Source organism: Macaca thibetana, chromosome Y (assembly GCF_024542745.1).
Source record: "Macaca thibetana thibetana isolate TM-01 chromosome Y, ASM2454274v1, whole genome shotgun sequence".
Lineage (NCBI taxonomy): Eukaryota > Metazoa > Chordata > Mammalia > Primates > Cercopithecidae > Macaca > Macaca thibetana.
In genome coordinates this window covers 3,206,323-3,494,680 of record NC_065599.1, presented here as the reverse complement: position 1 = coordinate 3,494,680, position 288,358 = coordinate 3,206,323, and the positions used below count along the sequence as shown (strand labels likewise).

The 288,358-nt window shown below is 37.9% G+C and overlaps 3 protein-coding genes and 3 pseudogenes across 4 annotated transcripts; 1 reads left to right on the top strand and 5 right to left on the bottom strand.

Moving 5' to 3' along the window:
- Positions 1 to 29,570: 29,570 nt before the first annotated feature.
- On the bottom strand, positions 29,571 to 73,952 carry XKR3 (XK related 3). Of its 2 annotated transcripts, none has more exons than XM_050777896.1 (4): positions 73,860 to 73,952; positions 59,888 to 60,232; positions 51,491 to 51,744; positions 29,571 to 30,498 (listed from the first exon to the last, which is right to left on the bottom strand). In XM_050777896.1, the coding sequence occupies exons 2-4, from the start codon at positions 60,220 to 60,222 to the stop codon at positions 29,825 to 29,827; spliced, it is 1,263 nt and encodes a 420-aa protein (XP_050633853.1). In that variant the 5' UTR covers positions 60,223 to 60,232; positions 73,860 to 73,952; the 3' UTR covers positions 29,571 to 29,824. The 2 variants fall into 2 exon arrangements, with proteins under 2 accessions (XP_050633853.1, XP_050633852.1); XM_050777895.1 differs by lacking the exon at positions 73,860 to 73,952 and adding an exon at positions 73,700 to 73,835.
- A 6,251-nt stretch (positions 73,953 to 80,203) lies between these two features.
- LOC126947215 (heat shock transcription factor, Y-linked-like) lies at positions 80,204 to 82,750 on the top strand (annotated as a pseudogene).
- A 15,476-nt stretch (positions 82,751 to 98,226) lies between these two features.
- LOC126947214 (centriole and centriolar satellite protein OFD1-like) lies at positions 98,227 to 217,786 on the bottom strand (annotated as a pseudogene).
- LOC126947189 (ankyrin repeat domain-containing protein 37-like) lies at positions 100,001 to 100,475 on the bottom strand (annotated as a pseudogene).
- Positions 217,787 to 255,778: 37,992 nt separating the features above from the next.
- Positions 255,779 to 257,706, bottom strand: LOC126947169 (heat shock transcription factor, Y-linked-like). Its single transcript, XM_050777899.1, has 2 exons — positions 257,077 to 257,706; positions 255,779 to 256,597 (listed from the first exon to the last, which is right to left on the bottom strand). Exons 1-2 carry the CDS (start codon positions 257,587 to 257,589, stop codon positions 255,905 to 255,907), a joined length of 1,206 nt encoding a protein of 401 aa, XP_050633856.1. The 5' UTR covers positions 257,590 to 257,706; the 3' UTR covers positions 255,779 to 255,904.
- Positions 257,707 to 273,353: 15,647 nt separating this feature from the next.
- LOC126947213 (PTPN13-like protein, Y-linked) lies at positions 273,354 to 288,063 on the bottom strand. The gene is made up of 3 exons (XM_050777926.1): positions 287,999 to 288,063; positions 286,141 to 286,254; positions 273,354 to 273,593 (listed from the first exon to the last, which is right to left on the bottom strand). The coding sequence occupies exons 1-3, from the start codon at positions 288,061 to 288,063 to the stop codon at positions 273,365 to 273,367; spliced, it is 408 nt and encodes a 135-aa protein (XP_050633883.1). The 3' UTR covers positions 273,354 to 273,364.
- Positions 288,064 to 288,358: the final 295 nt, after the last annotated feature.

The following is a 288,358-nucleotide window of genomic DNA, read 5'->3' as shown; positions in this document are numbered from 1 at the left end:
ATTGCTATACATGCTCAAAAGCAAATGCAATAGGAGAGTAACTTGTGTTGTTTGTAGAAAATTGCCTTTGTTGGTTTGCACATAAATAGGCACAACCTTAGGCATATGTGAGGTCTCCCTTGGAAACTGCACAAGTTCCCTAATTAGTCTGTATTTCTTTTTAAAAACTTACCAGATTTGGCTCGGCAAAGTGGCTCATGTCTGTAATTCCTGCACTTTGGGGCACCTAGGTAGATGGATCATGAAGTCAAGTTTCAGAAGTCTTCAGAAAGACTACAAAACTGTCTGCCTAACCCTAAAACACTTTTACTTTAGAGGAATAGTAAAAGTCAAAGGAAATAATTAGATATGGTTCATACTAGAGTTTAATATTCTTCTTGGAGCCTTCTGTGACTGAATTCTCTTCTTGAAGCATTCTGTGACTGAAGTGAGACAATGGTAAAGAAAACATAATTTCCACCAAAATCAAAACTGAACCAGCTAGGTTTCTTAAGTAGATAGCTTAATGAAATTAAATGTTCCTAGTTTAAATAGTGGAAAATGGGTGTTTACTTTTGGGAAGTACATTAATATTGTCTTGAAATATTTGACAATGGTGGTTGTAACCAACAGACTAGCAATATATTCTTATCAATAGGAATAACCGAGAAGGATTGAAAATTTATCAGATTTTTTTTTTGAGACAGAGTCTAGCCTTATCACCTAAGCTGCGGTGCAGTGACCTGATCCTGACTCACTGGAACCTCCACCTTCTGGGTTCAAGGTATTCCACTTTCTTAGCATTCCAAGTAACTGGCAATACAGGTGTGTGCCACCACAGCTGGCTAAAATTTTGTATTTTTAGTACAGAGAGCATTTCACCATGTTGGCCAGGCTTGTCTTAAAATTTTGATCCCCTCTCTCAGACTCCCACAGTGTGAAGATTACAAGCATGAGCCACCATGCTCAGCCTATCAGATATTGAAGATACGAATAGGAATACTTTAAACATTATGCTTTTTGGAAAATTAAGTATATAAAACAACAGAATAAAAGTTCAGATGTGGGATGACTTAATGGTTCATGAAATTATCTAGTGATAAAAGTATAAAGAATAGGACCCAAAAAAAGTAAACCAATTTAGCTTCCTGAACATACAACTTACAGAAATGGAATATATGCAGTTCCAGAAGTATTATAGTCACTAATTCTTACAATTAACAGAATAATCTGCAAGAAGGAAGCATTTTCGTGAGAAAGTGTTGACAAAGTCATCAATTCTTATAGGGAAAGGATACACATAATGTTAAAGGAAATGTTACCAACTTTGATTTTGAAGGGAGTTATTTATGTTATGAAGTTTTGTTTTCCTTCACCTATAATGTAGCATTGTGAGGATTAATTGAAAAGATTAATCTCCCTAGTCTTGTCTATCTTCACAGTGGCAAGAAAAGAAATGGTGTCTGTCAAGTTGTGATGGTTCAGATCTTTAATCCCAGCATTTTGGGAGGTTGTGGCAGGCATATCACTTTAACTCAGGAGTTTGAGACAAGCCTGGGTAACACGGAGAAACATTGTCGATATAAAACAGACAAAAATTTTCTGAATGTGGTAGTGTATCTATGCAGTCCTGCTCCTTGGACTGAGGCAGAAGAATCGCTTGTGGCCATGAGGACCAGGCTGTAGTGAGCGTGATTGCTCTACTGCATTTTTGCCTGGGAGACAAAGTAAGACCCAGTAAAACAAATGAACAAACAAATAACAGCAACAACAACAACAACAAAGAAGCACAAAGTATCTATGACACTCTGACCCTGGGAGTTTTGAACCCAAATTATCTCCATGACACATTTTGTCGTAATGATTTAAAGGAATGGGAAACAGAAGCATAAGCTGTAAGATACAATTCATCAACCTTCAAATAGGGTCTGTGTTTCAGCAAGTTAGAGTAAATGGTGAAAAGTCTTTATATAATAAGAGGCAAACCCTTATTCCTTAATTTTCATAGGAAAATTATGCTTTTTAATGAATAATAGAATACATTTTATAGTCTTCGGCCCCTAGGATTGCTATGAGAAAATACATGGACTTGGTGGTTTATAACCAACATTTCCTGTAATCTTAGAGCCTGAGATGCCCAAGATGATGGCATCAGCAAATATAGTATTCTGGCAAGGGCCCACTTCGTGGATTTTAAGCAGCCGTCTTGCTGAGTCTACACATGGTAGAAGGGGCTTGGAACTCTTGGGTTGCTTACAGGAGGGTACTAATAATATTTATGAGGGTGCTGTCTTCCTAACCTGATCAGTTCTAATTGAAGGCCCTGTTCCCCATCCACAGGGCAGACAATTGACATTCCTCTGTGTTGAGCTTAATGTGTATATTTTAGATGGCGGAGTGAGGATGGCAGTGATGATTGAATGACTTCGCTGGTTTGCAGTTTTTAGTGTCTCTAGTGTTGCCATCAGGTATTAATGGCATGAAGGTTGTTTTTTTTAAATGTTGATGCTCAGTCATCCAGCTTCAGATTATAAGATTTGGGGACAATTTGGCAGTTTTAGTTTTCAGTGATGCCAGATCACAAAAGGGGAACACAATGTTGAAATTTTACTTTAGAGAGTTGTAGCTATATATTGAATAAAATAAGAATTGAAAATATAGACTAATAAAATTTGTAAGACATCTCATGTGGGTGTTCTATAGTTTTCCACTGAAATGCAATTCTCTCTGCAGTTACTTCTCTTGACTCTTGTTCACAAAATAAGTGTGGTCATACTAGTTTTGTCATTATTTACCTAAATGCAGTAAGAATCGTCATTGACCACAAAGGTCTTTATTTATTTCTTCATTTATTCATTATTTACTTTTTAAATTAGAGACAGTGTCTGGCTCACTGCAGCCTCAACTTCCTGGGCTCAAGTGGTCCTCCCACCTCAGCCTCTGGAGTAACTGAGACCATAGGTACACACCATCATGCCTGGCTAATTTGGTATTTGTTTTATCAGAACTTGTAGACTGGGTTGAATTTCTCCTCTCTCAAAGTCCCTAAATATTGTGGATTCTAGAACTTGCCCACAAGTGACCTGTCTTTCTCATCTTTTAGGCTAGGAACTCTATTACCAATTATGAGGCCACTTTCCCCAGGAGGGCTTTATAAGTATTGTCCCCAGAGTCAAATTTAGTTTTAATTCTGCCTGGTTATATCTGATTCTATGGAAATCATTCCTAAATATATTTGATATTCAGACAAGGCTTGGCAATAAAACCACTTTCCAATAATGTTCTGTTAAAAAAAAAAAAAAAGAACGCTTTTTACTCAACAGCAGAAATGCCTCTATTGCCATAAAAATGTTTATAAAATGTTGAATATCCAGTGAATGTAATGCAGCTCAATTAGTGAAATAGTAAATTCAAGAAAAATAAAAATGTATTATTTTTCTTTCTGTTTTTTTGTTTGTTTGGTTTGTTGGTTTTTGTTTTCATTTTTGCTTTTTTCACTGACAGAATCACCCCCTTTTGCCTGGGGTGGAGTGCAATGGTGAGATCGTGGCTCACTGAAAACCCTGCCTTCTGGGAAAAAGCAATTGCCCTGCCTCAGCCTCTTGCATAGCTAGGATTACAGGTGTGCAACACCATTCCTGGCTGACTTTTTATTTCTAGTAGAGATTGGGTTTTGCCATACTGGCCAGGCTGGTCTGATCTCAAAGTCCTGAATTCAGATAATTCACCTGCCTTGGCCTCCCAAAGTGCAGGGATTACAGGCATAAGCCACCATGCCTGGCCCACAAATGTATTCATGCACTTAATAATAACAACAACTCTTAATATGTGTCTGTATGCAATAAACCATTTTAAACTAATCTCATTTACTAAATATTTGCATGAGTCGTGAACTTGGTCATCTATTTCTGGGATTTTTAGGAGTGTATAATTCACAATGGTGCTCATTTATCTCTAAACCAATTAGAATAGCACCCTTTTAAGTGATACTCAAAATTAATTGGGTAATAACATCTGGTGGTAGAAATATAACACACACACATAATGTAAATGCAAAAATTGTAATTAGCAGCAACAGATTTTATAGCTCTCCTAAAATTTAGTCATGAATAAAGCACTAGAATAATATAAATCTCACTGGTTTAAATTCACTTTATATTTAATCTAAATTGTGCTTCCGAAAAGTGAGACAAGGTTGCCTATTCAATAAGAGATCTAATACCTTTTTTCTGTGTTGTTAAAGAATAATTTTTCTGAGATTATTTTCCATAATATTTAATCTAGGGAGAAAGAGGAGTGCATTTTACTTACAGGATACATCCAGTGACAGTCTGAATGTCTTCAAAAGCTGGGTAGTTAAAATCCTCAGTCTCTTCTAATTAGTCATTTTTATTTTCCACCTCAGTCAGATAATTTTTTGGAGGTGGGGATGATCCTTGAGTCCCTCAAGAGTCACTGATTACGGAGTGTAAATTTCTCATCCCTATAGTGGGTTGAGAGGCTTAACTAGAAAGAAGAAGGCTTGTTTAGTGGTAGAGAGAAGAAGGATGGATGATAAGAGGTTTGAAGTAGGATATGTCAAACTATTCAAGGGAGATAAGTGGAAGATAAAAGTTAGTAAAAGGATGGGTAAGGAGCACAAGTAATAGCAAGGAAGATATGAAAGATTCACAAATGCAGGAAGATACTAAATTTCTCAAAGATCACTGAGGTTTCAAATTATCCTTGTAAAAGCTTCCAAAATCCAGGATGTCTATTTAGCAAAGTCTAAATCCACCAGGGTTCAAAAAGATGGGTTTTAGTTTACTAAGAGATTCATATGGCATAAGCAAAAATCCAGATAAAGAGCAAAGAGGTGTCAAACAGCTTCAATTGAGATAAGGATAGAGTTAGAGAGATACAGAGACAGAGACAGAAATAGAGATACAGAGACACAGACAGACAAGAGAGATAGAAATAGACATATAGAAATAGACCTTGACACAGATGTAGACATAATGATAGAGAGAAACTTCCAGAAATACCAGGCAAATGGTAAAAATACCATTAAGGAAAATGAATCTCAAACATAGGGAGTCAAGAAATAATGTTCACTCAGGAAATATGCTAGAAAGAAGGGCACAAAACAAATGATTCTGCCCTACTATTCATATTGCTGGAGCATATGGTGGGTGGTTGTGCTTGCAGATTTCTGAGGACTCTTCACACTTAATTTGACATAAAACTCTGTGTAAGTCCTGCACTAATTTACATTCTCACCAAAAGGGTGCATGTATATCCTGTTCTCTGCATCCTCACCAGAAATGTGTTTCTTTTGTGTTTTGGATAATAGCCATTCTGACTGAAGTGAGATGACATTTCATCATGGATTTGATTTGGATTTGCCTTATGGATTAGGGATGATGAGGACTTTGTAGTGTGCCTGCTGGGCAACTGTATGCTTTACTTAAACAAATGAGTATTCACGTCATTAGCCCATTTTCATGCTATTTAGTTGTTTGAGTTCCTTATGATTTGTAAATATTCACCCATTATAAGATGTATGGTGATCCAATAATTTCTCCCATCCTCTGTTTAGTTTCTTGTGTTCTCGTGAAGCACCTTAGTTTGATATAACCCCATTCTCTATTTTTCATATTTTTTCCTGTGCTTTTGCAGTCACTTTGAGAACATCGTTACCCACACCATTGTCATGGAGCGTCTTCCTCCTCCTTTTTTGTATTTCTCATAGAGACAAAGTTTTGCCATGTTGGGCAGCCTGGTCTTGAACTCCTGACTTCAGGTGATCCACCTGCCTTGGCCTCCCAAAGTGCTGGACTTACACGAGTGAGACACCGCGCCTGGCCAAAATAATCTAATTTTAAAATCCTTTACGTACATATCAAAGTTCTTCTTCACCTAGTTTATAGAACAGACTTGATTTTGCATCAACCATTCTTGCTTCTTTGGGAATAGGTCATGAGAAGCAAAAGAAGTGACTTAGTTCTGTGCCCCTATTGTTTTTATTTAGCTCATTTCTCTTCTTTTCCTACAGTGCTATGCTATTTTGGTAAGTAAAACTTTGCAGTATATTTTGAAGTTAAGTAGTTTGATGACTCCAGCTTTGTGCGTTTTACTGGTTTGCTCTGGATCTTCAGGATATTCTTCGATTTCACAGGAATTTTAGGATTTTCATATTGTATTTGTATGATGAATGGGTCATTGATATTTTCACAGAGTTTGCATAGAATCTGTAGATCACTTAGGTAGTATTGTTGTGAATATCATTTAATCCTTGTGACTGCATGCACAGGTTCAGGGACAAGTGACACCGTTGTTCACATCAATACTTAAGTGGGACTTAATGCCCAACAAGAGTCCCTCCCTGGACACACACAGAAGGTCTCCTGACACTTGGCCATCTCTTCAATTTCCTCCCCACTGTAAGCCCAGTATGGTCATCCAGATTCCCTGTGTAGTGGCTTGTATTGCTGGGCATGCCATGTATGAGTGATGATGGCAGATGGAAGACAGCATGTTAAGAAAGCCTGGGGTCATCACAAAGTATATGATGGGCCTGGGAGAGCCATTGTGGGAGCACATAAATGTAGACAAGCCTGGGATAGACATCTGCATAGAGGATGAGAGGGCCCTAGTTGAAACCAAACTCCACCTTAGGTTGTAGCAGACCTCAGGGCAGAGAAGGGAGCCAGCAAGGGATGATGAAGCAGCTACCTATTGAGACTTGCTTCTCTCCCACTGAACTTAGCCACTTATGCTCTTAGGCAGCTTAAGGTTCCATAATCCTGAATTGTTGATGTTACTGTTCCCTGATGAATCTTTCTCCCTCAGCCCATGGATGGCCTGGGTTTGCTTATGGCAGTCTCTTCCCTGAGCTTTGTGTTCTCCATGTGTGTCCCACTTCAGCACCCACAGGGCTCTCAACCCTCAACACTGGCCTCCTCTCTGTTCCCACTCTAACTCCCTCAGGTAGTACTACAGGGAATTAAGCTACAGGCCCAGGCATACCCTTCCACATACTGCCTCCTCTACCATGCCTGGAGGCACTCCTTTCCAAGAATGCCAAGACGATATTCCTTAATATTCACTTCAATGCAGAAGTAAATGTGACAAGAGGAAAACTTCATCCTGCTACCGGTACCTGGAATGGCTGAGTTCCTCCACCTGACTGACTAAGAAGGAGAACGCGGAGAGAATCAAAGTGACCATTTCATCTAGATGGGCTGAGGTGGCCTGCTAGCTAGGGTGAAGCATGTTTTCTTCTTCTCAGCTCTCCTGCTCAGACACCCCTTGATGTATATCAACCTAAGTCAGAAACCTGACCTATCCCTCAGGCCCAGTCTCCACAGCCTGACATGTAATTCTTCATGCTTTATGATCCAAGGCAACTTATGGATGTGAACCTTTGGTTTTTGGGGTTAACCTGCTGGAAACAGGCATGGGGAGTGGGGATGGTTTAATGGCTGGCATGGGCATGCAGACTCTTCTTCCTCCAGTGACTTTCCAAAAGAAAAGTGCCCTTCAGAATTCTGCTATCCATGAAGAGTCCTTGGCCCCCTTATCCTCCCTTGTTAGTGATGATGTTTTCTCCCCATCCCTACTACATGTTCTCACAGCACCCACAAGCAAGCTGCCCTCACATCTACAGGAGCATGGCCTTGTATTCCCTCCTGTCCTCCATCCCCTGTGTTCTGGCTAACCCCCTGTGCCTCTGGCCTGGCCGTGCACCACCCCTCCTTGGGATGCCTATCACCCACCCCCAGCTACCAGCCATCCCTAAAGGGCAGCTGCAAGGCTAAGGCTCATTCCCCAAAGCAGGGTATGCCCTGGAGGTTGGGGTGTTCATGGAGCCCAGCTCCAAGAGAAGGATGTTTAGAGAGTCCATTGCTGGTTGGAGCCAAGGCCAGACGGTGCCCTCTGATCCTTTTCTGCCACTTGGTGTTGGCCTCTTCCCTGGCCACCACCTGGATTAGGTTGTCTACCACTAGCACCGCCTCCTGCCACAAGATCGCCTCCTCCCCGAAGGTCTCCTCCTCCCTCTGCACTCCTAAGGCCCTCTTCTGCCTCATGGCTGACCATAGGAGGAGGCTCCAGAGCTTCTACACACCAGGGCCTACTCTTCCATCCCACACAACCTTGACAGCTGGCCACTGGGGGCTGCTCCCCTGAAGACCCATGGGCCTTCCCCTGCTGACAATCCTGTGCTACACCTACGTGGACCCAGTGTTGTTGGGAAGCCCTGCAGGTCCTGCAGCCCACTGCACTCCCCTTGGGGCCCTGGGTCACTACAAGGTTACCTGTGTAGAGGAGCCTAGGAGCAAAAGGCCAAAGTCCTGGTCTTGCAGGAAACTGCAGCAGGCATCGTGGCTGCAGCTGCACTTGTGGGAGCCTCTGAGTCTCCAAGGCAGTGCACAACAGCCTCCATACAGGCCATCAATGGGCATTCCTGGCTGCTGGCCTCCAGTGTGCCCAGGGCACTGGACCAGAAGACATTAGGAATGCTCCTGGGAATATAGCATCCTCAGGGAGGAAGCATGGTAGTGGGAGCCTGTATTTGCCTAGACCTGCGAGACAGTCAGTGGAAGTGGACTGTTCTGGCACTTCCGGCGTCCTTGATATAAAGTCTGCATGTGGGATCTTTCCGCAGTAGGGCAACCGTCATCCCAAAGCGACCCTCACTGTTTGTCCTACTCAAAAGCATCTTTATTTTCTGTTTCTCTGCTCAGGTTGGTCTTTAGTCAAAAACCCAAAGACAGCGAGGTTTCTGGATGTTGTCTGTAAACGGGGATGGGTTTTCTATATGTTGGTAGTGAATTATGGGAAGAGACAGTAGGGAAAGAAATCGCTAGTGTTATTAAGAAACGCATTTTTGTAAACTCATTGTTTCTTGAGGATTCTTCCCTTTACCGTCGGCCATGTCTAACAGGTGGGTAAGTTGTGGGACAGCGAACTAGGTCGCCGTTGTTTTCATGTTCACTTTTTATTATAGTGGTTTTTCTTTGAGAATGTGGCCATAATTTAAATATTCAGGCAATATACTTAACCACTGTGATTAAAAACTTGTCCTTTTAGTCAGCACATGTCAAATTTCTGATTTGCTTGGCAGGAATTATCAAATTTGGATGTAAATTGCGTTACTTTAGTGTAGGTAGAACTCTGGGGCCATAAATAATCAAACTTTAAATTTGTCTCTGTAAAGCCTTGAATTATCTCCCTCCTTTTATGACAGTATTTGAAACATGTTTCCTGTATCTCTGGTATCGTGAATAATTTAAACGGAATAAGTGAGTGTAATCGAGATAAATGGCAATAGTCTAAAACAGAAACAAAATAATTTCATGCTTAAGTTATTTTTTAAATCTGGCTTGCTGATTTACTCTTGTAAACCTGGCATTCTGGGAGGTGATGGTGTGAGGATGGCTTGAGATCAGGAGTTGGAGAACAGCCTGTGTAACGTAATGAGTTCCTTTTATCTGTTGCCATTTTGGCACCAACGACTTGTTTAATGGAAGATGATTTTTCCCCAGAGGGGTGGGTTTGGGGAAAGGCTATAAGTTGGACACAGTGGGGAAGATGGTGGGTGTCAGGACCCCAATGGGCAGGGAGTGTGGCAGGGCTTCGGGTCAGAGCAATGTGATGGGGGCAGGGACTGGGCAGTGGATCTGTGAGGAGGACAGGGCATGTCAGGGAAAGGATAGGTAGGATGGTTTCTGGATGAAACGATTTCACCTTAGCTCATCCTCATACATTACATTTTCATAAGAAGATGCCACCTACATATTTTGCATGTGCAGTTCACAGTAGATTGTCTGTGAGAATCCAATACCTCTGCTCATCCCACGGGAGGCAGGGCTGAGGCAGTACAAGTGGTTCACAATCTGTTCTGCATCCGAGTTGCTAACAGGCCAGAGCCAGGTACCCGTTGGAGGTCAGTGTTCGGAGATCCCTTATCTCTTGTATATTTCAAATCACTAAAAGTTTGTAAAATATTTAAAATATTCTCCCACAAGAAAGCATGTAATTTAATTGAGCGAATTCAATCATTTATCAAAATATCAGACATGGCATGGTGTTTCACCCTTGAAATCCCATCAATTTCATAGCCTCATGCCCACAGATCATTTGAGCCCAGGAGCTTAAAACCAGCTTTGGCAACATGGGGAAACCTGTGTCTATTAAAACACACACACACACACACACACACACACACACACACACCCACACACCCCCAGCTAAGGTAGCAAGTGCCTGTACTCCCAGCTACTTGGGAAGCTGAGATGAGGCATGACCACTTGAGACTGGGTAGAGGACACTTCAGTGAGCAATGCGCTTTGTCGAAGGGAAAAAGTGCACTTTTTTCCTAGAGAGTTTGTTGAAGTCTCTAGGGGAAAAAAAAAAAGAAAACAAACAAAGAAAATCACATTGTACCTCCTAAATGTATAGTTTTCAAAGTAAAGTATTTAAATGGGGGCTTCCTGAGTATTGCAACTTTAAAAAATCACAATAGCTTTTGTTATCTAAGTTTTAAAAACGAGTTTTTGTGAGGTATGCAGTAAAATTCAGCATTTGTCCACGAAGACAGTGCTGCTTTTGCTCTGTATGTTATGCGTTTTTCATATTTCAAGTAAGAAATACTGAAAAGGTGCCAGCCTCTGTAAGCATATTTCACTTGAGTTTTCAACACAGTATGTAATAAAATTTTATCTTTTTGGCTTCCTTATTGTTATTTAAATGAAGATAATTTTTTACAATTACAGCAAAATGTTGGAAGGGAATCAGCCTGGCGAGCTGTTCATTTGTGGTCTAAGTAGAGAAACCGATGAAAAGATGCTTAAGGCAGTATTTGGGAAACATGATCCCTTGTTGGAAGGTAACTCTTAACACCAACATATATTTTCATATATTCTGTATATATTTTTTACCCAAGAAAACATATACTCAATATATTTACTTGAGTACATAAATTCAAAGTGATTTTTTGTTTTATTTTGTTTTTAAACTGCTGTTTTGAAGTTTCCATTTGATATTTGAAAAATTCTCATGGCCTGCAGGTGACGTTTCTGTGGTAAGGATCACCTACTATTGTGAAACGAAAATGAGCAAAAGTAAATTATTTGTGCAGCCAGCGAACAAAATGAAATAAAATAGGCAGATTATGTGGGTGACCTAGTACTAAGAATCATAGTAACTGTGTGAAACGCAATTTTTTTATTTCATGTAACTCTTAGGTATTTAATACTATGGTGAGTCTGTTACAGAAATGTAAAGTGTTTTCATATATTTTAGTTGCTTGGAAGAAAGGTCGAATAAACAAGTGCAGAGGCTTCACATTTATTACTTTAGAGAACCCTGCAGATGCTAAGAATGCTACCACAGAAATGAATGGAAAGGTAAGGGTCCCTAGTGAATAATATCCTATTCTGTTTTTCAATTAGCAGTATTACTAGGTCTTTTTAGTATTACTAAACATTTGAAGATAGCAGAATGCCATTTGGACAAACATGCTTCAGCCATCTTCTTCTTTTTGCCATATAAATGCAAAAATGTGAGAACTATTATTTTAAATATCTGCTTCAGTCTCCATTTTCCGATTGGATTTCCCCAACACATTTTCTAGAAGCCCTGTTATTTGAGGTGTTGGCTATTCTGCCACCATGCTCACGACCACTGGAATAGAAATCACCACAGCTCGCTGAGTAAGTCTCCCGACTTGTGTCATATATATCTTGTGTATTGTTATAATCATGGTGACTGCTTCCACCAAAAGTCATTCGAGGACATGGTGCAGGTGCTGCACCATGAGAGGTCCCTGAAGGGTTGATAAAATAACAGAACTTATGTTGAATTACATTTAAACATTTTTACTGGTATCACTAAACCATGAGTCAGTTAAGGCACTATTCAGCAATGTCTGCTTTCCTCTGCCTCTGTTGACAGAATATGAATTGGGACTGGCATGAACCAGTAGTAGAGATGGGGTTTCACTGGTCTCGATCTCCTGACCTCGTGATCCACCCACATCGGCCTCCTAAAGTCCTGGGATTACAGGTGTGAGCTTCCACACCCAGCCAGTAGAATCCTCTTGCAAGACAGAAAAGTTCTCTGAGTCCCCACCCGACTCAGAAGTCCAGCTGGCTTCACCTCAAAATCAATCCTAAAATACTGAGTTACAAGCATTACATCTAAACAGATAGTTTTCAAATGGCATGAACCCGGGAGGCAGAACTTGCAGTGAGCCGAGATTGCACCACTGCACTCCAGCTTGTGTGACAGAGTGAGACTCTGTCTCTGAAACAAACAAACAAACAAACACACAAACAAAAAAAACCGATACTGGGATGGGAGGCCAAAGTAAATGCTGAAATGACTGAAAATGAGCTATTTACCTGAATGCTTAACTTTAAGATTGAGAAACATATTAGAATTGACACATTCATGGACATATTTATTGATTGATAGCTTTTATTATAGTTTCCGTCTTACTAGGTGAATTTCAAATTATTGTGAAGAAATACTTGACCTTCTAATTGTAGATAGAAGAAGTAATTACAGTGAGGCAAACATTCCATTTAATGCTTTGTTTGCTAGATAATTCCTCTTAATTTTTCTTAAAGGTCCTGACAGTATTCTTTGATGGGAAGCTTCTTAATCTAATGAATCCTTCCATATCCTAGGTCCTTTTGTATTTGACCCCTGGTGTTCCATGGTAAAAATTGCATATTCGGGTTCTTTGTTAGGTTGGAATCTTGCTCTCACCAGGCCAGACTGCATTGGTGAGACGATGGCTCATTACAGCCTCAAATTTCTGAGCTCATGCAGTTCTACTCTTTCAGCTTCCTGAGTTGCTATGACAAGTGGCATGCACCACAACACCTATCCAGTTTTTCTTTCCGTATTTTTGTAGAAACAGGACCTCACTACATGTAACTAATGTTGTAGTTGACATTAACGCCCTGGGCTCAAGTGGTCCGCGTGCCTCAGCCTTCCACACTGGATAGCAACGTGAGCCACTGTGCCTGGCCACCCAGTTTCTGTGACCTTGGTAATGCTTATGGGCAAGGCATTCTTACTGGTTATGTGATGATACTACAAGAAGATTTAGGAGAAAAGCAGTCACTGGACTTAAATACTATTTATAAGAAAAGTAAGACTTGAAATGTAGACAGGAAGGAGTCCAATATTTTTCAGTTAAGTGGATATCACAGAAATGCAGTGTTGTGAAATAAAGGGGGCTGTATATTTACCATTAAGATTGTGTGGGGATGTTTAAACCTTAACACAAGTTCCTTAGTGCAGGATTTGAAATTATTTGAGGAGAGAATTTAGAACTAAGCCACATGAGGTGAGCAGTGAGATTGAATAGAACTAATAATCTTGAGAAGGAGAAGGGTAAGAATTCAGACTGAACAGAAGAAAGCAAGACAAAAAGTTACAGTTTTCAGCAAAGAAGTTGAGGCACAACAAACTAAAATTCTTACTAAGGCCTACATCATAATATGGAGGAAATTGAAACCTTCCATTTTCAATTTTCCATTTCGTATTAGAGGATTGGTGAAGTTAGATAGTAATTGAGTTCACAATACATAAGCTAGCAGATTTCCACTAAAAGATTAGCCAGTGAACACATCACAGGTGAGAGACTGACCTGTAAGAAATAGCATTTGAAGAGTATATTAAAGGAAAAAACTATTCTATTTTGAATGAGGCACAATAATGTAATGACTTTTTACCAGTATTTTTTATTCCATGTAAAATAAATCTTAACTGTCATTAGAAAAGCTTGAGTAGCAAATTTGTCCTCATTTAAGATAGAACCAAATACTTAGAGATAAAGGAGAACTTTTATGTATAAATTTCACATTCGGTAGTTCACAGGTTACAGTACTTGTGTGTGTGAGATGGACGGAACAAGGTGGATAAATTTACTTTATTTAGGTGAGATAGGATGATACATGTAAACTTTAAAATCAGTGTACATTTTGATGGTTTTACATGTTTTCCCTGTGTCATTAAGAGTCATCAATAATTCATATGAAAAGGAAAATAATAACTAGCTAGTTGTTAACAGTTAAGAATGAACTGTTACCCTGAGAATTAATGTTTAGCTTAAGCTGTGTTTAAGAAGAACTGGGCTTGCAGGAGCCAAGAGATTATACAAAGCTTTAAGCTATAATGAGGGTGTCATGAATGTCTGGTAACTCGGAAAGAGAGAGTCAGGGGAGAAATAATTTTTAAAGTCGTTTTAGAGAAGAAACGATAGTATTTGAAATTCTCTGTACTTTACATAATACGTAATCATGTTAAATTAAAGGTCCCATGTCACGTGGAAGAGAGAGCTACGCAGGTCCTTTACGCAGAGAGCCATTCTCCTCCTGGAGAAACGACAGTATGTCACCAAGAGATGATGCTTATGCAACTAAGGATAGGTAAAGGAAAATTGAAAAAATAGTTGATTTTTGTTGTGGTGATGAAATTCACATAACAAAATTAAACATTTGGGGTTTAACAAATAAGTGACATTTAATACATTCTGTGTTGTGCAACAACCACCTCTATTTAGTGAAAAGCATTTTCATCACTCCAGACTACAACTACACTACCGGTTAAGCAGTCCCTTTCACTTTCTTCCTTTGCGCAGCCTCCAGGAAACACCAATCTGTGTTCTGTTTGTGAACTTACCTGTTCTGGGCATTTCCTTGTATTGGGCTCAAACACTACACGGCTTTTTCTGTCTGTCTCTTTTCTTTCTGCTGGATGCCCTGAAGGTTTATTAACATCGTAGCACTTCACTCCTTACACAAGCCGTTAACCCATTATTTTGTTTGGGTTGTTTCCACTGCAGTATCTCTAGGCACAAATATTAGTTTGAGTACACTTACTCAATTCTGGATATATATGTGTGGAGTTACTTGATCATATGATAATTATGTTTGTTTTCTTGAGGACCCACCACATGTGTCCATAGTAGCTGCATAATTTTCCATTCCAACAAGCACTGTTTCATGGTTCCAGTTTACCTACGTCTTCTCAAAGACTCTATATTTCTAGCTTGTTACAGTTTATAGACATTCCAGTATGTGGGAAGCATGGTATCACATTTTGGCTTAGAAATGCATTTTCTGAATCCCTAATTATGAGTATCAGTTCCACGTGCTTTTTGGGTATTTGCATATATTACATTTGGAGAAATGTCTGTTTAGATGTCTGGCCCTTTATTTATTTATTTATTTTAGTTGTAAACAGGTTATGTTTTGGATACTAGAAGTTGATCATTTGAAATTTGTTTCTTTGACTTATGCAAGCAGAAATCATCCAAGTTTTCGAGACACCAGGTGTTATGCTCCACCACGTAAAGACTATGCATGGTGTGATTATCGTCGTTCTCGCCGTGATGAACATTCCTCTAGAGGATACAGGTACTATATAACATTTTCTGGTTTTGTTCAATATATATCTTAAACTGTTCATTCTGACGCTAACAAGTATTGTGTGTGTGTGTGTGTGTGTGTGTTTTGTAGTGAACATGATGGCCGTGGTAGAGATGATTCAGAACCAAGTGGATGTTCTTACAGAGAGGCATATCAGAGTTATTGTAACAGTCCAGGTATGTTTTGTAAATTATAGGATTATATTTAGTAGACCAGATCATTGTTGTAACAAAATTTTATGGAAAATTACAAAGGAAAAACATAACATGTTTAAATATTGGGAAATGTTAACACTATAAAGCCTATGGATCTATATGAAGGTTAGAACTTCAATTCATTTACAGAAAATGTGACTCAACCTTTATTTTAGAATAAAGTTTCTTAAGCTTCCAAATACTACTCTGACACTTCTTTCAAATGAAACATTTTGGCTATTGCAGTCACAATTAATATCCTGTCAACAGAGGCAGAGGAATGCAGATGTTTCCAAATAGAACTTTAACTGGTTTCTGGTTTAGTGATACCAGTAAAAATGTTTAAATGTAGTTTAACATAAATGCTATTATTTTATCAACCCTGCAGGGACCTCTCGTGGTGCACCACCTGCACCATGTCCTCGAATGACTTTTGGTGGAAGCAGTCACCATTATAACAATACACAAGATATATATGACAGAAGTCGGGAGAGTTACGCAGCGAGCTGTGGTGATTTCTATTCCAGTGGTGGTGAGCACGGTGGCAGAAGGGAACGAACGTGTCCACCTTCAGTGAATAGGTGCACCATGATCCTCGTGAAACATATGGTAGCTCAAATAACAGGGCTTCTAGAAAATGTGTTGGTGAAATCCAGTTGGAAAAAGGAGACTGAAGCAGATATTTAAAATAATAGTTCTTGCATATTAAACCTTGCTTGCATATTGACAATAAAAATGTTGTTTCTGCATTATTACCTGAGTACCACCACAAGAAATAAGTAAGTTTTGTGTGGAGAGGTAGATACTAACTTCCTCCATGAATTTTTTGAGGTATTCAGATGAAAAGGAATTTTTTCAAAGTAATTTCATAATCTTTAATGCTATTTGAAAACTATCTGTTTAGGTGTAATGTCTGTAGTACAATTATCAGAATACATTTATACATGGAATGCAAAATGCCTGATTTTGTTGCTACACATGCTCAAAAGCAAATTCAATAGGAGAGTAAATTGTGTTGCTTGTAGAAAATTGCCTTTGTTGCTTTGCACATAAGTAGATACAAAAGTAGGCATATGTGAAGTCTCCCTTGGAAGCTGATCAAGTTTCCTAATGAGGCTGTATTAAAAAAAAATACAGTCTCAGCTGGGCAATGTGGTTTACTTGTCATCTTGCAAGGTGGCTCCCTTGCAAGGTTGTGACATTCACTTCTAGGGACCAAGCTGGTCGAATCAAGAAGTGAGGTTTCAGAAGTCTTCAGAAAGACTACAAAAATGTCTGCCTCACCCTAAAACGTGTAACCTTTAGAGGAATAGTAAAGGTCAAAGGAAACAATTAGATATGGTTGATACTAGAGTTTGAGACATCCACAACATTCTTCTTGAAGCATTCTGTGATTGAAGTGGGACAATGGTAATGAAAACACATTTTGCACCAAAATCAAAAGTGAACTACCTAAGTTTCTTAAGAACATAGCTTAATGAAATAAAATGGTCCTAGTTTACACAGTGAAAAATGAGTGTTTAGTTTTGGGAGGTACATTAATATTGTCTTCAAATATTTGGCAATGGATGCTCTAAGCAATGTTTTAGCAATATATTTTTACAAATAAGAATAATCTAGGAAGGTTGGGAATTTATCAATTTTTTTAAGATAGTCTAGCTTTATCACCTAAGCTGTGGTGCAGTGACTGGATCTTGACTCACTGCAACCTGTACCTTCTGGGTTCAAGCTATTCTGCTTTCTCAGCAACTCGAGTAACTGGCATTAAAGGTGTGTGCCACCACAGCTGGCTGAAATTTTGTATTTTTAGTACAGACAATATTTCACTATGTTGGCCAGGCTTCTCTAAAAATCCTGATCCACCCTCTTCTGCCTCTCAAAGTGCTCAGATTACAAGCGTGAGCCATCACGCCGAGCCTATCAGATATCATTGAAGATATGAATAGGAATACTTTAAACATTATGCTTTTTGGAAAATTAAGTGTATAAAACAATAGCATAAAATTTCAGATAGGGGATGGCTTAAATATTTAATAAATTATCTGATGATAAAAATATAAAGAATAGGAACCAAATAAGTAAACCAATTAACTTTCCTTGAACATAAGACTTAAAGAAATGGAATATACAAAGTTCCATTTTTTGTAGTCCATAGTTCTTACAATTACTGGAGTAATCTGCAAGCAGGAAGCATTTTCATGAGAATATGTTGACAAGATCATCAGTGTTTAAAGGGAAAAGCTGCAAATAATTTTAAGGGAGAAGTTAACAACTTTGATTTTCAAGTAAGTTATTTACATTATGAAGTTATGTTTTCCTTCAACTATAATGTAGGACTGTGAGGATTAAATGAAAGGATAAAACTCCCTAGTCTTTTCTATCTTCATAGCAGCATCATAAGAAATGGTGTCTGTTAAGGTATGATGGTTCAGGCCATTAGGATTGCCACGAGAAAATATCTGGACTTGGTGCTTTATAGCAAACATTTCCTGTAAAGTCAGAGCCTGAGAAGCCCGAGATGAAGTCATCAGCAAGTACATTGTTTGGGTGAAGGTCCACTTCCCAGATTTTAAACAGCCGTCTTGCTGAGACTACACATTGTAGAGGGAGATTGGGAACCCTTGGATTTCTTTAGGAGGGCACTAACAACATTTATGAGGGTGCTATCTTTCTGACCTGATCACTTATAATCAAAGGCCCTGTTCCCCATCCAGAGGTCAGCCAACTGACATTTCTCTATGTTGAGATTAATGTATATATTTTAGATGATGGAGTGAGGATGGCAGTGATGATTGAATGAATTCCCTGGTTTGCCGTTCTTAGTGTCTCCGCTGTTACCATCAGGTATTAACAGCATGATGAAGATGATTTTCTTAAATGTTGGTACTGAGTCATCCAGCTTCAGATTACAAGGTTTGCAGACAATTGGGCAGTTTTAGATTTCAGTGTTGCTAAATCTTGACGGGACACAATGTTGAAGTTTGAGTTTGGAGCGTTGTAGCAATATATTGAATAAAACAAGAATTGAAATGTAGACTAATAAAACTTGTAAGATATCGCATGTGGATGTTCTATAGTTTTCCATTGAAGCATAATTCTCTTGACTCTTATTCACAGTTACTTCTCTTGACTCTTATTCACAAAGGAAGCCTGGTCTTAACTAGTTTTGTCATTATTTATCTAAATGCAGTAAGAGTGGTCATTGGCCACAAAGGCCTTTATTTATTTATTTATTTATGTATTAATTATTCCTTTTTAAATTGGAAAGAGTGTCTGACTCATTGCAGCCTCCACCTCCTGGGCTCAAGCAGTCCTCCCATCTCAGCCACTGGAGTAACTGAGACTAGTCTCAGATTGTATTTTGTGAAGCCTCAGGATTAGAAGCCAAGCCAGGAACTTGCCACCAGACTTCACTGTCAGAACCTGTAGATTTGGTTGAATTCCACTCCTCTCAAAGTCTTCAAATATCGTGAGGTTCCAGAGCTTGCCCAGAAGTGACCTTTCTCATCTTGTAGGCTAGGAACTCTGTAACCAATTACCAGGCTGGTTTTTCCAAGAGGCTTTATAAGTAGTGTCCTCATGGTCAACTTCAGTTCTTAATGCCACCTGGTTATATCTGATTCTATGGAAATAATTCTTAAACATATTTGCTGTTTCAAACAAGGCTTGGTAATAAAATCACTTTCCAGTTATGTTCTATTCAAAGTAGAATACATTTTTACTAAGCAGCAGAAATGCCTCTGTTGCCATAAAATGTATATAAAATCTTAAACATCCAGTGAGTGTATCGCTGCTCAATTAGTACATTAGGAAATTCAAGAAGTATACACATGTATTATCTTTCTTCTTTTTTTTTTTTTTCCTGACAGAGTCGCCCTCTGTCACCCAGTCTGCACTGAAGTGTTGTGATCTCAGCTCACTGCAACCTCTGCCAACTGGGATCAAGAAATTGTACTGCCTTAGCCTCCTGTGTAGCTGGGATTGCAGGTGTGCACCACCATTCCTGGCTGACTTTTGTATTTCTGGTAGAGATGGGATTTCATCATATTTGCCATGCTGGGCTGGTCTCCTGACCTCAGATGATACACCCCCCTTGGCTTCCCAAAGTGCAGGGATTACAGACGTGAGCCACCATGTCTGGCCTGCAAATGTATTCTTGTACTTAATAACAAAAACTCGTAATATGTGACTGTGTGCAATAAAGCATTTTAAACTAATCTCATTTACTAAACATTTGCATGAGTCTTGTGAACTTACATATCTATTTCTAGGATTTTTAGGAGTATGTAATTCACAATACTGCTCATTTATCTCTAAGCCAATTTGGATAGCACCCTTTTAGGTTATATTGAAAATTAACTTGGTAATAACATCCAGAGGTAGAAATATATCACACACACTTAATCTATATGCTAAAAGTATAGATAAAGGCAAGCAGATTTTATAGCCTTCAGAAAATTTACTCATGAATAAGGCAATAGAGTAATATAAAACTCACTAGTTTATATCCATTTTATACTTTATCTAAATTGTGCTTCTGGCAGATGAGACAAGGTTACCAATTCTATAGGAGGTCTAATACCTAGCTGGAATTACAGGTGTGCACCACTATGCCCAGCTAATTTTTTGTATTCTTAGTAAAGATGTGGTTTCACCATGTTGTCCAGGCTGGTCTTGAACTCCCGACTGCAAGTGATCCACCCACCTCAACCTCCCAAAATACAGGGATTACAGGCGTGAGCCACCACACCTAGCCCTAAAAACCTGTTTTAGACCTCACTGGTTTTTTATTCTGTTTGATCTGTTTTGCTGGTGAGAGTCTCTTAAATTTTTCACTTCAGCCAATGTTTTCCTAGTTCCAGGATTTTATAATTTTTAAATTATTTCTTTTTTAAAATTTTCTCTCAGAAGTTTGTTAGTTCTTTTTCTGTGTCATTTTAGAGATCTGAGTTTCCTGAAAACTGCTATTTTGAATTCTTGATTAGAGAACTCGCTGATAGCCATCTCATTAGTTAGCACTGGTCAGTGGTTTAGTGCTTTGTGCATTTGGGAAGATTATGATTCCTTGTTTGGTGTTATTTCTAGTGGTTATATATCTATATCTTTTTATTGAAGGACTAGTTATTTAGTTCATTCTCTTCTCTGTATTATTTTGTGTTTTATTGAGTATGTTTGCCTTGAGATTTTTTTTTACAATACACCTATTGTGGGGGTTTTGCTTGCTTGCTTTTGCCTAGGTCAGTTCCTCTTTTTTGACAGTAGTTGCTTTCTTAAGCCCAGGTTTGCCTTAGCTCTAGCAAGTTTAGAATCACTGCCAGTCCCCTATCAGAGATCCTAAAGGGAGGGGCGGCTGGCTATGACTTTGTGCTTAGGGAAATTATGAAATATACCTCCTACCTCATGGTACTGCTGCACAGGCACTCTGGTTTGGCATATCCTGTGACTGAGATGTCAAAGCTGGATGTAGCAGTCCTGCCTTTCTGCTTTGTCCCTGGTTGTCCTCAGAAATTTTTCTTCTTTCAGGCATTCACAAGGCTTCCTGTGGGTTAAGACAGACAGGAACAGGTTTCCTGCCAGGAAATCAAAAGTGGCTTGTGTTGTCCACCTCAACTTTATTTAATCCAGTATAGTAACCATGAAACAAAGGATTTTTTTTTTTTTAACACTTGGTTGCCAGCAGACTAGAGGGAGAGTGTCATGAATATAAAAGCCAAACTTTCTTACCATCTGCCTGGTTTCTTTACTTCTCTGTCACCGGGGGAACTGTCTCATCCTCATATTTGAGTTCTGAGGTATTGCTGGTGATAACCTCTGCACTGTATATTGGTTTTTGGTTTCTTATATGTGTTCTCAGGGGGAGGGGGAGTTAGGGTTTGGGGAGAAAGATGCTGACTTCCTTTACTATGTCAGTTTTTTTTTTGTGAAAGTACTCTTCTCTAGTTTGCACTTTTTCTACTTGTGTGTAAATTTGTGTTATAATTTTACATTTCTTCTTCATCTATGTGTTTGCAACTATATATTTCTCAGTATTGGTTTTGCTGCATTCCAGAAGTTTCAGTATGTTTTAATTTTTCATTTATGTTCAAGGATTCCTTAATTCCTTGCAGATTCTTCAGTTAGCCATAGATTGTTGAAGAGTGTATTGTTTAGTTTCCAAATATACATTTTTCAGTTTTTAGAAAATGGGACCCAGGTGGGCACAGTGGCTCACATGTGTAATCTCAGCATTTTGGGAGTCTGAAGGGGATGGATCACCTGAGATCAGGAATTCAAGACCAGATTGATCAATATGGTAAAACCCCATCTCTTCTAAAATTACAAAAGTTAGACACATGTGGTGATGTGCACCTGTAGTCTCAGCTACTTGGGAGACTGAGGCAGTAGAATCACTTGAACATGGGAGGCGGAGTTTGCAGTGAACTGAGATTGTGCCACAGCAGTCCAGCCTGGGTGACAGAGCAAAAACCCATCTCAAAAAAGGAGGGGGGCAATCTCTAGTTTTATTCCATTGTGGTTGGAAAAAGCATTATGTGTGATTTCAATAACCTTAACTATGAGACTTGCTTTGTGGTCTACCATAAAGACTATTCTGGACCCATAAACCCTTTAGAAGAATGTTTAATATGTTTGAGGAAGTGTAGTGTTTTTGTATATGTCCAATAGCCTTCTTTGGTTTATAATGCTGTTCAAGACATTTGTTTTCTTACTGAACTTCTGTTTGGTTGTTTCATCCATTGTCGAAAGTGGGATGTTGATCTCCCCAACTATTATTGCAGAATTGTCTACCTCTTCAAATCTGTTTGTTTATGTTTCATATATCCTGAGGATATTTTATTAGGTAAATATGTAAGTATAATGTCTTTCTGATGAATTAAACATTCTTGATATTTACATAGTTCCTCTAGCTCTATTTTGGTTACTGTTTGAATTAATTTTTCCCTCTCTTTTAATATATTTAAAAAGTTGTTCTATCAATCTTTGACTTTCAACTGGAGTTTAATTTATCTCCATTTAAGGTAATTACTGATAAGAAAGAATTTCTTTTGCTATTTTTGTCCTTTTTTCCTACAAGTTTGTTGTTGTCATTGTTATTCTTCAATTCCTCCAAAACCTGCTCATTTTTGCATTTGATTGTTTTTCTAGGGTACCATTTTAACTGTTTCATTTCTCTTTAGTATATTTTAACAGTTATTTTCTTAGTGGTCATTAAAGGTATTATAACTAATACCTTAAATTTATAATAATATAGTGTGAATTATCACAACTGAGTGTTTACATTGTATAAAAGTTATTTTCCCATACTGCTGTCCCTCCATTCCTATGCTTTTTTTGGGTCAAAAATTGCTTCTTACACAATATGTACTAATAGCACAGATATATAATTCTTATTTTATTATATATGTCATTGCTTTATTTTATTATTTTATTTTATGTTACTTTACTGAGACATGGCTTCAGTCATGCAGGCTAAACATGGTTCACTACAGCCTCGAGCCCTGGGCTCAAGGGATCTTCCTACCTCCACCTCTCTTGTAGCTGGGGCTAGAGGTACATGCCACCATACCTGGCTAATTTTCTTTATCTTCTGTAGAGACAGGGTTATACTTTGTTGCCCTGGCTGGTCACAAACTCCTGGGCTCAACCAATCCTCCCACCTTGGTTGGGATTACAGATGTGAAATACTATGCCATACCACTTGTCATTTAAATCTAGTAGAAAAATAAAGTCACAGAAACCCCAAATACAATAATATTGGCTTTTCTATTTCCTGGTGTAATTACTTTATTGATGTTATTTATTTATTTATTTGCACGTGGGTTACTGTGTATTGTTCTTTCATTCCTTACTTCCTTTATCATGTTTTGTAAGGCTGATCTAGTAGTAATGTACTCCCTTTAATTCTATTTGCTTGGAAATATATTATTTACTCATAAATTTGAAGTTTGATTTTGCCAGACATTGAGTGTATGATTGATTTATGTTTTCTTTCAGCACTCTAAATATGTCACCCCAGTGACTTCTTTCCTCCATAAATTTTAATGAGAAATTGGCTGTTAATGTCATTGAGGATAACTTGCACGTGATCAGTTACTTCTGTCTTGCTTCTTTTAAAGTTCTCTATTTGTCTTTTGTCAGTTTCAGTGTATGTGTTTCAGTGTAGATATCTTTGAGGTTATTCTCTGAGTATTTTTTTTTTGAGATTCTTGAATAAGTAAATTTGTATCTATCAGTACATTTGGGAATTTTCAGCCATTGTTTCTTCAAATATTCTTTTTATCTCTATCTCTCCTTTTCCTGTGGGGTTCCCATTATGAATATGTTGATATAGTTGATGTTGTTCCATGGCTACCTTAGTTTTATTCATTTTTCTTGTTTTTCTCTTCTTGTACCTTCCTTAGCCTGAGTATCAAACAATCCATCTTCAAGTTCCTTGATTATCCTTCCTGCATGCTCATGCATACTCTTCATGCATATTACAGGGTATTAATTTCATTTTAAAAAATGCATGCAATTAATACAGATTATTAATTTCATTTTTAAAAGTAATTTGTAGGCCTTTACTGGTATTTTCCGTTTGTGAAACACTGTTCTCCTGGCTTCTCTTAGGATTTGAGAATAATTAAAGTCAAGTAAATTGAAATATTTGCCTAGTATATACGCCTGGGATTCCTGAAGTACAGTTTCCGTTCATTATTTTCCCATTGAGTTTGCCATTTTTTTTCTTCCCTTTGAATGCCTTGTATTTTATTGTTCAACACTGGATATCATTCAGCATATCCAGAAAACGGATTCCTGCCCCCCATAATTGCTTAGTTTTGGGGGTCATTTACTTGTTCTGCAACCCTCTAAAGCTATTTTTGTATTCTGTATTCTTTGTCATGTATGGACACTTAACCTGTGTTCTGTCCTCTATTTGCCATCTACTGTTTTTGACACATTTTTAGAAAACACTCCAAGCAAAGAAAAGGAAAAAGGGAAAAGAAAGAAAAGAAAAACTGCCCAGACTTTGCAGATTGACTCTTTGAGAAACTCCAGTGTTTAGACCAAGGTCAAGGAAAAGTGAAAGCTTCAGGAGCTTCTCTGTGCATACATCCAATACTGGACATATTTATAGCCTTCTAAATATACCAGTAGGAGGCTGGGCATGGTGGTTCATACCTGTAATCCCAGCAGTTTGGGAGGCTGAAGTGAACAAGTCGCTTCAGCCCAGAAGTTCGAGACGAGTTTTGGCAATATGGCAAGATCTCGTCTCTATAAAAAATTCAAAAATAAGCTGTGTGTGGTGACCCATGCCTGCACTGTGGGAGGCTGAGGTGGGAGGATCATGGAATCCAGAGAGGTTGAGCTCTTGAGGAAACTGAGGTGGGATCACTTGAGCCTAGGGAGGTTGAGGCTGCAGTGAGCCATGATCATGCCACATGACTCCAACCTGGGCCACAAGGCAAGACTGTCTATTTAAAAACAAAAGCAAAGCAAACAACAACAAACTGTGAGAGTTTTTCAAAGCTGAATTTCCACAGCTTCCCCAGCCTCTACCTTCTAAATGTTCTTTGTGTACTGCTTGACTTGACTGCCAGGTGGCTCACTAGTATACTTCCCTTCCACAAATGCCTCTTGGGAGTTGACTTCTGACACCAAGAAAGCTATGAGGTGGGCTAAAGACTCAGCTAATAATCTTCAAGAGAACTTCAGAGAGTTCAAATCATAAAACCACTATTATTATTACTATTATTATTATTATTTGAGACAGAGTCTCGCTCTGTTGCACAGGCTAGAGTGCAGTGAGAGAATCTCAGTTCAACGGAACCTCCACCTCCCAGATTCAAGTGATTCTCCTGCCTCAGTCTCCTGAGTAGTGGGACTACATGCTTCTTCTGCCAGGCCCAGCTAATTATTGTATTTTCAGTAGAGACAGTGTTTCACCATGACAACCACAATTATTTGAGATAAGCTCCATATTTTTCCCACATGCATCAAAAGCTGCACCTAGAACTTAATTTTCTTCACTGTTGCCATGAAGCCATGGAGTGGGTAATGATGGACAGTTAAAATACCACATACTGGCTGGGCGTGGTGGCTTACGCCTGTAATCCCCACACTTTGGGAGGCCGAGGCGGGTGGATCATGAGTTAAGGAGACCGAGACCATCCTGGCTAATGCAGTGAAACCCCATCTCGACTAAAAATACAAAAAATTAGCCAGACGTGGTGGCACACACCTGTAGTCCAGTTATTTGGGAGGCTGAGGCAGGAGAATCACTTGAAACCAGGAGGCAGAGGTTGCAGTAAGCAGAGATCGTACCAGTGCACTCCAGCCTGGGTGACAGAGGGAGAGTCTGTCTCAGAAAAAAAGAAAGAAGGAAAAGAAGAAAAAAAGACATACTGTCTTCCCAAACTCAGGGATAAGGTCTTCCTTAACCACTCCCCTGAGTTATGTTATTAGACTCCAGAGCTCCAAGAGTCAAGTCTGAGGTTTCTTTCTCTGCCTTATACCCCTTAACTTTTAACCCAATTAAATGTAATGAGAGCATAAAATATAAACTTGCTTAAATTTACCTTGCTTTTTAATGTTAAGGCGGCATTCAGCCTGTTTAGTAAGATTTCATCCAAGGCTGCTTCCATCATTACTATGAGAGCCATTCTCTCTTTCATGTAATAACAAATAGTTGTCTGGTCACAGTGGTCCCAGCCCTTTGGGAGGCCGAAGTGGGTGGATCACAAGGACAAGGGCCATCCTGGCTAACAGGGTGAAACCCTGTCTCCACTAAAAATACAAAAACTTAGCCGGGCATGGTGTCACATGCCTGCAATCCCAGCTACTTGGGAGGCTGAGGCAGGAGAATCACTTAAACCCAGGAAGCTGGGAGGCAGAGGCTGCATTGAGCCTAGATCACGCCCTTGCATTCCAGCCAGGACATTGAGAGTGAAACTCCTTCTCAAAAAAAAAAAAAAAAAAGAAAGAAAGAAAGAAAAAAAATAATGATACAAGGAGACAATAAATAATAAATAAATAGGTATTTCAAGAAGCTGTGAAATCTAAAGCAAAGGTAAAGATGGTTATAGGTAGGAGCAGAAAAGATTACACAAATCCACATAAGCTTAATTTTCGGTGGTGATTTCTCATCAGGAAAAAAAAAACATAAAAGGAAATATGAATAAGAAAATTGTCTACATTGCTTTGGTAGAAAAAAGTAGGAGGAAAAACAAAAACAACAAAATAATCAGAATTATATAATATTAAGCTTTAGTATTCTTCATCATTTCTCATGGGGATCGTTTCCCCAAGAAATAATGGAAGCAAAATAGTAGAAATGGAAGGACACATAGGCCTATATTACTGTCTATGTGTATCAAGCCAAGTTTAACTTTAATTCATTCTTTTAGAAATTTTATTTTAAATTAACAATTGTAAACATTTATGGGACACAAAGTGATTTTATAATACATGTATACACTGCAAAATAATTAAATTGGGCTAGTTAACATATACATCACGTCACACACTTATCATTTCTTTGTGGTGAGAATATTTAAATTCTACTTTTCCAACATTTTTTTTAGAAGGAGTTGCACTCTTGTTGCCCAGGCTGGAGTGCAGTGGTACAGTCTCGGCTCATTGCAACCTCCACTGTCCAGGTTCAAGTGATTCTTCTGCCTCAGCTTCCTGAGTAGCTGTGACTATAGGTATGTGCCTCCAAACCTAGCTAGTTCTTTGTATTTTCTGTAGAGACAGTGCTTCATCATGTTGGTCAGGCTGGTCTTGAACTGCTGACCTCTAGTGATCTGCCTGTCGTGGCTTCCCAAAGTCTTGGGATTATAGGCCTGAGGCACCATGTCTGCCTTTTTCAGCAATTTTGATGTGTACATTTTTTAATTGTGATCACCATTCTGTGCCAGATCACCAGAACTTCTTCCTTCCTCACAGAAATTTTTTACCCTTTGACAAATATCATCCCTTTCCCTATGTATTCCTATCATGACCCCACACTCCAATCTCTCACTACTTTCTGTGAATTTGTATAAAGAGTCAGGATCTTGATGTGTTGGCCAGGCTGGAGGGCAGTGGCACAACTATGGCTCACTGTGGCCTCAAACACCTGAACTCAAGTGATCCAACCACCTCATCCTCCCAAAGTACTGGAGATACAGGCATGAGTCACCACACCCAGCATATTCACTATTTTTATGAGTTCAACTTTTTTAGATTTTACATATAATTGTGACCATGCTATATTTGTTTTTCTGTGCCTATCTTATTTCACTGAGCATAATATTTTCCAATTCCATTGATTTTATCATAAATAAATAACAGAATATTCTCCCTTTTTTTAAAGGCTGTATAGTATATTCCATTGTGTATATGTGACACACTTTATCTGTTGCTCTGTTGAGCACTTCAGTTGTTTCCTTATCTTGGCTATTGTGAATAATGCTGACATGAATATAGGTCTGCAAACATCTCTCTGAAATACTAATTTGTATCATTTGAGTAAATATTCAGAAATAGAGTAGCTGGACCATGTGGTAATTCTATTTTTAATGTCATTTTATTTTTGAAACCTCATTTCTGTCACCCAGAAGTGCAGGCTACAAAAGCACAAGAAAAACAGCAATTGGATTGCATCACATCAAACTAAAAAGTTTCTGCACAGCAAAGGAAACAATTGGCAGAGAGGGTGAAGAGAAAACCCCCACACTGGGAGAAAGTGTCTGCAAATCATATGTATGATAAAGGGTGAATAACAAATACATACAAGAAACTCACACCACTTAACAACAACGACAATCAAACCTATTAAAAATGGGCAAAAGACCTGAATTTATGTTTCTCAAAAAAAGACATAAAAATGGCCAACAAGGCTATGTTTAACCATGTTTAATTTTATTTATTTATTTATTTATTTATTTATTTATTTATTTATTTAGAGATGGAGTCTCATTCTATCGCCCAGGCTGGAGTGCAGTGGTGCGATCTTACCTCACCTTAAACTCTGCCTCCCAGGTTCCAGCAATTCTCTTGTCTCAGCCTGCTAGGAAGCTGGGACTACAGGCGCGTGCCAACATGCCTGGCTAATTTTTATTGTGTTTTTAGTAGAGATGAGGTTTCATCATGTCAGTGAGGATGGTCTCCATATCCTGACCTCATGATCCGCCCATCTCGGCCTCCCAAAGTGCTGAGATTACAGGCCTGAGCCACTGCACCCGGCCTTACTCATTTTTTTTTTTTTTCTAGAGACAGAGTTTCATTTTGTCTCCCAGGCTGGAGTACAGTGGTGCGATCTCGGCTCACTGAAACCTCCACCCACTAGGTGCAAGCAATTCTCTTGCCTCAGCCTCCCTAGTAGCTGGAATTACAGTTGTGCACTATGCCTGGGCAATTTTTGAATGACCGTATATTTAATGATGCTTCACCACGAATATCAGGGAAATGCAAATTAAAACCAACAAGGCACACTTTTCTCAAAACTGTTAGAACAGTTATTACCATAAAGATGAAAGATGACTAGTGCTATTGAGAATTTAGAGCAAAGAGAATCCTTGTGCACTGTTGGTAGAAATGTAAATTAGTATTTCAAATTATTAACATGATTATTTTTAATTGAAAAAATTTTTGTGCTTTAAGATTCATTAATATGAGTTGCTTTCTGTTAGTCAAAGTTCAATGAGAAATACCTTAGTTATCCTAAATTAATATAAATAAGAGCAGACTCATAAGACTGATCTTTCAGGTTCTCCTTAAGTACAGAATAAAACCTGTGGTAAACACTTTTTCTGAAGGAAAAATGTTCACTGATAATGTATATGCTACAAATACTTGTTAAAGGCATAATTTCCAAAAATGTAGTAGGTGAAAAATGCATTATGGTTATTTTTCTTGCTCAGTTTTTGGATCCAGATGGATTTTTTATTTTGTTTTATTTAATGAATTGTATAATTATAGCTAAGGAAACAAAAATTACTGCCGCACATTCACAGGAGAAAAATGAATTTTATTAGAAACCACTTCCAAGATTTTTCTGTGTATAACTTATTTTAAGAGCCTCTAAATAAAGTCACATTCAGCATCTTTACTCATTGTTCTGTGAAAGTATGTATGTATATTTTATGAATATGACATACTTTTGATTGAAAAATATTCAGCCCTACTCCAGGAGTGATAGTAATTCCTCAGCTGCTTATTTTTATTCTTTTAATTGAGTTTTCTCTAGATGTTTACATAATATTACAGTGCTTCTGGTTGATTTTCAGTACGTCCTGGCAACACTTTAGCTGACCACCTGGGGTACAAATACTGATAGAAGAGGAGCATAAAGCCAATGGCCAATAGGTAGGTTATGATGAGCTGCATGGCAATTAATGAGTCACAACAATTCAGCAAAGTTTTCCCTCCAATGAACCTAAATACCAATATCATTATCACATTTTCTAAAAATTGAAAGCTGTAGTGTAGGAATCTATGGCCCCACCTCTGTCTCCTGTCAATTATTTTCTCATCTGACAACTGCAGTTTCACTGCTGACCAGCAGGAGAAGTTGATTGCAGCATAGAGTAGTGTGATCAAGATAAGCATCAGTACTGTACCCACCATATTGGAATTATTTTCTGTGTTGTTAGGAAGATGAGCTCCACTTTTCCAAAACTCCAGCCATGGTGCCAACAATGGTACACAATATATGATTAAGAAAAAGGGTAGGCACTTCAGTTTCAGAGATGCAGCAAAAAATGCCAGAGTCACTACACGTGAGATAACCTCCAGAAAACGCCATATCATGACACAGATGAATTCTATTGGCTGTAGCTTAATAGTAGTATCATCGTTGCTGATCTGGATGGCCAGTATATTGCAGTGAATGGCCCCATAAGTAACTGATAACAGGGAACATGTCATCAGGAATGCTATTAAAGACAAACATGAAAATGTTAGAGAATATTTTTCATTACTAATGACCACTTTCTCTTTTAAAGTTGCCGTTTTAAGATATATTCTTCCTCACCCACCTCCTTTAGAAAATCATTTACTTATAAAAAGAAAGATTTGTTAATCTTCCATTTTCAGGGATACAGTAAGTGTATGCATGCAAAATATATATTACAACTGGGAAAAACAAATAATAAGCAGATACATACATATCTACATTTATACATGTATATACACATTCCCTCAAAGAGAAGACTGGCACAGATGAAATGGGAGAGAGACATTCAGATCTGATGCTATAAGGTGTGATAGCACATAGAATGTGATTCAGATCTGATGCTATAAGGTGTGATAGCACATAGAAAGCAGTGTCAATTTAAAAAAATTACCTGAATTAGACATTGAAAAAACAGTTAGGAGTGTCAAGTAGGAAGTTAGCCTGTGAAATAGAGACTAATGTAATATAAATTGTGTTTTATATTATGGTCATAACAGAAAAGAAAAAATAAGCTGTGGAGTTAAAGTAAATCCTGGAAGTGGAGCTGACAGATTCTGCTGAGTGACTGAATACAAGGTAATAGAGAAGCAGAAAAAATAAAAATTTACAGAAATTAAGAAGTGTGTGTGTGCATGTGTGTGTTTGTGTGTATCCATGCAATTTTACGAGAAACTTTTTCATAAGCAAAATTAATTTCAACATTGTTCTCTTAATAATTAGACAAATAAGCACATGGAAGAAAAGCAAAATTATGAAGTAGATGAATAATAGGTTTAAACAATTTTGTACTACATTAAGTTGAAAGAGTAAAAACTCATTTTACATATTCATGCAGGTTTAAAAAATACACTCTTTGGCTGGGCGTGGTGGCGCACACCTGTGAGCACTTTGGGAGGCTGAGGTAGGTGTATAACGAGGTCAGGAGATCAAGACCATTCTGGCTAAGATGGTGAAACCCCACCTCTCCTGAAAATACAAAAAATTAGCCAGGTGTACACCCAGCTACTTGAGAGGCTGAGGCAGGGCAATTACTTGAACCTGGGAGGTGGAGGTTGCAGTGAACCAAGATAGCACCACTGGACTCCAGCCTGGGTGACAGAGTGAGACTCCATCTCAAAAAACAAACACAAACAAAAAAACACTCTTCATACATGATGAACTTAAGCCAGAAAACAAGAAGAGGCCAGATAGCAAAATAGTCATTCCTCATCTAAATTTATTATTCACTTTCTGACACCATTTAGAAAATGAATATTAACACTCCATTTATTCCTTACAGAATACTCAAAGTGAAACTCTAAAACATTAGCATTCTTAACTGCATTTTTGAGAAATGAGACTGAATATAATAAATGACTTAAAAATTAAATTTTAGAAAGTAAAATTTGGCCAGGTATGGTGACTCATACCTGTAATCTTAGACCTTTAGGAGGCTGAGATGAATGGATCACTAGAGCCCAGGAGTTCAAGACCAACCTGGGCAACATGGTGAAAACCTGTCTCCACAAAACACACACACATAAACACACACACACACAGACAAATTTAACCAGGCATGGTGGCACATGCCTGTAGTCCCAGCTGTTTAGGAGGCTGTGGTGGGAGGATTATTTGAACCCAGGAAACATGACTTTCACTTGGGACTTTTGTTTATCTGTCCCCTTACCCCAGCACTTTGGGAGGATGATATCAAGAGGCAAACTTCTAGACCCATCCCGGCAACAGATGGGAGACTGTGCAGACAGCACGATGGAGTCAAGTTACAGTCAATATTCCTACTGGTTGACTACAGTGGCCTCAGGTCCTCAATAAACCTCAGAGGGAAGACTATGGTAGCTGCAGGCCTTGAGTGCCTCCAGTGCTCTACTATGGGCTACAGGTGCAACCTGGCACTGAGTCAGCTTTGGTGGTCAAATTACTTCAGCCATCAAAGTATAGGCATTCAGATTCCCCCTATTTCTACCAGGGCTGAAGCTATCATAGACTTAAAGACCTTAATTTACTTCTTTTTCTTGCCCTGAATCTCTGGGCAGGCTTACTGTAGAAGGAAGCTTCCAAACCAAGCCCAACCGTGAACACCAAATCAGGCACCATATCATTGTGCAGACAACAATGCATAGTCACAAGGATCAGAATCAATGATGAGAACATCATGGCACCAAGTAGACAAAATAAGGTGCCAGTTGTGAGTGACCCGAAAGAGATGGGCATGGACACATAGCTTGGCAAAAAATTCAAAATACTTGTTTTAAGACAATGTAGTGGACTTAAGGAAAACACAAACAATTCAGAAATTTATCAGAGGAACTTAACAAAGAGATTCAAATCATGGGAGGAAAAAACTAACAGGAATGTTGAAGACAAAAACACAATAAAATTTAAAAAATAAGCAATTGAGATCATTGACAAAGTGGCCAAGCAGAAAAACTTAGACAAGTCAATTAAAAATATACAATCAGAAGAAAAAAAAGAAGTCTAGAAAGTTCATAGGATTTATGGGATAACATCCAAAGAACAAATGTATTAGTCACTGGTGTCAAGGTAAAGCTGGGTACAGTGGCTTATGCCTGTCATCGCAGCTATTTGGGAGGTGGAGGTGGATGGATCACATGTAGTCAGGAGTTTGAGGGCAGACTGCCCAACATGTGAAACTGTGTCTATTAAAAATATAAAAATTAGTTGGGCGTGCTGGTGGATGTCTGTAATCCCAGCTACTCAGGAGGCTGAGGCAGGACAATCACTGGAACCCAGGACGCGGAGGTTGCATTGAGCCAAGATCACGCCATTGCACTCCAGCCTGGGCAATAAGAGCAAAACTCCAACTCAAAAAATTACGCCATCGCACTCCAGCCTGGGCAATAAGAGCAAAACTCCAACTCAAAAAAAAAAAAAAAAAAAAAAAAAAAAAGCATATTGTAGAAAAAAAGTAAAAGATCTATTTAGAGAAATAATAACAAAAATTTTCCAAACCTAAATAAAAATATGAATATTCAGGTAAAGGCTTCCAATAAGATTAAATCCAAATAATACCCCATGGCTTAACATAATCAAACCAACAAATATCAAAGACAAAGAGAGCATACAGAATTAAGCAGGATAAAAAAGAAAATATCATATCAGGAATACACCTATATATTTAATATATGCATATATATAATGTAAATATTAATAGATGCAAAGGGAGAAAAATCTATAAGGTACTAATAGAAAACTTCAGCACGTTACTTTCAGCAATGAATAGATCATGCAGACAGAAAATCAGTAAGTAAACATTGGATTAAAATGCACTGCAGGGCAAATGAACAAAACAGTTACAGAACTATGCATCCAAGAGTTATAGATATACATTCTTCTCTACTGCATACATGGAACATTTTCCAGGATATGTCATACATTAGACCAAAAAACACATCTTAATGAATTTGAAGAGATCAAAGTCATATAAGGTATCTCTTCTGTTATCACTAATTCATAAGTATTTGAAAAATAACATACTGCTGAAAAACCAGTGAGTCAATGAAGACATTACAAAGAAAATACCATATTTCTTGAGACAAAAATAGAAACACAACACATCAAAACCTACTGGATACAACCAAACCAGTTTTGTTTTGTTTTTTGTTTGTTTGTTTGTTTTTTAGATGGAGTCTCGCTCTCTCACCCAGGCTGGAGTGCAGTGACGCACAATCTCAGCTCACTGCAAGTTCTACCTCCAGGGTTCATGCCATTCTCCTGCCTCAGTCTCCCGAGTAGCTGGGACTACAGGCGCCTACCACTATGCCCAGCTAATTTTTTGTATTTTTAATAGAGGCAGGGTTTCACCGTGTGAGCCAGGATGGTCTTGATCTCCTGACCTTGTGATCCACCCGCCTCAGCCTCTCAAAGTGCTGGGATTACAGGCGTGAGCCACCACGCCTGGCCACACGACCAAAGCAGTTTTAAAGGGAAAGTTATGGCAATAAATGCCTTCATCAAAAAGAAGATATCAAATATACCAAGTCAACGAATTAGAGAAATAAAAAGCCAAAATAAAAAGTAACCCATTAAAGAAAAGCCCAGGACCTGATGGATTAACTACTGCATTCTACCTACCCCTAAAAATAACTACTACCAATTCTTTTTAACCTAGCAGAAAAAAAAAAGAAAGTATACGAACTATTCTGGTTCATTCTGTGGGGCCAGCATTATGCTCAATACAAAACCAGACAGGGACTCAACAAAGAGAAAACTACAGGCTAATATACCTGATTAACATAGTGTAAAAATCCTCAACACAATATTGGAAATGGAATTATTATGCATATTTAGAAAATCATTCATGATTTTCCATGATCAAGTGAGATTATAGGGATGCAGGAATGGTTTAATATGTAAGAATCATTAAATGTCATATATTACATCAGCAAAATAAATAACAAAATCTAAGTGGTCATTTCAATAAATAAAAAAGCCATTTGACAAAATTCAACATCTTTTTATAATAAAATCTCTTAACAAATTATTCATAGAACAATTGTAACTCAACACAACAAATGACATAAACAAGAATAACTAAATAATGCTTTACATGACAAACCCATAGCTAACATCAGAGTCAATGGGAATTCAAAGCTGAAAGCTTTTCTCTGAAGATCTGAAAGGAGATTAAGAAGTTCACTTAAACTGCTTATATTAACATAATCCTGAAAGTCTTCAGCCAGAGCAACTGAAACAAAGAAAAGTTACCCAAATTGGCAGGAAAGAAGTAAATTGTCCATATTTGCTAATGATATAATCTGGAAATCCCTAAACACGCCATTAAAAAGCAGTTAGAACCAATTCAGAAAATCAGTAAAGTTTCAGTTTACAAAATCAACATATAAAATTAAGTGGCATTTTCATATACAAATACCAAAATGTCTAAAAAAAAAAACTCAAGAAAACAATTCCATTTACAACAGCTATGAGAAAAATGAATGAACAAAAAAAACTTTTGAGTAAATATTACCAAGGAGGCAGAAAAAAATCTGCATTCTGAAAATTATAAAGTATTAATAAAAAATTAAAATAACGTAAATCAATGGAAAGATATCTATGTTAATTGACTGGAAAAAGTAATGTGGTTAAAATGTTTACAGGACTTAAATAGGACCACAGATTCAATGCAATCTCTATCAAAATATCAATGGCATTTTTCACAGAAATAGAAAAAGGTTCAAAATTAATATGAAACCACACAACAGAAAAAAATCCTGAATAGCTAAAGCATCTGAAGATGGCTGTGGGGTTGGGGAGTGAAACCCCAGAGCTGGAGGCATCATAATGCTATAAGCCAATGCAACAGAACATAGTGAGCAGAAATAATTCCACACATGGATAGCCGACTGATACTTTACAGAGGTGCCAAGAGCACAAAATGAAGAAATGTCAATCTCTTCAATAAGTGGTGCTGGGAAAACAAGAGAACTACATTCAGAAAAACAAAATCAGAACCCTATCTCTTACCACATACAAAAATTAACTCAAATGCATTAAAAAGCATAGTGTAGTGGCATGTACCTGTAGTTCCAGCTACTCGGGGGTCTGAGTCAGAAGGATCACTTGAACCTAGGAGTTCAAGGCTGTAGCAGGCCACACTCACACCACTGCACTAACCCTAGGCAATATGTGTGACTCATCTGTAAAATTACAATTTTAAAAATGTTTAAAAGTAAATATGTAATAAAAACCCTAAACTGTGAAACTGCTAGAATAAAACACAGGGCAAACTTAATGTCCTTGGTCTGGGCAAGGACTTATTTTTGGAAAAGAGCTCAAACCAGAAACAACAAAACCACAAACAGACAAATGAGGTTTCTTCCTACTAGAAAGCTTGCATACAGAAGGAAAAAAAAAATCAAAATGATAGAATGAGAGCAAATATTTGCAAATTATACATCAGACAAGGGGTTAATTAAAATATACAAGGAACTTAAAAAATATTCAAAAGCAAAACTGTAGCAGGACGAGCCACAGACAAAACCTCTTAGACACAGAGTTGTAGAAGGAAGGGCTTTATTTAGCTGGGAGCATCCGCAGACTGCTGTGTTAAAATCGGAACTCCCCAAGTGCACAATTTCTGTCCCTATTAAAGGCTCACAACACTAAAGATTTCACATGAAAGCGTCATGGTTGATTTGAGTACGCAGGGGTTACGTGACAGGGGCTGCATGCACCAGTGGTCAGAGAGAAACAGAACAGGGCAGGGAGTTTCACAGTGTTCTTCTATACAATGTCTGGAATCTATGAATAACATAAGTTTCTCAGTTATGAATTGATTTTTACCTACTGGGTTTAGGCCAGGCAGTCCCAAGCCTGGTTTTGGGCCTGGTGCTGGGCTGCCTGTCTTTGGTTTTACTTCCTTGTTTTTTTCTTAAAACAGGCACTGAATATAAAACAACATAAAACAATATAAGAGGGTCTCCCTCTTTCCTCATTCCCCCCTTTTGAGACTGTCACTTTTTATTAGCGGGAGTTCTCACTTTTATTTTTGCTGCTTATGTCTTTTTGTGCAATAAATTGATAGTGATTCATATAGTACACTTGTGCTGAAGCATTTTGGGGAACTAAAGTAGCAACAAAGCTTTTTATCATTTGGAGAAGTACAGGTATCAGACAAGGGAGCAGTCAGTAGGTTCTTATTATTATTATAACTTTTATTATAAGAGTTTTAAATCCTCCTAGTGCTGGGAATTAATTTTTAAATGTGGCTTCAGGGTCCAATTTGTGCTACATTTGTAAGGGCACATGTGACTATGTCTTTAACTACCTGCCTTTGATTGTCTATGTGTAGACAGTAATTAGTAAGGTTAAAGTTCTTATAGACCTCTCTTTCAGCTGCTAGCAAGTAGTTGAGAGCCAATCTATTTTGATACATAGCATTTCTTATCTGAGTTTATTGCTAGGCCAGAATAGTCAAACCTTGACCAGTTTCATTAGTAATAATTTCTAAAACAGCTTGTAACTGTATGATTCAATTGAGCATGTAAATGGGGCTCCAGTATTCCCATGAGCCATCTTGTGTCTAAGTGGCAGGCCTATAGTATTGTATAATTTTTTAGGAGGTTATTTATCATATTTTTAATTACCTATAGCTAGGCTTCATTTTTCGTAGGAAGCATAGACAGGGAAGCCCAGAAGTTCACCTGTTTTTATAGGCAGTAAGAAGAAAGATGGTTTAATAATGCCAATAACACAACCACCTGTCTACTGGTCAGGCAGCTTAGCATAAGCTCTGTGTCCCCGTATCCAGTATAACCGCCGTCCAGTCTTGGTGGAATTCTGGGTGGGCCCAAACAGTCTGCAACTTTGGAAGTTTACTGAATGGATTTCTTTCTGTGTAGTTGGAACTCCACCGTGTAACTGTCTTTGTGGTACCATTATATAGCTTTTGCCCAAGACAAGTCAGCCGCCCTACAGGATGAGTGAATCCCTTTCCTTCTCTAGCTATGCAATACTGTCTAATAATTGAGGTTTTTAGAACCCAAAAATTGTTAGGGTGGTTCTTTTTGGCTGGGAACTCATCAGGAACTGGGTCTGTAGGAACTAATTCTCGGGCTTCCCATGGCCAGTGATCTCCTGTTACGGTTCCTCCACAAACATAACATGAAGTGACTTTTAGAGACTGGGCTACATGTTCGGCTAATTGCAAAAGAAAATTTTTAGTTTTTCCTGGAATCTCAGGTACTGGCACATTTAATTCATCATAGAAAGTCTGAAATACTGGTTCTGGAGAGCGTCTTTGAACCTCTCCTTTCATTAGGATGCTTACACTAGGATCTGGTCCTTTTTCATCAATGCCTAAGGTTACGTATTTTCCTTTATTCCATTTTGGGTCTGAGGGGTTTGTGATTACCAATTCTAAAGGGTTGCAGCTCCCACTCATGCAGGAGGGGCTGACTTTTCCTTTTTGGAGCAAAACAGGACCTTTTTTTTTATTATTATTATTTTAAGTAGCCCAAATGATACAAGACCAGTATTGACACATTTCACATAAATATGATTATTGACAGATACACTTATTTTCTGCTGTGTAACTTTTTTCTCAATCTAGAGAACCACATCCCATCCCATGCTGCTTACTATTAATAGCGGCACAGGCGTCAAATTTTAAGATTACATTTTTGGGGACCCCTCTTTCTTCTGTTCTAGCTATTACTTTACTTGTGTCAGTTAGAAAAGGACCAGTCCTTAATTTTATTTTAAAAACTGTGATCATGGTAGGCTTAAAATGAGTCAAAACACACATTAAGTTGGTTATTTCCTGGGCTACATACCTTGGATAGAATAGCATTATACAAACAAGTTTCTTTTAGAGTCCTGATTCACTTATAATAACCATAAAATAATAGGACTGTAGCAATCTTTTGTCCTACCTTAGGTACTTGATGTATACACTGGGAACAGTCATCAGTCTGAGGAAGGTCAGTTGAAGTCCTTACTGTACACATCCAAATTTTAAGGAAAATGAGCCCCACAATGAGTTTGCTCATGTTTGGCCATGTGTGGACCAGTCAGCTTCTGGGTATGACTGGAGAAGGGCTCGTCATCTTTTTCAGAGTCACTTTGGAGGGGTTAGCGAAGCTGCTTCCATCCCTGTACAACTCCCAGTCTACAGATGTTTAAGGATGGTCTTGGAGGTTAGGTCCACTAGAATAAACTGTGTCCAATACTTTTACACAGTTATGTTTAACTGGGCTCTTTAATACCAGGAGCAAGTTGACAGGTTTAGGGTGTTGCAAACTTCAATGGTTATGCAGGGATTTTTTACAGAGCAAGCTTTGGTATCTAGTTAGTCCAGCATTTATTAACTAATGGTGTCCTTTAGTATTTATTAAAATTACCACAGCATGGGGAGACTTTACATTTAGGTTTTGTCTAAAAGTTAGCTTATCTGCTTCTTGTGCTAACAAGGCCGTTGCTGCCAGTGCCCGTGGACATGGGGGCCAGCCTTTGGAAATCCCATGTATTTGTTTTGAGAGATGGGCCACTGGCCTTGGCCAGGGCCCTACAGTCTTGGTTAAAACTCCAACTGCCATCTTTTTTTTTTTTGACACACAGAGTGTAAAAAGTTTTGTCAGTGCAGGTAGCCTCAGGGCTGGGGCCAACATGAGTTTTCTTTTTAACTCATGAGGAGCTCATTGCTATTGGTTGTAACAGATGTAGTTTATTTAATCTACATTTTTATTGACTGTCATCTACTAAAATATTGATTTAAATACTGTAACTATTTCATTTCAAGCTTTGAATTGATCTGGTATTTCTTGTGGGGCTCCAATTGCATCTAAATAGATGTGAGAGTTGAAAGACTTATAAAGAGCTTCTCTCGCTTTATGATGTCTTATTATTATTATTATTATTATTATTTTCTCTGGTAGATGAAATGCCAGGGTGAAAGGGATAGCCAAATTGACTAAAGCACAAGTGCCACTCTATAGTTATTTGGTAGAGTGCCCAGTAAAGTCCACCACAATACCACTAAACATCCACTCAGGGATAAACAAGGGCTCACTAATTGATAAACTCTTGAAAATTCTTAATCTTGTTGCATTCCTTCAGGTCTCCAAGGAATGCTAATTCTCTTTCCTGCCATGAGAGACACGAAGTGAACTTAGTGTTGGGAGATGGAAGGTCCTCGAGGGCTGACCCTCAGGGACTTGGGGATACGGCAGAGAGAGCCTGGCATGACTTATTACCCCAGAGTGTAGAATCCTGGAAAAGAGCTACCATGCAGCCCACACCTGGTCGACTGGAGGACCACCTTAGTGGAAGGAAGACAATCAGGGCCTCTGGCCTGCTATGTGCACAAGCATAACAATTGCTTTTGTTTAACGTGCAGATGGAATATTTGATCCATTTTAACCAGGCATTTGCATCTTGGTATGCTGTCTTAATTGCCAAAGTTTATTTTAAGTCTTTAACTTCTATGATCCTCTAGTAAAATGAATGTTTCTTTTAGCATTTATTTTTATTAGTTTTTAGACCAAAGAAAAGCTAAACACTATTTTATATTTAATAATGCTTTTTATATGATATTTATACCAGATAAACTAAATTTTACCTTTATATTAGTGTGTTAACATTAATCTTAATTTTAATAAAACCTTGTAGACATATTTAATTTTTTATGTTTGACCATCAGGTAAGATTTTATAGAGTCTTTTTAATATTTTATAATTTTTGTTAAAGAGCAGGTGGATCAGGGAACCAAGAAATGTAGCAGGAGGGGCCACAGGCAAAACCTCTCAGACACTGAGTTGTAGAAGGAAGGGCTTTATTCAGTTGGGAGCATCAGCAAGGCTACTGCCTTAAAATCCAAGCTCCCCGAGTGCACAATTTCTGTCCCTTTGAAGGGTTCACAACACTAAAGATTTCACATGAAAGCATCATGATTAATTTGAGCAAGCAGTGGTTACGAGACAGGGGCTGCCTGCACTGGTGGTCAGAGAGAAACAGAACAGGGCAGGGAGTTTCACAGTGTTCTTCTATACAATGTCTGAAATCTATGAATAATATTGGTTTCTAAGTTATGAGTTGATTTTTACCTACTGGGTTTAGGCCAGGCAGGCCCCGGCCTGGTTTTGGGCCTGATGCCAGGCTGCCTGTCTTTGGTTTTACTTCTGTGTTTTTTTCTTAAAACAGGTACTGAGTATAAAACAATATAAAACAACATGATAGGGTCTCCCTCTTTCTTCAAAACAAACAAACAAATACCACATGTTCTCACTTATAATTGGGAGCTAAATGATGGTTACACAGGGACATATAGAGGGGAACAACACCCACTGTTGCCCATTGGAGGCTACAGAGTGGGAGCAGGGAGAACATCAGTGAAAACAACTAATGGACACTAGGCTTAATACCTGCGTGATGAAATAATTTGTACAACAAACCCTCTTCACACGAGTCTACCTATATAACAAACCTGCGTAGGTGGCCCTAAACCTAAAATAGAAATTAATTTTAAAAATTAGAAAGAAAAAAAAATTTCTGTATAAAAAATAGGTCTCTTAATAGGCCTTTCTCAAGAGATATTTTTTCAAAAGAAGACATGTAAATCAAACCAGTATGAGACTTCACCTCATCCTGAGTGGAATCATCATTATTTAAAGAATAAAAAGAAAAAAGAAAAGATGAAACAAAAAACCAAAAGACTATGGAGGAAGGAAAACCCTTGCACACTATGGGTGATGATGTAAATTATTACACTCATTATACATCACTAAACCCATTTTATTCCATGAACAGTTTGGAGCTTCCTCAAAAATTAGAAATTAGTACTAATGCATTATCCAGAAATTCCACTTTTGAGAATGTATCAAAAGAAATTGAATCCAGTATGTTGAAGAGATATATACACTCCCATATTTATTCCAGCATTATTCACAGTAGCCAAGATAACGAATCACCTCAAGTGTCCATCAGTGAATGAATACATAAGGCAAATATGGTACCTATACACAACAGAATAGTATTCAGCTATAAAAAAGAATGAAATTCTCATCTACAGCAACAGGGATGAACTTGGAGGACATTATGTTGAGTGAAAAAAAAAAAGTCTCACTTTTATGAGAAAGCTTAAAAGGAAAAAAAAAAAAAAGAGTCTACGGATATACAGAGTGAAACAATGGCTACCAGAGACTGGAGTGGTTATGGGAAAAGAAAGAATGAGGAGAATTTTATCAAAAGATTTATAATTACAGTCAGATAGGAGTAATAAATTTAAAGATATCTATTGTATAGTAGGCTGACTACAGTTAGTGACCATGTATTGTTGAAATATGTACACAGAATGGATGTTATTTGCTCTTACCAAAAAAAAAAAAAAAAAAAAAAAATAAGAAAAGAGAGAGAGAGAACTACGTGAGAAAATGCATTTGTTAATTCTCTGGATTTAACTATTCCATGTTATATACACTTCAAACATCATCTTGTACACAATGAAAACATGCAATGTAAACTGTCAATGTAAAAAAAAAGAGAGAGAAAGAAAGGAGGCAGAGGGAGAGAGAGACAGAGAGAGAAAGAAAGAAAGAGAGAGAGACAAGGAAGGAAGGAAGGAAGGAAGGAAGGAAGGAAGGAAGGAAGGAAGGAGGGAAGGAAGGAAGGAAGGAAAGAAGGAAAGAAAAGAAAGAAAGAAAGAAAGAAAGAAAGAAAGAAAGAAAGAAAGAAAGAAAGAAAGAAAGAAAGAAAGAGGAAAAGAAAGAGGAAAAGAAAGAAAGAGAAAGAGAGAAAGAAAGACTGAAACTAACGGGAAAAAACAGCCACACCATAAAATTGCATTACACTGATCACTGGCACAATTTTCTTGTTTTTTTTTTTTTTTTTTTCTCTTTGTTTTTTTTTTTTTGTTGTTTGTTTTTTTCTTGTTTTCTCCTGTTGTTGTTGTTGTTGTAGGTGATGGAGGTTTGCTCTTGTTCCCAAGGTTGGAGTGCAATAGCACTCTCTTGGCTCATTGCATCCTCTGCCTGCTGGGTTCAAGACATTCTCTTGCCTCAGCCTCCTGAATAGTGAGATGACAGGCACCTGCCACCATGTCCAGCTCATTATTGTATTTTTAGTAGAGGCAGACAGGGCTTCACCATGTTGGTCAAGCTAGTCTTGAAATCCTAAACTCATGGGATCCACCCACCTTGGCCTCCCAAAGTGCGAGAATTACAGGTGTGAGCCACCGTGCCCAGCCTACACTGACACAATTTTCATATGTTTATAAATAGGTGTCCATCTAAATTTTGTCAGTTAATAGAAAGCAAATAATTACGAATCTTGTTTACAAACTGGTGGTAATAGGACAAGTGAACACACAAATACACAGTCTACAGATCTGTGAGTACAATGAAAACTGCATCTAATGCCATGAAGCTAGTAGAACTTTTTGTAAAAAATTTTCCAACTATAGATCCTATCCAATGGGATATGGTCTTGTAGCTATAGGTTTACTTAGCCATCATTTGTTTTACTGCTGAATATCATATATAATTCAATAATTTTAGACACATGCAAACGTGTACCTAGCTGGTTCTCATTTGATTTGAATGCCCACTTGTCAAATGTCTGTTTCTTTGACAAGCAACTTCTTAGTCTTAGTTTGTTGTTCACATACATGCTAAAAACTTTCCTTGCTACGAAAGAATTTCAAATGACATCTGATGTCAAATGGCATCTTTGTAATGAAATATTGTACATTCCATGTCTTTTAGCGATGTTTTGTTCAAGTCTATATTTGTCAACTCTGAAAATAAAAAATGATTACCTTTGTTTTACATGTTGCAATCAGCACTTCCCTCTTAAACGTCAAATAAAAATGTTTTGATTTTATTTTACCTTTGCAGCTAATCAAGATGCATCTGTTCAACTAGTTATCTTCCTCTTCATGTATATTCGAAGAGCATATATCTAAATGTGTACATTCCTGGTGACTATTTTTTAGTTTTTATTTTATTTTATTTTTTTGAGGCGTAGCTTCGTCTTGTTGCCCAGGCTGGAGTGCAATGGTGCCATCTCAGCTCATGGCAACCACGGCCTCCCAGGTTCAAGCGATTCTCCTGCCTCAGCCTCCCCAGTAGCTGGGATTACAGGCATGCTCCACCATGCCCAGCTAATTCTGTATTTTTAGTAGAGGCGGGGTTTCTCCATGTTGGCCATACTGGTCTCAAACTCCCGACCTCAGGTGATCTGCCGGCCTTGGCCTCCCAACCTGCTGGGATTATAGGCATGAACCCCTGCACCCAGCCCTGGTAATGACTATTTTTTAAATTTGACGTGACAGGTTAATGAAAAGGTACAAAAATGGTGCAGACATATTCAGTGTACATTTACACATATTCCCCCAAAGGCTACATTTTGAATAACTTCTCATAATTCTAGTACACATGTTAAGAGGAAACTGGCATTGGTTCAATATATGTGTGTGTGTGTGTGTGTGTGTGTGTTGGGGGTTCTATTTCATGCTATTTAGGTGTAGATTCAGGTAACTGCCTCTACAATCATGTTATTGAGGAGAGCAGAAATCACCTGGCGATCATAAAACAGACAATCCAGAGACAAAACTTCTTATCTGATGAATTTAAATGGGAGCAATGACCACGTGGTAACCATCAAATAGGCTGCCAAAGAGGCAAAACTGCTTACCTGGGAATTTAAAAATCAAATTTTCTGAAAATCTAAAGTCTGCATGTAGTTTTGGGTCTGTTTTATAGTACTTTAGTTACTGTAAGTAACTAAAATTTCAAACCAACCAAAGGAAGCCAAGCAATGAAGTAAAGAAATTCAAGAGCTGAAAGATGAAACAGCCACTTAAAGAAAGACCAAAAATTGACTTCTTCAGCTGAAAACTTCACAATAAGAACATTATCATACAAATGGAAGTGTTAATGGGAATAGACCAAGCTGAGGAAAGAATTTCAGAACTCCAAGACTGGTTCTTCAAATCAGCTTGGTCAGACAACAATAAAGCAAAAATAATTCAAAATGAATAAAACATCCAAGAAATAGGGGTTATGTAAAGAGACCAAATCTATGACTTGACTCATCAGCATTCCAGAGAGAAAAGGAGAGAGAATAAACAACTTGAAAAATACATTTGAGGAGGCAGTCATGAAGGTCTTCCTCATCACACTAGAGAGGTCAACATCCAAATCCAAATAATATGGAGAACCCTAGCCAAATGCTATGTAAGATGACCATTCCCAAGGTACATAGTCATCAGATTCACCAAGGTCAGTGTAAAAAGAAACAAACAAACAAAAGAAAGGAAACAAAAAATGAAAATATAAATGCAGCTAGAGAGAAGTGGCAGGTCACTTACAAAGAGAACACCATCAGGATGGCAGCAGACATCTCAGCAGAAACCAGAGACTGAGGGCCTATTTTCAACATTTAAAAAAAAAAAAAAAATCCAAGAATTTTATATCCCACCAAACTAAGATTCACAAGCTAAAAAGAAAGAAAATTCTTCTCAAACAAATGCTAAAGATATACACTTCAAGTAGAGTAGGCTTTCAGGACATCCTCAAGGGAATGCCAAACATGAATTTCAAAGAATGATACCTGTTCTCACAAAAGCACACTTAAGTGCAAGCCCACAGGCACTTTAAACCAGCTACACAACAAAGTCTACCTAACAACCAGCTAACAACGTGATGACAGGATCAAAATCACACATATCAATACTCACCTTGAATGACACACAGTGGTAGGCTGAATAAAAAGACAAAACCCACCCATCTGTTGTCTTCAAAGCACTCATCTCACATCCAATGACATCCATACCCTCAAAGTAAAAGAGCAAGTAAGATCTATCATGCTAATGGAAAACAAAGAGAACAGGAAAACAGATGTGAAACCAATGAAAATTGAGAAGGACAATGAAGGTCATTACATAATAATAATGGGTACAATCAAACACTATCATAAATGTTAGGCCTCTGAGCCAAAGCTAAGCCATCATATCCCCTGTGACTTGCACATACACATCCAGACTGCCGGTTCCTGCCTTAGCTGGTGACATTCCACCACAAAAGAAGTGAAAATGGCCTGTTACTGCCTTAACTGATGACATTACCTTGTGAAATGGCCTGTTACTGTCTTAACTGATGACATTACATTGTGAAATTCCTTTTCCTGACTCATCCTATCTCAAAAGCTCTGCTACTGAGCACCTTGCGACCCCCCACCCCTGCCCACCAGAGAACAACCCCCTTTGACTGTAATTTTCCTTTACCTACCCAAATCCTATAAAACAGCCCCACTCCTATCTCCCTTCGTTGACTCTTTTCAAACTCAGCCCGCCTGCACGTTACGTAAATGTGATTAAAAAGCTTTATTGCTCACACAAAGCCTGTTTGGTGGTCTCTTCACATGGATGTGCATGACACTAAATACACATACATATAAAAATGGAACACCCTGATTTGTAGAACTTCTTTTTTATTTATTTTTTATTTTTTTATTTTTTATTTTATTTTATTTTATTTTTTTTGAGACGGAGTCTCGCTCTGTCGCCCAGGCTGGAGTGCAGTGGCCTGATCTCAGCTCACTGCAAGCTCCGCCTCCTGGGTTCACGCCATTCTCCTGCCTCAGCCTCCCGAGTAGCTGGGACTACAGGCGCCCGCCACCTCGCCTGGCTAGTTTTTTTTTGTATTTTTTTTTAGTAGAGGCGGGGTTTCACCGTGTTAGCCAGGATGGTCTCGATCTACTGACCTCGTGATCTGCCCATCTTGGCCTCCCAAAGTGCTGGGATTACAGGCTTGAGCCACCGTTCCCGGCCCCCAGAACTAGTTCTTCTTGACCTATGAAAAGACTAACAAAGAAACTCTGGACTTAAACTCAACACTTGACCAACAGGACCTAACACACATCTACAGAATGAACATGCCACCCAATAAACAGAGAATAGTCATTCTTCCCATCTGCATACAGAACATAGCCTAGGATTGACTCTGAGCAATTTACTACGGCAAGCCTCATTAAATTCAAAAGAAACATAAATCACACAAAGCACACTCTTGGTCCACGGTGCAATAAAAATAGAAATCAATACCAAGAAGATCTCTCAAAATACACAAATACAGGGAAATCTAACAACTTACACCTGAATAACTCCTAGGTGAACACCAAAATTAAGGCAGAAATTACAATAATTCTTTGAAATAAATGAAAATAGGAAAAACTTTTCCAAATCTCTGGGATGCAGCCAAAGCAGGGTTAAGTGGAAAGTTTATAGCCCTAAAATGTCTTCATCAAAAAGTTAGAAAAATCTCAAATTAACAATCTAACTTTGCACCTAAAAGAGCTGGGAGGGAGAGGGAACAAACATTAAATCCAGCAGAAGAAAATAACTAAACCTAGAGAACTTAATGAAACTGAGGTGCAAAATACATATAAAAGATCACTTAACCAAACCAAGAGTTGACCTTTGAAAATAAAATAAATAAATAAATGGATAGTCTACCATCTCAACATGATCACTCACCTCTAATCTCAGTACTTTGAGAGGTTGAAGTAGGTGGATCATTAGAGGTTAAGAGTTTGAAACCAGCTTGGCCAACATGGTAAAACCCTGTCTGTACTAAAAATACAAAAATTAGCCAGGCATGGTGGTGCATACCTGTAATCCCAGCTACTCAGCAAGCTGAGGCATGAGAATTGCTTGAACCTGGGAGGTGGAAGTGTCAGTGATCCAAGATCATGCCACTCAACTGCAGCCCTGGTGGCAGAAAAAACTCAGTCTCAAAAAAAAAAAAAAAAAAAAAAAAAGAAGGGACAACAAAATCCAAAAAATAAAGACAACATAGGCAGTATATGACCTATCCCACAGAAATACAAAAGATCCTCAGAGACAACTATGAACAACTCTATGCACACAAATCAGAAAATCTAGAGGAAACAGATAAATTCCTGGAAGCACACAATCTCCGAAGACTAAATCAAGAAGAGATTGAAACTCTGAATAGGCCAATATCTATGCCTTAAACTGTTTAGGTAATTAAGAACCTACCAATAATTTTTTTAAAAATCCCTGGAGCAGATGAATTCATAGCCAATTTTTTCCTGATGTACAAAGAACTCATAACAATGCTATTAAAATTATTCAAACAAATGGTGGAGGGGCCTTTTTTCCATCTCATTCTATGAGGCCAGCATCAGCCTGATATCAAAACCTGGCAGAGACACAAGAAAACTTCTGACCAATATCCCTCATGAAAACAGATGCAAAAATCCTCATCAAAATATCAGCAAACTGGATCTCACAGTGCATCAAAAAGCTGGTACACCACAATCACAGTAAGCTTTATTCCTGGAATGCAAAGCTGGTTCAACATATCCAAATCAATAAATGTGATCACCACATAATCAAAGGTAAAAGCCAAAACAGAAAAAGGGATTGATAAAATCAAACATCTCTTGATGACAAACTCAACAGATTAAGCATCAAAATAATGTACTCAAAATAATAAGTCTCCTATAACAAACCCATAGCCAACATCATACTGAATGGGCAGAAGCTCAAATTATTTAATGTTATCCCTGTCAAACTGTCAGTACCATTCTTCACAAAATTAGAAAAAAAGACTATTATAAAGTTCATGTGGAACAGCAACAACAAAATGCTGAATTAGTCAAAGCATTCATAAGCAAAAATAACAAAGACAGTGATGTTATACTACCTGACTTCAAACTACACTTAAAAGCTGCAGTAGCAAAAACAGCTTGGCACTGGTGCAAAAACAGACACAGAGACCAAGAAAACAGGTCAGGGAACCCAGGTATAAAGCTATATACCTACAACCATCTGATCTTTGGTAAGACCAATGAAACAGGCAATGGGAAAAGGATTCCCTTTTAAATAAATGATTCTAGGATAACTGGCTAGCCACGGGTAGAAGAACTAAACTGAACTCCTACCTTTCACCATATACAAAAATTAACTCAAAATGGATGAAATGTTTAAATCTAAGACCTCAACTACAAAAATCGTGGAAAACAACCTAGGAAGTATTCTTTTAAACATCAATAGTGGCAAAAAAATTTTAGGTAAGTCCCCAAATGCAATTTTGCATCAAAAATAAAAATAGAAAATTGGGACCTAATTTAACAAAAGGTTTTCTGCACAGCAAAAGAAACTAAACAGAGCAAACAGATAACCTACACAATGGGAGAAGATATTTTCAAACTATGCATCCAACAAAGGTCTAAGATCCAGAATCTATAAAGAACTTAAACAAACCAACAAGCACAAAACAAATAACTCTGTTAAAAAATAGGTAAAAGAAAATGAACAGATGCTTCTCAAAAGAAGACGTACAAGTGGCCAACAAGCATATGAAAAACTGCTCAGCATCAGCCCATGTGTGGTGGCTCACCCCTGTAATCCCAGCACTTTGGGAGGCCAAGGTGGGTGGATAACCTGAGGTCAGGATTTCAAGACCACCTGGCCAATATAGCAAAACCTTGTCTCTACAAAAAATGTAAAAATTACCTGGACATGTTGGTACATGCCTGTAATCACAGCTACTTGGGAGGCTGAAGCAGGAGAATCACTTGAATCCGGGAGGTGGAGGTTGCAGTGGTCCAAAATCATGCCAGGGCACTCCAGCCTTGGCAACAAGAGTGAAACTCCATCTCAAAAAACAGCAACAACAAAAACCTCCACAAATTCAGCATCAGTATTCATCAGAGAAATGCAAATCAAAACCACAGTGAGATAGTATCTCACATCCGCAAAAATGGCTACCATTAAAATGTCAAAAACCAACACATGCTGGATGAGGGTGCTGAGATAAGGGAATGCTTACACACTGCTGATAGAAGTGTAAGTTACATCAGCCACTGTGGAAAGCAGTCTGGAAGTTTCTCAAAGAATTTAATATAGAGCTACCATTTCAACCCAGCAATCTCATTACTGTGTATGTACCCAAAGGAATATAAATCATTATATGTCCAAGACACATGCAGTCATATGTTCACTGCTGCACTATTCATGGTAACAAATACATGGGATCAACTCAGGTGCCCATCAATGGTACACTGGATAAGGAAAATGATTGATTGAATTTTTTCGTATGGTTTCATTGTATTCCATGTATGTGTATGTGGAATACCGTGCAGCCATACAAAATAAATAAATTATGTCGTTTGCATCAACATAAATGTAGGTTGAGGCCATTATCCTAAGCAAATCAGTGCAGAAATAGAAAAGCAAATAGATTTGCTTACTCATAAGCAGAAGCTGAACATTCAGCACTCCTGAACATAAATATGGAAATAACAGACATTGTGGACCACTAGTGGGTGCAGGGAAGGACGGAGTGGGCTAAAAAAAAGCTCCCTATTGTGTACCATGCTTACTTCCTGGGTGATGTGATCCACACTCCAAACTTCAGCATCTCACACAATATTCTCATGTAACAAACTTGTACATATACTATACATATACTCCCTGTATCTAAGGTAAAAAATTTAAAATAACAGATACATAACTATTTGCCTGGTGACTTTTAAAAAATTTTATAGTCTTAGGCACATTCTAATTTTCATGCAGTTGCTATTTCTATTAAAAGCAACGCTGTTTGGCCGGGCGCCGTGGCTCATGCCTGTAATCCCAGTACTTTGGGATTTTTTACACGAGGTCAGGAAATCGAGATCATCCTGGCTAACACAGTGAAACCCCGTCTCTACTAAAAATACAAAAAAATTAGCTGGGCGTGGTCGCGGGAGCCCATAGTCCCAGCTACTCCGGAGGCTAGGGCAGGAGAATGGTGTAAACCCGGAAGTCGAGCTTGCAGTGAGCGGGGGAAAAAAAAGCAATGCTATTTATAAAAGGCAGATTATAACAAAAATATGTTTTAGATAGAAACTTATTCCTCCGCTTCTTATCTAAATATTATATCATGCTTAATTTAACTCTTCAGGATCAATAAAATAAATTGATGCTAACTTTTATTTATATAAAATTTCTATGGATTCCAACAGCATCTTTTTATAAGCTGCTAACAAAATAAATTCATGGAAATTCAATCTTATAAAAAATTTAGGCTGGGCGCGGTGGCTCAAGCCTGTAATCCCAGCACTTTGGGAGGCCGAGGCGGGCAGATCACGAGGTCAGGAGATCGAGACCATCCTGGCTAACACAATGAAACCCCGTCTCCACTAAAAACAAAAAAAAAATTAGCCGGGCCAGGTGGCGGCGCCTGCGGTCCCAGCTACTCGGGAGGCTGAGGCAGGAGAATGGCGGGAACCCGGGAGGCGGAGCTTGCAGTGAGCCGAGATCGCGCCACTGCACTCCAGCCTGGGTGACAGAGCGAGACTCCGCCTCAAAAAAAAAAAAAAAAAAAAAAAAAAAAATTTAGTGCAACTGTAATTTGGGATTACATATTTCAACTTCTCAAATTCTGTTGTATTATTTCACCTTACTGTCCTTTGTCTGTCTTTCAGCACCAAATAACTCAACTTACCTCTACCAAAAGGCCATTCTCTTATAGTGAGAGTGATGTATATCTGAAAAATTAATTGTGGAGCAGAACCAAGAAAAGCCTGAATCACTGACATGCACTTGAAAGCCTTCTGCTGCATGAAATTATCCCGGACTGAGAATGCAATCTCCCTTTCCAGCATCGTGTTTCTCTTTGTGATGTTATCTTGACTCCCTTCCTTCTCCTGTTTAAGATTTTTCAACAATTTGTGGTAATTTATAATGGCCTGTGAACACCTGTTAACATGAAGCAACATCTGAAATTAACATTTATTAGTGTCAGACATCTAGAAATATTTGAAAGTTTTTCAGTATAGGAACTCTTAATTTTGAAATTACACCATCAAATGGCAAACATTAACTTAATCACACTGGATAAAAAATAAGTTTCTAACAGTTTCTAATCTTATTATTTATGGAAGTTCTTCCCCTCATTTTCAACTTGAAATATTGTATAACTGCAGCCTGAAAAAAAAATTTAAACAACAGATGAAAAAGTAAAAATTCCTTCATTCATACACAATTCAATTCACTTTCTCAAGGTCAGTTTGATTAAATTATATCCAAAATTTTTTCTAACGCATTAATATTCTGACACATACAAAAGTTATTTCTCCAGAAACATCCTCTTCTGACAACTTTTTAAAGACATCAGTGTTTTTAGGTGTTCTTCCCATGATACAAATGTCAACTGCCTCAAAGGACCCCAAATATCCAATGGAACATATTTTGGTTTACGATTTTTCTCTAGTGATGAAATTTAGCTCATTTAGCATTATTTTAAGACAGCAGTCTAAAAACACTCAATGAATGCTTAAAGCAGTCCCAGGTAAGTGACAAAAACATACACAGATATGATCTATAGTGGAGTTTAACTTCAAAGTAGTCCTCAAAGAACTTTCACAAATAAAAATCTATAGGAAATAAGCAGATCTTTATAAGAAATTACAAAACATGAAGAAAAACAAGATACCATGAATAAGAAGTGAAAAATGACCCCAACATATTTCCTATGTAAAATTTACTGAATCAAAAATATTTACTTTTTAAAGAAATAATAGAGTACTTCAGAAGTATGAAAAAAGAATGCTTCTCGATGAACAAGTTTTAAAAAGAACCAACAGAAAGTCTAGAAAACAAAATATAAAAATCACTGGGTAAATTAAATAGTTGAAAGCTAATTACATAACTGAAAAATAAGTTAACAAAACTACAAAAAATGTAGCAAAGAGAGAAAGAAGCATCTAATATATGATGGAGATTATAGGGCATTTAAGAAAAGGGTGACAAAGCCTACACTTCTGATCAGAATTTTAAAAGAATACAGGAAGTGGCAGTATTTTTAAAATAATGATTAGAAAAAGAATTTCAAATTGTTACAATTGTGAATTCTCAGATAAAAGAAGTCTTATATATCCTAAGCAGAAAAGACTTATAAAGAATAAAATTAAGTAAATGTGGCCCGGTTCGGTGACTCATGCCTGGAATCCCAGCACTTTGGGAAGTCGAGGAGGGGTGGATCCCTTGAGCTCAGGAGTTGGAGACCAGCCTGGGCTACATGGTGAAACATTGTCTCACCTAAAAATACAAAAATTAGCTTGGAGTGGCAGTGCGTGCTTGTAGTCCCAGATATTGCTGAGGCAGGAGTATCACTTGAGCCTGGGTGTCAGAAATTGCAGTTAGCTGAGATTACACCACTGCCCCCCAATCTGCACAACACAGCAAGACGCCATCTCAAAAAAATAAATATATAAGTAAGTGCAAGTTTTAAAACAACACAATGCGGGCAAATAGACTAAACTTACATGCTCAGAACTACGAGTTGTCACGTGTTAAAGAGTTACAATTAAAGCATAAGAACAAGAAATAAGTTGTCACGTGTTAAAGAGTTACAATTAAAGCATAAGAACAAGAAATAAAAGCAATCAGCAAAAAATGAAAAAAGAAACAAAACATAATACAAACAGCAGAAAAGGCTCTTTGTGCTTTTATCAAATCAGAAGAAATATGTCAATGCAAAAATAGCATCAGCATAATAAACGTCAGTGCAAAATAATATTTTGTCAGAAAAATGTATTAATTTTAAGCTATAGTATACCCAATAACTTGCAAAAATGAACAAATCTAGCAAAAATCTAAAAGAAAAATATGCTACTATAGAATTTTATGGTCTGGAGCCCATTTTCTCTTATAATACAAATGGCAGTTTTCAGAAAGCATACATTGTTAAAATTTTAAAAAATCATTATTGTAAGTAACACCCTTCTTTAGACAAACAGGATATTTTCAATATCTCCAAAGTCTCCTCTGTCGTTGTCTACTATTATTGTACCTCTCTCTTACCACATAATCCAATGGCCATATCATTCCATTAGACCCTATTAAATAGCTCTTCCTTAGCAGTTACGAAATGTATAATAAATTAAGTAGAAAATCATATCACTATACATTTTAGATACTTTTGGCCTTTAAGTATCACTATCATTTATTCTCTACATTATTTTTGCTTCTGACCAAATAGAAAACAGTTTTTCTCCCATCTCTTATCTTTCATTGTCTTATCTGAGGAATTTTATCAGAGTTTGGGGAAGCAAAAATTTATAGATACTTGATTGAATTGTCGTAGCTTCAAAAAGGAAAAATAAAAGATAAGGAGTAAAAGAAAGAAGATAACTGAGAACATTTATAGGTAGAATGTCTATTATTTAATCCTAACAGATACAGATAATTCATGTAAACCAACCCAATCTTTCTTTCTTTTCTTTTTTTCTTTTTTTTGAGAAAGAGTTTGCTCTGTTGCCAGGATGGAGTACAATGGCATGATATTGGCTCACTGCAACCTCTCCCTCCTCGGTTCAAGTGAGTCTCCTGCCTCAGCCTTCCAAGTATCTGGGACTACAGGTGGGCACCACTAAACCCAGCTAATTTTTGTATTTCTAGTAGAGACAGGTTCTCACCATGTTGGCCAGGATGGTCTTGATCTCTTAACCTTGTGATCTGCCTGCCTGGTACTCCCAAAGTGCTGGGATTATAGTCATGAGCCACTGCACCCAGCAATCATCCCAGTCTTTCTACAAACTCATTAACTGACACCAAAGGTGATGCTTGTGAAAAACAAAAAAAGATTTTTCCTTCATCCTTTTTTTTACTTTTTTGACATTAAAATAAGACATTAAGACACCTTTGCTGAAATAAAATAGTCACACAAGTTAAAAAGATGACCATGAAAATAAGACTTTCTAAAAACTTGTGGAGATCTTCGAGAGGATGTTAAGCTGTAAAGTTATGTTAATCAGGGACTTCCAAGTCAATCCATCTTAAGGTTGGTAGGTGTCCTCAATTGACATATACATCACAATTTTCCTCTTATAGTAGACCAGAATTTAACAATCATTATATTTTCATAAATTACCTTTCCACTTTTGCATATAGTTGTTTTGTCTTAAGGCATAAATATAATACAATCTATTAAAAATGCTATAGCATGTCAAAAATGAGAGAAAAGCTAGAAGAAACTGCAGACCAATATCCTTTATGAATCACGGACAAAAAAGTTCTCAACACCACACTGGAAAGCCACACTCACCAACATATAAAAAACAATAATACACAACAACCAAATAGGATTTATTCCTGTGACAAGAAGAGATTTGTCAGAGGCATGTGAACTAGAGCAACTCCATCTTAAACAGGAGCTAGGAAAAATGACTGTGAAACATACTGAGCTGCATTCCCAGATATTTAAGGCATTCTAAGTTACAGGATAAAAAGGAGGTCTTGTAATGGCTGCCCTTAGAGGATACATGACAAATGTGTTCTAAAATGTGTGTAATGAAAACTACAGGTCATAATGAACTTGCCAATAAAACAGTTTCTGGCAAAGAAACCAGCCGAAATGCGTGAAAACCAAAATGGCCACAAGAGTGACCTCTGATCATCCTCACTGCTGCGTTCCCACCAGTGCCATGACAGTTTACAAATGCCATGGCAACATCAGGAAGTTACTCTATATGTGCTAAAAAAGGGAGGCATGAATAATCCACTCCTTGTTTAGCATACCATCAAGAAATAAACATAAAACGGGCAACCAGCACCCTTCGGGCGGCTCTGTCTATGGAGTAGCCATTCTTCCATTCCTTTACTTTCTTAATAAACTTGCTTTCCTTCGCACTGTGGACTTGCCCTGAATTCTTTCTTGCACAAGATCCAAGAACCCTCGCTTGGGGTCTGGATCAGGTTCACTTTCCTAAAACGATTCAACATATAAAAATCAGTGAAATATATTACATTAACAGAATAATGAACAAAAATCACAGGATCATCTCAATAGGCAGAAAAAATCATTTTGCAAAATCCAAGACATCTCACAATAAAAACAATCGACAAACAGTACTTTCTCAGATTAGCAAAGAACATCAATTAAGAAAAAAGAAGTTAGTACAATATTTCATGACAAAAATGAGGACTAAGCTCTCATTTTGTAATCTTGCCCAAATTCCCATATAAGGGGTCTGGGTACTAATGCCCTACAAACCATAAATTCTCATCAGATGGGTTTTAATTAACCCTATATATCGTGACTTACTTTCCAGTCTGACTCAGGCATAACAAAACAAAGAAGAGAGCAATAATATTTTACCCCAAAACATTTTTCCCGCATATTTTGAAATGGCCCTACAAAGCTGTCGTGTGGGGGAGAATTTGGATCTGTAACGAATCTCTGTTAACTTCCCTAGATCTCTTACTTCTGGGTCCTCCAAATCCTGAAGAGATTAACTAAAAGTCTAGCACTTTTGAAAGGTGTGAATAGAATGCATTTGTCATATATACTCTAAGGGCAGCAATTATAAGACTTCACAAGAACGTTGGTCTCCACACTATTTTATCTTAACCTATTTCATTTCTATCATCCCAGATGTTTAGACTAATTCACCCAGTTGTCAACCAGAAAATGTTTACATTTATGTATAACCTAGAATCCACCCAACCACCCCACTAATTTGAGCTGTCAAGCCTTTCTGGAACATACCAATGTATTTCTTTATCTGATTGATGTCTCATGCTTCCTTAAAATGTATAAAACCAAGCTGTACCCTGACCACACTGGGCACATGTACTCAGGACTTCCTGGGAACTGTATCATAGCCCATGGTCACTCATATCTAGCTCAGAAGAAATCCATTCAAAACATTTTACAGAGTTTAACTCTTTTCATCAACCAAAGACTGAAAACTTTCTCCCTTATATCAGAAAGTGAAACATGTAAACTCATTTGCAGTATGGTACTGGAGGTTCTAACCAAAACAATTAGTTGTTGGGTTACCGGGGAAGAAGTAAAAGGCAAACAGATTTTAAAAAGGAGATGTGAAACTACCTCTATTCAAGATAACATAATTTGTATCTAGAAAATCTGAAGGAATCCACACAAAAAACATTAAAGCTTGCAAATGGTTTCAGCATAATTTCAGTATACAACATCTGTATGCAAAAACAAATTGTGTTTCTACATTCTAGCAATGAACAATTGAGAATGATGCTTAAAGAAACCTTATTTATAATAATCTAAAAAAGAAAATAGTTAGAAATAACTTTAACAAATAAATGTAAGACCGTACATTTAAAACTACCAAACATCAGCAAAAGAAGTTAAAGACCTAAGTAAATGGAAATGTATCACAGGACCACGGGTTGGAAAACTTAATATTGTTAAGATGACAACACTCCCCAAACTTATCTACAGATTCAATTCATTCCATATCAAAATTCATTGCCATTTAATTGTTGTTATTATCATTAATAATATTTGGCAGAAACAACTGATCTCTCTAGAAATGCAAAGGACTCCACATAGCCAAACAATTTTGCAAAAATAATAATATCAACTTAAATAATTTGTTAATTCATACTTTCTACTTAAAAACTTACTACAAAACATTATTCATCAAACTGTCTGGTAATAAGGATTAATACATAGATCAATGGGATAGATATGACGCTCCAAAATACGCACTCATATTTACTGTCAGTTGATTTTCAACAAGTCTTCCAGGACCATTCAAAAATGAAATGGAAACCAAAATCACAATGACATTTTATTCATTCACATTAGGAGCTATGATTTAAAAAGATAGCAGGAGTGGAGAAGGATGTGGAAAAATAAGAACTCCTAATTATTGCTGGTGGGAGGTAAGGGTAAGAAAGTACAGCTACTTCCATAAACAGCCCGAGAGTTTCTCAAATGTCAGTCTGACAGTCTGGCAATTCCTCACTTGAGGTCAGGAGTTGGAGACCAGTCTGGCCAACCTGGAAAACCCTATCTCTAATAAAAATATAAAAATTAGTTGGGCATGGAAGCAGGCACCTATAATTCCAGCTACTTGGAAGGCTGAGACAGGAGAATCTCTTGAGCTTTGTAGGCAGATGTTGCAGTGAGTCAAGATTGTGTCAATGCACTCTAGCCTGGGTGAAAATGAATGATACTTCACCTCAGGAAAAAAAAAAAAAGGAAAGAAAGTCAATTAGGCAATACTTTCTAATTTAGCTCATGTGAAAAACCTTTATAACAGCTGACATCAGATCTGGTAATAATTTAAGTTTCCCTTTATATATTTTTATTTTTTAATTTATGTGTTTATATAATTCATATGTAAGCATACATTTCCATTTTATAATGCAGATCACATTTTTTGATGGAATATAGTTAAGGTATTTTTGTTGTTGTTGTTGTTTTTAGACAGAGTTTTGCTCTGTTGCCCAGGCTGGAGTGCAACCTCTGCCTCCTGGTTTTGAAAGATTCTCTGGTTTTCAGCCTCTCAAGTAGCTGGGATTATAGGCATGCACCACCATGCCCAGCTATCTTTATTTTTTTATATTTAGCAGAGGCAGTGTTTTACCATGTTGATCAGGCTGAACTCTACTCCTGATTTGAAATGATCCACCGTCCTTGGCTTCTGAAAGAGCTGGGATTACAGGTGAAGTCACCACGCCCAGCCTACAGTTAACTTTTAAATCAATAACAAAACAGTTCACAATAATAAAAAGTAAAATGAAAATATACTTTGCATAGCATTAACCTAAAATGTAAATCTATGATGCAAGAATCCTAAAAGATATGAAAACTTCAATAAAGAAAACACACCAAAAAAAAAAAAAAAAACACTTAAGAGACATCAATCTTAAATAAATATTAATTCCTATATGGTCCATAAATATGAAGAATTGTTCTTTCAAAGTACATTAGTATTTCCTAAAGTTAATCTATAAGTTTAATTTGATAACATAAAATTTATCAACACCTAGCTCTGAAATTCACATAGAAAAATAAACTTGAGTTTACCTAAAACACTCAGAGAAAAGAAAGTTTTAAAAGAATTTACCTGTCAGATTTTATGTTTCTTCATATATAGTAACTAACAGTTTAGAACTATAAGTAAGACAGATTAACATAACAAAATTTACAGTACTCATGCAAATCAGTGTAGTAACAGAATGAAGTGATATGGAAATGAATTGGTAAGCTACATTTTGATATTCCAAGTCACAGCGACAAATTTCAGGATGTCTGGAGAATCTATCACTAAAAAGTTAAATTCTCTTGAGTTGATAAATAAAATTTATGAGATTATTTTCAAGCCTTTCTCTCTTCTCACTTACTCTACTCTCATTCCTTAATATAAGGTTATATTTCTAGTCCTCGTAACTATTTAAAATGCCCATTAGGCTGAATAAGAAAAATACTAATGAGTGGAATACAACACATGCATAAAAAGAATAGAAGAAATGACTTATTCACACTTGCATTTTTTTAATTTATTTTTTATTATTATTATACTTTAAGTTCTAGGGTACATGTGCATAACGTGCAGGTTTGTTACATATGTATACTTGTGCCATGTTGCTGTGCTGCACCCATCAACTCATCAGCACCCAACAACTCATCATTTACATCAGGTATAACTCCCAATGCAATCCCTCCCTCCTCCCCCCTCCCCATGATAGGCCCCGGTGTGTGATGTTCCCCTTCCCGAGTCCAAGTGATCTCATTGTTCAGTTCCCACCTATGAGTGAGAACATGCGGTGTTTGGTTTTCTGTTCTTGTGATAGTTTGCTAAGAATGATGGTTTCCAGCTGCATCCATGTCCCTACAAAGGACACAAACTCATCCTTTGTTATGGCTGCATAGTAAAAAACCATCATTACATTATAATTGATGACAATTAAATAGGAACAGTTTCAAAAGTGTGAAGACTAAATAAAACTAAACAGGGAACTATTTCAATTTGAGAAATGATAATTATGGCATCCTTAATTTTGTTAGCCATCTATTTATATTCAATTTACTTGTTGGAAGCAGTGAATGAGAAACATATGTGTCACTTACCTCACAATAGGTCCTAAAAGAAGAATGTGCCAAAAAAGTAATGCAGCCTTATTTCTCCTCAAGTCTTTGTTGAAAAACATCAGGGTAATCTGATCCAAAGTTACCCCCGCAATAATAAAGACGATGGTAAATGACATCCAGAATCTGTCATTAGCTTTTCGATAAATTTCAAACATATATAAAGCAGAGGCAACCTCACCACAGTAGAGAACAGTTGAGAAGAGAATGCTAAAAGGAAAGCTTATATGGGGTCTCTGGCCAAGGACTATTTCTTCTTCCAAAGAAGAAACTCCTCCTGTGCTTTCTTCATCTGTGTCTTCAAACACTGGGTCCATTCTCAGGGTGCTGTTAATTCAAAGTTGTCTTGTCAGTGAATCCGGTATAGTTCGGTATCAAATTTAAACAGAAGAAAACAAGATTCTCTATAATTCACTATTCACAGAAAACGTTAACAGGTAAATACGGATCACTAATCACAATAGAAAAATTGATAACTGGTTTAGGAAATATTGAACTACAATGTCTAACTTGACATGCTATTTCTTCAGAAAACATTGTTTTAAAGAAGTAGGCAATCAAACTTCCATGAGAAATCAACTGCCTCTTAACACTGAGATGACAGTCCTATCTCCAAGATATGCCAGAAAAATTACTGATATATTGTGAATGTCAATTAGTCACTATGTGTGGGAAGCAATATAAAAGAAAATGAATAAGATGGAAAATAAAAGGCAACACTACTTTTAAATCTAGTAAATATTAGAAAGAAATATTTTTAGAAACTTTTTTCTGACTAAAAATGCTGTTAATATAATGAAAGCACATAAAATGAGTAAGTAATGCAAATTTCCAAAAAGAAAGATAGTATTTCCCCAGAAGATGTTGGTCGTTTTTTAAAACATATTAATGGGAAAAGTAAAAGTAGCAGTTAAAAAAGGTGGGAGAGAAGAAGCAAGAAGTTATCTATTTTATTTGATAAGATGTTCAATTCTTGAACTTTCTTTGCATTCCTTTAATTCTCATAATTTATCATAAATATAATTCCTCCAATTCTTTAACTTTTATGCTGCAGAATATTAAATTCCTCAACTTCTTTTTTTTGTTACTCTGATCTAAATCATACCTTTGTCTGTATGCACTTATTTATTCAAAGAGAAAACCTTCATTACATTTTAAAATATGTCCTCCTGGGCCCAATCCATAAATATGATTGATCTTTTTCTCTTTAGCATAATTTGTTTATTCTCCTTGTCATTGCCATGATTTCCTTATCACACATGTAAAAAAACACCATATTTTACAATTCAAAACAAAAACTATTATGGTGCTGAGCTTTCTCTCTGCTTTTAATTTCCACAGATAATTTCTATTAGCTTTTCCTTTCCATCAGTTCTTATTTTTTCTCAGGTTTTATCCGACAACAGTGAAGTCACAGTCGTTTCTCAAAGGTCATATTACCTTAAACTTCAGTTGAACATTTTTGACATTAATATGTTCTCATCTGAAAATTCCACTTACATTAACCAGTCAGGCTTTCATCCCCAACAGTCCACCAAAAGAACTATATTTAACTTCCTGTTTGCCAAATAAAATAGTTTTTTTTTTTTTTAATTTCTTATTGTTGTTTATTGAGACAGGGTCTGGTTCTGTTGTCCAGGCTGGGGTATAGCGGTGCAATCAAGGACTCACTGCAGCTTCAACCTCCCAAGATAGTTCAAGCTATCTTTTCACTTCCACCTCTCCGGTGACTGTGACTGCAGGCCACCAGGCCTAGCTAATGTTGGTATTTTTGTAGAGACAAGGTCTCTTCATATTGCCCAGTCTGGTCTCGAGCTCCTGGGCTCAAGCCTTCTGCCCACCTCAGGCTCCCAAAGTGCTGGCATTGGAGGTGCAAGCCACCACACCTGGCCAATTAAAACAGTTATTTCTTCATCTCCCTCTTACTTGAATTATTCCTGATGCATTTACTCTCAATCTCCTAGTTATCTCTTCCTATACAATGGATTTCTGAATGGTATTAAAAGTCCCAAATTTATATCTCCAGTCAATCTCTTAACAATGCCCCTATCTTACAGGAACCTGTTGCACATATTCAAGTTTAACAGGCAATTTGAACTCAAAGCTACAAACTGAATTCTGATCCACTTTCCAAACAACTTTCCCCAAATGTTTCCCATTTCACCTGAGAAAAATTACATCCTGTTGCTAAGGCCTCTAAAGTCATCCTTGATGCTTTTCTTTTCATTGCATAATTTCTATTAATCCTCAAATTCTGTGTGTTTTACTTTTAAGACACATCCAGAATCTAACCACTTTTCCCTACCCCTCCTGCTATCACCCAGATGTAGGCCATCCACATTTTTCAGGAGATTAACTCAGCCTCTTTAGTGATCCCCTACTTTCCTCTGTTACCTCTTATACTATGTGAGCTATATCTCAGATACTGTAAAATTAACCATTTTGAAGTACATATTTAGTGATTTTCAGGGTATTCCCAAAGTTATGGGAACCATCAACACTATTTATATATAGAATGTTGCCATCACCTTAAAAAGAAACTCTACCCATTAACATTCAATCCCAGCCTCTCCCTTTCCTAAGCTAAAACCATGATCCTTATAATGTAACAAAAATACATTGATAACTTTATTCTTACTATCCTTTACATATCTTCTTCTACCATTCTTTTTCTTGTTCAGGACCCCAGTGTATACTACAACCTCAGAGGTTTTGCTCTCTTTGCCATTTCAAAAAATTTGCTCAAATCTCCTTTAAGTTTGTATTATGCACCTTCATATACATGAACCCACAATCCTTATGCTTCTTACTTTAAAAAAAAGTCAATAGTTGTTGCCACTACTTCCTACTAAAACCAAAATGTAAGTTCCATCAGTACATGGATTTTTGTCTTTTGTCAGGTGAACTCTAGAAAACAATACCTGATATATTTTCAGTTCACTTTGATTTTTTTTTTCACTTTCTTCTTCTTCTTCTCCTTCTCCTTCTCCTTCTCTTTCTTTCTTCTGTTTTTTTTTTTAATAGGGAGTGACAAAACCTTGCTTTGTTGCTCAGGCTGCAGTGGCAGGATCTTGGCTCACCGCACAACCTCTGCCTCTTGGGTTCAGGCGATTTCCTGCCTCAGCCTCCTGAGTAGCTGGGACCACAGGCGCCCACCACCCGACCTGGCTATTTTTTAGGTAATTTTAGTAGAAATGGGGTTTTGCCAATGTTGGCCAGGCTGATCTCAAACTCCTGACCTCAGGTGGTCCAGGGGCCTTGGTCACACCAAAGTGTTTGGATTCACCGTGAGTCCACCATGGCTGGCCTGATCTTTATTCTAAAAGGTCCAGAGACTTAATTTCTATAACAGGATTACTATTCGGACTTCTCATTAAACTAAGAAGACTAAAGCAAGAAAAGATTACGTAATTTGACTCGATTCTTTATCCTGGTGGTTTTGTTATCAAAATAGAAAATTCTGTTTGCTTATATTTATGTACAACGTGAACTAAAAAGTAAGTTATATTCTTCACGTGTACACTAAATAATTTATAATTTAATGTTGGTACTGCCAAATCCTTTCTAGATTGTGAACTTTCTTGTAAAAAAAATGATTTAATATGGCTGGGTGCGGTGGCTCACGGAGGTAATCTCAACACTTTGGGAGGCTGAGGGGGGCACATCACGAGGTCAGGAGATGGAGACCATTCTGGCAAACATGGTGAAATCCCGTCTCTACTAAAAATACTAAAAAATTATCCCGGCATGGTGGCGGGGGCCTGTAGTCCCAGCTACTTCGGAGGCTGAGGCTGGAGAATGGCGTGAACCTGGAAGCCGAGCTTGCAGTGAGCAGAGATCGCGCCACTGTACTCCAGCCTGGACGACAGAGATGACAGAGCAAGACTCTGTCTCAAAAAACAACAACAATAAACAAAAACAAAACAAAAAAGGTTTAATATTTAGGGACATATTTACACGTATTTGTTATAAGTGAAAAATTATCCAACCACATGGCCACCTCCACCAGTTTTTCCTACATACACTGGAGAAAGCATTCTTTCATATTCAATGCCCATTTTGAGTTGAGCTCACATTGTTTTCCAGTTGTTCACTTCCCTGCCAGTTTATGTCACTGGGACACATTCAGTACTTTTGTTTGTGCGTTTAACCTGCGTATACATTCCTTCTAAGTCTTGTAGTGCGCACAACTTTAACCAAGATTTAAACACTTTTTTAATTGAGAGAGAACTTGCATACTACAACATTAGCAATTTTAACGTACACACTTGCCGGGTGCAGTGGCTCATGTCTGTAATCCTAGCACTTTGGGAGGCTGAGGCAGGCAGGCAGATCAACATCATGAGGTCTGGAGTTCGAGACCAGCCTGACCAATATGGTGAAACCAGATCTCTACTAAAAATAAAAAACTACCTGGGCATGGTGATGTGCACCTGTAATCCCTGCTACTCAGGAGACTGAGACAGGAGAATCACTTGAACCCTAAAGGCAGAGGTTGCAGTTAGCTGATATGGTGCCACTGCACTGCAGGCAGGGAGACAGATTGTGACTCCGTCTAATAATAATAATAATAAAATAAAATACATGCTCGGTGATTTTAAGGGTATTCACAAAGTTGTACAAACATCACCACTATTTAAGTACAGAAGATTTTCATCACCTTAATAAGAAACTCTGTACTATTAGCATTCTATATCAGCTTCCCCCTTTCTAGAGTCCTTGGTATCCAATGAGCCATCTTCTGTCTCTGTGGATTTGCCTATTACAGACACTTCATATAAACGGACTTATACAATATGATGCTGCTTGTGACTTACACCGTTTTGTTTCAGATTATCTTCAAGGAACTGTGTATACCAAACACCATGGAAGATAAAGATAATGCGTCTTTCTAAGGCAAAGGTTAAGCAGGTTTGCTGTTACCTCCCTTTAAAAGGCTAGGTTTTCCCAAACTCGGGATTTCTATAACAGGTTTGCTATTCTGTTCCATTTTTAAGCCAAGCATACTGAGGCAAGAAAGTTTAAGTAATTTGTCCAAATTCTTTATCTTGGTGGTTTTATTATGGAATATATGGATTTGCATCAATTATATCAGATATATGGTGAGTGAATGTATGATGCAAACCCACTGCAAGGGTAACATCAACCTAGGCCCAACTCCGTATCAGGAGTTGATGGAAACATTTATATTGTGAATAATGCTACTACTAACATTCATATACAAACTGGCATAATTATACCTTAATTTTAGAAACATATTGTGAATGTATGTCCAATCTGTTGAGAAACTACCAGACTATTTTCTAAAGAAGCAATCTCACTTTATGTTCCCACTAGCAATTGGATAAGGTTCCCAATTTTTCCATATGTTCACCAACATCTGTTATTTCTTTCTGATTACACTCTATTTTATTCAATAAATCTCATTGTGGTTAGAGATTCATTGTATCTCTTTGTGGTTTGATTTTCATTTTTCTGATAGATAATTATCATTTCACATGCATAGCTCTAGATATGATGTGACAATATTTTTCTCTCATAGTGTCATTTTACTTCCTTTATTATTTCTTTGAAGCACAGAAATTTAATTTCAATGAAATTCAATTTAACTGACGTTTATTATTTGTGTTTTTGGTTACATATTGAAGAAAGTTTTGCCTAATCTAGGGTCACAAAGATTAACATTTACTTTTTTTAAGAGTTTTATTTTATGGTGTTCAGCTTCTGAATTTAGGTTTTTGATACATTTTGAGATAATTGTGGTATAAGACAGGGTTCCAAATTCATGTGAATATCCAGTTGTCTCAGCTCCATTTCTTGAAATTTTGACTACATTTCCCTCATTCATTTATCTTGGTACCTGTGTTGGAAATCAATTGAGCACAGGTGGAAAGGCTTCTTTCTGAAATCTCAATTCTATTTCATTGGTGTATTGTGTCAGTACCACACTGTTGTTACTGCAGCTTTGTGGTATATTTTGAATGGAAAGTGTGACTATTGTTTTGGCTATTTTGGGTCCTATGAAAGTCCATAAGAATAGTAAAATTGTCATGGCAATTTTTGTAAAGAAACCACCTGGAATTTGCTACAGACTTAACTGAAACTGTAGGTCAGTTTTGCAGTGTTGTCACTTAATGTTATCTTCCAATCCATGAATATTGGATATCTTTCCATTTATTTCAATTTTCTTAAATTTCTTTCAACAATATTTTAGAGTTCTTAGATTATAATTTTTGCACATTTGTTAAATTCATTCCTAAGTATTTTATTCTCTTGCTGTCTTTGTGAAATGTTTTTCTTAATCTCATTTATTTTTGGATTGCTCTTTGTTAGTGTGTAGAAAGACTTTTGTTTACTGATCTTGTTATCTGCAACTGTGCTGGACTTAATTATTACTTCTGATTTATCAGAATTTTCTGTATACAGGATCATGTCATCTGCAAACAGAGAGAGATTCACTTTTTCCTTTCCAATTTAGATGGGTTTTGTTTTTATTTTCTTGCCCAATTGCCCTTCATCAAAATCAAACTCTCAGTAAAATGTCAAAGAGAAGTGGCAGCAGTGGACTTCCTAGCCTTATTCTGAATCATGAGGAAAGTGCATTCAGGTTTTAGCATTAAGTTTCATGTTAGATTTGGGGTTTGTGTAAATGCCCTTTTTCAGGCTTTGTGTAGATGCCCTTTTTCAGACTGAGGTATTTTCTTTCTATTCCCACCTAGTGCTTTTATCATAGAAAGGTGTTAGATTTCATAGAATATTTTACCACATCTGTTGAGATTGTCATATGGTTTGGATTCCTTAATTGTATCAGTATTGCCCAGCTGATTTCTGAATGTTAAGCTAATCTTGCATTCCTAAGATAAATTCTACTTGGTTATGGAATGTACTTCTTGTCATAAATTGCTGGATTTGATTTGCTAGTATTTCCTTGGGAATTTTTATCTGTATTCATGAAAGATATTTGTTTGTAACATTCTTTTCTTCTACAGTCTTTCTCTAGTTTTGTTATCAGAGTACTACTTGCCTCATAGAATGAGTGGCAAAGTCTGTTAATTTCATATCGGTTACATTTGGCCATAAAATCAGATTTACCTGAAATTATGTATCTAAAACTTGTTGACATCACATTTTTAAACTAACTAAATCATTATTAAGAAAGAATGCTTTCTGGGGTCATATACATACTATTTAAGAGTGAAGGTGGTAACATTTATATACATGTAAAAGGTTTGCTAATTGTTAATTACAAAGCATTTCTGTTAACAACTAAATGTCTGTATACTCGTCTGTCTAGATGAGTGATATATTAAGCACCTCTCACTACAATTGTGATTTGTCAACATAAATAAATATCCATCAAATTTGCTTCTGGCGTATATTGTGACAATGCTACGGAGGGATTTAAATTTGTGACTGTTATGTATCTTTAAAATTTTTTCATATTTTGATATTTCATATTTTGTCTGTCACCTCTTATGTTATCTATTATTGTCCCTCCTTATTGCTCGCATTTTTTCTAAAATTCTCTTCTGTCTGATATGATAGCAATGGCCTACCTTTTTAAATAAATATTTGTTAATTTTCTCTAAACCTTTGTTTTAATATTCTGGTGTAATTATTCCCAGGTAAAAGCATATTTTTCTCAACCCAATGTTAAAGTATTTCATATTTTAACACATAAGTTTGAAGCATTTACATCTAATCTGATGACTCTTTTATCTATATAACTAATATCTGATTAGACAGCTTTTTATTTATGCAAGATTTTCTGTCTCTGCCTTTGCAGTCTCTCAGTCTTTGTTGTTCAATCCCTCTCCCTACCCTAAACCTTTTTCCTAATTGTATTAATTTATTTTTCTTGCTCACATTTATTTTTTCCTGCACTGACATTAATTACCATATTTTTACACTTTCTGCACTCATTTTTTTGAAAAAATATCCATTTTTCCTGCTTTCGACATTAACTACCATATTTCTATACTTTGTGTAGTTAATTAAAAGGACCCAGTTAATTAACATTTTTTTCCTAAAAAAGTAAAATGTATTTCCAGGCTCCACAAAATAAAAAAAAAAAACCCACACAAATTCCTACATACCACTTTAATTTTGAAATTTGTTTTTGTCCATGCTAAAAAATAAGAAAAAAAAACAGGTTTTATGCTTATTTTCCTTTGTCTTTCACAGAGTCTTTAGTATTTACTTAATCTTTGTGAGTTGAAAAATATATTTTTATTAAATGATATTTTTACTAAATGATAACTTATGTATCCTGTGTAGAATTTATTTTCGTATTTTGCCTTTTAGCCCTTCTATACATTTTTTTTTTATTCTGGTGTATCTTGTAATTTAATATGAAAGTTATCTACTCTGAGCTCAATTTTTATTAACTGCTCTTTCATGTATGGTCATCAGATATAACATGGAATTCCCAGTTGCATTTTCATTTTAAATAAATAATAGCATTTTAGTATAATTATATCCTCAATATTCAAGGAAGAGACTCATACCAAAAATAAATTATATGTTGTTTGTCAGCAAATTATCAAATTTCTTTTTCTTTTTCTTTTTTTTTTTTGAGACGGAGTCTCGCTCTGTCGCCCAGGCTGGAGTGCAGTGGCCAGATCTCAGCTCACTGCAAGCTCCGCCTCCCGGGTTTCCGCCATTCTCCTGCCTCAGCCTCCCGAGTAGCTGGGACCACAGGCGCCGCCACCTCGCCCGGCTAATTTTTTGTGTTTTTAGTAGAGACGGGGTTTCGCCGTGTTAGCCGGGATGGTCTCGATCTCCTGACCTTGTGATCCGCCCGTCTCGGCCTCCCAAAGTGCTGGGATTACAGGCTTGAGCCACCGCGCCCGGCCCAAATTATCAAATTTCAAAATGAAATGTGACATTTAAATTTCTGTATTTTCCACCTACACCTGGCAAATTTACTTTCAGATCTACTTAGAAAATTACTTATTATTGCTATATTTGTGCTGAATCTACTACAGAAGAAATAAACAAACATTTATTTAGTTTTTACTATATGCTTCATTTTTCAATGATGTATAATTCTCTATTAAAAACTTATTTTTGTCCTCCTACCCACCTGTTTTGCCTTTAGATTCCATTTATTCATCTCATACAATAACAACACATACTTATTATGAAGAATCTTTTAATTCAACTTTTTATCCTTGAGTGTTCCCCTTAGTGTGTCTTTTTTGGCTATTTCTTAGGGCATGGAACGTCCATCAATTAGCGATGTTTTCCGTGAAGTGGGAAAGCAATCTTAAGGTCTTGAATGTGAAGTTATTCTTAGGGGGACAGTTTTATGTTAACCTTTCCAGGTTTTTAAGAACTTAATTGTTCAGTCTAGTATTTTATACCAGTTTCTGCTTTTGAGGTAGTTATATCTTATAGGTAATATGAAAAATATGACCTCAGTCTTGAATATCACATAGGATGGAGGTTGAGACATGAATCTTTCCCCTTTGAATAAAAGGCTTTGAATAAAAACCTCATTCTGCGTTAGATCCTAGTATCTGTGATCAATGCCTTTCTGAATTGGCTCAAATATTCCAGCTAAATGTCTGAACAACATTTTCTTTTACAAATTATTTAGGCAGGAAGCCGAACACTGGACTCAGAAATGATTTCTTTCCTGGGACTATATCCAAATTTGCTCCTCACTTGACTATTTCAATGAACTACCACGTTTAATCCCAAATTAATAATATTGGCGTTCAAATCTCACAGATGTTTTCTTTCTTGATAGCCATTTTTATTTTTTAAAAAAGAATATTATATTATACTTTTAATCTTTGGCTTTCATAAGAGTTGGTTTTGCAACTGCTCACTTTGCCTCAGAGAACTAGAAATATGTGCTTGATTTCAATTAAATCATTTGTTACTTAATAAATAAAACCTATGAAAAGACGTTATTACTATATCCCTTCTGCAGTTGGAAAATAACATATTTTTGGTAATATTTTCTGGAAGCATTACCAACTTTATTTTTTTTCCAAAGTGTATGGCAGGTATTTCATCTGTTCTTCCTTGACCTGTATTATTTATATGCTATATATCATCGGCTTTTTCACGTATATTATAAAGCTTCTTTGAGATTATTTAATTTTGGTGAAGATTTTATTTCATGAAATAACTTTATTACAGATATCATTTCATTCTCTGCAATCATACCTTCCCATATTTGTCTTTATGAGATTTAGTTTGCATGGAATGTTAAAAGTCTTCCTCAAACTTTGACTTTCCAGAACTTCCAGTTACAATGCAACACCCCAGTGTTTCCTCTGAACAACTAAAACACCGCGGACATAATGTCAAGAAACAAAGGCAGTCTCTGAAAGGAAGAAAGAGGAAGACAGCTTGTCCAGGGACTTCAGGACTTGAAAATTGATACTATGGTAAATTTCCTGGGCTTTCTTATTGCCTTCCATGTATCCGAGATAATGGACTATAGAAGCTTCCAATTCTGAATCTCCAATAGGGGTAGACAAAAACAGCTTCAAGAAAATCCTGTTCTCTCCCAGCCAAAGGAGAGTATAACCTAACTACAAACAACCACACAAAACTGTTCTATGGAGAATAACCACACAAAACCATTCTATGGAGAATAACTAAACTACTCCAGAGGAACACCACAGAAAATATTGCTACTTCAGTTTCTCTGCAGCCATGTAGAGACAAGTGTCTCCCAGGTCAGTGATGCTCTGATTCCCTCTAAAGGCCCAGTAGGCAGCTAATCTTCTATTTCCCACCTAGAGAAAACAGATGACAGCATTCCAATTCCAATTCCACAACCAGTGTCTGCAGAGTCCATAGCAAGCTGAGCATCTAAGTTCTCTCAACAACAATAGTGGTTAAAGAGCCAGATCTAAGTAGAGATGATTGCACTGTGCTTCTTGACTGCTCTCCCCACTATCCTACCCTATTATGTCAGCAGGCTCCCTTGGGGAGTTAGGCATCTACCACCACCCAACCTCCCAGGCTCTGAACAGTTGAAGTGAATGTAAACTAGTCAGCAATCTGCTATTTCCCTATGCCACAGGTCAAGAGGACCCCAAAGTAGCAACAGTATCATCCACAACTGCTCCAAAGAATATAATATGCTTTGATATACATTAAAACAAAACAAGTATAGGCTCTGTATGCTGAAACATATAAAACACTGGTGAAAGAAATCAAAGTAGTTGCGGATCACGAGGTCAGGAGATCGAGACCATCCTGGCTAACATGGTGAAACCCCGTCTCTACTAAAAAAAAATACAAAAAACTAGCCGGGTGAGGTGGCGGGCGCCTATAGTCCCAGCTACTCGGGAGGCTGAGGCAGCAGAATGGCGGGAACCCGAGAGGCAGAGCTTGCAGTGAGCTGAGATCCGGCCACTGCACTCCAGCCTGGGCGACAGAGGGAGACTCTGTCTCAAAAAAAAAACAAAAAACAAAAAAAACAAAAAAAAAGAAATCAAAGTAGTAATAAAGAAGGATTCATTGTGTTAATGGATCAGAAGACTCAATATCTTGTGTTACTCTTCCCAAGCTTGATCAATGTATTTGGTGAAATTCCTATCAAAATCTCAGCAAGATTTTTTGCAGACAAAGCAAACTCTCATCCTTGGACAGCTAAGACAATTTTGAAAAAGAAGTGTATATTATGGGAGGAATCTACCAACAATATTTTAAAGATGTATTACACAGCTAACGTAATCATGACAGTGTGGTATTTGCTTAGGGATAGATTCATGTAAAAATGGAGCCGAAGAGAAAGCCCAGAAATAGAGTCACACTGATTTGGACATAACGCAATATGTCACAAAGCTGGCAAATACAAATCAGTGGAGGAAAAATAGCATTTTAACAAATGGTCCTGGGGTATGTGGACATCCACAGGTTAAGGAAAAATAGCCTTAACATAAACTTCACCCTACAGAAATTAACTCAAAATGGCTCATGAACTTGAATGCAGTAGGAAATCATAACACTTTTCATGAAACTTTAAAAAATAATAAATAAAATTCAACCCTTTTAGGGGTGGCAAAGAGTTACTGGATTTGATACCAAAAATACAAGCCATGAAAAAAATCTGATAAATTAGATCAAATCAAAATTTAAAACTTCTGCTCTGTGAAATAACTCATGAAGAGACTAAAAAGCCAATGTGCAGATGCAAGAAAGCATTTATGAAATGTGTACCCGATTACTATACTTAGGTAAAAATTAGCAAATGAACAAAGGGCACAAAGCCATTTCATCAAGAAGGATATAACTGTGTGAAATAAATGCATAAAAAGCCATTGAACATTATTAGCTACATCACTGCGTCTATTAAAACATCTACAATTTTAACAAGTAATGACAACACTAAATGCTGCTGAAGATGCAGAAATAATAGGCCACTCATGCATTGCTCAGTGGCAGGTAAAATGGTAGGGTCAGTCCAAAACTGTTTGCCATGCAGCTGTCAGATAACCTTGCAACTGAGTGCAGTTATCCTAGAGAAAATAAAACTTATGCAAAAAAAACTGTACATGAAGGTATATGGCAACTAAAAACCATCCCTTGTGTTCTTCAATTGTGAATGTTCAAACAAGTTGTGGTACATTTATACCATGGGTTGCTACTCAGCAATAAAAAAGAAATAGACTATTAGTATGTATAATTGAAAGAATCCCAGGGAGTTAAACTGAATGAGGAGTCTTGGCAGGGAAGTGTTCCTCCTGTTTCTGCCACACTATGCAGCATAGAGAAATGAAAACAGACTGACATGCAAAATGACATGAATGTTCATACTCATTTGGCTGAATTTCTTCACATTTAACATGGACCTGGGTGCTATAGATTCTCAGCTGGTCTCTGGAGCTCTCAAAAAGGTATTGTGGTCCAAATACTGTTGTTAATTCACGATCTCTGTGAAGGCATGAAGGCCTGACACTTCCCAGTACACCATGTCATTGACATCCCTCTCCGGTACCTAATACTGAGACCATTCTTTCATTCAATCACTTACCATCTTTACTTAAAAAAATACTTGCATAATATCTAAGAAATGACAGAGTAATCAGGAAAGAATTGTGGTGACAGGTCAATAATATATCTATTATTATAAAAAGATTTGATGTTACCCCTGAAATGTCATGCACAGTTATAGGTGAGAAAGCAAACCTAACAGATGTTAGAAATAGGATGACTTTTTCACAATCTCTTGTAAGTTATAACTCCTTCATGAATACCCCTCTTTTGTGATAGAATATCTTTTTTGTGTGTGTTTTAAAACTAAAACACAAACTATTGTCATCCACAAAACAATTATGACTAAGACAAATAAGATATATGACCGACATAGATTTCAAGTAAATGGAAATATTATATAAAGATGTTAGAATATTATATAAAGATGTTAGATATTATATAAAGATGTTATATAAAGTTAGTATTCAACTCTGATATCATCTGATGCTCAAGTTTAAGACTAATAATATTAAGCAATATCTTCAAGTTTAAGAGTCACAGATTAGACTTTCAACCCACAATTTAAAAATAAAATGTAGTTTTCTATGATAGCATTGACCTTAACTGAAAAATATATATATATCAAAGCTGTTAAGCAACTTTACTTGCTTTCCTTCTAGAAAACTCTATTTATGACAGTACAACCACACTTAAAAAAAAATCAATAGAAAGAATACTTAAATAATTCTAACACATTATCTTAAGAGTACTATGGCAGATTAAAAAAAATCTCAAAAATCCAGGGCCTAATTATAAGTAGTATTTTTATTGGTTACTGTGTTTAAGTACCTGGAAACAGCTGCAGTTTTGTAGAAAAAGTGAATTTGCTTTCCAGGTATATTGGCAATAAACAGGTACAACTGATCAGAATTTTTTTTTCATTTGTTGAATAGTAATACTCAGCAAGATTTGGAAGGTAAAAAAAAAACACAGCAGACTGTTTTTTTACCTTATTTTTTCTCTCTCCCTTGATGCTAATACAAGAGGCAGTGGTAGGGAGTTTCACTGGTATGTTCTGCTTCAGAATTTAGAATTTCAAAAGATTTTGTTACAAGAATAATCAGAGAGAATTAGATTCTAACTCTGTAGGCAGCAGGTATCTAGGAAACCTAGTGCTTCAATGTTATATAAATTGAATTTACACTGAATTTTTAGTTTTTTTGGACTTCAATATGATATTTTATGTGAATTTCAGTTCAAACGAACTATGCTATAGCTGTTACACACAGTTAGAGATTATTTTTATAACATACTTATTCTGGGCATTTATTTTTATTATTGTTTGCCACCTAATAATTATAAGAAATTTTAAAATCATTATTAAAAACTTTATAATAAATACCTGACCTTCTTACTGTATCTACAAATTAATTTATCAAATGGCTATGATAGGTGACACAAAGATATAGTAGGTCTTATAAAATGTCCAAAACTGAAAGTGGCAATTTTGTGTGTAAATTTTAGACTTTTTTCTTCAATCAAATCTTTTAAAAATGCAATTGACAGTTGACATAATAAAATACTGTGGTTATGTAATTTTTAAAAAATGCATGTAGCACAGAGGCTATGAGGGGAGAATGGTACATGTTATTTTAGTGTTTATTTTAATATTGTCCATAAAGAAGTATAATATCTCTTCAAGGTAGGTTGTGGTAAGTTTGAGATGTACACTTCAAATCTTAAAGCAAGAACTAAAATAACAGTAACAGCTAAGAAATCAACAAAGGCCATAACAGGAAATTTAAAAAAAAATCAAAAAACTTAAATAATAGAAAAGAAGACATATAAGAGAAAATGGAACAAATAACACATGGGGCAAACAGAAAGCTTCATCAATGAGCACATTAACTGTAAATGGCTTATATACCACAACTATAAGGTAGATCCTATGAGAGAAATAAAAATAGTAAAATCCAGTTATATGTTGCCTGCTGGAAACACACATTTGACATAAAGACACAATTACTAGGTAAGAGATGGAATAAAGATATGCACTACTAACCCTAGTGATAAGACAGCAAGAATGGCTATATTAATATCAGACAAAGTAGAGTAAAAAATGGAAAATATCAACTGATGCTCAAGTTGTTCTGGTTAGGAGTAGAAACTCTGGAACAAGACTTTCTGAATTAGAATAGTGTCACTTCTTTCTATTTTTTATTTTAACTATAAAATAAATGTCCACATTGCTAACAAGCATATCAACTAGTTTATTATGCTTGCTTTATTTGTTTGTGGTTTTGGTGGGTATTTATTTGTTTATTTTTTAAGACATGGTCTGCCTTGTCACCCAGGTTGGAGTGCAGTAGCGTGACCTAGACTCACTGAAGCCTCAACCTCTAGGGCTCAGGTGATCCTCCTTCTTTGGCTTCCCAAGTAGCTCGGACCACAGGTGCATGCCACCATGTGCAGCTAATTTTTGTGTTTTTTGAGGATATGGGGTTTCACCATCTTCCCGGTCTCAAACTCAAGCTCAAATGATCCACTTCCCTTAGCCTTCCAGTGTTGGGATTACAAGCATGAGCTACCACACTGCCAGAATCCTGTCATTTCCTTGAATTATATAATTAAAACCTCATAAAGCTATGGTTTCCACATCTGTGTAATAATTACATTATTAGAATCTTTCTGAGGAGGTAGCAGTGTAGAGAAAGTAACACATCGGCAGCAGGCAGAAGAGTTTGTAGTACATACTCAAATTTGGAAAGGTGTTTCTATTGATATCATCATCATCATCATAACCACCATCATCATTTCTTAGAAACACAGAATTGACAGGACTCACTAATTAAGAGTATTTGACAGTGAAATATGAGAAAAGAGATTTCCTTGGTCAGTTCTTAAATGTCTATCTGGTAGAGCTTGGAAAAGTGGTAGAAGCAGAATTTTTGGGAAAAACATTTAAAATGAACTTAAATACCTACTTTTGAGCTGTGTGATATACATAATATGATGAACAGGGTAAATTTGTCACTTTAAAATATATCTGATTGGCAATTTGCAGTATCACAAGAGTAGTAAACATTTACTGTGGAACATTCAGAAAACATAAATTACAAAAAGAATATAGTTTACGTATTGCTTAATTTTCTTCATCAATGGAGAGATCAATAATAATAAATCTCACACCAATTCAAAAGATGAAACTTTAGGGTACTCAAGTACTAAAACGTTTTCTTTAAATGTAAAAATTCAAACTGACAGGTAACAGAGTGTCCAAATTAGAACATTAGAAATTAGAGATTCCTGATGTAACAACAGGTCCAGGTGATGATAATTCAAGTCTGCAGAAACAAGTGAATGAAATCTTGAAGGGATCTTAATGATGAGAACTAATTCTTGCTTCTTGGAGTGATGAGACAAATAGTTGAAAAAGAAAAGAAAAGAAAAGAACAATAACAAAAAGCAATTTGTTGCTTGCAAACAGGCCCTGGAAGCAATATGAAAGGAAATATTCTTCAAATGAATAGATGAGAAAAATAGCATCTGACCTAATTAATTCAATGTGACAAAAAGAGGGACAATGTGTCATTTAAAGGGATGGGATAGAAAAAAACACTCTTGCAAATAAAGAGAGAAGAGTACAATGAAGTACCCTTTTCCACCTATGAGGAACAGGCATGTAAGAAAATATGGGAATCATGTGCAGATGATATAATTACTTATCTAGAGGTGCCGTAAAAATGTTTTTTCTCCAAATAATGTCCACTAGGGATAACATTTTAAGCAAGAAAGGATGTTACTTTTAAAGACAATTGTTAAATACCTAGTAAGTAGAGTAAGTGAGTAAGAAAAGCAGAAAGAAGATAAACAAGTTGCAGCTACCAGATATGAACATACAAAAGGGCTACAGAGTTTAGAAGTGGATCTTCCAGAGTTTAAAATTGAAGGTAGAAAGTGAAAGTAAAGTCAAGTCACCAAACAATGGAATTTAGGCATGTGTTTGTAATTAAGTGAACTTGTTTATTGTACTCACTTAGCCAGTACCTCACTGTATCTGAATAACAAAGAATATGGTAGATTTCTGCCAGTTTGAGATTTCACTTAAATAGGAAGCATTTTCTCCTTCTGATATTTAACACCATGCTGAAATTTGTAATATATTAGTAACAATTAACCACTGTCCCACCTAAATGCTAAGCAGCTGCTTTTCTTCTCTGAAAATCAGAATCAAGAGAGGGAGTTTCTAGGCTCAAGACTTGGGAAAAGCAACCCCTGGTATCAAGGGATATATGTTAAGATTCCCAGCTGAAATACGAAGAGGTCAAGGTAGGCTGAAGTAGCTGATTTGAAATGGTTGAGGGCTGCCCCCACCTACCTTTTCTATTTGTCACCCTCACAATATTGAAACTTGCTCTAAAAGTAAATGATTTTGTTCACCTCTTTAACAGCACCATTTCTGGTCTTGTTTTCAACACTACGTTCTTTACAATTTCCCATTCCCATTGTCCACATCCTGTTCTTCAACTTTTTTTTTTTTTTGACACAGTTTCACTCTTGGTGCCCAGGCTGGAGTGCAATGGCACAACCTTGACTCACCACGACCTTAGCCTCCGGGGTTCAAGTGATTCTCCTGCCTCAGCCTCCTGAGTAGCTGGAATAACAGGCATTTGCCACCACAGCCAACTAATTTTGTCTTTTTAGTAGAGATGGGGTTTCTCCATGTTGGTCAGACTGGTTTCCAACTCCTGACCTCAGGTGATCTGCCTGCCTCGGCCTCCCGAAGTTCTGGGATTACAGGCATGAGCAACCACTCCTGGCTTTTTTTGTATTTTTAGTAGAGACAGGATTTCACCATATTAGCCAGGCTGGTCTCGAACTCCTGACCTCAGGTGGTCCACCCACCTCAACCTCCCAAAGTGCTGGGATTACAGGCATAAGCCACTGCGCCCAGCCTGTTCTTCCTACTTTTTTTCCTCAGATCCACTGAGCCTTCTCCATAGAAAAATAGAATCCAAACTAAAATCTACTCCCAACCCAGACAACCTCTTCACAAAGATGAGAGAAAAGGAAAACAAATTTATTGTGAAATTACATACACATTTAACAAGAAAATAATGTGTATCACAGGCTGCCACTAAAGAGATCTGAGAGCTCTCACAGACATCTTACTCTTTTACATAGCTAAGTGGATACAGACAATTTTATATTTATGTTTTTCAGATAAAATTGCTTATTTTCTTGCCTTTTGATGACTAAAGTTAGGCTTTCAGTTTGGAGTCAGGTGACTGCTCTAGCTGGGCCATCTTCCCCCTGAAAACACCAAGGCATTCTTCCTCCCTACACAGTCACCCATCTTAGCTCCCCAAAATGCTCAGTCACGATTTGACTTAGATTGTCCTACATTTAAGGTGATTTTTTTCTGATTCTCCCATTAACTCCCTCTTTTCTTCACACACACGGCCCATCTTTTGCTGCTGTCAGTAGCCATTCATCCTCTCCCATCACAAAAGAAATCTGCACTCCCTTCAGATAGAGCAGAATGAAAATTCCCCAGAAAGCAAACAATTAAAAATATTTTAATTTTGCATTCTTTTAAATGAAAATACTGTCAAAATTGATGAACCACATTTGGTAGGAGCACCTGTTTTATTTTCACAAAGAGTTTTTTGATCTGGACATTTTTGTTACTTACTATTAATACGGAAAATTTTGAACTAAACAAAAACACCCCCAAAACCTAAATTGTATTAAACTAAGACAACCTTCTAACAATGACACCTCTTTCCAGTATGAGAGAACTGCCTCCTACAGTATGAGAAATATCAAACTCATTATTTCTTTTTGCTATACATATTCAACAGTTACCAAAGCCAAGGAGTTCGTATTTTAATATACTACATCACAACCATGAACATATAAAAATTCTTATTGTAAATGGGGCATGATTATTTTTCAAAGAGAAGAAATATTTTATTCAATACTAAGATTACTTCAAAAATTTGAGTCCTGTATTATAATGATAACTTTATGTTGCAAGACACAAAGTTTATTCCTTAAGAAATCTTTTTAAAATAGATATTTGGCTCTTGGAACCAAACAATAAAATTTTCTGCTTAGACACACATACAAATGTACTTAAAACACTTTCTTGTTATTATTGTATTTTAAAATCTCCCACTCTTCGGGATGTCCTTATCAGTAGGTCACCTGCTTTCAAAATCTTACATAATTAACATGTCAGATATTTACAGACATACCAAATGAAAGTATTATTTATTCTACTGATATGAATAAAAAATGTTTTGAATAGATATATACATGGATAACCTTTTGTTCTGAAATCTAATCAGTTTTATTCATATTTGATTTTATCTTAATTTTTTAAGTTTCACATAATATAAAATTATGTTATTCAAAATTGTATTATTCAAACATTTCTATCATCAAACAGGAAATCTCACATCTACTTAACAGTTCTTTCTATTCCCCAGCCCCTGACAACCATTAACTTACCTTTTATCTCTATGACCATGTCTTTTTACCATATGCATAATGCAGTTTTACACTGCATGAGTTTTTAATCCAACACACCAAACAGAGAGCTTTTAAAATCATTCATTTTTATTTTTATTTTTGCATTGTCCAATTACCAGGCCCTAGGCTCCTTGCACCAATCTAGTAAGACTGTGTGTGTCAAAGAGAAAGTTATGTTTACTTCAGGGACTGAGGATATTATTTATTTCCTTATTTATTTTTTATTTTTTTGAGATGGAGTCTCACTCTGTTGCCCAGGCTGGAGTGCAGTGGTGCAGCCTTGGCTCATTGCAAACTCCCCCTCCTGAGTTCAAGCAATTCTCCTGCCTCAGCCTCCCAAGTACCTGGGACTACAGGAACATGGACCACGCCCAGCTAAGTTTTGTATTCTTAGCAGAGACAGGTTGTCACCATGTTGGTCAGGCTGGTTGCGAACTCCTAACCTCATGATCTGCCTGCCCCGGCCTCCCAAAGTTCTGGGATTACAGGTGTGAGCTACCATGTCCGGCCCTCCTTATTTATTTAAAAGATTCTGCAGGTATGAAATTTTTGCAGAATATACTGTGTAAGTAATCATTCTGTATTTTATTTTCACAAGATACATTTCTAAGACTGGGAAGTAAACACTCTTGGCCAAATGTGTATGTTTGTTACTAGGTGACCAAAGTCCTCTTGTGATGCCATTGCTACTCAGGTTGGAAACCCCTGTGATGGTCTAGATTACTTTACCTGAGTAGACCTACTGAAGCAGCATTTGAAGCTGCAGTCTTGAAACACATGCAGGCTGGAAAAGTAGCTAATAATTACTTATTTGAGATGGCACATGTTTCTTCAGAAACTCAAGATGTTTCTCCCAAAGATGAATCAACTGGTTCAGAAGCCTCCACTAGGTCTCCATTGCGTGAACACATAATCCCTGGGGACTCAGCCTTGAGCACAAAGATTGAAGAAATGATTTTCAGGTTTTGCCACAAGGATCCTTGATAAAAAGGCCACGTTACACTTTGTGACTCTGAGTCAGATAAAGATAATGATTTTCTTTCTCTGACTTTTCCCAGTAAACTTTGGAAAATAGTTGAAAGTGACTAATTCAAGTCTAATTCATGGGATAAGAATGAAACTTGTATAGTGATTAATGAAGAACTCTTCAAGAAAGAAATTTTGTAAACAAAGGCCCCTTACAGAATATTTGAAACTGATAGTATGAAAAGCTTAGTTCTACAGCTCAACCTTTATGGATTTAGTACAATTCGACAGAATTTTCAAAGATCTGCTTTTCTAGTCAACTTTCTGGCAGAAGAAAAAATTTCTGTTTTAAGCAAGGTATTCAAAATATTTTGGTTACCACTTTAAATAGAGTATATATGTAATTTCATTTTGTACATCAGTAACTATGTTAATACATGCAGTAAGATCAACTTTTAAAAATTACATAAAATATTAAGGTAAAAATTATTTAATTTTTTGAAATTATTGACTGCAGGTTGAGCACTAAACTTTCAGTGTTTTAAGAAATTTTGCTAACAACTTTATTATTATTATTATTATTATTATTATACTTTAAGTTCTAGGGTACATGTGCGTAACGTGCAGGTTTGTTACATATGTATACTTGTGCCATGTTGGTGTGCTGCACCCATCAACTCGTCAGCACCCATCAACTCATCATTTACATCAGGTATAACTCCCAATGCAATCCCTCCCCCCGCCCCCCTCCCCATGATAGGCCCTGGTGTGTGATGTTCCCCTTCCCGAGTCCAAGTGATCTCATTGTTCAGTTCCCACCTATGAGTGAGAACATGCGGTGTTTGGTTTTCTGTTCTTGTGATAGTTTGCTGAGAATGATGGTTTCCAGCTGCATCCATGTCCCTACAAAGGACACAAACTCATCCTTTTTTATGACTGCATAGTATTCCATGGTGTATATGTGCCACATTTTCTTAATCCAGTCTGTCACTGATGGACATTTGGGTTGATTCCAAGTCTTTGCTATTGTGAATAGTGCCGCAATAAACATACGTGTGCATGTGTCTTTATAGCAGCATGATTTATAATCCTCTGGGTATATACCCAGCAATGGGATGGCTGGGTCATATGGTACATCTAGTTCTAGATCCTTAAGGAATAGTCATACTGTTTTCCATAATGGTTGAACTAGTTTACAATCCCACCAACAGTGTAAAAGTGTTCCTATTTCTCCACATCCTCTCCAGCACCTATTGTTTCCTGACTTTTGAATGATCGCCATTCTAACTGGTGTGAGATGGTGTCTCATTGCGGTTTTGATTTGCATTTCTCTGATGGCCAGTGATGATGAGCATTTTTTCGTGTGTCTGTTGGCTGTATGAATGTTTTCTTTTGAGAAATGTCTGTTCATATCCTTTGCCCACTTTTTGATGGGGTTGTTTGTTTTTTTCTTGTAAATTTGTTTGAGTTCTTTGAATCTTACCAGTGAACTCCAAAAAAAGATACCAAAGTCACTTAGTGAAATGTTACTATTAATGTATAACATGTTTTCACTTGAGGGCTTCAAAACTTGAGTGTTTTTTTCCCAACAAGCCTGTTCTTAAAGATAGTAACCAATGTTCATTCATTATTTGATGATATTGAGTGATATTTTATGTGTTATGTTTGTTATTATTACTTGTCTCTTGGTTTAAAATGGCAGTGAATTACCTTCTCCTTGGTTTTAAAGTTGTATTATCATCCAAATTTCAAATGTGGCTGTCTCCAACTTTTAATAAGAAAGACAAGAAGAATTAGGATTAAAAATGCTTCTCTTGTATCTACTTCACTGAATATTTCAAAAAGCACTTTAGAGCAGGGGCTAACAAAGACAAACATAATTCTGTCTTAGCTGCTGAAACTAGTGGAGAAAGTTCATTTTCAACATCTACGAATTTAAATATGACTCTAACAAGGAAATCTTCTGTCAATCCGGGAATTGCTGGTTCACCTGACCCAGTTAGAAGTGGTTTCTCTCCTCTTCCATTTCAAACTGAATTGGACAATCAGGACAAATTAGAACAGATCAACATGCTATTTTAAATCAGTTGATGCATATTCATATGCATTCTCATAGCAGTGACATGTAAGCAAATGGCCACACTGTGAATTTTGTTACAACCACAGCTTCTCAATACTACATTGTATCTCACTTTTTCGGGGCTGATAGTGAAACCATCTACTTTTCCATACAGATATCCTGAATTATCAGCCAATGAGGCTCCTTACTCTAACCTGCTACCAGCAGGCAACCCATGATTGTGAATGACTACGATAGCTGATACATCAGTTGCCTTTCGTTACAGGCCAACTCTTCAACCATCTTTACTGGACAAATATCACCCTAGTTACAAATGATCTTCCACCAAAAGAGTACCAGAGTATGCATGACAACAGAGACTGAAATTTACATTAACAAAAACATTAAAAATTCCTGCAATTCTCTTACTGAACAGTAAAATTACATGTTGACCTTTATGCTTGTTTCCCCTTTATTTCTAAAAACATGGTTAAGAGTAAAATGGGGCTTTGTTTCAGTGGCAGGCTATTGTACTGCATTTTAAAAAAATACATGGGCTTTTTGACATGACCCTTTGTAAGTTAGTTTATTTAGTTATCTAAAGAGGAAGAAATAATAGAGTGTTTTAGTCCATTTGCTGCTGCAACAACACAATACCACTGACTGGGTAATTTGTAAAACGACTTATTTTGCTCATTATGCTGAAGACTGGGAAGTCCAAGGGGCTGCATCTGATGAGATTTTCTTTCTATGTTGCAACATGGCAGGAGGGTATCATATAGTAAAGGACATGTGATAAAAAGAAAATCAGGGCCAAACTCATCCTTTGTTCCAAAGCCCACTCACACAACAACTAACCTATTCTTCAGATAATCTATCAATCCAGCCATGAGGGTGCGCCCTCATGATTTTATGGTTTCTAAGTCCACAGTCAACATTGGCTAATTCACACACATATGTTTATATATTCAAAACCATTGCAGCAGGCAAGGGAAAAAGAAGGAATTGGAGTTAGAAAAGAGTAATAACTGACTTCCAAGTAGTCTGGCATAAATCAAATGATGGCCTAAATTAGGATGGCAAAAAAAGAATAGATGTGCACACACAGAAAATCTAGAGAAAGGTTAATACATACTATATACTTCACTATTTTCTCAATTACTTTTTCTTAGTTATTCTAAACTTCGATTTTAGTTGGCAAAGATTTTCTTCATTACAATTCATACCTAGTGAGCTCAGTAACCATGATCACAATTATTTGTGTCATCACTTGGGTAATAAACTTCACATGATATTTTGCTCATGGATTGCATCACTGTAGGCACATGGTAGAATTTTACAGCTGGCATTATCAGTAGACCTTTTTGATCTTGCAACAAAGCATTCCAACATGCTTGTGCCTTTAATTACCTCCTGTAAGAGTCCACCTTTCACCTTTTCTAGTGCACATTTTCCTTCTGTTTTATTGAGACAGAGTCTTGCTGTGTTGCCCAGGCTGGATGGAGTGCAACGGCATAATCTCAGCTCGCTTCATCCTCAACCTCTGAGTTCAAGCAATTCTGTGCCTTAACTTCCTGAGTGGGTGGGATTAGATGTGCACCCACACCGTGCAAATTTTTGTATTTTTAGTAGAGATGGGGTTTCACCATGTTAGCCTGGCTGGTCTTGAACTCCTCACCTCAGGTGATCCACCTACCTCAGCATCCAAAAGTGCTGAGATTACAGGCTTCAGCCATGACACCCGGCCTTTAAATGCACATTTTTGTTGCATTGATTTCATGCTCCATCCAAAGTCTGATTTAAATTCTTTTGTTGGCATTTAATACTTTCTATATTCTGAACCTATATCCTCAGCATAACTAAACAAATCCTTTCAAGACCTGATATATTTCTGCCTTTCAACTTCATGTGTTTCTGTTTCATCACTGTCCATTTGAAGCAACATTCAGGCAACTCCACTTTCAGCCATGCCTTTTCTCATCTGGTAGCTTTCGCCCCATTTCTTTCCTGGAGTTAAAAAGCTCTCTCCCTCTTTGCCTGCTTAAGGCTCCTGTAGCACAGACATCACTCCTTCCAGGAGGTGCTTCTTATCTAACAGATTAGTTTTCTTGTCTGTCTTGGACACTCAGCACTGATGTAACACAGTACCCGATATATGTATGTATGTGTGTTTGTATGTATGTACATTATACACACACATATGTATGTGAATTAGTCAATGTTGACTGTGGACTCAAAACCATAGAATCTATTTTTATTGTCAAAAAAGAATATTCATGGTGTTGCGGTGCTACATTTTACTCTTTGTTCTTCACCACAACTTTTCTTTAAAGGGTAGGTCACAGTACTGTTCACTACAGATGCAATAATTTTGACTTACTAAAACTAGTGTCATTGGTTATCACTTCTATCATGCTTGCTTTTTAGATCTAGTTCTGATTTTCCCCTGCTTCTTCTCAAATTTATTTTTCATCGTCTGCTTTGACTTACAGGTCTTTGCCTGAAAGAACTAGGTGTGTGCTTATCACTCTTTCTTTTATTTGCAGCAGAGATTCCCAGCTGTGGTGCTGAAATGGATTACACTGGGGATCCCAGCTGCACAGCTTTTCAAAAGCAGCCTTCATGGTGGATTTGGTCTACTATACAATTTCTGGTGTCACAAGCTAAGGCCTAATAATATTTATCACTCAGTTTTCTGGGAAAGCTGGGGTTGGAATGGGGTATGGATTTGGACAGCCAGATTCCTCAGGCTGAAAATCTACTACTGCCATCCTGCCATATGCATATATTTTTAAGTTGTGCCTAAATAGAAAAAGTTCAGAATCAATTATGTACACGGAGAATATTGACTCTTTATCCTGGCATATCATGACACAAGACAATGGTCATTTCACCTATGTCCACAGGGTATTACGATATATACCACATTTTACTTCTCAAACTGTATTTTCAGAGGGTATTGTGATATACACAGTTAAACGCTGAACATGAAGAATGTTAAAAAGAATAAAAATTTGGGACAGACATGGTGACTCATGATTGTAGTCCCAGCACTTTGAGAGGCCCATGCAGGTAAATCACCTGAGGTCAGGAGTTTGAGACCAGCTAGGCCAACATGGTGAAACCCCATCTCTTCTAAAAATACAAAAATTAGCCAAGCATAATGGTGGGCACTTTTAATTCAAGCTAATTGGGAGACTGAAGCCAGAGAATGGCTTGAACCCAGGAGGCACAGGTTGCGGCAAGCCAAGACAAAAATTTCCCCTAAAAGCCCAACTTTTATAGCCAAGGGGTAGGAAAGGAACATTTTACTAAGACAAAAATAATTTTTATAATAACTATCCTACTTTAGCCAAACTACGCAGCACAAAACAAAGCAAAATAAAAATCCTAGCCAGGACAACAAAGTCCAAATGGGAACATCCATTCTACCAGGCGGTAATGAAGCACCCCAGACCTCTGAAGCTAGAATCTGGATATTTATTTATCAGTAATGAGCCCTGCCTTGCATGTCAAACAGAAAATGGGAAATTGGAATTGTGCCCTTAGTTGACAAGCATACCCTTTCCTCTGTTATGTTGGTTTCAGACAAAGCCAGGTACAAACGAAAAACAGAATGCCATAATAAGACCCAGTGTCTCCTAGTAGTCTCCCAAATGTTTAACTTGAAAATAAAAATTCTCTCATCTTGACAAGAAATAGGAAGCTCTGCACATCAATGAAACAACATGATAAATATCAACACAGAAATGTCAGTGCTATTGTTACAGGATCACTGAGATGTTGATTTTTGGGCCAGAAACCTCTGTGGCCATGGTGCATTTGCCTAAGTTCTTGTCCTGCATGCAGGAGAACAAGATACACAGACAAGTGAAAGGTGAAGAAGAAGAAAAGTTCTATTTAGCGTTAAAAGAGCTCAGAGGAGTGGGTAGCTCCTCTCTATAGGGAGGTCCTCTCATGGAGCATTCAGTTTTCAGCAGAGAGAAGGCCCTGGAGAAGGTGGCTTCTCTCTGCAGGTAAGTTATTTAAATGTCTCTGCAGGTCTCTGAAGCTCTCTGCAGTAGCTGCTGCTCTCAGCAGAGAAGGTACTGCTCTCTGCAGCTGGTCCTCCCATTGTCCCCAGCTATCAGCAGGAAAAGTACACTTTTCTGTAGCAGATTGGCTTTTTAGTCTCTTCATAAGTTCTTTCACAAAGCAGAAGTTTTTAATTTAGAGTTCATCCAGTTTATCAGTTTTCCTTTTATGCTTATACCTTTAGTATAAAATGTAGTAACTCTTTGCTACATCTAAGATACTTGAATTTTCTTTATGATATTTTTCTAAAATGTTTCATAAAAAGTGTTATAATTTTATACTACATTCAAGTTCATAAGTCATTTTGAGTTAATTTCTGTAGTATGAGGTTTATATTAAGGCTTTTTTCCCTAAACCTATTGATGTTCACTTGCCCTAGCACCATTTGTTGAAAGGCTATTTTTCTTCCACTGACTTGTATTTGCCAGCTTTGTGATGTATCAATTGGTCATAACCATACCAATGTGGTTCTATTTCTGGGCCTTCTCTTTGGCTCCATTTTTATATGAATCTATCCCTGTGCGAATACCATACTGTCATGATTAATTTAGCTGTGCAATAATTCCTTGAAATGCTGATGGATTCCTCCCACTATATACTTCTTTTTCAAAACTGTCTTAGCTATCCAAGGATGTAAGTTTGCTTTGTCTACAAAAATTCTTGCTAAGATTTTGATAGGAATTTCATCAAATACATAGATCAAACTGGGGACAACTAACACAATATATTCAGTCTTCCCATCCATGAACACAGTGTATCTCCCTTTATTTCTGCTTTGATTTCTTTCACCAGTGTTTTATATGTTTCAGCACACAGATGCCATATCTGTTTTGTTTTGTTTTAATATATTACAAAGCATTTCATGTACTTTGGAGAAGTTGTAGATGGTACTGTTGCTAAATTGGGATACTGCTGACCTGTGCTGTGGGGAAATGGCAGAGTGCTGACTAGTTTAGATTCACTCCAACTGTTCAGTGCCTAGGAGGTTGGATGGTAGTAGATGCTTAACTCCCCACTGGAGCCTGGTGACAGGATAGTGGGGAGGGCAGGTAAGAAGCACAGTGCAATCAACCCCACTTAGCTCCGGCTCTTTAAAAACTGTGGTTGGGTTGACCTGGATGCTCAGCTTGCTACTGGACTCTGCTGACCCTGGTTAGGGAATTGGAATGCTGTCCTCTGTTTACTCTAGGTGGGTAAAAGAAGATTAGCTGCCTACTCTGCCTTTAGAGGGAATCAGAGCATCACTGATCTGGGAGAAGCTCATCTCTGTACATGGTTCCACAGAAACTGCCGTAGTAGTTTTTTCTGTGGTGTTTGTCTGGAATAGCTCGGTTATTCCCATAGAAGGGTTTTGAGTGGTTGTGTGTGGTTAAGTCATCCTCTCCTGGTCCTTTGGCTGGGAGAGAACAGGATTTCCTTGAAGTCTGTGCCTAATGGAGATTCTGGATTGGAAGCCTCTATAGTCCATCACCTGGGATACACTGAAGGTAATAAGAAAACCCAGTAAATTTACCATAGTATTACTCTTGAATTCCTAAAGACCCTAGACAAACTATCTTCCTCTTTCTACCTTTCAGAGTCTGTCTTTGTTTCTTGTTGTTATGTCTGTGGTGTTTTAGCTGTTACGAGGAAACACCGGGGTATTGCATTGTAACTGGAAGTCCTAGGAAGTCAAAGTTTGAGGAAGGCTTTTAAAATATCATGCAGACAAAATCCCGTAAAGCAAAATGTGGGAAGATATGATTACAGAGAATGAAATGTTACAATATATCTACAGTGAAGTGATTTTATAAAATAAAGTCTTCACTAAAATTAAATAATCTCAAAGAAGTCTTTATAATATATGTGAAAAAGCCAATGATATTGTAGACCGAGGTTAGATTTTTCATATTGTCTACAATATATAACTACCTCAAAAGCAGAAACTGGTATAAAATACTAGATTGAACAATTAAGTTCTTAAAAACCTGGAAAGATTAACATAAAACTGCACCCCCCTAAGAATAACTTCACATTTAAGAATTTAAGATTGCTTTACCACCTCAAAGACAACATTACTAATTCATGAATGGATATTCCATGCCCCAACAGTTAGCCAAGGAAGACACATTTAAAGGTCACACTTAAGAATAAAAAATGGAATCAAAAAAGTCATCATAATAAGTAGTTTAGGTGTTCTCTGAGATGAATAAATGGAATCTAAAAGCAAAACAGGTGGGTAGGAGGACAAAAATAAATTTTTTAAATAGACAATTATACGTGATTGAAAAATGAACCATATACTAAAGGAACTCAATTTTTTTTGGTTGTTTCTTTTACAGTAGATTCAGCACAAATATAGCAAGAATAAGTAATTTCCTAAGTAGATCTGAAGGTAAGTTTGCCAGGTGTAGGGGGAAAATACAGGAATTTAAATGTCATATTTCAATTAGAAATTTGATACTTTGTTGACAAATAACAAAGAATTTTATTTTTAGTATAAACCTGTCCCATGCAATATTTAGAATAGTACTAAATTACTAGAATATTGAAAATTATGTTAAATGCTATTTGTTGCTTATTTAAAATGATAATGCAATTGGTAATCCTGTATTATATCTGGTGACCATATATAGAAGAGAAGTTAGGAAAGATGAACTCAAAGTTGGAAGCTTTCATATACATTTATAAGAAACACCAGAAGAAAAAAATGGGTAGAAAGGGCAAAATGCAAATTATGAAAATAATGTCTACCCAGGATATTATTCTACCTAAGTTATTTAATATTTAATAACATTTTTCAACTTTAATATTTGGCAATATTAAAGACTTTTGAAAAGGCCATGGAAAAGAAGCATAAAAGTTTTATTTTTAGCAAAGAGAAAAATAAATCCCCAAATGAAAGAGGTATGCAAGAATTTTTTAAAGAGGGATAGAAATATGTTTTAGTTTGTTTTAAAAAAGTCAACTAACTGGGTCCTTCTGATTACAGAAAGCAGAGAAATATGGTGATTAATGTCAAAAGCAGGAAAATAAATAAATACGAGTAAGAAAAGTAAATCAATACAATTAGAAAAACAGTGACAGGTGAGGAGATGGAGAGAAAAACAAAAGCAGATAGACAGGAGACAAAGCCAGAGACAAAGAAATTCTAGGGTAAATAAAAAACTGTCTAAGTAGGTATTAGTTATGTAGATAAAAGAGTAACCATATTAGTTGTAAACTGTTTAAACTTATATTTGAACATTAGATTGGATTAGTAAAAATTTTCTTCTGCCTAGGGATAATCACACTGAAATTTTGAAAATAAAGGTTTAGAGAAAACTAACAATTATTTATCAAAAAAGTTAGGCCACTGATATTATATTAGACAAAAGAAAATTTTAGGAAAAATGCAAGGAATAAAGAGGGACAATTGTAGATAACATAAAAAGTGACAGACAAAATATGAAATATCAAAATATGAAAAAAAATTTAAAGATAACAGACACAAATTTAAATGCCTCTGTATCACTGTCTCAATAGATGCCTGAGGCAAATTTGGTGGATATCTATTTATGTAGACAAATCCCAATTGTAGTGAGAGGTGTTTAATATATCCCTCATCTAGACTGATGAGTATACAGACATTATTCAGTGGTTAATAGAAATACTTTGCAATGTTTGTGTACTAACTTTTCATCAGCCTTTTAATGTGAAGCCAACTAGCACAGCATGCTTTAACAATTTGACAGCTCTGCTCATAGAGCAAGTATTAATAAAAATAGCCCTCATCCTCTTTAAAGTCAAGTCCATCTAATATAACTAGCACCTCGCTCTGCCTTCTCACATGCTCACTAGTCATCATGTTCACCCTTTCCTTCAAGATTCACTTTCACATGATACTGTTTTCCAACTGGGCTTACTTAGATGCTGGCAAAATGCAGGCTTACCTGGATATCAAAGAAAAGAAAGAGCAGGAACTACAAGATATCCAGTCTCAGTAAAAATAATAACTTAATTCTTACATATAAATATTTGCCACAGTGTTTTGGCTGACACATTTACCGCTCTGACTCATCATCAGAAAACTGCTCTGCAGTACAAATGCGTATCCTACCAAACTAATGTAGATGTTCAAATACCTCACTTTATCTCTCAAGCTGCTGGGATGTATCTCAGTATTTTCCAGAGGGTAAATTGCTTCCTTTAGAACAAATACTGGCAGTTTCATGTTAGCCATTTTAAGGCAACACTTTGACAAAATGATTGTTTATACTTTGGAAATTTGTGGCAGGTTCACATTTATTGTTAGAGGAGTTCTAACAAGACACTCAATGGAATACGTTATACTCCTTCATAGGGACCTGGGACATGTCAGCATCAAAAGATGAGATCATAAATTCACATATATGCCATCTGCCTTAAAATAAGTGTTATTGACATAGAAAATAAAATGAAATTAGTGTGAAGTTCCAATTCTGATAGCTAACATTTGTTAAACTTTGGCTCAAAGATAATGTAATTCTCATGACTGACTTCAAATTAGCTTTTCTGCCAAAGTCCAGGGCCAATTAATTTCTTGAGTCAATAAGAATGTTATTCAATAATGCTAATATTAGCTACAATTCTGCTGACTTGACTACTAAAGAATTGGATTATGCCTCATTGACAAGCTTTCCAGAAGCAATTTTATTACCTATTAGTAAAGAATCTGGATTCTGACTTATTGAAAAGCTTCCAAGTACAATTTTTTAATAGGTCTTATTTCAACAAAATACTGATCTGGTTTTCATTATCCTTAGGAAATACATGTCAGTTCTGCCTTAAGGAGTATTTGTTTAAATTTCTAAGAATTTATATCATACCCAGAGACCCAAATATCTTTCACAGAATTTTGTTCCATAAATGTTTTTCTTAATTAAGAAGTGTTACCTTATTAAAATGAGCACCATTTTAAACCATTTTTCAGTGGTCTGGGTAAACAGTTTCATACCAACTATCTAAAATCTCATTTCAAACTGACCATAGACTTCTAATCTTTTATTTTTACAGACTTGAAGATGTAATTTAAATTAGGGTTGGTATTTCATTTTTTTCTTATCTAAATCTTAGTTTTCTGGAATAATAAAGTTTGATGTTCAGCAAGAAAACTGCTTGAGTTTAACACATTTTCAAAAGAAACTTGCTTCTTCATAATTGTGTTCCAAACATTATGTGACTATAGGTACTATATGTGATGGTAAACTCTGTCTTGTTCATTATGAAATAATCTATATAACTGTTGGATACATCAGTCCTTTTCACATGGGTTGCTTAATACAGGATTAACTATGTATATTCATGTTAAGAGTTAACTTGTGATTTGGCTGTTATATATGGGCAGAAATGTATTCAAAATTGAGGAAGGAAGCACATTTTTATCAGGATGCTATTAAATTTGAACATCAGGTGTCATGTATCAGTGGATTTCTTTTTTTTTTTAATTCAGAGAAGATCTCATCTGTGTAAAACTGCTATTCAAAAATAGCTTAGTGTTTTGTGTTCCCGGTACATGACAGATTTAACTATTCTTTCCAGCAGTGGTGGTGCCATCAGAGTCCAGTGCTCTAGAATAGGCAGTGTCTCAAGCCTAATTTTACTTTTCTAATTCTGATAGCTATTACCAGAAATTTTTGAAAGCTTTGTTTAAGTAGTCTAATATTTTAATATAAAGAGAATTAAATTTTGCTATGTATAAATTTTTGTAACCTAACAGTGAGTCAACATTTTCAATCAGTGCCAAGGGCTCCCTATAGTTCTATTCAAGTGTTGGAATAAATATTTGTAAATAATAGTCAATACTTGTGCATGCTTATTTTAAAGATATTTAGGTGAAAATAGTTGTGGATGTACTAAGACTAATGAAATAAAATTACAGCTTCATTCACTTGCCTTTTTACCATACATAAATCCTATCTTTCTTTGTCCTCAGTATGGTGTCACTATTGAATAATGTGCATAGTCAGGATTTCACATTGGTATAGAAATCAAGTCTGTGAGTGCTACTTGTTTCATTTTTGGAAGAATCTTTTCAGCAATTTAAGAAAATATTGTAATCCACTGGGCTGTATTGGGCATAAAACTGCTACCAGCACCTCTGTAGTTCTCTATATAAAGCAAAAATTTTTCTGACAAATTTTGCAACAAATAAATTCCATCGACCTATGTTGGGAGAAAAGCTGAGTGTTGGGAGAGAAGCTGAGACAGTGCTTGGAACATGTTTGAGGTCCAGGGTCTAAAACCCCTTGTGGCCTCTGGAATGTGTCTGGACTTGCTGACTCCTTGCTTCTAGCACTCCATTATCTGAAGTAGCCATATGTTTCAAAGAAAAAGCTAAACCATCATACCTGTAGCTCATTCACTTGATAAACTGCTTCCTTTCAACCCCCACATCCTCACAAGTGTTCCTTTCTTTGATCACCAATCGATAACGTGGGCTTCCAGAGCTCGGGTCCTTTGCAACCTCCATACTAGCATTGGCCTCCTGGTACCACTTTTTCTCTTAACTTGCCTTTTCTCATTCCTTTGACTCTGCTGGACTTCATAGACCCCACGGCCTGGTGTTGGATAAGTGATACAGGGGAAAAAATATCCTTCTTTCAGTTCTGTCTGGCAGGGACCTAAAGAACCATATATTGATTTTATTGCTCAGCTCCAAGAGGCTGTGTATAAAGCCACAACTGATAAAACAACTCAGGATGTTGTAATACAGTTTCTTGCACATGATAATGCTAAAGGAGAGTGTCAAACTGCTATTAGACCACTGAGAGGAAAGGCTCGTTTAGCTGAATATATAGAGACTTACGATGGCATTGGAGGTAATTTCATAAGACTACTCTTTTAGCTCAGGCTGTGACGGCATTGAAAGTACGAAAGAATATGCCCCATTTCTTAGGCTCTTGCTTTAATTGTGGGCAATTGGACACACAAAAATGGAATGTAGAAAAGGAAAAAAAGGCAAAAGCTCCTACCATCAATCAACAGAGAAGTCCTGGTGTATGTCCCTGGTGTAAGAAAGCAATCACCGGACAAATCTGTGTCATTCTAAATTTAGCAAAGATGGACAACTTCTTTCAGGAATCGGGAAGATTGTCCTGCCTCAGGCGCCTCAACAAACTGCGGCATGTCCGGCACAGCCAGTGCCCGTACAAACATACAATCATTGTCCCCCGCCACAGCAGGCAGTTGGCCATAGACCTCTGCAGCACAATTCCCTTCTCCTTACTTCCTGGGGAGCCACCAAAGAAAGTCTCCACAGGAGTTAGGGGACACTTACCCTCAGGAACAGTCTATCTATTACTTGGAAGGTCTAGTTGAAATTTAAAAGGTGTCACTGTGCATACAGGAATAATTGACTCTGATTATACCAGAGAGATTCAACTAGTTATCTGTTCCTTGACTCCATGTTCTGCCTCGCCAGGAGAAAGAATTGCTCAGTTGTTGCTACTACCCTACATAAAACTAGGAAGCAGCACAATGAAAAGAACAGGAGGCTTTGGTAATACTAATCCAGCAGAAAAAACTTTATATTGGGCTAATCAATTGTCTGACAAAAGACCTATTCATATAGCAACTATTCAGGGAAAGGATTTTGAAGGACTACTAGATACTGAAGCTGATGTCTCTATTATTGCTTTAAATCAATGGCCCTGACACTGGACCAAACAAAAGGCTTCCATGGGTACTGTTGGCATAGGACTGCCTCAGAAGTTTTTCGAAGTTCCTTAATTTTGCCATGTTAAGGGCCAGATGGCCAGGAAGGGACAATCGAACATACTATTATACCTATTCCTGTCAATTTATGAAATAGAGACTTATTGCAACAATGAGGTGCTGAAATATCTATTCCTATGGATCAATATAGTAATAATAGTAGACAAATGATGGAAAATATGGGATACTGCCCAAGAGAAGGACTAGTAAAAAATAAAAATGGCCAATCAAAACCTTTAGAAGGACAAACAGATTGGACTGGATTAGGATATCATTTTTAGGAGCGGCCATTGTTGAGCCTCCAGCTCCAATTCCTCTTGTTTAGCTAACTGCCAAATCAGTTTGGGTGGAGCAATGGTCACTGAACATGAAAAACTGGAGGCTTCAAAATAACTGGTGCAGGAACAATTGCAAAAGGAACATATAGAGCCTACTTTCTCTCCTTAGCATTCTCCTGTATTTGTCATTAAGAAAAAATCTGGTAAATGGAGAATACTAACAGATTTGAGGACTGTTAATGCTGTAATTCAACCCATGGATGCACTGCAACCAGGCCTGCCCTCCCTGATAATGATTCCAAAATACTGGAACAACACCTGACAGGACAAAAGGAAAATAAAAAGGCTGGACAAGATATATGGTGGAGGGATGCACATACAAAGACCTGAAAAAAAGGAAAGAAAATTACATGGGGAAGAGGATATGCTTGTGTCTCTCCAGATGACAATCAAGTGCCTTGTGGGTGCCCACAAACATCTGAAGATCTATCATGAGCCACAGCATCTAGTAGACCCAACTGTACCATACAAATTGAAGGTTTAAGGATTGCTTTCTTGCTATACTGTTGCATAAGAAGGATAAGCCTCGATTTGCTTTCTGTATGCCTTCTGTTAATAATAAAAAGCCTGCTTCTCATGATCAATGATACATTTTACCCCATAGTAATTAACCAAAGAAGCAGATGCTGAGTTACAAATGCTTCAGCAATTAAAAAAAAAAAAAAAAAAAGCCTTTGCTTCTGCTTCTGTTTCAGTAGATTTACTAATATGGGGGTGAGGGTATGTTTTTGTTTTTGCAGGAGATGAACAAACCATGTGGGTGCCCTCAAATATGTATGACCATGAAACAGGAGCCTGGAGGGACCCATGAATCCCAACCATGGACCAGGTTCCCTTACTATGAGCCACGACCTAGTTGAATCTGAATGCAAAGATGGAACGAGTACCAACTGAAGTCATGCTGCTATCAACCCCCTTAACATGGGGACAGATCAAGAAAACTACACAGGAAGCTGAGAAACTGCTGGAGTGCCAGGGTTTTACCTTTTGCTGGGATTCAGAGGTACAGCAGATGCTTAACAGACCAATGCTTTCTGACTGAGCTCCTCTCTATCCCAAATACAAGAGACCCGAATAGGTAGGCAGGAATATCATTGCTCCTATTCAGCATGAAGAGGTTACAGAAGACGGACCTTCATTCTTCTGCAACCCTTAAAATTAAGGGTCCTCTTGTAAAAGGAAAAGGGGAAATATATAAGAAGCATTCAAACCAGAGTGACTCCATTTTGAATAAGGGCTAAGAAAAATGAAGCTGGATCACCAACAGGCAATTATGGACTGCACAGCCTGCAATTGCCTTGCTCAATTAATTTAAAAACAAAAATAGGATCTTTTGGATTCAAAGTTATGTACTTTTAAATGTCATCTGGAGGGTAGAGATGAAAATCTCACCCTTGATATTGTGAAACTGAAAGAGCAGGTTTCTGAAGCCTCTCAGGCTCATTTGAACCTACTCCCTGGAACTGATATTTTGAAGAAGACAGCCAATGGGTTGTCTACAATCAATCCTCTTAAATGGATTAAAACCACTGGAAGCCTTACGCTTATGGAGTTTATTCTAATAATTACATGCTTATGCTGTCTCCTTTTAGTCTGCAGATATGGAAGCTGCTGTGGAGAGAAAGCCACCATTGAGAACAAGCAATGATAGCTGTGGCAGTTTTACAAAAAAGAAAAGGGGGGCATGTTGGGAGAAAAGTTGAGCATTGGGAGAGAAGCTGAGGCAGCGTGTGGAACATGTCTGGGTGCCAGGGTCTAAAACCCCTCATGGCCTCTGGAAAGTGTCTGGACTTGCTGTCTCCTTGCTTCTAGCACTCCCTTTATCTCAAGTAGCCATATGTTTCAAAGAAAAATGTTACACCGTCACAGCTGTAGCTCATCCACTTGACACACCGCTTTCTTTCAATCCCCACATCCTCACCACCTGTTTCTTTGTTTGATCACCAATAAATAGCATGCGCTCCCAGAGCTCGGGAACTTCGCAATCTCCATATTAGCATTGACCCCCTGGTCCAACTTTCTCTCTTGTCTTTTCTCATTCCTTTGACTCCACTGGACTTCATAGCCCGCATGGCCTGGTGTTGGGTCTGATCACCCAAACATACCTACAGTATTAACAAGGCTTAAACTGGGGCAAACTACAAGCAATAAAGATCCGTGTATAGTTGGTTATTTTTCAAATTGAAGGTTCAAAAGTCTATTGAAAGATTTACTCAGGAATCTAAAGAAATCTAGCTCTTAACAGCTACTCTCTTGAGTAGCAGAGCTAAATATGTTACTCAGGATTTTATTCCATAATCTGTTTGAACTCCTTATCTATCAACATGATTCTGAATTTGGATTCTCCGCATCTGACATTTCTTAGTGAGGTCTTGCCTTTGTCACTATGGACACATGACCATTCCTAAATGAGGTGCTGACTCTGAATCATCACCCTTCATTTATGCATGGCAGGAGAACAGTCAGCAGCTCAATGAGTGTGCTATTTGTCACACTATTTACTACTTTCTATTTAAGTAGCATTTTGTGCAATTATTTAAGTCACATGAATCAACAGAGGAAAACTGTAAATAATAGATAAGATCACAAGAAGCCTCTAAATTATTCACAGTGATCCTGCCACAAAAATCTAAGACCCTCTACAGGTTTGAGTAGAAATTTTTTTTTCCAGTTCTGCCTTATAAAACTTGCTTTTTAAGAGATAAAAATGACATCAATTTAGGGGAGGAGCCCTGTATTTATAAACTAATGAAATACTTAAAGCACATTCATTAAGTATGAGGATGAAAGGTTTCACAATAAAGATGCTATCTCAGTATGTTCCTGCTGCTATGACAAAATACCTTAAACTGGGTAACTTAGAAAAACCAGAAATGTATTTCTTATAGTGTTAGAGGCTGGGAAGTCCAAGATCAAGTCACTGGCAGGTTTAATGTCTGGTGAATGCCAGGTCTCTGCTTCCAAGATGGCTCTGTGTTGCTGTGTTCTCCAGTGTCCTCAAATGGTGGAAGGGTAAAAGAGTTTAGTTAGTTCCATTGAGCCCTTTTATACAGTTGCTAATCCACTCTTAATTGCCTTTGAAAGTCCCCACCTTTTAATTCTATCACACTAGGGGGTTTGAATTCCAACATGCGAATTCTGGAGGGACACACACATTCAAACCACAGACATCAAATGTAAAGACCAGAGGCAATATCATACTATTTCTAGTGCCTAGAAAAATCTGTGTTTTTATGTTCAGGGAGAAAACAGAAATGTGCTGGGAAAAATGACCTCCTGTTTTACAGATGGCATCCCTATTCTGGAGAGGAAAGAGCACAGCTTTTGTGGAGAGGAAAGAGCACAGCTTAATCTTGCAAAATGTGGGCCGGAATTGACCAATAAGATACACTATACTCATTTAAAAATTTAAGACAAAAATAAAGAGGTTAAGAAACAGCTTTTTATTTATTATTATTATTGTAATGAATGAGAAATTATATGACTGGAGAAGGGGTATCACTGGACTAGATTATTCTTGGTTCATACACTATAGTACCAAATAAAATTATGGGAAAAAAACACACACACTGGAGTACACGCAGATTTTTATTGAGAGTTTTGTCTGATGACAGATAAACATTTACAGAGAAGTAGATGTTATGTAACTTCTCATCGTATGTGAGTTAGAAGCTGGGCAGCAAAAGTAGTTACCAAGAGTCATCTTGTTCTTCATGAGAAAAGCCTATTAAATTAAGGGAATGACAAAAATTATAATGTAAAAAATTTAAAAATTTGTGTCAGGTATATCTGGTATCCTCATAATGTTTTCAATTTCTTCCCTGGGGAGTTTCTGCCCTAGCTTATAAATTATATTAGGATCAGTTTCACAACTTAAGAAACTCAGTTGTTTTTATAGTCAGTAATTCTGACTGACTCAATAACTTCTTACAGGCAACCTCAAATTTCTAACCATTTCTCTTGGCTTACAAAATGAGAATGTAACCCTCTGTGTATGGAACACAGTGTGTGGGGAAACCAAGTAAGTTTCGACTTTGTCACTAGATTGAAGCATGTCCATAGGGAGCCCTTTTGGACCACATTCTTGAGCTCCGATTACACAGTGGGGAGAGAAGAATTTTGAAATTAGGTATGCATTAATTGTATAAAATACTTTTCTCTAAGAACTATTTTTGAAATGCAAGTAATTTAAAAGCCTAAAACAGCAGTGACTTAAAATGATAATTCAGACTTATATAAAATATTAATATTAGTACTCATGTATTTGTTATATGATAAGTCTTTTCTTTCTTATTCCTAAAACAATGAGCCATCCCAACCTTTACAAACTTTGACAAATCAAAATCTCCTAAATATTTTCCCTTAAGCAAAAAGCTATACATTGGCACCTTATCTGCCAACTCCTGGTCTTATTCCCACTGGATGATTTTTATGTGTTTATCTAGAGAATTCTCTAAAGGATTTTCACTGTAAGCAGATTTGTCTTTCATCCTTGATTACTCATTCCTAATTCATTTTTTATTTCTAATCATTTTCCAATTCAATCTTCACTGATTCTTCACTCATCCTCTATAGAACAGATGGGTACTAAAGCAGAAAAATACACAATTAGATTTGTAAAATGTTTAAGTGTTTAAAAAATGCAGTAGTATAATCCAGATCCTTCTAGTATAGCCTGTATGCCAGTAACTAATGTTTAAAATTGCAGTCACTGCTATCATCAGTGGAAGACAAACAGGTCATCTCAATCAAGGAAAGGATTAATTTGCCTCAAGTGTCCTGTGTTTTAGACTTGAATTAGCCAGGAGTCCAGGGAACATTCATATGTTGCAGTAATTCAAGCAAGACTTAGCAAGTGTGTTAAGTGGACAGAGTAATCCATCTGCTAAGGCCAGAACCAGGACACAGAAGGGAAGAAGAGAACCAGAGGAAGGAAGGAGGCAGGGTACACCCCTGAAAGCAACTTTGGACTGGCAGTCACCTCCTCTCTTCGGTTCTTCTAGTGCCAGCTAACTGACATTGATAGCCTCTTCTTTAAACCCTGTTTTCAAAGCAACATTCTGAAGCAAAGCACCGTCTACCATTTTTTCCACCTGAACCACTGCACTTTTAATTACCAGGGGAAAAACATCTTGTAACAATTTTATTTCCTTGAAGACTACTAGGTGGTCAGCTGCAGTCCCTAGAGGCATTAGGGGTCCACTTTTGGTCTTGGTCATTAGAGTATATTCGGGACAGCAAATCCATCTGCAAAAGCAGTGGGCCGACCAGCTTCTATAGAAAGCTTCTCGCATAAAGAAGAGTTCCTTAGGAGAACACGACAGTATTTTCAGAGGCCTCAGCTAGTCTCCTTGCAAGGATTTCTCAAAGCATTTCATTTGAGAATAATATAACACAGACCACTCATTGGCTTTTCTTCAAGTTTTCTTCTTGAATAAAATAACTTAGTGACCGTAAAAGAAATCAACACTTCCTATTCCCACTGATATTTTCTACACTTCCAAAACTTCATTTCTGTCTGATCACAAGATCACAATCATCCCTATCAAGTGTTCACTTGATTTTATTGTCTGCATACATTTAATTGTTTTAAGAAACTTGCCAAGGTCTGGAAATTCACACGACCAAGCAAGGTCTTCAGCTGTTTGCCCGTTCTTATTACATAAATCAATTTGGGCATCACTGACTACAAACAGGCTAAGGCACTCCAGGCTTCTAACTTTTGCTGCCTTGTGCAGTGGAGCTGCTCCTAAAACATCCTGCTCATTGAGGTCAGGGCCCAATTGCAGCTGCCAGAGAAGAAATCAACAAGGCTGCCTCCAGCAGTTAAGTGGACAGGTGACTGCTCACAGGGATCCATGGTTGTGTTTACTGATGCCCCTGTCCCCAGCAAATGCTTCAGACCATCCACTTCCAGGTTGTAATCGAGCAACAACATTTCCTGCCTAAGCAGATGACAAGAGTCCTTGGAAGTGCAGAGCAGTGGGACACTTGCTGCACCACGGCAGGTAAGAGTATGCAGCCTGGGAGTACTCTTAGGGAGAATTTAAGTAAGGAGAGAATTTAAAGACCACTGGGGCTTGCTAGCCAGCCCATGGCAGCCGCACCCCAGTTCCCACCATGCCAGAGCAGACCCTAGTCTACCTTTCTTACAGCCTTGTTTTAAGGATCAGATGAGAATGGACAAAATTTACCTTCAAAAATGATTCTTTATTATCAAACCCCTAAGCTGCACATTCTAGGCAGCCTTTCTCGCTGCTTGTATGATGAGGAGAGGACTGGATGCCTTTTAGGGCACCTGCCACTCCTCTGACTTTGTACACTAATTGACTCCCCTCCGAGCTCAACGTACTTACTAAACGTGTACAACAGACCAACTACTGGAGAAAATCCAGTCATATTTGTTATCCTTTCTTGATCCAGTTTTTCTAGTTCTATTCATTCCCTTTCTAAAGCTTCTTGTAAGTTACTTTGCCTTCTATCTTCTCTCTGCCTTTGTTCTTCCACTTGCTGTTTCTATATTTTTTCTTCTTCCTTCTGTTCTTCAATTTGCTTCTGATCTACGCCTAATAGGACAGAAAACAGAGATGCTTCTAGTATCAGACTCTGTGACCTGATTCAAGTCACTGTTCTCTTTTCATTGACTTCAAGCCCCCAACTGTACTCCTAGCCACTGCATCCCAATTTTCTTGACAGGGATGAATATAAGTCACCCTCCTCATGGCTGACTCCAACTGGCATGTCTTCCCTCCATGTCACATGTTTTCATCTTCTTCACAGATCTTTCCCTATTTCCCAAAACAAAGACTGCATTTCTGCCTCTGCCTTTGATTATAATCCCTCCCCTGTCTTTAGGACCCTGACTGAGCCATTGATCCCTATATCTGTACACAGCAGTTTTATAACTCTTACTCCCATAAAGATGCTCAAGTCTCTCCTATGCCAAAAAAACAGGGCAGAAATCACACCACTGCCCTCCCCCAGCCATTCCAGCCATCTCACTATTCACTACCTACTTCATCCAAACAGATAGCAGCCCTTCTTTGGCTTTTAGGGATTACCTAGATGTGGATCCATTCCATATGTTTTCCTCTACTCCTGGTCTCTCTCCCTAGACTTGCGTCCACACTTCTAATACTTTCCTGCCATATTCATGTGGAAATTACTCAGCACCAGCTTTGTCCCAGGCATGACTGTCCTGGTCCTTTGATCATGCCCTTTCTTTTTTTTTTTTTTGAGACGGAGTCTCGCTCTGTCGCCCAGGCTGGAGTGCAGTGGCCAGATCTCAGCTCACTGTAAGCTCCGCCTCCCGGGTTTTGATCATGCCCTTTCTATCCTCCATTCATCCAGCCAACCAGTGCTGGCATGTTTGCACTCCCTCTTCTGCAGCTACAAGAACCTTCCTCACTGTCTCCCTGGAATACTGAAGCAGCCCAGTCAAGGCTTTCCCTGAAGTCAGTCTCTGCCTTCCAGCAACCTGTGCTCATCTGCACCAGGTATTTCCTGAGGGGAAGATGTGGATCTTCTGTATAGTATATCTGCTCTGGTATAGTCCAATGCCATGGTAGTCTGGTCTCTGATAATGTACCTTTTTTTTCCAGATTGATTTCCTAGACCAGCACCAACTTTGTAGTAGAAATATTTCATCTGTACCAACCCACTCACTGCAGCCTGGCCATGACTGTATCTTCCTTGCTGGGCATTTGCCTTCACTGCCTCCTCAGCCTGTGGCACTTCCATTTTCTCACAAAGCCTGATATGCTATTGGAGATCCAACAGAAATGGCAGTTCCTCCTTAATCCTGAAATGAGAAGTAACCACTCCAGCAACTTACTTCCACAATATCATGTACCTGGTTTGTGAAAACCTATACATGCTTGTTTCTTCCACTTCTATTCCTTCCAGGGAAAGTCCATATTTTAGTAAATTGTCTGTGCCCCCTGTATCTTGGCACAGGTTCCTACTTCTCAAGGGTTTAATTAGACCTCAATCCAAGAGACAATTATGCTGAGCTTTCTCTGCTGGTTCTGACTCATAACCTATTTTTTTTTAAACGAAAGCAATGCTAATAAGCAGAAAAATTCATAGGTTCACCACAGGACTCTGACTCTTTTGCTGTGACTTGTAAAGTCATCAGCAGGGACTGAGTTAGTTTTATGAACAGGAAAGGAGCAACACAGGTTTTTCTGTCTGTCCAACTGCCATTTCTTCTCAATCCTTGTCACTGATTAAAATACCAGAGGAGACGGTTGATCATTTCCACAGGCAGAAATGTAACTTCCTCCCTAGCTACAAGAAGAAAAAAATGTTACTCCTAAATGAGATTGCTTTTTAATATGGAATACTAATCTCAAAATAGGAATGTTGTTTAAGTACCTCTTTATTAAAAAGTAAAGAGGAAGAGCAATCTACTTCTCTGCTGTGTTGTATATTTTGTACCTGCATGGTGATATTCAGAAATCTCTTTGGACACAATGGGAAAAAAAAAGGAAGTATGTCCACTGGGCATCTCACGTTAGAGATACCAAATTTCAGCCTTTTTCAATTCCTGTTGTTCCCAGATGAAGAGGTGAGTTGACGAATATAAAAATTTCTCAATAACAACAATGCTACTCACTATGCTGCTTAACAATTTTTAAAGCCAGGATTGTAATCTACATTTCATCCCAAAGGCAGAATACCTACATAGTCAGTTGATTTTCCTTATCCTTTCATGTTATTTGTATTCCCTTGCGCAGGCCTGTGACAAATGACTGCCTGTCAGAAACTCCCTCCTGTGACCATGACCCCTACTCCTCAGCTGCAGCCCCTCCCTGCTGCAGTCCTGGGTAATGGCCTCAGGAACTAGAAACACAGAAAGACAAGGGCTTGATTTGGTTCACTGTTGTATTCTCAGCCCAGAGGAAAGTGCTCAGCAGAGACAGGTTCTAGATCAAGTCTCACTGAGTGCTTTCCAAAGCAGATTTACTCTGGAATCCACAAAACCAAAACCTCTCAAAATCCCTTGACTCTTTCAATAATTCTACACATTCCTGAGTGCCATGACTACAACCAGGAAACTGCTAAGAAGAGATTTTGGAGCTGATTTGGGGATGATTTTTTTCCACTGTTTAGGAGGGACTAAGAGGTGGCTTTACTTGGGAAAATTCCTTTCAGATTTGAGCATTAAATAGGTAAAGTCCAACTACTATGCCAGACACTGAGGAGTAAATGAAAACAGTTTTTGGGCCACGCGTGGTGGCTCATGCCTGTAATCCCAGCACTTTGGGAGGCCGCGGCAGGTGGATTATGAGGTCAGGAGATTGAGACTATCCTGGCTAACATGGTGAAACTCCATCCCTACTAAAAATGATAAGTATTTCCTTGCAATGTGTCCTTTTCTCAGCACTGTCTTTACATGATCACACAGGAATTACTTCAGAAATGTCATTAACAACATGATAACACTACAATACTGTAAGCCAAGACTTTGACTAATTTACACCTACAAAAAGACCTTCAGCAATACATGAAATAATTCACAGAGTACACAGACTGGTATTCAGTAGACAACCCTGCTGACTATTAGTTAAAATAAAGAACTTACTTGAGTGATGATATGAGATGGGCATAGCAGCTGAAGCAGCGTCCACATGAGGCACGTCTCCAGCAGGCAAGAGCTCGTTCATTTCAAGCTGCCTTGGCACATTCCCTGCATCTGCATGAGGCACAGACGATTTTTCTATGACTCCTTCCTTAACAATAACAGCAAGACAGAGGAGGGCCATGTGGCGGCAACTGACTAGAACTGCAGCCAAAGTAACTGGGTGTGCCCTTTTCTAACAGGATTCTGTGAAGTTCCCAAGATAATGATGTTCCAATGTATTTGCTGTCAGAGTGTTATTGTATTTGAAAGAATTAACTTTGTTTACAAAACTGGATTTCCCAACAGGAACATCAACAACCCAGTTAGAGTGAAGAATTCAACTGGCTTGTTGATAATCATTTGAATTGTACTGAAATATCAAAGATTTAACATCAGGACTTTAACAAATATTCACAAAATTTATTAAGCCCTCTCAATTAACTGTTCAAAATATTACACTTCCAGATTTGAAGATGATGTTTACAAAAATAACCAATAGGTTATATACAAATGTAAAGATTTCTCAAGCTAGAAAGAACCTTAGAGATGAAAGGCTCTACATGCTTATTTTTACATTTACAAAGAGGCTGCAAAGTGAGACAATCTAAGCCAGGGCCATAGCCAGGACACTAGTTTCTGGACTCTTAATATTCTTTTATCTCCACTCTTTTAATAAAAATGAGGTTTTCTAAATTTGAGGCAATGAACAGAATCAGTAAATTTACAGAAAAATAACATCCTTGTATTCCATATAAAGGAAGAAACAATTTTTTTAAAATTACTTACTTTAAATTTCATAAGTTAAAAATTCCTTTATGAGCTTAGCTCAAACTCTGAAATTGTTGGTCATATCCAAATTTTTAAAAAGTAAACAGACAACTCTAGAGAGTTAAGGTTTCACTGCCCTGTGCCCGCCACTCCGGGAGGCCTAGGTGATTCTGTCACAGGTCTGTGACCTGCGGGCATTGAACAATTTATATATCTAAGACTCCAGGACACCCCTGAAGCCAAGAAATGATTCTGTCTATTGTTCTGGGGGGAAACATCCTTGTGTTTTAAATTAAATTTCTCGCATGATTCTACGGTGGTGAGGTCAGGGTCAAGCATGAGGGCTTCCAGATACTTTAGTGAGAGGAACACTTAACATTCAGGGATGTGACCATAGTATTCTCTCCAGAAAAGTGGAAATGCCTGGACCCTTCCCAGCAGAATTTATGTAGAGATGTGATGTTGGAGAACTACAGAAGCCTTGTCTCCCTGGGTGTGCTATCTCTAACCAGACCTGGTCACTGTCTGGAGCAAAGAAAAGAGCCCTACAATGTGAAGATTCATGAGACAGTATCCAAAACCCTCAAGCAGGTGACAGTGAAAGAAGGAGATGACGCAGGCAAGCGGACCAAAGGTAAACAAGTAAGCCAGACTTAACATGTAGTTTAGGAAGATTTGCTCCAATGAAAAGGTTGCATTTTTTTTTTTTTTTTTTTTTTTCAGATTCAGAGAAAGGGACATCTTCTGTCTCATGCTTTTAAAGCCTCTAAGAATTATTTTCTTTAGTAGATCTCCCTTCAAGTTTACAGTGAGAGCCAATGACCACTTTGTCGCTTTGTCACAATCTGTACAGAATGTACAGATTGCTGTACAATCTGACTGCTTTCCATTGCTTTTGGAGACACAGGAATGTTTGTATTTTTCAGAAGCTCTATGTTAAAGTAGCTTTTTCAGATATTCTTTTTGCATGATATCTAAAATGTGGAAGATAGGTGGTGGATATTTTGGGATTTGGGTTCAGAAATCCCAGGAGCTCCAGGGACAGACATTGCATCGTTCTCCTTAATAATTTTGAATCCTTTAGAGGTTGTAAATGGGATTCCACAAACATTCTTACTCAGCAATTTCATCAGAAAAATAAGCATTTTTCTAAATATGAAAAAAAGTAATGTTATTTTACTTCATAATGTTACTGTTTTAGTATAAACAGATTTGTAATTTAAACTTTATATGTGCATATTTTCAAATTAAAGTTTGAAGAACAGGTGTCCAACCTTTTGGCTTCCCCGGCAGACAAGGGCTACACATAAAATACACTAACACTCATGATAACTGATAAGCTTAAAAAAAAAAAAGGTTCGTGCACAGATTTGTCACCACAGATAAGCAAAACAGTTGTATCATTCAAAAGCCTGGTTGCACACAACTGGTTGAAAGTATCCACTCACATTTTAGATTTTTAAAATGCCTTATATCATTAATGAGCTTAGAACATTGCTCAGCATATATTAAGCCATTATTATTTTATTGTTTAACAACTATTATGATATAATCTTTTTTTTTTATTTAGTAGGAAGCCTGCTGGGATTGTGTCATCGAGATATAGCTGAATATAAAAATGTGTAAGGTGATACATATACACACACCTACATATATTGTTTATGTGTATAGTCAGTTGATAGGTTCTAGGAAGCTGTAACAATAATTTGATAGGCATCTACATTGTGAAATAAAATATAGTCAAGTTGATGAACACATCAACTTGTATAGTCAATTGATAGGTTCTTGGAAGCTTTAACTTGCAAGTGAAGCAACATATTGCTTAAGGAAACAAACTTTACCACAGTTTAATTGATAAAAACAAAAGATATCCAATGGCATATAGCAAGATCGTTTCATTTAAAAAGGCAGTTTTCAAGGACCTATTTTGAACATCAAGTGAAGACTAACTATATGACTGTGTTTGTGTCACATGGATTTTTTGGATAAATAAAAATTATATATATATTTAATATGTACAATACAAAAATTTGATATGCATATACATTGTGATATAAAACATAGTCAAGTTGATGAACACATCTCTTACCTCACATAGATAACCCTCTTTTGTAATAGGAACACTTAAGGTCTACTGTTGTGGTAAATTTTAAGCATACTTTACAGTATCACTAACTATAAACAATGCTATTTCATGATCTAATGGTAATGTACATTAGCTTTCTTAGACCTGGTCAGTTTATGACTATATTTGTACTTTTTGAAAACATCTCCTCATATTCCCACCCTTGGGCACTAACAACCACCCTTCCATTCTCTGCTTCTATGAGTTTACGTTTTTAGATTCCCCCTATAATTGAGAACATGTGGATTCTTTGTCTTTCTGTGTTTGGCTTATTTCATTCAGCATAATGTACTCCAGGTCTATCCATGTTGTAAACGACTAAATTTCCTTCTCTCTTATGGCTGAATAGTATTCTTCTGTGTATGTGTGTGTGTCTGTGTTTGCATTAAAAAAACCATTTTTTGTCTATTGTAAACAATACTGCAATGAACATGGGGACTGAAGATACTTCTTCAAGGTACAAATATTATTTCTTTTGGTAGTAGTATGCCTAGAAGTGGTATTACTGGATTATCTGATACATCTATTTTCATTTTTTCACTGGTTTTTATGATAATTTTATCAATTTATACCTCACTGACAGCATACAGGATTTCCCTTGTATGCATGTCTTTTGTGTGTGTGGAACACGATAATCCTTTGCCTATTTTTTAATGGGTTATCATCATTATTGTTTTGCTTTGAATTGCAAAAGTTTATTATACAGTTTGGACATTAACTTATTATACATGATTTGCAAATATTTTTCTATCTGGTAGGGTTTAAATAATTTTTTTTTTCCTTTCCTGAGCAGGAGCTGTTTATTTTTATGCAGTCCCACTTGTTTATATTTTCTTTTGATGCTGTGCTTTTGGTGTCATATCTAAAAAGCTGTTGCCAAGACTAATATCAACAAGATTTTCAAATACGTTTTCTTCAGGAGTTTTAAGGCTTTGTGACTTAGATTTAAGTCTTTTATTTTGAGCTAATTTGGGGGTATGATAAAAGAGAATAATCTAATTATATTCTTTTGCCTGTGGATATCCAGTTTTTCTGGCACTATGTATTGACAAGACTCTACTTTCTGCACTGTATATTCTTGGTGCCCTTGTCAAAGATTCATTGACCTTGTATGCATGGATTGCTTCTGGGGTCTCTACTGTGTTCCATTGTTTTTGTATCTGTTTTTATGCACACACTACATGCTTTTCAATACTATAATCTTTAAATAAAGTTTGAAATAAGGATGAATGATGCTCTCAGCTTTGTTCTTTTACAAGATTGCTCAGGTTATTTCAAGTTATTTAAGGTTACACTTAAATTTTACAATTGTGTTTTCTGTTACTGTGAAAAATGCCACTAACATTTTGAATCTGTAGACCACTTTGGATAATATGGAATTTTGATAATATTAATTATTCAAATGAAAGATATTTCTATTGATTTGGGGCTACTTTAATTTGTGTCATCAATATCTTATTGTATTTAGGGTATAAATTTTTGTATCTTTTTATATTATCAGTTAAATTTATTTTTATTAAACTTCTTTTATACTGTTGTAAATAAAAACTTTTTCTTTTTTTGTGAACACTTGTTGTTACAGTATGGAAATGCAACAAATATTTGTATGTTAGGCCAGCTGTGGTGCCTTATTTCACTAATCACACTGCTTTCAGAGTCTGAGGCAGGTAGATCACTTGAGCCCAGAAGTTTGAGATGAACCTGGGCAAATGAGTGAGACCCCGTCTCAAAAACCCCACAGGCATTTTTATGTTTATTATTTATCCTGAGTTTAACAAATGCATTTATTAGTTCAATCAAGCAGTTAAAAACAAGTAAACAGACACACCCATGAAAATCTTCAAGATAAAAAAATGGGGTGATATAGCTGTACTTGCTTTGCAGTTGCACCACAGAATAAAAATGTCCCAATTTGTAACTGCCTTTCTTTTTATACCAATGGATATGTTTCAACAAAACTAAGCTTTCTAGATTTTCAACTTATACAAACTGGTATTTATATTGGAACTTATTTTCAAAAGATGATTCAAATTTCTCATTATCCTTAAAAGCTAGCTTGTGCATATTTGAAAATTCACTTTTGTCTTGAAGTTTAGCTTCTCCCTAGTAAAGACTAGACTGGAAGGATAAAACTCATGAATGTGAAGTTTTAATAATGGAAAACCCAAGAGCACGAGTGGCAAAAAGCCTTTTGTTACTCAAGAACAGGCTCCACATTTTTTTTCTCTTTGTTTTATAAAGAATAGCTCTACCTCACCATCACCGTGAGGCATTGTTTTCAGAAATTAATAACTGCTTACCCAGTTACACCTTGTACTATCTCATGCTGTGAAGTAGGTACTAGAGTTGTTAAAGGAGAATAATGTTTTTCTCTGAATGCTATACTTGAGAGTTTCGTTTCTCAATAAACATGAAACATTTGTGAAGAAAAATCCTGGACACTACTAGCATGAACCAGTTGAGGTTGCAATAGCACAATCTTGAGTGAACACAATAACCTAACTCAGCATATGTGTGTGTCTTATCCTTCATTTTGGAATGTCACAAGTACCAAAACAAACAAACAAACAAACAAAAAAACTAAAAAGAAACAACTGGCTGGGCGCGGTGGCTCACACCTGTAATCCCAGCATTTTGGGAGGTCAAGGTGGATGGATCATGAGGTCAGGAGGTCAAAATCATCCTGGCTAACATGGTGACACCCTGTCTGTACTAAAAATACAAAAATTAGCCAAGCATGTTGGTGTGTGGCTGTAGTCCCAGCTACTCAGAAGGCTGCGGCAGGAGAATCACAGGAACCCAGGAGGCAGAGGCTGCAGGGAGCTGAGATTGCACCACTCCACTCCATCCTGGCTGAAAGGGCCAGATTCAGTCTCAAAAGAAAAACTTAAAAACACTCCAGGGCCATGACTGGCACTTGTGGCAGAGAACTATATTAACATGCAGATGTTGAGGCTCGATCCCAGAACTTTGGAGTCAGTTCTCTCTGCTGTGGGGTCCTGGTATGGGTAGGAGTCTGCTCATGACTCACACCATAGGCTGGTGGACCCACTGGCCTAGTTCCTAAAAACATCCACTCCTTACAGTTTCAACATCAGACTCCAGAGCCCAATGCCACATTTGAATTTATTTCAATGATATTCAAGTGAGAACCTAATCCAGGCAGGGCAAAGTGGCTCATGCCTGTAATCTCAGCACTTTGGGAGGCAGAAGTGGGCGGATTAACTGAGGATTTTGAGACCAGCCTGGTCAACATAGTGGAAATAGCATTTCTAATAAATATATAAAAATTAGCATGGTAGGGCACAAGCCTGAAGTCCCAGCTACTTGGGAGGCTGAGGCAGGAGAAATGCTTGAACTTGGGAGGTCGAGGTGGACATGAGCCAAGATCATGCCACTACACTCCAGCCTGGGTGACAGAGTAAGACTCTGCCCCAATCACCTAAAAAAAAATAAAATAAAATAAAAGAAAGAAAGGACCTTATCTGTTTATATTTCAATGCCAAAATATTTTTTAAACAGAATTTTAATGATGTGTGAAATGGTTCCAACTTCAGAAATAACCTCCATTCATTTGCTTTCACAGATTTTGTACATTTGTGTTTTATCTTAATAAATTGAGTCTATTCACAGAACTATGAAGATGCTTATTAATACCATATTGCATGGTCTATATTTCCAGTTTAACAAATAAGCACTATCTATTTATTTGCTAAAAGCTATCTTTTTCCCTCCAGAAAATTTAGATGATTCTCAAAGATGAAACATCATTTTTAAGTCCGATTTCAAACACTATACAGCCACATGGTCTGCAACAATTATCCCCCGCAACAACAACAATAAAAAATCCGAGTAAAGCAAGTAAAGGCTGGCAGAGCAAATAACCTGATTCCGCTGTAGCCAATCAATCAGAAAGTTGTACTTACTCCACCTTCTGTTCTGGGCTGGAGAAAAGAGGGATAGAGAGGCTTTGCCTCAACTCAGTGGGTGGTGGCTAGGGCATTCTGTCAGGACAAAGATTGACAGAAGCAACCTGTGATCTGCCCAGACCTAAGGTGCAGAAGGAAACCAGGCAACAATATTACCAATTGCATAAAGATACCAACTACTAAATAACTCTATTAGTGTGAAAATAAATTGTTATTCTTGCAAATAGCCAATTATGATGCAGAAGATCCACACATCTAAGCACCTAAATTAAACTGCAGTGGCAATAATAAAATCCATGAAATCAACAGGCAGCAAAGGAAAGGCAACTATCAGCCCCTAAACACCTCTGTGTACCAAGAAAACATTAGACTTTGCCAGTCTGTGCCACTGACCCTCACAACTCTGTATCATGGGCAGGGGCTTACCTTCCAGATACATTTCACTTTCAAGGCTTCTTTTCGCTTTCGGAAGCAAAGTGGAGGAGAGGTATCTGGAGGAAGTACCTCTGCATAACCTTGAGGCTGCACTGCCTGCCAGTGCTTCCGAGATGCCATTTCTTTCTTCTTTAAGTGTTTTCAGTTGAGGCTGCTCAGAGAAAACTCTGTTCTCTGCAAAAACATGTCTTTCTGGGGAACTGGAAGTAAGGTTTTTGAAAGCTTCCTGCAAATGCAGAGATGGTGGGCTCTTTGCTGGTAGAGGACTTTTGGCAGAGTTTTTAATGACTCTCCGATGGCAACTTCTGAAAGCCTTTTCCAAGCTTTCAGCCACTTGCTCAAGCTCTTTGAGCCTTCCCTTACTGTGGCTAAAACATCAAGGTCAGAATCAGAAGAACTACCCTCCAACCATCCATTCGGATGATTTGAGATCGTTGATGCAACCACACCTGCTAGAACTTTTTCCTGTTTAAAATAATTTTTCAAGAAATCTTGATGCATGTGACCATTGCAAGGCACCATGTTGCCACTTGTTAATCCACTGACAGAATGATCGATTGGAGACTGCTTTGAACTGCAGTATACTTCATTCTATAGGGCTGCAGAGTACAGAAAACTAATTTGAAAAGTGAGTGAACAAGCCAGAGAAGAAAATTAATATACTTGTGTATATTTTTTTTTGAAAAGAGGAGGAGAGTAATAATAAGGAAAAACTTACACATAAAACAGTTTCTGAAGCCATGGTAATAATAACAACTAACAACTCTTGAGAGCTTATTGTAGCAGCTACAGCTTCATATGTCTTTTGTAACATGGTATAATTTCAGAATCCAATTTTCAAATCCAAAATGGTGTGAGAGCCAAAAATTTATTCATAACTTATTTGGTGGCAAACCTAACCAGACTTGAACTAATTTAGTTGAAAAGTCTGACCTGCCTGAAGTGATGTAAACCCTTTTATTATCTTTGTTTATCCCAACATGAATATTCATACAGTTGACTAGAAAATAATTAATGCATTTCACTACAGCTGGCTGTTTAGAACTCACATGCTGTGGATTTCATATGCTTTGAAATCCACAGCATACAGCTTGGATTTAAGACAAGGAAGTAAGGGCCTTCATTCACAACAACACTGTGTCCAAGGAACTCTCACTGCTTCCATTTTACAGATGGATAACTAAAGCTTACTGAGGCTGGGTCACACAGTTAGCACATCCAAGAGCTACTGGGCTTTCCTAATGCAAAGCCAGTGTGTGTGCCCCACTCTCCTACAATGCCTCTCTATGATGCTACCCAAAAGAAGCATGCCCTCAGCAATGCATGCACGTGAAAGGGTTCTACACTCATTCAACTATTTTTATTAACATGAGACTATGATTTCAGCTGTGAGAAGTTTCACAAACAGAACTGAAAGGAAAGGAGGAACAGAAAAAAGTAAAAACAAGTAAAGAGATAAAAATAAGCGAAGTAGTGGTAGAAGAGAGCAAAGGGCTGATGAGGAAAGAGTGCAAATGGGAACCAGAAAGACTCAGAACGAGTATGAGAAATCAGTTGAATTTGTAACACATACACACTTTCTTTGAGCTTTAAAGCAACTAAAGAATAAGGCTTGTAAGCCTCAGTATCCTTCTTAAGAAGTAGGAAAGGGCAGAGATGCATTCACAGTGAAGACATAATCATAAAATGATACCAATAACCATTTCTTGAGTGTTTTTTATGTCTCGGGCACTGGACTGAAACCCACTTCATTTCATCTTTTACATCATGACTCTTTAGGTATTATTATCCTCATTACAAATGAGGAAACTGAGGCCCAAGGAAGTTAGAGTAACATGCCCAAGATCAAACAACTAACTTCAAAACTGGGGTCCGAAAGAACAGTTCTCTGATTCTGAGGGCAACGTTCTCTTTGCTAAACCACTCTGCTCCTCCTGTGCATGCATATGTCTGTCTATCACGGCATCTGTAAAACTACTGAATTGATGTTAACATTGGGGTAACAAACAGAAAAGAAAATCCTAAGTTGAACGTGGAGACTTCTATGTCACCACCACGCCTTTCCCATTTGGATCCTGAGGCTCCCCCAAGCCATGAGGCACCTATGAAGCAAGTCACTTTTGCTGATGATCCAAATGGTATTACCAAAATAATATACAGAAGATTTTACTTCTAAGTTGGGATATGTTTCTCTGGCTTTTCTCCTAACACAATATTTACTTAATATTCAATAAATTATGATTATTATATTTTCACAAGCATCAGAAGTTTTATACACACAAAATATTTATGGATTAAAAATGTCCCTAACTTGTCTGAGTTGGTTTCAGTTGCAATTTTAAATCAGCAACCTGAACAGTTAAGCTCTTTACAGAAGCTTTGTATGATAGTGTCCGGGCCTTCAGCCGGGCAGAATGCTCAATCTGAAGAGACTAACAGGAAAAGAAATCAATGCAAAACAGATGATCACAACTTGCTTAAAAAGAAAATAGTTCTCTAATCATGCTTGTACTCATTTTGTCGAGAAGCTTCATGCCAGTAACAACAGTGTCCCTGTTTAAACACACACACACACACACACACACAAACAGAACACACAAGCAAAATTTTCACATCTTTTTCAGTCATATCAAAGAATTCTAGAACAGGCAGACAGCAGACACAGGGAATGTTTGTAACATTCCTCAGGGTGAGAATCAAGAGATAACAGTGGGTACAATCAGGCATTCTGAAAATTTTATGTTTAGGTGTGTTTGCTTTCTTTTCCATTTTTTTACTATTACAAATAAAAAGTCATATTATCCCTGGGGAATTTTCTCAGATGGGAAAGAATACCTTTAGCATATTTGGGGGAGCAACGTTTGATGTTAAAGTAAATCTAATTTACACTGGTGTGACTTGTGCCAAGCTTACCTATTGACAAAATGTACTGGAATCATACTGGAACTGGCAAAGAGCAATACTCAGTTCATCTTGCAGTTGCTTTTGCAGAGCTTACCTGTGGTTTTCAAACTTTTCATACTCAGCTACAATAGCATTTTCTGCCTTCTGCAGTTCTTTCTGAAATACCTTAACCTCAGGAGCCACCTGAGCTAGACCTATGAAGGTTAAAAAAAAATCCTAGTCATTATCAATCTTTTCTATTTCATTTAACAAAAACTGGTAAAAGGGTTTTAATGTGTTGTTCCTTTTCTTTGTACTCACCCAATAAATATGATATTAATTCTATTTAATCTCAGAGCTATTAATTCTATTTAATCTCAGAGCTCAAATCTATCTAATCTGAAAGCTCAGAGCAATCCTGACTCTCAGATTTCAGAACAAAGTAATTTAGTGCATTTTAATGAAACATTATTACTCTTGGAGACCTACTCCAAGTAAAAGAACTCTTTTAAATCCTCAAATTCACCTGAAAACCTGTTTCTCTCCTCTACCATGCACAGAGGTGCTCTCTATGCCTTCTACCTATTGATAATGGCCCCAAGAGCCAATAGGATCTGTGCATCTGTCAGCAGCAGTTGGGATCCAGGAAGAAAGCGATAGCTTTACTTCCATTACAGGAAATTTCCTAGAAATACATTGAAATGTAAAGTATCTGAAGATCAAAGAATTACTCTATTTCAATAATCTCAGGCCAATGTATACAAGAGTTCACGAGGTTATATATCAAGTAAAAGAAATATTATAAAGAGTAAAACTATACTGGAATCAAAAGAGGCTGGGTGCCATGGCTCATGCTTGTAATCCCAGCGTTTCGGAGACCGAGGCGGGAGGGTTTCCTGAGGTCAGGATTTCGGGACCAGCCTGGCCAACATGGTGAAAATCCATCTCCACTGAAAATACAAACATTAGTTGGGCGTGGTGGCATGCACCTGTAATCCCAGCTACTTTGGAGACTGAGGCAGGAGAAACACTTGAACCAGAAGGCGGAGGGTGCAGTGAGCCAAGATCATGCCATTACACTCCAGCCTGAGTGACAAGAGTAAGACATCTCCAAAACAAAAAATGGAAAGAAAGAAATAACAGAGGAGGAAGCAAAAGAAATTAGAAACTAGGTCCACAGAGTATAGAGAAGGTAAAATTTTTCATACTGAAAAATGAGGTATCTCATGGTTACAAGTAATGTGTATCAGAGGGCAATAAGTTGCTTCCAACTTCTTGACAATTACAGATTTATCAAAATATATTGAAATAAAGTAGAATAAAATATCTATGATAAATCACTGGCCTTTGTGAATACACAAAACATTAAACATTAAGGTTTCTCAAAAGAGAGGGAAGACAATCTTTTGTTAATTTTACATAATTAAAATTACAAAAAACTATAATGTTGTGAGAACAATGAAGTGTAAGCTGTACTTTTTTAGAATATAGGACAGGACCCAATTGGGAAGTTAATAACCTATATTGGAACTGAAAAATACAGCTCCTTTTCTCACCCAAACATCACCTTTATTCTTCCTTTCATCTTCAATCACTCAATTACTCCTAATGAGGTAGTCGTCCTTTAGTTCAAGTTGACACCTGAGAATCAGAACGACTAAATATGAGTTCCTCAGTTACCTTTCTGGAAAGACTGATATCAATGCAGGAGCTTATCTATGGCACAGGCATACCTGAGGGCACTGAACATGACATTATGTAAACTTCAAAGTCCCTCAGTACTAAAGCCAATGATGTGACTTCCAAACATAAAGCGTTCACTAAAATCCTGCCTCTACCCTATAAGCTTCAACTATACAAAATGAGGAATCATATTGTTGTAAGGTTACTGAAATCATCACTTTTCAGTTGCTCTCAACTGACACAAAGAGCAAAGAAGAAAATTAGACTTACAGAGAACACAATAGACTCTATCCCAAAGGATAATTAGACAATCACTTCCAATTCACCTGTACTATCTGCCCACTCCCAACCAACATAGAACTTTGTGCCCAGGGAGTAGGAAAGGTCTTGAGAGACAAGTGGCAAGAGAACTACTTTTGTATTAGAAATGCCCAAAGGCACATTTTCACAGATTCACTTCTCTGTCTCAGCTGTTAAAAGCTGCCCTTTTGGTTCCAAAAGAAAAAGGAAACACTCCTGTGGTGAACAGCCTCCAAAGTCCAACACTTGCCAGAGTCATACGAAGATTCACAAAGCCAGACAGACACCATGCAGACAGCAGAAGCTGTCACAATGGTAACAAAGAGTTCACTAGTTCCATAATTATATATTAGCTAATACACAATATAAAATTAACACACATATTTTAATTTATTTATTCCTAAAAATTTAGTAACTACAGCAACTTCCATGTAGCTGTTCTAGTATAGGAATTGACATAAAAGAAGTGTGTAAAATGCATCATTTCAAAATCGATTAAAAAGCTGCTGTATTTTTAAAAAATAGAATTTAAGAAACCCTTGTATGTACTATGTAATGAAGTATCAACGACAACTTATGAGTAAGACAATAAAAAAGAGGCCAAATAAATGCCAAGAGGACCTGAATTGTGTCTCATGGCACATTTACAACAAATATTCACTAGGCACTCTTTATGTGGCAGATGCTTTTCCATCCACTGAAAACTTACCATAGGGGCATGATGTCCTAGCACTGAGCTATTATCCACTGATACACAAAACTTAGAGTATAGAAAAGCCAAAGTAACCATAGTTGTCCTTATTCTCCTTTCCCTATATCACATTTTGCCTCACATACTTAATTTTAGTTCCCTTCTTTTGATTCTAGCTTTGCAGAATCATGAAGGAATGCAAAGCATATGGTCACTGACAAATACTACGACCACTAAATATAATTTATATATTGTTAGATATCCCCATCTTTGTGGCAGTATGGGAAAAGGTCACTAAAAGTGACTATAATTCAAAATTTACAGCTTATCAACTGTGCAAGCTGAGTAAATCACAAGGTACTCTGAAAATTAAAGCAAATCACAGACCTCAAAAACATTAAAGAAGCCCAGAGACAGAAAAGCAGAGCATGTACTTCTCTACACCTTATCTTTTTAAAATACCCTAACTCAAATGTAGGAAAGTATTGGCTATTGATGACAATATGTATTTTTTGTTCAAACACTAAAATTTGCATAGGATGTTAATCATAGACTACTTCCTCAGTTTTTGTTATGTTTCCACAAACTTAATTTAAACATATCACTCCTTCAAAAGTGCCAAACAATCACTTCAGAAGTTCACTCTTAAGCTCTTTGGTCATAGGTCTTCTCAAGAAAGTTTATATTCTGCTCCCCCATCCTAAATGCCTCATTCACACTTTTATGTTTTTCTTCCTGGAGAATTTGGGTCCTGAAATTAGCAAAAGTATAAAAAGTAAATAAACTCAATAGCTAATGTAACAAATTTAGGAAAAAACATCAAGTGTTTTTAATTTAGTAGACTAAAACTGCTACCTGACTATTACTACTGGGAAGCAGAAGGAAAGAGCCAGAAGTCCTCAGTGTATTTTATGAACTGATCTAGTTACAGTGTATTGAAACTAGCAGAACCAGGGGGCTGTGGTGTCTGGCTAAGGGGTGTGTGAGAGTCTCAAGAGGTAAGTGGTTTCCCATAGAAGATAATTAACACTTAAACAATGGTTGCAGGTGATAAATGGCTACAATCAATTGTGGAATGAAAGAATGATCCTATTAGTTACAAAGCAACAAAAGTGTATTTATGTACTTGAGTTTTTTATAATGCTGTTTCTTACTGTGGGATTTAATTAATTAGTCCATACACATTTAAGGTAGAATAGTTGTTTTTGACATCTAGTACTATACCGGATGTAGCAAAGTGTGCTTGTTCACAACTATAATTGCAGCTTGTCAAAAGGCTGAGGCAGGAGAATCACTTTAACCCAAGAGTTGGATGTCACCCTGGACAACAAAGCAAGACCCTGTCTCTTAAAACAAAACAAAACAAAACAAAAACAAACAAAAATGAAAAACCCTAAAAAGCAAAAACTATTGATTAAATATTGAAAAATTACCAAAAGAGATGGCAAAAGATAGATGGATGTTCCAAATATGGAAGCCCAAATATGGGCTTTCAAATACTTAAGAATAGAATGATCTTCATAGTGAGACTTCAGATCAACCATAGCACCAATTCCCAAGCCAGGGAGGCGAGTTCACAGGTGCTGAGATCCAGTCAACCTGAGAAGTGCTACAAAACACTGAGTAGTCTAAGAGCAGTTAAAGACTCTAGGTATTAGCTCCCTCTGCTGGTAATCTAGAAAGCCATGGAGAGGTGAAAACTAGTTTATATGCTGATAGAGAGGGAATAGGAGCAGAGAAAATAGAGGTAAAGAGGTGATGAACTCTCTCTGCCCAAATGTTGTTTCTTTTTTTTTCCCATTCTCTTGATCAATTTACATTTTTATTATTGCCAAAAAGAGAGTAAGGCAGGCAGAGAGTTGAAATCAAACCAGTCAAACCTATACAAGTGAGAAAACAACTTTAGAGAAGATGGAGACAAATTCTTTAATGAACTAAGATTCCTAGACCATCTATGGGTGTCAATTAACAGCATATTTCCAGTGGAAAAGAAAGCTTCTTGCACAAACTATATACAGGTGAGCTTGCTGTCAATCCTAGGTAAGATCTGAAAGATGGAACATTTGTGAGCACTTAGAAAAAATGAATAACACACGAGGAGTAATTTCATCCAATGCAAGTAGAGTCAGACCACCATGCTTTGTTTTCTGAGCACAGAATTGGTAAGAGCTACAGGCCTGGAAATATAGAATTCAGTTACTTTACATAAACACACAAAATTATCAGACCTGAAGGACTGAAGTTAACTGCAAACATATGATCTGTTCAAGTATGAATAGCCTGTCCTAATTTTCTGTCTGGTCTCACTGAAGCTTGGTTATAGTATCTCATTCTGCCTTTCATCTTAATGTTCAATAGTTCAAAAGGAAAACCCTAGTGTTAGTTCCTCTTCAATTGTACCTTCTAATACTAGGTGATATAACCTTCATAAACAAGAACTCTATTTGTCAATAAACGATAGAATATTTTGACATATATTTTGTAATTCTTTTAAATCTCATTATTCTGAATATCCAAAATAAGGGTGCATTACTTACAATTAAAAGCGTCAACTCTCTGAGTCAGCTCTCCTTCTCTTGCTCTTAGCAAGGAAGCTCACCTGAGGTCGAGTTTGAGACTATCCTGGCCAACATGGTAAAACCACATCTCTAATAAAATACAAAAATTAGCCGGGTATGGTGGTGGGCACCTGTAATCCTTGCTACTCTGAAGACTGAGGCAGGAGAATCACTTGAACACGGGAGGTTGAGGTTCTGGTGAGCTGATATCTTGCCACTACACTCCAGCCTGGGTTACAAAGTGAGAATCCATCTCAATAAATAATAAATAAATAATGAAAATAAACGAAAATCCCAGCCTTGAGTTGGAATCTTTAACTTTGTTGGAAAGCAAAGTTTCAACCTCATTCAACTAGATATTCTAGCTGCATAAAAATTGACTCGTCTAATTACTGTTAAACTGCATTATCATACCTTCCTAACTTCCCTCATGTAATATATGCTACTTAGAAATAGAACATCTCTCAGTCCTTTATCTAAACAAACAAACAAACAAACAAAAATTTAGACAGGGTCCAGCTCAGTTCCCCAGGCTGGAGTGCATGGTGAAATCTCTGCTCACTGCAACCTCTGCCTTTTGAGCTCAAGGAACCCTCCTGCCTCAGTCTCTCAAGTAGCTGGGACTACAGGCACACATCAGCAAGTCTGGCTACATTTTTTGTATTTTTCGTAGAGACGGACTTTTGCCATGCTCCCCAGACTTGTCTTGAATCTCTGGATTCAAACGATATGCCCACCTCTACCTCTCAAACTTCTGGGACTAGAGGCATGAGCCACCACATCTGGCTCCCTTAACTAAAATTTGGTAAGTTCTTCAGGAAGGAAATTGCACAAAATGTACATTCAGAAATGATACTCCAAAGAATGAAATCACCACGCATTTTACTGGTGGTGCTGTTTGAATGTTTCAGTTTATGCGTCATCCTGACTTAGAGTTAGCAAGGTCATATGAACTCCTAAATGAATGGATCACCCTTTTGTGCCGGGAATTGGTGGGTTCTTGGTCTCACTGACTTCAAGAATGAAGCCACAGACCCTCGCCATGAGTGTTACAGTTCTTAAAGATGGTGTGTCCGGAGTTTGCTCCTTCAGATGTTCAGATGTGTCTGGAGCTTCTTCCTTCTGGTGGGTTCATGGTCTCACTGTCAGGAGTGAAGGTGCAGACCTTTGTGGTGAGTGTTACAGCTCTTAAAGGCAGCCATCTGGAGTTGCTCATTCTTCCCAGTGGGTTCATGGTCTGGTTGGCTTCAGGAGTGAAGCTGCAGACCTTCATGGTGAGTGTTAACAGCTCACAAAGGCAGCGTGGACCCAAAGAGTGAGCAGCAGCAAGATGTATGCAAAGAGAGAAAGAAGAAAGCTTCCACAGTGTGGAAGGGCTCCCGCAGCCTTTTATTCCCTTATCTGGCCCTACCCACATCCTGCTGATTGGTCCATTTTACAGAGAGCTGACTGGACCATTTGGACAGGGTGCTGATTGGTGCATTTACAATCCTCTAGCTAGACATAAAAGTTCTCCACTAGCTTAGCTAGATACAGAGTACCAATTGTTGTATTTACAAACCTTGAACTAGACACAGAGTGCTGATTGGTGTGTTTACGATCTCTTAGCTAGACATAAAATTTCCCCAAGTCCCCACCAGACTCAGGAGCTCAGCTGGCCTCACCCAGTGGATCCTCTACCCGGGCTGCAGGTGGAACTGCTGGTCAGTCCTGAGCCGCGCCTGTACTCCTCAGCCCTTGGCGGTTGATGGGACCCGGAGCCACGGAGCAGGGGCCTATGCCCCTTGGGGAGCCCACCGTGGAGTGGGGGGCTCAGACATGGTGGGCTGCAGGTCCCAAGCCCTGCCCTGTGGGGAGGCAGCTGAGGCCTGGCGAGAATTTGAGTAGGGGGACCTGGCCAAACTTCCACAGCTGCTGGCCCGGGGGCTAAGCCCCTCACTGCCCTCGGGCAGTGGCGCTGGCCGGCCACTCCATGTGCCAAGCTTGCTGAGCCCGCACCCCTGCCTGCGGAACTCACACTGGCCCCAGAGCTCTGGGGCAACCCCAGATCCCGACCGCACCTCTCCCTCCACACCTCCTGGCAAGCAGAGGGAGGTAGCTCCTGCCTGTCAACCCAGAGAGGGGCTCCCATGGTGCCATGGTGGGCTTAAGGGCTCCTCAAGCACCACCAGAGTGGACACTGAGGCCAAGGAGGCCCTGAGAGTGAGGGGTACTAGCACACTGTCACCTCTCAATCCCCCCTCTAAACAGGACACCCCAACTGCTGTTGGGAATTTGTCCGATGACTGCTCTAGCTACTTCCTGCTGGTTAGGGGCCATGAAGGGCCCCTGAAGTTGTAGTGTTTTCCAGAGGGGAGCTCTCTAGGCCAGTGAAAGTGCCAGCAGGTCGGTCCTGGGGTCCTCAGTAAAAGTTGTTAGTTGAGCTCATTTGGGGTTCCATTTGTAAGACCATCTGTAGCTTGATGGCCTCAATTCTAGCAGAAACAAATTTGACAAGAAGGTTAAGGATACAGGGCCCAAAGGCTAGTATTAGCAAGATGGCTGCCACTGGCGGTAGAAAGGGGAGAAGCCATGTTGCCCAACTCCAGGGGTTAGTGTAAAAATTTGAAAGGTATTGTCTGATTTCAGAAGCCTTTTCCTGAAAACACCAGTTGGCATCTCGTACTATCCCTGACTAGTTAGTGTAAAAACAACACTCTTCCCCTTAGAAGGTGCAGTGTCCTCCTTTTTCAGCAGTGAGATAATCTAGGCCTCAGCGGTTTTGGAGAGTCACTGCTGCTAAAGAGTGTATTTGGGATCATAGAGTAAAAATAGATTTTGTTATTTCTTGTAAATTGAGAAATCTTTTGAGAGTGTGTGGTAGTAGGATAATGAGGTAGATAACCCAGCTATTCTGGTTTCCTAACCCTATAAATAGGGGTATTAGTTGTATTGCTCTGTGCTGATGGACTTGATCTTTGAGGGGTACTGATAAAGTCTGATTTCCTGGGGCAATATTAATGTTGGGACTTAGAAAGACTAAGGTGCAGGTGCCTGTCCACTTAGTGGGGAGGCAGATACAAGTTGACATTCCACATAAGAAGAATATGCCTTGGCTGGGTAGGCACTGTTTTTTCTTTACTACTTCTATCTCTTTTTCTTTCTCTTTGACTTCTTCTTTGTCTCTCTCTTTCCTTTCTGCTGGTCTTTCCCTGCCTCTGCCAGCCACTTATGCTGCTATTCTCCCCTCTCCTTCCCATTTTGATGATTTTGGCAGTGTAAGCCTGCCACCTCCTTGAGTTTTTGCACTGAGTGCAATAACTCCATGATTTCCTTGTGGTATTTAATGGGAGTTCCCCCAGAAGTTAGAAACTGCCTTTCTTTCCATATTGCAGCATGGACATGTAGGATTACATAAGCATACTTGCTATCTCTATACACATTTATTCTTTTTCCCTTTCCCAGTTCTAAGGCTCAGGTAAGTGCCACTAGTTCTGCTAACTGGGCACAGGTCCCTGGGGGAAGAGACTTACTTTCAAGTGTGGTTACATCACTAACTATGGCATAACCTGCCCTTTGTATCCCGTTCTCCACAAATGAACTTCCATCAGTATATAGGTTAAGGTCAGGATTAGCTAAGGGGACTTCTAACAGATCATCTCAGGTGGCATAAGTCTGGATTTGTTGGCAGTCGTGCTCATTTGGTTCCCCATCCTCTGGGAGAAAACTGGCAGGGTTGAGGGCCACACATGTATGCACTTGAAGCACTGGTCCCTCAAGGAGTTGCACCTGGTATCTAAGCAGGTGGTTGTCTGATAGCCATAAACTTCCTTTGGCACCTAGTAAGTCATTTACATCATGAGTAGTCCAGACACTGAGATACTTTCCTTGTATTATCTTGATAGCCTCTGACACTAAGACAGCCACCACCACAACTACCTGTAAATGATGAGGCCAACCTTTTGCTACTACATCAATTTCCTTACTTAGATGTGCCACTGGTTGTGGGGTTGTCCTATGAGTCTGAGTAAGGAATCCAAGAGCTATACATGCTCTCCCTGTGACTTACAGAGAGAAGTTTTGTCCTGTGGGAAGGCTTAAAGCTAGAACTTGTACTAGGGCCTGCTTTAATGTTTTGAAGGCTGTTTCTGTCTCTGGTTCCCATTCCACTAGATGAATATTTGCCCTCTGGGTTTCCTTGATTAGAGTATAGAGGGGCCTGGCTATCTCGCTGTATCCATAGTCATAGTCAGGAAAAGCTGGTAATTTCAAGGAACCCCCACAATTGTTTTAATGTCTTAGGGTGAGGATAAGCCAGTATAGACTGTATTCACTCCTTGCTGCGGTCCCTAGTCCTCCTGGCTAAGATTAGGCCTAGATATCTGACCTGCTGTAGGCGAAGCTGGGCCTTCAACCTAGACAGCTTGTAGCCTTGATTAGCTAGAAAGTTCAAGAGATCTGGAGTAGCCTGCTGGCATGAGGCTTCCTAACTGGTAGCCAAAAGTAAATCATCTACATACAGAAGGATCAGAGTGCCTGGACTTGAGAAGTGACCTAGAATTTGGGTCAGTGCCTGACTAAACAGGTGAGGACTATCCCTAAACCCTTGGAGCAAGATGGTCCACATAAGTTGGGACGTGTGGTCTGTGGGATCCTCAAAGGCAAAGAGAAACATGGAGTCAGAGTGCAGGGGAATACAGAAGAGGGCATCCTTGAGGTCCAGAAGAGTGAACAATTCTGCTTCCTCTGGTATTAGTGACAGCAAGGTGTAGGGGTTGGGTACAACTGGATACAGAGGAATTACTGCCTCATTGATGAGTCTAAGATCTTGCACTAGTCTCCACTGAGATTTTTGTACTCCTAAAATTGGGGTGTTCCAAGGAATGCTGCATTTCCTTACTAAGCCTTGAGCTTTTAAAGTTTAACAATATCCTGTAATCCTTTATGAGCTTCAGGCCTTAAGGGATATTGCCTTTGGTAAGGAAACATGGTGGGATCTTTTAAACTGATTTGGACTGGGCGGGCATTTTTTGCCCTTCCACATTGTCCTTCCAATGCCCAGACTTCAGGGTTGATTCCCTCCTCAAGTAGGGGACACCAAATGGGTAACTTGTTCCCCATATTCATGTAGATAATGGCTCCAGTCTTGGTTAATATATCCCTCCCTAATAAGGGTGTGGAACTTTCAGGCATAACAAGAAAGGCATGTTAAAAGAGTAAAGTCTCCCAATTACAACTGAGGAGGTGGGAGAAATACCTGGTTACAGGCTGTCCTAGGATTCCTCAGATGGTAATGGACCTTGAGGACAGTCGTCAGGACAGGAGATTAACACTGAGAAGGCTATGCCAGCATCCAGGAGGAAGTCAATTTCCTGGCCCTCAATGGTTAAGTGTATTCAGAGCACAATGAGGGTGATGACATGAGCTGGTGCTTGCCCCAGGCACCTTCAGTCCTGTTGTTGGATCATCTGGTTGGGGGCTACTGACTCACAGAACCCTCATCCTCTGGGGCAGTGCACCTTCCAGTGACTGCCTTGGCATAGTGGACATGGATGAGTGGTCAGCTTGTTTCTCATTGGACAATCTTTTTTAAAGTGTCCTAGTAAACCACACTGATCACAAAGCTTACTGGGTGATAGGCCTGCTCCATTTTCTGTCCTCTCTGAACCACCAAGGTTTGTTTGCCTGAGGGCCATGGCTAAGGCTGCGGCCTTTTTCTGATCTTGCTTTTCCTTTTGGGTCTGTTCCTCTTGGTCCCTATTATAGAACACTGAGGTTGTCCGGTTTAATAATGTCTCCAAATTTTGTTCAGGGTCCAGGGCTTGCTTCTGGATCTTTCTCCTGATATCAAGGGCTGACTGGGTAATAAATTTATCTTTTAGAATCAGTTAACCCTCAAGTGATTCGAGTGACAGGGGAGTATATTTTCTTAAGGCCTCCCATGTAGCCGCTCGAGGAAGGCAGAAGGACTTTCTTCCTATCCCTCAGTTACGGTGGACATCACTGAGTAATTCATGGACATTTTCCCTAATGCTCTTTAGTCCTTCTAGAACACAGGTCAACAGATGTTTATGATTCCAGTCCCCATGATCTGAGTCAAGATCCCAGTGGAGATCCAAACTGGGGATGGCTTGCTGACCGGTAGGGAATTTGTCCCTTTCTTCAGCTGTCATTCTATCATTTACTTGACTAAGGTACCAAGTATCTCCAAACTCTCGGGCTGCAGCCAAAGCCACATTCTTTTCATTAAAGGGCAGTGTTTGATCTAACAGTAGCATGACATCTCTCCAAGCAAGGTTGAAGGTTTGCCCTACGTACTTATCAGGATCATCTGAAAACTTGCCCAGGTCTGCCTTGATCTGGTTTAAATCAGAGAGGGAGAAGGGGACATGTACCCGGGTTAGGTCAAATTGCCCTCCCCCTACAGCTTGAAGGGGACATAACCAATAGCCTGAAGGTTTTTGTGGTCCTTTGGAGATTTCTTTATTTTTTTCTGGGCAGGAGAGATTAGAGGAGGATTATCATTAATAGGAAGGGGAGCTATAGGGAGGCTAGGATGTGGGGGTAAGCTAAGAGGTCCTCCTCTGGGATGTAAATTGCAAGCTTTGCATAGCTGTGTATTATTCTCCCTCAATGAAAAGCAAAAGCTTGGACATAAGGTATTTCACTCCATTTGCCTTCCCTCTTACAAAAAAAGTCAAGCTGTAGGATAGTATTGTAATTTGTACTTCCCTCAGGTGGCCATTTTTCCCCATCAGAGAGAGAATATTGGGGCCAAACAGTAGTGCAGAAAATAAGAGCCACCTCTTTTTCAGGGTTTGTGGGTCAAATTGGTCCCAATGACTTAGGATGCATTTCAAGGATGCGATGTTGATCCCTGAGTGTTTCCCATCTGAAAGATAAAACCATCTGCAGTTTTAGTTTGTTTTATTTCTCCCCCTGCCCAAGAACCTGCAACGGTCCCTGGACCCTGCTGATCAGAATAGTTGTCCTCACCAATGCAGCAGCAGAAACACTAGCTTTTCCCCCAGACCACATGGAGGACCAATGAAGGTCAGATCTTTAGTGGCCCTTACTGATGCATTCTCAAAAATCTGCACCCTTGCCTGTCCACCCAGACCACATGGAGGTCTGGACCAAGAAAAATCGGATTTAACAACTCTTACCAACACATTCGCAAAAACCTGAACCTGTTAGGGTCCTAAGCATTCTCCCGTTAGTATTGGGACTTTACCCCTGTCCTATAAAGATGTTATGACCCAAAATGAAGGGGAGGGCAATTCCCTGAGGGAGGGAAGGGATCTTTAGGGTTGGAAGAGTGACATCTTTTGTCCTTGCTTATATGAACAGGAAGGATACAATTTCTGAGGCTCCCCATATCCTAGCTTCAGGAATAGTTTTGTTAGGCCTGCTACTCTGAGGAGGGATCCTAAAATTCCAGATAGTCCCTCTTACAATAGGGATTTGGGCAAAATTATGTCTTTCTGATTGGTGAGCCCAGGTGCCTAAAGAAGGTAACAAAGTCCTGGAGTTCATACTAGAGGTCATTCTTATAGGAGAAACTAGAAAAGCACCAGAGACAGGGAGTGATTTTTAGAAGCAGTAGTAACCTCAGAGAAGAGAAGCAAGAGGAAGTTTGTCTGGAAGGCATTAGGACCCAGGGGGCAAGCGTCAGGGTAGATAGAATAGACAGGTGAGTCTCGCTTGGGTGACATGCCTTTGAGAGTTCCACTCATGGCCGCAGGCTCAACCAACTTGTTGTCAGGACCCCAGAGCTGCATGGCTTTCCTCTCAGTCGACCCACAGGTCAGCCCAGAAGTACAGGAAAAGTGGAAGCTGGTTCTAGGCAAACCAACGCTCCCAACTCCAAAGAGTCAGGGGTTTTAGAGAGCCCTTTCCCAGAAAGCCTGACACCCATGTCTTAAGTCCAGCAGCCGCACTAGTCACTTTTAACTGGCCGACAGGTGCCCGGTATTTAGCCTCTGAATTCTAAGGTAAAATAGGACAGAATAGCAAGCAAAAGGGGTCTGTTGGTGCTCACCGCTCGGCAATAGTCAACGTCCCAGTGCTTGAAGATAGGTGAAAGTCTCACCACGTGATGATAGGTGAAAGTCCCCTTGTGGTCACCAAAATGTGTCCAGAATTGGTTGGTTCTTGGTCTCACCAACTTCAAGAATGAAGCCATGGACCCTTGCGGTGAACGTTACAGTTTTTAAAGATGGGATGTCTGGAGTTTGTTCCTTCAGACATTTAGATGTGTCTGGAGCTTCTTCCTTCTGGTGAGTTCATGGTCTTGCTGTCAGGAGTGAAGCTGCAGACCTTCACAGTGAGTGTTACAGCTCACAAAGGCAGCGTGGACCCAAAGAGTGAGCAGCAGGAAGATTTACTGCAAAGAGGGAAAGAACAAAGCTTCCACAGTGTGGAGCAGAACCCAAGTGGGTTGCTGCTGGCTAGCTTGGGCAGCCTGCTTTTATTCCTTTATCTGGCCCTACCCACATCCTGCTGATTAGACCATTTTACAGAGGGCTGATTGGTCCACTTTACAGAGAGCTGATTGAACCATTTTGACAAGGTGCTGACTGGTGCATTTACAATCCTCTAGCTAGAAATAAAAGTTCTCCAAGTCCCCATTAGCTTAGGTAGATACAGAGCACCAATTGATGTATTTACAAACCTTGAGCTAGACAGAGATTACTGATTGGTGTATTTACAAACCCTGAGCTAGACACAGAATGCTGATTGGTGCATTTACAATCCTTGAGCTAGACACAGTGCTAAACAGAAAAGTTCTCCAAGTCCCCACTATGTTAGCTAGATACAGAGTACCAACTGGTGTATTTACAAACCTTGAACTAGACACAGAGTACTTGATTGGTGTATTTACAAACCCTGAGCTAGACACAGAGTGCTGATTGGTGTGTTTATGATCCCTTAGCTAGGCATAAAAGTTCCCCAAGTCCCCACCAGACTCAGGAGCCCAGCTATCCTCACCCAGTGGATCCTGCACGGGGGCTGCAGGTGGAGCTGCCTACCAGTCCCGAGCTGCATCTGCTCTCCTCAGCCCTTGGGCGGTTGATGGGACCCGGTGACATGGGGCAAGGGGTTGCACCCCTTGGGGAGCCCACGGTGGAGTGGGGGCTCGGACATGGCGGGCTGCAAGTCCCCAGTCCTGCCCCATGGGGAGGCGGCTAAGGCCTGGCAAGAATTTGAGTGCACCTCCGGTGGGCCGCTACTGCTGGGAGACCCAGTGCAACCTCCGCAGCTGCTGGCCCGGGTGCTAAGTCCCTCACTGCCCTGGGCTGGCGGTGCCGGGGGACCGCTCCACGTGCGGGCCTCCAAGCCCCTGCCAGCACCTACTAGAACACGCACTTGCCCAAGAGCACGGTGCAGCCCCGGTTCCTGCAAGCACCTCTCCCTCCACACCTCCCTACAAGCAGAGGGAGGAAGCTCCGCCCTCAGCCAGCCCAGAGAGGGGCTCCCACTGTGCCATGATGGGCTGAAGGGGTCCTCAAGTGCCACCAGAGTTGACAATGAAGCCAAGGAGGCACTACGAGTGAGGGCTGCTAGCACATTGTCACCTCTCACTTCCATTTATGTTTTCACAGAGCAACAATTTACTAACTACCCGTTGCAAATAAAGCAGCATACTGGGGACAGAATATAAAATTATACACAGGTATAGGCCTCATTGCTAAACACCTCATGATTTAGTCAGAGAGAAATAATCACAATAAGATATGATAATTTCATAACTGAGGTAAATAAAGACTGCATGAAGGAATGAGGCCTAAATGCATTGCTTAGCGGGAGTCGGGGAATGCATCATTGAGGTGACATCCAAGCTGGGTCTTGAAAGACAATATAGTTTTATCAGGGAGAGAAGGAATTTGACATTCCAGGTGAAGACATACAGACATGGCGCTTTTTATGAGGATGACAATCTTCCTCAAAGCCTTCAGATACTCGTGTTAAAATAAACCGGAATCTAGTCTGTCATCTAGCTTGAATCTGAAGTTATTAGACTAAACACAATACAATCATCTCAATGATCGGTGCTGCCAACATTATAGCTGAAGAAAGTCCATTCCTCAGAAATGCTATACAAAAGTTTAAAGGGGGTGCCCATAGCATTAAACAACTAGGTCTCATTTCAAGCCCCAAGCACGAGTTGCCATTAGGGGGAAGCCTTCCTACTTTTAACATCTGGTAGCAGCAATTCTGGATGTAGGCCAAAAACACTGCTGTAAATCCAGTCTGGTCTAAGACACACCCCTGGTCGAAAAGTATTACTTCTTAAAGGAATAGATCCAATCCCACTTGCCAACACAAACTCCTGCACTCATCATCCTCACCATCTCTTGCCTCACCAGTTACTTTCCTGGTGACCAGATCAAATGGCCCCATGGGTGACCCTTGTGACCCTGGTGACCTTTACCTTTGTTCATTTCCATGGTTCTGTCAATAGCATCACACTGTATTGGGTTTCTGGTTTCCACCTGAAACCTCATCCTGCAATTTGGTACTATTGGACTATCCTTATTCTTCCACCTGCCAGTCTCAATACAGGTGATCAGTCCTCTCTGCCTTAAAGAGCTGTTCTTCCCTTTCATGAGCTAGTCTATACCTCTGAGCTGCTCCTAAAACCCATAATCTAACCCTCTAATCTGCCTGAGAAAGATGGAGCTTATTTAGGTTGTGTTTCCCAGAAACCCAACTTCAGTGTTCACCTCTGCAATTCTTGCCTTTCCTCAAGTCTCAGAAGAAGCAAATCTGTGTATCCTTTTCAAGGCTCATCCTTCTTTTTATTTGCACTCTTGGCTCCAGTGCCTGCTGTTCCTCTGAACCCTTGTTTCATCAGTTATCCCATCTCATTCCGGGATCTTGAGCCAATCTACTAATGGCTGCAGAATATACCCAAACAGTAAACTATTTGTAAATATCACCTCTTGGTGCTTTTGAATTCTCTCAAGACTATTCTTTTCATGAAGAATGAGGGCTTCAGATTTTGCTTGTCAAGTCTTTCTCAAAAACATTCCGGAACACAGCTAATTCCTTCTCATAGTTTCATTTTGCTTTCACTTTAACTTTCACTATCTTGGCATCTTTAAAAAACTTCAACTGCAAATAGACCACAAACAATTAAAAATTTCAAGTATTATACTATAAAAACAGTAACAAATTATCTTACACAGCTAGGTTCCACATTAATGCTCTGTCCAAATATGTTACATTTATTTGATGTTTAGTTTTGTTTCATTGAGTATAATCTCATTCACTGTATTTGTAGGACTCACTCAAATGTCAAACAAATGTCATTGGAAATAAAAATAACATTCACAAGAGTAGAGTATCCCATTCTTTATTAAAAGTTCTAGATATTTTTCGATATACATAAGATTAAGACTTTAGAAGACAAACAAAATCATCACTCTTGTTAACAGTAACAAGGTAAAGCTCATCTTTTGACTATTTGTAAATTTTGAATTTCTTCCTCAAGTTGCTCTTCTAGTTTTCTCTTATATTCATTTAGCTTCAGTTTTAAAGACTCACACTTGATAGGCTGGGGGTAAGCATCTGCAAACTGATTGTCAATAAGCTGAAACTTCTCAGCTATTAAAAAAAAACACGTCAAATTAGGACATAGAAGCATGGTCAGGTGTGTAAGAGAGGCCAGAGGTGCAATCTTGGTTCACTGCAAGCTCCTCCTCCCAGGTTCATGCCATTCACCTACCTCAGCCTCCTGAGTAACGAGGACTACAGGCGCCTGCCACCACGCCCACCTAATTTTTTGCACTTTTAGTAAAGACGGGATTTCACCATGTTAGCAGGATGGTCTCCATCTCCTACCTCGTGATCTGCCCGCCTGGGCCTCCCAAAGTGCTGGGATTACAGGCGTGAGCCACCGTGCCCCACCAGACCTCTTCAAGGCTGAGGCAGTAGAAGGGTGTGAATCCAGGAGGAGGTGCTTGCAATGAGCAGAGAGCCCTCCACTGCACTCCAGCCTGGGCCACAGAGTGAGACTCCATTACAGAAAAAAAAAAAAAAAGTGAAAGAAAGACTATACCTAGGGGAATGCCTGAGGGTCTGCAATTTACTTTGAAATATACAAGAAAGTAAGATGGATGAATGGATGAACAGATAAAAATGATGAAGCATATATAATGCAAATGTAATAGTGGAATCTACTTGTCAGGTATGTAAGTGTTGACCAGAATTGTGTCAACTTTTCTGTATGTTTGAAAGTGTTCATTGTAACATGTTGGAGGAAAAACAAACCCAAGAATACAGTTTGAAGTCTGAAAATACCTAAGTCTCTTCCCTACTCTCTAAGTGCTAAGGCAGAGAGCTCTTTATTGGACTTTGGTTAAAGCTGACTTCAGATTCGAAACAATAACTTTAAAAGAATCAAAGATCATGTACTTCAATGCCTCCACTTTACAGATAAAGAACAAATCCCAAGATAGCTCAATAATTGACTAAATAACAGCATAGCCAGGACTAAAGTGAGATCTACTGACTCTTCCATTAATTAGTCCAGCAGCCCTCAAACCAACTATGCATCAAAATCAACCACAAAGAATCCAGGGTCCAATCTCAACCATGTATAACACCCATCAAAAAAGTATGTACAATGGGAAAAAGACTGGCAGAAGTAGATTATCACATTGATAGTGTTTGTCCCTGGTAGGCAAAACTTTAGACATAGTTTTTCATCAACTTCTCTGTATTTTCCAAAAGCTGTACAACATAGGTCTCTCCAGCCACATGGGGTCATTGACACTGGAAAGGTGACCAGTTTGAATTGAGATATACTTTAAATGTAAAACACACACACACACACACACAAACATTTCAAAACTCAGTGCAAAATATAAACGCAAAGTATCTCATTAGTGTATTTTATGTTGAATACCTGTTGAAACAATATTTTGGATATATTGGTTTAAATATGTTATTAAAACAAATTTCACCAGTTTCTTCCTATTGTTCTCAATGTAGCTACTGGGAAACTTAACATTATGTATGTGGCTCACGTATTGGACAACACTGCTTGTTAGTTAGCAAGTAATGTGTTTCTAATGGAATTAAATTTATACTTAATTAAAGGCATAGTCATAGAATACATTGTACAAATTACAAACTTATCTTCTTACAACTTATTCTCACTATTTAAGAGTAAAGACAGCCAAGAGTTCCATTAAGCACATCATTTTAAATGGCTACTCCCCATCTCTACTGAGCACAAAACTGAAGGTCAGGATGATAATGCAGACTGGCGTAAAGAACCAAAAGCTCTAGATCATGGATGGGAGAATTTGGACTCCACTCTCTGTTCTGATGCAGACTGAATATTTCCATGTTGCTCCACTTCTGATGACCTCAATTTCCTCAACTATAAAATGAAGCAATAAGCCAATAACTTCTCTAGTGCTTTGCAAAGCAAATAGTCTGCAGTCTTCTAACTTCGTAACTGTAAAGTTAAGACAAACCATGAGGAAGAACCTCTGAATTAAGAGAGGTGAAAGTCAACAGACAGAAAGATTATGGTCCTTTGAATAACTCTATGCATTGACCAGCGGAGCCCTGGCATTCATGAAGCCAGGCGATGACACTGGGAAGCACTTCCTGGCCCCCCAAGATGATTCTAGAAAAAGTGAATTCCCTTGTTACCTGTAAGTTGCATCCCTCCAGTTCAAGGAACCACCACACAATCTGGTAAATCCAGTATCCTCCTTCATTCCAAATGAAAACAGCAGAACTGAAATTAAGAATGGAGGCTATAATTGCCTAGAGTATCTTACAACTCTCTTTAGCTCCATAATATTCTGTCAATTCTTTAAAAAAAAATGCATAAGGAAACCGAAGAAACACAATGCATACAGGTTTGTTTCAGAGCTTGCAGCCACTCTGAGTTTAGTCACTGTTTACACAATATTACTTTTATGACGTTATCATTCTACGCATCATATGCCTTTTTTTTTCTTTTCTTTTAGAGACAGTCTTGCTTTGCCACAAAGGCTGAAGTGCAGTGGAGTAATCACAGCTCACTGAAGCCTCAAAATTCTGTCCTCCAGCAATCCTCCCACTTCAGCCTCGCAAGCAGCTGGGAGTAGGGGCATGTACCATGACCCACCACGTGAAGCCAATTTTAGTTTTTGTAGAGATAGGGTCTTGCTATGTTGCCCAGTCTGGTCTAAACTGATGATCTCAAGTGATCCTACTAGCTGGGTCTCACAAAGTGCTGGGATCACAAGCATGAGCCACTGTGCCCAGTCATAGCTTCTAAGAATAAATGTGAGGAAATGCCTTCCCAAGCATGCTACAAAACATGGAGGGAATAAGGATAAATATTTATCAATCTAACTACATGAAAATTGAAAATCTACAAATGACATAAGGTAAAAAAACAAAAACAAAAACAAAAAAAACCCCTGCAATAATATGGGGGTATAACTGTTACAGGAGTTATTAAGAAATTATTATAAGCAGACAGAGAGACAAAGGGGTCCTTGGAAAATTTTTGTCTCTTTTAAAGCAACTCCAGAAGCAGTTCCTGACTAGAAGAAATGCCCTGGCTTTTAGAGTCGGGTTGGCAAACTTTGATACACAAATGCCTGCCATTAGAAACTGGGTACACCAAAACATTGTAATTCCTGCCCTCTTCTCCTTGACCTTGCCACTCACATGTTCCTGGCCATATGGCTGCTCCCAAATATCCCAATGTGTGCAGAACATCATGGTGCCCTTCATCTACATAGTAAAACCTAGGGTGTAGAGCCAGTTTTTTCAGGGGCTATGTGAGTGACTGCCTAGTCAAACCAATCCCCGGAGCCCAAGAAAATCAGACATCACCTCCTCCAGCCTCTTCACATAACTTTGGTGCAATGGCCGGGAATGCAAGGTACAGTCTTTGTCAGAGTGACAACTGTGGAAGCAAGCTTAAAACCTGCCTCTCACTGTGACAGCTCTATATTAAAATAAATCAAACAAATCAATGGGCATCCATCAGCCTAATACAGACAGTTAGTGCTGGCTGCCATACTAAAACATGGATGTGAGGACAAACATGGAGAACCCCCTGTTACACACGGATATTGAATTTCTGGCCAGGGCACACCCTGGCATGATTCAAAGGTCTCTGGCCCGGACACAGCATCCAACAGCCCATTCCAGGAGTTTGCAGAGAATTTTTAACTATCCTCTTGCAAAACTATTTTTCTCTAGCTGCAGCTTCTTACACTTTCTCTGTATGAAACATGTACAGATTTTTATAGTCTAGGAACAGAGTTTTCCTGTTTCCCCTGGGGTGAAGCTACTTGCTAGCACTTCTCTGTTGAGGACATAGCATCTCTAAGCCAACATTGCCACCCAGTGCTAATGGAAATCTTCTTCGAGGCACGCTTTGTTCCTTTTTCACAGCAACACCACAGCTTTCTTTCACAGGGTTAGAAATCAGGCTCCAGGTCTCTAGCAGTTTCTTTTAGAAGTTTCTGGCTTTAGCAATTAGGAGTAGGATATTTTCTGTAGCCAAATTTTAGTCTCGATAGTGTCCCACTGGTAGGGAAATGGCCATTCCATTCCCATATTCCTTTCAGGCACCTATTCTGTCTCCTAGTAAGACAGTATGTAATTAGTGAGGAGACTTAAGTCCAGAAGTTAATGGGAACCATTCGTCTATGGATAAATGCTTTAGCCTGGGCCATAATAGCAGGATATAGAGTTCCATCTAGCACACTTCTCACTTAAGGTAACCTTGACAAATTACGTGTTTTTTTTCCTGAAATCCATTTCTTAAAAAAGGCACACAGGCAACACATGTCTAGGGGATCAAAGGGAAATAAAAGAAGATTAAGAATGCTTGCAGGAAGCATAAATAAGACCCCAAATTTAGTTTCTCTGGTGCCATGGCTTGGAGTGCATTAACATGTACTCACTATTCATTTTTTTGTTTTGTTTTTTAATAGAATCTTGCTCTGTCACCCATGTTGAAGTGCAGTGGTGTGATCTCAGCTCATTGCAACTTCTGCCTCTTGGGTTCAAGTGATTCTTCGGTGTCAGCCTCCCGAGTAGCTGGTATTACAGACGCACACCCCAACGCCCGGCTAATTTTTGTATTTTAGTGAAGATGAGGTTTCACCATTTTGGGCATGCTGCTCTTGAACTCCTGACCTTGTTCCCTACCTGCCACGTCCTCCAAAACTGCTGGGATTACAGGTGTGAGCCACCGCAACTGGCCAACTGTATTTTAAAGCACTTAGGTTCCATTGACTCTGAAACTGTGAAGAAGTGTCTTGTTTTCTTTTGCTCAGGAGTATGGCCTTCTTACTAGATCTTTGCAAGTGTTGCAAAATAATTCAGCCCATTTAGCAGTCATATTAGGCAGGTCCAAAGAAAAAAATTTCCCAAAATTAGAGAAGCAAGTTTCAGGGAAACTATCTGAGAATTCCCTTATCTGTGGCCCCTGTGATTTTCCTTCTCATCGCAGGGCCTTCCTCAAGTAACAGGAGACTTATTTAAATTTTCTGATGATCCTGATAGATAAATAAAAGCTTTCCAAAATTTAATTCAGGTATTTGATCTCTTATGAAGGACTGTTATGCTGCTCCTAAGCCAAACCCTCACTCCAGCTAAAACAGGCAGCTCTGCAAGCAAAAGAAAGTTTTGGAGATGAGCAATCAGTCCCCTGTAGTAGGTTAAAAGGGAAAAGAGAAAATAGGAAAATAAGGAAGGCAAAGAAATAGGGGAAACACCATCCTTATAGGAAAAGAGGCAATACCTCTTGACAGCCCTAATAGGAACCGCTTCCTTTCGTGTTTTCCTTCTTTTGTGGTTTAATGTGTCTTCTATCACTTTGTTAATGTTCATCCAACCTGGGAAAAGTTAATTTTCAAAACCTAAAATGCTTGGCTTAGAGTTGATCTAGGGGAAAGGAAACCCAGAAGCCTGATATGCCAGCAAAAAGGTAAAACATTTTTTCCAGCTGGGCTTTTGGCTTCTGTCTCCCTGCGCAAACCAGTAAAAGGAAACATAAGGATTATTGTTTATATTATCTGTAAATTTATATATAATAACAAAGGATTTGTGAGGTCAGTGTTAAGTTGTAGACTATTGGTTGGCTTTATATGTGTTTCGGTATGATTCTGTCAACGAAAGGGTACGTGAAGTCAGACTGCAGGCCCAGGACCCCATAAGCCTGTGGTTCAAGCCAGCCCAACTAAATGGCCAGCAACAAACTGGGCTACAGCCCTCCATCTTGTGTCTTGTCCTTGGGAACATAACCTGTAACCATGTGGCAATATTTTGTTTTAGCCTCTGCCATTTTACAAGGGTGGATGTATTCTTCCGCTAAGTCAGTTCCTGGATGAGGGCCACAAAATCGGATAAGCCAGTTTGTCAATCTGGCTGGTGTCAGCTAATCCATCAATGCCAGAGTTTACAAAATATCTTAAGCACTGATCTTGAGAGCAGGTTACATATGGTCAAAATCTTGCAGCCTCCAGCTGCCTGACAGCTAAACCCTGGTATCTAATCTTGTGGCTATCTTCTTGGTCTAAACCCCAGGCAATAACGAAGTATATATTGGGAAGCAGCTGTTATCATCTTTGTTTTAGACTGTAGACTGTGTATCAGGTTCCTTCTAAAATTGGTCGAGCCTAAACCCAGTTATGGGCAAGGACAGCATGGGGGCAGGAAACAAAATTGAGTTGTTTGGGTCAATTCTCTTTCACTGTCTCTGTGACAATTTTGCAATGACAGTTTCAAAACCTGTCTATCATTTTTATAAAAATACCTTGCAAACTCACGGTTAAATAATAACCTAATTAAGGTTTGTTGGTTTCATCTGCGAGATTACTTTTTCTAAAGGTCAAAAGCTGAAAATCTTAAGAGCTTGGCCTGGCTAAGGTCAAGTAACAAGGAATTTTTAAGAAATTTTCTGAAAAAGTTTTCAGCTCCAATAAAAGTGGGTATTTAAGTTATAGATACATTAAAACTTTTTCTGGAAAAAAAGGCTCTTCTCTGCTCAGTCAACTGAACTATTTTTGTTTGTTTTTTGTCTAACCACTCTCAATGCAGGCATTAGAGGCCCTAAGGTAACTTACGATAGCATGGGATTCCTGGGGGAAAACAGAGTAGATGCCACAGACCTCATATTGGAAAACACACACACACACACACACACACACACACACACACGCACACACCCCAAATCACCATTTTCCTGATGAATCCTCCATAATTAAAAGGAGAAGTTTCCTCTCAAAATCAAAGGCTCTGTTCTGTTATGTATGGTGTTACCACTATTTTGGGTCTTGGGGATATCAAATTATTTCACATTATGAGAGAGCTTTGATGTGTAATTACTAAGTAGAAAATACACTGTATGGATTGGTTAATCATATCAGAAAAGCATGCTCTTGGCCACTTAATATATGTGGAAACATCCTCATCTCCCCGACTAAGAAACAAGGGTCCCATGGGTGATGGGTTAATTGCCTTCAGCTCTGTCTGCTCATTAGGCCCCAAAAAGGCATGCTACTGGCCCTGTTCTTCCAAGGGCTCCAAACTGAAGCCAGTAATCCAAATTTAAAACCTGGCAAATGAAAAATCTTGGATAAATCTTCTCTTTGTTTTACTATCTATGTGTTGTGTGTAATGTCTATTTTAAAAAGCTCTAATTAACTGCCTTAAAGAAAAATAAGCACTTAAGTGAAAGGTTTTTTAGTTCATGTGACTTTAAGAAAGAAAGTCCTAAGAATTATTGGCAAAATGCAAGTGTGTTCAAAATGCAAATAGGAGGTCTAAATCATACAACTTAGATATCAGGTTTCAAAATTTTCCAAGGTGATACGCTGCCTGTTTGACAGAGAGGTAAGGCCTGGGACACGTGGAGCTAGATGCTGGAAAATCAAACTTTATCTGCACTTCTGTCTGCATCTTCTATGATCCACACCTGGTATACAACTAAAATCACTTACTAGCCAGGGTTTTCACCAAAAATGAAAGTTGCTAAACATCAACAGTGAACGTTAACCAAACTCAAGCGGGTATTGTATGGTCTTTTCATAAACTGAGCATTGAAATAAAAGCCAAGACATCAAGGAAGTCTTAAGAAACTAATCTGCCCTTTAGAAAAATAATTATAAAAAGCTTGTAAATATTTCTTCTTATGGTCAAATTGGTTGAGATTAAAGGAAATGATCTCTAAGGTTTTATTTAAACAAATTGGGGTTAACATTAACAAACTAATGCAAGGGTAAAATTTGGCTTTGGAAAGGATTTTCATGTAATAGCAATGGCTAATGAAAAGTTTTTGCCTTTTGAGCCATCACTTCGGCAAAACAAATAATTTGTGGCAATCTGGAATTCTATTTCATAAATCAAGTGTTCTAAACCTCTTAACATTTAAGACATCCCAAAAGGAAGCTTCAAGTTTCAAAGTTGTCCTTCCTAATGCCTAGATTTTTGGATGGTTTAGAGGGCCTCTGAAACACTCAGAAAAAGAGGTATACAGGACGAATTTATTCACATGAGCTTGCCAAAATGATATCCAATCTTAAATTATATTTTAGTGAATAATACTAACATATGTTCCAAAATTGTATGGAAATTCTAAAATTCCAATGTCTAAGTATACGCTGTCAATCATAATTAAGGGTACAGTTATTGTAAACCACGCAGATAAACAAACTTCTTTGTCAGTCATGTTTTTAACTGTTAACTATCCTGGAAGCTTTTTCATTCACAGACAATGGTTTTCTTGCTTTGTTCCTTCTAAAAAGATGGTTTATAATTGTGCTATTTTAAGGACTTTAATAGGTATTCTCAAATGCAGGTTTTTAATAACTTTGAAGATTGTAACATTGGAACAGGGAAAGAATGTACAGACCTCATAAAGAACTGATATATTTACAAATATCAAGCAAAAGAAGAGTTAACTAATTGGGTGGCACTCAGAAAGTTAAAGCCATCTTTTTAACTTTGGTTTGGAATACTGATGGTCCTTGTTTTTGTTTTGTTTTGTTTTTTCAGAGTCAAGAAAACTTATTTTAAACTATTTATGGCCTTTAAAAGTTGAGCAATATATTCTCCTGTAATCAAAATTTGGAGCATGTTTGTTGTAAACTGTGAGTACTCTTAACTTATGGCAAGATAAGAATCCATTTACTTTGTCCACTGAACAGAATTGGAAAAACCGGTTATTTTACCGTGAATTGACTAAAATAATGTGTTTCCCTTTGAGGAATCAAGGTTGACATGCAGAACCAATAAAACCTCCTTGGGGAGAACTGGCTTCATACCTTGTCTACACAGTCCCTGCACAGGGTTCCTAACCTGTGGTCAGTAAATAATGTCCCTTTCAAAAAGGTCTGGGAGTTTCAACTTTATTTGGGACCTCAAGAGGAGAGGACCAGCCAGCTCACAGGTATTTGAGGATACAAACCACTGTTGGGCACAGTTTTAAAGGTCTGATCTAACGTTATTTGTGGAACAGAGTTTCATCAAAGTTAACCCAAAAAGGCCTATGTAAAAATAATCATTCTTGCTGCACGTTATGCAAGTAATCAGTCCAAGTATAAGTATAAAGTTCATTCTATGAACAGCACACACAGTCCTGTCACAACTTTTTTTTTTTTTTTTTAACCAAAAATGAGGCCTGCAGAGAGAAATTGTGCTCTAAAGCTTATAATACATTTATCATTAACTCCTAGCACTGAGAGGCAAAGCCAGCTGAGCTTCTGGGTTTGGTGGGGACTAGGAGAACTTTTGTGTGTGGCTAAAGAATTGCAAATGAACCAATCAGTGCTCTGTGTCTAGCTAAAGATTGTAAACACACCAACCAGCACTCTGTAAAATGGACCAATCAGTGCTCTCTAAAATGGGCCAATCAGCAGGATGTGGGTGGGGCCAAATAAGGGAATAAAAGCTGGCCACCCAAGTCATCAGTGGCAACCCACTGGGGTCCCTTTCCTAGCTTTGGAAGTTTTGTTCTCTCACCCTTCACAGTAAATCTTGCTGCTGCTCACTGTTTGGGTATGCACTAGCTTCAGGAGTTTTAACACTCAACACAAGGATCTGCAGCTTCATTCCTGAAGTCAGTGAGACCAGGAACTTACCAGGAGGAACACACAACTCTAGATATGCCACCTTTAAGAGCTGTAACACTCATTGCAAAGGTCTGCACTTTCACTCCTGAAGTTAGCAAGACAATGAACCCACCGGAAAGAAGAAACTCTGGACACATCTGAAGGAACAAACTCCAGACACACCATCTTTGAGAACTCTTAACACTCACCGTGAGAGCCTGAGGCTTCATTCCTGAAGTCAGCAAGACCAATAACCCACTGGAAGGAATAAATTCTGAACACAGTACCATTAATTGTCTTTTAAGCTTTTTGTCTACCTTTTAGACTAACCATGCTTATTCCTGTGAATCAAGTGGTAATCTCTTGCAGCTTGGTAAAAACAAAAAGGGATGGGTAATTATCTGGATCAATATACTAGTTCTAGGGAGTTATCCTGCAAATTCTTCCAGGTATAAAATTGAATAGGGTGCCCATAACTTTGTTGGGGAAAATCAAATAAAGGAACTTCATAGACTTCCAAAAGGAAATTCTATATCTTGGACTAACACCTCTAGTAAAACACAGGAAAATCTACAGGTACTTAAATATCAAATCAAAATTATTTAGAGGCTCAGGAAAAATGCAGCCTTCAGCCCCGGGTGACTACAATCTCTCTTTAATGAATTGCCGTCTACTTTATAAAATCAGTTAATCCCTGTATTAAACTCTCTCTTGCTTATACGTCTTGCATTAATATTTGAACCCTGAATACTCAACAGTATAACTCAAACTGTTTATCTCTTCCATAGAAGGCATCAAACTCCATATGGTGCTGCAAACTGAACCATGCATGGACACACTGTTCTTCTGAAGACCCTTAGATCAACCGCAGGAGGAGCCCTAGCTGCTGTTCCCCATTCGATGCCCCTTTTCAGCAGGAAGTAGCCAGAAAGAGTCATCGCCCAAAACCCTCTAACAGCAGTTAAGGTGACTTCTTCTGGGAATGGGGGGCGGGACGGGATATGTTATAGATATTATTAAGAAATGATTTTAAGCAGATAGAAGGGACAAGGAGCCCTTGGAAAGTTTCTGTGTCTTTTAAAGCAGCTCCATAAACGTTTCTTGTCTAGCTGGACAGCCAGGGCTCTTAGAGCCCAGCAGACAAACTTTGATATGCAAATGCTGCCCATAAAAAGTTGGGTCCATTCAAATGTGGCAATTCCTGCCCTCTTTTCCTTGACCTTGCCTTCAAATATGCCTAGCAACATGGCTACCCCCACATAGCCCCACGTATGTAGAATATCATGGTGCCCTGCATTTGCATATTAAATGGCTAGGGTGGGAGGGCCAGTTTTTTCAGGGGCTATGTGAGTAACTTGCCTGGTCAAATCAATCCCCTGAGCCCTATGCAAATTAGACATCACCTCTTCCAGCCTCCCCATGTAACTGGCTGGTTTCCCCACTGCTTGGGGTTTCCTTGTTCAGCTTTGGAAACCTCCTCCCTCTGCCTCAGTACAGGGGAGCTTCTTCCTTCTTTCCTCTTCCTTGTCTATTATACTCTTGGTTTCTAAAACCACTCCACGTGTGTCCATGTCATTTTATGCAGTTCACATGAGAAGAGCCCTGGTACTCACTCATCGGAGCCATATCATAACGAGGACTAAATTGAAGACATTTTCGTAATATGAAGAGCTCTTAAAAATCAATTAATAAAAGAAAAATGGGGAAACGCGTGGACGGTTTGCAGCAAAAAAAACCCAAAACGTTAAACAAAGGTGAACAAAATGTTAAACACAGACAAACAAAATCTTTATATGTTGAATGAACAGAAACAAAATCATAAATGCAAATTAATACAACAGAGAAACCATTATTTTTCCTATAACACTACTAAGATTAAAACTTTGATAATGCTAATATTGGAAAGAGAGTGGATGTATAGCGATGCTAATTCACTTGGAAGAGAAATTTGTCAGTGTTTATATATATTCAAAGTGTAAGTGCCCTTGAATGTAGTCATTCCACTTCTAGGAATTTACACAGCTATACTTTCACAAAGGGCACAAAGAGTGCACACTGCACGATGGTTACTTCTAATGGCCAAAAGCAAACAATAAAACAACTAAATCTCCATCAATATGGGGTTAAATACATTCTTTTAAAAATAATTAGTCTAAATATACTGCTGCAGAAAGATACATTGGTGAATATAAAAGCAAATTGCATACAGAATCTACAATATAATCCCACTTGATTGTGTGTTTTAATTACGAATACAGAGAGTTTTAAACTCAATTCTACAAGGAAGACTGATAAATAAAATTACAGAAAATGGGCAGAATTTGCCACTTTGCTATCATTGTGTATCTTTCTGAATAGTTTGAAACTTTGTTTTAAACCACAAGCCTAAATTATTTAAGAAACTCTTAGTTTCTTGGAACAAAAACCTTAGTCTACCTTAGTCTGCTCAGCACCTTTCCTCTATCCCTACCCCCTTCAATGAGGGAATTACAGTTAGATTGTTTTGTCACAGTCTGCATTTCATCTTGGATCACCTCATCCAAACTTGCTAACATTAAGGTTCACTCTTGGTGATGTTAAAGTTCTATGGGTTTTGACATTCCATATTTGCATTCTCTTAACACTGTCTTCCATAGAGATGTTTTTAATTTCAATGAAGTCTAATTCGCCCACATTTTTCTTTCATTTATCTTGCTTTTGGTGTTATATCTCACATAGAATTTATCCTGTTTTTGTTTGGAAGTTTTACAGTTTTGCATTTTATATTTAGGTCTAGCATTCATTTTTGTGCATGTGAATATCAAATTGTTCCAGCACAACTTGTGGAATTGAATTGTGTTTGCACCATTGTTAAAAAAGATCAACTGACTATATTTGTGTGAATATACTTTTGGAGTTTATAATTCTGTCCCCATTGATGTATGTGTCTATTATTTTACCAATTGAAGATAAGAATCTTAACTTTCACAAAGCAAAGGGCCAATGTCCAGACTTTCTTCCCTCATCCAAATTCTTTCTTCCCTCATCACTTTCTGTGCATCATTATCTCTGACAGGAAATACTAGGAGTAGGAAGAATAGTGAGTAGAATCTTGGGGGAATCTACTGTGGCCATTCAACAGCTTAGCACCACCTGAGCATAGATATATTAGGATACAGTAAGACCACAGGTCTCTGAGTCAGGGAAGAGACAACAGTTAGGTAAAAAATACCTTGTTACAGATTTCTGTTGGTTAATTGCAGTCCATCAATTTTTAAAATAATTGTATTTTACCAGGAGCTATTTTATTGTTAGCTAAAGTTCTACCCAAATTTTGGCCCTAGGATGTTTGAAATGTCTGCTACTTAATGTTTTTCTGACTTCTAGAAATTATACAGGGATGCTAGATAAAGCAGGTAAGTGCTGTCAACCAGATGTCTTCCTGAACCTGATGCATTTAAAGAGGCTGTGTAGAGGTAGAAAAACGAATTTTAAAGATAATGTGCCTATTGCAAGTACACAGACTTTCTCTCTCTCTCTCTCTCTCTCTCTCTGTCTGTCTCTCTCTCTCCCTTTCTCTCTCTCTCTCCACATTCCTTCCTTCCTCCCTTTCTTGTTTGTGATGGCATCTAGCTCTGTCAACCAGGCTGTATTGCAGTGGGATGATTTTGGTTCATAACAATGTTCACCTTCCAGGTTCAAGCAGTTCTTCTGACTCAGCCTTCCAAGCAGCTGGGATTACAGGCACTTGTCACCAGGTCTGGCAAGTTTGTGTATTTTTAGTAGAAATAGGGTTTCACCATGTTGGCCAGACTGATATAAAACCCCTGACCTTAAGTGATCCTCCTGCTTTGCCCTTTGAAAGTGCTGGAATTACAGACACAAGGCAATGTGCCTGGCTCATAGATTATTTCTTAATATTTCTGAAGCCATATATTTGCTTTTGAAGTAACAGTTAAGCAATATACGCTAGCTATATTAAAACAGTGCCAGCACTTTGAAAAATTAGTAAGTAAAGCACAGGCTTCAATAAATATACCTCTTTTGCCACAAGTTTGGCCTGAATAACTTCATTTCTACAAACGTAAGCTTGTATACACCATCTAATGTCTGCTAATGCCTTGATTTCACACTGACTGTATTTTTCCAAGAATGTATCTAAATAACTTAGCTCTCCCTTAGTACATTAAACAAACAAAAAAAAAAAAAAAAAAAAAAAAAAAAAAAAAAAAAAAAAAACCACATCTTGTCTGTTTACTTTAGGCATCAAATAGCAATTTATTAATTTTGGAGAAAAAGCAAGCTCTATACAGATATGAGTTCTATCGTGTGGAGAAATTTCTAGCCAAAAGTTCAGGTGTTAAATGAGAACAACTTGACATTAAAAATGTGGATAACTGCCATGTTGCTACCTATTAACCTTCTGAATGTTCTGAAATTTTTGATTCAAACGTAAAAGATTTTCCATTGTATGAATTCACCTCCTTTTTGGATTTACCTTAATATTTTCACATATTTTTTCATATTTCATTAATTTCCTAATTCTGTATCTTTATTTTATCTTATTGTCTAACAAGCATTTTGTGAATGTATTTATCTTTTATTATTTTAGAACATGATGGAAGACAAATAATTCTGATAAAAGATGCCCAGTATGCAAACATCTATGAAATAATTTTTTAAACAGCAGAATATACTTGAATATTTATTCTACTCAACAATTTCAGCAAAAGCAAAATTTTTCTAACCCCAGCTGTAATCTTTGAAAGCTTTGTCTTTATTTGGCTTGCTTATTGTAATACCTTAGCAACTTTCAAATTGTAAGATAAGATATATGCACAGTATGAATGCATAATGTAGTGTGCCAATACACATGTGTGCCTGTGTTATATGTGTACCTTCAAGCTGTAGTCAAGATTAGCTCTATCCCAAATGCCATCAATTGAGTTTTCTCGCTTGGTACCCCCAAAATAGAGACTGCCTAGTGTTTTATTTTTCTATATTAGTGTTTTACAGAAATATTTAAAAAGTAATGGGAAAAAAGGAGAGAATAAGGAAATACATGGTTTAGTTTGTAATTATGGATTAGCTAACTGACTTCACTTTACTAATGCTTACCTTAACTTGAATCAATGAAACTTTATATAAGCTTTTTAAAATCCTTCTGATATAGGAAACAAAAGATTGAGTTAAGAAATCTTCAAATATAATATCAAATAATTTTAACATGTGTTTTTAAAATAATTTTCTTGAGAGATTGTTCAACACTGTTTTTCAAAAGTACCAGAGACTCTAGATTTTAGGATATTTAGCAGCATTTCTAAACTTTCAGTACTAGATGCTAGTAACAAGCATACCAATTCCACTTCAAGTCATAAACTCAGCTTACAGTGAAATCTAAAGTGTAATCTACTAACCTATAAAATCCCTAGACAATCACAGTGACTATCTGTTACTTGTATGAGTTCATCTTCTATAATTATTTTCCTTCCACAACCTGCTTCAGCCACAGGGACCTGACTATTTTTCAACAACTTAAGCAGGCTTCCACCCGGGATCATCATACTTGTTGAACTTGCTGCATGTTTATATAATTATTTCCTTATCATCTTATTTAGATATTTACTTGAAAGTCACTTTTAAGCAAATTATTGTACATTTGTTTTATATAAAACCAAAATGTACTTTATACTGATCTTGTCTCACATATTTTATGTGGAATATAGAAACTTAATTAATAAAAAGCAAATAAAAAACTACATAACATAACCACTAACACAAAAACCTAACACCTAAAATCCCAAATTGGAAGTATAACACATAATTTAAGTATTTTAAACAACAATTTTAAGATAAAAACATAAATCTCATATATAAAAATAAACTGAGATTAGAAAAAATCAATGCTTTGTAGATACAAATGTAAAAAAAGTGCAGGGAAGACAGCTTCAAACCCTGCAAAGAAACCTTAAACCTATCATAAACAGCCTGAACCTTGGAAATAAATAGTTCATATTAACCAAGTGAACGTGTAATCAAGAGAGACATTTATAAAATTTTAATTTTTAAAAATTTACCATAGTATCTCCTAATCACAAATGAAGGCTTATCAAAATTGAAATACAAATTTTCAGTATGAAGCCCTGAATCCTGCTTCTGGAAGGGAGTAAAGAAGCCCTTACTTGCTAAGGTATTATGTTTTTTTCTAGTGTATATAGGGGATACACGAAGAATTGATGAAATACTTTTACTTCTGTTTTGCCTAACCCAGAACTCACTCTTCATTGAAAATGCCAAAACTTGGTCATAAATATTTAAGTTGCTGAGAACAAAGAATACAGTTTTTATACAATAGACAAAAAACACAAAAATCAAAAATTGAAGAGATCTTTATTGGAAAAAATCTGAATATTCAAAAGCAGTTTAGTGTACTGAAAGATTTAGAAAATCGTGTCCATGTTCATGACGGAAAATTTTATCAAAAAATATATAAAACTATACGTTAGTTCTTAACTTTATCTATAGTTTCAGTGTGAGAAGAAAGTGAAGGCCAAGACAGAATTATAAGCAATCCCCCTGAGAGTTAAAGAAGAGTGTTAATACAGATCTAATTTTTAAAAAATTATAGTTTTAAAATTGCTCTTATTCAAAATGCTAATGGAACACAAGCTAAGCGTTTATATCTAATAAAGCAGCTTGGAGAAATGAAGAAAAACTAGATTTCAGAGTTAGCATATTTTGACATTTTGAATATTGTTTTCTGCAAAACAAAAATGTAAAAACCAACAGAAACACATGACTAACGTAAAGTAAATGCAGAAACTGAAATATCCCAAATTTTATATATAAAGAACTTAAAACAACAGTTTTAAGTACGGCTAAAGAAAAGTGACACAGAATTGATGAAAGAACAACATGAGAGCAACAGTGAGACAAAATATTTAAAAATATGAAAATTTTGAGATAAAGAACACAATGACTGAAAGAAAATCTAAAATAAAGGAGTTTAACCGCAGACTTGAGCAGGAAAATATTCAGTCGATTTTAAGAAATGAAAACTGAAATAACCCAGTCTGAGAATTGAAAAAAAATTAATTAAAAAAATGCTAAAACATCAATAGAACACCATGAGCTATACCAATACATGCAATATGGGCATCTTATATATACAGTAAAAGAAGAGGAAAAAAAATCTGAAAGCAAAAAGATGGCTGAATATTTCCCAAACTTAATTAAAAATCTAAATCTTCAACCAGAATATAGTCAACGATAGCCACATCAAGAAACCTTATAGTCAGTCAAGAGCTAAGGCAAAGAAAATTGTAAAACCAGAAAGTTATAAGCAACTTGTTATGTTCATATGAGCCTTGATTAAAATTAATGGATGATTGTTCATTAGAAACCATGGAAGTCAGAAGGTGGTAGGATATCAAATTTTAATAGAAAAAAATGCTATCAAACTTGAAATCTATAAATGATAAAATGATACTCATGTAAAAATATCTAGATAAAAGAAAGCTAAAAGAATTTGTGACTAACCTTCTTTAAAATTGTTATTACTATTACAACCCTGGCAAAGTTATCTATTATTGAGCACTCACTGTTTACATATATAATATGAGATAATAATATAAATTTAGAAGAATAGGAAAGCAAAAAAGCAGCACATTTTTATATTATTTTAATTGAACTTCAGGTTATTGAAACAAGTTAGTGTTATTAAAAGTAGGCTATTTTAAATTTACAATAATCATTGAAGTTCCAATTATAACTAACTATAATATAAAAAATACATATTTTTTTTTCTAAATTAACCAAATTTTTAAAATGAGCAAACAAGGAATTAAGGATAAAATAAAATAATTAAAATATTGACAACAAGGAACTAAATCTCAGAAGAAGTAATGTTTGACTTGTAATAAATTTAAATATGGACTCATCCCTAAAAAGACAAAGACTGGCACAAATGTACCTTTAATGAAAAATTTATTTATATTATTTCTATGAAAGTCTTTCTTTGGGTATAATGACACAGAGGCCAAAAGTAACATGATACAAGTTCTGGGAAAAGCATGACAAGTGACTCCAGAGCACTATACATCTGTCACTTCAACTATACAACAGGTGCAGGGTCAGAATTGGTAAGATGCAATTTTTTTTGGAATCCCAGAGTCTATCTGAAGGTTTACAGCATCCAAAAAAAAAGATATGTATAGTAAATAATAATTAAATTTTATCCATTTGATAGCATAGATAAACAGCAGCTATTTATTCTTTATTAACCACCTCTGTGGTATGCTGCCTTGCAAATAATTCTGGAGCACTTTGCAAAAACCAGGAGAAACAGAAAAGACCCTGCATTTTAAATCTCAGAAGGACTTGTACACCAATTTCTGCTTCTGATTATAGAGGCCCTGACATAGGTGAATAGCCATTGTTTCACTACCCAAACATTTTGCAGGCCTTTCCTCCTCCTGCTCGAGAAATTATCAGAATATATAAAGAGAAAGAATATACATATATATATATTTATTATACTTTAAGTTCTAGGGTACATGTGCATAACATGCAGGTTTGTCACATATGTATACTTGTGCCATGTTACTGTGCTGCACCCATCAACTCTTCAGCACCCATCAACTCGTCAGCACCCATCAACTCGTCATTTACATCAGGTATAACTCCTAATGCAATCCCTCCCCTCTCCCTCCTCTCCGTGATAGGCCCGGGTGTGCGATGTTCCCCTTCCCGAGTCCAGGTGATCTCATTGTTCAATTCCCACCTATGAGTGAGAACATGCGGTGTTTGGTTTTCTGTTCTTGCCATAGTTTGCTGACAATGATGGTTTCCAGCTGCATCCATGTCCCTAAAAAGGACACAAACTCATCCTTTTTTATGGCTGCATAGTATTCCATGGTGTATATGTGCCACATTTTCTTTCTTTCTTTTTTTTTTTTTTGATATGGAGTCTGGCTCTGTCGCCCAGGCTGGAGTGCAGTGGCCGTATCTAGCTCACTGCAAGCTCCGCCTCCCGGGTTTACGCCATTCTCCTGCCTCAGCCTCCAGAGTAGCTGGGGCTACAGGCGCCCGCCACCTCGCCCGGCTAGTTTTTTGTATTTTTTAGTAGAGACGGGGTTTCACCGTGTTAGCCAGGATGGTCTTGATCTCCTGACCTCGTGATCCGCCCGTCTTGGCCTCCCAAAGTGCTGGGATTACAGGCTTGAGCCACCGCGCCTGGCCGTACCACATTTTCTTAATCCAGTCTGTCACTGATGGACATTTGGGTTGATTCCAAGTCTTTGCTATTGTGAATAGTGCCGCAATCAACATACGTGTGCATGTGTCTTTATAGCAGCATGATTTATAATCCTTTGGGTATATACCCAGTAATGGGATGGCTGGGTCATGTGGTACTTCTAGTTCTAGATCCTTGAGGAATCGCCATACTGTTTTCCATGATTGTTGAACTAGTTTACAATCCCACCAACAGTGTAAAAGTGTTCCATTTCTCCACATCTTCTCCAGCACCTGTTGTTTCCTGACTTTTTAATGATTGCCATTCTAACTGGTGTGAGATGGTATCTAATTGTGGTTTTGATTTGCATTTCTCTGATTGTCAGTGATGATGAGCATTTTTTCATGTGTTTGTTGGCTGTATGAATGTCTTCTTTTGAGAAATATCTGTTCATATCCTTTGCCCACTTTTTGATGGGGTTGTTTGTTTTTTTCTTGTAAATTTGTTTGAGTTCTTTGTAGGTTCTGGATATTAGCCCTTTGTCAGATGAGTAGATTGCAAAAATGTTCTCCCATTCTGTAGGTTGCCTGTTCACTCTGATGGTAGTTTCTTTTGCTGTGCAGAAGCTCTTTAGATAATTAGATCCCATTTGTCAATTTTGGCTTTTGTTGCTGTTGCTTTTGGTGTTTTAGACATGAAGTCCTTGCCCATGCCTATGTCCTGAATGATATTACCTAGGTTTTCTTCTAGGGTTTTTATGGTATTAGGTCTAACATTTAAGTCTCTAATCCATCTTGAATTAATTTTCATATAAGGAGTAAGGAAAGGATCCAGTTTCAGCTTTCTACTTATGGCTAGCCAATTTTCCCAGCACCATTTATTAAATAGGGAATCCTTTCCCCATTTCTTGTTTTTCTCAGATTTATCAAAGATCAGATGGCTGTAGATGTCTGGTATTATTTCTGAGGACTCTGTTCTGTTCCATTGGTCTATATCTCTGTTTTGGTACCAGTACAATGCTGTTTTGTTTACTGTAGCCTTGCAGTATAGTTTGAAGTCAGGTAGCGTGATGCCTCCAGCTTTGTTCTTTTGACTTAGGATTGTCTTGGAGATGCGGGCTCTTTTTTGGTTCCATATGAACTTTAAAGTAGTTTTTTCCAATTCTGTGAAGAAACTCATTGGTAGCTTGATGGGGATGGCATTGAATCTATAAATTACCTTGGGCAGTATGGCCATTTTCACGATATTGATTCTTCCTATCCATGAGCATGGTATGTTCTTCCATTTGTTTATGTCCTCTTTTATTTCACTGAGCAGTGGTTTGTAGTTCTCCTTGAAGAGGTCCTTTATATCCCTTGTAAGTTGGATTCCTAGGTATTCTATTCTCTTTGAAGCTATTGTGAATGGAAGTTCATTCATGATTTGGCTCTGTGTTTGTCTGTTACTGGTGTATACGAATGCTTGTGATTTTTGCACATTAATTTTGTATCCTGAGACTTTGCTGAAGTTGCTTATCAGCTTAAGGAGATTTGGGGCTGAGACAATGGGGTTTTCTAAATATACAATCATGTCATCTGCAAACCGGGACCATTTGACTTCTTCTTTTCCTAACTGAATACCCTTTATTTCTTTCTCTTGCTTGATTGCCCTAGCCAGAACTTCCAGCACTATGTTGAATAGGAGTGGTGAGAGAGGGCATCCCTGTCTTGTGCCAGTTTTCAAAGGGAATTTTTCCAGTTTTTGCCCATTCAGTATGATATTGGCTGTGGGTTTGTTATAAATAGCTCTTATGATTTTGAGATACGTTCCATCAATACCGAATTTATTGTGCGTTTTTAGCATGAAGGGCTGTTGAATTTTGTCAAAGGCCTTTTCTGCATCTATTGAGATAATCATGTGGTTTTTGTCTTTGATTCTGTTTATATGCTGGATTACGTTTGTTGATTTACCTATGTTGAACCAGCCTTGCATCCCAGGGATGAAGCCACTTGATCATGGTGGATAAGCTTTTTGATGTGCTGCTGAATCCGGTTTGCCAGTTATTTTATTGAGGATTTTTGCATCGATGTTCATCAGGGATATTGGTCTAAAATTCTTTTTTGTGTGTGTGTCTCTGCCAGGCTTTGGTATCAGGATGATGTTGGACTCACAAAATGAGTTAGGGAGGAGTCCTTCTTTTTCTGTTGATTGGAATAGTTTCAGAAGGAATGGTACCAGCTCGTCCTTGTACCTCTGGTAGAATTCAGCTGTGAATCCGTCTGGTCCTGGACTTTTTTTGGTTGGTAGGCTATTAATTATTGCCTCAATTTCAGAGCCTGCTATTGGTCTATTCAGGGATTCAGCGTCTTCCTGGTTTAGTCTTGGGAGAGTGTAAGTGTCCAGGAAATTATCCATTTCTTCTAGATTTTCTAGTTTATTTGTGTAGTGGTCTTTATAGTATTCTCTGATGGTAGTTTGTATTTCTGTGGGGTCAGTGGTGATATCCCCTTTATCATTTTTTATTGCGTCTATTTGATTCTTCTCTCTTTTCTTCTTTATTAGTCTTGCTAGCAGTCTATCAATTTTGTTGATCTTTTCAAAAAACCATCTCCTGGATTCATTTATTTTTTGGAGGGTTTTTTTTCTGTCTCTATCTCCTTCAGTTCTGCTCTGATCTTAGTTTTTTCTAGCCTTCTGCTAGCTTTCGAATGTGTTTGCTCTTGCTTCTCTAGTTCTTTTAATTGTGATGTTAGAGTGTCAATTTTAGATCTTTCCTGCTTTCTCTTGTGGGCATTTAGTTCTATAAATTTCCCTCTACAGACTGCTTTAAATGTGTCCCAGAGATTCTGGTATGTTGTATCTTTGTTCTCGTTGGTTTGAAAGAACATCTTTATTTCTGCCTTAATTTCGTTATGTACCCAGTAGTCATTCAGGAGCAGGTTATTCAGTTTCCATGTAGTTGAGCGGTTTTGATTGAGTTTCTTAGTCCTGACTTCTAGTTTGATTGCACTGTGGTCTGAGAGACTGTTTGTTATAATTTCTGTTCTTGTACATTTGCTGAGGAGTGCTTTACTTCCAACTATGTGGTCAATTTTGGAATAAGTGTGATGTGGTGCTGAGAAGAATGTATATTCTGTTGATCTGGGGTGGAGAGTTCTGTAGATGTCTATTAGGTCTGCTTGCTGCAGAGATGAGTTCAATTCCTGGATATCCTTGTTAACTTTCTGTCTCATTGATCTGTCTAATATTGACAGTGGGGTGTTGAAGTCTCCCATTATTATTGTATGGGAGTCTAAGTCTCTTTGTAAGTCTCTAAGGACTTGCTTTATGAATCAGGGTGCTCCTGTATTAGGTGCATATATATTTAGGATAGTTAGCTCTTCCTGTTGAATTGATCCCTTTACCATTATGTAATGGCCTTCTTTGTCTCTTTTGATCTTTGATGGTTTAAAGTCTGTTTTATCAGAGAGTAGTATTACAACCCCTGCTTTTTTTTGTTCTCCATTTGCTTGGTAGATCTTCCTCCATCCCTTTATTTTGAGCCTATATATGTCTCTGCATGTGAGATGGGTCTCCTGAATACAGCAGACTGATGGGTCTTGACTCTTTATCCTGTTTGCCAGTCTGTGTCTTTTAATTGGAGCATTTAGTCCATTTACATTTAAGGTTAATATTGTTGTGTGTGAACTTGATCCTGCCATTATGATATTAACTGATTATTTTGCTCGTTAGTTGATGCAGTTTCTTCCTAGCCTCGATGGTCTTTACATTTTGGCATGTTTTTGCAATGGCTGGTACCAGTTGTTCCGAGAAAGAATATTTTTTCCTAATTTTTCTTCTTTTCCTGTTAAAATGTCAGACATTTGTGTACAAAAACATTCAAAAGTAAACATATATAAATAAAAAGTTATGATAAATAAGGATATTAACCATATCTTCCCCAGATGGTGCAGGCTCAAAGAAGACCTAAGAAGTTCAGTAAGACTAACTTCCAGGAAAGGAAGGGCCTACATGATAAATAAACAAAACCCTAGCCAATCTCAAGGAAAGAAAATCTGAGTTAAAATTTTACAGCATTTTAATATTTAAATGCCCTTTTTCAGCATTAATAGAATCACTAATCATAAACTGAAAGAGAAAAGTAGGGCTCATTCTAAGAAAAGAAAATAACTTACAGTAGCTTTTCCTACACAGCCCAAATGGCAGGCTTACTAAATATATTTTTCTAAATTAATGTTTTTAGGAAGGGAATAGAATAAACATAAAAGCACAGACAGTCATGAACAAAAAATTAGTAATAAAAAGAGGTCAAATTATTTTAAAAACTAAAAAAATTCTAGAGATGAAAAATAAAACAATGAAATAAAAATCCACTACAGTCATTTAAAAGCAGACTTGAGCAGATAGAACACAATATCAGCAAACTTAAAAAAAGACCAGTTGAAATTTTAAGTAAGGAAGAGAAAGAAAAAAAAAATAAAGAAATGTGAACACAGCCTAAAACATGTGGGATACCATCAAGCAGCCTTATTGATGCATTTTGGAAATTCAAAGAGAAGAGACAAAGAATCAGTGGACGATTTTTAAAAATAGGGGTCAAGACTATCACAAGGGTGAGGAAAAAAACACCCGAGAAACTCAATAAACTCCAAGTAAGAAACTCAAACAAACACACTGAAACATACTTGATAATTCAATCTTTTTAAACAAAGACAAAGAGAATCTTGAAAGCAGCAAAAGAAGTGACTAGTCATGTACAGAGGACCCTCAAAAACAAACAACTGATTTCTTGTCTAAAAATTCGGAGGCCAGAAAGCAGTAGACTAATATATTCTAAGTGACGTAATAAAAAACATTCAATCAGAAATTTTATGTTCAAAGTGTCCATCAAAAGTATGAGAGAAATTATGACATTCCCAGATAAAAGCTGATTTTTTTTTTTTTAATACTAGACTACCCTTTGGGAAACGCTTTATGGGGTACTTCATGGCAAAATGAATGGACACTAAACAGCAGTATGAATAAATATATATTAAGGTAAAGATAAATACATGAATAATTTTAAAATATGTATAAAAATTAACATGTACACCTCCACAATTGTTTCTCCACATAATTTCAAATACACACACGTTATATATATATATTTATATATTATATTATATATAATATATATAGTGATTACATATATATATATAATCACTAACTTGTGTTTTTTACATTCAATATATAAAAGTATAATTTTGAAAACTCAATAAGTAAAATAATGGGGGCCAGGCTATACAAGAGTAAGGGTTTTATATATTATTGAAAGTAAATTAGCGTAACTTTAACAATGTTGTAACTTTAGAATGTTCGATGTAATTGTCAGAGCAACCATAAAGGAAAGAGTAACAGGCAGGTAGAAAGCTTTCTGCACTACACCAGAGTAGGATTGGTGAATTCAGCTTATCTTACCTGAGAAACCAGTTATCTTGGCACCATGAGACCAAGCCCAAGTTGTCCCATCAGGGAGTAACTGTGGAAGAGCCTGAGGTATATAGCATAGCTGTTCCTTAACACAACTTTTACTACAACAGTGGTCACAAAGTGGAAGAAGCTCATCCATACTTAGCAACGGATAAAGCGCTAGAGGCAGAAAGAATGTAACTATGTGAAGACCCAACTGAAACAAATTTGGCACAGCAACTGTCCCAAATCTGTCTCTTTCTTCATGGACTCCCAGGAGTCTGAGGTTGAAACTATTGTTTACGCAAGACAAGACAAAAACGGGAAGACAGAGCATTTGGTTCAGTGGAAAGGTTATGACAAAGAAAGTGACACTTGGGAACCAGAGCAGTACCTCATGAACTGTGAAAAATGGATTTATGTCGTTAACAGATGACAGACTGATAAGCAGAAAAAAAAGGACACAGGCAAAACAAGTAGAATTTTGTCAAACAATGCCAGAAAAAGAACTTCCAGATCTACCAACATCAACTTTTCTAAGAACTCTCCCAAAATGCTGTTGACTGGCAAACTCCACAAGTCCAAAAGACAGCCAGTGGGTTGCTGCCAGCCAGAACGTCAGGAAAAATGCAGCTTCACACCTCTTTCACCCAAAGAATATGGAGATAGTAAATTCGACTGTCAAGACACTTGTACCTCAGAGCCCCTTTAACAGCAAGAACAGTGAGTGACCTTCAGGAACCTGACAAATTAAACCCTACGGCACCAGATTAGCAGGACACAGGGGTATCCAAAGTGGCAGCAGAGAAGCCTGTCAGAGCTTTATCAGGTCCCAGTGCAGGACAAACTGGAATAGAAAAAAAGCCCACTGATACAGCCACTAATGTCTCAGATGTCTGCATCCGTGGTCACAGCCTCAGCTAACAAGGAAGGTGTATTGGTATTAATGGACCCATTAACATCCAATGGAACAGCAAATATGCATACACCTGTTCCAAGAGTGAGAGGTGGGTAAAGATAGGTTATTGGTAATAAAAGAGACCAACCATTTATCAATATGATATATTTCACCAGAAGGCTAACAGAAATTGCCAACAGATACAGAGACATTGTAGTGAGGAAAGAGGATGTATTCACCTAGATATTGGTATCAACGAGATTGACAGAAGAAAACACACTGAATACAGAAGTAATGAAGTAAACCATGAATGCTCTGAATAGGGCTGCTGTGGATGATAACTTGTGCTGTTCAGTGCAGCTGACAGTGTCTTTTGCTCTGGTCTTGATTTTGGATAGTTCTTGAAGCAATTAAGAAATGACAGAAACAGAACAAGCATTGAAATGTTGGACAACATCAAGAATTTTGTCAATATGTTTATTCAATTTAAGAAGCCTATTGTTGGCCGGTTGCGGTGGCTCACACCTGTAATCCCAGCACTTTGGGAGGCCGAGGCTGGCAGATCACAAGGTCAGGAGATCGAGACCACGGTGAAACCCCGTCTCTACTAAAAATACAAAAAATTAGCGGGGCGAGGTCAGGAGGCTGAGGCAGGAGAATGGCGGGAACCCGGGAGGCGGAGCTTGCAGTGAGCCGAGATCCGGCCACTGCACTCCAGCCCGGGCGACAGAGCGAGACTCCGTCTCAAACAAAAACAAAAACAAAAACAAAAACAAAAACAAAACAAAACAAAAAACCTATTGTTGTATCAGTCAACGGGCCGGCCATGGGACTAGGTGCATCAATACTGTCTCTTTGTCACGTGATTTGGGCTAATGAAAGCCTTGATTCCAGACTCTTACATGACATTTGGACAGAGTTCAGATGCCTTTCTAGTGTTACCTTTCCCAAGATGACGAGTGAAGCATTTGTCAATAAAGTGTTGATTGGTGGGTGAAAGCTGACAGTATAGGAGGCATGTGCCAAAGGTCTGGTCTCTCAGGTGTTTTGGACCGCAATTTTCACGCAAGAGGTTATGATTCATATTAACAAGCTTGCCTCATGTAATCCGGTTGTGCTGGAGGAATATAAGGCCCTTGCTTGCTGTAATATTAAGATGGAGTTGGAACAAACCGATGAGAGAGAGAGTCGAAGTGCTGAAGAAAATCTGGGGCTCAGCCCAAGGGATACAATCCATGTTAATGTAAGTGCAAGATAAAATTGATGAGTTTTAATTGTCAGTCTGTTTGTTCAGACACAATAACTGAGCTAAGCAGAAGACATTATTAGCTTCAAGATGTCCTAAGCCATCTTCATAACCCAAAACAATTTCCCCCATACCTAAGGCTTGGAAGGAGAAATAGGAATATCCAAGCTATTTATTTAATATTATCAAGGAAGTTTTAAGTACTGTAACTTTAAAATAAACAATGAAACAGCTTCTTTGCCAAAATGTCATAATTTCATGCTCATACAAGCCCACATATAAAAGCAGACTGATAAGTACTTGACTGCTCTTTCAAGTTCTAATTTTTATATATGGCTATTACTCTATATAAAAAAAACAGAATTTTTATTTGTTACATTGAATGACCAAAAAATAGATAATTTATTTTTTAATTTTTATATTCTACTATGCAGGGTTTAACAGGGTATGAGGCAGCCTGAGCTCCTTTCCCCAAAATAGAGACATAGAAATATCTGAGATAATGCCCTTCAATTTATAGTGGCACAAATACCACAAAGACACAAAATGCTAAATTAAAAGGATAGTTATTTTAGGATAAATATTTCCAACACAAAATTCACTGATGATTACTCTCCCAAACTGAACCTAAGTTACAATGTATGCTGAAATATCAATTCACTTTCTTTTTCTTTATAAATTTCTAGTTTTTACCCAGTTAACATGAAGAAATCTTTATCTCTCTGAAGCAAAACTCGTACAATATTAGTGAATCACGGAATCATTTTGGTAGAATTATCCAAGTGTTAATGTTTACAACATATACTTTTGAGTTAACTTTGAATATGTTCTATTTAATAAGTTAAAATTCTAAACGTATTATTAAAGGCAGAAATTTCTTCCAAAGCAAAGAAAAAATATGTACACTATATATGACATTTAAAATTACTGGTGTTTGCTTTTATGTGCACACAATATCTTAGAACACGCTACATGTTCAGCTATCCAGAAGCTCTTGGAATCTTGTACTCCTGGGTTTTTATGGAGGCTCTATTATGTAGGTATGATTAAGTAATCCACTGGCTAATGGTGATCAATGTGACCTTTGTCACAGGCACAGAGATAGGTGCATGAATGAGTGACTGTTGAGTCCAACCACCACACATAACTAGGCACATTGGCTATGATGAGTTGAGCAGGTCCAGGAGATGGCAGAGGGGCCAGCTCCCTGAAGGTCTTCGGCTGAATTTGGCATACCACAAGCTGCAGGCACTGGGGAATGCAGTGGAATCCAGAAGCTTAGAAATGCCAGAAACTGCAAAGCCCCAAAGAGGGTGTCACAACTCTATCTTTGGAAAGTTTAGGTCTGAGTTCTTTTAGGCTCAAAGCTTTGCTGTCTTTTTTTTTTTTATGGTAAGCAACAATGTGGCAAGTGGGAGTTTGTGAGTTTCAGCCCTGCTTGTGTTACTAATTTGTCAGTTTTGCCATTCAGTCCTGAGTCCTTGTGTGATGTCCTGGAAGAATGAGGTTTGTAAACAACAACAAAAAAAATTATGGTAAATATGTGCTTTATTGAGTGACAGTACAGTTTGCAGGAGATGTAAAGTGGGCAGTTCCTTTTTACAAGCAGGACATCCATTTGTCTGTGCAACACTCAGTGAAGAGGAGAACCAGAATGAAGAGCTTCAATCTGCAGTCAGGTTGTGCTGACATCTCTGCAGCCCTCAGTAAGGAGGAGATGCAGAGTGGCAAACCTTTATCTGCAGGAAGGTTATTGAGTTGTCTCTGCAGCCCTTAATGAAGAGGAGACCTATCTAACTGTAGGCATGTAATTCCAGTAAGTGTACAACTCTCAGTGGGATGAGACCCACAGTTGGTAGCTCCACTTTGTAAGCAGGTTATCCACGATCTGCCTAACTCTGGAGTTCATATGACCTTCAGTGGGAAGAAATATTATGCTGATTGGTCAATGGGTGGTCATTGGGGAGCCCAGAAGGAGACATAACTTCTCACCCTCATCTCTAGAACGTGCAGCTTGGACCCCAGTCTTCAGAAAATCCATGGATTAAAGATGGAGTTTTAATGAGAAACTGAATCTTTCTGCCTAGGGGCCTGTCTCCTGCTATGCAGTTCATGGTGCCAAGACTGTTTTTGCAGAGAAACCTGAAGGCCTATACCAAGCTTCCCTTAGTCGCTACCCAGCTCTAGAGCCTCCTATGCTCCCTGGGGCCCAAAGACTAGAGAAAACCAACATGGCAGATGGTTTTTGTTTCAGCACAACCTCAAATGTAAGCACACCCGTTCAGGTCATAACAGCACTTAGGCTTGGCCAAAAAATTTCTTCAACATTAGCGGGGGCACTAGGAGCTGGGAGAAGCCAGACAATGAGATCAGACATTTCAGAGACTTTTTGGGAAGGATGGCTTCCCAGACCCCAGAAAGCACAGGGATGCCTGAGTCTGCAGCTGTGGCTAAGCAGCTACAACTGTGCCTGAGTAGGTAAAGTTCCTACTAATTCCACTTGGATGTAGGTATGGCTTCTGCCTGTTCTTTGTTCCCATCAGCTTCATAGAGGGCAGAGCCCTGGCTGCCCCTCCCTCACTGCACCTGGCATTTTTTCAGCAGCCCCCCTAAATAGGCTGACACTGCCAGTACCTGCAGCAACTCTCCCATTCCAAAATAATGCAGGGTGAACCTGAGTTCTGACCCTCTAATCATGCATCTATCTTTTTATTGACAAGCCCCCACCTGAAGCTGTCAGTTATTAGCATATAAAAAGACAGCAATTTGGAGATTCCAAAGAACTCAGTATTTCTATGCAGAAAGCAGAGACAAACACCAAACATATTTCACAATCTTACAGCTACTAAAAAGAAAACCCGAGGGCCAGAGTGTTCAAGTGTTGAATTCTACCAAATGATCTAAGAATTAAAACAACTTATTCCCTTTTTCATAGTTAATTTTAAAAGAAAAAAGGGCAGGTTGAACATTGCCAATCAATGTGAAACTTTAGTGAGGACATGAAACAAGTAGAAAACTCCACAAAAGATTCCTTAGCACAAGCTTTGTTTTATGCACAAAACACATTAAAATTACTTTCATGAGGTGAGAGGAAATAAAGAACAGAAAACTAGGAAGGGTTCTAGGTAGAACTCTTTTAAGCAGAGAAACAGCCTGAAAAATGATGTTGTAGGCACCTATTAGTGAACTAGAAGAGGAGGAAAGTCAGAGATATGTTCAGAGCTGCACTAATAAGAAAACAGGGAAGAATATGAAAATTCCTTTCTTGTTTTTGGCTAAAACATATGCACAGGTGCACAGAAAGGGGAACAAGACCAAATGTAGAAATACTTTTGTCATTTGTACAATCAGCAAGCTTCAAAAAAATAGACAATTCTGTCCTTGTGGGCATGATACATGGTAGGCTCCAGTGGACTCTGTTGGGACAGTTTTCTATTTTGTACATGCTTTGAACTATGACCCAAGTGTTTCTGAATCATCCCTTCAGCTTCTGCTTTTTCCAGCAGAAGCTCCAGACCCAACGTCCCAGACAATGCTATTACTTCAGCCTCTGATTTGTCCCAAGTCAGGTCTTGAACCAAGCTGATTAGTGTTTTCTACAAAATAGCCCACAGACAACTCAGAACATTTCTCTCTTTCCAGTACATAAAAATTTAAGACCCAGACTTATATTTCAAAACTCTCATGGACCCCCCCCTTTAATGTGGAGAGCTTTCTTCTTTTACTTATTAAACTTTGTCCTAACTAAACTTTCTGTCCAGGTTCCTTAATTATCTTGGACATGAAACATCACTTCAGCATGTGATCAGGTCAAGGTGTCAGGTCAAGATTTCACTTCAGCTCCTGCTTGGTCCAGGGCCAAGGGTGAAGGCCAAGCTAAGTTGCATCTATGAATCATCACTTCACCTCCTGATGAATCCCAGGCCAAGGTTCAGGGCCAAGTTGAGTAATGCTTTCTCCAAGACAACTAAGGACATTTATTTACTTTTGTGTCTTTACCAACCCTGAAGCCCAGTCTTATAGTAGGCAAACCACTTACCCCCCACTTTCACTGTAAAGAGCATTTTACTTTTACCCTCTCTTTGGGTCTGCACTACCTTTATGAGTTGTAACACTCAATGTGAAGGTCTGCAGCTTCCCTCCTGAAGCCAGCAACACTACCAACCCACAGTGAGGAACAAACAACTCTGGACACACCAACTTTATGAAATGTAACACTCAATGCGAAAGTCTGCATCTTCCCTCCTGAAGTTAGCAAGACCACGAACCCACCAGAAGGAAGAAACAACTCTGGACATGCCAACTTTAAGAGCTATAATACTCACTGCAAAGGTCTCTGGCTTCAATCCTGAACTCGAGTGAGACGATGAACCCACCAGAGGAAGAAACTCCAGACACATCTGAATATCAGAAGGAACAAATTCCAGACACATCATCTTCAAGAACTGTAACACTCACCATGAAGGTCTGCAGCTTCATTCTTGAAGTCAGTGAGACCAAGAACGCATTGGAAGGACCAATTCCAGACACATTTTGGCAACCACAAAGGGACCATCGACTATTGCCAAGAGGTGAGTACCATCTGACCTCTTTCACTTGCTATTCTGTCCTATTTTTCCTTAGAATTTGGGGGCCAAATACCAGACAACTGTTGACCAGTTAAAAGCAATTAGCACAGCCACCAGACTAAAGACACGGGTGTCAAGCTTTCTGGAAAAAGGGCTCTCTAATAAACCCTAACTCTTTGGAGTTTGGAGCATTGGTTTACTTGCAACAAGTTTCCACTTTTCCAGTACTTCTGGACTGAGCTGAGGGTTGACAGAGTGGAAAGACCTGCAGCTCCAGGGTTCTGACAAGTTTTCTGACTCTGCAGCCATAAACAGACCTCTCAAAGTTAGGTTGCCCAAGTGAAACTCACCCATCTATCCTATATATCCTGACCCTCATCTCCTGGGTCCTAATACGTGCCAGACAAACTTCCTCTCTTCTCTGAGGCCAGTCCCTCTTCTAAAAACCACTGCCTGTCTCTGATGCTTTTCTAGTTTCTCCTATCACAATGATTTTTAGGATAAACTTCAGGACTCTGTTACCTTCTTTAGGCACTTGGACTCACCAATCAGAAAGACATTATTTTTGCCCAAGGCCCCATTGTAGGGGGTACTATCTGGAATTTTAAGATCCTCCTCAGGCAAGCAGGCCTAACAAAAGCTATTCCTGAAGCTAGGACATGGGGAGCATCAGAAATTGTATCCTTCCTATTCTTGTAAGTGAGGCCAAAAGGCATCTCTCTTTCAACTCTAGAGATCCCTTCCCTCCCTCAAGGTATGGTCCTGCACTCCATTTTTGTGGCATAGCATCTTTATAGGACAGGGGTAAAGTCCCAATACTAACAGGATAATGCTTAGGACTCTAAGAGGTTTTTGAGAATGGGTTGGTAAGGGCCACTAAATCCAATTCTTCTTGGTCATCCTTGTGTTCTAGGAGGACAGGTAAGGGTGCAGGTTTTTGAGAATGGTTAGTAACAGCTACTAAATCCAACCTTGCTTCATCTTCCTGTGGTCTAAGAGGAAAACTAGTGTTTCTGCTGCTGCATTGGTGAGCACAACTGTTCCAATCATAAGGGTACAGGACTGTTGTGGGTTCTTAGCAGGAGGTGTTTCTGCTGCTGTGTCGGTGAGTGCAACTATTCCAGTCAGCAGTGTCCAGGGATTGTTGCAGGTTCATGGGCAGGGAGAGAAACAAACAAAAACTGTGGGCAGTTTTGTCTTTCAGATGGGAAACACTCAGGCATCAACAGGCCCACACTTGAAATGCATCCTAAGCCATTGGGTCCAATTTAACCAGCAAATGCTGAGAAAGAGGTGGCTTATCTTTTTGTGCCTATGGCCTGGCCCCAATACTCTCTCTGATGGGAAAATGGCCACCTGAAGGAAGTATAAATTACAGTACTATCCTGCAACTTGACCTTTTCTGTAAGAGGGAAGGCAAATGGATTGGAATACCTTATGTCCAAGCTTTCTTTTCACTGAGGGAGAATATACAACTATGCAGAGCACACAATTTACATTCCAGAGGAGGAGCTTTCATTTTACCCCCATATCCTAACCTCCCTATAGCTCCCCTTCCTATTAATGATAAGCCTCCTCTAATCTCCTCCACCCAGAATGAAATAAGCAAATAAATCTCCAAAAGACCACAAAACCCCCTGGACTATCAGTTATGTCCCCTTCAAGCTGTAGGGGGAGGGGAAACTGACCCAACCGGGTTCATGTCCCCTTTTCCCTCTCTAATTAAAAGCAGATCAAGGCAGATCTAGGGAAGTTTTCAGATGATCCTGATAGGTACATAGACGTCCTACAAGGTCTAGGGTAAACCTTTGATCTCCCTTAAAGACATGTCATTCTTTTGTTATATCAAACCCTGGCCTTTAATGAAAAGAATGTGCCTTCAGCTACAGCCTGAAAATTTGGAGATATGTGGTATCTTAGTCAAGTAAATGATAGAATGACAGCCAAAGAAGGGGAGAAATTCACTTCCAGTCATCAAGCCTTCCCCAGTATGGATCCCCACTGGGACCTTAACTCAGATCATGGGGACTGGAGTCATAAACGTCTGTTGACCTGTGTTCTAGAAGGACCAAGGAGAATTAGGAAAAAGCCCATGAATTATTCAGTGATGTCCACCATAACTCAGGGAAAGGAAGAAAATACTTCTGCCTTCCTTGAGCCACTATGAGAGGCCTTAAGAAAATATACTCCCCTGTCACCCAACTCACTCGAGGGTCAACTGATTCTAAAGATAAGTTTATTACCCAATCACCTGCAGATATCAGGAGAAAGCTCCAAAAGCAAGCCCTGGGCCCTGAACAAAATCTGGAGGCATTGTTAAACCTGGCAACCTCAGTGTTCTATAATAAGGATCAAGAAGAACAGGCCAAAAAGGAAAAGCAAGACCAGAGAAAGGCCGCAGCCTTAGTCATTACCCTCAGACAAACAAACTTTGGTGGTTCAGAGAGGACAGATAATGGAGCAGGCCAATCATCCAGTAGGGCTTGTTATCAGTGTGGTTTACAAGGACCCTTTAAAAAAGATTGTGCAATGAGAAACAAGCTGTCCTCCTCATCCATGTCCACTACGCCAAGTCAATCACTGGAAAGTGTACTACCCTGGAGGGAAAAGATTCCCTGGGCCAGAAGCCCTTAACAAGATGATCCAACAACAGGAGTGAGCATGCCAGGAGCAAGCGCCAGCTCATGTCATCACCCTCACTGAGCCCCAGGTATGTTTAACAATTAAGGGCCAAGAAATTGACTTCCTCCTGGACACTGGTGCAGCATTCTAAGTGTTAATCTCCTGCCCTGGATGACTGTCCTCAAAAGCTGTTACCATCAGAGGAATGCTGGGACAGCATGTAATCAGGTATTTCTCCCACCTCCTCAGTTGTAATTGGGAGACTTTTCTCTTTTTACATGTCTTTCTTGTTATGCCTGAAAGTCCCACACCCTTATTAGGGAAGGATATGTTAGCCAGAGCTGGAGCTATTATCTACATGAATATGGGGAACAATTACCCATTTGTTGTCCCCTGCTTGAGGAGGGAATCAACCTTGAAATCTGGGCATTGGAAGAAACAAACTCAAGCTCCAGTCTTAAACCTTCACACAGAATGAAAGTTTTCTTTATACATCACAGGGAGAGCAGGAATAGCTCTTGGAGTCCCTACTCAGACTCGTGGGACAACCCCACACTGGTGGCATACCTAAGTAAGGAAATTGATGTAGTAGTGAAAGGCTGGCCTCAATGTTTACGGGTAGTTGCAGTGGTGGCCATCTTAGTGTCAGAAGCTATCAAAATAATATAAGGAAAAGATCTTACCGTCTGGACTACCCATGATGTAAATGGCATACTAGGTGCCAAAGGAAATTTATGGCTATCAGACAATGCCTGCTTAGATACCAGGTGCTACACCTTGAGGGACTGGTGCTTCAAGTGCATATGTGTGCAGCCCTCAGCCCTGCCACTTTTCTCTCAGAGGATGGGGACCTGGTCGAGCATGGCTGTTAACAGGATGTGGTCCAGACTTATGTTGCCTGAGATGATTTCTTGGCAGTCCCTTTGGCTAATCCTGACCTTACCCTATATGCTAATGGCAGTTCATTTGTGGAGAGTGGGATACGAAGAGCAGGTTATGCCATAGTTAGTGATGTAACCATGCTTGAAAGTAAGCCTTTTCCCCCAGGGTCCAGCACCCAGTTAGCAGAACTAGTGGCATTTACCCAAGCCTTAGAACTGGGAAAGGGAAAAAGAATAAAAGTGTATACAGATAGCAAGTATGCTTATCTAATCCTACATGCCTATGATACAATATGGAAAGAAACAGAGTTCCTAACCTCTGGGGGAACTCCCATTAAATACAAAGAAATCATGGAGTTATTGTACTTAGTGCAAAAACCCAAGGAGGTGAGAGTCTTACATTGCTGAAGCCATTAAAAGGGAAGGAGAGGGGAGAACAGCAGCGTAAGTGACTGGCAGAGGCAGGGAAAGACCAGCAGAGAAAGAGAAAGATAGGAAGCCAAAGAGAAGGAGACAGAGAAGAGACAGACAGGAAGTCAAACACAGAAGGAAAGAGAGAAAGAGACAAAGGAGTCAAAGAGATATAAGTAGTAAAGAGAAAACAGTGTACCGTATTCCTTTAAAAGTCAGGGTAAATTTAAAACCTACAATTGATAATTGAAGGTCTTCTCCATAACCCTAAACCATTCCAATACCAGCTTGTTGACAGGTAAACAAGTGCGGAGCCCAAAAGCACTGAGGTCACTGACAACCTGTAACCTTCCTATCAAAAACCCTTAACCCAGCAAGTTTCCTAAAAGGGGGATCTAAATCTTAATTAATTACTATACAAAAGTCCAACCAGATCTAGGAGGAACTCCCTTCAGGACAGGACAATAGACTGTTCCTCCCTGGCGATTAAGAAAAAAAGACACAATGGTTACTCAGTAAATAATAAGGAAAGTTTTAGAAACAGAATTAGGAAAATTGCCTAATAATTGCTCTGCTCAAATTTGTGAGCTGTTTGCATCAGCCAAATCTTAAAGTACTTACAGAATCAGGACAGAGCCATCTATACAAATTCTAAGTTAATATGGACTGACCAAAATCTTATTAATAGCAAAGAATAATTGAAATACCAAACTTACAAGGTTTTCAACAAAAATAAATTTAGCTAAAAGGTAACAGTGTAATTAATTATCCTAACTTCTAATCTTATGGAAATCAGACCCTATCAGTTCCCCTCAAAGCTCAAGTCCTTCAGCACAGGTCCAAACAACTAATACCCCTACTTATAGGATTAGAAATGGACACTGCTACAGGAACTGGAATAGCCAGTTTATGTACTTCATTATCCTACTACCACACACTCTCAAAGGATTTCTCAGATAGTTTGCAAGAAATAACAAAATATATCCTTATTCTACAATCCCAAATAGACTCTGGCAGCAGTCTCTCTCCAAAACTGCTGAGACCTAGACCTCCTCGTTGTTGAGAAAGGAGGACACTGAACTTTCTTAGGGGAAGAGTGTTGTTTTTACACTAACCAGTCAGGGATAGTGCAAGATGCCACCTGGCATTTACAGGAAAAGGCTTCTGGAATCAGAAAATGCCTTTCAAACCCTTATACTAACTTCTGGAGTTGGGGAACATGGCTTCTCCCCTGTCTAGGTCCCATGATAGCCATCTTACTATTACTCACCTTGGGCCCTGCATTTTAAAACTACTTGTCAAATTTGTTTCCTCTAGGATTGAGGCCATCAAGCTACAGATGGTCTTACAAATAGAACCCCAAATAAGCTCAACCAAATACTTCTACTGAGAACCCCTGGATGGACCCACTGGCCCTTCCACAGGCCTAAAGGGTTCCCCTCTGGAGGACACTACAACTGTTGGCCAGGTTCCCAAACTCACTTGCAGTATCCTGTTAAGAGGGGGGATTGAGAGGTGAAGCTGGCTCTGCTCCTGACTCGGGTGGGGACTTGGATAGTGTTTCTGTCTAACTAAAGGATTGTAAATGCACCAGTCAGTGCTCTGTGTCTAGCTAATTGGGTGGGGACTTGGAGAACTTTTCTTTCTAATTAAAGGATTGTAAATGCACCAGTCAGTGCTCTGTGTGCAGCAAAGGTTTGTAAATGCACTAGTCAACACTCTGTAAAAACGAACCAATCAGCTCTCTGTAAAATGGACCAGTCAGCTTTCTGTAAAATGGGCCAATCACCAGGATGTGGGTGGGGCCAAATAATAAAGGAATAAAAGTTGGCCATGGGAGCCAGCAGTGGCAGTTCCCTTCCATGCTGTGGAAGCTTTGTTCTTTCACTCTTCAAAATAAATCAAGATGCTGCTCACTCTTTGGATCTGCACTCCGTTTATGAGCTGTAACACTCAAAGTGAATGTCTGCAGATTCCCTCCTGAAGGCAGCAAGACCACCAACCCACCATGAGGAACAAACAACTCTGGATGTGCCACCTTTAAGAACTGTAACACTCACTGTGAAGGTCTGTGGCTTCACTCTTGAAGTCAGCGAGACCATAAGCCTACCAGAAGGAAGAAACTCTGGACACATCTGAATATCAGAAGGAAAAAACTCCAGACACACTGTCTTCAAGAACTGTAACACTCACCACAAGGGTCTGTGGCTTCATTCTTGAAGTCAGTGAGACCAAGAACCCACCAGAAGGAACAAATTCTGGACATAGTTACAGCCATTGAAGCTGGAAAATTGAGAACCACAACTGTTGAGTTCTGCTTGATCATCTGAAGACTGGCTCTAGACATAGTGACCTATGTCTCTAAACAAAGGTCCTTCTGTGGTCTCCATCACAAGCTGAACAAGGTTAAGATATCTTCTGGATATCTGGGCAAACCTTTTTGCCTGGCAAAAGGTTTGCCTGGATGCCTGGGCAAACCTTTTTGAAGTGTTCCAGCTTGCCACACCAGTAGCAATTAGCAAGTGTACTTGGGGATTATAGATCTTATAGGCCTATAAAGTGGCCACTAATGCCTCTTTTGTTCTCTTGTGTACCTACTTATTTTCCTGGGCCTCCTTCTCCTGTTTCTTCTTGTGGCATACTGAGGAAACAAACCCAGAAAGGTTTTCCAATATGCTATCTGATTCCATAGACTGCTTTTGTAGTTTCACTCTAAAATTAAGAGCTGCTTGATAAATAAACTTGTCTTTTAAGATTATCTGTGTCTCAGTTGAATTAAGAAATAGAAAGATGTGTTTCACTAAAGTTTTCTCAACCTTTCCAAAAAGGATGATACATTTTCATCTTGTTTCTGATTCAACAAGAACATTTTAGAGTAATTAAAATGTTTATTTCTGTTTGTTTGCAAGTCTCTTAATATGCACGTTAAAAAGTGTAATTTTTTTCACTTAGGACCTCTAGGGATCCAATTCAGATTTTCAAAAACATTGCTTCTCTTTCAATTGGAAATGAGGTTTCAGTCTCTATTTTATTATTTTATTTACTTTTGACTTTTTTTTTTTTTTAATTTGACTGGTTACAGAATACTTGCTGTTCATTTCCAAATCTCTCTACTGCCTTTAGCACCGCCTGTTTCTTCACAGCAGTTAGGATACAGCTTACAAGTGTCTTATATTACAAGATAATATAAAGCTACTTATGTGAAGTAGCATTACTTCATATAAAATTAAATACTTGGGTTAGATTTTTAGAAGCCTCCGTATACTTATTGAGGTCTTCAGATAACTTCCTTAAGTCTTTTTAATTTAATTTATTTAATGTCCTTCTGTGAGAAAACAAAAACAAAAACAAAAAAAAACTTGAACCTTAGTAGCATCATGTTTATTGAGCATTTTCTGAAACCCTGAATTGTAAACTTTTTGGTGACACAACTGAAGAAGCTGATAATATGGCTGCTGGGAACCTTTTATAAGGGAGGCAGATAGAGCACCCAAAAGTTGCATTTGAGAATTCTCTAAAAGTTTATTTCTCTGAGTTTAGAAAACGCCTTTTGTAGACTTGCCTGCTATGGTTGCCAAGAAACAGGGTTAATTTTACAATGCTTACAAAGAATTGGGTTGTCTGGAATAGCAAATAAAGATTTTGTCATTGGATATTATTGAGATTATGTTTTTTCCAAGAAGGTCAGAACTTTTGCTCATAATATGACTATGTCTTTGTGCCCAATAATATAAGCCATTTGTTTTCTTCAGAGTCGAGTCAAAGAAGTTCTTGTGTTAAAGAATAAACTTCAGGGGAGTACAGAATGCAGATAGTTTGTTACTATGCAGAAACAGAGAGGATATTTTCTAAACCCCTCAGCTGTAGTTGCGGAGACCTAGTATTTAAATATCTCAATTTAATTATTCTTGAAAGTTTCAATTTTCTACTAGGCAATTTTAGCTCATATGGACACCATCATTCTAATGGATTCAGGACAAAGCTCTTTGTCTCTCCCATTGGTTAAAACCAATTTTAACCCAGAAGTCTGGCCACATCAAGGAACAACTTGCTGAGCTACAACTGCTATACTCATCCAGAGTAGCCTTAAGAGTTTCATTTTTACCCTAGCAGTAGGCAATATCTTTTACAGCCAAAAGCTAGAAAAGGGCTAGAAGCAATCTGGGATAATCTAAAGGCTAAATACTTCCTTAAACCCTGCCACTATCTTTACAACACCCAAATATTAGAGGTACAGAAACACAATAAAGAATGGAGGCTAGATCAGAACCTCTGTCTCATTAATAACGCTGTTGGGAAAACAAAACATTAGTAAAGCAAAGAATTATATCTTCTCCTTCTTTCCCATTCCCAAAACAGTCAAACATCTAGAAGGATTTTTAGGCAGTATACGTTTTTCAGGATTGTCGATATCCAGGTTTGGTGAAACAGCTAACTATATTATCTTATAAAAGAATCTCAAGCAGCTTTGGCTCCCTTTCTAACATAGGAACCTGAAACTCAAAATACCTTTAAACAGATCAAACAATCCTGACATAAAGCACCTGCCCTCGGTGTACTCACAAAGAAGGCATTGTATTTTTATATCTTAAAAAAGAAAAGGGACATCAGATAAAAATTATTTTATACACCATACGTATAGGATTTATGTTCCTTACTTTACTTCTTGTAATGGGGTTATGCACTGAGACACCTTCTAAAATATCAGAGAATCTCTATTACCATTTTACTTAGTTATTATAATTATAGCAAAAACAATAGTGACAAATAAAAGATAAACATGAAGATTTTGTTACTATCAAGTTCACTAACATTTACTGTTAGATGTAGCACTGTCACACACCATAGGGTCCCTACAGTATTAGCCATTGCCCATCTATACAAGAAGACAACTTCTAGGTTTGACTTGAAAAATCTTCTCAGATTTAAAACAGATTCTTTAATTGTATGAACTCAATATCTTAGTGTTCTTGCTGTTAATGTTAATTTCACCTTTAACCATTAAGCACTTGATAGGTATGAATGAAACCTTGTATGGAATCACTTTTAACTCCATCCAGAAAGACACATTTCTCCAGTGTAAGACTCTAGGTGAGGTTGATAGAATAATAGCAAATGCCTTTCTCTATTTTAGAGGGAAAAGAAACCATACTTGGAGAATCTCAAAATTGCAATGCCCCTCTTGTAATATCTGAGAGTATGGAGATCTGGAGAGTAAATAAAGCACAGGTGATATCAAATCTTGGGAACAACTATGAAGAAATGTTAACAATCTAACCAGACCTTTCCATTGGTATTTCTAGAAGAAATCACTATCCATAGGCAGAAATGCTGCCTCTTTCCAACATTATTATCAGGTAATAAATAACACCTGTTTGCAACCAAACGTGTCCACACATGGAATCCTGAACCCTTATATAATATTTTACAATGATGGTGTCCTACATGTATGCGGAGAACTGTAAACATCTGGACTAATAGCCCTTGTTATGACGGTTACCTAAGATACTGGGCAGAACATGCTGTGTCTCTGAATGTCTGAAATTCCATCTGCCAAAACGATTCTTCCAAACTAGCACTAAAAGGAAAAAGATACTCTAATAAGAGTGGTCCTGGTCTGTTTTTTAATTTTAATTTTTATTTTTATTTATGTATTTATTTAAGACAGAGTCTTGCTCTCTTGCCCAGGCTAGAGTGCAGTGGCACTATCTCAGTTCACTGCAAGCTCTGCCTCCCGGGTTCCCACGTCATTCTCCTGCCTCAGCCTCCTTAGTAGTTGGGAGTACGGCACCTGCCACCACGTCCAGGAAATTTTTTCTATTTTTAGTAGATACGGGGTTTCACCGTGTTAGTCAGGATGGTCTCGATCTCCTGACCTTGTGATCTGCTCACTTCAGCCTCCCAAAGTGTTGGGATTACAGGCATAAGCCACCACGCCTGGCCCGGTCTGTTATTTTTGTATCTCACCAACATGACAGCATCATCTGGTGAAAATTTTATTCGGGACTCTTCTTTGGAGTACAGTATCTTGCACACAGAAAAATAGATCACTTGTGCCTATGCTATCACGTGGAGATTTATATTCTCATGCCTTTGTGCATGATTAGGTACTAGCTCCAGGATGAGAAAGGCGTTACTTCTGAAAAAAACAAAAAAAGAAATGTAAATTTTAGTATTCTTGCAATCTCACCAATTCACCACACACAATGCAGCAGATTCTTTTTGTAAAGTATCACCCAGAGTTTTATTTTATTTTCTCACAGCAAAAAAATTAAGAAGCATGAACACAAAGGGTAACATTTGAGTAAAAGTTTACTAAGCAAAATAAAGAAGGACTCTGCAGTGGAAAATGGGGCCCAAGTGTATTACCCACTATGAGGCAGGGTTGGAGATTTTTATAAGCTCAGAAGAGAAGAAATAAGAGAGAGAGAGAGCGCTGAGGAAAATATACACATTATAATCCTATACTGTAAAAATTAAAATTGAAACATGAAAGATCAGGAGGCTGATTCTGGTTTCTCTGTATTACTTTTCTTGAAAGATTAGAGGTTAGTATTTTCATCATGATGCAACAAGGATTGAAGGCAACTGTAGAAGCCACAGAAGCCCAATGCCAATCGGTAAATTCCCTAGCCTCAGTGATAATGTAGAATAATTCCACTCTGGATGTCTTTTTGGCCTAAGTAGAGTGGGCCTATGCACTATTCAATGAGACATGCTGCTTCTGAATCAGCACTTTTAGTCATATAAAAATATAAGTAAATAAATACAATTGCTAAATTATCAAATTAAAATCTTCAGTGGATTAAGAAAAAGTGGGGACTCTGGTTCAGTTGGCTTCAATCTTTTCTTAATAGATTCAACACCAGTTGTGGTGGTTTACAGCTGTAATCCCAGCATTTTGGGAGGTCGAGGGGGGCAGATCACGAGGTCAAGAGATCAAGACCATCCTGGCCAGCATGGTGAAAATCCATCTCTACTAAAAATACAAAAATTAGTTGGGCATGTTCGCATGTGGTATAGTCCGAGCTACTTGGTAGACTGAGGCAGGGGAATCTCCAGATTTAAATCTTCTCTTTAGACCTAATTATCTCCTTTGCTAATATCTCTTTTCCTTGTATATGTGGTGTTAGTGTTTGGACCATCTATACTCAATGGTATAACCATAATTATTTCCCCTCATCTAGAGGCTTTCAAGCTCCAAATGATGATGTGTGGCTTCACCTTTCTACTGAGGACACTTATACTAGTCCCAGAAGGGACCCTATCTTCTGTTACTTAGATGGCATCTATCTTCAGAAAAAAGTAACCAGAAATATTGTCACTCCACTTTTTTTTATTATCGAGACAAAGTCTTCCTCTGTCACCCATACTTGAGTATAATGACGTGATTTCACCTGACTGCAACCTCTGCCTCCTAGGTTCAAGCAATTCTCCTGCCTAAGCCTCCCAAGTAGCTAAGATTACAGGTGTGTGCTAACACATCTGGCTAATTTTTTGTACCTTTAGTAGAGAAGAGATTTCACCATGTTCACCAGGCTGGTCTCAAACTCTTTGCCTTGTGATTCACCTGCTACAGCCTCCCAAAGTGCTGGGATTACAGGCATGAGCCACCGTGCCCAGCCTATCACTCTACTTTTCTAACAGCTGTTAGTGTCTCCATTCATGAAAGAGAAAATATGGGAGAAATGTTAAGTAGTTAGGGAGGATTACTGGTAAAAAATCTTGAAGTAGAGAAAAAGATTGATAAATCAAGTGCAGGCACTGACAGGAAAACTAGATCAAACATTGGTCGATTCATATACTTCTCTTAAAAAGGCCAAACATAGACATGTCTTTCTTGTTTCTAATAAAAGCCCACAGGTGCTCTTGTGAGAGAGCAAGTTTCAACATAAAAATTCCTCTGTTCTTTGAATAGTCAGTAGGCCTCCAGGAAAGAGTCTATTCTTTGTTTGTGGGCATGTACACAGGGGGCTTCAGTAGGTTATGGTAGGCACTTTTCTTTCTATTTTTGAACATGCTTGCACTAGGAAATGAGCTTCTATAAATCATCACTTCAGCCTCTGATTGGTCTCAGGCTACGATCTCAGGCCAAGGTTTAACTTTACCTCCCGATTGACCCCGGACCAAGGTCCCAGGCAAATCTGATAAGCGTTCCATAATAATAATTTCAGCTCCTGATTGGTTCTGGGTCAAACCCTGAGCAAAGCTTAGTTATGCTGTTTCAAACCAGTCATTGCATTTCTTCTCTTCTGAGCTTATAAAAATCTCCAACCCTGCCTCATAGTGGGTAATATATTTGGGCCCCACTTTCTGCTGCAGAGTCCTTCTTTATTTTGCTTAGTAAACTTTTACTCAAATGTTACCCTTTGTGTTCATGCTTCTTAAAATTTTTGCTGTGAGAAAATAAAATAAAACTCTGGGTGATACTTTACAAAAAGAATCTGCTACATTGTGTGTAGTGAATTGGTGAGATTGCAAGAATATTAAAATTTACCTTTCTTTTTTTTTTTTTCTCAGGAGTAAAGCCCTGTTCATCCTGGAGCTAGTACATAATCATGCACAATGGCATGAGAATATAAATCTCATTTTTTTCAGAGTCCCAGTCTTCAGTACATGCTTGAGAAAAGTGCAGTCTAAAGATGGTTTATTACCTATCTGGAAAAGGAAAGAGCAGATGCATTCCTCTGTCTTCCTCCTTCTTTTCAATGTGACCTAGGGAGAAGAGAGTGATAGAAAGGCCATCCCATTTCTCCACTTTCTTTACATCCTCTGGGTCCCAGCAACTGTTAGAGGTGGAGCCTATAAATGCAAGCATAATTTTCACCCATGTATTTGGAGGGACCAGCCTATAGAAGTAGTCACGCTCACTTTTCTGAGGCTAGAGCTCTTTAGCCTTCTGTGTTTTCTAGATTCACTTGGCCCATAAGTCTTGCAGGGTATTCTAAATGTATGGGAGACATAATGCAGTAGTTGGATTTCAGTGAAATCTCTTAATGGAGACAGCGTTTCTAACACCCATTTCTGCTTTCTGTAGCTATTGCCCTAGTAAAGCTTTGGATTTCCAAATAATGATACCAATTGACTACTATACAGGTAATTCTTTTTGTTGTTAAAATGAAAATGTAACTAATTTTAGAATAATTATTTTAACAGAACATAAAAATGGAATGATTATCTTTCCTCTGATAGGTACAGCACTTAGGCTTGAATTTTTCACTCAAGGATTGTTTTTTTCCAGTTTTTGAAAAAGAAGTTTTTCGGTGTGTAAATGAGGCATGGAGCCTGATTTTTTAAAAAAAGGAAGAAAAAAGAGGGAGATATTAGGAGAATAGAGGGTTTATCCAAAGAGTTAATAGAACACATATGGAAAAATAAATCCCATTACGTGGTGCTGTAAGGTTTGAGTGTTAGGTAAAAACCTACCACAAATTATTTTCAGGTAGAAGTTAGGAAAAGATAATTGGGGCTTAGTAGGCTGTTCCCAGAGTGTGTCTTCCAGTACAAGAAATCTGTCTTAAAAACAAAGTGGTTTTGTTTTGTTTTGTTTTGAGATGAAGTCTTGCTCTGTTGCCCAGGTTGGAGTACAGAGGCATGATCTTGGCTCACTGCAAGCTGCACCTCCCTGGTTCATGCCATTTTCCTGCCTCAGCCTCCCTAGTAGCTCTGACTACAGGTGCCTGCCACTGTGCCTGGCTACTTTTTTTTTTTTTTTTTTTTTTTTTTTTTTTGCATTTTTAGTAGAGAGTAGGTTTCACCGTGTTTTCCTGGATGGTCTTGATCTCCTGACCTCAAGATCCGCCCACCTCAGCCTCCAAAGTGCTAGTATTACAGGTGTGAGCCACCGTGATTAGCCACCATGGAAGTTTTTATTTCTCATTTTCCCCAGAAAGCCTTTCTACTGGGTCCCTGATGCTCATAAGTCAGTGTAAGGTTTCTACTTACCTCTGCTTCTAGCTGTCGCAGAGTGAAGCGGTGGTGGTGCTCAGTGTGTGCTAAGTAGAATGCAGATCTCATCCTCTAAGGCAGTCGATGCTGATTTGGGAGCTCCCATGGTCAGAAAATGTGGCATCGAGTGCCCCCTATGGTGGTCCTGGCTTGCCTATGGCAGCAAATAAAGGCCGAGTTCAGATTGTTCAGTGCCATTGTTTTAGAAATTCAAATAGAAATGGAGCCTATTTGTGTGTGTGTGTGTGTGTATATATATTTTAATGATGAAAGAAGCATTAATTGGAAACCACAGGAAATAAAATGAACACAGTTGCAAACTTTCCATCTTACATAAAGTTTTCCTCAACATAATCCTGAGATTTGAAATGTAAAATCTAAAAATATACAATTTTTAAAGGAAAGCACAGAAAGAAAGGTATGTGACCTTGGGTTTGGTCATGAGTTTTAACATACGACATCAAAGCTGATTCATAACAGAAAAAATAATTAGCAATATAGACTTTTCTTACATTAAAAGTTTATACTCTATGAAAAGTCCAGTACAGGAAATTGACAAGCCACAACCAAGAAGAAATATCTGCAAAATACAGATCTAAGCAAGAACTTGCACTCAAAATACACACAGAAATCTTGAAGCTCAACAATAAAATAGATTACCCAATTAAAATGGTAAAGAACTGAGCAGACACCTCACTAATGAATATACACAGATGGCAAGCAAACAGAAACATGCTTAATTCGTATATTATTAAGGGACTAAAAATTACCACAATGAGATGCTGTGGCCCAGCTATATTTGCTAGAACTGCTAAACTGTCTTTAAAATATGACAAACGAATTGTATTTCAAATGAATTGAAATATGACAGGGTTGCATTCATTGCTGGTGGAATGCATGATGGTACCAAAATTATAAAAAACAGTATAGAAGACAAGAATATGCCTCTTCAATATATGACTATAGAAGAACAGATTATTCCATCACAAAATATGCCTCCTGGGTATAAGAATCATTTTGAACCTATTATTTTCAGAAAATGTAGACACAAGGGAACTGAAAACACAGCAGAGATTACTCATTTTTAATGAAAATGTACATCTACTAAGGAAGACTCCATTTTAATGGAGTCTCCCTCTCAGTACCAATAAGAGAATGATGACTAAATCAGTAGAGGCTCCTATTAGAGACTTCCAGAAGCACCCTCCCAAATATACCCAGAAATGGTACTTTACCAGCTATGTGCACATCCCTTAATCCTGTCAAGTGAACACTTAAAATTTACTATCACAATTTTTATGCCTGATTTGTGACTAAAATTTTAGAATGAATGCTATAAGATCTCTATTTAGATGTGTCTGTACATGTGTTTGTATACATTTTCTATAGGTGATACTTTCAAATCTCTGCATGGCATTGCAAACAATTTCTAAAATCATTTAAAAGTGCTCTATCCTACATTGGCCTGGAAAAAGTAAGCACTTATAAGTTAAATATTAACAAAACACCCAGAAAACATAGAAACTGATCCAAATGTTTTTAAAGTACAGCTTATTTTGATAAACCTTAGGTACGTGGCACTATTTTAATAATTTTGACTTACCAAAACAAGCATGTCTTCAAAGTTTTCACTATTAAATACAAAAAATATATATTTTTATTCTGTTTGGGTACCAAGAAAACTGGTATTATATTCACAGATATTTAAAATATTATAAGATACAGTTTGATTTTAATTAAGCTGTCATGTTATGATCATTATTATAATAATTATGTTATACAGTACATCTAATAATTTATAAAAATATTTCTGGTAATTTGCCACCTTAAAGTTATAGTAAGTAAAAGGTGTTTATTAAATATCTAGAATATTTATAAATGAGATAAAATATTAAACCTTTAATTACTAAACATAAACTCTGTATATTTGTAGCTTCTTATTTTTACAGAGAGACTAAAGATATTTTGGTCTATTTAAAAATCCTTTTATGCAATAATGAGACATTGTACTCTGTGGAAACGTATGCCTCTAGAAATTATGAGATGGTATATTCATAAATTCTAATCTATGTAGTGCTAGCATTTGACAAACAGTATGAAATGAGCAGTATACAAAATATAAAAATAAGGAAAGATACTTAAACTATCATAGGCTATATTTGTATTGGTAAAATGTTATCTTTTCAGAAACTGTATGGAATTCCTGGAAATTTGTAAAGGACCTCTCTATCTATTATATGCCGTGGTATAATATCATGCATGAGTCATAATTCCAGTTACCAGTTATTATTTTAAATTTTGTGTGCCACAGAAGAGGACAAAATTCCTCCTTAATTGTGATATAATTAGCTTCATTAGAGTTTTAACCATGGCCATTGTACACCTTTTGTAATATACAGGTAGGTAGTATTTCAATCTCATGTTTTCCCAAAAGGTTCTGCATCTATATTGGTTACAGGTCAGAATGTTGGTCTCCCAACAAAGAACTTCCTATGAGACCCATGGTAATAACTCTGATGGGTCCTTTGGGTATAAAAATTCCATGTCAATGTTTAAATAACTTTAGGATTATAACACAGGACTGAGGAACAATATCCAGAGCTCTAGTTGACAATTGATGGGTTCATGGCACTGCTAACCCAAGATCAAGCAAGATAGGAATTGATTACATTGCACTGAATAAACTGATAAAGAATGTGTATAATTTTGTAGCTTTATTTGGAAGATTGCTGGTTCTTTAATATTCTATATTTTTGGACTTAAGAAATCCTTCTTTTTCTCTTAGACTAATTATAAATCATAACAATGTAATAGATTATACTTTGTAAACAGAAGTAGAACACTTGTAAACCAAAAATGAAATTTTAAGCCCAACCTGTCCCAGCCATCTGATGGACCCCTCTTGTTGCCTAAGGGCATTCCAAAGTTGGTTCAGGTCCTAACCTGAACCCTCAGGAAGGAGGGTCAGACACACTTCATTATATGCTCCTACCTTTAGCAATTCAGAAAAAGTTAACCATCATTAAATCAACACAGACCTTAAGTCTGATAAGAAATATTTATAATCTTTTCTCTAGCCTGTGACATGGAGGCTTCATCTTCATAATAAAACTTTGGTCTCTACACACTATATTATTTATTGTAACCCAGTTATTCCTTTATATTGATTCCATGTCCTCAGAAAATTCTTTCAGCCAATTCCCAATTAGAATGCACCACCACCCATTTTAAGTGGTCCCACCTTTGGTAACCAAACCAATGTATATCTTACATGTATTTGATTGTTGTCGCATGTCTCCCTAAAATGTATAAAACTAGGTTGTGCCCAGAATAACTTGGGCACACGTTTTTCAGGATCTCTTGAGAAGGGTTGTATTATGGGTGACTGGTCAGTGATATTTGACTCAGAATAAATCCTTTAAATATTTTACAGAGTTTTAGGGTTTTTATCAGCATATTTCTCTTCTTTCTCTCTGTCCATTCCTCCAGAATTTTGAAGTCTTATAAAGTTTTCTTATGTTCATTGCTCTTTCTTCTCTCTGCCTATTCCTCCAGAATTCTGAAACTCATAAAATGTTTTATTTCACTCTTCATAGAGTCATTTGCAAAAGTTCAGGAAACATCTGTTCAACTTTTAACAGGACATACTTGGGAAATCTGTTCATGTTATGGAGGTTTTCACTTGAAGACACATTTGAACCATACAGGCTCACAGCTGAGTACTAACTGACCTTTAATAGTTCTGATTTTATTAAAAATTGTGAAGATTGAGAAAACAGAACGACACATTTCTTTAATTAATATTATGCTACAATATCAAAGTTTGATAGTATATCTCAGCAAAGGTAGGATGTCAATTTTTATTAATCAGAATTTTCAGTACCATTAAAAACACACTCTCAATTAAATGGTGACTGTCTAAAAAAAAGAAAAATAGTTGCTAACAAGGTATGCATCATATATTTACACTTAAATAATGATTTAAGTTCTAATATGACTACTTCACATTTTTTTATATTGTTTCAACTACTCTAGCACTGTAAGAAAAATGAGCCAGGAAAGCATGAATAAAAGTGTTGATGGAGGGTGTGCTGTGTCCCTGGCCTCAGCTTGTCATGGTGGTGCTGCTCAGCACCCCTCCTTTCTCTATACCAGGATTTCTCTTCAGAAACAAGCCCATCTGTGAAGCACATGTTGGTGGCTGTGACAATGCATGATCACAACCTCACTCAATAAACACTTTTGTAAAGTCATAGTTGGAGGCCACGGTTGGGGAAGAAAGGCCCACGGAAGGAAACCCTCCTCAGTACTTGGGGTCTCAGACAGAATACCTTTTCCTCAGCTTTCCTCACTTGGCCAACAGATGTCCTGATGTTCTGGCCTTTCCAAGTAGGTCCAGAGGAGATGACGTACCATCCTCACTGTGGATGCAGACCGAGGTGTCCCAACTGCACCACAGCCATGAACTCTCCTGGGAGGGTTCTGAGGAAAAGAAAGCCCTGTTTGATGCCCCCAGGAAGCTGCCCTGCAGCGCATTGCATGGGCTCCTTGAATCTGTTTCATGAGCTTCCCGAGGCAGTCATAGAGAATCTCTGAAATACAGGGAGGATGAATCCAGGCAGTAATCTCAGGAAGTGGTAGTGAAATAGAGACTACCTTTGTGTGCCTTGATAGGAATGGAGATAAGAAGAAGCAAAGCAGATGGTCATTGGACCAAATGCCACTGATTTTCTCTATGTCGGCAATAATGGATAGGAATAATTAGAATTTGAATCATTAACACATCATTTACAATAGTACCCCTTAAATTGAATCCATTTGTAGGGATTCAATCAGGCTGGTGGAAAATTTTTAAAGATATTATAGAAGTACACAGAAACTTTCTGGGAAAGCCTGAAGGTTTTTACAGAAGTCTCAGGATAGGGTTATAGCTGAAGGCAACCTAATCCTTACCTTGAGTAAACAGCTTAAAGTGAGTACAAAGATGGATAGAGTATATTATCTAGCTAGCTAGTTTACTCATGTGGTCTTAAAACTAACCTTTGATGTACCACAGGTGCTTAATTGCTTTCTACTCAGGAAGTTCACAGTGTCAATTACCCTCTAGTGTGTTTACTCATGACCTTTGTCAATTAATCTTTACCAAATAAATGTGAGTATCACTATGTGATCAAGGTCAAAGTTGCAAGTGTTTACAGTACTCTCCAGGAAGTCTGTAAGCAACTTGGATACTCAGCTGGATTGGCAGAGCAGAATATCTGTGTGCCAGTGTACTGGGTTTATCCATTGCTGGGTCAGGGTCTGTGGGTCGACTCCTACACCTGGAGCACCTGTGTGAGGAGAGCTAACACAGTTGGTGCCCCTGTGTGAGGAACTCTGTAAAGGGAATGTGATGGCCTCCCCAAAACAAAGGCAAAGAATGACCACACAGTCGAGTCAGTGAGTAATCAGTAATCACTGGGGCCCACTTGAGATTTTCGAGTTTGGAGGATATTGGTTAAACTGAGGTTTCATCACGGGACAACAGTTATCAACTCAAGAGAAACAGTATATAAAATTGTTGAAACAATTACTTAAGGCTAGCAGAGCATCACTTTCGCAGGCTCAATTAAAAGACCTAACAATGCAAACTATTGCAAACCATAGCCCATGGTTCCCAGAAAAAGGAACACTAGACCTGGAACTCTGGGAAAAAGTGGGGAAAAATCTTAATATCAGGCACACAACAGGTCCCAGTAACACTTTTAACATTATGGGCTTTAATTAGAGAAGGCTTGGTTTTGTTATACATGAAAGAGCCTACAAAAGAGAAGCAGGAGAAAATGTCACCGGCCTTATCACCTGCTCCCTTATCACTGGTCCAAAATAACAAAGAGGAGACAGATGTTTTACCTGAGCCCTCTCCTCCACTAGATAATAAAAAAGAGAATACATTACAGCTGTAAGTCCCTGGCTTAACCAGGGAGCATTAGAAGGAGAGCTCTTAGCCTGCCCAGTAATGTAAGATCTGCAAAGTAATCATGTACCTAAAAGGTTAAGAAAAATCATTAGAAGCCACAGCCATGTGCCCAAGCAAGCAGTAGGCAAAAGGGAAAACTCAGTCGGGAAGTTCACAACCCAAGCCAACAGGTGCTCACAGGAACTCCACCCCTATAGTGGCACTGGCAACAAAAAGCCAAGCATAGTACACCTATGCTAGCCTCCTGGGGAGGGGCAAGAAGTACATGTCATAGTGTCTGCCAGAGCCAAGGCATGCACAACATGGTCCGCCCCGGCCAGAACAGCTACCCAGCAGTGAAAAAAGAAACAGCATAAGCGAAAAGCCAGCAAAGGAAAAAAGGCACACCTTTACAAATATAAAGCAGCTACTGCTCCAGGTCCCTCCTGGTGAGCTCTCTAGCTCTACAGATGATCCACTTATGGCAAAATCTCTTGTTTCTTGTTTGCAAGTGACGTCCTGGATTATAATGCTCTACTAAGATTTAAGTAAAATTCAAGGATGTGCAAAACTGTTTTCTAATTGTGGCCAGGGTTACCTCTCTCATCCACCTAACATGACTCTCTCAAAATCCAATTTAAATAAAAACATAACCTCCAAAGGGAGAGATGTTACAAAAAGCCCATGGGTTAATTAAGGAGTAATTACAAGCAAACTTTCCTCCCCAGTAGAAAAGAGCTTCCTGATTGCAAGGTTATTCAATTTATCGGTGATGTTTTACTAACAGCCCTTAATACCTGGCCATTTTTTGTCATTCCCAAAATGTCTAATAAATGTTTTACTAACAAAATAGTTTACTCCCCCATATCTAATGTCTTAACACAGTTTACTGTTGTTTCTGATAAACATGAAAAGACAGTATCTAGCAGAGGCCATATATTTCATTCATTTACTCTGACTTTACTAACACTCAGAGAGCTAAAGTTAAAACCTCAATATTGACTCCAAAAAGATTTTACAGCCGTAATTAAGTCCACTGTAGAGTCCACCCTGTGTGCTTGTTTTCTCCAAGTACAGCAATGGCTACACCAAGATACACATCCTATTTTTATTACACACTTTCCAGTCCACAGTTCTCTAACTGGCCCATTGGCTTATGGCAATAATCAAGCAGACCTTCAAGTTTTGACATCACTACTTGACCAAGTCACCCAATCGCATCAATTTTTCCATCAAAATCAGATAAACTTATCTAAATAATTCCGACTTACCCAGAGACTGGCTAAACAAATTATCCTACAATGCCAAGATTACCAGCTCACAGGCACATCCCCTTCTCCTACAGGTGTGAACACTAGAGGATTGGAACCTAATCAGTTGTGGCAAACAGATGTTACAGACATCCTTGAATGTGGTAAACTAAGATATGTACATGTATCAGTTAACGTCAACACTCATTTAATTAGTGCACATGCTCTGCCTGGAGAGTCAACTTGGTATGTTATTAAATATCTTCTTTTAACTTTTGCATACATGGAGTGACCCACAAAAATTAAGACTGATAATGCTCCAGCTTATGTCAGCTCACAATTTCAACAATTTTGTCACACTTGGGATAGCCAACATTCCACAGGCATCCCATAAAACCACCAAAGAAAAGCAATAGTAAAATGTGCCAACTTCACACTCAAAATATGCAGAAAAACAGGGGGAAGGAGTAAAGACCCTGCAGCACTATTGGCACAAGCATTATTTATCCTTAATTTTCTAAATTTAGATAACCAATTTCCATCAGCTATAGAAAAGCACTTTGCTAAAACCTCTCAAGGCATAAAACGTGCAATTTTATGGAAGGATGTAAACGGTAATGAATGGTGTGGTCCTAGAAAATTATCAACATGTGGAAGACGGTATGCTTGTGTCCACATCCCCTCATGTCCTCTTTGGATTCCAGCATGGCTAGGACCCAATCTGGTACCAGAAATGAAGGAGTTAAACCTGAAAGACCCATAGCCCCAGATGACGTGGCTTCCACAGATGACACAGGCCCTGGGCATTATGCTGAAGAAACAGAAGGCTAAGCAAATCCCACTCCAGACACACACCCCATTCACTTCAGATAATTTATTTCTTTTCTATTTTCTCATTGTGCCTACTACCTGTACTTGCTACAATCTAATAAGCCCATCTTCTAAATGTGACATTTTTCAGCCCTGTTATCTGGGGAGACACTCCGTTTCCAGCTTCTAACAACATAACTGCTTGGCTGGAAGGAGTTTAATAAAACCCCAGTAAGGCTCCTTAGTAACAGTATTCATCAAACTGAAGTGGCAGGTCACACTTTGACAGGAAAATAATGTTGCTAATTGTACTTATGATTGTTTTGTGTTATTGGCCAATTCTAGGATGCAAAGCCAAAATAAGAGCGAAGACCGCCTCACCTGACATAACGGTTCCTGCACACATCTACACTCTCCAATCAAAAGGACATGAGGCAGAACACAAAAAAAGGGGAGATGTAGAAATACAATCAGGCTGGTGGGAAAGATATTGAAGATAGTTACATAAATAAACACAAACCTTCTTGGAAGTCCTGAAGGTTTTTACAAAAGTCTCAAGATAAGGTCATGGCTGAAGGCAACCTAATCCTTACTGTGAGTATAGCTTAAAGTGGGTTCAGAGAAGGGCAGAGTAGTTTATCTGGCAAGCCTTTTTACCCAGGTAAAACAAAACTTTGATGTACTCTGGCTGCTTAGTTGCTTTCTATTCAGGAAGTCCACACTGTCAATTACCCTCTAGTAGTGTTTACTCATGACGTTTGTCAATTCATCTTTACCATAGAGAAGTAAGTCTCACTGACTGCTCTAGGTCGAAGTCAGAAGTCTTGACAGTACTCTCCAGGGAATTTGTAAGCAGCTTGGACACTCAGCTGGACTGGCAAAGCAGAATATTTTTGTGTCACTGTACTTGATTCATCCATCACGGAGTTAGGATCTGTCGGTCTGGCCCCAGCACCTGATGCCCCCATGTGAGGAGCATTACCACATCCATTAAGTATAAATGTAACAGAATATGTAAAATTCATTCAGAAAACCATGAGTCACTGTTGAGAGAAATCAAAAGAAATATAAATAAATGGAGACAGGCCAGGCATGGTGGGAGAGGACTGTAATTACAATACTCTGGGAGGCTGTTGCAGGCAGATCACTTGAGCCTATGATTTGGAGACCAGACTGAGCTACATGGTGAAACTGAGGTGGGAAATTAAAGCTATAAAGAAAAATAAAGTTAAGAAGAAAAAGAAATAAGCATTCCTGTATTATACTGACTTGTCCCAGAGGCAGAACAAGCATGGCCCAGACCCAGGAAACGTCTTCATAAACACTATCTGAGAAGCCAGGACACAAAGGAATGTGCTCTGGAGACTCTTCCAGTGCTCCCTCAACATGGAGAAGAAAAACAAATTTTCCTTTGTTTTATTGTATGAATTTATAGATTCTTGTTTTCTGTAACTAGTAACTTCAAGTACTCTGTTTTATCACAGAAGTATAGTGAAGGTCATGAGAAACCTGAGCAGATCTGAACTACAGCTGTCTGGGCATCATAGAGAAGGTTATGAGGTAAACCAGTGCAAGGCTCTTTAAAGCAATGCTGTTCTGCCTCTGTATCCTTGCTTTTGTGCCACTGTAGCTGTAGGCCAGAAGCCTGCTTCAAGCTAGCCCACCCCCTTTTTGAAGTGTGTATAAAAGTCAACTGCTATCTTTGTTCTTGGCCCAGTTTTTCATATGTTGACTCTGCTGGATCTGAGTGCACTCAGTAAAAATCCATCTGTTCCCAAGGCCTCTCTGGGCCTCCTCATTCTGCAACAAAACCTCATATCTACCAAAAATACAAAAAGTAAGCCAAATGTGGTAGTGCATACCTGTAGTCCCAGATACTTGGCGTTCTGAGGTCACAGAATCTCAGTGACCTAAGATCTTGCCACTGCGCTCCAACTTGGATGGCAAAGCAAGACTCTGTCTCAATAAATATAGGAGAGAAGTTTCTTGTTTAGGAGTAGTACACAAATCATTGTTTCAGCCAAATCCCAATCAAAATCCAGGCGAAGATATCAACAAACTCTTTCTAAAATTAGAATGAATGAAATAAGACTCAGGAAGGACAAAGTTAAAAAACTTACACATCTGGGTCAGAATAGTTACACACAGTAAGCTAGAGCAACAGAGTGTGGCATTGATGATTTAATAGATAAGTAGACAAGTGAAATAGAATTGGCAACCCCAAAACAGACCCAACTCAACTGACTTTGTCAAACGAGCAAAGACAATTCAATGGAAAATATTAATCTGTTCCACAAGTGGCAATAGAGCAATTGGAAATGATATGAAAAAAATCAACATAGATGCAAACTTCACAGTTTTCCCAAAAAACTCACTCAAAAATATTCATGCATTGAAAATTTCCAATGCAAAATTGTAACAGAAGATCTGCATAGTCTTGGATTTGGAAATGAATTATTATCCAGTCTACAAAAAAAACACAAAAATTGATAATGTAGACTATATTAAATTTTGAAATATATACTCTGTAAAAGACACTTTTAGAGTCAGGTTCTGTGACTCACTGTAATCCAAGCACTCTGGGATGCCCAGTTGGGTGGATCACCTAAGGTCAGGAGTTCCAGATCAGCATAGCTAACATGGTGAAACCCTGTCTCTACTAAAAATACAACAAAATTTGCTGGATGTGGTGACAGGTACATGTAATTCCAGGTAAGCAAGTGGCTGAGGCAGGAGAATCCCTTGAACCTGAGAGGCAGAGGTTGCAGTGGACAGAGTTCACACCACTGCACTCCAGCCTAGGTGACAGGGCAAGATTCTGTCTTAAAATAAAAAAAAGAAAGAAAGAAAAGAAATATGATCCTGTTAAGAGAACCAAAATACAAGCCATAGGCTGAGAAAAATTGAGCAAACACATCTGTAAAGTAACTTGTATGCAACATATAGAAACTCTAACACTGAAGAAGATAATCCAATTAAAAGGAAAAGACTTGAAAAGATACCTCACTCAGGAAGATATGTAGATGGAAAACAGGCACACAAAACATTGCTTGCTGAGCTCCTGCTGCTTCTGCTGAACATAGAGGCTCCAGGCTGTCCCCTGAAGAGCAGCAGTGGCTGCTAGAGTGGCAGTGGCTCCAAAGGACATCTCAACCTACCCCAGCTCTACCCATCCTCCAGGATCCAAGGGTCCCCCAGGCACTGGGCATCCTCTCCTGAAACGAGCTGAAAGCTGGATGTTTTATTTCTCAGCTTTTCTTAAAGTTCTGGAGGCACCAAGTATCCATAAGTTGAAAGTTTTATTTTTATCCTAACAGCCTTGAGGCACTAAGAAGTATTAGAAAATTGGTTTTCAACCCATATTAGTCTCCATAAGGAGATAAAATAATTGTTTCAGCCAGTCACGGTGGCACTCGCCTGTAATCCCAGCACTTTGAAAGGCTGAGGTGGGTAGATCACCAGAGGTCAGGTGTTGGAGACAAGCCTGGCCAATATGGTGAAATAATGTCTCTACTAAAAATAAAAATTTAAAAAATTAGCTGGGCATGGTTGTGGTCCCCTGTAATCTCAACTACTCAGGAGGCTGAGACAGAAGAATTGCATGAACCCGGGAGGCAGAAGTTGCAGGGACCCAAGACTGTGCCATTGTATTCCAGCCTGGGTAATAATGCCAGGAAAAAAAAAAAAAAAAAAAAAGGAATTCTCAAACAACCAGTTTGTACTCCAGAAATTCCGATTTCTCCCTTAACACCAGTAAAAGAATTACTGATTGAAAGGTATCTCTACATACTGATACATCACACTAATTCACCACATTGTCTCATTAGCTAGATTTTGCTACCTCTTTGTAGTAACCATAAAATTAAAAAAAATAACAGGATAATTAACAGGAAAAAATGACTATGTGTACTAGTATTTTTTTTTTTAGTTTTTACTAAGTAGAGATTAGAGTGCTTTTTTTTTTGTTTCTCTTTGGCATAACACATGCATGCTTTTTGGCAGCAATCATAGGATAATGAACAAACAATAACAACCAAATAATGCTAAACAACACTTGCTGTCAGGGGAAAGCAAATTAACAATGAGAGTACTGAACATCTATAATATGCCTTAAACATTTTTTAAATGCAATGAAAACTGCAACAGGAACTTTTGTTCTTCGCTGGTGGAATGCATAATTGTACAACAACATTAAAAGTTATTTTTTTCTTCTACCACAGTTTTTGCAGTTTTTTTTAATTTTTCTCTAAAGCTAAACACCGTCTAGCCATATAGGCTAACATTTGCATGCTTAGGTATTTAGGCAACTGTTTTAGAAACTCTCATCTAACCAAAAACACATGCAATTTTGTATATGTGCTCTCTTGACAATGGCCAAATAGTTTAGGGAATCAGAATGCCCTTCAATAGTAACCAAGTCAGGTAAATCCATGAAATGGAATACTATTGATCAAAAGAAAGAGAGTGATTTATGAGGTCATGCAAACCCATGGATGCATCGGACATACATAAAGCTAAGCAGAATAAGCCACTCTGAAGAGATCACATAATGTATGATCCCATTTCTGTGTCATTATAGGGAAGAATTGTCTACAGAGAGGGTAAACAGACCTGTAATTTACAGTGGCTTATAGGTGGCAGGGAGTGAGCTGAACAGGGGCACGGGAAAATGGAAAGAGGCACAAACGGGCCAGTGGGAGTGAACTCCTTCTGATTAGTGAGATCATGTTGGTCATGTGGAAGAGCCAAGACTGTGTAGTATCAGCATGAATAAAAAGGCTCCTACTCATTCTAGGAGTGGAGCATCTTCTTTCTTCACACACAGAACTGTCTCAGGAACAGTTCTGAGAAAGATTTTGTTGTATGTGGTAAAAGATACATAACAAAATTTACCATTTCAAACATTTTATGTGAATATTTCAGTGACCTTAACTATTCTCAAGTTGTGGTACCATCACCACCATTTCAATTCCCACCAGAAATCCATAAGAGTTCTAATTTTTCCACATACTCTGCAACTCTTTCATTAAAAGAAAAATAGACATTCCAATGGGTAAAAGGTGATAATTTTATTGTGGTTTAGATATTCATTTACCTTAGGGCAGGTGATATTGAACATCTTTTAATGTGCTTATCGATTCTGGTTTTGTCAATGATTGAATGAACTGAAGACAAAGAAAAAGAATAGATAAATTGAACTTTATCAAAACTAAAAACTTTTGTGCATCAAAACACACTGTCAGGATAGTTAAAGAAAACAAAAAGCATGGGAGAAAATACTTGCAATTCATATATATGGTAAGCGTCTAGTATCAAGGATATAGAAAAAATTCTTACAATTCAAAAACAAAAAGACAAAAACCCACTTAAAAAAATATGCCAGGCACGGTGGCTCATGACTGTAATTCCAACACTTTGAAAGGCTGAGGTAGCCGGATCACAAGGTCAGGGGATTGACACCATCCTGACCCACATGGTAAAACCCCATCTCTACAAAAACACAGAAATTAGAAGGGTTTGTTGGTGCATGCCTGTAGTCCCAGCTATTCAGGAGGCTTAGGCAGGAGTGTAGTTTGAACCCAAAAGTCTGAGGTTGCAGTAAGTTGAGATCATGCCATTACACTCCAGCCTGGGTGACCACCCAAGACTCTGCCACCCCTCCAACAAAAAAAAAAAAAGCAGAGGAGTTGCAAGGACTTTTCTTCAAAGGTAAACAAATAGCACATGAAAAGATGCTCAATATCACTTACTTTAGGGAAACGCACGTCAAAGCCAGAGGAAGAGATCACTTCATACCCATTATAATTACTATTATTAAAGAAAAGCTAACAAGAGTTGACATGGAAATGGAGAAATGTGAATTTAAAATGGTGCAGCTGCTGTGGAAAATAGTTTGGTAATTCTGAAGAAAGCTAAACACAGAATTACCATAGAACCCAGCAAATACACAGGAGAATGTAAAATAGGAAATCAAACAAAAACATATACATATACGTTCATAGCAACATTATTCACAATAACTAACAGGTGGAAACAAACTAAATGTCCACCACCAAGTAACAGAAAAACAAAATTTAGAACACCCATACAATGGCATAATATTCAGCTGTAAAAAGTATTGAGGCCCTAATACTACAATGTAGAGGAACTTCAAGACCATTTGGTTAAAGAAGCTGAACACAAATGTTCACAAACTATAAGATTTCATTTCTATAAATATCCAGAATAAGTAGATAGAGACAGAAATCAGATTACTGTTTGCCAGGGGTCAGAAAAAAGGATAGATTGGGAAGTAGCTCCTTAGTAGGTAGAGGATTTCCTATTGGATAATAAAAATAATTTGAAACTAAGAGGTGGTAGTTGCCCAGAAATGTGCATGTACTAAGGGTCACTGAATTACTCATTTAGAAACAGTTAATTTTATACTATGGAAATTTTACCTGAATAAATCCTAACTCTAAATCTGAACATTAACCTGACCCTGATATTACCCTAACCCAAGACTGATCCAAACATAACATGAACCAAACCCAAACCCTATCCTTAACCTAACCTGAGCCTAAAACCCTAACCCTAAACCTAAAAATTTAACCCTAAGCATAAAATGATAACACTAACCCACTTCTACCAATAATCCCTTAAAACATAATACTGACACTAAAATCCTAGCTTAATACTAACCATACCCCCTAACATCTAATCCTAAACCCTAGTCCCTAAACCTGAATCCTGAACCTAACATTAACACTAATACTAACTTAAGACTAATACTAACCTATAACGTTAATCCTAACTTTCTAATTCTAGCTCTAACCATTACCCTAAAAATATACTTACCACAACCTCAACCCCAAAGAGAAACCTAACCCTAACTCTTGCCTAAACCCAATCTGTAATCCAAGAAATAATGCTTAGCCTAACCCTAACCCTAAAGCTAAACCTAACCCCTAACCCTTAGCCTAAGCACTAACAATGACCTTAACCCTAATGTGTTACCCAAATCTCTATCCTAACCAAAACCCTAACACTAACCCTAACCAATAATCCTAATGCTAACCGTAATCATAATACTAAACATGACCTTAACCCCTAACCTAAACATAAACACTAACCATAACCAAAACCAAAATGCCTAACCCCAACCACCGACCTAACCTTAACTCCATAAGTAACATTAAACAATAATTCTAAACTTAACCCTAATCCTAACCCCAGGATCTCACCATAACACTAACAACCCCAAAACCCAAACTTATTGAAAATCCAAACACTTACTTACTAGCAGTAAGCCCTAACCCTAACATTAACCCTTAAGACTAATCCTAAATCCCACAACTAATCCTAATATTGAACCCTAACCAAAACCCTCTAACCCTAATTGTAACCATAAACCTAAAATGTACCATGACTGATAACCTAAACTTAACCATTACCCTAAATAATAACCCTAACACCTAACCCAAACCCTAATCTTGAAACCCTAACCCAAAACAAAACCATAATCCTTAAATGGAACTCTAACGGTAAAACCCTAAAACACTAAACATAACTCTGATCCCAACACATCAGCCTAACAACAACCCTAACACTCACTGAAAAACCATAAAAACTGAACCCTAAGGCTAAACCTAAACTAACTCTACACCTAAGCATAAAATTAAACCTAAGACGTAACTCAAACCTTAAAGCCTGAAGCCTAACTGTAACCCTAACCCTAAACCATAAAGCCTGACCATAACTGTTAAACCTCATCCTAAACAGTAAATCTAACCATAGCCCCTAACAATAACCTATCACAAATGCTAATCCCTAACAGGAATTCTAAACTCTTAATGCTCACAATAAGCACTAACCCTGATCTGTAACCCAAATTTTAACCCTAAACCCTCATCCTAATTTTACACCTTAAAACTAACCCTAACTGTAAACCGCTAACCCTAACTGAACCCGGATACTAACCGTAAAATTTAACCCTAATAGTAAGTTTAATACCAACCCTAACCACAAACCTAACACTTACCCCAATCCTAACCCTGATAAGCTAACTTTAACCCTACCCCTGCACCAACACCAACCCCAAACCTAAACCTAAACCATACCCTCACTTAAACACAGGAACTTAAGCCCATATCCTAACCTTAATAATAACACTAATGGTGAACAATACTCTAAACATAAAACAATACCTCACCCCTAAGCCTAACTTTAAAAGTTAAACCCAAATCCTACCCCAACCCCAAAACTAACCAAAATCTTAACCTATAACCACAATCCTAACACTAACTGAACACCAAAAAAAAAAAACCCAGCACTAATCTCAACACTAATACTAAACCTCAGCCCTAATCCTAACTACTGACCCAAACCCTAAAGCTTAATACTAAACCAAACACTTAACCACAACCCTAAAACTAAACCTAAGGCTTATCCTAACAATGATGCTTATTTTGAATCCTAAACCTTAGACTAACCCTAAAAAGCTAACCCAAACCCTAACTCTAAGGTCTAAATCTAACTCTAATTCTAACTATAAAATACAAAATTCCAAAAACACTAAAAATAAGTTTAACTGCATCCCATAACTCTAAGAGTAATACTAACCCCAAACTCTAACACTAACACTAATACATAATCCTAAAATTATCTAGACCCTAGCAATAAAACAAAACCATAACTCTTACCCTGAACACTAAACCCAAACACTAACCTTTACGCTAAAGCCTAAGCCTACCCCTACCCATAACCCTAAACCAAAACCCTAACCCAAACTAATCCTAAACCCTAAACCTAACCTTAATTATTGCCCATAACTCTAGCAATACCTTAACCCTAACTCTAACCATAAATGCTAACCCCTAACCCTAACATTAAACCAAGCCCTAACTGTAAACCCTAACCCTACTCCTAAACATTAAACTCAACCCTAACTGTAACACTGACCATGACAACTAACCCTAACCCCAGGCCTAACCCAGCCCTAACAGTCATGCCAGACCTAAATCCAAAACTCTAACCACATACCTAACAGTAAACCTTACATCTAACCATAACCATAACCATAAATGTTAGATGCTAACACTAACACTAACACTAACCCTAAACCCTAACACTCAGTGCCAAACCCTAAACCTATATGTAACCCTGAACACTAATCCTAATGCTAAATTCTAACCTTAAAGCTTAACCAAACAGTAACAGTAACACTATCACTAACCCTCTAACCCTTACCCTCAAAAAAACCCTTAACACTAATCCTAATCCTAATCCAGGCCATGACCATAACCCCTAACACCCTACTGTATGCCTACCTTTTTACCCTAACCCTAAGCATAATGCAACCCCAAACCTAACCTCTAACACTGATTCTAAAACCTAACCCTAACCCCTAACCCTAATCCTAACTCTAACTCTAAAGCTAATCCTATGACAAGACTATCCCTTATCCCAACCCCAGCCCTAACAAACAATCTAATCCTAAACTTTGTTCAGCAATTGTAAACCCCTATCCCTAATCCCCAACTTCTTTTTCTTCTTCTTTTTTTTTTTTGACACACAGTCTTGCTCTGTTGGCAGGCTAGAGTGCTGTGGCGTGATCTCGGCTCACTGCACCCTCCACCTCCCCGGTTCAAGTGGTTCTCTCGCTTCAGTCTCCCAAGTCGCTAGGAATACAGGTGCACGTCACCATGCCCAGCTAATTTTTTCCTGTATTTTTAGTAAAGACTGGGTTTCACCATGTTTGCCAAAATTATTTTGATCTATTGACTTCCTGATCTGCCCATCTTGACCTTCCAAAGTACTAGGATTTGAGGCATGAGCCAACCAGCCCAACCTAATCCCCAACTTCTATCCTATCCTTAATGTTACCCCATCATGCTTCAAAAAATATTAAATACATCCTCTATGACTCTAACCTCTGACATCTAATACACCTAATCTAATACACCTAACATCTAATGTTACACCAAGCTATACCTTTTTCTTACCCCAACAGAGCACTGAATTAAAAATACAGTATCACTAGGACAAAAAAACCTAAATATTAATAAATTTGATAATTACAGACATCATAATGTTTAACCAAAAAATAGTACATGGCATCCAATAAACAGTGGTTCACATTTATTTCACATAATGAAACATCTTAATGCAAACCTACAACAATCATCATCTGAATTGTTGGGAACCAAGGCTTTAAGATGAGGAACACAGTACTGATGCTCACTTTCATAACTGTATGCAATATTGTACTAGAAGTTCCCCTAGAACCATTAGAAAAGAAAAATATACACAAAGTCCTTCATATGTGTAAAAAAGAAGTAAAGCTATTCACAGATCACACACACACACAAAACCACGAGAAACCAACAAGAAATTATAAAATGTGACAAACAAATTAAGCAAGATAACAGGACAAAATATCAATACACAAAAGTCTTTTCCTATACATTAGCAAGAAACCATAGGGAAATAAAATTACGACAACAATTTCATTAAAATAAAATAACAGGCCAGAATTTCTCCAACTGCTCCAGAACCCACAGATTCAGGCAGCTAGGGGCAGGGGAAAGCTGTGGAGTGGTAGCTGTGCTGCTACATTGAGAACTGGTTGCAGTGGTTTTGGGGCTAACCAGAAACTGTTCAAGCACCTTAGAAATCAAAGTAAACTTACTTAAAACCATAATGGATGAAGAAGAGAAAACCTACACTGGTTGTGAAAGCTCTAATGTCATGATGTCAAATGTATAATTTCTGAGTCCTAAATTTCTTGTAAAAAGGAGAGCATGCACAAACGTCAGTAACAACGAAATCCTTGCTGAGTGGCCCAGATCGTTTTGCTGAGAAAGAAACCATAGATGTCAATTTGAGAGACATCTCTTCACAAGTACTTCCAAAAGCATGCACATATTTTACCTACACATTTCACAACACTGACAATTCCACAGAGATTCCTAAATTGCTGTTTCACCTGAAACTGCAGTAGAACTGCTGATGGCTGTGAACTTTCTAGAATCTATGTAAATACAATGGATTGTATATAAATACAATAGATTGATATAATAAAATAAATTATATTTTTTATTATATCAAATAAATACAATTTATTTGATAAACACTGGTAACTCTTTTCAGTGTTTAAGACCTGTAGTTGAGTTTGTGTTTTTTCATAGATTGTATATACGCTATGTAGTAGGCAACATAACTATAAAACTAATTGCAAAGAAGATTGTCTCCTGTTTTTTGCATAATAGAGTTGAAATTTGTTTGCAATGTCAACAAATTAAGGGCTTTTTCACAAACTGAGAAATAAACAAATACCCCAATTCATAGGTGGTTTTGCCTTATCCTTTGGATATGACTTTTAAAATGAGCAATGATGATATAAAAATGCTGAAAAATAGACATAAATGAACATGTTCTACAATTAAATCATGGAGCTAAGAGTTTTTATGTATTATTGGTTATTTTTAGTAATACTATTTTGATTTTTTGGCTGCCCATAGCATTGCTAGAGTTATGCAAATAATTGCATTTTAAGTACATTTATAACTTAGCCAAAAATTTGACTTTTTTTAACTAACCCTAATGTAATAAATGTTTTATCAATGCCTATAATCCCAGCATTTTGGGAGGTCAAGGTGGGCAGATCACTTGAGCCTAGGTATTTGAGATGAGCCCAGACAATAGGGCATACTCTTGTCTCTACAGAAAATAAAAACTAGCCAGGAATGGTGACTGAGGCTAAGGCAGAACAATCAATTGAGCTGCGGAGTGAGTGTTAAAATTTCTTATGTCCTTGGGAAACTTCAGTATTGTTTAAATGTGTCTTGTCTTGTCATTATTTTTATTGCCACAATTTAAGAACTTTATTTAAAGACAATTTTGGAAGGCTACCAGATACAAATTTTGAAGAAGTAATTGAACTTTACCCAGATGGTCAAGAAGTAAATTATGTAACTTAGAGTTATTGTGCAATATGCCTTTTGGGTAATTCAAAGTACTACTTTTTCAATGATTATAAAGCAAAGCATCCTTTGCAACTTTCAAAACAGAGAAAAAAAAAAAAACCCAACACAAAAAAACCAGGTTGGATGTTGTGGCTTATACCTGTAATTCCAGTACTTTGGGAGGCCAAGGTGTGAGGACCACTTGAGCCAAAGTGTTGGAAGCTGCCGTGACCTATGATCACACTACCACACCCTCGCCTGGGCAACAGAATAAGACCCTGTCTCAAAATAAACAACAAAAAAACAACAGTAATAAAGTTTTCAAAAATAAATTTAACCAAAGTACAAGACTTGGACTTGGAAAATTACAAAATGTTGCTGAAATAAATCCCAGAAACTCTAAATAGATGTAAAGACTCTCCATGTCCCTGGATTAGAAGATGATTTTTTTTTTAAGATGACAATAATGCATAAAGCAGTCTACAAATTCATTGTGATTTCTATGAAAATACCAAAGTCTTTTTGACAGAAATGGGCAAGCCAATCCTAATATTCATATAAATTTCAAGTGATACTGAATAGCCAAAATAATCTCGGAAAAAAAAAAACTTAAGAGTCTCACATTTCTTGATTTCAAATATTACTGCAAAGCAACAGTAATCAAAATAGCATAATACTGGCATAAGGACACATGTGGAGATCAATGAAACTGAATGATGAGTCCAACCATACCTCTACGGTCAATTGATTTTTGACATGTAGACAAGACCATTAAATTCAACAGACGCTGTTAGGCAACTGACTACTCATATTCAGACAAAGAAATTGTATCCTTTCCTCAAAGCTCAGAATGGTTCAAAAGCCTACATATTAAAGGTAAAAACATAAACTCTAGAAGAAAACAGAGGGATACATCTTCATAACCTAGGATTTAGCAGTGTTTCCTTAGATCTGATACAAAAATCTTAGATCTGATAAAGCCAACTAAATAGTTTCCTCAAAATTAAACATTTTTGTGCAGTGAAAGATACTATCAAGGAAATGAAAAGATATTCCATAAAAAGGAAGATTTGCACGTTATAGATGTAAGAAGTCTGTTATCTACAGTATATGAAGAACTTGTGTAACTCAACAACAAAAACAATACAATCGAAATACAAAATGGAGAAATAGTTGAACACATACTTCAACAGAAAAAAATGCATAGAGAAAACAACCACATAAAAAGATGAACAGTAAAATATATAAGTTTACATGAGGATGTGTTTCATATGTTAGATTTTCTCATAGTCATGTGAGTCTGTGTAGTAAAATTAGCCCTGTACAGCTCCAGCTGAGGGTGAGTTAAGGTAACAGTATGATTGTGTAGGAGATTTCATTGAAGGAGAAAAAAAAATACCTGGCAAAAAAGGATATTCTGAAATGAAAACTTTTCTGCTGAACTAGAGTTTCCAATGAAGGTAACAGTTTGCAGTCAGTCTACACAGGTCAAGAATTTATCATCCATTATTAAGGAAAGAGGGAGCCATTAAGATCATGGGGTACATGGATACACAATTGCCTCATGTCCCCTACCAGAACTGTGATATACTTACATTCCCTCTCAGAATCTCAATATAAAAATATTAACAATTCATCTCCTTAATTATCTAAGCTTACTTTACTTACTTTACATTGTACACTTAAGGATGTTTTTAAATATTTATATAGATTGTCATGATGTGGGTTAGGACTTTTTGTCAGTTAACTGTACTGATAGATTACATAAAATGTAAGTATTTAAACCTAAAATATCTTCTAATTAATAGCATACAGTTACAGAATATAGCAAGGTAATAGTCTCTCCAATAACTTCTTGTGTGATTTCAATAATCAATTGTGTCATTTGTCTTCGGCATTGAGATTTCTTTTCTTTACTAATTATCCCAAACATGGGCTTTTATTTGATTTACTATTATTTTCTTGATTTATAAATTGAGAGTGATTTGATCAATGATCTAACAAATAATGAATCATTTCTTTACCTTTAGAAACACCATATTATTAACTTTTCTACAGTTAGATATCACAACTGCTGTGACTTTTAAGGATCTAGCTGGACACCTTAGAAAATTAGATAAATTCGGTAAGGGTGAGCACTGGATGAATGGATCGAGAGAATGTACATAAAATCCACGAAACACCCAAGGGCTGCAAAAGTGGGATCAGACAAGGCTGCAAGCAGTTGAGTGGAGTAAATGGGAGAGAGAAACAGGCAGGACAACTTGGTGTCTGCAGCCATGGTGAGCTCTATGGTCCTTGTTGTAAGTTCAGTGGAAAACCATTAACAAAATTAAATTAGGAGAGTGACAGGATTAAAGTTGTGCTTGTAAAAAAATTTTTGCCATTCCCATTACCAATACCAATCCTGTATTTCCTGATTTTGTGGTTATGTGATGGTAATTTGGGAGAGTGTTTTCACTTTTGGTAAAACACACTAGGATATTTTAAATGAAGCTGCAAATCTAGCACAGCAATAACTACTGGGGAATCTGGGAGAAAGGATAAAGTATACTAACTGCTATGGCAAGTTTCCTAGAAGCATAAAATTATTGGGAAGTAAATTACTTTTTAACAAAAACAACCATGTCAATACCGTGTCACTAAAGCAGAGACAACAAGATCAAACTTCATTATAGGGGCCAAATCCAAGCCAAAGCCAGCTCAGTGGAAGCTGCAAAACCAAGTATCTTTTTCAGAGTAGGAATGTGATGTCAGTATTACAGGTCTCACATCTGTATGACAGGTGTTATATCAGTATTATGGCTGTAACATCAGTTTTATGGTTGTTCCATTTGTACTACAAATGTTACAGTAGTGTTATGATTGTTATATTAGTATTACAGGTGTTACATCAGTACAAAAGCTGTCATATTTGTATTGTAGATGGCATATTGGTATTATGAGTGTTACAGTTGTATTACAGGTGTCAGGACAGCATTACAGGTGTTACATCAGTGTAATGAATGTTTTGTTTGTACTGCAAATCTATATTGGTATTATGAGAGAGTTATATTATGGGTGTTATATCAGTATTATGGTTGTTACGTTTGTGTCGTGGATGCTATATTGGTATCCTGAGTGTTTTATTGTGGTTATGAGTGTTACAGTTGTATTACAGGTGTTAGGTCAGTATTACAGGGGCTACATTAGTATTACGAGTGTCACATCTGTATTATGGGTGACATTTGTTTACAGATGTTATATCTCTATTGCGATATATGCAATATATATAAATACATATATATTTGTTTACAGATGTTGTATGTCTATTGTAGATGTTATAATTGTTTGACAAATGCTATATTTGTGTCACGAGGCAACGGTGTGCACCTGCCATTGTGGCTACCACATGTTAGGTGTGAGAAAAGACCTCGGGGTGCACTAGAGTGGGGTATTTATTTTTACTTTCCACACCACGCCCTTCTACTGGGTCCCTGATCCTCAGCAGTCAGAGGAAGGTTTTTACTTATTTCTGCCTCCAACTGTCCTGGAGTCAGGCGGTGTGGCTGCTTTCCGTGCTGAAGAGAAGTCAGTGCTCGTCCTCAGGCGGCATGCGCAGAGCACCCAGGCGCTCCTAGGGTCAGAAAAGGCGGGCTCATGCGCCCGGTGCTGGCAGCTGGCAGAACTGCAGAACCGATGTGGTCACAGTGCCGCAGCCGTGCGCCCTCTCCTGGCTGGTGTGGGGCACCAACTAAAAGCAGAGTTCAGATTGTTCGGCGCCATCATTTTGGAAATTACAACTGCCTATTACCCTGTTTTTTTGTTTGTTTGTTTGTTTTGTTTTTTGTTTTTTGTTTTCTAAAAATGATTAAGGAACCATTAACTGGAAACCATAGGCAATGAAATGTACACAGATGCAAACTTTACAGCTTATACGAAAACTTTCTCGACATAGTCCTGAGACTTAAAATGTAAAACTATTCAATTTGTAAAAGAAAGCGCAGAAGGAAACTTAGGTGACCTTGGGTTTGGGCATGAGTTTTAACATATAACCCCAAAGCCGATCCATAACAGAAAAAATAATTAACAATGTAGGCCTTCTCATGTTAAAAGTTTATACTCTGCATAAGATCTTGTTCAGGAAACAGAAAGATAAGCCACAGACTAAGAAGAAATATCTGCAAAATACAGATCTAAGTAAAGACTGGCACTGAAAATACAAAAAGAAATCTTGAAACTCAACAATAAGAGAGATTATCCAATTAAAAATGAGTAAAGAGCTGAGCAGATAGCTTACCAACAAAGATACACAAATGGCAAGCAAACAAGATGCTCAACCTCGTATACATTAAGGAAGTGACAGTTACAACAATGAGATATAATGGCCCATCTATATTTGCTAGAATTGTGAAAGTGTTTTAAAAACATGACAAATGATTTGCTGAAGGAAAGACAGGAATACATTCATTGCTGGTGGAATGCACAACGTGGTACAGAAAATAATAACTCTTTTAAATCCTCAAATTTATTGGAAAGCCTGTTTCTCTTCTCTACCATGCACAGAAGGAACTCTATCTGGTCCACCTATTGATGACAGCTCTGAGATCCGATATGATCTGTGCATCTTTCAGTAGCAGTTCGGAGACTGGCAGAAGGCAGATAGCTCCCAGAGTCAAGTTCATGGAGGAAATTTTTAATGAAGGGTGACTTATTCAGGGTACTCACAAGTAATGGTGGAGTTCCCTGGGATAATAACAGGCCACACTGACTGTTAGCACTATTGGGAACAGAGGATCAGAGGAGGGAGAAATTCTCAGCACTAGAGAGAGGCAGGGGATGATGAGCACTTGGAAGAGGTCATCACAGGCACTATGACCTCACTTGGCCTTGAGACCCAGCAGGCAGTCTAGTGCCACTGTATGTGGAGGCTGGTGTCCCATCGGCCAAACCCAATCAGCAGGCACAGGGCCAGGACAGCCTTGATACCACCTTGAGGCAGGTTAGCAGAATTTAATCCAGAAATATTAGTTTTATAAATCTTCCCAATTTAATCCTCCCCTAACGGGCATAAAGCACAGTTTTATAATGCTGACATAATATGAATTATTAAAACATGCAGGCCATGCACAGTGGCTTATGCCTGTAATTCCAGCACTTTGGGAGCCCAAGGTGGGAGACCACTTGCGGTCAAAAGTTTGAGGCCAGACTGGCTTACATTTTGAAACCCTGTCTCTACTAAAAGTACAAAAATTAGCTGAATGTGGTGGTGAATACCTGTTGGCACAGCTATTAGGAAGGCTGAGGCAGAAGAATTCCTTGAACTCGAGAGGTGTATAATAGACATGGTTTAGGAGACACAAGTTTTCATTTCTATTCTCTTTCAGTTGTCATTTAAGTAATTGATTTTGTGCCAGAAGCTCCAGTTTCTCTTCTTTTAGTAGTGGATAATCATTCATATCTTTAACCTTTTCATTAAGCATATGGTTTTGTTTTGTTATTGCCAAAGAGTGAGCTTTGACAGGCTCTAGCTAAATTTTTTTTAAAATATTGTATGGATGAGCACTTTGGGAGGCCAAGGCAGGTGGATCACGAAGTCAGGAGTTTGAGACCAGTGCACTCCAGCATGGGTGACACAATGAGACATTGCCTCAAGAAAAATAAACAAATAAATAAAAATCTGTAACATGTTGCATATTGCTTTCATTTTCTGAATTTACTATGTCTTATATTTGAGTACAAAGCCTACAAATTTCTCACATAAGTTAAACTTGCAAAAATAAATTTTATATACAAAATATGTTGTAAGTGCCTAAAGTCCAGCTTTATCCTTCAGACAGTAAGCCCAGGAAATAATGCAACAATCAGTGCTGTGTGTCTAGCTAAAGGTTTGTAAACACACCAGTCAGCACTCTGTAAAAATGGACCAATCAGCACTCTGTAAAATGGATCTATTATGTCTCTGTAAAATGGGTCAATCAGCAGGATGTGGGTGGGGCCAAATAAGGGAATAAGAGCAGGCCACCTGAGCCAGTAGCAACAACTTGTTTAGGTCCGCTTCCGTGGTGTGGAAGTTTTGTTCTTTTGCTCTTCGCAATAAATCTTGCTGCTGTTTAGTCTTTGGGTCCTCTCTGGATTTATGAGCTGTAACAGTGCAAAGAGCTTCAGCTTCACTTCTGAAGCCCTTAAGACCATGAACCCACTGGGAGGAATGACAACTCTGGACGCTCTGCCTTTGTAAACTGTAACACTCACCACAAAGGTCTGCAGTTTCACTCCTGAAGTCAGCTAGACCACAAACCCACCAGGAGGAATGAACAATTCCAGACATGCCGCCTTTATGAGCTGTAACACTCACTGCGAAGATCTGCAGCTTCACTTCTGAAACCAGTGAGACCACAAACCCACCAGGAGGAATGAACAACTGCAGATGTGCCACCTTTAAGAGCTGTTACACTCACTGCGAAGATTTGCAGCTTCACTCCTGAAGTCAGTGAGACCACGAACCCACCAAGAAGAATGAACCACTCTGGATATACCACCTTTAAGAGCTGTAACACTCACTGAGAAGGTCTGCGGCTTCACTCTTGAAATTAGTAAAACCATGAATCCACCAGAAAGAAGAAACTCTGGACATATCATCTTTAAGCACTTTAATATTCACTATGAGGGTCCACAGTGTCGTTCTTGAAGTCAGCGGGACCAAGAACCCACCGGAAGCAACCAATTCTGGACGTATTTTGGCTACCCAGATGGGATGATTGTCTGTCGCCAAGCAGTGAGTACCATTGGACCCTTTTGCTTGCAATTCTGTCCTATTTTTCCTTAGAATTTGGGGGCTAAATACCGGGCAGCTGTCAGCCAGTTAAAAGTGACTAGCATGATCACTGGACTAAAGACATGGGTGTCAGGCTTTCTGGGAATGGGCTTTCTAACAACCTCCCACTCTACGGAGTTAGAGCATTGGTTTGCCTGGAACCAGCTTCTGCTTTTACTATACTTCTGGGCTAAGCTGATGGTTGACAGCGAGTAAAGCCGTAAAGCCATTCAGCTCCAGGATCCTGACAACAAGATAGTTGACCCTGCGGCTATGAGTAGAACTCTCAAAGTCATGTCGCCCAAGTAAGACTCACCCATCTAACCTATCTATCCTGACCGTTGCCTCCTGGGTCCTAATGCCTGTTAGACAAACTTCTTACCTCTCTTCTCTGAGGCTAGTCCCGCTTCTAAAACCACTCCCTGTCTCTGGTGCTTTTCTAGTTTCTCCTGTAAGAATGATTTCTAGTATAAACTTCAGGACTCTCTTACCTTCCTTAGACACCTGGGCTCACCAATCAGGAAGACATAATTTTTGTCTATAGCCCCATTGTGGCAGGGGGAGGGGGATTAGCTGGAATTTTAGAATCCTTCCTCAGACAAGCAGGCCTAAGAAAAGCTATCCCTGAAGCTAGGATGTGGGGAGACTCAGAAATTGTATCTTTCTTATTCATATAAATGAGGACAAAAGGCACCACCCTTCCCTCCCTCAGGTTATGGCCCTCCACTTCATTTTTGGGGCACAACATCGTTATAGCACATGGGTAAGTTGTCAATACTAACAGGATAATGCTTAGGACTCTAACATATTTTTGAGAATGCATCGGTAGAGGCCACTAAATCTGATTTTTCTCGGTCCTCTTTGTGGTCTAGGAGGACAGGCAAGGGTGCAGGTTGTTGAGAATGCATCAGTAAAATGGACCTATCACCTCTCTGTAAAATGGGCCACTAAGTCAGATCTTCCTTAGTTCTTGTGGGCTAGGAGGAAAACTAGTGTTTCTGCTGCTGCATTGTTGAGTGCAACTAATCCAATCAGCAAGGTCTAGGGATCATTGCAGGTTCCTGGGCAAGAGATGTCTCTGCTGCTGTGTTGGTGAGTGCAACTATTCTGATCAGCAGGGTCCAGGGACCCTCGTGGGTTCTTGGGCAGGGGGAGAAACAAACAAACCAAAACAATGGGAGGTTTTGTTTTTCAGATGGGAAACACGCAGGCATCAATAGGATTACCCTTGAAATGCATCCTACACCCCTGGGACCAATTTGACCCACAAACCCTGAAAAAGAGGCAGCTCGTTTTTTTTGTTTTGTTTTGTTTTGTTTTTCCCTTGCACTGTGGCCTGGCCCCAATATTCACTCTCTGATGGGGAAAATGGCCTCCTGAGGGAAGTATAAATTACAATACTGTCCTGCAGCTTGACATTTTCTGTAAGATGGAAGGCAAATGGAGTGAAATGCTTTATGTCCAAACTTTCTTTTTACTGAAGGAGAATACACAACTATGCAAAGCTTGCAATTTACACTCCACAGGAGAACCTTTCAGCTTACCTCCATATCCTAGCCTCTGAATTTCTCCCCTTCCTATTAATGATAAGCCTCCTCTAATCTCCCCTTACCAAAAGGAAACAAGGAAAGAAATCTCCAAAGGATGACAAACACTGTGTGTGTGTGTGTGTGTGTGTGTGTGTGTGTGTGTGTGTCTATTGGTTATGTCCACTTCAAGTTGTAGGGGCTGGGGAATTTGGCCCAAGCCAGGTACATATCCCCTTGTCTCTCTCTGATTTAAAGCAGATCAAGGCAGACCTGGAGAAGTTTTCAGATGATCCTGATCAGTACATAGATATCCTACAGGGTCTAGGGCAAACCTTCAATCTCACTTGGAGAGATGTCATGCTATTGTTAGATCAAACCTTGGCCTTTAATGAAAAGAATGCAACTTTAGCTGCAGCCTGAGAATCCAGTATCTAGTCAAGTAAATGATAGAATGACAGCAAAGGAAAGAGACAAATTCCCTACCAATCAGCAAGCTGTCCCCAGTATGGATCCCTACTGGGACCTCGACTCAGATCATGGGGACTGGAGTCATAAACATCTGTTGACCTGTGTCCTAGAAGGACCAAGGAGAATTAGGAAAAGCCCATGAATTATTCAGTGATGTCCACCATAACTCAGGGAAAGGAAGAAAATAGTTCTGCCTTTCTTAAGCCACTATGGGACGCCTTAAGAAAATATACTCCCCTGTCACCCAACTCACTCGAGGGTCAACTGATTCTAAAAGATAAGTTAATTACCCAATCAGCTGCAGATATCAGGAGAAAGCTCCAAAAGCAAGCCCTGGGCCCTGAACAAAATCTGGAGGCATTATTAAACCTGGCAACGTCATTGTTCTATAATAAGGACCAAGAAGAACAGGCCCAAAAGGAAAAGCAAGACCAGAGAAAGACTGCAGTGTTAGTCATGGCCCTCAGACAAACAAACTTTGGTGGTTCAGAGAGGACAGAAAATGGTGCAGGCCAATCACCCAGTAGGGCTTGTTATCAGTATGGTTTACAAGGACACTTTAAAAAAGGTTGTCCAACAAGAAACAAGCTGCCCCCTCGTCCATGTCCTCTATCCTGAGACAATCAGTGGAAGGTGCACTGCCCCAGAGGACCTTTGTCCCCGGCCAGATGATTCAACAATAGGACTGAGGGTTCCCAGGGCAAGTGCCAGCTCATGAAATCACCCTTACTGAGCTCTTGGTACATTTAACCATTGATGGCTGGGAAATTATCTTCCTCTTGGAAACTGGTGCAGCCTTCTCAGCGTTAATCTCCTGTCCTGGATGACTGTCCTCAAGGTCTGTTACCATCCGAGGAATCCTGGGACAGCCTATAACCAGGTATTTCTCCCACCTCCTCAGTTGTAATTGGTAGACTTTGCTCTTTTCACATGCCTTTCTTGTTATGCCTGAAAGTCCCACACCCTTATTAGGGAGGGATATATTAGCCAAAGCTGGAGCTATTATCTGCATGAATATGGGGAACAAGTTACCTATTTGTTGTCCCCTACTTGAGAAGGGAATCAACCCTGATGTCTGGACATTGAAACGGCAAAAAATGCCCACCGAGTCCAAATCAGGATAAAAGAACCCACCACCTTTCCTTATCAAAGGCAATATCCCATAGGGTCTGAAGCTCATGAAGGATTACGTGATATTGTTAAACATTTAAAAGCTCAAGTCTTAGTAAGGAAATGCAGCAGTCCCTGCAACACCCCAATTCTAGAAGTACAAAAATCGAATGGTCAGTGGAGACTAGTGCAAGATCTTACACTCGTGAACAAGGCAGTAATTCCTCTATATTCAGTTGTACAAAACCCCTATATCCTGCTCTCTCAAATACCAGAGGAAACACAATGGTTCACTGTTCTGGACCTCAAGGATGCTTTCTTCTGTCTTCCCCTGCACTCTAACTCCTGGTTTCTCTTTGCCTTTGCGGACCCCACAGACCACATGTCCCAACATACGTGGATGGTCTTCCCCCAGGGGTTTAGGGATAGCCCTCACCTGTTTGGTCAGGCACTGACCCAAGATCTAGGCCACTTCTCAAGTCCAGTAACTCTCATCCTTCAGTATGTGGATGATTTACTTCTGGCTACCAGTTCAGAAGCCTTGTGTCAGCAGTCTACTCTAGCTCTCTTGAACTTTCCCGCTGATCAAGGGTACAACACGTCTAGGTCAAAGGCCCAGCTTTTCCTACAGTAGGGCAAATATCTAGGCCTAATCTTAGCTAGAGGAACCAGGGGCCTCAGCAAGGAATGAATACAGCCTATACTGGCTTATCCTCACCCTAAGACATTAAAAGAGTTGCAGGGGTTCCTTGGAATCACCGTCTTTTGCCAACTATGGATTCCCGGATACAGCGAGAAAGTCAAGACCCTGTATACTCTAATCAAGGAGACCCAGAGGGCAAATACTCATCTAGTAGAATGGGAACCACGGGCAGGTCCTAGTACAAGCTCCAGATTTATGTCTTCCCAGAGGAAAAAACTTCTCTTTATATGTCACAGAGAGAGCAGTGATAACTCTTGGAGTCCTTACTCAGACTCGTTGGACAACCCCACAACCAGTGGCATACCTAAGTAAGGAAATTGATGTAGCAGTAAAAGGCTGGCCTCACTGTTTAAGGGTAGTTGCAGCAGTGACTCTCTTAGTGTCAAAATAATACAAGGAAAGGATCTCACTGTCTGGACTACTCATGTAGTAAATGGCATACTAGGTGCCAAAGAAAGTTTATGGCTATCAGACAAATGCCTATTTAGATACCAGGCACTACTCTTTGAGGGACTGGTGCTTCAAATACATACCTGCATGGACCTCAACCCCACCACTTTTCTCCCAGAGGATGGGGAACCAATCGAGCATAACTGACAACAAATTATATTCCAGATTTATGCTGTCCAAGATGATCTCTTAGAAGTCCCCTTAGCTAATTCTGACCTTAATCTATATACTGTTGGAAGTTCATTTATGGAAAATGGGTATGAAAGGCAAGTTATGCCAGAGTTAGTGATGTAACTGTATCTAAAATTAATCCTCTTCCCCTAGGGACCAGCACCCAGTTAGCAGAACAAGTGGCACTTACTTGAGCCTTATAACTGGGAATAGGAAAAACAGTAAATGTGTATACAGATAGCAAGTATGCTTATCCAATCCTACATGCCCATGCTGCAATACAGAAAGAAAATATGACCTCTGGGGAAACCCCTATTAAATACCACAAGGAAATTATGGAGTTATTGCAAGCAGTGCAGAAACCCAAGGAGGTGGCAGTCTTACACTGCCAAAGCCATCAGAAAGGTAAAGGAGAAAAGGCAGAAGGAAACCTTCGGGCAGATGCTGAAGTCAAAATTGCTGCCAGGGGGAGCCTCCCATTAGAAATACCTATGGAAGGACTCTTGGTTTGGAACAACCCCCTCCAAGAGATTAATCTCCAGTATTCTGTGACTGAAAGAGAATGTGAACTTTCACGAGGGCATAGTTTTCTCCCTTTGGGGTGGTTAATGATAGAAGAAGGAAAGGTACTTATACCGGAAGCCAGCCAGTGGAAAATACTCGAAGCTCTCCACCAAACTTTTCATATGGATATTGAAAACACTCATCAAATGGCCAAATGCCTGTTTACAGGGTCAAATCTCCTCCACACCACCTGACAAGTAGTCAAAGCCTGTGAGATGTGCCAAAGGAATAATCCCTTGGTCCATCGTAAGTCCCCTTTAGGGGAACAAAAATAGGTTGCTATCCTGGAGAGGACTTGCAGGTAGACTTCACTCATATGCCTGAGTCAAAGGGATTTCAATACTTGTTGGTCTGTGTTGATACCTTTACAAATTGGATAGAAGCTTTTGCCTGCAAGAGAGGGAAGTCTCAGTGGTAATTAAAGCCCTAATTCATGAAATAATTCCTAGGTTTGGGCTTCCCCAAAGCTTATAGAGTGACAATGGTCTGACTTTTAAAGTCACGATAACTCTGGGAATTTCCAGGGTGGTAGGGATGCAATATCACCTTCACTGTGCCTGTAGGTTACAATCCTCAGGGAAAGTCAAGAAGACAAATGAAGCACTCAAGAGACACTTGAGGAAACTAACACAAGAAACTCATCTGTCACAGCCTACTCTTTTGCCCATGGGCTTGTTGAGATTCCAAAATTATCCTCACAAAATGGGGCTCAGTCCATATGAAATATTGTATGGATGACCTTTTCTCACAAATGACCTCTTACTTGATCAGGAAATGGCCAACTTTTTCAAATATATAACTTCTTTGGCAAAATATCAACAAAACCTTAAAAACTTACCTGAAGGATGTCACAGAGAAAAGAAAACAGAGTTGTTTCAACCATGAGATCTAGTATTGGTCAAATCTCTCTCCTCTCCATCTGCATATATGAACTCTTTGTGGGAAGGACCATACTCGGTAATCCTCTCTACCCCCACCTCAGTTAGGGTGGCAGTAGTAGAATCTTGGATTCATAATACCTGAGTTAAACTTTGGACATCTTCTGAGGATGTCTGAGGGGCCACCAGTTCAGGAGTCCCAAGATCAACCAGAACAGCTTCGATACACCTGTGAACCGTTGGAGGACTTGCATCTCCTATTTTGGAAGGAAACATCCCAGACTAAAAGGCTCCTATTACTGATCCTGAAGAAAAACCCCTTCCTCCTTAAAAAAGGTAACTGGAAACCTAAATAATCTTTATGTTTAACACCTCTCCTTGCCTCTTTATTGGAATCCTTTTACTATTTCATCGTGTTATTAAGTAGCACACTAACCATACTTTTGCAATAGGGCTATATACTGCAGTTCCTGCTGGGATGAAAATCCTACTCACTTCAACCTTCTTTCTATTTTGCTTCCTTCTGACAGCAATTTACATCTACATTTAACTCAGCCTGGATAAAATGATCTCATATTCCAGAGCATGCTATTTACCTTCCTATTTATTGTTCACCTATCTATCCTTCCTTCTTCCTTGGACACCTCATACAATCACCGCTCCCCTTTCACTAGCTCCTAATTACCTCTACAAGGCTCTCAACTTAACCCACTCTCTGTTAAACCAGTCCAATCCTTCCAAATGACTGTTGGCTTTGTATCTCTTTGTCAACCTCTGCTTATGCTTATGCTGCCACTCCCATTCCTGCAAAAAACTGTGTCTTTACCAACTTAACCTACCACCCTCATTATGAAGGAAAAGACCCTGTCCAACTTCTAAATATGCTATCATTAGCTGACTTCCCCATCTCTGATAGGACCAAGAACACCCCAACAGGATGTCTAATCCAACTTTTACATACTTACATTTCCAACCTCACCTATTACACAAGCAATGAAAAGCCCCTACATGGCCCTGTAACTATGAATACCATCTTCACTTTCAATCCCCTTTATGTATCCAACACAACCTGTTATCAGGCCTGCCCCTGGAGCACCTACTACCCCATCAGTGTAATTACACCCTACAACTTCAAGCTCCAATGATCATAGTAACTTCTGAGTCACTCAAACAGCTTCATTCAGATGGCTTGTCAGCTTCTCAGGCCCCCCCAAAATCATCACCTCCTCCCCGATTAACAAACAGTCCAGGTTTTGTAAAGGCGAACATACTCCCTGGATGACCATTCACCCCTGGACCCCCTGCAGCAGCACCCCCACCAATAGTGAATGCCTTCTCATCCCCTCTTTCAATCACTCTCTTGAATGGTTCCTAGTAGATACAAAATGGTTTTTTCTCCAATGGGAAAATAGAACACAGGGAGCCACTCAGTTTGCTCCCAACACCCCTTTCCAGCAGCTCACTGGAGCTACCTTGGCTAGTACTCTAGGAGTATGAGAAAAATGAAAACAACAAATTCACATACATTTTAACATACACAACCTGTTCTCTCTATCCAGCTAAGGTATATTCTTATGTGAAACATAGACCTATATCTGCCTCCCCACTAACTGGACAGGCACTGGCACGTTGGTCTTTCTAAGTCCTAATGTTAATATTACCCCAGGAAATCAGACCTTGTCATTACCCCTCAAAGCTCAAGTTCATCAGCTCAGAGCCATACTACCAATACCCCTACTTATAAGGTTAGGAATGGCTACTGCTGCAAGAACCAGAATAGCCAGTTTATCTACTTCATTATCCTACCACACACTCTCAAGGGATTTCCCAGATAGTTTGCAAGAAATAATGAAATCTGTCCTGACTCCACAATCCCAAATAGATTCTTTGGCAGTAGTGACTCTCCAAAACCGCTGAGGCCTAGACCTCCTTGCTGCTGAGAAAGGAGGACTCTGGACCTTCTTAAGAGTGTTGTTTTTACACTAACCAGTCAGGGGTAGTGTGAGATGCGCCTGGCATTTACAGGAAAAGGCTTCTGAAATCAGACAACACCTTTCAAACTCTTATACGAACCTCTGGAGTTGGACAACATGGCTTCTCCTCTTTCTAGGTCCCATGGCAGCCGTCTTGCTGTTACTCGCCTTTGGGCCCTGTACTTTTAACCTTCTTCTCAAATTTGTTTCCTCTAGAATCGAGACCATCAAGCTACAGATGGTCTTACAAATGGAACCTCAAATGAGTTCAACGAACAACTTCTACCAAGGACCCGTGGACCAACCTGCTGGCCCTTCCACTGGCCTAAAGAGTTCCCCTCTGGAGGACACTACACTTCCAGGGATCCTTGTTCATGCCTGTCCAGCAAGAAGTAGCTAGAGCAGTCATCGGCTAAATTCTCAGTTGTAGTGTCCTGTTTAGAGGGGAGATTAAGACGTGAAGCCGCTGGGCTTCTGGGTCACATAGGGACTTGGAGAATTTTCTGTCTAGCTAAAGGATTGTAAATGCACCAATCAGTGCTCTGTGTCTGGCTAAAAGTTTGTAAATGCACCAATCAGCACTCTGTGTCTAGCTAATCAGGTAGGGGACTTCCAGAACTTCCTTGTCTAGCTAAATGTTTGTAAACGCACCAATCAGCACTCAGTCAAAATGGACCAATCCATACTCTATAAAACAGACCAATTAGCTCTCTGAAAAATGGGCCAATCAGCAGGATGTCGGTGGGGGCAAATAAGGGAATAAAAGCAGGACACTTGAGCCAGCGTGACAACTTACTCTGGTCCCCTTCCATGCTGTGGAAACTTTATTCTTTTGCTCTTTGCAATAAATCTTGCTGCTGCTCACTCTTTGGGTCCATGCCACCCTTATGAGCTGTAACACTCACTGCTAAGGTTCACAGCTTCATTCTTGAAGTCAGTGAGACCAAGAACTACCAATTCCAGACACAATGGGATCAAGCAATCCTTTCACTGCAGCCCCCCAAAATGCTAAGATTACTGGTGTGAGCCACAGCACCTGTTCAATGTTTTCTTTTCTTTTTTCAAAACAGGATCTCACTCCCATCACTGAGGCTAAAGTGCAGTGGTGAGATCATGGCTTGATACAGCCAAGTTACCAGGCTCAGGTGATCCTCCCACCTCAGCCTCCCAAGGAACAGAGACATTGTCTCACTCCAGTTGCCCAGGCTGGAGTGTAATGAACAAATCATGGCTCACTTGAACCTCTGCCCCTGAGGTTCAAGCTATGTTTCTGCCTTAGGCTCTTGAGTATCTGCAAGTATCGCTGTACACTGCCATGTTGCCAAGGCTTGTCCCAAACTCCTGGGCTGAAGTAATTTTCATCTCTTGTCCTCCCACGTTGCTGGGATTATAGGCACGAGCTACCATACCTGGCCTGTTATTTTTCTAAAGAAGATCAAAGTCCCTTTCATGTATCAAAATACAATGCAAATGTAGTTAATAATGATGAAATAGATCTAAAAAGTAAATAAATATCATTCCATTCTCGTGGTTCTAAATACGTAATTACAGTTGAGTCAGACAGCTGGCTGTAGAGAAGATCCACCACTGACTCAGAATAATTCCCTGGCAGAATTCAGCCACGGACACTAGCCATGTCATGTTGCTGGATGCTGACAATTGTGCAGTCACTGGGGACAATGAGTATAACCACTGTTTTTGATAGTTAGGTAGTGTAAATGGGAGGGAAAATGGTAAATATAACATGAAAAACAGTATCTTTTCAAATGATCAGTGATATATGTCATCCTACATATTTGTTTGATAAAGAGGAAATTAAGGAAATACAGAGAAGGATAAGAAGGAGTAAAGAAAAGCACTGTAGAATTAAGTGAAACAAATCTATCAATAATAGTAAATGAGATAAATAATATAGGAAGAAAAAAGATAGTATTTTAAAGACTAAACAGATAACACAACCTAAAGTACTCTGACAAACAAGTCTTAGGAAGGAGACTTTCTTGAGAAAAAAATCCCGAGTATCTGCAACTTACCACTAGAACAGTGAAGAAACAAGCCCCAAGAAGAAAAGCAGAAGTTTCATGTTGGCTTAAGTGTATGTTAATAGAAGATAGGGTTTTAGGAAACTATCTATGAAGGTGGAGATTGAAATGGTAGGATATAGAATGTCTGACATCATAAGAGGTCCTTGTGAGATAACTGTCTTCCATTAGGATTAACTAAATGTTATATGCAAGAAATGCAGCCAAATTAAAGGGGATATTAAAACTATAACTCTTTCATTAGTTCAATGTTAACCATTAATTTTGGAGCAGGGACAGATAATATTCCAATCCCACACCTTGTAAAAACTTAGGGTATATTCTCTGATACTATGTGACTTTTTTCTTTTTTCTTTTTCTTTCTTTTTTTTTTTTTTTGAGATAAAGTCTCACTCTGCCACCCATGCTGGAGTGCAGTGTTATGGTACAGTATTGGCTCACTGTCACTTCTGCCTCCAGAATTCAAAACATTCTACTGTCTCAGTCTCATGAGTAGCTGGGACTACAGTTGCACACTAGCAAACCTGGCTAATTTTTTTTTTTGTTTGTTTGGTAGAGATAGATCACACTGTCTCAGCCTCCCAAAGTGCTGGAATTACAGGTATAAGCCACCATTCCTGGCCAATATGTAGCATTCTTTGTCTACAAAATACTATTTTGTAATGAAAAACAATTAGATAACCTCTATTATTTGCCATATTTTCTGAAAGAAGTGAAGGAAATATTTATAATTATTTAAAATAACCCATAAATCAATATAAAGAACAATAACACATTTCATTCATATGTTTATTGACATACCCACATCTACTAATTATTGTATCTCCACTCAGAAACATTCATGTTGTAAATTTACAGAAAATATCTCAAGACAAATTATATGGCTTTCCTTTAATGGCAATCTGAGGCAAAGAGCTGCAATTCACTAAATATTTATTAAACCTCTCAAACTGAGTGTGCTATATATTAGCCACGTATATGCTGTAATTACAGGCATGATGTACCACACCCAGCCAGTAAATGATTTTTGAAAAATACTTAGCCAGGCATGGTGGTGCATTCTCTTAGTCTTAACTGCTGGGGAAGCAAAGAGAGAGGACATGTGAAACTTGGAATTGGAGGCTACAGCGAGCTATCATGGCACCACTTCCCCAAAGCCTGGGGACAGAGACCCTTTAACAATAAAATAAATAAATAAATGAGAACAAAAGAAGGAAAGAAGGGAATGAAAGGTAAGAGAAGGGAAGGGAAGGGAAAAAGAAAAAGAAAGAAAGCAAGAGAAAAGAGGAAGAATTTGTTAGCAAAATAATGGCTCCTAAGAAGATTTTTCAGAGTTATTACCTAGAAGTCATTACATACAATTTGTTGTGTGTGTGTGTTTACTTGTTTTGTTTTATTTTTGTTTTTGATACAGGGTCATGCTGTATCACCCAGTCCAGAGTCCAGTGGCATAATCTTGGCTTAGTGCAAACTTCACCTCCCAGGTTTAAGGGATTCTCCAAGCTCACCACCTATAGCTAGGACTACAGGTCCATGCCACTACTCCCAGCTTTTTTTTTTTTTTTTTTTTTTTTTTTTTTTTTTTTTTTTTTTTTGGTGGAGACAGGAGTTCACCATTTTGCCCAGGCTGGCCTCGAACTCCCAGCCTCAAGTTATCTGCACCCCATTGGCCTCCCATAGTGCTGCAATTACATGTATGAGTCACCCAGCTGGGCCTACATATAGGATTTTTATTTCTTTCCAAACAATTATTGATAAATCATTTTTGAAATTATCTGTTATCTTATTTTCCACATCACTATGATAATATTGCAAAGATTTCTTATATCTTTTATGTTTCTTTCTCTTGTTAACTTATTCTCATTATTTATTCTTCCAGGTGTATGTGTATGTATGTTTGTGTACTCATGCATGTGTATTTGTTTATTTCTTTGTCTTCCTTGTTTATGCATGTAGAAGTGTAAGTATACAATAATATAATTAAACTATTGGATGTTTTATGTGATGCAAAACATCCAAAGCAACACAATTTTTTGAAGCATATTTTGTATATTTTTGACCAGTCTCTAAACAAAGAAGGAGTGCAAGTAAACCTCTAGGTCTCACTGAAAATAAATGTATTTAAAACAATTCTATATATTTTTGAGCCCTAAACTATATCACATGTACTGTGCTCAGTAAATTATTAATCTTATGGTAATAATATCTATTATATAATAGACATAAATATATATGTTATATGATACCATCATTATATTATCTTTGTTCATTGGATACATTTCAAAGATTAAGCAGTCTAACTTCACACAGCTATTAATTGGTGAAGGTTAGATTTTTCTTGGTTTGCCTAACTTTATATTTTACAAATCACCACATGCATTATAGTATCTTATAGACGTTAAGCTTTTGGCCCAATGATTATTAACTGCTGCCATAAAAATGTAGCCTATTTGCATGGCAAGCAAAAAGTTTCCTGAACTTGCCCTCCTTCCCTGTGTCCACTACTGACATTCCCTGGTCTTTGTATATTTAGTCCTACTTCATTGATCACAAGAAAATGAAGGTTATTCCACCAAGTTGACTTTTACTTGTAACACTGCATGTTTCTGCATGGTCGCCCAGCAAATATCATTCTGTATGTGTGTTTTTGCTTTTCTTTCCTCCATATGCATTTTAATAACTCCATTAATCATCACATGTTTTATCTCTGCGTAGACAATGTTTCTTAGTAGTGTAAGTAATAGATTAAAAATCATTTTCAATTTGTTTTTATCATGTCTTTATAAGAAGTGTTTTCTTTAAGAACAAAATATTTCTGGAGGAAGGATTTGTTGGTTTAAATACTAATTTGTTTAGCAATAGACTCCTAACTGTGTACCTTTTAAACACTTGTAAGTTAAGTTTCCTGCCTTGCAAATTTGGGCTAATAAAAATTATACAAATGTAATGGGACTTCTAAAAATGAACTTGGTATAAAATATATGTACATATTTTGTCAAAGAGGTTGATCTTTATTATTTAGAAAATGACTTTACATGTATCCTCTTTTTAAAAAAACACTGAAGAATTTTCTCATACATCTTATGACATTGACCATAATGTTTTATTTACACATCTATTTTTCCTGTGGTGTAGTCTCACTAGCTAACTTACTAATTCTTTATTTGTATTAGTTATTAATTAAGTATAATATACTACTCAATTACATATAACATTAGTAAACATGTTCCCTCAAGTAAATGTAAACTGAAACAAAGGGAAATATTATCTGTTCAAAATGGAAAAAGGGTAATATATAATGTAGACAAAGCCATGGTCAAATTAATGTTTTCATGCTAAGAAAGTGACAAAAAGAATTTGAGAATAAAATGCTATAGTGGGTTTTGGAAACTATTAATACCAATATATTTTTAACCATAATTTAAGAAACATGTTTCTTTTTTTTTTTTTTTTGAGACGGAGTCTCGCTCTGTCGCCCAGGCTGGAGTGCAGTGGCCAGATCTCAGCTCACTGCAAGCTTCGCCTCCCGGGTTCCCGCCATTCTCCTGCCTCAGCCTCCCGAGTAGCTGGGACCACAGGCGCCGCCACCTCGCCCGGCTAATTTTTTGTGTTTTTAGTAGAGACGGGGTTTCGCCGTGTTAGCCAGGATGGTCTCGATCTCCTGACCTTGTGATCCGCCCGTCTCGGCCTCCCAAAGTGCTGGGATTACAGGCTTGAGCCACCGCGCCCGGCCAAGAAACATGTTTCTAAAATATACATAAACATATAAAAATATCTTTACCTTCAGAGCATGCTTTTACTATTAGGTTAGTCAGAAAAGGAAACATTAAAAAGATGAAGTATTTATGCAGACACAATGAGCTCTTTATTGGTATGGCATAGTTTATGAACTAAGTAGTTCATTAAGTATGAGTATAAAATGTATAGATTTTAATTTGTTAAAATCAATATAAAGCACTTAAATGTGTCATCATTTTTAAAATAACCATCCTTTCAAATTCTGATATGCAAAAAGTATTGACAAACTCAGAAAAAATAAATTTGGGTTGCATTGTGTAGATATTTAAATGTATTTTCTTATGTTACATTTTATTTTGCAACAAAATTCATAGAATGGAGTAATTTTACTGTGGGCAATATAGTCTGTCAGCTAATAAAATATTTTTTTCAGGAACATAAATGGTATTTATTTCACTAGAGCTCTGAGAAATAAGGATGCTATTTATCATGCAAAAATTGGGAACAGAGAAATTGTCTATGTGTGTACATTGTTTTTGTAAATTTTGGAAGTTTGGTTCAAATGACTATATTTATCTACTAAGCAAATAAAATAAGTCATCTATATATTTATATTACAACCAAAAAAGGGAAGATAGTAGAAACTTTACATGCCTAATTGACTTATTTTTCTTTCTTTTAATGTTATTTTACTTATTGCTTGTTTCTTACAAACTTCTTTAAAATTTAGTTATTACTTTTCCCCTTTATAAAATAAGCAGACACCATACAGAGAGAGCTGATTGCTAATATTTGAGAAGGGGATGAAACATGGATGACTATTTCATAATAAAAATATTTCTTTAAGGTTGATCACACTACCACATTTGAAGAAAGTAAAAAATGAAAATAATGTAGAATATATTTTGGCATTTTAATTGTCTTTCCTTTTTTTTTAATTCAGAAGTTTCTTGGGTCGTCCTCACTTCGATTTATGTTATGCTCCTCTTTCCCTACTTCCTCTGCAGCGCTCCTAGCGGTAGTACATCCGGAGATCTAACCTTAGACTTTTTGTTCAGCTGTTGGTAACAGAGTGTATCGCACAGGCGGTTTCTCAGAAAATCAGGGAAATGAAGCAAAAAATTCTTAATTTTAAGTAGAGAAGACATGTTTGTATCTCAGGAGAAAGAATTTATGTCTAAATCATGTCCTACATACAGAAGAAATGTGGTAATTCAGACAATTTATCTCAGGCCTTTTATTTCTTTCTTTCTTTTTTTGTTTTGTTTTTGGCAAATGTTAAGAAATGTTTTAATTATTGTTATGTGTGGATTTATGTTTATGGGTATAACTGTATATTTGAAAGTGATGGATGTCATTTTGTTCTAGCAACAAGCACATTTATTTTCTGTTTCTTTGCACATACTGGTTTCTTGGCAGGAATACAAAGACCCCGAAGTTTTTGGATTTTGTCTATAAAAAGGGATGGGTTTTCAATGTGTGGGCGCTGAATTATGGGAGGAAACAATAGAGAGAGAACTCCTTAGTTCTATTAAGAACCTCACTTTTGTTAAACTCATTGATTTTTGTTGAGGATTCTTCCCTTTACCTCCGAACATGTCCGACATGCGGGCAAGTTCTGGGAGATGGCTCTATGGCGCCATTTTTTTTTTTTTTTTTCCATGCGCTCTTTTTGTTAAAACAGTTTTTCTCTGAGAATGTGGTCATAATTCAAATATATGGGCAATATACTTAACCACTGTGATTAAAAACTTGTACTTTTACTCATCGCAAGTCAAATTTGTGATTTGCTTGACAGGAATTATGGAATTTTGACGTAAATTGCATTACTTTAGTGTATGAGGAAGTCTGGGGTCATAAATAATCTCAGTTTAAATTTGTCTCCATAAAGCCTTTGTCTCCTTCCTTGTATGACAGTATTGGAAACATGTTTCATGTATCTCTGGCACCATAAATAATTTAAACCGAATAAGTGGGTGTAATCGAGATAAATGGTGATAGATAACTTAAAACTGAAACAAAATAAATGAGTTTTAGTTGTTCTATTAACTTGGCACACTGACTTACTCTTGTAATGCTACAATTTTGGAAGAGGAGGAGGTGTGAGGATGGTTTGAAGTGACGAGTTGGAGACCATCCTGCGTAATATAATGAGCCCCTTTAGTCTACTGCCATTTTGGCATCAGGGGCCGGTTTAGTGGAAAGTATTTTCCACAGACAAGAGGTGGGTAGGGGAGAAAGTGGCAAGGTGGACACCTTGGGGAGGTGCGGGCCAGCAGTTCCAGGAGGAGCACAGGGCAGGGAGGGGCTTCAGGTCAGAACACTATGACAGGAGGCAGCGGAGGGGCTGCGTGGCTGCGAGGGGGCAGTGCAGGCCAGAGGAAAATAGGGAGAATGGATTCTGAATGAAACTGTTCTACGTCAGGGCACACTCTGGCATTACCGTCTGCTAAGGAGAGGGCCTCCTAGATTCTCTCATGTGCAGTTCACAGTAGGGCTCCTACTCCTGTGAGAATCCAATGCCTTGGCTGGCTGATCTAATAGGAGGCGGGGCGCAGGCAGTGTGAGCAGTTCGCCACCTGTTCTCCAGCCGGGTTGCTAACAGGCCACAAACAGGAACTGGTTGGAGACCAGGATTTAGGGATCTCTGATCTAATGTATCTTTCAAATTCCTAAAACATTGTAAAAAGTTTAAAATGTTCTTCCCCAAGAAAGCATGTATTTTAATTAGCTTGATTTAATCCTTAGTTAAAATTTCAAGCTAGACGTAGTGGTTCACCCTTGAAATCTCACCACCTTGGTAGCACCAGACTAGAAGATCTTTTGAGCATAGGAGTTCGAGACCAGCTTGGGTACCTGGGGAAACCCGTGTCTATTAAAGAAACACACACACAAAATGCCTTCTAGCTGTGATAGCAAGGGTCTGTGGCTTCCCAAGTAGCTGAAACGTGGGAGGATCACTTGAGGCTCGGTAGTGGAGGCTGCAGTGAGAAGTGCACTTTGACAACAGGAAATTTACATCTCAAGAAAAAAAATGCACCAAACATCACATTGTACAGTATTAATATATAGTTTTCAAATAAAATTATGTAAAGGGGGCATCCTGCATATTGCAGCTTAAGAAAATTACAATAGCTTTTCTCATCTCATTTTTACAAACAAGTTTTTGTTAGATGCGTATTAAAATGGAGCGTTTTTCCATGAAGTCAGTGCCCCTTTCGCTCTGCATGTTAAAATTTTACATGTTTAAGGTAGAAATACTAAAAAGATGTAAGCCTCTGCAAAGGAATTTCACTTGAGTTTTCAACTGATGGCCTCTGTTTAGAAACCAAAGAACAGACGCTTCAAGCAGTATTTGAGAAATATGGTCCCATATTGGAAGACAGTTATATATGTATATATATGTGTGTGTGTGTGTATTGAATATATATATATGTGTGTGTGTGTGATATGTGTGTTTGTATGTTGGATATATATATATATATTCTAAAGTAAATACATATTTATATTTACTGAATACATAAATTAAAATATTTATTTGTTTTTAAACTGTTTTTAGGTTTCTATTTGATTTGGGGAAAATTCTTATGGCAGCAGGTGAACGGCCTGTGGTGAATGTCCCCTACTACTGAGAAAGGAAAAATGAGCAAAAGTAAATGTGTTGTGGAAGAAGGGAACAAATTGGAATAAAATAGACTGACTACAGAGGTGACTTAGTATTAAGAATCATAATAATGATGTGACATACAATTTTATTTTGATTTGTTAGTACTATGGTGAATCTATTATATATGTAAATTTTTTATATATGTTAGTTCTTCTAATAAATGATTGAGAAACCAGAAGGTTCAGATGCTTTGCGTTTATTTTGAGAATGCTGCAGATGCTAAGAATACTGTTGAAGGCATAAATGGAAATGTAAGAGACCCTTATTATGATCTTAACTTAACAGCATTTCAAGGTCTTTTTAGCATTACTAAACTTCTGAGGATAGCATAATGTCATATGATCTCAAATGCTTTAGCCATCTTGTTGCCATATAAGTGCAAGTGTAGTTGGGAGAATATTAAAATAAACCTTACATTATTTAATATATGGTAATCCTCTTTGTATGTTAATATTTCAATACAAGTGTAAATAGATTTTCAAAGCTCTCAAGAAGCTTTAAAACTTAGAAGGAATCCTCACAGATATGAGATAAATCAGTCAGTATTTATTAAATACTATTAATGGAATTACTGCCAATTCATGGAAATACTTGTATAGCAGAGATTAACAATAGATAGACAGACTTCAAGATGGAAATCTTCTATAGAGAGACATCTAGACAGACTCACAAGAAGGAAGGACTCTTTCACAATTTCTGAAAATACATTCTTGAGAAAGTATATTTAAACAAGACATTACATTTAAGGAAGTGTTAAGTACTTGAAAGTAGAAAATAATATGAGAACATTGAGGTTGGGTAACTGAACTACTAACTGGCATTTTTGCTCCATCCTTGCTCTTTTTCTCCTTAAAACATTTTTATCCTATCACCAAAGTGATTTATGTAACATTAATACCTAATTACTCATTTTCCCAGTGTGTTTGATGACTTAGTTTGATCCAACCAATGGCCTCTGTCTTATTGAATCTTAAATTGTAGGGATCATGTGTTTATTACAGCTTTAAACTTTTGTGTAATTCTATTACCTACTGAATTCCTTTATCTTACCATCAAGATGATTGCATTCTGGATACTATGGAGCTTTTTTTGTTTTATAACATTATTCCAATCTGTTTTTACATAGCGTTACTCTTTATGCTATCACCAATATACTTTTTTGGACTTCCTGAGAGTTATTCGTCGCAGTGTATGTCTCACAAATAGCAATTTACGCTTCAGAAACAGCTCAGATTTTACATTTACATCTTCATTGTATATTGTGGGTATTTTATCCTCACTGTACCATGTATTAATTTGTTGATTGTTAAATCATCTTTAGTACATATTTAAGTTTTCCTGGTTGCTTTTGTTTCTGTTACATCTAGCACACTTCCTGGCACATTGCAAACAGTACATTTTTATTCAGGGTTATACTTTCATATTTTAAGTTTTGGTAGAAACTAAAAGTTGCTTTTGGCTCATGGTTTTGTAGGTATGGAAGTAATTTTGACTTATTTATGGTAATCTATGACAATTTATTTTTTCCTGTAGTTTTTAAGCACAAGAACAGGTGATTTCTGTAGATGTTATTTCTAAATTATTCATCTAACATATCTTTTGTGGAAGAGTAAATATAAATGTAATAGGCACACAGAAGTTAAGAAGGGAACTAAAGGAAGTACTTAGAGGTTTCTGGGGGAATTAACAGTTTAAGAAAGTTTGGCTGACTTCCAAATACTGGGGAAGAAAAGAGTCATGCACAAATCTGGGAACATATTTTGGGCCCAGAAATAACAAAAGAAGTCCCAAGGTTGGAATGAATGGCTATGTGACTGCAAGACGTCTTGGAAATGATTTAAGATCTTCCCACAAATAACAAAGTAATGTAATTTTTAAATACAATTTTTTGCTGATGTTTTCTTCAAAAATCACCTTAACCTATAGAAAAGATTAAACTGAAGAAAGTTATTATAAAATTAATTAGGACATTTAAGCATTTCTGAGAAATAACATGAAGTATTATATTAAGAGTCATTTATTAGGGACACTTCTAAAGCAAGATAACAAATGAGCAAGGCAAAAAACCTGAGTGAGACCAAACAAGAATCACATTTACAGAAACAGAACTACAGTAAATATAGAAATGTAAATCACATTGGGACATTTAATGTAAGTGTTAGCAGAACAAACAAGAAACAATTCATAATGAATAATGTGGCTAATCACTTTGAATAAATAATCTTTTTTTAGATGACACATTCTTTCATAAACCCTTAGGACATTGAAACGATTAAATAAGTGATATGAACACAAAGATGAAGTAGATTATATTTTGTAAAAAAGAGATATGCTACATTATCCTATAGAATGTGTGATGGATTAATTTTTTAGGTGATTTTTTAACACTGGAAAACTTTTCAAGGAATTTGAATGATAGAATTTGTGTTTGATCCCTTAATGGAAGGGATGTGCTCAGTAAATGTCTCAAATTTGGTATTGTGAAAGACATTGTCATTTCAGAAAAAAAAGATGTATGTGCTTTGGGAGAAAACATCCAGAACTGAAATATAGTGGATGCAAAAATGATTGTAAAATATGTTTAGGTTAAATGTGACAATGTTATTGATAGGATACGTAATACTTTTAGTCTTTGGATGGAAAAGAAATAAAAGTAGAACAAGTCAACAAGCCATCTTTTCAAAGTGGTGGTAGATGGAGATCAACACCTTCCTGGAGAAACAGGAGCCCTCCAGGAAGTCTGAGATCTGCAAGAGGAGGTAGTGGGGGAAAAAGAGGGTTGTGTCGCTCATGAGAAGGACACTTGGGTAATGTTTTAAAATATAAAGATGGAACCAAAGGACTGAAAGACAGTAAGTTTGAAGATATCAAAATTTCTCAATTATATTTACTTCCTTTATGTACAGAAAATTAACTTACTGATAATGAGCAAAATTATGTGTAAGTACTAAAGATGTAGTATAACAATGATTGAAATAATATGAAAAATTTCATTTCAAAATCTTAATTACTTTGCATTGAATTAACACATTTAAAACTAAATTAGATTTATTAATGATGATTGTCTGCACTCAACAGGTTCTCCACAGAATTCATTTACATTCATTATCCTTTAGAGTTTGTTACTTTGGGGCCCAGAACTTCATATAAAATGTACTATCAAAATATGATGGACTCTTGAAAACCTTCCAACAGGAAATAAGTAAGTCAGAATTTTAGAATTGATCTTGCAATATTTGTTATTTGTGTATACACATGGAAATATCTTTACAAACCTATCCTTTTGCCATTTTGAGATGCATTATTTGCACATTGGCCTGTGATAAAGCATTTTGCATTTAAGAAATCTATAACTTCAGTTTCTCAGAAGAGTCTGTGACTCAGGAAAAGTCTAAAAACCACTGATTCACAAACATGTTAGTATTTTTCTTTGCTGGGTAATGAGTCACTGAAAGTGTTATTTATGAATGATTTACTCAATAGGAATGAGCAGTCAATTTTTACTTAAAAAAACCCATGTATTGAAAAAATTTGTTCAATTGTATTTTCCAACCTTCAAAAATCTAACATTTAATTTGAGTTTTAATAACCAGATGTGTAATTCATTGCAAATGTTTCCTAAAGTTGAAATTGCAGTGTTTGCTCCATTTTAAGGTACATAGCTTCATGGTATTTTTTTTCTCAATTGTTTCTGAGGGTGAAGATTAATACTACTCTAGGAGAATACCCATTTTCTTACCTGTGACACCACCAAGGCATTAGAATATATCTACATTTTTTTGTAGATATATGAAAATGTTTTTTATTATTTAATGTGCACTTCTTAAATATTATTAAAATTGAGCATAGCCTAAGGTAAAAATTAATATTTTATAATGGATTTGTAAAAATTGTATATTATGATGCAAACTTTACAAATAATGTATTTTTCTGAGGTATCATTTTTTGATTTTGTAAATATTTAAGTTTCTTTGAATGAAATTTGGTGTAGCCTTATGATATATTTTGAAAAAGATTTCCTCATACCAGAATTATATGAATAGTAATTTTTCATTTTTCTCCTAATATATTTTTTCTTTATCTAGATTGTATTTATATATTTAACTTGTAGAATTTACTATCTCTTCACTCTGCATTTATTCAGCATCTCTCTCTCATAACAATATAAAATGATTCTTGTGTTATATATTAGATGTTCTTCTGTCACCGGGCAGGAGAGTGCAGTTGTGTGATCTTGACTGATGGCAACCTCTGCCTCCCAGGTTCAAGCGATTCTTCTGCCTCAACCTCCCATGTAGCTGCGACTATAGTTGTGCCCCACAAGGCCCAGTTAATTTTTGCATTTTTAGTAGAGATATGTTTTCAACATGTTGCCCAGGATGTTCTTGAGCTCTTGACCTCATGATCCGCCCATCTCAGACTCCCAAAGTGCTGGGATTCACGCTGTGAACAAACATTAATTTTAATCATGTGTTTGCTAGAGAATTCCTCTTAATTTTTCTTAAAGTTCCTGGCAGTATTCTTCTATGGTAGGCTTCTTATTCTAGTGAATTCTTCCATTTCCTAGGTCTGTTGGTAGTTGTCCCACAGTGTGCTAATTTAAAAAATTGTCTGTTCAGTTTCTTTGTTGGGTTGGAGTCTTGCTCTCAGCAGACCAGAGTGCGTTGATGAGATAATAGCTCACTACGCCCTCCAATTCCTGGGCTCCAGCAATTGTCCTGTTTTAGTCTCCTGCATTCCTGTGACTACAGGCAGGCACAACCACACATAGCTAAATGTGTTTTTTTTTTTCTTTCTATATTTTTGTAGAGACAGGATCTCATTACATTGTCATAGCTGACATTAACGACCTGGCTCAAGCAGTGGCCTCAACCCAGTTCAAGCTTCCTGACCACTTTGTTTACCTAATCAAGCCTCAGCAATGGCGGGCGCCCCTCACCAAGCCTTGCTGCCACTTTGCAGTTAGACCTCAGACTGCTGTGCTAGCAATGAGGGAGGCCCCGTGGGCATAGAACCCTCCAGGCCAGGCGCAGGATTTAATCTCCTGGTGTGCCATTTGCTGAGACCGTTGGAGAAGCGCAGTATTAGGGTGGGAGTGACCCAGTTTTCCAGGAGCTGTATGTCACAGTTTCGCTTGGCTGGGAAAGGGAATTCTCTTGCCCCTTGCACTTCCTGGGTAAGGCGATGCCTCGCCCTGCTTCAGCTTTCACTGGGTGGGCTGCACCCACTCTCCTGCACCCACTGTCTGACATGACCCTCTGAGACGAACCCGGCACCTCAGTTGGAAATGGAGAATTCACCTGTCTTTTGTGTCACTCATGCTGGGAGCTGTAGCCTGGATCTGCTCCTATTTGGCCATCTTGGAACGCATTTGCAGATGACATGATTGTATATTTAGAAAACCCCATTGTTTCAGCCCAAAATCTCCTTAAGCTGATAAGCACCTTCAGCAAAGTCTCAGGATACAAAATCAATGTATGAAAATCACAAGCATTCTTATACACCAATAACAGACAAACCAAGAGCCAAATCATGAAAGAACTCACATTCATAATTGCTGCAAATAGAATAAAATATCTAGCAATCCAACTTACAAGGGATGTGAAGGACCTCTTCAAGGAGAACTACAAACTACTGCCCAATGAAATAAAAGAGGACACAAACAAATGGAAGAACATTCCATGCTCATTGATAAGAATCAATATCATGGAGTTGATGGGTGCAGCACACCAACATCGCACAAGTATACATATGTAACAAACCTGCATGTTATGCACATGTACCCTAGAACTTAAAGTATAATAATAATAAAAAAATTAAAAAAAATCAATATTGTGAAAATGGCCATACTGCCCAAGGTAATTTATAGTTCAATGCCATCCCCATCAAGCTACCAATGATTTTCTTCACAGAATTGGAAAAAACTACTTTAAAATTCATATGGAACCAGAAAAGAGCCCACATTGCCAAGAAAATCCAAAGCCAAAAGAACAAAGCTGGAGGCATCATGCTACCTCAGTTTGAACTATACTACAAGGTTACAGTAACTAAAACAGCATGGTACTGGTACCAAAACAGAGATACAGACCAATCGAACAGAACAGAGCCCTCAGAAATAATACCACACATCTACAACCATGTGATCTTTGACAAACCTGACAAAAACAAGAAATAGGGAAAGGATTCCCTGCTTAATAAATGGTGCTGGGAAAACTGGCTACCCATATGTAGAAAGCTGAAACTGGATCCCTTCCTTACACTTTATATGAAAATTAATTCAAGATGTATTAGAAACTTAAATATTAGACCTAAAACCATAAAAACCCTACAAGAAAACAAAGGTAATATCATTCAGGACATAGGCATGGGCAAGGACTTCATGTCTAAAACACCAAAAGCAATGACAACAAAAGCCAAAATTGACAAATGGGATCCAGTTAAACTAGAGAGCTTCTACACAGCAAAAGAAACTACCATCAGAGTGAACAGGCAACCTACAGAATGGGAGAAAATTTTTGCAATCTACTTATCTGACAAAGGTATCCAGAACCTACAAAGAACTCAAACAAATGTACAAGAAAAATCAATCGACCCCATCAAAAAAAGGGTGAAGGATATGAACAGACACTTCTGAAAAGAAGACATTTATGTAGCCAACAGACGCATGAAAAAATGCCCATCATCACTGGCCATCAGAGCAATGCAAATCAAAACCACAATGAGATACCAACACCAGTTAAAATGGTGATCATTAAAAAGTCAGGAAACAACAGGTGCTGGAGAGGAAATAGGGAAATAGGAGCACTTTTACACTGTTGGTGGGACTGTAAACCAGTTCAAACATTAGGAAGGCAGTGTGGCGAATCCTCAAGGATCTAGAACTAAAAATACCATTTGACCCAGCCATCCCATTACTGGGTATATACCCAAAGGATTATAAATTATGCTGCTATAAAGACACATGCACACGTATGTTTATTGCAGCACTATTCACATTAGCAAAGACTTGGAACCAATCTAAATGTCCATCAATGACAGACTGGATTAAGAAAATGTGGCACATACACACCATGGAATACTATATACAGCTATAAAGAAAGATGAGTTCATGTCCTTTGTAGGGACATGGATGCAGCTGGAAACTATCATTCTCAGCAAACTACCGCAAGAACAGAAAACCAAACACCACATGTTCTCACTTATAGGTGGGAATTGAACAATGAGATCACTTGGACACAGGAAGGGAAACATCCCACACTGGGGCGTGTCGTGGGGTGAGGGGAGTGGGGAGGGATAGCACTAGGAGATATACCTAATGTAAATGACAAGTTAATGGGTACAGTACACCAACATGGCACATGTATACATACATAACAAACCTGCATGTTGTGCACATGTACCGTAGAACTTAAAGTATAATAAAAAATGCAGAAAAAAAAAAAAAAAAAAAAAGAACTAAAAAAGCATTTTGCAGAAAAGCTAATTCTGGGCTTAAATATTATTTAATAATAAAATTCATGCTTGAAAAGTAGACTTGAAGGAGTTCAGCATTTTTACATTAAGTGAATACTGCAGAAGTTCAGAGTTGTGAAATATATGGAGGGTGTAAATTAACATACAGTATAAATTAATATATGGGGGGTGTAAATATATGGGGGTGTACCATCATTAAGATAGTACAGAAATGTTGAAACCTTAATCCGAAATCCTTCCTGTAGAATTTGAAATTATTTGAGGAGAGAATTTAGTTCTAAGCAGCATGAAGTGAAAAGTAGGATTCAATAGAAGTAATAGTTTTGAGAAGGAGATGTGTAAGATTTCAGACTGAACAGAAGAAAGCAAAGCAATAAAGTAAAAGTTCTTTGTAAATAAATTTAAGGAGGACAAATTAAAATTCTTACCTAGCCCTCCATCATAATATGGAGGAAACTGAAAACTGCCATTTTCAATTTTATATTTCACATGCGGAGTATCGGTGAAGTTAAGTATTGATTTCAAAATATACAAGCCAGCATATTTCCATTAGAAGAGTAGTCAGCAAGCACATCATATGTGAAAGACTGACCTCTATGAATTGGCATGTAAAGAATATGTTAAAGGAGGAAGTTTTCTATTTTTGAGAGAGGTACAATATTGTAATGACCCCTTTAATAGTACTGCTAATTGCAGTAAAATTAAATATTGGCCACCATTAGAAGAGTTGCACTAGTACATTTTAATTTGTCAACATTCTAGATAGATCCAATCACTTAGAGATAAAGGAGCACTTTTATGTAAAAATTTAGCATGCGGTCATTCAAAGGTAGCAATATTTGTGTGTGAGAGATGGATTGAAGAACATGGGAAAATCTACCTTTTTCAGCTGAGAAAGGACAATGTACGTAAACTATATTCAGTAAAGAGTTTGATGATTTTCCATGTTTTCCCTGTGTCATAGTAGTCATCAGTAATTCATATGAAAAGAAAAATCATAACTATTAACAATTAAAAATGAACTTTTACCTAAGAATTAATGTATGCCTTCAGCTTCATTAGAAGAACTGGCCTTGTGGAGCCATGAGATTATCCAAAGTCAGAAGAAATAATTAAGTTGTCCTGAATTTCTAGTAATTTAGGAAAAGAAGAATAGAATCATAAATAATTTTAAAACGTTGTTTTAGACAAGAAAAAGTGTTTCAGATTTTGTGTTCTTTACATAATATTTAATCATTTCAATATTTAATGCACCATGTCATATGGATAAATGAATTATGGAGGTCCTTCACACAGAGAGCCAGTCTCTTCCTGGAGAAATGACCATGTGTCACCAAGAGATGATGGTTATGCAACTAAGTATACATGAAGGAAAAATGGAAAAATTGTTGACTTTTGTTGTGGTGATGAAATTCACAAAACAAAATTAAACATTTTAAGGTAAATAGTTAAGTGGCGTTTAATACAACCTGTGTTGTGCAACAACTACCTCCATCTACTTCCAGAACATTTTCATCACTCCAAACTACAACTGCACTACCAGTTAAGCAGTTCCTTTCATTTTCTCCCTTCTCTCAGCCCCTAACAAACAGCAATCTGTTTTCTCCCTCTGAACTTACCTGTTCTGGGCATTTCATGTTAATAGGCTCAAATGCTACACCACTATTTATAACTGTCTCCTTTCATTTGCATGATGTCTTGAAGGTTCATTTACATTGCAGCACTTCTCTCCTTACACAGGCTGCTGACACATTGTTTTGTTTGGGTTGTTTCCACCACAGTATTTCTATTTACACAGATTTGTTTGCATATGCATATTCAATTGTTGATATATATGAGTGGAATTGCTTGGTCCTATGATAATTTTGTTTATTTTCTTGAGTAACCACATTTCTCCACAGTAGCTGCATCATTTTCCATTCCACCTAGCATTGTATCAGGGTTCCAAATTACCTACATCTTCTCAAACACTTGATATTTCCTGCTTTTTAAAATGTATTCCCATTCCAGTATATGTGAAGTACATTATCCCATTTTGATTTTGAAATGCATTTTCTGAATAACTAATTATGATTATTTGTTCCATGTGCTTTTTGAGATTTGTGTATTTTATTTGGAGAAATATCTATTCAGGTGCTTGGTAGTTTATTTTGTTTAAATTGTAAGTTAGTTATGTTTTGGATACTACAAGCTGATAATTTAAAAATTGTTGCTTTAACTTACACAAGCAGAATTCGTACAAGTTCCTGAGACACCAGGGATGATGGTCCACCACCTAGAGATTATGGATACCATGATTATGGTCATTCTAGTTAGGATGAACGTTTCTCTAGGGATATAAGTGCTATAATATTTTCTGGTTTTGTCAAATAGATTTTTATGTTGTTCCTGCTGACATTAGCAAACTTTTTTTTATTATTATACTTTAAGTTCTAGGGTACATGTGCACAACGTGCAGGTTTCTTACATATGTATACATGTGACATGTTGGTGTGCTGCACCCACTAACTCGTCATTTACATTAGGTATATCTCCTAATGCTATCCCTCCCCTCCCTGCCTCCCCACAATAGGACCCAGTGTGTGATGATCCCCTTCCTTTGTCCAAGTGATCTCATTGTTCAGTTCACACCTATGACTGAGAAAATGTGGTATTTGGTTTTCTGTTCTAGTGATAGTTTGCTGAGATTGATGGTTTCCAGCTGCATCCATGTCCCTACAAAGGACATGAGTTCATCCTTTTTTATGGCTGCATAGTATTCCATGGTGTATATGTGCCACATTTCCTTAATCCAATCTGTCACTGATGGATATTTGGGTTGATTCCTTTTTTATGGCTGCATAGTATTCCATGGTGTATATGTGCCACATTTTCTTAATCCAGTCTGTCACTGATGGACATTTGGGTTGATTCCAAGTCTTTGCTATTGTGAATAGTGCCACAATAAACATATGTGTGCATGTGTCTTTATAGCAGCATGACTTATAATCCTTTGGGTATATCCATTTAGTGACCATGGTAGCTATGGAGAGGGCCGTGGTAGAGATAATTCTGAGCATCCAAGTGGAAGTTCTTACAGAGATGCACATCAGAGTTAGGATAAGTGTCTGGGTTTGATTTGTACATTATAGTGGTATATTTATTACACCAGATCATTTTTTAATAAAACTTTAAGGAAAATTATGAAGAAAAAATATAACATGTTTAAACACTGAGAATTTTTAACAGTATAATGCATAGTGAACATGTAGGTGAGAACTTCAGTTCATTTTCAGAAAATGTGACTTAACATTTACCTTAAAATACACTTTTAAAAATAAACTTCCTTATGCTTTGAAATACTACTCTTATACTTCTTTTAAATAAAATCTTTTGACTATTTCATGCATAATTAATATGTTGTCATCGAAGACAGAGGAAAGCAGATTTTTCCAAGTAGTACTTTAACTGAGACATGCATTAGTGATGCCATTAAAAAGGTTTAAGTGTAGTTCATTATAAGTTCTATATTTTATCAACCTTGCAGGGACCAGGTGCACTTCCTGCACAAGGGACTCAGATGAATTATGGTGGAAATAGTCACTATGATTATAACAGTACATGAGATAGATATGGCAGAAGTCAGGAGAGTTATTCACAGATCTGTGGTAATTTACATTTCTGTGGTCATGAGCATGGTGGCAGAAAAGAATGAAGGAATCTACCTTCTCTGGATAGGGTGCACCCTGCTCCTTGTGAAGGATATGATAGCTCAAGTTATGGGGCATCTATAGGAAGTGGTGGAGGAAACCGATGCCTAAAAGGAGACTGAAGCAGATATTAAAGGAGATATTAAAAATAATAGTTACCTTGGTACTCAGGAGCCTGAGGCAGGATAATTATTTGAACCCAAGAGGCAGAGGTTGCAGTGAGCTGAAATCCTGTCACTGTACTCCAGCCTGGGCAACAAAGTGAAACTCTCTTACAAAATAAAAAGAAAAAAAAAGAAAGATAATCGTTATTGCATACCAAACCTTGCTTGCAAATCAAAAATTAAAATGTTATTTCTGTAACATTACGTGAGTACCAATAAAACAAAATGTTGATTTTAGGGGGAGAGGTAGATCCTAACTTCCTCCATGAATTTTCTGAGGTATTATGATGAAAATGATTTTTTCAAAGTAATTTCATAATTGTTAATGCTATTTGAAAACTCTCTTTAGATGAGATGGGTGTACTAAAATTTTCAGAATAAAATTATACATGTAATGCATAATGCCTGATTTTATTGCTACATGCTTAAAAGCAAATTAAATAGATTAAATTGTGGTGTTCGTCAAAAATTCTCTTCTGTATTCTTGTAGCTTTAAATATCAACAGATACAAAAGTAGGCATAGGTTACATCTCCCTTACAAGCTGCACAGGTTTTCTAATTATGCTGTTTCTCTTTAAAAACTTACAAGTTTTAAAAGTTTGAGAACTCTTCAGAAAGACTACAAAACTGTCTGCCTCACCATAAAATGTTTATAATTCAAAAGAATCATGTAGGTCAAAGGAAACAATTAGATCTGGTTGATAGTAAAGTTTAAGACATCCAGAACATTTTTCTTGAAGCATTCTGTGACTAATGGGGGATAATGGTGATTAAAACATTTTTTTCCACGTAAATAAAAACAACCAGCTGCATTTCTTAAGTACATACCTTAATGAAACTAAGTGTTCCTAGTTTAAATAGTGGGAAATAAAATTTTTATGTGGGAGGTCTTCATGTTAATTATTTCCTGTAATATTTGACAATGGTTGTTTTAACAAATGGTGTAGCAATACATACATACAAACAGAAATGATCTAGAAGGCTGGGGATTTTATCAGATTATTATTTTTTAAGATGGAATCTAGCTTTGTTGCCCAAACTGTGGTGCAGTGGCTGGATCTTGGCTCACTGTGACCACTACCTTCTGGCTTCAAGCCATTCTCCTGCCTCAGCATCCTGAGTAACTGGGTTTACAGGTGTGTGTCACCATGGCTGGCTAATTTTTTTTGTATTTTTAGTACGGACAGCATTTCACCATGTTGGCCAGACTGGTCTTAAAATCCTGATTCACCCTCTTAGGTGTCCCAAAGTACTAGGATTGCAGGCATGAACCACCAGGCTCAGACTATCCGACTTAAATAGAATATATGAACAGGAATGCTTTAAAACTCATGACTTTTGGAAAGTGAAGTGTATAAAACTTAAAACAACATCATAAAGTTTTGGATAGCTGATTGCTTAAAGTTTTAAGATACCATCTAATGAGGAAAATGAAAAGATTTGGACCCAAATAAGTAAACCAATTAATTTTCCTGATCATACAATCTAAAGAAATGAAATACATGAAGCTCCAGAGTTTTACAGTCCATAATTCTTAAAATTTACAGACTAATCTCTAAAGAGGACGTAGTTTTTGAGAAAATTCTGACAAGATCATAGTTTTTATAGGATAAAGTTGCAAATAATTTTAAAGGGTGAAGTTACCAACTTTGATTTTTCAAGTGAGTTATTTGTGTTATGAACTTGTGTTTTCATTCACCTGTAATGTAGGATTGTGAGGATTAAATGAAAGGATACAACTCCTTCGTCTTGTGTATCTTCACAATAGTAAAACAAGAAACAGTGTCTGTCCAGGTGTAATGACTTGGGTCTTTAATCCCAGCATTTGGAGTGGCTGAGGTGGGCATATTGCTTCAACTCATGATTTTGAGACAAGCCTGGACAACATGAAGAAACCTTGTCCATATAAAATAGGCAAAACATTGCTGGATGTCGTAGTGCATCAATATAGTCCCAGATCCTTGGGGGCTGAAGTGGGAGGATCGCTTGAGCCCATGACGTCCAGGCTATAGTGAGCCTGTTTGCTCCATTGCATTTCAACCTGTGTGACAAAGTGAGACCCAGTAAAAGAAAAGACAAAGTGTCTATGATACTCTGTCCCTAGGATTTTTAAATTCAGATGAGGAGTCACTTCCTGGATTTTATTTTTATTTATTTATTTTTTAGACACAGTCTTGCTCTGTCACCAGGTTGGAGTGCAGTGGCAGAATTTCAGCTCACTGCAACCTCTACCTCCAGGTTTCAAGTGATTCTACTGCCTCAGCCTCCCGAGTAGCTGGCACTACAGGTATGCACCACCACGCCTGGCTAATTTTTTGTATTTTAGTAAAGACAGGATTTCACCATTTTGGCCAGGATGATTTCAATTTCCTGACCTTGTGATTCACCTGCCTTGGCCTCCCAAACTACTGGGATTACAGACTTGGCCTCCCAAAGTGCCAGGATTACAGGCATAAGCCAACATGCCCAGCCACTTTCTGGATTTTAAACACACCTCTTGCTGAGTCTACATGTGGTAGAAGTGGCTTGGTAATTCTATAGTCTTTTAGGAGGGTACCAGTAACATTTATGAGGGAGCTGTCTTCCTGACTTGATTACTTACCATCAAAGGCCCTTTCCCTCTTCCAGAGGACAGCCAATTGATATTTCCACATGTTGAGCTTAAAGTATTTTCTAGATGGTGGAGTGATGATAACAGTGATAATTTAATGAACTCTTTGGTTTGCAGTTTTTAATGCCTCCAGTGTTGGCATCAGGTATTAAGGGCATTAAGATGATTTTTAAAAATTGTTCAGATGTAGTCATCCACCTTCAACTTACAAGGTGTGGGGACTATTGGGCAGTTTTAGTTTTCAGTGATGTTAGAATATGACAGGTGGACACAGTGTTGGAATTTCAGTTTAGAGAGTGGTCGCTATATATTGGATAAAATAAGAATTGAACTTGTAGACTAATAAAATATGTAAGAAAACTCATGTGGGTGTGTTTTAGTTTTCCATTGAAACAAAATTCTTTCTGCAGTTATTTCTTTTGACTCTTCTTCACAAAATGAGTCTGATCTGACTAGATTTGTCCTCATTTTTTTACCTAAGTGAAGTAAGAATTGTTATTGACAACAAAGGTCAATTTTAAAAATAAAATATATTTTTAGAATTAGAGACAGTGTCTGGCCTACTGCAGTCTCAACTTCGTGAGCTCAAGTGATCCTCCCACTTCAGCCTCCTGAATAGTCTCATAGGCACAAATAATCAAGCTTGGCTAATTCTGTATGTTGTTTGTTTGTTTGATTTTAGAGATGGGGTTTTACCATGTTTCCTAAGCTAGTCTCAAACTTCTGGGCTAAAGTGATTCTCCCACCCCTGCCTCTGAATGTGCTGGGATTACAGGTGTGAGCTACCATGCCTGGCTACAGAGGCCTTTCCAGTTGACTTTGTGAGAACTTTATATAATTCGTTTCAGGTTATACTTTTTATTTTTTATTTATTTTTTATTTATTTATTTATTTATTTTTTATTATTATTATACTTTAAGTTCTAGGGTACATGTGCATAACGTGCAGGTTTGTTACATATGTATACTTGTGCCATGTTGGTGTGCTGCACCCATCAACTCGTCACCACCCATCAACTCATCATTTACATCAGGTATAACTCCCAGTGCAATCCCTCCCTCCTCCCCCCTCCCCATGATAGGCCCCGGTATGTGATGTTCCCCTTCCCAAGTCCAAGTGATCTCATTGTTCAGTTCCCACCTATGAGTGAGAACATGCGGTGTTTGGTTTTCTGTTCTTGTGATAGTTGGCTAAGAATGATGGTTTCCAGCTGCATCCATGTCCCTACAAAGGACACAAACTCATCCTTTTTTATGGCTGCATAGTATTCCATGGTGTATATGTGCCACATTTTCTTAATCCAGTCTGTCACTGATGGACATTTGGGTTGATTCCAAGTCTTTGCTATTGTGAATAGTGCCGCAATAAATACTTTTTAAAGCCTTGAGACTAGGAACCAGTCAGGAACTAGCCACTAGACTTCCCTTTCACAGTATACATTTGGTTGAATTCCTTTTCTATGAAAGTCCCCAAATATCATGAGGTTCTAGAGCTTGTCCAGAAGTGACCTGTATTTCTCACCTCTTAGGCTAGGAACTCTAACCAATTACCAGTCTGGTTTTTCCAAGAGGGGTGTATAAGTATTTTCTCCACAGTCAATGTTAGTTCTTAAAGCTGCCTGGTTATCTCTGATTTTATGAAAATCATTGTTAAATGTATTTGATATTTCAGAAAAGTCTTTGCAATAAAACCAGGTTCCAATTAGTTTCTATTGAAAGGAGAACACATTCTTACTGAACTTAGGAAATGACTCAATTGCCATTTAAATGTTTATAAAATCTTAAATGTTCAGTGAGCATAACACAGCTTAACTAGTAAATCAGTAAATCCAGGAAGGATAAAAGTGACAAATATATTCTATTCTCTCCTCTTTTTTTTTTTTTTTTTTTTTTCCCAAACTGAATCTTGCCCTCTCATCCATGCTGGACTGCAGTGGCATGATCTCAGCTCATTGCAACCCCTGCCTTCTGGCTTCAAGCAATACTCCTGCCTTGGCCTCCCAAGTAGCTGGGATTACAGATATGTACCTCCATTCTTGGCTAGATTTTGTATTTCTAGTAGAGATGGGGACTCATAGTGTTGGCCAGTCTGGTTGCAAACTCCTGACTCCAGATGATCAACCTGCCTCGGCCTCCCAAAGTGCTGGGATTAAAGGCATGAGCCACCATGCCTGGCACACAAATGTCTTTTTATAGCTAATAACAATAGCAATTCATAATATGTAGCTCTTTGTATTAAACAATTTTAAACTAATCTTATTTACTAAAACTTTGCATGAGTCATGTGAACTTGAATACATATTTCTAGGATTATTAGGGGTGTGTAATTCACAATAGTGCTTATTTATCTCTAAGCCAATTTGAAGAGCACCCTTTTAAGTGATATTAAAAATTCACTTGGTAATAATATCCAGAGGTAGAAATATATCATACACAGATTTTATAGCTCTCCTAAAATTTAGTCATGAATGAGGCAATAGAATAACATAAAACTCATTGGTTTATATCTATTTTGTATTTAAATTATTCTTCTGGCAAATGAGACAAGGTTACCTGTTCAATAGTAGATCTAATAACTTTTGTCTGTATTGGTGAGGAAGACTTTTATGATATTATTTCACCTTAATATTTAATCTATGGAGCCATAGGACTACATTTTAGGCATATAATACACCTAGTTGCAGTCTGGGTGTCTCCAAAGGCTAAGAATAAAATACTCAGTCTCTTCTAATTAGCCGTTTTTCATTTCGACTTCAGGCCACTGATATTTTTGGGGGGGAAGATACTCGAGTCTTTCAAGAGCCTCTGATTTAGCAGGCCTAACTTTCTGTTGACTATAGAGAGTTGAAAGGCTGAAAGAAGAAGGGAAATGTTTGTTTAGGGGTAGATAGCAGAATGGATGATGAGAGGTTTGAAGGAGGATATGTCAAAGGATTCAAGAAGGTAAAGGGAAGATCAAAGGTAGTGAGAAGAGAAACAAGAAACATGATTAATAAGAAGGAAGATGTCAAAGATGCACCAGTGTAGGGAGATGTTAAGTTTCTCAATGATAATTAAGTTCCAAATTATCCTTGAAAAATGCATGCCACAAACAAGGATGTAGAGTTAGCAAAGCCTAAAGTCCACAAGGGTTCAAGAAGGTGGGTTTTAGTTGGCTATGAGACTTCCATGGGAGAGGCAAGAATCCAAATAAAGAATAGAGAGGTGTCAAAGAGCTTTAAAGGAGATTAGAAATAGAGATAATGAGACAGAAAGACAAATAGAGATAGATAGAGATAGAGATAGATAAGGATAGAGATAAACTTCCTGACAGGCCAGAAAGATGGGAAAAAAATCCCATTAAAGAAAAAAGGTCTCCAACGTAGGTAATCAGGAAATAATCCCCACTCAGGAAAGAGACTAGAAAAAGGGGAACCCAGTCAATGGAGTCAGGGAAAACCCCACTCAGAAAGTAGCAAGGAAAACAGACGTTTAGCATAGAGAATCAGAGAAAAAAAATCTTACCTAAAAGAACAATTCCAGCCAAAAATGTCAGAGAATGAGCCTGTCTTGGGAACAAGAAGGGTATACAACACAGAACCTAAAGGAATAATCCCAAACATAAAGCACAGCTGACCAAAAAAAAAAAAAAAAAAAAAAAAAAAAAAAAAAAAAAAAAAAGAGCTCCATACTTGAAAGTTAAGAAACAATTTCTAGTCAGATTAGAGCACAAGGCAAGAGAGACTTGCAACCCCAGGGAGTCAGGAAATAATCACAAGAAAAATGATAACCTTGGAAAAGAAAATGTCACCCTAGGAGACGGGATAATACCCAATAAAGAAAGAGCCAGGAAGAAGAGATTTCCAACAAATGTAGCAGAAAATAATCCTCAGAAAATCATCTGTAATAAGGGGAAAAATGTTAAGAAAAACAAAGCAAAACAAGAAAATGTCTATTTCCTGGAGTCAGACCGTAATCCCTAGTAAGGGAAACACCAGGAGGAAAATACTTCATGCATATTAGGAATAAATGGCACTTGGGAAAGAGAGAGTCCATAAGAAGTAACTTCTACCTAAGAAAGTTAGAATAATAATAATTATTTTTTTAGAGAGAAAAGCAAGGATTTTAAAGGAAGTCAAGGTATAACCCCATCAGGAAATAGGGTCAGGAAGAAGAATTTTGACTCCAAATGTTGGAGAAAAATTTCAAATTAGGAAAAAGAGTGAGGGAGGACAAACATCTATCGCAGGGAGTTAGGAAATAATCTTCTATTATTTCCTTGAAATAATTTTCTACTTCCTTTAAAGGGAATAAAGGGAAAAAAAGAAGTTCAGTGCAATAAATCAGAGAATAATAGCAGTTTAGGACAGAAAACCAAAAATAACTGACTTTGCACTCAATCACGTAGGAATTATTCTCACTTAGGAGAGAGTGACAATCAAGTAGTCAGAAAATTTTACCCATTAACGAAGAGACCAGAAAGAAGAGCTATCTAGCCAGAGAGTCAGAAAAGAGAGCTGATAAGAAGTGACTTACAGCTCAGGTTCCAGGGAATAAATTCCATATGATAAAAGAGCCAGGAGGAAGGTCTTTCAAAGGAAGAAGTGAGAGAGAATAATTTTTGCTAAAGGGAGAGGACTGGAAAGACCTGATGTCCAATCAGGAAAATAATTTCTCTTGTGAAACAGAGCCAGGAAAAACAGGTTTTCACTCCAGGAGTCAGGACATTTCTACACAGGAAATAGAACCAGGATTTTTTTTTCCTACTCAGCAAAGAAGTCCAGAAATTTCCAAACTAGGAGTCCAGGGAAAAGTTTTCCATCAGAAAAACAATCAAGAACAAGAGTTTTCTACCCCAGGAGGCAGGGAATACCTCCCATTGAAGTAAAATAGCCAGAAAAAGAGTACTATGGCAGAAATCAGGGAAGAATTTCTGTTTAGATAAGATATCCACTAAAAAGATACCTCTATCCCATAAAGTCTGGTATTAATCACCAGTAAAACAACAACAATGAAAAGATTTGATGTTTAGCACAGAGTCAGAGAACAATCCCTAGTAGGTAAGGACAGAAAAGGTAGAAGAGACTTTCACTCAAGGAGTCAGGGAATAATTCCTACCAAGAGGTGATAACAAAAAAAGATGCTTTAAGCTCAGAAAGTTAGGGAATAATCTCTATTGTGAAAGCAAATCTAAAGAAAAATCATTTTATCCTATGAAGTAAGAAAATAGTTCCCTACTCGGGGATATCAGGAAGTCAGGATTTCCTGACTTAATTCCAGTAAGCCAGAAAATAATTTCTGCTAGTAGGGGAGTCAGAAAGAATAGATATCCAACCTACACACAAGGAAATGGGTGTCCTATAAAGAAAGACAGCCATGAAGAAGAGAGTTTCAGATCAGGAGTAAAGGACTAATGTTTACTAAAACCAAACCAAACCAAAACAGAACAAAAGAGTTAAATAGAGCTGACTCTCACACCAGGCTAGGAAGAAACATTTCACACTGAAGAATATATTTCTCTCTCAAAAAAGAGTATCAGGGTGAAGAGAATTACAACCCAAGGGAGTTGTAACCAAGGTTGTAATCTCTACTCAAAACAAACAAACAAACAAACAATAAACTTTGTTGAGCCTAATGGGAAAGGCGTGGAACCCCAGAGACTTCTTCCCTGGGTTCCTTCAGTGATTAGGAAAGCCTTTTTTCTCTCCCTGGAAAGAGGTTTAAAGTCTTCAGGAGCAGGAAGAAAAGTCTCAGCACTTTTAATTCCTTCTTCCCTAGCTTACTTTAGTAATATATCTCTGAAATCTGTTTTTGGAAGGAGGCTACAACAAATACTACTGAAAGCCTAAACGAGAATAATGGCAATCACTGTGCTTTCTTTCACTTCCTTCAGTGATCCCTGCAATTATTTTCTCAAAGTAGGGTAGAGACAGACCTCTATGAGCCAAACACAGAGAGACAGCTCTCCCTAAGACATTTTCCCTGACTTGCTCCAGCAAAATTTCCTGCAGTCTGTGTCTGGAAGGAGGCAGAGAGTCAGAATACTTCCAAGTACAAACGAGAAGAAAAGAACTTCCCACACTCACTTCCCTGGCTTGCTCTCATAGCAAATTTCTGCCATCACTTGCCAGAAAAAATCAGGGAGTTAGATCTGTGAACTCCTGAATGGAAGAGAGAGCACTTCCCTTCTGTCACCAGATATAGCATTCTTGCTTCACAGGCTTGTTCTAGCAACAAATCCCACCTGCTACTCTCCCCGGACACATTTTCGGTAAAGTATAAATGTGAGAGTGAACACCTCTCAGGCCTTCTGTCCTTCTTCTTTGTCTTGCAGAGAAGAAGAAACTTGTGTGACTTCTGCAATGCAGAATGAGAAAGCAGGCAATCTACAAGATCTCCTCCCTGGCTTTCTCTGGTGAGAAATCAAGGTCTGTAGACTCTCCTTTGAAGTAGCTTCTGCATACATCATGTGTCACAAATTTTACAGTCTGTACCTAAGGGACTAGTCCTAAGTTATCTGCTTCTGGAAGTGAAAGGGACTCTGTATTCCTGAGTCTCCTATATCACAGAGAACAAGATTGTCTAAGTTGTAAATATTCAGTGGCTATCTTTCCAGATTCAGAGTGAGCATAATGAATGACTGTACAGGTGTCGGTCATGGACACTATTCTTGGCATAGGACAGAACTGTTGTACATAAACTCTGAATCTAAGCTTCTCCACAAGTAATATACATCTAATCCCAAAACCTTTTAGCTGCATATAGTAGTGCTGGCTACTATCTTGACTATGCCAAAGGAATAGTGTGATTTCGCACATCGTACAATCCCGGGGGGCATAGGAAGAAAGACAGTTAGGTGGGCAATCACAGAAATGAGAAGCACTTGGAATATCTGGTCGCACTGATAAGGAAATGAAATTTCCTACATAAGATAGGTTAAGGAAAACAGAGAAGGATAGTTGTTTTCACTGACTTGCAGAAACCAAATCATCATCAAGAAAAATTGGGTTGGTGGTAGAGGGTACAGGAGGGCAGGGTGGGAAGGGACTGCAGTGAAGATGAAAATATGTTCAGAGGTAAAGAACAAAAGAAATAAACAGAATTGGACTCTGATAAGATGAAAGTATGTAATGTCCCTGACAGGGAAATCAAAACAAAAAGCACGAACGTATTAACAGAAGTCAGGAAAGCAATGCATTTAAATACGGAGAAGTTTAACAAAGTGGTAGAAAATATTTCAAGAAATCAAACAGAAATCAAAGAAGTAAAAAATACAGGAACCTAAGTCAAAAATTAAAGGGGCTGAATATTAAACTGAATCAAGGAGAACAAAGGATAAGCAAAACTAAGCCAAGTCATTGAAAATAATCAAAATGGAGGATAAAAATCAAAGAGAAAAATAAGGAATCATGAAGACTGCCTAAGGAACTTATGGAACATTATGAAGCGGGATGATAATGTATGGAATACTATAAGGATATGACAAAGATAAAAGGACAGGAAAATAATTAACATGTATTTTTAAACAAATGCAAAATAAAAAGCTGGGCACAGTGGGTCACGCCTATAATCTGAGTACTTTTGGAGGCTGAGGCTGGTAGATCACCTGAGGTCAGGAGTTTGAGAACAGCCTGGCCAATATGTGAAACCCAATCTCGACCAAAATTACAAAAAGTTAGCCAGGCTTGGTGGTATGGGCCTGTAATCCTAGCTACTTGGGAGGCTGAGAGAGGAGAATTGCTTGAACCTGGAAGGTGGAGGTGGGCTGAGATCATACCACTGCACTCCAAACTGGGCAACAGATAAAGACTCCATCTCAATAAATAAATAAATAAATAAATAATAAAATATAAAACAACAACAACAAAAGGGTAAAGATGGCTGCTAGAGTCAATGAAGACTCACCTCTTCTACAAAGAAGGTCCAAAATAGCAAATAGATAACTATGCGTTGAATTGAACATCTTTAGGAGAATGCTGAAATTCAGCAGGGAAGTGACTGTGACTCTCTGAGGCATGAAAACTGGGGATGGCAGCAGTATAGAGAGGTACCAAAGCAGCCAGTTGGAACTGGCTTAAAACCAAAAGGAATTCTCCACTGTGGGAGAAAGCAAGACTGCATTTGCAATCTTAGATGTAGAGAATCCTTTTGACCCTGTGAGGACAGATCCTAAGCCAAATACAGAGACCTGCCTGATGCCCACACAACTACATTGTCCCAGAGAGGGAACTCATGCAAAACCCCATGCCCACAGAGGCCCACACTGCTGGTGCATGGCCCAATATTGAGGGTGATATAGGGAAAAGACTGTCTAGAACCTACATCAGAGAGTCTTCTGCCCAGGGGTCCAATATCCCCTGCATCTCCATATCCTGTTTGCTTGCTGACATGCCCTGTTGTCTACCCAGAGGCCTCAGTGTCACAATGTCAGCTGGATGCAGCGATGTGGCATGATTTCCATGGTAACGGAAATCATGCAACATCCTATACCCCAGGGAATTGGCATTCCAGCATATTTGAGAGGCTGCTCGAAAACATTGGGAACAAAAATGCGAGATCCATAGAGCATGGGAAATACCTGCCTGAGGATACTGCCACTGAGGCACCAACTCCTCTCAACCCCTCAGCAGCAAGACAACCACACACCAGTGAGTGTCACGTCAGTACCCACAACCCAGAACCTAAGCTGCTACTACCACCCACATATACCACATATACCACCTGGGGTCCAAAACTGGCCCACCTAGCCCCACATATACCACATATACCACATATACTACCACCCACATATAACACATATACCACATGGGGTCCAAAACTGGCCCACCTAGCCCCACAACCATCACAGTGGGGCCCTTCTATGCTGCCTGGGACCCATAGGACTGACCCGCCCAATGCAGCTGCCACAGCTCATGGTGTTTTCTGATGCTACCCCAGGAACCTGAGTACAGACCGGCCCAGTATACTAAACCCCAGCCAAGTCTCACCACAGGCTCTTAAAACAACTACTACATAAGCCTTTAAGGTACTCTCATATATTTCTGATATTGAGTATAGGTAAGAAATTATAGGAAGACCATGCTATGCTATTTACCCAGAACCAAAGTCAAAGTACTCTGCCCAGTCAGCATTATAGATGCACGTACATGGAATAATTTTCTTCCAGGGCTTTCTTTTAAACTTCAGATAATTTTCTCACATGAATATGCAGAATAACAGCCAGCAGAAGACCTGCATGAACTCTTTTGCTTCTCTGGGGTTTTCTTTTTGTGTAAGTCCTCTTTTTTTTCTGGCATTTTGCTCTACAAATTCTAGCTTTCTTGGTATATTTGAACTCTGATTTTAGTCTTCTCAATCTAATAACACCCTCTAAGTTATGGCCTGGTGATAAGCTGGGTTCATCCTAACACTGTCTTTGTTCATCTTTTCTGAGAAATTATTGTTTGTTGCTGCCTATAACTGAATGTAGAAAAATCTTTGTTTCATATTTTGGTCTAGTTTTATAAGTTACTTAACCAGGGAGGGTAAATGTGGTCCCTATTACCCTATTACTGTTAGTGGCATAACAGGGGCCATGGAAGTCTTTCAGACATCATTTTTGAAGACACGACGCAAATTCTGTTTGAATTTGAACTCTGTTTGCAGTGAACTTAGATAAAATACAGCCAAGAAAATAATACTGCCAAGAAAATAATGTTAGCAGAAACCAGGCCCTACAGAAATCTTTTTAGTGAGTTATTATGTTCAGACTTAAAGGAATTAAAAAAAAAAAAACACAGAACAAATGGTAAAATATACATTTTCTAACTTTAATCTGGAGTATGAAAATTATTCAGTTAGTTGTGCAAATAAATTAAAATACAGTTGAAATATTTGTATAAGCTTGTCTATATACTACTTTCTGTGCCAAAATAATATATGTAGATAAAAATTTGAGAAAGAACATTAAAAAACTGGCTTATTATATTTTCCAAAAAATCCACATTTATTTTATTGTATTTTACTTTTTTGAAACAGAGTCCAGTTCTCTGGGCCATGCTGGAGTGCAATGGCATGACCTTGACTCTCTGCAACCTCCGCCTCCTGGAGGTGATTCTCCTGCCTCCTGAGTAGCTGGGACTACCAGCATATGACACCAGACTTGGCAAAGATTTTTATATTTTTAGTAAAGATGGGCTTTCACCATGTTGGCCAGGCTGGTCTCATTTGAGATACACCTGTCTCAGCCTCCCAAAGTGCTGGGATTACAGACGTAAGCCACCTTGCCTGGAAAAAATAAAAATAAATAAATAAATAATAAACAATCCACGTTTTAAATTAAAATAGAATAGAAATTCTTATGGACATTACCATTTTTATATCAGTCACTTGAAAAAATGACTCTTCTCTCAAATGAGTATTTTATACAGGAATCAACTTCGTCAAATCAGAAAATGTGTTTTATTTTTGGGGATTCTAGGCCTATTAGGAATTTTTTCCAGTTGCATTTACTATGGGGAAAAGAACTAGACAGACAAATTCTGTGACTTAATCCAGCTAGTCTATGACTACATGGGACAAATCCACAGTCTGATAAAATTGCATTGACTTGGTAGAGTAAGGTAGACCATGCCTCTGGGGCAACTACAGTAATAAAACTAGGTGCTATTGGATTTATGGGAAAGGTAGTGAATAGATATTTAAACAGAGCAGAATTTCTACAGGTTCAAGGTAAAGTACACCTGTGTGTGAAAGGCCAAAACATCATGTTTAGGCTGTGAGAGAACCCAGTGTCTTTATGCTTTGTAGATCACAAGTTGACATTTGTGTGTAATTTTGAGTGCAAATGCTTGTTATTTGAAGCTGTGCACCTAGACTGGAAATCAGTTTTTCTTCTGTGGAAAGTGATATAAATCAGCTGGTCAAAAGTGCTAAGTTTTATGGGGATAACATTTCAAACAGCAAATACTCTGTTTATAATTTTAGAACGTAAAGTTTCTCAGTGAGTAAGAAAGCAGAAGTCATTCAGAGATAATAATTTTTGTGACCCTTCATAGCTATACCCAGACTTTGCAGAAATATTGATTTCCATTAAGTCAGGAGCTGGCTTTTCAGTTCTTCTCCCCTTAGTGTGATGGATTGAGATGGTGGATTTTAATCTTTTCAGCTTTGTTTTATTTTCTAAACTGTTAGAATTTACTTATCTCAGTATTACTGCTATTTCCAGTAACAAGGCTGTACTTGTTTGTTTATACTATAGACAATTTAAAAAGAAGAAAAATACCACATTGGCTTCTAAATTTCAAAGTAAAGCTAAGTAAAATTTGGTCATCTTTAATACTGTGAGTGTCCATATACTTTTACTACATTTATATGCAATTTAATGTAAATAGTTTAAATTTAACATTAGTATTAATGGCATAGCCTATGGGTGCTCTTTTTTCTGTTGGCCGTTTTTTTGTATGTGCACACTTAGGTGATTTCTTACATTTTGCCATTAAATATTGTTTCAGATAACTCTTCTGCATGTCCACTTTCATAATGTACAAGGAAATTTGTTAAGTGTGGACTTTATGTTGATAGTCATGCAGCTACATGCAGGTACACTTGTACATGTTTAATATAAACAGGACAGTTAGAGAACATAAAGTGCGAAATAAAACAAGTAAACATTGCCCAGTTCTCAAGTTATGAAGAAAGCAGTCTTCACGGCAAAATCTCTAGCACAAAGTCATTTGCCACTCTACAAAATAAACAAAAGTCGGGAGCTGTGTCAAGTTTGTAACCCCCCCAGCACTTTTGGAGGCCAAGAAAGTCAGATCACTTTAGGCTAGAAGGTCGAGACCAGCCTAACCAAAGCCAGGAAAACCTGTCTCTACCAAAAATAAGAAAATTAATGGACATGATGGTGCATGCCTGTAGTACCTTACAGTTACTTGAGAGGCCGAGGCAAGAGAATCATTTGAACCTGGGAGGCTGAGTCTGCAGTGAGCTGAGATTGCACTATGCACCCTAGCCTGGGTGACAGAGTGAGACTTCAACTCAAAAAGAAATATAAAAATAAACAAATATATAAATAATAGACATGGGATCCTTCAATTAAGACAGTTATCATTTTTCTGTTTCTTTCTTTTTTTTTTTTTTTTTTTTGAGATAGTGTCTCACTTTGTTGTCCACACTGGATTTCATTGACATCATCATAGCTCACTGCAGGCTTGAACTCCTGGGTTCAAATGCTTGGGCTGGAATTACAGGCACACATAACCATGTGCAGCATATGTGTGTGTGTGCGTGTATGTGTGTATGTGTATTACTTTTGTTTGTGAACTATAATTTCTTTTGAATCACATCTTTTTATAATCCAATCTTTCTATTCATTATTTTAGTCAATCTCTGGTTCAATGGCAATGTGCTTTTATATTAACTTTTTTTTCCATGGGGTAGCATGGGATACACTTTCCAAGCTCTGGTATATGTAAAGTTGTCCTTCCACTAATTTTCCACAAGGTTAAAAATTTAGATATATGAAATTTTGGTTCATGCCATATTTTTTACCAAGAATTCTTTAGACATTGCCAAATATTCTGGAGTTTTGTTTTTAGAGCAGATGTGTGAGGCCAATTTGACTGGTGACTTCTATTCAGGAAAATTCTTAATTTATTTTTATGTTACAGGATTTTTTAACACATTAAATTAAAAAATTTGACCAGGATAACCCCAATACCTCTCCCAGTTTGTATAAATGAGGTTACCACAAGACCATTGTGTACTGTGTTGTTTGTTGATGGCATTAATTTATCCCACTGAATTATCACTACCTGTTGACCTGCCTCCTTGCCTCATAGACTCCACTTACCTCTTTAGCCACATTAATGTTAGCTTTTTAAATGCTGTATCTTTAGCATGTTGCACAGTGCTTGATACAGAATAACTCTCAATAAATATTCACTGAGGGGATGATTAAGCCAGCAAATATAAACCCTTCACAAAATTCCAGAATTTGACACCAATTCTGCGAGTGAAGTCCTTGTGAAATCCATGGGATAGACAAGTTTAGGAATGAGAATTAAGAGTGTATATGTTTTTATAGAAATATAAAACATATTATATTTCTATAAAATAAAACATATTTTATAGAAATACATAATTTTTTATTTTGTAGAAATAGAAAATTGAGAGAAGATTAAAATATTGGTGTGAAAATTAAAGACATTTTTTGAGGTATACACATATATATATACACACACTATATTATATATTCTGTATATCTATATGGGGCACACACACACATACACACACACACACACACACACATATATATATAAGGCCGAATGCAGTGGCTCATGCCTGTAATCCCAGTGGTCTGAGAGGCCAAGACAGGTGGATCACAAGGCCAGGAGTTCGCAACCAGCCTGGACAATATGGTAAAACCTTTTCTCTCCTATAAATACAAAAGTTAGCTGAGCTTGGTGGCAGGCACCCATATTTTCAGCTACTTAGAGACTGAGTCAAAAGAATCGCTTTTACTTGAGAGGAGGAGGTTGCAGTGAACTGAGATCATGCCACTGCACTTTTATTTATTCGGCCTGAGTGACAGAGTGAGACTCCATTACAAAACAAACAAACAAGCAAAAACGGATATTAAACTACCACAATCTTGAACAAATATCTTTATTGAAGAAATCAAATAAATTAAGTAAAAATGATGGTAGCAATTTAACACAAGTACACAAGCAAAAACTTAGAACTACTTGCTGAAAGGCAATTCAGATTGGAACTAAATATTCAAGTTCTCATCAATATCACAGGTGGTATTACCTGCTTTTCAATGAACATTAATGAATTTATAATAAGATCTTATCATAAGAAAAAAGAAATCATTCTCATCCCTTTCTGTTTTATTGTCACAGCCTCTAAAAGTGCTGACATTACAGGCATGAGCCACCATGTCCAGGCATATTCCAAATGTTTTATAAAGCTACTGCCACTTTCTCCTGCTTTCCTTCACTTACAAAACAAGTATTAATTAGAATTCCAATATATAATACAAATAATGCAACTGCCATAACCAAAGTACCTGTGTTGGCATCAGTGCCTATTCATGGTCTGCTTAATTTTTTCTCTGCCTTAAATGGCTCCTTTGAAGCATCTAAAAGCCTGAGTACAAATGTCAATGTAATCCAACTTTTTATTTGACAACTATCCTAAAAATTGCCTTACAACATTTCACAAGTATGAGTATCAACAGTTTACTGTCTGAGGGAAAGGAAATAGAATATAAAATGACAGATGCAGCACACTTCACTGTGGCCTACAACTGCTCACAGCCTCCTATTTTACAAACATGGATCTAGATTCTCACAAGATAGCAGGACCACTGTTCCTAGCTATTGGCAGAGGCAGACATGTGACACTAAGCACTGCGCAAGTGTGTTTTTGGCTTCTTGAGTACTGCTGTGTATCCTGCTACACATTTTATAGCATCTTTGAATGTATAAACAAGGTAATGTAAATGTACATACTATCATATTTTGTTCCCAACTGCTGAATATTATTGTTTTGAATCTGTCTACCAGATCTAGAATGTGACATTGATTTTTGGGTTGTTACATTAAGAGAAACCTATCTGGGCTAGACATTGTGGCTCATGCCTGTAATTCCAGAATATTGGGAGGCTGAGGCAGGTGAATCACTTGAGGTCAGGAGTTCCAGACAAGCCTGATTGACATGTAGCAGACATGTAGTAGGCTTATGTCTCTAATAAACACACACACACACACACACACACACACAAAAAAAAAAAAAAAAAAAAAAGCAAAACTACCTCTCTACTAAAAATACATTTATTGAGAGCTGCGATTTGCTTTAGTTTTCAGGGCACCTTGTTACTAACTCAGCTTGCCCAGCTGATAAGCTGTAAAATTGGGATTACAGTCACTTTTAGTGACTTTTCTTTTCTCCTCTGCACTCATACTGCCACAAAGAAGGAGATATCTAACAATATAAAAATTATATTAGTGATCATAGTATTTGTCAGGGAGCATGTGCCTTTTATTCCTTCATGATTCTGCAAAGCAGGAATGAAAAGAAAAGAGCTAAAATTAACTATGTGAGGGAAATGTGATATAGGGAAAGGAAAATAAGGGCAACTACAGTTTCTTTGGCTTCTCTTTAAGTTTTGTGTATCAGTGATAATATCACAGGAGTAAGACATGGTACCCATATGGGAACATTTCAGTGGGTGGAAAAGGATCTGACACATAAAAATTGCCCAGTTAATATTGGTTGAATATGTGCCACGAGGAAGTGAATCAACTCAGGTTTTTTGAGCATTTATTTGGCCTGTTTTTATTGTCTTCCAGAAATGATTTGACAATAAAAAAATATTATATTTCATAGTAGGTGCAAAGGTTTCTTAAGGTTGTTCTTTAAACAAACTCTATTTTTTAAAAAAATACATCAACTTTCTTTAAATTGATTTTTAAATGACGTATTTTACCCACATCTTCTATGTTGATTCTTATACTAGAATAACTAACATGTAAGTTGCTGTAGTTACTAAATATTAAGAAATGAATAAAGTATGTGTCAATTTTACATAGTTATGGAGCTAGTGAATTATTTGGTACCATTGTGACAGCTTCCACAGGTTGCATGCTGTCTGACTGGTTTTGGGAATCTTCATATCATTTTAGCAAGCATTAGAGTTTGGGGGCTGCTCACCACAGGAGTTTCTTTTTCCCTTTGGAAGCAAAAGGACAGCTTGTAACAGTGGCGAAAGAGAAGCAAAACTGAAAAAATGTGTCTTTGGGTATTTCTAATTCAAATATAATGCAGTTGGCACTTGCATCTCAGGATCGTTCTTATTCCCTTCACACAAAAATTCTTATGTTGGTTGTGTGTGGGCAGATAGTACAGGAGGACTGGAAGTGACTGTCTATGTATCATTTGCAATTGAGTCTATTGTATGCTGTGTAAATTTTATTTTCTTCTTTGCTCTTTGTGTCGGTTGAGACCAACTGAAAAGTGACCATTTCAGTAACGTTGTGACAACACTACCATTCATTTTGTGTGTTTGAGTTTTATAGCATGGGAGCAGGGTTTTAGTGTACTTTTTATTCATGGATTTAGTACTGAGGGACTTTGAAGTTCACATAATGTCAGGTTACGTGCTCTCAACTACAGCTGTGCCATAGGTAAGCTCCTGCATTGATACTGGGCTTTCTAGAAAGATAACTGAGAAACTCATTCTGATTCTCAGGTGACAACTTGAACTAAAGAATGACTACCTCATTAGTACTAATCAACTAATTGAAGGTAAAAGGAAGAATTAATTGTTTTTGAAATTGATTTTAAGCAATATATGAAATTTTACTGATAATTTATCTTAAGTCATCTCCTAGAGATGTTTGGATTTCTATTTGTATGGTTAAGAGGATGATAGCTGAAGTAAATTTAGAAATATTTACATTCAATTAATGTCACAAACAAATATAGAGGTAGTGCTTTGGGTCCTGAAGTCCTGCTTTAAATCTACCTGTGTGTCTAATTGCTTGTGTGATTTGGGGCAGATTCTGTGACTGTAGGTTCCTGAGCTGTAAACTCTAGGAAGTTTTGAACATTATAGGGTTGTTGAGGGAATTTGGTGAGCTAACTGACATGCATAGTTCAAAGCAGGTGGCCAACACTATTATTTTCTGTGTCAGCCTGTTCACTCTTTCCATCAGCAGTAGGTAAAAATTCTGTCATTGCATTTTGTCCTATAGATTAAAACAAAATGAGGGGAATTTTTCACATGCCATTGCTTCTTTCCCTTTCTCATCCTTCCTGTGCTTGCTGTTTTAAGCTAGAACTTTAGGTACTTACAACATATTTCATACATAAAATTTATTTTTGCAACTTTGACTTATGTGAGAACTTTGTAGGCTTTCATACTCAAATATGAGATATAGTATATTAAGAAAATGGAGGTACTTTACATGTTCATATTCTATTTTTTTCTGTCTTACAAGGTAGTGTTATTCTGTCACCCAGGCTAGAGTGTACCAGCATGATCTCAGCTCACTGCAACCTCCACATCCTGGCTTCACTTGATTATTGTGTCTCATTCTCCCAAGTAGCTTAGGTTACAATCATGTGTCACCACACCAGGTAATTTTTGTATTCCCCCCGCTCCTACCCATAGGCAGTAGATGAAGTCTCATTGTGTCACCCAGGCTGGAGTGTAATGGCATGGTCTCAGCTCACTGTAAACTCTGCCTTTTGGTTTCAAGTGATTCTCCTGATTCAGCCTCCAAAGTAGCTGAGGTAACAGGTACCTGGAACCATGCCATGCTAATTTTTGTATTTTTAGTAGAGATGGGATTTCACCATGTTGTCCAGGATGCTCTCGAATTTCTGACCTCAAGTGATCCTCCTGCCTCAGCCTCTCAAAGTACAGGAATGACAGGCACTAACCACCGTGTATGGCTATCTTTTTTGTAGAGATGGTGCTTTGCCATGTTGCCCAGGCTGATCTTGAAATCCTGAGCTCAGCCAGTTCTCCCACTTCAGACTCTGAAATCACTGGGATTAGCAACGATGACCACCATGCCTGGCCATTTTAAACTTACCTTTTCATATTTAAAAAATACATATTGCCATAATGTATGATTGTTGTTTGGTTCCTCGTTGTCTCGGAAAATGGGGTGATAATCATGGAAGGAACTTGCTTCATGGGATATGGTCTGTCAGTTTTATCTGCCTCAACTCCAGGGCAGAAGATAATTTTCGTTAGTGTAGTTAGGACCTTATTGCAGAGATTCAGACATCTCTTTAGTGACTTTTATTAAATTGTGACACTATGTTTAAAGGAGCATGCCAGATTCTAGTTTTGCAGCACTGTAAAGTCATTATTCAATTGTAAATATTCCTTTTTAAATTTCAGATTGAGTTCCAGTGTGTCAAAGCCCAGTATTGCCAATAACAAAACAAAACCTTATGCTCAATGAAAAGATTAGAGATGAGTGATTATTCACTACTTAAAAGAGAGTAGAAATGAAAACTTACATTTCTTAAACTATGTATCTTTTTTCCTGATTTTTATGTTTCAGTAATTTATATTAAGGTGGTTTTAAAAAATTATGCTTTGTAACTGTAAGGGAAGGGTTAAAATTGTAAGATTTATGTAATTAAGAATCTTGGATTAAACTTTGCAAACATGCCTCTAGATGGCATCAAGGCATCCTTTGCCCTCTGCTTGCTGATTGGGTTTAGCCAGTGAGGACAGCAGCCTCCACGTACGCTGACCCAAGATTGGCCATTGTACATCATAGCCAAGCGAGTTCATCGTGCCTGCGATGACCTCTTCCCAGTGTTCTGTACCACCTCTCTCTCTAGTGCTGAGAATTTCTCCCTCCTCTGATTCTCCTGGCACAAGGAATGCTAATAGAGTTACCCTGTTACTATGTCAGGGAACTTCACCATCATTTGTGGGCATGCTGCATAAGTCCCTCTTTATTAGAGGATCCTTAGATGACTTTGACTGTGGGAACCATCTGCTTTCTGCTAAGATTCCAACTGCTGCTGACAGATGCACAGATTGTATTGGATCTTGGGGATGTCATCAACAGGTAGACCAGATAGAGATCTCCTTCTGTGCATGGTAGAGGAGAGAAACAGCCTTTTAGGTTAATTTGGGATTTGAAAGAGTGATAACATGGTCAGTTTACTGGGTTTTCCTAGTGTCTTCCATATATCCTAGATAGATGATGGACTGTAGAAGAGAAGCTTCTAATTCAGAATCTCCAATAGGCACAAATAGAAAGGTCATAAAGGAAATTCTATTCTTTCTCGGCCAAAGGACCAGGAGAGGATGACCTAACCACACATGAATGCACAAAACTAAGGGTAATAATGAAGCTATTCCAGACAAACACTACCAGAAAACAAAACAAAAAACACTAGTATTGTCATTTCTGTGGAGAGATGTACAGAGACAATCGTCTCACACGTCAGGGATGCTCTGATTCCCTGTAAAGTCAAACAAGGCCACAGATCTTTTTCTTTTTTTGATTTTTGTTTTTTGACGTGGAGTTTCTCTTTTGTTCGCCAGGCTGTAGTGCAATGGTATGCAATCTGCACCTCCCTTGCCTGCCCTCTTCACTTCCCTCGTCTACCCTATCCTGTCAGAAGGCTTCAGTGGGGAGTTAGACGTCTACCACCACCCACCCTCCTAGGAACTGAACAGTTGAAGTAAATCTAAACTAGTTATCACTCTGTTATTTCCCCACACTACAGGTCAGCAGGACCCCAAATTAGCACCTGTACCATCTACAACTGCTCCAAAGAATATCAAACGTTTTGATATGCACTTAAACAAAAGAAAACAGGTATAAGATCTGTATGCTGAAACATATAAAACACTAGTAAAAGAAATAAAACAGAAATAATGAGAGATGAACTGTGTTCATGGATATGAAAATGTAATATATCGTGTTAATTTTCCCGTTTGATCTACATATTTGATGCAATTCCTATCAATATCTCAGCAAGAATTTTTGCAGACCAAGCAAAGTTACTCGCCTACAGAGAAGAGCCTCCCTCTCTAGAGTGAATATACCATGGGAAGACCTGCCTATAGAGAAGAGCTACCCACTCCTTTGTGAGGTATTCTTCCTCAAAAGAGGACACTAGCTGTAGGGGTCTGATGACAGACCCTGACCCAAATGACAGATGAATAAAGCATAAACTGACCCATAGATATTCTACTTTGCCAGTCCAGCTGAGTGTAGAGCACCTGCATGCCAAGAAAAGTGTTACCACGGCTGACTCTGAGCAGCTCACACTCCAGACATTTATTTAGTATACAGTTAACAACAGAAGCTCTGAGTCAGCACACTTGTGGATAATTAACATGGCTAAGAGAGTATTTCTATGAAAGATTAAAGTTCAGGTACTGTGGTCAAAAGTAAATTCCATTAAGTGGCAATAACTTTGGTCAACCTCAAATTACCTTTAAGCCATGAGAGCAATCTGGCTTAAAGGTAATTTAATGGAAGTAGGGCAAACAGGCTTAACTGGGCTGCTTTTATTGTACCTAGTATTTATCCTATGACCTAATGCTCTAAGGTGAGAACTGGCTGCTTTCAGCCTGTTCAATTATTACAAGCTATGTAACAGCCTTCCAAAAGGTTGGTGACTATTCTCTATATCTTTTCCTAATAGTTCCCTTTAATATTTCTGCCACTATCCTGAGTGAACCCCAGCACTTTGAACCATTTTAACACTAAGTATAACTCTTCTTCTTTACCCTTCACCTGTCTATGCACCGCATTCTTCCTGCACACAGGACAAGAACTCAAGGAAAGGTGTCATGGCCACAGAGGTTTCTGGCAAGAAAAATTGACACCACAATAATTCCTTAGCAGTAGCACTAACATTTCTGTGTGAGACTGTTATTTGAAAATAAAACATTTGGAAGACTATTAGGAGACTCTGGACCATATCATGATGTCCTATTTGTTCAGTTGTACATAGCTTTGTCTGATACCACCCTAACAGAGGAAAGTGTATGCTTGTCAAGTAGAGACACAATTCCAAATCCTCTTCTTCACTTCATTTGACACCCAAGACAGTGCTCCTCTTTACTGATAAATAAATACGGAGATTCCAGCTTCAACCTGGGCATTACTTTTACCTTCCTGGATAGAATTGGAAGGGTGTCTTGTTACCACATGGCAGGGATGAAAACTCTAGCTCTCTACTTTACCTTCTCTGATTCCACTCCAGCAGAGGGTTGGGGTGCTTCATTATTGTCTGGTGCTATGTTCTAACTTAAACTTTGTTGTCCTGGCTGGCTTTTTTGATTGCTTCGTTTTGTGTTGTAATGTTTGACTAATGTAGAATGGCTATTGTAAAAAGATTTTTTTCTTAGTAAGGTGTCCTTTTCCTAGCCCTGTGACTACAGAATTTGGGCTTCAGGGGGACTTTTTGGTTCCTACCTATTTACATTTTTTGGGTACCAATTCCTTCAGGATCAAGTCTGTGATAACACCAGGTAAAAAGAATGCAGGGAACTCGCCCATCTTATCCCTTGTTGTGTCTTAAATTTCCTCAGTAGTTTATCTTCTTGCTCCATCCTTCAGTCTTATCTTTTTTTATATCTATCATGCAGGGATATTGTATTTATGCAAGTGGGAAAGTAAATCTGGTCCATCTACTTTATTACTCAAGAGATGACTCAAGAACTGCAATGAAGAAAATCTTTGCCAACTGAAATCCGAGTTTAAAATAACTGGGGAAATGTGGTTGAGAAAATACTGAAGTATATGTTGTGTGTTAACCTTTCTCTAGATTTTCTCAGTGTGTTTTTCTGTGTGTGTTTATGGGAGCATCTATTCCCTTTGTGCCATCCAAATTTATGCCCTCATTTGATTTATGGCAGATATAATTGAGAAGTCAGTTATTACTTTTTCCTAACTCCAGTCACTTCTTTTCCCTTGCCAGCTGACATTGTTTGATATGTCCCCTCCAAATTTCACATTGACATCCTGTGTCCACTGTGATAGTGTTGGGAGGCAGGACTTTTAAGAGGTCATTAGCCATGTGGGTGCAACCTTATGACTGAATTGATGATATTATCTGGAGAACAAGTTAGTTATTGTGTGAGTGGACTTTGGATAAAAGAATGAGTTTGGCCCCGATTTTCTTTTCATCGCATGCCCTTCACCACATGAGGCCATCCTGCCATGTTGTAACATAGAAAGAGGATCTCACCAAAGGCAGCCCTTTGGACTTCCCCACCTCCAGAATCATGAGCAAAATAAATCATTTTACAAATTACCCAGGTCAGCAACAAATGGACCCAAACACTTTACTTGTTCCTCTTTAGACAACTAAATTAGTTAACTTACAAAGGCACATGTCAAATTTCCTTTCAAATGATCAGAAAGCCCATATATATTTGTATAAAAAGTCGTACAATAGACTGCCACTGAAATAAAAGACCATTTTGCTCTTAACCACACTTTTAGAATAAAGAAAAAGCAAACATAAAGGTAAACATGCAATTTTATTTTTCAATAAGATAATTGCAGAAATTTTTAGTTTAGTTTTTTTTTTTTTGTCAATGTAAATGTTAGTTTCTGTTGTCATGTATAATCTGGTACTCTTTTAATGGAAGATCAGTTGTAATTAGGGTGATATTTGTCCAGTAGTGATGGTTGAAGAGCTGGCCTGGAACGAGGGGCAGTTAATGTATCAGCTCTCACAGGCATTTGCAACCATGGGTTGCCTGCTGGTAGCAGGTTAGGATATGGAGCCTCATTGACTGACACCACATGACATCTTCTTGGAATAGCAGATGGTTCCACTAGCAGCCTCAAATAACGGTTTTGTAAGGGAGATATGATGTGGTAATGAGAAGTTGTGGTTGTAATAAAATTCACAATATGGCCCCTTGCTTGCATATAGGTGCTATAAGAGTGCATATGAATAGTGGTCAACTGATTTAAAATAGAATGTTGATTTGTTGCAATTTCGTCTGATGGTCCAACTGAGGTTGAAGGTGAAGGATGAGGGAAACCACTTCTAATTGGGCCAGATGAATTAGCAGTCATCTGTCTGACTGAAGATTCCCTTGTTAGAGGCATATTTAAATTTTTAGAGGTCGAAAATAAACTTTCTTCACTAGCTTTAGCAGCTAAGGCAGAATTATGATTGTCCATGTTAGCCCCTGCTCTAAAATGCTTCCTGTTGAAATCTTCATTGAATAAAGTGGATATAAGTGAAGTATTTTTAACACCAATTCTTCTTTTCACTCTTACTAAAAGTTGGGGACAGCCACGTTTGAAATGTGGATTATAATAGAACTTTAACTAAAACCAAAGAAAAACGTAAGTGTCATTTTAAACCAAGAGACAAGTGACAATAACAAACATAACATAATAAATTGCAGATTTCAGTTTCATCACAGAAACTTAATGTCATAAAATAATTCACAAACATTGTTTACTATTTTTAAGAATGTGCTTCTTGGGAAAAAAGCACTCAAGTTGTTAAGCCTTCAACTGAAACCATGTTATATATTAATAGTAACATTGCATTAGGTGACTTTGGTACATTTATTTGGAGTTCATTGGTAAGATTCAAAGTTATTAGCAAAATTTGTTAAAACTCCGAAAGGTTAATGCTCAAGCTGAACTCAATAATTTCAAAAAATTAAATAATTTTTACCTTAATATTTTATATAATTTTCCAAATCTGGTATTGCTTCCTGTATTAACGTATTTACTGATGTACAAAGTAAAATTATATATATACTCTACATAAAGTGGTAATTGAAATGTGTTAATACCTTGCTTAAGACGAAGGATTCTTTCTCTTCTGCCAGAAAGGTGGCTACAGAGGCAGATCTTTGAAAATTCTGTCGAATTTTACTAAATCCATAAAGATTGAGCTGTCGAATAAAACTTTTGATACTGTCAGTTTGAAATATTCTGTAAGGAGCCTTTCTTTCCAAAATTTCTTTCTTGAAGAGTTCTTCATTAATCATTATGCAAGTTCCATTCTCATCCCATGAAATAGACTTGAATTGGTCACTTTCAACTATTTTCCAAAGTTTCCTGGGAAAGGTCAGAGAAAAAAAACCATTATCTTTATCTGGCTCAGAGTCACAAGCTGTGTAACGTGGTCTTTTTAAAGAGGATCCTTGTGACAAAACCTGAAAAGCATTTTCTTCAATCATTGACCTCAAGTCTGAGTCCTCAGGAAATGTGTGTTCACACAATGGAGACCTATTGGAAGCTTCTGAATCAGTTAATTCATCTTCTAGAGAAACATCTTGAGTTTCTGAAGAAACATGTTCCATCTCAAGTAAATATTTCCTGAGCTACTCTTCCAGGCTGCATGGTTTTCAAGATTGCAGCTTCAAATGCTGCTTCAGAAGGCCTAGGCAGGTAAAGTAATCTAGACCATCACCCTGGTTCCCAAGCTGAGTAGCAATGACATCACAAGAGGACTTTGGTCTCCTAGCAACCAACAGAAATCTGGCCAAAAGGGTTTCCTTCCCAGTCTGAGAAATGTATCCGGTGAAAGTAAAATTTAGACTGCTCACTTACACACTCTTAGCTGCAAAAATCTCATCCCTGCAGCATCATTTAAATACATAAGAAAATAATGTCCCTAATCCCCGAAATAAATGTAATTTTCTCCCTGACATATACACTCTTACTAGATTTGTTGGAGGAGCATAAGGCCTGGTAATTGCACAATGAAGAAAAAAAAAAGGAAAGAGAAAGAAAAAATGAATAATTTTAAAACCTCTATCACTTTGGCATGTTGGATTGAAAACTGATGCAGTGTAAACCTGTGTGGTAAAAAGACATAGTCATAGAGATAAAAGTTAGGTTACTGGTTGTTAGGGGCTGGAAAATAAAGAACTGTTTAGTAGATATGGAGTCTCCTGCTAGGCGATAGAAATATTTAGGAACTAGAGATAGATGATGATTGTACAGCATCAAAAACACATTATCTTCCATTGAATTGTACACTCAAACTTAATTTTGTATTATGTGAAACTTACCTTGAAAAATTAAGGAGAAAACAAATGTGAATAAAACTGATTACTTTCAGAATAAAAAGTTATTTATATGTATATCTCTTCAAAACATTTTTTAGTCACATCAGAAAAATATTGATTTTATTGGTGTGTCTGTAAATATCTGACAAATGGTCATGATTAAAGAGTTTTAAAAGCAGGTGATTTTCTTGTAAGGAGATCCCAAAGAGTGGGAGATGTGAAAAAATAGCAATAACAATAACAGTAATAAAAACAAGAAAATATTTTAAGAAAAGTAAATATGTATGTGTGTCCAAGCAGCAAATTGTTTTTTATTTGGCTCCAAGGGCCAAATCTCTATCAGATAAAAAGGTTTTGTAAGGAATAATCTTTGTGTCCTACAAATAAAGGTATCATCATTAAACAGGACTTGAATTTATGAACTAATTTTAGTGTTGAATAAAATAACCATGCCTAATTTTCAGTAAGAGTTTTTATATGTTCATGGTTGAAAGTTGATATATTAACATTCGAACTCCTTGGCATTGATAAGTGTTGAATATGTGTAGAAGAAAGAAATATAATATTGATATTTCTCATACTGTAGAGGGCAGTTCTCTCCTACTAGAAAGAGGTATCATTGTGAGAAGATTGTCTTGATTTAATATAGTTTAGGTTTTGTGGGGTTTTTTTGTGCTTGCTTAATTCAGAATTTTCCGTATTAGCATTATATAACAAAAATGTTCACATCATTAAACTCTTTGAGAAGATAAAACAGGTGCTCCTATCAAATGCTTGTGGTTCCTCAATTTTGACAGTTTTTTAAATTTACAAAGTGCAAAATTAAAATATCTTTTAATTTTTTGTTCTTTTCTGGGGAATTTTCGTGTTGCTCTATCTGAAGGGAGTGCAGGCTTCTTTTGTGATGGGAGCAGATGAATGATTACTGTCAGCAGCAAAAGATGGGACGTGGGTGTGGAGATAAGAGGGAGTTAATGGGAGGATCAGAAGACAAAATCACATTTAATGCAGGACAATCTAAGTCAAATTATGGCTGAGCATTTTGCATAGCTAAGATGCGTGACTGTTTAGGGAGAAAGAATGCTTTGGTGAGATGGCTCACCATTTCAGGGGCAGATGGCTCTGCTAAAGCTGATCCCTGCCTCCAAACTGAAAGGCTACCTTTAGTCATAAAAAGGCAATAAAATAAGCAATTTCATATAAAAAACGTAAATGTAAAGTAGGCTGTATCCACTTAGCTACGTAAAAAAATGAGATGTTTGTCTGACCTCCTTAGTGACAACTTGTGGTACCCATGTTCTTCTTCAGCCTCCCATTTAGCTGGCTCTCCAGGAAAAGGCCAGCAGGCTGAGACAATTATTCAATTTCTTTAATTATTTTAATTTCTATTTTTAGAGACAGAATCTTGCTATGTTGTTCAGGCTGGCTTCAAATTATAGGCCTGAAGTGATCCACCCACCTTGGACATATAAATTGTTAAGGTTACCAGTATGAGCCACCATATCTTCCTAATTTTTAAAAACTTTTTGTAGAGATGGTGCTCACTATTTTGCCAAACCAGGTTCAAAATTCTTGGCCTCAAGCATTCTTCTGCCTTGGCTTTCAGAATTATTGGAATTGTGAATATGAGCCAAAAAACATAATCTAAAATATGCCTTACCTTCTTAATTATCACTTAATATTTTATCTAGTCAAGGTAAAGCATCATATTTAATGATAGAGTGGAATAAGTTGTGATACAAATTTATTGGAGTTTGAGCCAATTTTAAAACAATAAACACACATTTAGATTAGACAATTTTAAGTTTACTAAGAATTCTCTCACAAAATTACTACAAAAAAAGTTTATTGTATATTTAAAATTTGAAATAATATTTTTATGGTTAGGAAAATGTAAGGCAGGATAATAGATAACCAAACCAATTATAAGTTCCCCATGAATAAAATCTAAAGCCATATACCAGTCACTGGCAGCAACACAAACTACTTTTTTCTTAATGTAAAATCCTGTGCTAGTGAGGAATATAGCAGCAATCTGTATACTAATGATAGCCATTTATTTTGAATCAGGCAGAAAAATAATTCTCCTCTTTAAATAAAAAGCACACACACAGTAAAGACTTGTATTTTCAAGCTCTGTCTTAAAATTTTGTTAGGTAAGAATAATTTTTAGTGATTATCTTGCCACTTCACTAACCCATATTTCAAACTAATCTTTAAGTAAAAAATAGTAATTTGTGTAATAAATAAAAGCTCTTCATATTTCCATATATTAAAGTCCATTATTCTAAGGTATAGATATCTTAAAACAATTTATTTTTTCTTCAAAACAACTAAACCAGAAAGGCAACACATTCACATATATTAAGGCTAATGATTCCATGAAAATAGGTAAAAGACTGAAGAAAAGTATGGAATACATGTTGATGCCTTGTAAAGAATCCTACAAGCCAAGCGCACATTATTTTTATTACTAAGAAGCTAATCTAGACCAGGCACAGTGGCCTAGGTCTGTAATCCCAACACGTTGGGAGGCCGAGGCGGGCGGATCATGAGGTCAGGAAATCGAGAGCATCCTGGCTAACGTGGTGAAATCCCGTCTGTACTAAAAATTAAAAATAAATAAATACATAAATACATAAATAAAACATTAGCCAGGCATGGTGGCGGGCGCCTGTAGTCCCAGCTACTCAGGAGGCTGAGGCAGGAGAATGGCGGGAACCTGGGAGGCGGAGCTTGCAGTGAGCTGAGATCCGGCCACTGCACTCCAGCCTGGGTGAGAGAGCGAGACTCCTTCTCAAAAAATAAAAAAAATAAATAAAATAAAATAAAATAATAAAAAAAAGAAGCTAATCTAAAAGATTTCCATGAGCAAGGTTTAAATAAACACCATTACATATAAGCAGTTCTTTCACAAACTGCAAATATTCTCAACTTTATTACTTTCATTTATGCATAAATGTCACATTTTGTTACTATACACTTTTTTCAAAGGCTGGTGACATGATGATGTGATGCGATCTTGCAAGAGTTAGCCATAATATATATATCTTATCATCTCATCATCTTTATCATGTCCATTTGTTTATTGTTTACTAAGTATATAAGCATTTTACCACCTCTCCTGCCATATATATGACATACACTTCAGCGTGTAATGAAATATATTTATGTACTCTCCACCAAAACACTGATTTTTAAAATTTATTTATCATCCATTTTAAATTCTGTTAAATCTTCATCATCAAATTTATATCAGGAATCTTAGTCATTATCCTACCATTTTTTGAATAATGTAAGAATAATAATACACACTGCTTGCCTGACCACTGTGTGCAAACACATCTACAAGTCTGTATTTTGTGATCTCTGTAGTTTTATTTTCAGGTTACTCTTTCTGATGAATCAGATTTTCTGATCTGATGTTATATTGTTCCAGCTTTGCAACGCCTGCTACTGTGTAAGGTCCCATGTCCAGCTTCCAAGGAAATTCAAAATAATCACTGAATGTAATTGCATATTTTTTAGTCATACTCACATCATTTGTGTTGACCAAAACAAAAGAAAATTATTTAAATAGCAAGTGCTTAATTGTGTTAACATACCATAAACAGAGAACATGTACAAATGTCTTCATTTCCTGAGCAAATATTACAACAATTTAGTGACAATTTAAAGTTTATAATCTTTTTTAAATTATTTATAAAAAGATAAGTAAATAATTTTTAACATCATTGGGGTAATTATGCTATGACTAAATTAAGCAATACTTTCTTATGAAAGCTTACAATAATTAGATACAGTAATCTTTTGGTATGGATAGGGGATTGGCTCCAGAACCATCTTAAATACTGTAATTTGTGTCTGGTCAAGCTTCTGATTTACAATGGTGCAGTACATAAATATAATGCACACCCATCCTCCTGTGCAGTTTACTTTATCTGTACATAATTCATTAATAAAATGTAAATGGTATATAGACAGATATTATACTCTAACAGCTTTTTAATTTGTTACATTTTACTGTAGTATTGTTATTTTTTTTTGTTTTCACATATTTAATACATGTTTAGAAAAATCTGTGTTTGCAGAACCTGTGTATGTAAAAGGTCTCTTATTTGTTGCAAATCAGAAAACATTACTGACACAGACACTGATGGCTGTGTGGTTCCATATAGCCACTACTATCTGTGTTACTTCTCTAATATATTCTGTTATGTGATTAAGCAGAATTTAGTGTGAGTAAACTAAAGATACATAGTATGCTATAAGTGTAGCAGCTAATACTTATAGTGCTTAAAGACTAGGTAATACATTAAGAGCTGCACACATATTAATAAATTTCATTGTCACCACCCATTCTTTTTGTGTGACAGAGTTTCATGCACTCCACCTAGGCTGCAGTGCAATGGCAGGGTCTTGGCTCCCTCAATCTATGCCTCTCAGATTCAAGTGATTCACCTGTCTCAGCCTCCCCAGCAGCTAGTATTACAGGCATCTGCCACCACACCTGGCTAATTTTTATACTTTTAGTAGAGATGGGGCTTCACCCTGTTGGCAAGGCTGGTCTCTCTGTCTTATAAATAGATAAAACCTATATATAATTACTTTAAAAGGTGTGGATTAAGAGTAGCAGGTAGGGTGAAAATAAATTTTTCCAAGTCTCAGAGGTATAAATAGCAGCAGAATGATATTAAAAATAAACCACAATTTAAATGACAGGTGCAAAATAATGCAGCCAGCTTGGATGTGAGACATTATGAAGGTCAAGAAAGACATATTATTTAATACATAAGACCTTCAAAGACATTTTATCATTACATCTCCCAATCAAATTTCAAACAAATAAAATTATCTGGTTAGGCCTAAAGAAAGCAATCTGTTTGTGAAACTACAAGTGATTATTAAAATCTGTTGTAACTCCATAAAATTAAAGAAACATTTTGCTTCAAAAGATATCTATAGTAGAAAAAGTGTAAGTCTTTCTTCTATCAACTCTTCAAGATTCAGTCAGTAAATTGCAATTTGTTTTAGAGTAGGGATGAAAAAAAATTCTGGGAGATTCTTTTACATTCCAAATTATTCACCTAAAGGGACTAACTATGTTTTCCTAGTCAGTCACTATATTTTGTCAATAACATTTCCCTTTAATCCAGTTATCATCTTGACTACCTCTCTGATACCACTAAAACAGTAAGGATAAAGCAGAAGTTCATTTTGTGGTTGAGCACAAACACTTCTAATGTCTTTTGGTTCTATTCAATGAGATAATTATTTTTTTCAAAACTGAACAAAACATACTTATTAGCACATTTTACAACGATACGCATATGCACTTTCCATTTGATATACTGTCCCAAAGAATCAAGATTTTAATGACTGTTCATTTGATTTCTCACATTTGCATCAAAAGATATTATTTAAAATAGAAATTATAAAATATATTCTACACATTTTTCCTGTGAAAACTGATTCTTTCTTTGTCACTGAAGCTAAAATGCAGTGGCACAATTCCAGTTCACTGTGGTCTCAAACTCTTTGGCTTGAGCTGGGTTTTCCCCAATCATTATTCCTCTGTGTCTTGTTAATGAACTGGGCTACACATCAGCAGGTGAGCAGTGACCAAGCACAGAAGCTCTATCTCTATTTAAAACACTATGTATGGTTAACATTACTGTGGGAGATCCGCTTTCTGTAAGATCAGTGGCAGCATCAGATTTGTATAGAAGCGAGGGCCCAACTGTTAACTACACATGTGAGAAATTTAGCTCTTGCACTACTTAGAAGAATAAAAAAAAAAAAAAAACTGATCACCCGTAAATATCTGCCATCATCCACAGATAGAACTATCTAGCTTCCAGGAAAAGAAGTTCAGGTCTCTCACTGATTCTGCGTTCTCTCACTGATTCTGCGTTATGGTGAGTTGTATAATTATTTCATTAAATATTATAATGTAATAATAACAGAAATACAGTGCAAAATCAATGTAGGGCATTCGAATATTTCCAAAACTGTCCCCAAAATCCCAGTTCATGAAAATCTTGTCTTTCACGAAACTTGGCCCTAGTACCAAATGGTTGCAAATGGTCATACATAGGTGCATGAACACATAAATACTTGAGTGAAAGTTCTGAAGACAGAGTTCAAAGTGTTATGATAATTTCAAGGAACAAGAACAGAAGTGTTAACTAGATTGCAGAAAATAAAATGTTTTGAGTAGAGAAACCTAATGAAAATAAATTGTTGACACAAGAAAAAATGAGAGTGAGGGATATGTGAGGATAGAGAATGGAAATAGGTGAATTAGAATTATATATGCAGATCATATTTATAACGTAGGCTACAGTTTAGCTATGAAATTTCTCAACTTATACTGAAAGATATAATGGGGAATCAGTGCATTACAGGTGCACTACTGACTTTTAAAATAAATCTAATTGATATGCTAATACACAGAAGGGGAACTGCAATGAGTGAAACAGAAGGCAGCACAGAAACCAGAATATCCTTTTTACTTCCTACCTCTGAGCTATCTATGAAGTACCTTCTTGAAAGAACAATAAACTCTTACGAAGGGGTGCAGCTTCTACAAACTAGAAAGAGCGATATACTGGAGTATATAGTAAAAACTTGTGCCTGAGTGTTTTATTACCATATATGTAACAAATTTGGCCTTGAAGAAGAGTGAAACAAAGAAAACAAAATCATGATGTCATTAAGCTATTTTTTTTCTCTCTGTCTCTGTCTCTCTCTCTTTCTCTCTTGTGTGCATGTATAGTTGTGTGTGCATGTGTGGTTGTTTGTGCATGTATGCATGTGTGTGTGTGCCTGTGTGTGTGTGTGTGTGTGTGTGGCATGGCTTCTTTTCATTACTCAGTTTGAAGAGCAGAAACACAGTATCAGCTCAGGTGATGTTTTCACCTCAGTGTCCCAGGTAGATTGGACTACCTGTGCAGACTGTTACGCTCAGCTACTTTATTGCATCTTAGTAAAGACGGGATATCACCATTTTGCTCAGGCTGTTTCTGAATGCCTGAAATCAAGTAATCGGCCTGCCTTGGCTTCCCAAAGTGTTAAGGCTGTCAGTGGGCATGACAGGGTCTGGTCTACCTAACTGAGATTTTTAGATTTTCCAGATCTAAAAACCAACCAAGTGTTATTGGTCACTTTTGTAAGAGGCTCAAAAACTATAAGATTACATTCAGGTTGCAAAAATTGTGTATTATATAAAGTTACACATTATATATTTATATATAAGTGTGTATATATATATTTTGAAGGACTATGAAGCAGTACCTTTTTTCAGTGATTAAAATATTCATTCAATAATAAAAATGTTTGATATGAATAATGTTGATTTTTGAGGTGATTATTATACAAAATCTCAAGAATAAACGCTGCTCTGGAAAATAAAACACATCACTGATGCATTAATCTAACTTGAAGAGTATGATGAAGAAACTGTAAACAAATATCAAAAGTTAGTAAACGGAATGGTATTTTATATTTCCAAGTAGCTGATAATACAGGCTTATATCACCACACCTGAATAATTTTTGCATATATATATATATATATATATTTTTTTTTTTTGTAGAGACAGGGTTTTGCCTCTTCTCTCAAGCTTGTAAAATAATTTGTATTATGTGTGATAACAGTGCCCTAGTCATATATTTTTAAAAAATCTTTAGAGATGCATTAAAATAGCTATACAGCTAAAAATATATACTTGACATTTGCTTCATTCAAGAACTGTTAAATCAAGGAGATGACTTCATTTTTATATTTTGATTATATGGATTATAAATCTTCTTGTAATAAGAAGTTAATTACACCTAAAGAGATGAAATAATATAGTGCCTGTCTTTGCTGTCACAATTTTTACCTTTATCTATTAGGATAATAATAATAAAAGTGACCAAGAAAGACAGCTAGAATATTACTGTTGTTTAAATATTACACATCAAATAAATTATGTATTTTAAAGATATATTTAAAAATTTAGTGTACAGATGATTTTATCAAAACTAGATTGATAAGTCACCTATAATTTACCTGAAACTCTTCTATCCTTTTTTTTTAAATCCCTGTGAACAACAAGGTGGTAAGTGTGAGTTTGTGTGTTTCAACCCTGTTTCTGTTACTAATCTTTCAGGTTCACTATTGAGTGGGTCCTGAGTTTTTGACACATATCCAGGGACAGTGAGGTATGTGGATCACAGGAGAATAACCAATGTAAATAGATGCTTTATTGACTGAATGTACAGCTCTTAGGAGACAGAAAGTGGGAAACTCCATTTCAAAAACAGGATATACCTACATTCGTGTAACACTCAGTGATAACAGGACCAAGAGTGACCAGTTTCAGTGGAAAAGTAAGTTGTTAAAACATCTCTGAAGCCCTCAGTGGAGAGAAGTTTCAGAGTGGGTAGCTTCTATCTGCAGGAAGGTTGTTGAGATGTACCTGCAGTGTTAAGTTTGGAGGAGACCTATCTATTTGCATCTGTGTAATGCCAATAAGGGCACAACTCACAGCAGAGAGGTGGCACATGGTTGGTAAATCCACTTTAAGTCAGGCTATTTCAAAATCTGATGCTGGGCATGGCGGCTCATGTCTGTAATCCTAGCACTTTGTGAGGCCAAGGCAGATGAATCACTTGAGGTTTAAGTTTTGAGACCAGTCTGACAAACATGGAGTAACATCATCTCTTATAATAAAAATACAAAATCACCCAGGTGTGATGGTGCATTCCTTTAATCCCTGCTACTGGGGAGTGGAGGCAAGACAATCGCTTGAACCTGGGAGGTGAAGGTTGCAGTGAGCCGAGGTCACACCATAGTATTCCAGCCATGGCAACAACAGCAAAACATTGTCACCATAAAATAAAAAAATACATAAAAATATAAATATATATGAATGAGTGAAAAGGAAAAAGACATCTAACCCTAAAAATAACACATAATACTAATGCTGAAACACTAACAATAACCGTCATTGCCAAACCCTAATCCTCACATAAACTCAACCTGAACCATTAACAAAATGTATCACTAACCCTAAATGTAATCCTACCCCTACCCATAACCCTAAAACTATCCCTACACCTACTGTAACCCTAAACCTATGCAAAGCCTAAATCTACCCTAAACCCTAACACTCACCAAAACCCTAACCTAAATATTAAACCAAATCCTAAATCTAAAACTAACTCTAAACAGTGAACCCTAACCTCAGCTCTAAATCTAACCCCTAAAGCTAACTTCAAATGTAACCCTAAAAGTATACTTAACTCTAACCCTAAAACTAAAACTCTAACCTTAAAAATGTAAGCCTAACACCTAACCAATATCCCTAATCCAAAGTTCTACCCCAAACCCTAATTCTAACCAAACCCCTAATCTTAAAACACTGAGACTAACACTACTTTAATTGTAACCCACAACCTCAGACACAACCCCAGCCATAACCCTAACTTTAACCCCAATGCCAAATCCAACCCAGACCTTAAGTCGTAACCCTAAACCCAACGCTAACCCATAACCCTAAACCTGACACTGACACTGATGCTGAACATAACCCTGAGCCAATCTTAACCCAAACAGAAAAATAAACTCAAACCCTAACACAAAAGTCCTAACTCTAATGCTAAACTCTAACCCGGCCACTACCACTACCACTCATCCAAATCCTAACCCTAAAACTAGCCCTATAATTCTAACTGTAACACTATAAAATAACCCAAACACTAAATTTAACCCAAACTCAGAAACCCTAACCTGAATACTAGTAATAAGCCATAATCCTAACCATAATTTACTCCAACCTTACCACAATCCTAACCACAAGGCTACCCCTTAACCATACCCCAACGGTAAATCCTATTCCTAACCTCAACCCGAAAACGTTAACTCTAACCTTAAAGTATCTGCAATGCCAGCCGTAACTCTAAACACTGAAACCAAACACTAAAACTAACCCAACCCAAACTCTAACTGTAAATACTAATTTGTAATCTTGACCCTTAACCCAACCCTAATCCTAACGCTAACCCTAAGCTCTAATACTGACCTTGACTCTAGCTGCAATACAACACCAATCACAAAGCAAACACCACTAATTGCAAATCCCAAAAGCTAATAAAAACCCTACAGAATAACCCATAACAAAAAACTCTAACCCTAAAGTCCAACTTCTAATGCTAAACCCAGACACTGATCCTAACACGAATTAAAGCCTAAATCTAAGACTAACCCTAACTACTAAGATAAACATAAACTTTATGCCATAACCCTAACTCTCTAACCCTAACCCTAATCGCTAATGATATCCCTAACCCATAACACTAACACTAACCCCAACCCCATCCATACACCAACCTCAACTCAACCCAAAACCTAACACTATCCATAACCAAAACCACTTGCTTAAACAATAAACCTAACCATAATCTTCACATAATCATAACCATAATCTTGAAACTAAAAGTAGGAATTAATGCTAACACAAAACCTAATATTACACCTATCCATACACACTAAACCCTAAACCTAACACTAACAATTAACACTAACCCTAAGGATAAACGTCTACCACTAAACCTAAACCTAAACAGAACCCAAAATGTTAAACCTTCCCCTAATTTTAACAACTAACCATAACCATAACACAAACACTAATCTTAAACCTAAATGTAACCCCTAATACTAATATTAACCCCCCAAAAACCCTAACACTAACCCTAACCCAAATAACCCTTAACACTAACCCTAGACCAAACCCTAAACCCTAACACTAAACCACTCAATCTTGATCTTAGCCTATCATAAACCTTAAACCAAACACGTAACCCTAACCCTAATCTTACTCTAACTCTAACACTAAAATCTAAACCCTAACTATAATCCTATACAATAAACCCAATCCCAACTTTAGCCCTAAACTCTGACCCTTAACCTAACCCCACCCTAACATTAGGCAAAACCCTAAACCCTTATCCTAACCATCTACTGACACTAACCCTAAACCTAAATGCTAAACAATAACCCTGAAAAATAATATTGAACCCTAAACACTAACCCTAATGCTAACCTGAAACCCTAACCAGGACCCAAGCCCTAAACCCTAAACCAAATCCTTATTCTTATCCTAACACTAACCCTAAACCCAAACCCTAACACTAATGGACTAACCCTCTTATCCTAACCCTCACTGTCACCTTAACTCTCACCCTTAGTACTAACCCTAACCCTTACCATGACGTTAACCCAGAACCTAACCCTAAACTAACCCCAACCTCTAACTGTAAGACTATTTATTACCATAAAACTAAGCATAACTTGACCCCAAACCTAACATCTAATCTTGATTCTAACTCTAGCCCTAAACACAACTGTAACCTGACTGAAATCCTAATCCTAACAATAACCCTAATCCTACCACAACACTAACCTCTAAGCCAACGCCAGACCTAACCCTCAATCTAACCATTTTTCTGCAATTATAAACCCCTATCCCTAATCCCAATCTTCTCTCTCATTCTTAATATTATCCTATTATCCTACAAAAGAATTTTAAATATATCCTCTATGACTCTAACCTCTAACGCCTAATGGCCGTAAGAGTACACTAAACCTCACCTCTCTTTTACTCCAATTGAAAATTGAATTAAACAGATGATATAACTGGGAAAAAAAAAAAAAAAAACAAAACACCAAATGTTAAAAAAATCTGATAATTAGGGACATTATAATTTTTAACCAAATAATAGTACCTGGAATTTGCTACATGGGGAAGACCTTACACACCTCAATGATTAAGTTGATTAAATTCCTTTTTTTAGAAAATTGAGGGTTTTTCAACATTCTGAAGCCATCCCTTTTCAATATAACATGTAAGTTAAATGATGGGAAAACAGTACATGTTTATCTCAACGGTTACAGAAAATACTTCAAGTTAGTCAACATATTTAATGATAACAACATCCAATAAACTGTGCTTCAAATTTCTTTCACCTGATAAGATGTCTTTATGCAAAATCCACAACAATCAGCATCTGAATTGTTGGGAATCAAAGCTTTAAGGTGAGGATCACAGCATTGATGCTCACTTTCATTGTATTCAATATTGTACTAGAAGTTCCATCCAAAACAATTAGGAAAGAAAAATATATACAAAGCTATTTGGATGTGGAAAAATAAAAGTAAAACTATTTTTTTGGATCTCACAGTCTCATACACAGAAAATCATAAGAAACCAAAAAGAAATAACAAATTCTAGTAAACAAATTAAACATACAATAGAAAATATTAATACACTAAAATCTATTTTTTTCATAGCAATAAACCATATGAAAATGAATTTGATACAACAATTTTATTTGTAAAAACAACAAGCTGCCTGTCCTCCAACCTCCCTGGAGTCCACGGGAGCAGGCAGCAGTAACAGTGAAAGCCATTTGGAGTGGCCCAGGTCATTTTACTGAGAAGGAAAGCATTGAGGTCAATTTGAGAGACATCCCTTCACAAGTGCTGCCAAAAGTATGCACATATTGTACCTAAATGTTTCACAACACCTACAGCTCCACAATGATTTCTAAATTCCCATTTCACCTGAAACTGCACCAGAACTGTTGACAGCTGTGAACTTTCTAGATTGTATATAAATACAATTGATTTATAGGATAAAATAAACTATAATATACTGATAATTTGTTCAGTGTTTAAGACCTGTAGTTCAGTTAGTATTTTTTATAGATAACATATTCCCTGTATGCAAGGTAACTAGAAAATCAATTTAAAAAATATTATCTTCTGTTTTTTGCATAACAGAGTTGAAATTTGTTTGTATTGTGAAGAAATTAAGGCCATTTTCACAAACAGAGAAATAAATAAATATGCTAATTCATAGGTGGTTTTGCCTTATCCCTTGAATATGACTATTAAAATGCATAATGTTGACAAAGGAAATGATGAAAATTAGGCATAAATGAATAATTGCATTATACATATGTTCATAACTTAACTAAAAGATTGATTTTTATGTAACCATAATGTAAATGTTTTCTCAAAGCCTATAATCTCAGCACTTTCAGAGGCCAAGGCAGGCAGATCATGTGAGTTCAGGTGTTTGAGACGTGCCCAGGCAACATGGCAAACCTTTGTCTCTACCAAAAAATATGAAAAGTTGGCTGAGGCTAAGGCGGAGGAACAACTGAACTCAGCAGTCAAGAGACTGCATTGAGCCACGATGGCATTTCTGCACTCCAGACTGGGCAACAAAGTGAGACCCTGTCTCAAAAAAAAAAGAAAGAAGAGGTGAAATTTTTTATGTCCTTTGATTAACCCGAGTATTGTTTGTTTCTACAATTTAAGAACTTTACTTCAAAACAATTTTGGAAGGTTACTGAGTACAATTTTTGAAGAAGCAACAGAACTATACCCAGATGATCAACGAGTTAACTATATGACTTACAAGCAAAGCATCCTTGGCAACTTTCAAAATAGAAAGAAAAAGAAAATCCGGCAAGGTATTATGGCTTAGGTTTGCTAATATTCTTTTTTTTTCTTTTTTTTTTTGATTTAAGAAATCCCATTTATCTCTTAGACTAATTATAATTTATAACAAATTAGTAGGTTATATTTTTATAAATAGAGGTGAAACACTTGTAAAAAAAAATTAACTCTCCCACCCCGCAACCCACCACAGCAATCTGAATGGACCCCTCCTTTTGACTAACAGCATTCTAAAATTTGTTCAAGTCCTGACAGGAAAGAGGGACAAACATGCTGCATTACATGGTCCTCCCTTTTGAACTTTAGTAAAAGTTGACCATCATTAACAGCCAGACATATCTTAAGTCTGATAAGAAATATTTACCTCCTATTCTCTCAAGCCTGTTAAATGGAGGCTTCATCATCATGATAAAACTTTGGTCTCCGCAGCCCTTATTATTTATTGTAACCAAGTCATTCCTATCTATTGATTCCATGTTTTCAGATAATAACAACTCTTTCAGCCAACTGCCAATTAAAACATATTTAAATCTACCTATAACTTGAAAGCATAGACTTGCACAATCACTATTTTCAAGTCGACCATCCTTTCTGGACCAAACCAATGTACATCTTACATGTGTTTGATGGATGTCTCATGTCTCCCTAAAATGCATAAATGTAGGTTGTGAATACACAACCTAGGGCACATGTTCTCAGGATCTCCTGAGTAGGGCTGTGTAATGGGTAATTTCTCACTCATATTTGGCTCAAAAGTCTTCAATTAGTTTTATGGTGTAATATTAAAATTTGATATTGTTAGTGTATCTTAGCTAATGTAGGATGTCAATCTATATAAAACACATTTTCATTACCATTACAAATGCACTGTCAATTAAACTGTGACTGTCTCAGGAAAAGAAAAAAGTGTTGCTAACCATCATATATTTAAACTTAAATAATAAAGTTCTAATATGTCTACTTAAAAGTTTTTCTACATTGTTTCAACTACTTTAGTTCTCTAAGTAAAATGAGTCATTAAAGTGTGAAAAACAGTGTTAATGGAGGTTGTGATATTTCCCCTGGCCTCAGCCTGTCAAGGTGGCTCCACTCAGTGCCTCTCCTTTCTCTGTACCAAAATCTCCCCAGAGAAACAAGCCCAGAAAATCTGCAAACCACGCTTTGGCAATTGTGACAATGCGTCGTCATTGCCTCACTCAAGGAACACTTTAGTAAAAACAGAATTGGAGGACAGGACTGGGAAGTAAGGTACAGAGTAGTGCCCCTACTCAGTTCTGGGTGCTGCAGACAGGGTGACTTTTCCTCACTTGGCCACTAGATGTCTCAATGCCATGTCCTCTCCTGGGAGGGTCCTGAGGAGACATCTTTATTCTCACCCTGGACATAGCACCAGGAATCTTGTAGTAATGGCCAGTCCTGGGCAGGTCCAGAAGAGAAAGAGGCTTCGTCCTCATGGTGGATGTGACCCCAGGTGTCCCAAAGCCACAGCCACTCTTGGGCGGATCCTCAGATAAAGTAGGCTTAGTCTTCAACATAAACGTGGCCATACGTGTCAACTGCCCTGAAAACATGGCTTCTCCCTGGTGTGTCCTGAGGGAAGGAAGCTCTGTCTGAGGCACTGTGGGGACACCCTGCTCCTCAGAGAGTTGGCTTGCGTGCTCAGTGAGTCAGCTCCGTGCATCCCCTGGTGGTAGCCCTGGAAAAGCTGTGAAATTCGGGGTGGGTTAATCCAGGTGGTAATCTCAGGAAGTGGAAGTGAAATAGAGTCAACCTTCCCATACCTTGAATGGAGATAAAAAGAAACAAAGAAGATGGTCAATAGACAAAACTTAATTGATTTTATCTATATCAGCAATAATGAATAAAAATAAAAATAATTGGAATTTGAAATATTAAAACACCATATACAATAGTATCAGCAAAACTGAATCCATTAAGTATAAATGTAACAAAATATGCAAAATTAATTCAGAAAACAATCAGTTACCATTGAGAGAAATCAAAAGAAATATTAGTAAATGCAGACAGGCTAGACACAGTGGAACGTGCATGTAATCCCAGCATTTTGTCACGCTGCACCAGGCAGATCACTTGAGCCCATGAATTGGGGACCAGCCTGGGTAACACAGGGCGAAACACTATCTCTACTAAAAATATAAAAGAAAAAAAGAAAAAAAAAAAGGCTGAACTTGGCGGTGCATGCCTGTGGTCTCAGGTACTTGGCACATTGAGGTGGGAGAATCTTAGTGAGCTGAGATCGTGCCACTGAACTCCAACCTGGGTGACACAGGGAGACTCTTTCTCAATATATAAATACAGGAAGAGACATTTCTTCTTCTGGAGAAGTGTATTTATTACTATTTCAGCCATATCCCAATCAAATTCCAGGCAAATATATCAACAAACTCTTCCTATACCTAGAATAGATGAAATAATACTGAAGAAGAACAAAGTTAAAGGACTTACACATATGGATATGAATACTTACACTAAAGCTAGCTTAATAAACAAGAGTGTGGCATTGATGATTTAATAGACAAATAGATAAGTGGCACAGAATAGACAGTCCCAAAACAGACCCAGTCAACTGATTTTGTCAAAAATGCAAAGAATATGCTTTGGAAATGATAAGTCTATTCCACAAGTGGCAAGAAAACAGCTGGAAACTATATGGAAACAAATGAACATAGACACAAATTTCATAGCAAAAAAAAAAAAAAAAAAAAAAAAAAGTCAAAAATACCCATACATTTTTCAATGCAAAGTTGTAATTGGAAAATATCTTTGTGGGTTTGGGTTTTGTAATGAGTTATGAGCAAGTCCATGAAAAAAATGGATAATATGGACTTTATTGAAAGCTGAAATGTCTACTCTGTAAAACACCCTGTTACAGTTGGGAATGGCAGTTCAAGCCTGTAATCTCAGCACTTTTGGAGATCGAAGCAAGTGGGTCACCTGAGGTCAGGTGTTCCAGATCAGCCTGGTAAACATGATGAAAATCTACCTCTACTAAAAATGCAAAAAAATTAACTAGGAGTTCTGGCATGTGCTTGTAAACTCAGCTCTTCAGGAGCCTCAGGAGAATCCTTTGAACTAGCGAGGCATGGATTGCAGTGATCCTATAAAGCGTCACTGCACTCCAGCCTCAGCAACAGGATGAACCTCCACCTCAAAAAGTAAAAATAAAATAAAATAAATCATAATAAAATAAAATCCAGTTAAGAGAATAAAGAAACCAGCCACAGTTAGAAAAATTTAGTAAACTCATCTAAAAACTGACTTGTATGCAGAAAATTCACAGAAACTCTGAAACTCAAAAGGATAAGCAACCCAGTTCCAAGATAAAAACCTGAGGAGCCACATTACTAAGGAAGATACAGAGATGGAAAACAGGCAGGCACATCAAACACTGCTTGCATAAAGCCTGCTGCTTCCACTGAACGTTGAGACTCCAAGCCATCCCATAGGCAGTAGCAGTGGCTCCAAAGACCACCCTCACCTACACCACCTCTGCCCCTCCTCCGAGGTCCATGGGTCCCCAGAGGACTGGGCATGATCTCCCAGAAAGAGCTGGAAGCTGGGTACTTTATTTCTTGGCTATTCTTAAAGTTCTGGAGGCTGCCACATATCCTTAGATTGGAAATTTTATTTTTATCCTAAGCACCTTGAGGCACTGGCAAGCATTAGAAGAGCTGGTTTTTATCCCACACCTGTTTTCACAAAGAGATAAAAGAATTGACTCCAATTGCATTTTGATGAATTCTTTTAAAATGTTTGGTACAATGCATTGTTACTTTGCTTTCTTCAAGACACAAAAGGCAGAAAAAATATTTAGTAAAAACCAAAAAGGGAGTCATCATAAATTCATGGACACTATTTAGTCTGTCATTTATCCTGACTGTTTTTTAAATTACACTTTAAGTTCGAGGATACATGTGCAGAAAGTGCAGATTTGTTACCTAGGTGTACATGTGTCATGGTGTTTTGCTGCACCCATCAACCTATCATCTAAGTTTTTTTTTTTTTTTTTTTTTTTTTTTGAGACGGAGTCTCGCTCTGTCGCCCTGCCCAGGCTGGAGTGCAGTGGCGCGATCTCGGCTCACTGCAAGCTCCGCCTCCCGGGTTCACGCCATTCTCCTGCCTCAGCCTCCCGAGTAGCTGGGACTACAGGCGCCCACAACCGCGCCCGGCTAATTTTTTGTATTTTTAGTAGAGACAGGGCTTCACCGTGGTCTCGATCTCCTGACCTTGTGATCCGCCTGCCTCGGCCTCCCAAAGTGCTGGGATTACAGGTGTGAGCCACCGCTCCCGGCCTATCATCTAAGTTTTAAGCCCTGCATGAATTAGGTATTTGTCCTAATGATCTCCTTCCACTTGCCCCCTACTCCCTGACAGGCCTCATTGTGTGATATTTCCCTCCCTGTGTCCTCATTGTTCAATTCCCACTTATGAGTGAGAGCAGGTAGGGTTTGCTTTTTTGTTCCTGTGTTAGCTTGCTGAGAATGCTGGCTTACAGTTTCATTCGTGTCCCTGAAAAAGGACATGAACTTACTCTTTTAAATGGCTGCATAGTATTCTATGGTGTATATGTGCCACATTTTCTTTATCCAGTCTATCATTGATATGCATTTGGGTTTGTTCCATGTCTTTTTTTTGTCTGTGAATAGGGCTGTAATAAACATACATGTACATATTTCCTTAGAGTAGGATGATTTATAACCCTCTGGGTGTGTAATGTGATTCCTGGGTCAAATGGTATTTCTGGTTATAGATCCTTGAGGAATCACCACACTGTCTTTCACAATGATTGAACTAACTTACACGCCCAACAGCAGTATATAGCATTCCTATTTCTCCACATCTTCACCAGCATTTCTTGTTCATTGACTTTTTAATGGTCACCATTCTGAGTGGTGTGAGATGATATCTCATTGTGGTTTTGATGTGCATTTCTCTAATGACCAGTGATGCTGAGCTTTTTTGTCTATGTGTGTTTTCTGATTAAATGTCTTAGTTTTAGAAGTGTCTGTTCATATCCTTTGCACACTTTTTGACAGGGTTTGTTTGTTATTTTCTTGTAAATTTTTTAAGTTCCTTGGAGATTTGAGATATCAAACTTTGTCAGATGAATAAGTTGAAAAAATGTTCTCACATACTATATGTTGCCTGTTCACTCTGACGATAGTTTCTTTTGCTGTGGAGAAAGTCTTTAATTTAGGTAGGTTCCTTTGTCAATTTTAGATTTTGTTGCAGTTTTTTTGGTGTTTATGTCATGAGGTCTTGTCCATGCCTGTAGACTGAATAGTATTGTCTAGGTTTTATTCTAGGATTTTTATGGTGTTAGGTTTTACATTTAAGGATTTTAATTCATCTTGAGTTATTTTTTTATGTGCTATAAGAAAGGGTTCCAGTTTCAGCTTTCTGCATGTGACTATCCAGCTTTCCCACTACCAGGGAATCCTTCCCCAGTGCTTGCTTTTGTCAGGCTTGTTGAAGATCAGATCGTTGTAGATGTGTGAATTACTTTAAGTAGTATGGTCATTTTCATGATATTGATTCTTCTTTTCCATGAACATGAATTTTTTTCCATATTTTTGAGTCCTCTCTTATTTCTTTCAGCAGTGGTTTGTAGTTATCCTTAAAGAAGTCCTTCACATGCCTTGTAAGTTGTATTCCTAGTTATATTATTTTCTTTGGAGCAATTGTGAAATTGAGTTTACTCATGATTTGGCTCTCTGTATATCTGTTATTGGTGTATAGAAATGCTTGTAATATTTCCACATTGATTTTGTAGCCTGAGATCGCTGGAGTTCCTTATAAGCTTAAGCAACATAAACAATAGACAAGTTCCTTGTGTATTGCTAAGGAGTATTAGAGCTGAGACAATGGGGTATTCTAAATATACAACTATGTCATCTGCAAACAGGGACAATTTGATTTCCTTTATTTTTATTTGAATACTCTTTCTTTCTTTCTCCTACCTGAGTGTTCTGACCAGAACTTTCAGTATTATGTTCAATATGAGTGGTGAGAGAGGCCATCCTTGTCTTGTGCCTTGTGTTTTAAGTTTTGAAAGGGCATATTTCCAGCTTTTGCCCAATCAGTATAATATTGCCTATGGGTTTGTCACAAATAATTCTTAGTAGTTTCTGATGCATTCCATCAATACCCAGTTTGTTGAGTGTTTTTAGCAACAAAGAGATGTTGAATTTTGTCAAAGTCCTTTTCTACATCTATAGAGATAATTATGTGGTTTTTGTCATTGGTTCTCTTTATGTGATGGATTACGTTTATTGCTTCGCATATGTTGATACCAGCCTTGCAATCTAAGGATGGAGCTGACTTGATAGTGATGGATAAGTTTTTGATGTGTTGCTGGATTCAGTTTGCCAGTATTTTATTGTGGATATTCACACTGATGTTCATCAGGGATATTGGCCTGAATTTTTTTTTGTCGTTCAACCTTGGAGAATCTGACAGTTATATGTCTTGATGGTGCTCTTCCCGAGGAATATCTTAGTGGTGTTGTCTGTATTTCCTGAATTTAAATGTTGGCCTATCTTGTTCGGTTGGGAAAGTTCTCCTGGATAATGCCTTGATGTGTGTTTTCAAACTTGGTTCCATTATCCCTATCATTTTCAGGTACACTAATGAATTTTAGGTTTGGTCTTTTGACATAGTCCAATATTTCTTGGAGGCTTTGTTTGTTCCTTTTCATTCATTTTTCTCCAATCTTGTCTTCATGCTTTATTTCATTAAGCTGATCTTCAATCTCTGATATCCTTTCTTCCTCTTAATTGATTCAGCTGTTGATATTTGTTTTTGGTTCACAGTTTCTTGTGCTGTGCTTTTCAGCTCCATGAGGTCATATATGTTCTTCTCTAAACTTGTGATTTTAGTCTAGCAGTTCCTGTAATATTGTATCAGGTTCTTAGCTTCCTTGTATTTGGTTAGAACATACTCCTGTAGCTCAGGGAATTTTGTTATTACCAACCTTCTGATGCCTACTTCTGGATTTCATCAACCTCATTCTACATCCATTTTTGTGCCCTTGCTGGAGAGGAGTTGCAGTCTTTTCGAGAAGAAGCATTCTAGTTTTTTGAATTTTCAGCACTTCTGAGCTGGTCATTCCTCATTTTTCATGGATTTATCTACCTGGGATCTTTGATGATGATGGTCTTTGAATTGGGTTTTTGTGTGTCCTTTTTGTTAATGTTGATGTTACTGTTTTCTGTTTGTTAGTTTTTCTTCTAACAGTCATGCATCTCTTCTGCAGGTCTGCTGGAGTTTGCTGGAGGTCTACTTCAGATGCTGTTTGCCTGGGTACCACCATCTGAGGTTGCAGAACAGCAATAATTAGAAGGTTTGTCCCAGGGTGGTACCTTACTGGTGTCAGCGAGAGTGTTTCTGTATGAAGTTTCTGTTAACCCTCACTGGGAGGTGTCTCCTAGTTTGGAGGCACATGGTCAGGGGCACACATGAAAAGGCAGTCTGTTCCTGAGCAGAGCTTGAGCACTCTTCTGGGAAATATACTGCTGTCTTCAGAGCAGGCAGGCAGGAATGTTTAAGTTTGCTGAAGTTGCACTCACAGCCATCCCTTTTCCCAGGTGGTCTGTCCCAGGGAGATGGGAGTTTTACATATAAGCCCCTGACTGGAGCTGCTGCCTTTCTTTCAGAGATGCCCTACTTAGTGAGGAGGAATCTAGACAACCAAGCTGGCCACAGCTGCTTTGCATGCTTCTGTGAGTTCCAAGCAGTCCAAACTTCCTGGCAGCTTTCTTAACGCTGTGAAGGGAAACCCTTATACTCAAGTCTCAGTAATGGTGGTCGACCCTCTCCCCACCAAGCTTGATCATTCCAGGTGGACTTCAGACTTCTATGCTGGTAGAGAAAATTTGAATGTTGTGGATCTCTGCTTGCTGTGTTACATGAGAGTGGGACCTGCTGAGTGAGATGACTTGGCTCCCTAGCTTCAGCCCCCTTTCCAGAAGTATGAATGGTTCTGTCTCACTGGTATCCAGGTGCCACTGGGATACAAAAAAATCTTTCGCAGCTATCTCAGCATCTGCCTAAAAAGCCACCCAGTTTTGTGCTTGAAACACAGGGTTTTGGTTGTGGAGGCAGTAGGGAATCTCCTGGTCTGCGGTTTACAAAAACCATGATAGATATGCTGAATATGGCCTTGATAGCACAGCCCCCGATGGCTTTCTTTGGCAAGGGGAGGAAGTTCCCAGCCCCTTGCACTTCCTTGGTAACACCCACCCTGTTTCTGCTGCCTTTTCTGGGCTGCACTCAGTGTCTAACCAGTCCCAATGAGATGAACCAGGTACCTCAGGTGGAAATGCAAAAATCATCGGTATTTTGCGTTGGACTCTCTGTGAGCTGCAGACCAGAGCTGTTCCTTTTCAACCATCTTGCCAGATGACCACAAGTCTTAATTCCTATTTAAAGTGTGCACTGTTGAAATTACAAGAAGTTTCACTTGTAATTTCTAACAGCAAAAAGGAAAAGAAGAGTGAGAAATATTTTAATAAATTAGTCTCTCTCTTCAAATGTCAATCAAAAGCAGTGAAATGTTGTGAAAGGTGAAGAAAACCTAACGGACAAAAACATGTGATTTCACGTTTTGGCTCACTTTTGAAAAAGCAGATTTAAGAAGGAAAAACTTTGAGTCCTATCCTGTATCAAGTATAAAGCACTGCAATGTATGTACTGAAAGATAAATCAATGTTTTTTTCAATTCCCATAGAAACTAATTTGTACTCTAGAAATTCCTGTTGCTACTTTGACATCTGTTAGGCTTCAGTCAGGATGGTGGGAAAATTAACAGATGCAAAACTTCTTTAAATGCCTGGGAGGTTGGCATAAGCTCCAATAATAAACTTGGCTGAAGGCAGCCTTTTCCCTTTAATTAAATACGTTAGAGTAGAAACAAAGGAATGTGTAGTGTTTATGTAACTAGTGTGCTTACACCTGTGGTCTTAAGACTAATCTTTGACTTTCCATGGGTGCCTAATTGCTTTCTAATCGGGAAATCCACATTGTCAATTACCCTTTCATGGTGCTGACTCATGCCTTCATCAATTAATCTTTCCTGAATAAATGCCAGTCTTACTAGCTGGCCAGGGCCACAGTCAAAACTGTTTACAACCCTCAGCCTAGAGTCTGTAAGGAGCCCAGATGCTCAGCTGGACTGGCAAAGCAGAATTATCTGTGTGTCAGTGTACTTTATTCACCCATCATTGGGTCAGGCTCTTGGTACAGACCCCCACAGACATCTGTAAAGGAATCACTTGGTTGAAAGAGATCTCTACATAGTGAAGTATCACACCAATTCAGCACATTGTCTCATTAGCTACAGCTTACTACCTTTTTGTAGAAATCATTAATTTAAAAAGAGGATAAATGCCACAATATGTACTTTTTTTTTCTTTTTTCTTTGTTTTTTTGTTTTTGTTTTTGTTTTTACTAAGTAGAGCTCAGAGTACAATTGGTTTTCTGTGGCTCAACACATGCATGCTTCTTTTGGCAGCTCTTATGGAATAATGAGAAAAAAAATAACAAAAAGCACCAGTCTGAAGATATCACATATTCTATGATCACATTTATATGACATTATAGAAAAGTGTGCAAAGAAGGTAAACAGACCTGTGATATACAGTTGTTTGTAGGGGGCTGGGAGTGAGTTGAATAGAGGAATAGGATATTGGAAAGAGGTACAAATGGGTCAGTTAGAATTGGGCTCCCTCTGGTCCAGCAGTGTATAGTAATAGCATGCATAAAAAGTCTCCTACTTGGCCAGGCACGATGGCTCATGCCTGTAATCCCAGCACTTTGGGAGGCCGAGGTGGGTGGATCACCAGGTCAGGAGATAGAGACCATCTTGGTTAACACAGTGAAACCCCGTCTTTACTGAAAAATTCAAAAAAATTAGCCAGACGTGGTGGTGGGCGCCTGTATCACCAGCTACTCAGGAGGCTGAGGCAGGAGAATGGCATGAACCTGGGAGGCGGAGCTTGCAGTGAACTGAGATCATGCCACTGCACTCCAGGCCAGGTGACAGAGTGAGACTCTATCTCAAGAAGGGGGAAAAAGGCTCCTACTCACTCTAGAAGAGAAGGATCTTCTTTCATTACATATGAAACTATTTCAGGACCAGTTCTCAGGAAGCCTTTGTTGTAGGTGGTAAAAGAAACATAACATAAAATTTACCAATCTAAACATTTGTAGGTGTATAGTTAAGTGTCATTAAGTATGTTTATGTTATTGTGCAACCATCACCACCATTTCACGTTCTCACCAGCAATGAAAAGGGTTCCATTTTCTCCACATACTCCCCAACTCTCCCTTTTTCAAAAAAAAAAAAAAAAAAAAAAAAAAAAGGCATTCTAGTGGGTATAAAATAGTAATCTCATTGTGGTTTAGATATTCATTTACCTAACAACTTGTGATGTCGAACATATTTTTATGGGCTTATTGGCATTGAATTTGTCAGCGGTTTCCTGGGTATGACAGACAATGCACAGAAAACAACAACAGAAAAAATAGATAAATTGAAATTTATTAAAACTAAAAACTATCTTACTTCAAAGGACACTATCAGGATAGTCAATAGAATACCAACAGCATTGGACAAAATATTTGCAAGTCATATATAAGAATAAGGGTCTATTACCCAGGATATAGAAGGAATTCTTACAACTCAAGAACAAAAAGACAAACAATAAAAAAAAATTAGAGAAATTGAAAATACTTTTCTCAAAAAATACACACACACAAACCACATAAGTGTAGCACAACATCACTCACCTCGGGGAAAGGCAAATCAAAGTCGGAATAAGACACCACTTCACACCCATCATTATTATTATTATTATTTAAAAACCATAACAAGAATTGACATGGAAATGGAGAAACGCAAAGGTGAAATAGATCCTCTGCTTTGGAAAATATTTTGGTTTCTACAAAAAGCTAAACATAGAATTATCAAAGAAACCAGCAAATCCACTCCCAGGTGCATGCACAAAACAGTGAAAAGCAGGAAGTAAAAAAAGTGTACAAATATATTCATAGCAGAATTATTCACAATGACTAAACATGGAAACAAACCAAATGTCCACCAACAAATAACTGGAAAACAAAATGTAGTATATCCATATAATGGCATAATATTTATCTGGAAAAAGGATTGAAACACTCATACTACAATGTGAAGGTAATGCAAAACCAACGGGTTGAAAGAAGCTAAACAGAAAAATTTCATACTATATGGTTTTATTTATATAAATGTCCAGAATAAATAATTTCATAGAGAAAGAAAGAAGATTGATAATTGTCAGGGGTCAGGATGAAGACAGATTGGGTAGTAGCTCCTTAAGAGGTATGGGATTTCCTTTTGTGATGATGAAAATACTTTGAATTAAGAGGTGGTAGAACATGCACATTCCTGTGTCACTGAATTATACATCGAAAAAACACTTAACATTTACGGGAATTATACCTCAATTAAAAAAAAAATCCTATACACAGGATTCCAACAGCAGGCTGAACTCTCTTCCATGGTGTCCCCTTAGCCTGGGGTTCCAGTCCCTCCACAGTTCAGGAGTCCCTGTGACCTGGGCGAGAACATGCTGGATACATACTCCAGCAAGTATTTCCACCAGCTCCTAGACCTGTTACTGGTGGAAGGTATCCGAGTTACTGGCAGCAAATCCATCCAGGTCTTTAGCAATGTCAATTCTTTTGTCCTCAGGTGAAAGAATTCAAGTGATGGGCATAAAGAAGGAAAAACAACAAGAACAACAGAAATGCCAAGGCAAGTTTCACAGCAGAAGTGGACATTTATTAAAAAGCTTTAGAGCAGGAAAGAATGAAAAGTGCACTTGGAAGAGACACAAATGGGTGAACTGAAGAACAAGTTTGGCCATTACCCTTCCTTCTAGGACTTTTTTTTTTTTTTTTTTTTTTTTTTTTGAGAGGGAGTCTCACTCTGTCGCCCAGGCTGGAGTGCAGTGGCGCGATCTCGGCTCACTGCAAGCTCCGCCTCCTGGGTTCACGCCATTCTCCTGCCTCAGCCTCTGAGTAGCTGGGACTACAGGCGCCGCCACCTCGCCCGGCTAATTTTTTGTATTTTTAATAGAGACGGGGTTTCACCATGTTAGCCAGGGATGGTCTCGATCTCCTGACCTCGTGATCCACCTGCCTTGGTCTCCCAAAGTGCTGGGATTACAGGCTTGAGCCACCGCGCCCGGCCCCTTCGAGGACTTTTTAGACTGGCCTACTTCCAGCATCTGGTGCACACTCCCATGATTCTTCACTTAGTGTGGGCTGCCCACAGGCATAGTGCCCTCCTTACCTTTGGAAAGTGAGCTTAGGAAGTGTGTTTGAGCATTTATATGCATGCCCATCTGACGCTTCCTCCCTTTTATTGGTGGATTGACCCCAGAAAGTCAAACTCTGTCATTTCGTCTCTTAATGTGCAAGCCTGGGTTCACTCACCTAATATCTGAGATTTTATTGGAAGCCCCTTTTCCTTCTCCCTGGAGTGTGAGTTTAATGAACACTTTAATATTACCAGCTATGTATCAGTAGAAATTCATCTATCCCGGGCTCCAGCTGCTAAATTATTATTTTTAGAGAAGCAATATGAAAGCTGTCCAACCATCATCCGACGACCTGACATTACTGGTAGGTGGATGAGGAAAACTCTCTTCTGCCCCACTATGGCCTGTTTAACTACCTGTAAAAGACCCACTGGGCATTTCCAGATCCAGGTCACTTTTTCTCTGCTGTCTTTCCAGACACCCAGTGATCAGTGATGCCTCCTTGGGGCTTACAAGGTCTATATCTTATTCTATTGTAATCCACTACTCAACACATAATATCCATGGGTTGTTCCAGTTCAATAAAGGAAAATTAACATTTTCTGAGCATCACCACGTGCAGGTGTCTTGCTCAGGTGAACTCACTGCAACTCTGCAAGGTATGGGTAGTCCCACATGTAGAGGAAAGGGCCTGGATCAGGTAATTGATTGACTCGCTTTCAATCACACAGCTTCCAGGTAACTTAATACTTAGGTTCCACCCCATGGCAAGGTTTCCTGTTGTCATTTAGAAAAGGTTCGTGAATCACTTGAACATATGTCCAAGCCACACCCAGTCTTCTTTCTATCAACCAAAATGAGCTCCATAGTCAATGGGTGACAAGACCCACCCAGTCATCTTTCTCCCATTCAGAGCCATTGTAGATATTTGATACTCATCAAGAACAGAATCTTATCCCAAAACGCTCTCATACATAGTGTGTTTCAAAGGGAATGTGTTACACATGGGTCACAGAAGCCAAGTTTAGTGAGGGCATAAGAGTCAGCACTTGGAGAAGGAGCTGGTGACTCCAAGTGTATAGGAAGGGCGGTATGCTAAGTAACAAACCTGCACGTTATGCACATGTACCCTACAACTTAAAGTATAATAATAATAAATAAATTAAAAAAAAAAAAAAAAAAGAAGTTATTGCCATGTAGGGTGAAGGAGATAAGAAGTTAATATGACTAAATTAGAGGTAGCAAGAGAGAAACCAGAGAATGAACAAAACACTTAGGACAAGGGTCCATGGTTCCCTAGCAAGGTCAATGTATACCTACCATGTCATGATGTGGCCACTGCACTCCTAGGAATGAACCATGAGAAATGAAGGCAAGTTCACAGGTTGATAAATAAAGAAACATTAACGACATCCTTATGCATAATGGTTCCAAACCAGGAGGCCCCAGATGCCCACACACAGAAGAAGAGTGAACAAGCTGTGGCACATCCACACCATGGCATGTGGCTCAGCATGAAAAGGAATGGACTGTTGATGCACTCAGAACAGAGTGACTCTTAAAGTAGTTATACTGAATAAAAGAAGCCAGATCAGAATGATGCACAAATACCCAAGTACATAGCATATTTACAAGTAATTCTATGAAACACCACTAATTTTTAGTGAATTTTTAGTGAAACAATCTGTGGTCCTAGGGTGGCCAGGGAGAGTTTGTCATTGTTGGGAGGAGGGTACATTTTCATGACCTTCATCACACTTGTGGCCTTGTGGTGAATGGAATACTCACACGGATAAACCACTGGCTTAGGGATTCCCAGAGGAAATCACCCTCCCCATGTGTAGTCCCCTGGTTTGAAGGCCACTTCCTCTTGTCCAAATGTGAAATTAGCCTGTGACCATCCCCATTTCTGCCTTATTACTAACTGCACAGGCAAACATGAGTATCCCGCAGTTTTTAAAAATGCAAAAAATAAAAGACAAATATGATCAAACAGACAACTTGCTTCCACAGAAACAAGTCTTTAAGTTCCGTCTTCCTTCTGGCCCCATGACTTCTGTTCAAGGAAAGTTCAGAACCCATGCTCCCTACAGTCTCAGAGAAGTATAAAATATTGCATACATAGAAAGTAACAAAATTTAGGAAAATGATAGGAAAATTCAGAGATTAGGAAAGACAGCTTGAAATCTTCTTAAAATGTTTAACTCTCAAGAATATGTAAAACACAATAAAAAATATTTCGAAAGCACATACAATTAAAAAAATAAACCATAAGAAAAGTGGTTAGCGCTCTCAAAGATTGGTCCCAGAGTTGTTATAGTGAAATCGCATTTGACATGTGAAAACCCAGGGAAGTAGTTATAAAATCTCTAGGAATGAGAGCTCAACCCTAGGCACAGAGAGATGTTGGTTGGATGGAAACAGGAAACAGCAATGTGTTCAGCACTGACTTTTCAGATGGGAAGTTAGACATGCTGGAAGATGCTAAGAATGTGATAAAAGGAGACAATTATTTTTAAAAAGAAAGAAGAAAAGGCCATTAGAAGCTCCAAGAAAACAGAAAGCTAAAGAAAAAGCATGAATTTACCCATAGCATACTAAGAAATGTAGGTGAACTCACAGTGCCAATATATTCCCTACAAGAGGTAAGTCACAAGATTCTGTTGTATTGATTGACAAAATAGATATCTAAATATATATAGTCTACAGTTACTTACAGCTTCAATGGTAACTAAGAAAGAAACTAAAATCATGATATTCCTACAATTGGTTGAGGTTGGAAGAAAGGTAGGGAGTCAAAAAGGTCAGCCTTCCCCTGTTGTACCTGGTGTTATCAGGTAATTGAGGGGACTAGGATGAGGTTCACATGGTGGCAGCTCTTTCTTTGTAACTCTGACCACACTTCTCTATTTTCCAGTCATGTGCATACATTTTATTTTCAAAATATATTATATGATAAATACTTTGTGGTGTCAGAGGCTAGAAAGAGACTCTATTCCAGCTAAACTGGTTCCAAGTCTAATTAAACACCACATATTACAGCAGAAAATTCTGGCTCTACCCACACTTCCACTCCCTCAAACAAGACCTAAGTAATCACTGCATCCAGCTCAGAAACTCAAGATCTGACCAAAGCAGATCCACATGTAAGCATCAAAAAGAGTATCCATAGATACAGTCACAAAGGTTTCTGCACTGTGCATGAGGAAGTCCAGCCTTTAACTGTAGACCAACTGCCTAGTCTGGAAGGAAACTTCTCTGGAGTATGCCAGTGCTAGAGGCATCAGCCATGATTCAGGTGCAGCCATAGAAGTATCCAACATGGTACTGCAAGCAGCCAGAAGGCAGAGAAAAGGGTCAGGACAGATGAGGAAGAGGGTGGCAACATCATGGTTAGACCCCTACTGGTACATCTTGCCACCCTGCAGTGACCATGGGGACACAGAGAACACTATATTTTGGTGGGCACAGGCTCTCTCAGGCCAGAGCAGTAGGACTTGGAAAGAAACTGAAGCCAAGCTCAGGAATGTGGGTTCCTGTTTCAACTTGGACACTGGTGCTTGTGGGCCCCAGAATATCACAAATTTCAATGCCTTTACCATTTTGTCTCTGGCTGCAAAGACTTGGGGCAGGTTATGATTGACCTGGCACCCTTGATGCACTTAATAAAGCCTGTTACTGAAAACCCATGATACATAACCACTTTATTTACAATGACCTTCAATGAAGTATTGTTTTCCAGTATTTAAAATAGGAAAACAATTAACAAAAGCGTAATAGTTATGTGAATAAATGATGGTTGATCCTGAAGAACTATTAGACAGCAGTTGATAACAAAGAATTGGTATTTTGTGAATGCTCACTGTGTCTCAATGGTACTCTTAGGCTTTGGATAAGCAGCTCCACATAACCTTGCAACAATCCCCATGGCAGGTCCTGCACCATCTCTATTTTACAGGTGAAAAGTCACATGAACACACCTAGGGTCTTACACTTGGGTAGTACAGGATCTAAATATAAGCAGGCACAAGAGGTGTCAACAAAGATAATAACATCATAATGGTATGTAGAAAGGAGGAGCAAATGTACGCATGGTGGGAAGGCCAGACAAGACATGGGCCAGCCTATGGGCACAGGGTAGAGGAAGCAAGAAAATCCTCCAATTCAGGTTTTTCAGTAACGCAGGTTTAAATTGTGTTTAATAGAACTATATGTATGAGCAC

Bases quoted from the DNA above. Each gene is read 5' to 3' on its own strand.
- LOC126947213 (XM_050777926.1), bottom strand. From the start codon at position 288,063: ATGGGGATTGTTGCAAGGTTATGTGGAGCTGCTTATCCAAAGCCTAAG. The intron at 286,255-287,998 runs GTGAGCATTCAC...TACTTTCTATGT, and splicing joins AAGAGTACCATTGAGACACA to ATGCAATATTTTATACTTCT. The intron at 273,594-286,140 runs GCAAGTTGTCTG...TCTCCATTCAAG, and splicing joins AAAGACTTGTTTCTGTGGAA to GTATGGGAAGGTTGACTCTA.
- LOC126947169 (XM_050777899.1), bottom strand. From the start codon at position 257,589: ATGGAACATGTTTCTTCAGAAACTCAAGATGTTTCTCTAGAAGATGAA. The intron at 256,598-257,076 runs GTATTAACACAT...CTTTGGTTTTAG, and splicing joins AATCCTTCGTCTTAAGCAAG to TTAAAGTTCTATTATAATCC.
- XKR3 (XM_050777896.1), bottom strand. From the start codon at position 60,222: ATGGACCCAGTGTTTGAAGACACAGATGAAGAAAGCACAGGAGGAGTT. The intron at 51,745-59,887 runs GTAAGTGACACA...TCATGTTAACAG, and splicing joins CTTTTAGGACCTATTGTGAG to GTGTTCACAGGCCATTATAA. The intron at 30,499-51,490 runs GTAAGTTGAGTT...TGTCTTTAATAG, and splicing joins AGAATGGCCTTTTGGTAGAG to CATTCCTGATGACATGTTCC.